This window comes from Ostrinia furnacalis, unplaced genomic scaffold, assembly GCF_004193835.3.
Source record: "Ostrinia furnacalis isolate ACB-3 unplaced genomic scaffold, ASM419383v2 OfSCF1098, whole genome shotgun sequence".
NCBI lineage: Eukaryota > Metazoa > Arthropoda > Insecta > Lepidoptera > Crambidae > Ostrinia > Ostrinia furnacalis.
The window spans coordinates 674,128-962,485 of record NW_021131337.1 but is presented as its reverse complement, the minus strand read 5'-3'; the positions used below and the strand labels follow the sequence as shown (position 1 = coordinate 962,485).

At 36.0% G+C, this 288,358-nt stretch overlaps 13 protein-coding genes and 1 non-coding gene across 31 annotated transcripts in view; 9 read left to right on the top strand and 5 right to left on the bottom strand.

The window, feature by feature from the left end:
- Nucleotides 1-28,795, bottom strand: part of rdgA (retinal degeneration A) — a 102,074-nt gene extending 73,279 nt beyond the window's left edge. For 2 of the 4 annotated variants that reach the window (XM_028302254.1, XM_028302255.1), the window contains exons 1-3: nucleotides 28,706-28,795; nucleotides 24,368-24,511; nucleotides 23,458-24,191 (exon numbers count right to left, since the gene is read on the bottom strand). In XM_028302254.1, the coding sequence (XP_028158055.1) occupies nucleotides 23,458-24,191; nucleotides 24,368-24,511; nucleotides 28,706-28,795 (968 nt within the window). Of the gene's footprint in view, nucleotides 1-6,672; nucleotides 7,931-23,457; nucleotides 24,192-24,367; nucleotides 24,512-28,705 lie in introns of those variants that run through there. The other 2 variants (XM_028302257.1, XM_028302256.1) reach the window with 2 other exon arrangements.
- A 26,183-nt stretch (nucleotides 28,796-54,978) lies between these two features.
- TRNASTOP-UCA (transfer RNA opal suppressor (anticodon UCA)) lies at nucleotides 54,979-55,050 on the top strand. The gene has a single exon. It is a non-coding gene; the product is annotated as a tRNA-Sec (tRNA).
- Nucleotides 55,051-78,579: 23,529 nt separating this feature from the next.
- On the bottom strand, nucleotides 78,580-83,460 carry LOC114351130 (uncharacterized). The gene is made up of 7 exons (XM_028302198.1): nucleotides 83,242-83,460; nucleotides 82,832-83,022; nucleotides 82,161-82,309; nucleotides 81,753-81,898; nucleotides 81,089-81,342; nucleotides 80,743-80,904; nucleotides 78,580-80,338 (listed from the first exon to the last, which is right to left on the bottom strand). Exons 1-7 carry the CDS (start codon nucleotides 83,429-83,431, stop codon nucleotides 80,090-80,092), a joined length of 1,341 nt encoding a protein of 446 aa, XP_028157999.1. The 5' UTR covers nucleotides 83,432-83,460; the 3' UTR covers nucleotides 78,580-80,089.
- A 1,553-nt stretch (nucleotides 83,461-85,013) lies between these two features.
- On the top strand, nucleotides 85,014-94,724 carry LOC114351165 (uncharacterized). The gene is given in 21 exon segments (XM_028302250.1): nucleotides 85,014-85,288; nucleotides 85,445-85,635; nucleotides 85,835-85,983; nucleotides 86,321-86,466; nucleotides 86,556-86,809; nucleotides 86,894-87,055; nucleotides 87,200-87,445; nucleotides 88,395-88,605; nucleotides 88,824-89,014; nucleotides 89,237-89,385; nucleotides 89,488-89,633; nucleotides 89,739-89,992; nucleotides 90,117-90,278; nucleotides 90,405-90,652; nucleotides 92,276-92,484; nucleotides 92,746-92,936; nucleotides 93,181-93,329; nucleotides 93,420-93,565; nucleotides 93,655-93,908; nucleotides 94,037-94,198; nucleotides 94,312-94,724. Coding segments are annotated over 21 exon segments (4,065 nt in total). The 5' UTR covers nucleotides 85,014-85,092; the 3' UTR covers nucleotides 94,561-94,724.
- A 4,405-nt stretch (nucleotides 94,725-99,129) lies between these two features.
- Nucleotides 99,130-102,830, top strand: LOC114351153 (CRAL-TRIO domain-containing protein C3H8.02). Its single transcript, XM_028302237.1, has 4 exons — nucleotides 99,130-99,381; nucleotides 99,570-99,779; nucleotides 99,897-100,108; nucleotides 100,702-102,830. Exons 1-4 carry the CDS (start codon nucleotides 99,226-99,228, stop codon nucleotides 100,796-100,798), a joined length of 675 nt encoding a protein of 224 aa, XP_028158038.1. The 5' UTR covers nucleotides 99,130-99,225; the 3' UTR covers nucleotides 100,799-102,830.
- A 924-nt stretch (nucleotides 102,831-103,754) lies between these two features.
- Nucleotides 103,755-134,086, bottom strand: Btk29A (tyrosine-protein kinase Btk29A). The gene is made up of 20 exons (XM_028302248.1): nucleotides 133,863-134,086; nucleotides 133,621-133,775; nucleotides 125,304-125,432; nucleotides 124,506-124,599; nucleotides 121,279-121,461; nucleotides 121,130-121,222; nucleotides 120,835-120,952; nucleotides 120,679-120,764; nucleotides 118,213-118,431; nucleotides 116,609-116,691; nucleotides 116,348-116,425; nucleotides 116,102-116,166; nucleotides 114,456-114,584; nucleotides 113,693-113,886; nucleotides 112,710-112,881; nucleotides 111,844-112,009; nucleotides 111,315-111,410; nucleotides 111,007-111,148; nucleotides 108,904-109,037; nucleotides 103,755-107,458 (listed from the first exon to the last, which is right to left on the bottom strand). The coding sequence occupies exons 2-20, from the start codon at nucleotides 133,768-133,770 to the stop codon at nucleotides 107,357-107,359; spliced, it is 2,433 nt and encodes an 810-aa protein (XP_028158049.1). The 5' UTR covers nucleotides 133,771-133,775; nucleotides 133,863-134,086; the 3' UTR covers nucleotides 103,755-107,356.
- A 3,440-nt stretch (nucleotides 134,087-137,526) lies between these two features.
- MED7 (mediator complex subunit 7) lies at nucleotides 137,527-139,151 on the top strand. 2 transcript variants are annotated; one of them, XM_028302209.1, is made up of 4 exons: nucleotides 137,527-137,697; nucleotides 138,074-138,280; nucleotides 138,439-138,707; nucleotides 138,884-139,151. In XM_028302209.1, the coding sequence occupies exons 2-4, from the start codon at nucleotides 138,092-138,094 to the stop codon at nucleotides 139,086-139,088; spliced, it is 663 nt and encodes a 220-aa protein (XP_028158010.1). In that variant the 5' UTR covers nucleotides 137,527-137,697; nucleotides 138,074-138,091; the 3' UTR covers nucleotides 139,089-139,151. The 2 variants fall into 2 exon arrangements, with proteins under 2 accessions (XP_028158010.1, XP_028158011.1); XM_028302210.1 differs by lacking the exon at nucleotides 137,527-137,697 and having other exon boundaries at nucleotides 138,055-138,280.
- A 739-nt stretch (nucleotides 139,152-139,890) lies between these two features.
- On the bottom strand, nucleotides 139,891-143,667 carry cass (apoptosis inhibitor cassowary). The gene is made up of 8 exons (XM_028302212.1): nucleotides 143,457-143,667; nucleotides 143,213-143,374; nucleotides 142,563-142,907; nucleotides 142,087-142,284; nucleotides 141,812-142,003; nucleotides 141,463-141,729; nucleotides 141,139-141,303; nucleotides 139,891-141,029 (listed from the first exon to the last, which is right to left on the bottom strand). The coding sequence occupies exons 1-8, from the start codon at nucleotides 143,529-143,531 to the stop codon at nucleotides 140,739-140,741; spliced, it is 1,695 nt and encodes a 564-aa protein (XP_028158013.1). The 5' UTR covers nucleotides 143,532-143,667; the 3' UTR covers nucleotides 139,891-140,738.
- Nucleotides 143,668-150,482: 6,815 nt separating this feature from the next.
- Nucleotides 150,483-169,325, top strand: cad (caudal type homeobox). Its single transcript, XM_028302224.1, has 3 exons — nucleotides 150,483-150,929; nucleotides 166,514-166,659; nucleotides 167,631-169,325. The coding sequence occupies exons 1-3, from the start codon at nucleotides 150,593-150,595 to the stop codon at nucleotides 167,874-167,876; spliced, it is 729 nt and encodes a 242-aa protein (XP_028158025.1). The 5' UTR covers nucleotides 150,483-150,592; the 3' UTR covers nucleotides 167,877-169,325.
- A 25,645-nt stretch (nucleotides 169,326-194,970) lies between these two features.
- On the top strand, nucleotides 194,971-203,939 carry LOC114351174 (2-oxo-4-hydroxy-4-carboxy-5-ureidoimidazoline decarboxylase). The gene is made up of 4 exons (XM_028302272.1): nucleotides 194,971-195,033; nucleotides 198,163-198,430; nucleotides 201,819-201,972; nucleotides 203,444-203,939. Exons 2-4 carry the CDS (start codon nucleotides 198,244-198,246, stop codon nucleotides 203,622-203,624), a joined length of 522 nt encoding a protein of 173 aa, XP_028158073.1. The 5' UTR covers nucleotides 194,971-195,033; nucleotides 198,163-198,243; the 3' UTR covers nucleotides 203,625-203,939.
- Pomp (proteasome maturation protein) lies at nucleotides 203,729-205,137 on the bottom strand. Its single transcript, XM_028302273.1, has 4 exons — nucleotides 204,959-205,137; nucleotides 204,700-204,858; nucleotides 204,354-204,455; nucleotides 203,729-203,964 (listed from the first exon to the last, which is right to left on the bottom strand). Exons 1-4 carry the CDS (start codon nucleotides 204,959-204,961, stop codon nucleotides 203,803-203,805), a joined length of 426 nt encoding a protein of 141 aa, XP_028158074.1. The 5' UTR covers nucleotides 204,962-205,137; the 3' UTR covers nucleotides 203,729-203,802.
- A 1,107-nt stretch (nucleotides 205,138-206,244) lies between these two features.
- LOC114351173 (protein phosphatase 2C and cyclic nucleotide-binding/kinase domain-containing protein) lies at nucleotides 206,245-212,598 on the top strand. 2 transcript variants are annotated; one of them, XM_028302270.1, is made up of 10 exons: nucleotides 206,245-206,363; nucleotides 206,681-206,872; nucleotides 207,161-207,265; nucleotides 208,341-208,596; nucleotides 209,029-209,156; nucleotides 210,123-210,317; nucleotides 210,579-210,877; nucleotides 210,946-211,006; nucleotides 211,300-211,467; nucleotides 212,308-212,598. In XM_028302270.1, exons 1-10 carry the CDS (start codon nucleotides 206,331-206,333, stop codon nucleotides 212,473-212,475), a joined length of 1,605 nt encoding a protein of 534 aa, XP_028158071.1. In that variant the 5' UTR covers nucleotides 206,245-206,330; the 3' UTR covers nucleotides 212,476-212,598. The 2 variants fall into 2 exon arrangements, with proteins under 2 accessions (XP_028158071.1, XP_028158072.1); XM_028302271.1 differs by lacking the exon at nucleotides 212,308-212,598 and having other exon boundaries at nucleotides 211,290-211,454.
- A 7,950-nt stretch (nucleotides 212,599-220,548) lies between these two features.
- Nucleotides 220,549-237,861, top strand: LOC114351172 (uncharacterized). 7 transcript variants are annotated; one of them, XM_028302263.1, is made up of 9 exons: nucleotides 220,549-220,725; nucleotides 225,559-225,757; nucleotides 227,761-227,892; nucleotides 231,032-231,211; nucleotides 231,935-232,194; nucleotides 232,896-235,680; nucleotides 235,761-235,967; nucleotides 236,501-236,625; nucleotides 236,820-237,861. In XM_028302263.1, exons 2-9 carry the CDS (start codon nucleotides 225,652-225,654, stop codon nucleotides 237,612-237,614), a joined length of 4,590 nt encoding a protein of 1,529 aa, XP_028158064.1. In that variant the 5' UTR covers nucleotides 220,549-220,725; nucleotides 225,559-225,651; the 3' UTR covers nucleotides 237,615-237,861. The 7 variants fall into 7 exon arrangements, with proteins under 7 accessions (XP_028158064.1, XP_028158066.1, XP_028158063.1 ...); XM_028302262.1 differs by lacking the exon at nucleotides 220,549-220,725 and adding an exon at nucleotides 225,275-225,427; XM_028302265.1 differs by lacking the exon at nucleotides 231,032-231,211.
- Nucleotides 237,862-253,227: 15,366 nt separating this feature from the next.
- On the top strand, nucleotides 253,228-285,055 carry Pvr (PDGF- and VEGF-receptor related). Of its 7 annotated transcripts, none has more exons than XM_028302300.1 (24): nucleotides 253,228-253,812; nucleotides 263,663-264,001; nucleotides 264,081-264,190; nucleotides 264,531-264,696; nucleotides 267,117-267,268; nucleotides 267,675-267,843; nucleotides 269,111-269,231; nucleotides 269,599-269,780; nucleotides 270,745-270,887; nucleotides 271,098-271,386; nucleotides 271,824-271,967; nucleotides 272,236-272,363; nucleotides 272,675-272,855; nucleotides 273,156-273,410; nucleotides 274,435-274,659; nucleotides 276,443-276,599; nucleotides 277,002-277,093; nucleotides 277,351-277,383; nucleotides 280,612-280,766; nucleotides 281,349-281,471; nucleotides 281,805-281,974; nucleotides 282,399-282,543; nucleotides 282,853-283,024; nucleotides 284,147-285,055. In XM_028302300.1, the coding sequence occupies exons 1-24, from the start codon at nucleotides 253,704-253,706 to the stop codon at nucleotides 284,545-284,547; spliced, it is 4,161 nt and encodes a 1,386-aa protein (XP_028158101.1). In that variant the 5' UTR covers nucleotides 253,228-253,703; the 3' UTR covers nucleotides 284,548-285,055. The 7 variants fall into 7 exon arrangements, with proteins under 7 accessions (XP_028158101.1, XP_028158104.1, XP_028158103.1 ...); XM_028302303.1 differs by lacking the exon at nucleotides 264,531-264,696 and adding an exon at nucleotides 265,061-265,106 and having other exon boundaries at nucleotides 284,147-284,547; XM_028302302.1 differs by lacking the exon at nucleotides 264,531-264,696 and adding an exon at nucleotides 264,974-265,106 and having other exon boundaries at nucleotides 284,147-284,547.
- The last annotated feature ends 3,303 nt before the right edge of the window (nucleotides 285,056-288,358 follow it).

The following is a 288,358-nucleotide window of genomic DNA, read 5'->3' as shown; positions in this document are numbered from 1 at the left end:
CTGCACCATTAACTACTCAAAACGCGTCCCTACGTCTTTATTCAAGAAGGTTATAGACATCACAAAGTTAATAAATTAACAAGAAACAGACGTGTTAAAATTTTCAAAACAACTCTTCCGGATAACATAACCACTACATTATTAAAATAGACATCATCATGACTATAAAAGTATAGTAAATAACTTACCATGAATAGCTTTCCCGATTATAGTAATTTATGTAAGAACACTAATAATTCAGATTTATAGGTTTTAAACCGAGCTCCGGCTCTAAGTAAACAAACAGCGCTATCGCTCCGCGCAGCGTTAAAGCGAAACTTAATAAAAGTTATAGACCATAAAGCTTAGTCGTCACACGCGTCAAATAGGTCGGACCACCTCAGATTACAGGCAAGAGCCAATATACGGTAGATTTAATAGCGTTTTGCTCAAAGGATTTGGCTGAGAGACGTTCGGTTAAAATAAACTACCCAGTATTATACCTGTCACTACAGTTTACAAATGAAAAATTATGTACAGAAGCCTGTTCAGGTAGTTTTCAGATTAACTTTTTTAGGAAATAGTAGGAATATTTGGTACCTAATTTTCAACGGCTTTAGGTAAGTACCTTGCTAGAACGCTATTAGGTATTCATAAGGGATTAGTTGCTTTCGGAAATGTGTTTCAAACTGCAGCGGTAATCTTCCAGCTTATAATGTAATGATGTTCCGTAATTTAACAATACCAATCTGTTACTCTCGTTTATTTTTAACTTTGGGTTTTACAACTTGTTATTTAATTTTTAGCGTTAAGAGTCGCATCTCATACTAATTTGAAAATTATAAATAACTTATAAATAATTATTTATAATTTTACAACTTGTGCTTATGATCAGAAGTTTTCCAGAAAAGTCTAAATTCTACATGTAGGGTTCATGTTTTTAATCGTGGGACAATAAAAAAAGACTAAGTACTACTTAAGTACAAACCGCTCGAAGTCATGGGCGGATTGAATTTAGAGTACTGGTGCCTTACATACAGTCGGTTATGCAGTCACGATATCGATTAGCGGCATTACACATCGAATATAGCAATGCATAAGTGAAGTCAAATGCACTCTGCATCGAGTACACTCTGAGTCGATATCCGAAATCGAGGGCTCACCGGCTCAATATCGAGAGCACTTGATTGGCGGTACAATTTAATTTCCAATCACGCTTCAGGACGGTCCGGGGACGCATTCGCTTTGATTAAAATTCATATCGTCCACTTTGGCTAATTAAATACTTGTACGTACTTACCAATATTGTGGAGGCGATAAATGTTTCACTTCACTATTTCGCGAGAAGTGCATCCCTCGGATGTTTCAGTCATAAAACACGAAAACTCAAGATTTTAAAGAACCTTTATGGAAATCCTGAGTTGTGTTGTGACTTCATGAGTCAATAAGAGCGACACGTCCGATGTGTGAAAACCACGTTGGTAATCAATATCTTTTGGGTAAATATTAGTTGATACCTACTTTGTAATGTTCTAAACAAACATGAAAAGTAAATAACGCATTTTTTTTTCATTTCATCGATTTATAATTGAACTCAGATCCGAGCAAATGAGAGAGTAGAACAAGGATACATTTTCCAATAAATTGGACACAAAGCGATGCTACAAAAATAAAATGTATCATCGCCTCCAATTTAGAAGCGGTAAGTAATTTTCTTTAACAATGAGTTTTTGTATAATGGAAATGGTACCTACCTATTCAATCGAAAGCTTTACAAAACGAATTGAAGGGTACTCAAAACTGGGAAGGTAATTTATAAAAATAAAGTAAAAATATAAAGGTTGATTGATCGGTGGCTGAACGTGTAACCTACATAACGTCGACAAATCGGATTATCTCATAAAATAACAAAATTGCAGGTATGTTTTTGATACAAATTTTATATGGCGTGCCATCCATCGCCACTAATCCTATATTTATTTTTGCACATCGTCATACTTTATAACTGGGAATATTTGTATATTTGCATGTCGGTTTAAGTAAATTATGTTTGACACGTGTGGCAAGTCCCGAAAAAGACGACGCGTTATACAAGAATTAAAATCAATACAACACAGAAACAATTTCAAACGTGTCGACAATTTTCATCAAATATTTATAATAATGGGCCTTAATGTGTGTTTTATGCTGGCTTAATACGGTTCATTATAACATTAGCCTTTATTACCGCTGTAAACTCTCTTTTACTTAATACATTATGACTCCGCACCTGTGACATGTAACAGGAATAAGCTTTCAAAGTCGATGTCGGGAGAGAGCTGACATGCTCCGAATGGCTCTATAACAGCTGAATTGGGATCGCTATAACGGTAGGCCCATGATCCTTTAACAAATTACAACGCCAGAGCCAGGGAATACTTGCTTCGCGTGTCATTTAACTTTTATCCCATTCTTTAGTGGCGTATGTTGTTGGGTACCTAGAGCTACATTAATAATACATTTGATGTCTTTTTACCCGACTGCGTCAGAAGGAAGGTTTTTGTTCGTGAATGCCTAAGATAAAAGTAAATTACGCAAGTTCAAAAAAAATACCTATGTTAAAAATAACTATTAAAATAGCAGTAGCAGATCGCTGAAAGATATGGTATTATGTCAATTCTAATAGATGCGATTTTGTAATGAAAAAGAAAATAGTCCAATGTGAAGTCGACTGTACTTACCTAGAACTTACACGAATCATAAGAGTATTTTTTACGATCCGTTAGAAACTCTAATTGGGCCAATTACGTATGTCTACAAAACCTTGAGGTTTTATTCAAATAGAACTTACGCATAAAGCCGAAGTAAAAAGGCACCTGAAAAAATGTGGAAGAAAAACCGGGGCAATTCCTGTCGGGAATTAATTGACGCAGACAGAAAGGGGCTCAGGAACGCTTTGACTGAAGATGAGTAAACAAACTGGAATGTTGGATATCAAGTAACTATCTGTTGCTGATATTAACTACATGATAGTGCCTTATGTAAGCATTAGAGGACGATCAATCAAACTTTTCCTTTTTATATGGGGTTCTTTTTGTTACATTTTACGAGTTTTTAACTAAGTATATAACTTTCCTGCCATAACATTTCACTGCTAAGCTAAAACATATTATAATGGCAATATTGGTAACAATAAAAGTTACCTTTTGATTGATTTCAGTTTAATTAGGGTCACCATAATTTTATTCGATGTTTATGGACGAAACAAAATGGTAACGCAAGGTTTCATCTAGGCAAGTAAGTGAATGGAAAGAGTCCTTCTTCAGGTATAAAGCCCCCAATCTCCCAACATTGACAGTGCCCAGTCGATTAATTGATATTCGATTGATAGATTGAAGAGGAATGGGCGGACGGGTACTAATTGATTCCATAAATTGAGGTAATAGGCGGCGGCTTGAGGTGCAAAACTATTTTAAACACTATCGCAGAGGTTATCTAACCCAATACTATCGAGAACTGAATTAATTTAAATGTAAATTCAAAAGCTGTATCAATTTTATGGCGTCTTGACTCGATAAAATTATCTTATATTCCTAATGTTTATGGTCCTACTACTTGTCTTTCGTTCGCAAACTAGTTCGCATTAACAATTCGGTATTTCGGTTTGGCTGTAAATACGTTGAGATCATAATAATTTAAACCTGATCCATAAATTAGACAAACTGGTCATAAGAGATTCTTTGACGTTGCCAAAGCAGATATTTATCAGCAAACATTAGAAAAGTGTAAATTTTTGTAGCTTTTTTTTCTTAGTAATTTATAGAAAAGAGCGAAAAATATTATCTGCGTAAAGAATATTATCCCATACACTAAACTTTTTAATAAGAGTAATTATGAGTAAGTAACAGATGAATGGACGAATAACCAATTTAGTCATCTTAAATAAGCGATAGACCTAAATTGAATTCAATGGTCTCTCAGCTTTTGTAATTTCATCTTTCAATTGTCGCCTAAAGGAAGATAAAAGTTTGAAAGTTAATTAAAGTGAGACTGGATTAAAATGTCAAACGATATGCACCGGGGTCTGTGAAAACTTGGCAGCGACGCGAACACTGTTCATTTCATAGCAGACCGAACTCGTCACACCGAATTTCAATTAAATCTGCAAGGTGTATTTTATGATACTAGCTTTTGCCTGCGGCTTCATTTGTGGGAATTTTGGTCTGTCACATAAATTATCGTACTCGTCAAAAATATATTCATTATTGACAAAAGAACAACAATATTTTTTACACATCGCTAACACAAAACAATATAAGTTGGTCAAGGATATTTTTGAGATAAAAACTATACTATGTTGTTCTGTGCATCACAACCTCCAGGATACCTTATCCAAATCAGTTTCGTGATTTAAACGTGAAAGGTAACAGACAGACATACAGGGTTACTTTCGTATGTACTCGTATACCATTTGCCCGGATATTTAGTTATTATGTGTGGGGCAAAGCCAATCAATACCACAGTTGCGATCATTTAATGAGATACGCATGACAGGTATGGAGACGTATCCAATGCCAAGTTACTTTAGCTTGTACTCGTATTACTTATTCAGTAATTAATTATTATGAATTAAGTAAGTACCTACTGATTCAATGTTTGTAGTTTGCACGGGCCACTGCTACGAACAAGATAAATACTCGTATCGCCATTTTCTTGAAAATGCTGTACAAACAACTTTTACCATAGTGTGAAAATCTACGTTCCGAATATACTTTCACACTCTATACACAGTATATTGTTCTATTTCATAGAAACTAGTAAATAGAGGAATCGGCTCGATATCGGCTCATCACTCACAATACCGCAATGCCTTAAGACGTAAAGTGAGGTATTGTGTTGTGTGTTATCAGTTATGTTAATAGACATTACTGAGTCTCATAACACTTTTCACTTATCTATTACGAGTTGTGCTTTTAGGTATGATATTTACACACTTGACGAAAAACCAAAACAGTTAATTATAATGCAAAACGAAAAAGATACTTTAAACGAAATTAATTCTAAATAAATCTCCGGGTCTTCTAAATTTTATAAATTTTACGACGATAAAATTGACTATGATGCCTTTCACGAAGGGATAATGTAAGCAAAGAAAATTGGTTTTCTATCACAAAAGTTCACACGTCGACTCGAGCTCTCTTGTAGAGTCAAATAAGTCTTCAGAAATCGGAATCTGAAGCCATATTATTATAAAGGGCTGGGAAACGCCCCCGGGTAAAACCCGTTGTCTTCGTGTCGAAAGATTAGATTTTCTTTCTTTGAGAACTTGACGATTGGTGTGTCGCTTGACTACGTTATGATGGATTAGTTATATAAAAGTTATAAGTCAACTCGTTTTGAAATATTTATTTAAATATTTCTTTATTTGGGCTACCCTTTTTCCGGGCAATTTTATTAATACACTCACTCATAAAGCTTAGGTATAACTTATGTTTGGTAGAATTGTTTTTGATTTGATATTGATATAAGGCGATATTTCGATACTTTAGACTAGACTGAACTCAATTCATTATTGCAGTTACACGTGTTCCGTAAAACATTGAATCACGTTTTGTGTGAATGTAGCTTCAAGAAATAGGTCTTCAATTGAAAAGTTTTTATAGCCAATGGTAACAAAGTTCGTGGCTGGAGTATAATTATTACTTATGCCTACTTTAGCAGCGGGCGCCAACTAACTACGACCGTTTAAGTTAAATACTGTTGTGGAACTTACCAATGGCTAGTAATATTTATCTTGATAAATTGCTGGAGAATATATTATGGTAATATTATTCTGAATTAAATTTATGATTTACGAGTACTTGTATTGGCGAAGTTTTTCTTGACATGAATGAAAAATGATTACTTTCATGTAATCATAACCACTTCAGTATCTTTGTAAAATATCAATTTTACCTATCCTTAACATACTACNCATACTATATGACTTCCTTGTATGTATGTAATAACATGGTAAATCCTATTGACAACCACTCAACTGTGCATAACATATGCGTCCATAAACAATAATATCAGAACTAACAGAATTATTCAAGTGTAGATTCCGGACTGACATGTCTTAACGACCCCATTTAAGCGTGACACTAATGTATAGCGCGAATCAATGTTGGGTTGTTTGTTTTGAATTGGACCACAAACCCGTTCATTTACCCTGTTAAATACATTTGCTCAGTTGACGTCGGCAATAATAGAGATCGGGGCGTTAGGGACCGTACCTGTTGCGGCGCGCTACGTGCAAGGAATGTTGAACGGACCATTCTGCGGATGTCGTTCAGCCATAACTAAATTCTATACGGCGCGGTATATTAACGTTTTGATTGAACAACGGCTCAGAAGCCAATTTATTTCACGATTTACGACGCGAAGTGGATTCGATACGGTGATACTAACGCAGTTTTCATTGTGTTGTATATTTTTTCATTCTACCATGGATACAATTAACTTTATGAAAGGATTTACCAACAAACGTGCCATAACTACCTAAACAAGAGTTAAATCGTAACTCAGTACGAGTTGCGGTCTGACTTGTTCATTGATTGACCTAAATTGTCTAACAATAACATTCGGGCCGCCTTTGTGGGGCCCCTAGCCTAGCCTCAATGCATAAGCGGCATTGTGGTTATGTGTGACTTACTTTGATCGTGATTAACCGACCTTATGATCCTGAAAGTGATCTTAGATTTCCTTTTGATCCTTATGGCGTGTCGTCTTCGAGCCAGGGCGGCGGCGCCCGCGAGCAGCGAGCTTTGGGCTTCGCCGTCGCTGCCCGGCTCGCTGCTGCTGTCGTCCTCGCGGGGGCAGGCCAGGGGCGCGGGCTTCGACGGTCCCGTGGAGCCCCTCCCCCACGACAGCATGGAACTCCGCAGAGACCTGAGCGTCTCCGTTGTACAGGCCCTCTCGCTGCCTCGCCACCATGCAACAACATATCGACGCGTCGGCGGATCGCACTTCGCGGCACACTCGAACCACGCGCACTATTCACCATTAACTCCGCTAATTGGCTAATGTTCTACATGCCTCGCGAGTGACGTCACACCATCACTATCCGCACTGTCTTCGCGTCGAGCGTAGGAAGCACGTGGTCTGCTTTGTGATAAGAATGCAAATGCCCACTCACGGCATAATGTTCTCGCACAGTTCTGCCGACATTATCAGAGAGCAAACACGGGTATCTGTGGCGAGCACACTGCACACTATCTGGATCGGGAACGCGGTTATTGTGATGATATCACACCTGTGGTATCACATGTAGATACAGTGCAGACTGAGTTTGTGCCGGATCGACGTTTTGTTTTATTTGTATCGCGCCAGCTGTTAACAAAAAATGAGAGTACGCTAATGGTGGCCCGTACTTAATGCCAGCGGGAGCGTTGTAGAGTTAGTTGTGTTTTATTCCAAATCCAATAATCGTCGTGTGAGTCGCGTCTGTCTGAGTCATGTCAGACGACAGCTAATTATACTAATATTTAAGGATGTTGTGCATTAGAATACAAAAGGTCCCATCGAAACTGTTTCCTGTTAGGCATTCAACAGTTACTACACATCAAAATATGAGATACAAGTAGAGCAATCCAGATACATATAAAGAAACCAGTTCTACAAAAGCCTTAAAAGTGTAGGATAACAACATGGCCAAATGTCAATAAGGTTAATCTGTGAGTGACATAACAAAATGTGTACTAAATATGGGATTCTGATAATAATTTGATAAAACACACGTTTTCCATTGTCAACAGCTGGCATAGTTTAGCACAAAAACTTATCACTTGCACTGTTCTTTGGGATACTACGCGTGTTTGTTTAGACGTGTTCGGCTCGGGGAACATGCGCGCGAACTAAAGTTCCTTAACACTTGCGCGGGCGCCGCGTGCCGCCGCGTCTCGCGACACTCGCGCCGAAATAGAAATGCTCAAGGGACTGCATGGAGCACTTGCTACCTTGTCGAAAGAGGACCGAGCACCAACCGCACTCTAGTTGGCTCCGAACAACAACATTTAAATGTAATAAGAACACAAAACACGCACGCGCATTGAATATCGTTTTAAATTAGTGACAGTTATTTTTGACGTGAATGTATTTTGTTTGCGTCTCTTTATGCCTTTATACTACACATAAGTATTCCATTGGATACTAAATTAGTTTTTTGGCCGTCGTCGCTTCGTGTGATAAAGGCATCAATGTTTTGTGTAGATACGAATGTTTACAGAGATTTTGATGGATTTTCTCTACATTTTAATGAGATAAATGTTCTATTCGTGTTTGTAAAGTTTTAGTTTTTCAGCATCCCTTTTACATTGCTTGTTTATAATGGTCCGTGGAAGAGAAAACACCAAACTTATTTGAACTTGGTAGGTAAGTGAGGCGAGCTTAACTTAGCTTTTAAATATTTTATGACAAGACGGTATGAAGAGTTAACGAGCCAAAAGATAATATGCGTTTTCCTGAAACATTTTATCTCTTTAATATTGTCAGAGTTTCCGCAAATATACCTTTACAACTTTTCCTTTGTTTAACCGCAAACCGTAAAAGTTTGTTATGACGAAATGATTATTTTAAAATTGAAGCATGATATTGATATTTTAGTTTTAGCTAAACATTGTCCGCCAAACAAAAGATCCTTTGTCCGTATCCCACCATCCGTATAGGCTACTTTTTCAGGTGACATGACGTCACTGTGAAAAGTGAACTGTGATATTGGTTCGTAATCAAAGCAAAATATCTGCAGTTATTCAAAACTAGCTACCTATAATATTATGGCATTGATAATAGCCCATCAATTTTAAATGAAAATCAAAATACAACTCTAACGCTTTAGGTGTAAATAGTTTAGTAAGGAAAATATTATGACCAATCAGCTGTGATATCTCTTAATGAAGAAAGGTTTATACGAAACTCTGTAATAATTAGGTTATTACTTTCCTGTTAATATGACCTAAGCAGCCCCATAATTGGATGTAGGTATTTTTCGGATATCAATTGCGTAAAAGGATAACGGGGATAAAATCGTATGAAACCTACCTACATGGTAATTATGATTATGTTATACAAATAATATAATTATGTTATTTTTGATAAGCTAGCACACATCTTAAAAGCTATTACTATGCTATGATAAAATATAAAAGTAGTGTATATTTTTTATTAAAAAAAGTTAATTAACTTCTAATAAACTTACTTATAAAGCGATTTGTAGAGGCAAAGTATCTCAATATGTATTAAGTAAGCTTCAGAATAGATTTGTATAAACGAGTCATTCATTACATGGCGCCTTCTCGTGCCACTAATGGCTGGAGCGTGAGTCGGCTGGCTTCAGTGAACAGCTTTTTTTCCAACTTGTTGATTCAAAATTGAACTTTAATGTTTTAACGATATGTTCTATTTAAGGATATTCCGCAGCTTTCAATATTACGAATTCGTGACGAGATACGACAAGCACACACGGTTATTGCAAAAAAAAGCTTGACATAGTTAGTAGAGGTAGGTACCCAAGTTTTTGGTCATGGTTAGACAATCGGCAGTTCAAGGCTGTAACATCTAAGTACACAACAGACTTTATGTCTTTATTTCCAAAGGTTTAACTGGCAGAAAATACCCAAATGGCATTAAGTTCGCTTTATGTACCAACTTTGTGGCAGCAGCTTTCCGCTATCTGTCCCTATGTATGCTTAGGTCTTTAAAACGCAACGGATTTTGATGCGGTTTTTTTAGTAGATAGAGAGATTCAAGAGGAAGGGTTATAGGTATTTATTTACATGCATATTATAGAAGAGAAAAGCCTGGAAATTCCATTGCAACCGTGGGGCGGGCCGTCCCGGCTTCGCACGGTTGCACAAAGAAAGTCAAAGAATAAATAAATATGAGCTTTAGGAATCAATGTGGTATCTGACAAGGCTCAATAATATTACTATTGGATACTTAGATTGATTAAAGCCTACAACTTTTATGCCACTTCGCAAAATTATTTTCCTCCGCTTCGACTGTCCCAACTGGGAATTTAACGTCAATTTTTTCCGCTTATACATATTTAAATAAACGTCATAGAAACAAAGGTAGACAATACTTATATTTTAAAAGCATTATATCGCGGAAATTCACATTCATGGGAATCAAACTTTCATCCTGCATAAGCAACTACGTAATGTTAGTACACTTAATAATGTCAACGTATAGTACCTATATCGCTTTCACGAAGCACAAAATACGGTTAAAATTAATTGATTTACCTACCTAACTACATAAGTTGGCTACGCAAGTAAAACCTAAAGTTTAATTGGAAATTCTACAAGCTTTGGGAACCTACATCCGTATACGGCTACGAGCCCCGTGACTATGAACACCGCCTTGTTTCCGTTCACTTTTGATATACGTATGTGTATTTAAAACTTTAGACTACACGTACCTAGGTAAAAGACATCTTAAAAATCTATTAATTAAAAAGAGTTCGCGTCAATATTTAAAAATCGTCGTCCCGAACTAACCTTAATAATTATACACGTGATAGTGATAAGCATAGTTAATGCTAAATAAAATAATGTAGAGACCATTAAAATATTTAATTCAGTTTGATTTAATAAATACTACTTAGTATTATCATTATCCTATTACTATTATAATTGCTGAAACCTATTGTTGAAGACTAAATTATTAGAGCAAAGTTTAATGTAGCTTATAATTTACTTAATTAATAGTTTTCAAATATTATTAGAACAACTTGATACCTTAATTATCCCTGTAAACTTATCTTGTTTTATTTAGTTTGTTTTTAGTGTATTAAAGGGTATAATATTAAAGTCAGTTATATTAGAAAAGAGAAGGAGTTTTACGATTAATTCGCGTTTTAGCAGTTCATTAAATGGACTTCAATCGTGTGGTGGTGTTTATAACCATAATAAAGCTTTCTGTGGGCTTAGGTCGTACGCACGCGTATTATAGAATGTAATAAAATAGTAATTCGAACCAATTAAGGAAATATTATGTATGACACAAGTACCTATAATAGCTTGATGAGGTAGTATGGGAACAAAATAAGCTGTCCGTATCTTATTTAAGGTCCTGATTTTACAATACAATTACGATGGGTGGAAAAACTCGAACCTATACCCCTACCAAACCAGCTGACTTTAATCTATTTATGTGTAGGTACTTATCAATTAAAGGTGATTAGTGACAATAAAACTTTATTTTTGTAGCAAGATCGATAACGATCACAAGTTGTCCTGTGCAGCAATCCAATTTGGTAGTCGTGAGTGGATCATTTGCGCTCTGCCTAATAGCTGATTACTATTTACGCTTTAGCTTGAATCTAAAATAACGTCCAACTCGCAGATATGCAAATACCCGCCCTCCAAGAAATTTAGCCGACCTGCGGTGAAAAGTTTACTTTTACAAACGAGATTCTCTTCAGATTCTATATTTAAGATAAAGTATTCTTTAAAGTTGTAAAACGTAGGTCAATGAACTAGTTTATGACATAAAGAAACCAATTACTACCTTAATCGTTTTGTCCAATGTCGATAGGTAGGTAAACTATTTTTAAAGTAAGTGTGTGAGTAATTAAGAATACCAAAGTAGATAATTTAACTCTAGCTTAATTGAAGGTAAAGTTTCCACTTTAAAATAATCATATTTTGGTGTGACGTTGTCTGTTTGTTACATATACAGTGAGATTTAATATACAGGGTGGAATTTTGTAATGCCACCTGGAGGGAAAGTACTCTTAATATTGTAGATAGAAAAAAATTCTCAAAGAAAACATTCCTTTATCTTTGGAAATAAATAGAACTGCATTCAAAGATTTCCAAAAATTAGCTTGCCACACCCGGGAATCGAAAAAACTAAAATCTGTTAAAAAATACACCCTGTATTTTTATTGCATCGATCGTTAGGGTTAAGTATAAGGATGAAATCTCTCTAACAAACTTGATAAATCAAATGAAAGAAAAACCATGAAATCTTACATTGCTTTAATTATGTGCAGAAAATTGTATGGTATGGTAGTGAATTTTCGTCAATTTTTCGAAAATGTATGAATGCAGTTCTTTTTCTTTTCAAAAATAAAGGAATGTTTTCTTTCAGTAAAATTTTCTATCTACAGTAATAAGAGTACTTTCCCTGGAGGTGGCATTACAAAATTCCACCCTGTAGAACTAATTACCAAGACTTATTTTTTAACATTGTTCGCTAAGCTGCTATTTGCAATTCTTGAGAAAACAAAAACCGATCATACGAATTTTATTTTTAATTTATTTATTGCGTATATTAGGACCAGAATAATCACTATTGGGTATACCTAAACGTTACTGGTGAGCACATTTATGGCGGGGCAGGGCATCATAGCTCATAGCACTGATAGTTGGCCGTTGGGCCAGAAAAGTCACGGTGTAGACAAGTCTCCCACTCGATGGACCGATGGTCTTTTGAAGGTCGCGGGTAGCACCTGGATGCCGGAAGCGGATTTTCCACAACGACCGACTTTGGTTGACACGAATGTACATTATGAAAATGAAAGCTTTATAGGTGAGCGAATGTGAATTTAAAATAATCAATACCCTTCCAATTAGTCTATATTGATAGTGTTTCGTAATCAATGCTTCGGCAGACATAAGCGATCGCGTCAAAAGTAGATCGGTGATCGATCCCAGCAGGTACAGCGTCAATCGCCGTCAGAGCGGTATAAATACGCGGGAGGTGCGCGTGCGTCGCGACATTTCGCGGCGCCGCAATCGCAGAACATCTGCCAAGTGATAAACGTTATTTATAGACAAATATGCGCGTGACCGACCACTTTAGGACACCACTCTATTTACAGAATTCATTTAATAAAGCAATGCTCGAAGATAAACACGGAAGATTATAATAAGATTAAAGAATTTTCGCGTTTTACAGATTTCAGGCATAGTCTATTTATGAAAGTTTAGATAAGACTGTGTCTATAAAGTTAGTAATTATGTTTAGTGGGTACGTGTTTTGTACAAAATATTCTGCATTAAGTAAAGTTGCTCGACTAATAAATTAATTATGACTAAGTAACACATACTGCATAAAGTTAAACTGTTCGTATGTGCTCTACTTAACTGCTTACTTCGTTAGCTTTACCGCCCGGCAAAAGCAAAGCAAAGCACATAAGGCTAGAGTTAAAATATGCAGTAAAAGGCATAATTTGAGCTGAAAAGTAATGAGCTACATTAACTAGTTTTCCCGTGGACTGCACTTCAGTGACAAGTTTGCTGCGCGTTAATTTTATTAGAAACTAGCTGAGCCTGCGGTTTCGTACACGTTGAGTTTATCAAAATAACAGTAAAGTTCATAACGAAACATAAACACACACTAATATTAATAAAATCATCTTTTTGATCAGAAATTCAATCAGATTTTGATTTTTTATAATTTGCAGAAGATTTGCATTACCTCAACTAGTTTACTAAGTTTTAAGCACTGTATTTAGTTATAGGCCCTTATGTGCCTACACTTAGTGAGCAAATAAATAATATGAATATGATTAGGTAGGGTGTAAGGAACAAGTTAACAAAAGCACAAAATTAAATTAACCTATTTGTTTACCCTTAGGAGACAGTCACAGGCTTTTGGCGCTCTATAAAGACTGTCTGTGACAGATGAAAGTCTACACAGGCAAAGCAGCATGCGAAAGCAAGTTATGACATAATTAAAGTCCATTATGGCTTGCATCCCGAGGCACTCTACTCCGCACGGCGCGCCGCTGCACCTTGCCAAGCGCGAAATATATTACACGTAGAGGCAAAAAATTCAGCCAGAATACCACAGGATGGAGGTGAATAATTTGGCCGTGAACTATATAGCATTACGGAAGTTAATTGATATTACACATGACACATGAGGTACTGACATTTAAAAATCCGATTGTAAGGATGAAAACATGTAGCATTTAGGCAAATGTCGTTAAATTCGTAGCTACGAGTTAACCAATGCAAACTTTTCAGATATTTTTATAGCACCCAGTATGGTTATTTTTTGGGAAAACTGTTTGTAGCTATTCTGTTGTTTAAGTGAATGATTTTTTTTATTTAAGAAATTAGCTATCTTAATCATACTAAACATAAAACCCGCATTACAACAATAAATACACGGACAGACCAAATATTACAATATTTTTTTCCAAAAAAGTAATCCACGCGGCTCAGTTACAGTAAAACAATAGGCACTCGTATGAGTAAATAAATATGGCACAAAGTTAAACAACAACACCGTGACAACACTGCCACGCAACCGAGAAAACTGGTGGGAGCAAAAATGTAAAATGCACAGCGCACCGTTGTATTTTCTGACCCACAACTAGAGTTGCAAAATACATTGGCACGCCGTGTTTTTGTAGCGCAAAAATACTGGCCTTGTTAATTGGTTAAAAAACCGGTCAAGAGCGAGTCGGACACGCACATGGAGGTTCAGTAACTATCTTAAAAACTAAAATAACAAAACAATTTTGCGGCCAATTGCATTATTATGAACCTAAGCTATACTTATGACAGTTTAGTATATTCTGCGAAAAATTGTGATTTCTAGGTGTGAAACTACAGGTTGCCAGATAGGAACTGAAGACATGTATAAGGTCCCATTGGCACCCTTTGAAACGGAACCCCCGAAAATTCAGCTATTCTCCACTTTAAAGTATTTTTATGAATATCGATACATCTATTCTGTAATAAAAAAGATATATTCGATGAATTTTAATGAGAAAACGTTGATTTTTAAAAAAAGAAATAAAGTAGGTTATTTCTTTTTTTTAAAATCAACGTTTTCTCACACCTTGGACAACTTTGTTGGTAGATCTACGAACTTTGTACAAGTATAAAGTAATGTAATTTACCTGATTAAACAGCTAGCTTTTAAAGTACCTGGGGCGATATAAATTAAAATAATGTTATTTGTATAAGCTGGCTTCTGCCCACGACCCTGCGCTCATTCTATTTTAGTTTGACATCAAAAACTATGGCATAGGGCATATCCTTTGGGATCTATTTTGTAGTCATAACTAGTCCAGTTCAAGTCGCGCAATTCCCAAGAGTAAAATAAGCTATTTTATTCGGTAGTAGGTAGTGTAATTTTCTACCGAACGTCTAAAAAGAACTTTTCGACGTATATTTAGAGCAGCGTTGCCAGACGTCCCGATTTTGGCGGGACGTCCCGATTTTTAAATCAAATTTAAATGTCCTGCGCGGGACAGGCTCGGTCCCGCTTTTCGGAGAGAGACACTCACTTCACCAGACTATTGTTTGAAACGCCATATTATTCTGAAGAATAAAACTTTTTTAATATTTATCTTTTTTTATTCTAAAGACGAATTTAACGATAGAGTAAATCTGATTTAAAATATTATTTTTTTGTTAAAATACATTTTCTATGGCTACTTTTGCTATCTTTTGTCACGTAAACGTAATTTTAAGTGAAATAAAAAGATAAATATTTGAAAACCTTTGATTATATACGTTTTTTTGCTATGTCCCGCTTCTGACGGAAGAATCCCGCTATTTTCACTCAAAAAGTACCAAAGTCCCGACTTGGCGAAAATAAAAACTGGCAACGCTGATTTAGAGGGACCTCCGAGTTCTTAAAATAATACAGGATTTCCGGAAATTTACAGTGTCTTCAAGCAAATTTCTCCCTAAACTGTTTACGCTGAAGTGTTTTACACGAGAAAATGCTTTCATAAAACTGTAATCATTGTCCCGGAGGCGGTGTTTCCGCACGAGAGTCAAATTGATTAAAGACGCGAGTTTTTGCTAAAAGCACTACGGGATATTAAATTTTTGAGCTACGTTCTATTTCAGCTTGGACAAAGCAGTCAGCATAAAACTCTGATTGTCCGTCCGTAGATTGCGCCCTTGGGCATTATACTGTTTCATGTCAACTTCATAACCAAGAGCCGAAATAATATTATTCCAAGGAAAATATGTATGGCGAGAATGATAAATGTAATTTTATTTACGCTGTATGGTTTTGATGTTGTAACAAACTTTTCACAATATTTAGAAATAATTTTACATTTTAGAAATAATAATGGAAAGTTTGAAATAAAGTAAGCGCGTGTATCAAGCTTATTTAGTTAGAATCTGGAGCAAAGAATTCATCGAAGCAAATAAATTAAGCAAATTAGAGTACCTTCATTGCTTCTAATACCCTCGAATTCAATTGTCAAAATATTTATCCATCACTATTCCGGGTTCGTCTAAACATACCTACTTATAAATTATATTTGGAATACATAAAAGGAACTTTTTCTGGGAAAACTTAGTAGTACCTCTTTTAAAAAAGTCACGTAAATTATTATTATTATTCGCACGTCTGCACGTTTGGTCTATCACGTTTTTCTCATTCCCGTGGGTATTTTGAAGAACCCTTTCTCGCCGTTTTATTTAATGATATTATAAACTTCTTCTAAGCTCTTCGTTTCGAGGAACTCCGTAGATTCTTTTTTAGCATCGATACGAGTTTACCTGGATAAAAAAGTTCTATTATGTGGAGATAGTTTCGGTTCTATTTAAATCACTAAGTATAAAATTAAAAAAAAAGTTTTTGAAAGTTTCATAAAAAAATTGTTAGTTCTCTGGCACTAGCACTTTATTCATTTTAGAAGGACGTTAAACTTATTATTAAGAAAATAAGGACTAAGATTAATACTTTCTGACTTCTAATTTGGTTCGTTTTTTTTAAATTTCAAACAAGTACAAGTCTTTGTAGCTGACTCTACCTCCTCAATTTATACTATCAACAAGCTCCATATATTACCAGCGGTGTGTTAAATACACTAAAGGTCGTGTATTTAACATTGCCATGCAATTTCCCAAGACCATAAATTGGTGCTGAAAATATCTCTCAGCACGACACTCATTAGCACAACCTCAGAACAGCTTTAATTAACAGTGCAGCGTCTTATGCTGGGATTTATCGCTAGACGTCTATTAAGCACCGACATTTTATTAGTAAAGTAAGGTAATCTATCTATTTCCTCACTATTTTTAGGTTGTAGCAACCCTAGTGTAAGACTTTATTAACTGAAAACTCTAAAAGCAGCTAATTATTCTTTTTTTTAACAATGAAGGTAATTAAGCCTGCAATAAGATGCTGCTATGAAAATATTCAGGGAACTGATTAAGGATGTTTAGCAATTTCGTTCCCGTTAAGTAAGTTTACCTACATTCTATTTTATCATTCTAGGGTCTTTGAAGTCGGCACGATAGGTATACAGGCACTATTTTGTAGTGAAGCGATTGCGAAATAAAACCTACGACTAATGTCTGTCTAAAAGCCCAAGTAAACAATATTTTACACTATTTTCAGGGACTTATTTTGATCCCGTAAACAAAACACGCCGCAAATAAATAAGCGAAGCGTAGACGAAGGTTACTCTTAAACAAAATATGTAGGTGGCATTTTTTTAAATTTCCACGGCGAATTTTACGCTTGGGCAATGTAACAATACGCCATTGTCTATTCCAGCCCGCACAGCCAGACGTGGCGTAATCAGGGGCGCATAATACGGGCGCCAGTGTTGCCAGGTGCTCCGGTTTACGTGGGGATCGCCATGCCCCGATTTCTACAGGGCTGCAGGTTCGTTGTTTGTGATGACAATATGCATAATATTGAAAATGTGCTGGAATGATGGCAACATTCCAAAAAGGAAAATAATTTACTTCGAGTAAATTATTTTAATTTACTTTGAGTCACATCGTTAAATTAAGTAATTTCTATCTAATGTCGTCGTTATTAATCCTGGTTTGTAATATTTTCAAACCACATCATATTCTTAATGATAAGACAAAAGAAAAGACGAGTTGACTCATAAACAGCGAGAATTTGAAACTTCTTGAGACTTTTTATCGTTTTCATTTCCATAGGGATCAATGTATTTTTATTATGCTTTTAGATGTGTAGAATGAGATCGTCCATAATGAGTTCTCAGTTTACTTCAAAGGTGTCTAAAACCATATATCAAAACAATAATAATAATAACGACATATTTGTTTGACTATTGGCCATAAAATCTCAGCCTCAAGACTTGGTATACTACACCAGACAGCACTACTTCTCTAATATTCGCAGTCAACGACCAGCGCAAATTAAATTTTGCTAAGAGACAACCGAGATGAACCTGTGAATGACAATTTTTCTCACTCCGCTAATTTATGCCAGTTCGGATCCGAATTAGAATAAGATGCTTGTTATCTAAATTAAAATATAAATCTCATTAAAAGATTTTATTAAAGTTTATTAACGCCGCGTCATACGCAAGTCCAGTAGACTAAAGCTTAATAGGTATTTGTTCAAGCACTTCGTATAATTCTGCATAATATTAGATGAACAAATAAATAATTTGAATTTTAATTAAAACTTAAAATACTAAACATACAAAAATATGATTTCAAAATTATTTACATCAAAGTGAATACGACTTAAAATAAACAAACACGAGCCCTTATATTTCCATAATTTAAATTCCGTAGACGCGTAGTGCGTACTTACTCGTATATTTATACTTGTCTTGGCATTCATCTAAGATCTAAATAAATTATAGAGTAACAAGCGAAAATCTCAGTTTAATTTGAGGAATTAATTAAGCTTATAGCGACCGCTCGAAAAGGTAAGCTCGTACGTAATTGTAAGTTCCGCGGTAGGTCTTTAGCAAAATGGAGCCTGTTTCACGAACGTTTTCTAGTTCTCTTGATAGGATTACTGTTATGAACTTAGAGGAAAAGGAAATTAAGGAGCTTAAAGCTTAAGCAGCTATTGCTTTCAGCGTTATTTTTCATAGTAATAATTTATTCATTTTGTTTTTGAGATATGAGTTAGGAGAGTATGTGGCTGTCTTATTTGTGAATTAAATTGGATTTTTTTTATACAGTTATTTATTTAGTTTAATATTAATTGCAAAGGGAGAGCCTACCTAGTTGACATTTAGGTACCACGTCCTATGGTCACGTCACATGACTGTTAGAAAGATGTAGGTAGTCGCAGAAATTTCAGTAAATGTGTTTGAAGAGTGACAGGTGCTTTGCTGTCAACTGCCAAAAGAGTCCCACATAACCTGTCACAGCGACAGGTGTAAGTAATGCATTTTTCCTATTTTTCCTCACAAAACAAAAGGTCCCTATACAACAAAAGGGAGTGGAGTACTTGACGTTTTAAGGAGGAAGCTATCAAACGAGAGGTGGATGAAAAAAATTGTGACCTTCGTTAGTTAATAAATAACGCGTGAGATTGTGAGCTCCGTAGTTAGGTTAAGAAAGATTTATAGAACATAGTTACATTATTTTGAAATGCTGAGCTCACAATTATACAGCGACATAATTATAATAGATGCCCATGTCTGTTACATAGTGGCCGATTAACGTTTAAATTGTTAGATTTGCTGCTAGCATTGTCGCAGTCGTACGTTATAATATGAAAGCAAACTACACCTCTACAGCCCATGAGCCCACTTTGTCAGAGTGGTCGCATGGCGCGCGGCCGTTCCCGCTCACCCGCGGGACCCACACTAACTGATGACGTCGTAAATTCCTTTAGTTAGTACCTAATTTCTGCTTCACTTAATTCCGTCCAGACAGCAGTGACAAACGATATTCAATTAATTACACAATAAACATCACCTACGCACACACGGCGTAGGTTTAATTTTTTAAGCGAACAATTAGGAATTTACCTAGATATAGGTAGGTAAAGATGTTTGCCGCCATTACAGACTAAATGGTTATTTGATAAGATTCAAACAGCATCTACATTAAAGAGTGCCTGCCTAGTCCCATTACAAGAGGGAGGCGAAGCGACCCAAAAGGAATCGCAATTAAATGAGCACAAAACACAAATTGTTTCTGAAATACCTACCTACCTACATAAAAATTCGCAAGGATTTCGTTCGAGAAAAATTGGCATTCTTTTTAAAGAGCTTAAAACTCTTCTTACCTTCAGTCTAAAGGTATTGAATGCTTACTCAAACAAGTACTCACGGTCGGGAATTACTTTTCTCCAAAAGGAGTCCAAATTAGATTATAAAGGTCTTTCGAAATCGACATTGTAAATGGGATATTTGGAATATATTTTTCTTGATCTTATTTAGTTAATTTAAACGTGCTGTCGCTCTTTTATTCGGTGTTTATTTATCTGTAAATATCGCCGGGGTGAAACGAGATGACGAATGTTTGTAAACTGAAGCTTAATTAACTGTTCATTTGCTTTAGTTTGCACTTAATTACATCCCGAAGGCATGTCGGTGTCAGAGTATATTTTTAAAGTTAGTACATATTTTATGGAGAGTAACTGTTTTTTAAAAAACAAGATAAATTCACTGATAATATGATGTCTACCTAATTACCCTTGTATAATTGTTACTGTTTTCTTTCCTTGAGTTACTACGAGTATGAAAATTACATTATCCGAAACTCATAAAAGCAGAAGATTTATTTCCGTATTTGGCTAACTCGAGAAAGAAGATTCGCATTCAAATAAAATCTAGATAAATACAGCCACATTTCCTTCCAAAGTTTTATACTTAGGTTATAAAAGATAATAAAAGTACGAAAATTCGTGCTGATAATTAATTTCCATAATATGATTTAAAGTTTTCTAATTAGACCCTTCTCCGTAAAACGTCTTAGATTGATGAAAGTGAATTGTTAATAAGTTGTGCCTTTGTTGTTCTAAATAGAAAATGTTGCCCACGGCAATATACAACTCCCTATATAAAAACGTTACCTGTCCACATTTTTCCTGTGAGAAATACGACTTGAAGAGGATAAAATGTTACTTTGTTGGGTTGTCACTTAGCAATAAGGTGTCATAAAATGACAAGTGTTGTTCCTAAACACATTGGATTCATGACATACCTTTTTAACCTTCTGGTTTATCACAAACGTGGTTATTGTCAATCGTATTAATTAACATTGCAAATAACGATTTGTTAAAAATTAAAGATAGATTTAATAGAGTTAAGGACAAATACTAGAATAATCAATTTATATCCAGAACTAAATAAACTCTCTTTTTAATTAGATGGTCCTTTTCCCCGAAAATGAAAGCCAAACGTTTATAATCAACTTCTTGATAATTTTGAACAAACCAATTTTAAAAAGGGATTGTGATTTTTCCTGAAAGAAGTTTTTTCTTTTCGTATTTATTAGATTAATAATAACAAGAATGCTGGTCTAAAGTAATAGCTAATATGAGCACTAATTTGTGTTCTGTGTTTCTATGATACGACGAATTAAATATAAGAGCTTGTTACAATTATTACAGTGTTATTTCCAGGAAAAACTTTCACATTGTGTGGGACTGGTAAATGTAAGACAGATTGATGGTAAATACTCTTACTTGTTACTTCTCACAAATCTTACAATAACAAGAAACACAATTCGTTGTAATGGAATGTAGGCGGCTTATCACTAAAAGCGATCGATTCCAGTCAAACAGGGGTTTTATTTGACAAAGAAAATACAAGTACAATATTTCTCAGACTTTTAAATCTAGAATGTCTCACACAAGCAAGCAGTGCAGTGGTGGCTAAAGTGAAAGAAAAGTTGTCAGTATATAGGTCGAACTACGTCATTTTCAGGCATAGTTCACAATATGGAAACTAGAAGTGAGGAGTTGAATTTTAAAACTTGTAGGGTGTTCTCTATTTGAATGCGGGTATTTCTTTTTGAAGTGATGATAAACTAACTAGTAAGATAGTTCCATAATAAAACAAATATTTACATTATATATACTGAACACCAATAAAAAACGAGCAATTAATAACTAACAAAAACAGTTAACCTCTCGTAAATGAGGGGTTATTAGCAGCAAATGGCAGCAAGAGTCCGGACGTTAAGCTCAATCCCAGTAAAATTTTAGATATTTGGTAACTTAAACTTAAAACATTAATATTCTATTTAATTGTATTATGTGTATTAATTGTAAATGTTTATAATATTTCGACCATGTTTTTTATTAGACTCCGATTTTCGTTATTTATTTTGGCTCCATTAGGTACAAGTATTAATCTAATAAATCATACTTAAGTGTACCTAATCAAACACTAATTAATCACTCAAAAGGGAATGAAATAAAATTAGCAAGCCAACTTATTAACATTAACGGCTCAGCGAGCTGCGTATAATCAATTTCTCGTACGATAAACACGGTTGGCTTCCGCCTAACGATCTAGGCTATGATGGTTACCCGGACAAAAAGAAAACATTATTTGTGGTCCTCCTTTTACAAATAGGGTAAGTTTTGGACTGGGTGATGCCATATTTTATTGCTTTCTAAAGCAAGTTTTATTTTAATAAATGAATTGAAATGTTAAAAATTGTTCTTACCGATTTACTTGTGCTATTTTTTGCTAAGAATAAATAGTTCTGATATAAGACTCTCTCAATTATTTTTTATGTAAGGCTATAATTTAAATTTAAGTTTTCTTTATCCAAAAATTCTGTCAGTTTACTTTAATTAGTTATTTTACAGTAAAATATTTTCTTAAAATACTCTTATTTAATGGTTTTGATTAATAAAATATTAATGTTTAAGGTTCTAACTTAGATTCCAACTACAATCTGCACATTCAATCTTTAAAGTCTCGAAAGAAAACAAATGATTTCTTCCAAAGATTGATAGCCCTTAGTTGGAAAGTGGAGTGGATCACAAGTAAACTGTTAATTGAAGTCACCGGCTAGAAGAGAGCGAGTAAACGGAACTTTGTCCTCAACTTTGTCTTTTGAAGAGCAACACTGTACCCCTACCAGCTATGGCGTATTACACCAACTTCAACTCTAATAAATTCCTATCTCGAAATTAAATCGCGCAACGTCAAAAGTGTTTTATTTCCATGGTGATTACGGACGGAGAAGGTGAGCGCTGTAAAATAATTATGAACGTAAACAGTTAAGTATTAACACGATAAAATTAAAGGTGAAAATAAGGGAAATAAAACGAAACGAACATAAGCAGTTTTTATGGGAGTTGTTATAAAGTACATATCGGTAACTTATAGAAATAAAGAAATAAACAAGATATAAATAATTGGAGTTAATTTCAGTTCTCTTGATAACACGGTAAGTAGTATACTAGTAGTTAATAACACAGCTGAGCAAGATATAAGCGTGTAGCCTGTCGCGTGAGGACTTGATTACATCAAATAATAAACCTCCCCGTGACGCTCGTCTCACACCGTCCCTACTCGGAACTTGAGGCACCGATTTACAGTTTTAATTATGGTTTCGTTTTATCTCTGTAATTCAAACCTGTTTTTCTCGTCCCTAAATTAAGAGCTGTAATTGATTCTCCTTTATATTTTAATTAGGACGGTACAAAATTGTTTGATAAAAAAACAAAGTACGAGTAATCCCGCTCACAAAGTTAATTTATGTCCATCATAGACACTGTACAAGCGCCGCATTAGAGTGAAAATATTGTTTGAGTCTCATGCAGACTGACCTGATTTCTAGTTGAGCAGGAACTGTCGGAGCGGCCTCCTCCGGGGCTTGGTGCTGTATCTGCGGCGGAACTTGCGCCGATGTTAGCGCGAGCGCTTTGTAGCGCGACTGCTCCGCCGTCGGCAGAACAATGTCCACGGATCGCGATCGCAAGCTCGTGCCGGGCACGGTCAGCGAGTTGTTCGTTCCATTTATTTCCTCGGCTCGAGCTCCGCCGGACACTTTCGAGAAGCAGGAGTCAACGGACGCGGCGCGGTCGCGTTTGAGTTCGGGCACGGCTAAGTATATGTCACAGACGAGGGTATCTCGTGCGGTACTGGTAGCTGCACCTTCTTCGGACGCGCGGACGTTCTCGAGCGAACTGCCTGTCGGCTCCACGAAGAAGGCTTCTTGGCGTGATATGGAGCGTCTTCTTTGCGGTAGAAGTGGTGGTTCGTCGCTGGGTGGTTGAAGTTCGAAAGACGGCGCGCCGGGCGAGGGCGGCGGCGATTGCGGCGGCGGTGGCGGCGGGATGAAGGTCCGGGGCGGCGGCGGTGGCGCCAGGAGCACCCGGGGAGATTCTGTTTCGCTTTCGTCGTCGTCGTCGTCGTCTTCGGCGGAGGACGAGGCGAGGGGTCGGTCCGGCGTGACCCGCTCCTCGCTGCGGCGGGCCAGCCATGTCTCCATGTGGCGGCAGTGGACGCATGGCGGCGGTGTTCCCTTGCCTGATCGACGGCGGGACCATAGACGTGGTACCTGACACAGATAAATAATTCAATTAATTTCAATTCACGTGAATATGTTTTCATTACTTTAAACAAGATATCAAAGGGTCCAAATAAGTAACTTTCGTTCTCCAACCGTACTTCAGTTTTTTTCACATACTCGTATGCTATACCCAGTGCGATTAGTAAAGTTTATTATGTACCTACCTCTAGGTAAGTGCCGGAGTCGTCGGATCCGGCGGAGTCGAAGGAGCGGCTGCGCGCGCCGGGCTGCGGCACGGCCAGCAGCGGGCCTGCGCCGGCGCCGCGCGCCGCTTCCAGCTGGATCTCATCGAACGACGCCGACCGGACCTGCGCCGAGGGAGTATTAGTATAAGGAACATCTGAACACAACTTAGGATAAGAAAGATAGAAACATAGGGTGGAAAGTTGATTATGAAAGGCTGAGAAACATGATTCAGCCTAATTCAGGTATAAACCCTCATAGTCTCTTTTTTATCACAATCCTTATTTATCTGTATTTCATGCTTCTCTATGCTAAGAAATAAATAAAACAATACAACGGCGTAGGTAGCTGAACAGTGCCTCCCTGTTCTATTGCAATGCCTTTTGAAATGAGACCTCACTTAAACTGAGACCTATTACTTATTGACTCACTACTCTCCTCGGTGGACTTTAAAATAATATCACTTTTTCGTAAATGCCTATGACGTTAATAGTAAGTTATTACATAGGACTCGTATTTTGTGACGAAATAACTTCTTTTATTTCCCATAATATAATGAACTAGAGTGTCAATATGCATTTCATGTTGATATTAAAAATGATTTTATTAATACAATCTAAAAAAATACCAGCTTTTAAAAATGATCTATTTTCAGTGTGAATGTACAGTCGCGGAATGAAAAGGTTCGTCACCTTAGTGTCGGTTTTCGCTTGCACTAGGTACTGTAAGAGTCAAACCTGCCAACATAACAGTGCAAGAAACAGTGCTGCTAACATTGATATAAATATGACGTTTGCTAACGAATAAGGTTTTGCTTGTTTATTTTTCTATCCCATCAGTGCAATGCAATGATGACATTGACCAATTGACAAGATTTTTTTTATTTAAAAGAAATAATAATGGCAGGTTGAACCAACAAGAAGGTTTTAGTTTATCAATCATAATAATCTTCTTGACAAGATAAATCGTCAAACAACTTTGATCTGAATAATTTTGAACTTTACCAACGAACAGTTAAAGATTATTTTCTCTAACTCGAGATTATTCTGTAACATAGTTTCAAAAGGTATTATGTGCTCGCGATTCGGTGAAGGAATCAATTTGAAAACTGACGAACCTTTTCATTCCGTGACTGTACAAGACAATCTGCTAAATGTTAACTACCTATTCCACTGCTTTTGGGTGATTATGCAGACGAATTCCGAGAATTGCTGAGGCAAAAATCCCCAAAGTAGTAGTTTGGCTCTAACTATACAAACTTAGCATACCCAAAGTAGTAACTAGTAGTTGAAAATGTTCAAGAAATACAACACTTGTATAAGTATGATGTTCCCCCGGAGGCACTCAAGCGAATTCTTAACTGACAATATGTTTTATGACAATTACCTACATTTTCCTTGAAAATTACCTACTTACTAAACTAAGTATAATTATTGCAAATAAACTTTCATAAACCACCTTCACATTGGGTTTAAGTTTACAATTGGTTTATTAATTAAGTATAACACAAGTTTATTTTATAATTAAACTTGTACTAAAGTCTTTAAAATGTATTAAACAGATATTTTCTTAGGTTTCTCAACGTTATCATAAAATGAAAATTTAAGCAATCTACTTTGGCGAATATACAAAGAATATAATTATTTTTATAGATTTAGGACATATTTTTATTTGTAAAGGAATTAAATAGGAAATTATTTGTAATTACAGAAATCAACATTAAATGACTCCAGATATAAAACCAAGAACCAACGACAATTCGTACCAATAGGCTAGTTTCCTAAAAAAAATTTTTTAGTCCGTCAATTTTAGTATAAAAATACAAAATAAACAAATAATTAATTACACAGTTATAGTGCGTTGAAGTTCCGCGCGACGTCACAAAGTGCTGCACTTTTACGCACTCACTGACGTCATGGGCCTTTTCTTCAAAACTTTGGCACGCTTTTANTGGCACGCCTTTTAAAAAGTGAAAATTACGGGTTGTGTAGGTTTTGATAAGCTAACTGACGGACTAATTAAAACTCTTGCTTTTTTACCCATGAAACATCCCTATTCGGTACACGATTCTAAGCCTGAAACAGTGTGATAATTTAAAATGATAATTTTGTTTATCCCGCTTGCCAGCATTCAATTCATTTGTCACGGCAGCGTGTTTTGCTGCACTTTATTTTCCGCTCTAGCAGCATGCCTGCGGCGGCAGCTAGCTCGGAAGCAGCCACTTAATGTAGAGCAGAGTTCACAGAAATTTTCTGCTATACAGCTTTTTGATTCCATTACAAGAAATGGCTCCTAACATAATTCGACCTGCAGCAAATGCACTTAAATAATACATACATAATACTTAGAAGAAGCTAAACATAAGCAAAGTACTACTGTAAGCAAAGTAAAGTGATGCAAATATCTATCTATCTATCTATCTATCTATCTACTACTACTTTACGCAGACATTACAATGAATTCCTGTTTAGTAAGCTCTTGGTAGCCCCACATAACGTCATTGCACCGCTGCCTGTTGTATTTTCCACACAATATTTCAATTTATAGTTACGCTACGGCGCCTTTGTAGGACTACGAGTCTACGCTGCTACGGCGTAGCTTGAACAATCATGGCGAACATTGGCTAAGCTGGGTTGTATAAGCCGGTTTCATGTGCTCGACCAATTTCATATTAGGTACGCTAGGCTTTATATTTCTGAAATTCAAACTGCCCCTTGGGCTTATTTGCTTGTCTATTGAATTGGAATATTCGCTACGCGGTTCAATATTCAATTTTTAAGATTGATCTATTATGATATCAGTAGAAGTGAAAACTTTCATACTTTTATGTGAAAAGGAGTAAACATTTTCCATTTTATGATGGATGTTGATATCTAAAGCGGGGATATTTTATGTAAAAACATAAAGGGTACTGCGAACCCTAGATAGTAAAAATAAATAGCGTTGCAAAGTGCAATTGAACGGATAAAAGCGCAGTTAGTCCATAACGTATGGCTGCGTTTTATTTTGTAGGCGTAAAAGCAAACAACTCATAAACTGTAGTTAGCTCGGTTTGATGGATATAGCGTATTAAACGTTCAACATTGATTAGATACAATCCTTTAAAGTAGAACGCTTTGTTATAAAAATGGATTATTAATAAAAAAGTTAAACTGTTGTGTGCATAGTTTATTACGTCACCAGCCTACAATTTTCCCCCAAAATGTTAATTTATAACACTCATAACTACTACTAACGGCTTAGCAAAATTTATTGCTACGCTATTATTTACCTAATATCTTTTGATGTTATCATATTTTAACAAAGACCAGTCGTTTTCGGGGCCAAGAAAGCAATTTTTTTGACGGAAATTAACTTTTCCTCCGTCTTTACAGACGTTCATGAAGTAATTTATCCAAAAGGTCTAAAAGTTTCTGGTTCGAAGTGTCAGAAAGAAGGCAACGTTATTATTTAATTTAACTATAATTTTCATTGTGTTGAAAACTGTTCGGTATAGAATAGTAGGTACAGAAAGAAAACCTACATACCTTGAAGGTTTTCTCTAGAAATTAATTATAAACATACTTGAGAAAGCATTTTCACGAATTGGTTTATAAAGCCAGGTTCATTAATTCAATGATGGTTTATCAGAATTTGTGAAGGTGGTTTATAAATTTTGAGAACGCAGAAATCTGAGTAGGCTGAGAGTCCTAAAACGTTTATATTTCAAGGTATCCTTCCTACGATATATCTACATTTAAAGGAGTATTGATAAGGTAACTAAACTAATTTCAATAAAATTAAAATGTGCATATTTTCAGAGAAGAGAGCCCAGAAATTATAAAATAAAATAATAGTTTGAATAGAAATCAAATAGCAAGCTTAGAACCACAGTGATCATGATGGTGTGATAAATTTGTTTCGACAGTAACACAATACTTTAATTTATCATAATCCACTATGGTATGTATTTAAAGTGGTTTTTGTGAGTTGAATCACTAAAACAGTGTTCATCATCATCATCATCATTTCAGCCACAGGACGTCCACTGCTGAACATAGGCCTCCCCTCTAAAACAGTGTTATTGTTATAAAATAATGGCCCAATAAAACTATTTTGACAAAAAAAATGCAGTCCACAGCTAGACGTAGTAAGCCCCTAAGCCTCCCATCGAGCGCGGAATAGCACAATATCTCACTTTTTGATCCAACTACTGCCCAACATTCGTAAAAAGATATAAATGTAACTTCAAATTTCAATTATTTAGTGCATATCACATGAGATAGAGTTTAGACTTGAATCACTGTGGTTCTAGCTACACAAAATAAACACCAAATTACCTGTTTCGGCACTTCGAGGCTGCTCTGCGTCTTCATGTCGGCGGACGTGGGCGTGCGCGAGCGTTTGAAGGTGGTTCGCAGGCGCTGCATGGCGGCCGGGGCGGGCTGCGCGCGCGCGCCTCATCTCGCGGGCGGCCCGCCCCGCCGCCGCCGCCCGCGCCGCGCGACACACGCACCCTCACCACCACTGTATAGTCAATTGGATTATTTTAACGCATTCATTAAACGGTTATCCATGCGCACTGGTATTTTTTCAAAACTAGTTTTATTATTAACTAGCTGACCCGGCGAACTTTGTTCCGCCTTAATGGCAATAAATAACGGGATAAAAAGTATCCTATGTCCTTCTCCTGGCTCTAAACTACCTCCCTGACAATTTTCAGCTAAATCGGTTCAGCCGTTCTTGAGTTATAAGTGGAGTAACTAACACGACTTTCTTTTATATATATAGATACTAGCTGACCCGGCGAACTTTGTTCCGCCTTAAAGGCAATAAATAAGCAGACTTTTTTTTAATTTCGAACGGGATAAAAAGTATCCTATGTCCTTCTCCTGGCTCTAAACTACCTCCCGGACAATTTTCAGCTAAATCGGTTCAGCCGTTCTTGAGTTATAAGCGAAGTAACTAACACGACTTTCTTTTATATATATAGATAGATAAAGAATATTTTAGTGATCTATGAAAAACAAACTCCATGCCATGTAACACGTTCGGGCTCTTTGAGTTAATTAATTATTAATTAATATAAATTTCACACAAAGTTAATAGCGCATTGGTTATTGTAATTCGTTGTTTATATGTAATGTGGGTGGACCATGGAAGACTGTTTTTTATTCCTTTATTAACTGGATAAATGAAAAAAAACAAATTATCAAATAATAGTTTGTTTTATTGTGTACCATATAAATCACTTTTTTTTAACCTAGCTTTAATCAGTATTCATTAAACTTAAGTTTTGTTAAGCTCTTCCAAATGGCCTTGCAAGCAACACGGCTCCAAACAAGGCCAATATTATACATCAGTCGTTCAACTTAAAAATAGAGTTGTATCAATTAATATATTCGCTTTTACTAAAACTACATAATAAGCTCTTTCATTTAAGCAAATCATTAAATGCTCAATATATTTTTATCATTTATAAAAAACTCAAAGAAGAACAGTAGTAATGAGTGTTATATTGACATCAAATAACTTGCCCAACGCGTATTATAATGAAATAAAAAACTTTTTTTTTACCTCAAATAGCCTTTTTATGTGTTCGTTCTTTGTAAGGCCAAAATGAGTTAATATGAGTTAAAAAGTTTAATAACCCTTATAAATAAAAATATTATAAATATAAAACATTGTTTTAACTGTAACGGTACGTATTTAATAAAAAGTAACTGTTCATATGTTCATGGTTTGTACATATTTTTTGTAAGGCCCATGTACCCTAGCAAGGCCAACTGTCAAATTTTTGATGGGCCTTGTAAGGAACCATTGGCTTTGCTGGGAACACTACCAATATTTTAACTATTAATTTTTTCTTTAGTACCATAAACATATCCTTATACGACAGTTCACAGTAAAAAAATATGAAATAATAATAGGTTATCTAACTAAAAACGTACGTTTTGCTGTGCGCGAGAATAACAATTGTAACGTCGGTGACCGAAGTCCACGAATCGTGAGATCGCACTGCCACAATAGCGGCGCGAGCGACTCGCCGCCGCACCTGTGGCCTTAAGTTTGATGGATCTTCGTGTATAGCCGAAGGAATATGTGTTTTCATGTCAATAACTACGACTTTTTGATAGTTGGCCTTCAAAGGAGCGTGGCCTTAGGTATTTAGACCGATTCGAAAGAAAGTAGGACATTGACTTCTTTAAGTTAATAGACACAATTTTTTAAATTACTCTGTTATGTGCAGTTGACTCATTTACATTACAAAATGTCACTACAGTTACACAGATGGAGCTAGAATATTAAATAGGTACATTGTACAAATAAGTGTTAAGACTAGGAGCCAACGAGCAGCTTCAATCTAAGTCTTGTTAACTTAAATTAATCACTTAATTTTGTCACTGCCACTTCACTGTATTACCACCGAGTGCCTAATTAATCTTATAAATTCTTGATAATGTCGTCACGCCACTTTTCTTATACAGTAGATGTCATCATTAAATTAATTTTGAGGGATGTATGCAAAAATCATTATACGAGAAATTTGGTATTTAGATATGTATATACGAGTGAAACAAATTGGTTAAAACAGTAAATATATTCTCTAGTGATGCTAATCTTCGACTGTGGAACACCGTACATTATATAAGTACAATGAAGAACTTTTATTTATTTGTAGACAGAATACAACATTTGATAAAGACAGGACACGAACTATGTAGGTATCTCATTCTATACTTTTTTGGTGAGGAAGAAAACTTATTTAACTTCGGCTAAAATAAANATCAGGATTTACCGCTTAGTTTAAAAGTTATTACGTTTTCTTTACAATAAGTAATTGGAAGAAAAAAAATTCTATAATTTTTTTTAAAAAAATCTCATAAATTTTTTGACCTCTTTTTTGTCGATAAAAATAGGTCTAGTTTCATCTATTTTCATATGTACACTTTAACGTGACTCACACTGTATAGCTCCATACATGTATGTAACACATTCGGACTCTTTGAATTAATTAGTTATTCATTAATATCAATTTCACACAAAGTTACTAGTGCATTGGTAATTGTAATTCGTTGTTTTAACTTTATGAGTTTATATGTATTTAGAATGATTCGAAAGAAAGTAGGACATTGACTTCCATAAGTTAATAGACACAACGTTTTAAATTACTGTTTATTTGCAGTTAACTCATTAATATTACAAAATGTCACTACAGTTGGAGCTAGACTACTAAATACCTACATTGTATAAATAATTATTAAGACAAGGAGCCAACGAGCAGCTTCAATCTAAGTCTTGTTAACTTAAATTAATCACTTAATTTTGTCACTGCCACTTCACTGTATTACCACCGAGTACCTAATTAATCTTATAAATTCTTGATAATGTCGTCACGCCACTTTTCTAATACAGTTGATGTCATCATCATTAAATTAATTTTGAGGGATGTATGCAAAAAGCATTGTACGAGTAATTTCGTATTTAGATATGTACGTACACACGGCCACACTGTTAACTATCCATTTCCGTTTTTGCTCTCGCTCTCATCAAATGGTGATTATTTGCGATAGAACGACACGACATGACCGGCAATGGGTAGTTAACACTGTTGCCGATGGTACGTGTGAAACAAATTGGTTAAACAGTAAGAATTTTCTCTAGTGATGCTGATTTTCGACTGTGGAACACCGTACATTATATACAATGAAGAACTTTTATTTATTTGTAGACAGAATACCTACAACATTTGATAAAGACAGGACACGAACTATGTAAGTATCTCATTCTATACTTTTTTGGTGGGGAAGAAAACTTATTTAACTTCGGCTAAAATGAACAACAAAGTAGACTGTCAGCGACACTCTTCGATCCAAAACTTACATTCAAAATTTTTACACAAGCCCTGCTTTATGTAACTTCTCTGCACACTATAGGTGATTAGTAAGCGTCAGAGGTCATCTAATTTGATGAAAATTTTGTTGACGTTAATGACTTACAAGCTCCTTTTAAACTTCTGAGGCGCGTAATGGTATTGATGCGAAACGCAAGCTCGTGGATCCTCCACTTTGCATACCTATTCAAAAGGACTTGCCCTAAATATTCAAGTCGATCTTACGCTATCCTGCTCTTAATTCAAGCGAGAGACAGGGTCAGAGTTGTTTAACGAATAAAATATTCGGCGCTAGCGGTTTTCAATAGGACATCGGGATGCTTAGATTCTTGTTTGAGCTCAGTGGAACATGCCCCAAGCAAAGTGAATAAGTGATTCCGAATCTTAATTGGATATTAATTAGAAGGAACGAATTGTTCAAAAGGATACATAATATATTTGTGGATTTCTGCACAATTCGAATTTGTGGTGTAATTGTTATCTGGCTAAGGATAGGATGTGTAGGTAAGTCAAGGAAAACAATAGTTAATCTCTTTGTTAATCTAGACGCTCGGTATCATTTATTCATAACAAGAGTGCATAGATCGATCACAAGAAAAAGGATAAGTAGCAAAGAAAATTGAAATAAGACAAGGCAAATAACAATCGTTAATTAGTAACTAATCTCCTATCGTAATGAAATACTGCATTTGACAAGGATATGTATATCTCTGTAAAACATTAATTTATTTATTTATTTATTTATTTATTTAAAACATTAAAAAACATTAATCTCTGAATTAACTCAGTTTTTCACTAAAATGTAAGACTTTATGAATGAAATATAATTTTATATTTTCATACTCGTACTTTATGAGTAGGAGTTTAATTATGAGGATGAATTTAATTAATATCTTACATTGAAAAGCTTGTAGACAGCTTTCACATGAAACAAACACGAATTTAGGTAAAGAAATAATATTTGAACGGAAAGTTTTGTACCCTTCGGATACATAAATTTTCACTAACTACCGCCCGCTGCTTCGTCCGCGTGGATCACAATTTGCCATAGAAAGTATCCCACTTATTCTATTTCGTGAAATCTTTTCCAAACACAACAAAAATGTTTATTCAAATATGTCAGTCTTTAATTAATAAAAAATAACATTGATTTTTATTTATAAATCTGTCCTACTAAAAACGTCAAGACCCCGCGTGCCACCGACGTGGGACACCGTTGTCACCTTTTCGCTTGAGAAGAAATCATATTTTATTCTCAAAGGTTTGCACGTCAAGTACAGAGTAGTACCCAAATTTGATAATTGTCGCATTTGAATACGAAAAAGTGGGCTTTTAGAAAGAGCTTTATCGAATTAATCGAATATGACATAAATTGTGACTCACATCTAATCTACCTACTTATTTGGACTACTCTAGGCACAGATAATTTATGTGTAACAAACTTTTTAAAATATGTTGCTTAGTAAGATGATATAATGCAGGCTTATTTTGTATAGGACTTAAGTACCCTTAACAGAATATACTTAAATACCATCGTATTATAAATAAATCATGCGAGGGTTTCATTCAACATATCATCTCTGAAGTCTTACGCGGTCGTTTATTTGTGGTAGTGACCCATCAAAACGTCAGGTGGGATTACCAAGAGCCTAATTTAATCCGCCTACCCTTTTATTGCGCATTTTATTTATTAAGCCCATAAGTCAGCAAAATGTCATACGAACCGCGAAACATAAATAAATACACATTTAATTTTCCCTGTCATATTTGGCCTCAGGGCACATCATGGAGCGAAGAGCTCAACCGATTATAGATTAGCATAATCAATTTATCGACGGTGAAGTATTCAACACAGTTTTGACCATTGATGTATGTTTTGACAAATTCAATGAAACGCACATAATTAAATTATCTGGTCCATTACACCCTAATCTCAAGTTCAAGTTACATTCCCACTTCGACCGTCATAACCAAATTAGTAGTAGGTTAATTACTTACCCCTTTAACTTAATCTGCTATTCGTGCACAATAATTTTGCTCTATTTACATCAATTTGGTGGGATCGCATAAACATTGCCAATCTTTCCAATCATATTATTTAATCAACTCATCAAATGTACAAAGGGACTTAAATACCTTAAGGTCTTGCAGGTCATCGATCCTAGACCATTTCAATTAAATCAAATTGAAAATAGCGCGTAAACCAAAACAATTGATGGTTCCACTGCAGTACTGATAAATGTCCATTCCATTTTGCTTCAAGACAATTGGTTTTCAAGATAATTCATTGTGAAAGGAAACAGATTCAAAGTTATGATGAGAGAAATATTGATTATTGTTTGGGCACCACAATTCTTAGTATTTCATTCCTAACTTCAAGCCCAAGTCTTATAATATCATACTTATTGTATACCTAATGTTTATTATTGTTTAAGTCAAGTTCAAGCCCTATTGTAGCAGGTTTATAAAATAACAAAACAGCCATCTGAAAAAAGTAAAAATAAGTAGGGAATTCCTAGCGGCAAGCGCCTGACGCGGGTGTAACCGCCAACATTACGCCTCGAGCTTCTTTATACTCGTAGTGACGATGTGTGTCGCAGCCTCGTAGGCGTTCGCTCTTTGTCTCGCACTTCTAAAATATGTATAGTATTTAAATATTAATACCAAGGATCAATAATTTTAAACAACACATCTAATAGCTTGAAGTTCTATCGCCCACTATGTGCCCTTAAGTAATTGGTTGTTCTTCAAAAGTTTTATGAACTCTTTAATTATTAACTATTAAGTTCTCAATGGTAAACACCTCGCACGCTCCAGCGCTCAGTACCGTGAAATGTTTAGTCATGTAGTTACGCTACGGCCCGGCTCACGCGAAAAGGCTTTTGTAAACAACGCAAATTTCGCAGCGCAAAGTCCGCGAAACTTTGCCACCGCTAGACGAACTGGCTTATAAACTACGGGCCGCACTAATAAATAGCTTTTTAACACATTTGCTCGTAAAATGGACTTCATTGCATATTCCCGTTTTCAAGTTGATAATGCACACGAGAGTGCGTTTGATAAAATAATAGTATACCTACCTGTTGAAATTGTTCTGAAATATTAAAGCAATGAGTTCTTATGTGTTTATTAGGTGAATACTGAATAGTCCATTTTAAATTATCTCTAACATCTGTTACTATTGTGCCCTTATGGAAATGTGTGGTAGCTCTAAATAAATGAAGATCATATCTATGTGTGCTGAACTTTTCAGAATGTTATTCAAGACTCCTTTACCTACTTAAAAAATACTACATCGTTCGAGAGATGCATGACCCCATTTCGGTTGGTCAAACATCCGAATTCTAACAGTAGAAAAGCGAGGGAAATGGGTACAAATGGCTCTTGTTTAGTTTGGTGGACAGCTTTTGCCTTTATCTTTATGGACTAACCTTCCTATTTAAATTTGTTTAACAAAGTGTAAGTAAATGACACTACTTATAACGTTAGTTCAAAGTTCGTTAACCCCGAATTNNNGAATTAACTTGCAAAGCACGACAGAAAGTTGTGGAATAAAGGATTACAGTGCGGGCTGATTCAGTATTTAAAACAGCTGGCAACAAGTAATTGAAGTCGTACAATGGGGCTCATTAAGCCACGGCCGCGGGCAGGGCAAGCCTCAGGTAGGGTCACCATTAAACGTAAAAAGCCCCGACAAAGAGCCCAACTTTAAATAAAAATCCGGGCAATTTACCCACAACAATGATGACATTCATTTTTAAATGGGCGAGCGCGAGTTATATTTTTATCTGAGACAACACATTAGGACAAACAAAGGGCCGGCTAATGTTCGAATGACAAAATCCAGGTAGGAGCCCGAATATAATACAACATTATTCTGACTCATGGTAACCCTACTCATAGGTGTTCCATATAATTCACGGATAGGAAAGTTGGGGGCAGGCCGTAATTACTGTCCAAGAGCTCGGTTGGAAGAGTCGTCTATATTATGTAGAGACCAAGATATTTTAATTGATTGTTCCCAAAGTTTTTTAGATCGATTTGTTCATCACATGCCGTGGGTGGACCTATTCAGTATAAATTATATTTTAGACTCGATCATCTGGAGTATTGTAAGTGCTTATTTGCCTATAGGTATTTCCAGTATTCATGCCTGCCTTTTTGCCTGTCTAAAGCTCATTTTACTTAATAGAGACACGAACCTATCTTAGAGCTATCTTCATACACATTTTATATGCATGAATATTCCTAGGTAATATTCCTCCTCTGAGTGTGCGGTGCACTAGTAATTTTGCTGTCTACTTAGAAGACGATGTTTTACTGATGAGAATGGTCTCTCTAGAAAAAGAAAATGTACGTCACTGTTTCTGACGTAAAAAGAAGAAAATGCGACACGTGGGGTGCGCAATAATGTCTTACTTCATTGGCGAACTGAACACACGGTAACAAACCCACTGGAAACCCTCTCCATTATTCATACATTTTTAAACAGTGCGTTTCAGCAATTGAGTGCTTAGTCATCCTGTCCTATTAATGTTGATTTTACTGTGTTGAAAAAATACAAAGCATGTTTGGATTAATATTCACATAAGTTTAAAACTCGTAAAAAGCTTTACAAAACTAAAAGCTTTCTCTTTCTTTTCTGTTGTTTAATAGGATTAGTTCGTAATATTTGAACTACAGTAAGCTCATCCTCCTATCTCATAATTACTATCCGGTATCTTCACTTCACCAAGGATTCCGTGATTTATTATTAGGCAGATAGTAGTGCTATACTATTATCATTACTCGTACTTTATGACTGTACGGCCTACATTATAAAGCAAATTGTATACGTTGTACCGTAATTAAAATTGTATACATTGTCTTGTTGCGTGTTTTCCGCGATTAAATATGGCCTGCGAGCTCATTTTTTATGCATGACACGAAAATAATAACCGAGCCTCTTACATCGACAAAAGGATCAAGTATATAGGTGAAAAGGTACTTGTAAGTTTACCTTATAATTTGCATTAAACATGAAGTCCAAATTTACATTTTACCAAGTAATACTAACAACGTATTTAGTGCGAGACAAAGTAAGGAAAATTATTTGATAGCTAGGTATTAAATTATAATTTTCTGATAGGTTGAAGATACTTTCAATTAGAAAGAAAGTCATTTGAAGACAAAAAACTCCACAATAAAACCACGAAAAAGTGCGATATCTTTCCTTTTGTGTCAAGTTATGAAATATGGGAAAGCACAAAATATCTCTCCACGGAATAAAAAGGACGTAGTTTTGATTGATGTTGCTGGAATACAGCCATCACCACCTCGAAAGATGGCATTTTAAATATTTTACTTTTAATTACAAAAACTAATTACAGAAAAATTTCCATAAAATACATTAATTATTACCAAAATATATTTACATGAAATCGTAAAGTAATTCTAAACCTGAAACTACAGTTCTTTCGTACCATTACATGGAAAGTCTAAGCGTAGCTTGAGGCAAATGATATTATACACAAACCATTTAGTATTACTCGAGTAAATAGAGATCTTTAGGTTAGTGGTATCTGAGATTTAGACAAATGAGAATATTAAAGTTACAATCCTTATCTGCTTATTAAACGAGTTCTTAGTCAGTCTTGCCATCATATTTGTTGGTGATATTTTATTCTGAACTTTCCTTCTGAAACTGAATCTTTTAGATTTTTTTTTGTAAATCAGTTGTATGGCTAATTCGGTTCACAACTCTGAAAGATTTTAGTCGGGTTGTGTCTTATTTAATGCGGAAGATTGCCTTATAAAACACAACCCTTCATCTTAACTTTTACGCTAAGTTTTATTGTTTGGAGGAAACAATAAAGCAAGTTATAACAAGGTTTTATTATTTTGGTTCAATGAGATTATCTCTCCTAAGTAAAATTATTATTATTGTTTATGCCTCTCCTGTGGATTATGACAGCCCGGCTGCCCGTTTTGGAAGGCGTTCGTTCATACTGATGCTACACGGAGATGCCCTTTTGCGATACGGGTAATGTGTTTGGGATATCTATCTAATATACTTAGGAAATAATATATTTAACCGGACGCCTAAGGTGGCTTAAAAAGACTTTATAAGCCTGTCTAGTTTATAAACTGACATGGTATAACCATCGGAGATTGAACAGCAGTCAGCACGTCCAATACGAGTTTTTCAAATCAGGTAGCCTAAGATACTAATAAGTATAAAGAAATGAAAATTAATCAAATTAACCATCTCACTTTTCACTTGCACTCACGAAAATATTCATGTATCAGCATAATGTAAAGATGCGAAGTAATATTTTACCGCAAAGTATGCACCACATAATATTTTATGACATGTCACACACAATGTACTTATTATGAATAACAGAATACACCTGAAGCGTAACAATATTGCCACCGATCTGCAATATTTTCTTAATAAATGAGAGAGTCTTTTAAAACTTTGTTATAAGTATGGTAAGCCATATTATTATCTTTCGTCTTTATGCTATTTGTGGAATATTACTGTACAACTTATTGTAATTGGATAATTGACGAATAACCGTATTTGGTGGTCCTTAAAGGTATTAATAGGCTAGTTGCCTAAAAAAATTTTTTTAGTCCGTAATGTTTAATATCAAAAAATATTGGACACATATATTTTTATTTGTCAATCTAACAAATAATTACATAGTTATGGTGCTTTGAAGTTGCGCACGACGTCACAACGTGCGGCATTTTTAAGCAAGCGTTGACGTCACGGGCCTCTTCTTATGAACTTTGGGGCGCTTTATCTCTTTAAATTTTCATTAGTTTGAAAAAGTGAAAAATAGGTGTAGAGTATTTTTTTATAAGTTAACTGACGGACTAATTAAAACTCTTGCTTTTTGACCCAGGCAACATCCCCATTATGAATATGGACGGTGGTCGGTTCGCATATTAAACTAATAATAGAGTGGTGGTAAAGTGGGCATAAACTGAAATTTATCTTTGATTGGTCCAGATAGAAATGAAATAAGTAAATAAAAACTTCATAGAACACTTCAGGATATCCTGTTAAATAAGTACATGCACGAAACTGCAGTGGCAAGTTAAAAATTCCGTTCCAGAGTTAAAACGATTAAAATAGAAAAATCAACAACGTTGCGCCAAAACTTCGGATGGACGTACAAAAGCCAGTCAGGCGAGAACCGAGGTAAACAATTAGATTATATCCTATTCACAGCCACTAACGAAATTATAAGCACACCGAACCGAAAATTGCTAAGGATTATGGTGTCTGGCTTCCTTTATTCACCGCAGATTAGCCAACGTTTTTATTGCAAAATTGTAAATTAAATTAAGCTGTACCGGGAGCAGCCATTTAACTTTATTTTCAATTATTTTGGTCGCTGAGTGTCGTGTGTTCAGCAAATTGAAATTCCCTTTTTTGGTTCCAACTTGTCGATTGATCAATCAAAAAGTCCCGGGGGCGCGGTTTCGTTTAGTTACAAATTAGCGATGGAGTGACAGGCTGTCAATTTAGCCAATTTGTGAAATACAACAAACTCTCGGATATTGCGAGCAAGAAATGAAAATTGCTGTGAGTCTAAAGCACTCGATCATTTACAATGCTGAATGGAGGGTTTGGACAAAAATGACAAATTCAACTTAAGCCACTTCACTCCTCTTCTCTTGAGATCGATCGTCTTTTCAAAGGTCACGTCGACGACTAAAATGGTGATTGAAATTAATTTTGAAAATGGAGATTGAAGTTAAGTACCTAACTAATGCTAAAGGTTCAAGCGTACTAAGAATATTGGTTTATTATTGAACAGTGAAACTATCTAACCAAAATAAAAAACTCTTTATACTTAATGATCGGCTGTTGAGATTGTTTAGGGATATTAAAGTAATAATGAAACTCTACCTACTTAATTATATTGCAAATGTGCTAATTTTGATTATTAATGAACTAAACGCTATTTTTCATTTACGTGCAGATTTATTTCTCCTGATTCCAAACTCCAATTAAGTAACCATATAATGATACTAATTAAGCATAGAATCCTCGTTTAAATGGCTTTACAATTTTAGCAGTAATAATAATGAGTCTATATTAATAGCATCAAAGCTATTTATTACAAAAATGCTCATTTGTACCTGGGCTGATTTAATGTTAAAACTTAATAATTTTAATTTTACATTCATGGTTTATGCATAAACGTTTACAATTATTGCAAATATGCACCCACATCATTACTAAATTATACCTATTTGAAACCTTTAAGTTAGAGTTTAGTTTCATTTCTTATACTTTTTCTTCATATTTTTAATAGTTGAATAAACGTTAGGTACTCTACTATACATAACTATGCTAAAGTAGGTAACCGTTCATTGCTCTCGTGCGGATTTAGTAGATACTTGATCTAAGATTGAAGTATACAATAACACTGTTTAAGATAAGGTAACCGAACTCCGGTTAAATTTAGACGGATCGGTTCGTCTCTGCCTGCGGCAACAAGACAATGATATGTTACACGGGCCGATCCGTCACATCAAAGCTCAACGCACATTATCAAATATTTATCAATATGAATAGTTTCGTTTGACACAGGTCCATGGATTTCCGGATGATATAGGTCCATTTTCATCAATATTTTAGGAGCAATTCATATTTCAACATCAAAATAAACAGTGCTGTTTTCAATCAGAATATAGATATTATGTATATTCGTTACGTGAGCTGTAGCTATTTAATATTATATTGACCTCACCTAGCTGGGTTATTTAGGTAAATACCCTGTCACCAAAGGCAAATTATGTTAAGTATTGTATTTTAACAATGCAATTAATGTATCTAGATTTAATCTATCTATCGTGTCTAGATAGTAATCTACGTATAAAATATTTATACGTAACGTGATCATGATGGTTTCTGTATGTATGTTCGAATAATTTCTTTATTTATGCACTTTGCACACCCTACCTTGTTGATTAAAATATCACAAGTTATATTAAGAAAACAATTGCCAATCCCTGACGCACATTATGCAATCACGAAATCGTATCGTTTGATGTACACCGCAGCAAGACGAAAATACACGAGTAATCCTAAACCACATCTAAGTAGCAGTGGGTAGTCAGGAATCTGTGTAGGGTTGCCAAAACTTAGAGTTTAGTGTTTTTAGTTCTTGAAATACTTGTAACTAATAGCTTAGACTGACTTACACTTTCTGAATTTAAAGCGTAAAATAAGACGTGCTTAAAACAAATACCTACACTTGGAGCAGAACCTACTCATTATTTGGCACTGCGCATGCTTTTACGAAGTTGAAACTTAAAAGGATTTTTCAGGCGAAGTTTGTGCTTGAATTTCGTTAGAAGTTTTGTAGATTTTCAAAGGCAGATTTTATATGACAGCCCTATTTTCGAAAACTCTATACACTCGTAAATATTACAACAGAGGCAGACACGGTAGGCTGAGCAAGGTCATGCAGTCCCAGGTCAGTGACAAATGCGACAGGAAGCGACACGATGCATGTGGGTAATAATGACACTATGGCCCCTCGCCCACGGTGACTTTTTGTAGCGATGCAGTAGCGATTCTAACGCGCGTTCGCATCGATACAGTAGCAATGCGGTCGATAGCTGTGTGCCCTCGCCCACATAAACGCGCTTCTGTCGCGTTTTTGTCGCGATTCAAACGCGCGGCACAAAATTAAATTACCATGCGATCGCTCCATCCCCCCTCCGCTCTCTCCCCGATGTCGTCCGACGTTTGCGCGTTTGCAACGATACAGTCGCGAATATGCTGTAGCGCGATAGTAGCGCGTTGCAAATGCTACTAACGCGCGTTAGTAGCGATGTCGCTCGTTTACGAAACACACGACAGCATCACTACAAAAAGTCGCCGTGGGCGAGGGCCCTATGGTGTCACGTAGTGTGCTACGTCGTAGTCGCACGTAGGCCACTAGCAGGCTTCATTGCGTCAGTCATTGACTTTGGACATCACGTTAGGGTTTAGATCAGCACGTGACCAATGAACCGAATGATAATGTGTCAATGTATATGTGCAGTTATTGTAAGTTAATAGCAATGCAGACGTTCTTTTGAACAACAATTTACTTGATTTTGTCACTACATTCTAAGTTTTAACATGGGCGAAATAAGATAATTAAATAGAAATACTAAATAAGTCCTAGCTTAATAAAATACCTGTCTAAATGATTAGAAAAGGTTAACACACTCCTACGTCATTGGCCTGCCTATTATTATTAAATTATAACAAACGAGAGAGAAAACTCAGAAACGGCATTTTAGCATTACCGAATCCCAGGTACTTACATGATTTGGTGCTCACGTAAATAGCATAACCGTGCAAGCACGCCGTCGATTGAGCCGCTAAGCAGATTACTGGCGGCAGTCGCGCGCCTATGGGCGGTTTTACTTCGTTATCTTTATTTGGCCGCATTCGAAAAGCTTTTTACGCCAAGGAACTCCGGATAGGGGATACTAAATTGTGTGTAAGCATTGTAAAAAGGCGTTTAGCTAAGGTCTATCAATATGTTTTTAATTTGTAGCTACTTCAGATTACCATGATTTATGATATTAGCATTAAGGATGTTATTTTTGTCGATTTGCATACTGAGGGTTCACTCCCTGGCTTTCCTTTCTTCCTCCCTCTTTCCTCTTTAGCGCCGCTTTTCCATTTTTATGAACCATACGCATAATACCTATTTCTCTAACAAAAATATTGGCGAAAGCTTTTCCGAAACTAGCTTCGAAAATTATTTTCTTATACATAATAAGACTTTTCTTCTTGCAAAATTGTAGTAAGATTCTAGTTCACTCGTGGACCGCTTCAAAAAATCATATATTTATGCTATTGATAGCAAAATACTCGTACATCCCCAGCATTATTAAAAAAGAAGGTCTCGATAAACAAACGGACGACATGCCATGCTTGTTTCTTTTCCTTAAGAAATACGGAACCCTAACATAACATGGACATGATAATATTTGAACAAAAAATACCAAAAATGTGTCGTGGAATCACTAAATCATTCACGAGCACGCTATTGATTAAGATCCTCGCGCGGGCGGCCTCGGACACGTACAAACATAATTGAGCGATCAAAAATACATTCCCCATCCATATTTATAGGTGTTCCAAACGTCAACGCCTTTTTTTAGCTTCCCCAACATAGGTATTTGATCACAAATGCAAAAATACCTACGTACGGACCACGGCATTGAGATATGTTAGTTGCTGACGTTGTATTTTTAAAGAAGAAAATATATGTTTTTCTAAATACAGTTTCACTATTGAAACAAAGACTGCAGCGTAGCATAACAAACCTCTAAAACTAAAAGCTAAAATTAAGGAGTACTGGAGTGTATTCCACTGAAATAGGTCATGCGTTGCTCTACATTGATTGCGCATCGGAGAATATCCCCTGACAATTGTTTTCGGAACTGTTCTTGGACGCTCAAAGGTAAGACAGTAGAAATAGACACCGCTGTGAACAGACAAGTATGTAGAACAACCGTCGCCTCGGCTGGCACGCTTTTGTAGGCATTGTCCAAGGCGCGCCACGCGTGCCATCTTTGCGATAGACTCTACTCGCTAAACAATCGTAATATTCTATACACATTCCTGCATTCCAGTTTCTTTTCATTAGAAGCTCTATGAAAAATACAGCCCAAATACCTTTGCAGCTATTCTTTTAATAAAAGCTGTCGTCACCATCTCAGCATATAGCTTTTATGTTAGGTTCAAGATTCGCCATTGACTAGAGAGATCGCTCTATTGCTTTGCAAGAACCGCAAGCCAATCTATAACAAACTCAACGTATGAGAAATTTTTGAACTTTCCTTACTTAACTACGCAAAAACTAGGTACCTACAGATACATACAGATAATTAAAGATACTTAGTTCAATAATTATGAATTCCTTGAAAAAAATTCAATTATCGACTACACATTCGTACGTAATTTTTGTTAATGAGCTCAGTAAAATTTAATTAGTGACTCCAGACGTCGACATTTAATTTTAGTCTTCGTTGAGGTCAAAGAAAGTCATGGCTTAATTCCCCACTTGTATCGCAGAAGCAGTATTTAATAAAAGTAGGTACCTACTTATAAATCAATTATGACATGGGCCAGCGATATTTTTGCTATTGAAAGCATTTATTACGCGATTCAGGTTAGAACGCAAGATTTATTCTACCTAGATTTATTACTTTGAGATTTATTACACTAAAGGTCCTATATCAAAAATATAATACTTTGTAAATCTTATAAGAGTATTAAGTTCGGAAAACGTAAATAAGCCTTAGGTCTTTTTTAAACGTATAAGTGTCAAAGGAATTCTTAAGGAGACGGATGAAAGGTGTCCAAATCCGGAACGCGGGTCAACCGACAAGTTCCTACACCGCAAATACCGACCCTAAAGTTCGCGGCTTTTGTGTGTCTCTTACCATGTACCCTCAGTGGGTCATGTAAATCACTGGTCAGGGATAAAGTGTGAAACAAACCGAAAGTTAAGCCTAAATAACTGAGCGTTTAACATCATTTGACAGGCAAAGATTTATGTGTACGCGCATTGAAGTAAGCTATTTTGTACATAAAATATATGTATTTTAGCTAGTAGTGTGACCTGCTATTAATAAATGTATCTATCTGTGATTAATTTCGAAGTAGGTTTAAAACTTTACAACCGATCTTTCAGCGCCGCCGCCTACAATCCCGCTGGATTATTATAATCCCTTTCACACTTAGTGACGTAATATTAACTGTTCCATTATCAGATAATTATTTTGCAATTACCTAAGTATCTAGATTGACAGCAAATTAAAGCTCTGTGTTACTTTCCAGACATTTTAAATTACTCAAGATTATGACTTGATCTTAAAAAAACGTCGACACTTAAATTAACTTTGCTATATTAACCAAAACTTTACGACAAACTAAGTAAGTTACCTCTAAAACCTACTTCAAAATTATAGCTATGTATATCCTGATTGATGTGATATCATTTCAAGTTTGACATCTAATTAACTAGTTACTAATGCCTTCACAAGGAACGACATGAACACAGTTTAGGAAACGCTTTGTAATGTTACGTTAAACAGCAACTTTGATTGTGCTCTTCAGTAACATTGCCTCAGTTCCTGTGATGTTTAGTAACTCGAAAGTTCATAATCGATGAAGAACTTTTCCTAATTTCCTTTTCGCGTACAGCGCAGCGTTTTGTTCCCGATTCATCACAGCAGTGCCTTGAATATAAGCGAAACCCTTATCACTAAGGGTAATTTTGCTGTCGGCCTGACTGTCCATTAAGGTCTCTGTCGTTAGGACCGCTAAATATCTGCACTTAAAAGTTATTTTACACAGCTATTTATTTCATTCCCTCACAATTTACCGCGGTGGGAATTCTGTTGACTTAACAAGTTTGGAATAAATTACTTATTCCGTTATAAATAGATTAAAGTGAATATATAGGGTGTAAGGACGCAGCCATAACCGAAAACGAGGTTAGAATGGCCAGAGTAAATTATTTATGCATAAATAAACTGAGTGTTGCCCGAGTTTTTGTTTTGACTTATATAAAATTCAATTTCAGTTCCGAGCCGATATTTGTTTCCGTATGCCTACGGCACAATCGCATGAATCACAGATATCCGCTGTATCGAATAATTAAAGAGACCGCCCAAAGCCGAAGGCTTGTGCGCGCTCGTTTGCCGTGACCGTATGCATTACCGATAAGCGGAATATTGATTTTTCTGATCCCCTACCTCCTTTTTCCTGGCACCATCCAACAATTACAACCCGAGCCCCGAAAAACTTACACGAAGTGGGTTTTTACGAGCAATACGCTGCATGCGACAAAAAAGAATACATTATTTCGTTGTTTATTGAAATTTTTCACTTTGAATTCTATGTTTATTCAAAAAATATTACCCAAAATATACCTCGCAAATTTCGTATTGCTTTTGTGAATAAATAAAAGCGTTTTTAGGGTTCCATCCCTCAAAAATAAAAAGGAATACATACATTGTCACGGTTTGTATTAATTTAGTACTTATCCGTCTGTTCTTTTATGAAACGTGCGAAGATATTAAGTTGAAAATAACGTAACAAACCTACACAAACTTCTAAGCTTCTTAAAAACTATCGCATACATATAGGGAAAAAACCATCACTGACTTAAGTATTATTTGCGCTTAGATAAAAAGATAGATGTGTAAATGAGCTGCAAAGTTAACTGTTTTTAAATAAGACGTCTAACGATAGCACAATTTACAACAGAATCTTCTGATTCTAATAAAATTTCTGATAAAATTATGCTATCGTTAGACTAGTAGTATTTAGTGCTTGGAAGAGATTAAACATTGGTAGAATACTTAGTGACAATAAGGAACCCAGATTGGGCAGTTTTTTTCTTTTATTTAAAACATTTATGAAATTATACGTGTTTAGATTTGCTACAATAATACCGGGCGTACCTAAGCTGTTGTGTAAAGAAAGAAATATTTGTTCAACCGTTGAGACTCGCATTATCTCACAGATATGAAAAGCATTTTCACAGCAATGAAATTTAAAATAAAGTCAGAAAATAAGCTGCCATGAAACATTTTCCCTTCAGGAATAGAGCGGAAAACTACTGGTAAGATACTGTAATTGTAAGTATACAGAGTCCATTCTTTCATACAGAGTGTAAATATCTTGCTTAGAAAATCTGAAATTGTAGGTTTTACCATATTTTCCATTTAACTTTCTTTAACTAGTAGAGTTTAGAGTTTAATAGTCATGATACATTTATTATTCAGGATATTGATGTGTTACGATGTGTACAAACATTCTCTTGTCGTACACTTTACTTTTCATATCTATCCTATTGGTAAATAACTAATGTGATAGACACAAGACCCTAAATAGCTCTAAAAGTCTGCTACAATAACGACTTAAATATCTGAGACCTACTGTAACGATATTGGTAAACATTCTGAGGGTAACAAGGCTTTGACAACATGTAGACATTTAAATGAAGTCCCAATGGCTGGTAAAACCTAATCTGTCTCTTTCGCTAACTTTGAGAAAATCTAAAGAGTAAGAGAGATGTAATAATCGTACAAAGCGATGATCTGAATTTTCGTTCCGAAATTACGTCCATTAGAAAACAAATTGGGGCCTTAAAACAAGCAATAATAATAAAATACTGAGTAAAACAAATGATAAGAATAAAATTCTACTTCGTTTCACTCACGTGTGTTTCGTTTTCCATTTCAAATATTATTTCACTCGTCGCCGAGTAATGACACTGTTGAGCGTACGCCTTCGGAATTTACTGTCACGGAGTATCAGTCCGCTATGTTTGAGACAATCGTATCAAATATTACGTAAAATAAATTCAATTTTAACTGAAAAAATGTAACACCCGGCAAGAGTAAGCTGTCACACGAAAAATGATAGCGCTAGACTAATCCATTAGACTGTGTTCTGTTACTAATCAAATAAATGAATATTGCGCTAAAATTAAGAGAAAATTATCCACTATCGACAATAAAAAGGAACTCTAATATTGGCATATCATACAAAACTTTTCTTTTGTTTTCTTTTCTTCTATACAAATTAAACAGAACTGTTTTATTCTGTGGAATATTCCACGCAGATAAACTCAAAGACGAGAACCCTGTAACTTAATATCACAACCTCAAAAGAAAAGATGAAGCCATTGAGCGCTGCATTTATAAATTACTTCAAATACCACAGGATCCCGAGGGAAATACAAGTTATTCTCGCAATCCGTAAACAAATTTAATTCAGATGTAAGAACGTAATTACACAAAGTTTCAGCCTTAACGAGTTGTGTGCGGGCAAAGTAAACGTAAAGAAAACCAGTCAAACATTTGTATCTAAGTTTTCAAGATCCAGGCGTAGGCAATTTAAGATTAGGTTCTTATCATTTTGTTTATTTTTGCTATATCCCAATTTATAAGAACCTACACCTGACTTGGGAATTTTACCACGAGCTGTATTTTTCGTATCAGTAGGTAAGCTGACTGACTGAGACTCACTGTCGTATAGGTCTATACACAGAGTATAAATTACTTTATTTTATAACAATTCCGGTGCCGAAATAACAAGAGGAATGTAGTTTTCACTACATATTCGTTGACACGAGTAAATAAAGGCGATGTCAACGACATCGTCTCCACACAATACGAGCGCAAACACCAAATAATGTTTGTTCACATTCAAAAATATCTTCCACAATGCCCCGCTAACTTTTCCGAGAAACCAGATGAAAAGGAAATTACGATACATATCGCAAAGTCACGTATAATAGCTGTAGGCGGATAAATGCGTAATATGTGAATTGGTCCCCATACTTCTTTTATCTTTACAATTTGCCTTTTCAGATAAATTTATTCGTTTTCCAAAATTTATTTGCATTTCATTTCAAGAATTGGCATGAATTATGTAAGAATCATGTAAATATTTATTTAATTTGCAAGTAAATATAATAAAAATACATAAGATATAACATTCAATAAAGTTTTAAACATGTTTATTCAAATACATTCCACAATATTATTATGAAAAGTTTGCGTAAGTTGATGGGAGCTTATTTCTACAATTTACTTTAAACACTGAAAGTTAAATAAATATTGAAGGTTTTTAATTTTGGTGCCTTCAGTGAATTATTTTCAAATTAATTTCCAGCTTTTATTGCCTACCATGTCTACGAGTCTTAATTTTCATTAGGTACTTCCATTAAAGAATGTAATAGACGTTATCTACTATAAGCTCTACAAAGCCTTTCTTAGACATGTTTGTGATAGAACCTTTTAGTACAGCTTAAGTGATTTGCTGTTTTTGCTGAAACTATTAGGGCAGTCGACATCAAAGGCGTGCGGGGCATGTCAGCAAGGGCAAGACAAATACGTCGTTTACTTGGTTATATCGGCTTGTTTGCCCGCTCGTTACCGACTTTCGATTCACGGCGGCACACTTCTGCCCGACTAGGCGTATACATACCCTAATTTTAAGGTTCGACCGGCATTGAAATGTGCTTGACATCGCTTGTCCGCTTTCCTTTGTCTTGATTGGTTTAATTAATTTTATCGAATTCAATTAATCAAAGAACAATCACGATTAGTACTTTTAAAAATAGCTTCTCTACTAGTCTAGTACCTACTCTACCCTAAGCGGTCTTTAATTTTATTTATCTTGTTTTATTAGGTACTCCTGTATCGAGTGTAAATTCGTGAGTCTATCGAGCAAAAGTTCACTCTTTACTATGTTTAACGAGAGAGTTTCTCCATTCAAGAATGACGTCCTTGTAAAGGGCTGGTAGTGGCTGAATGAAAAAAGTGGGAGACCATGTTTTTTGATATTCTTTGGGGGAAACAAACATCGAGTAGTGGACAGCTTTACTGAAATTATCATTAAGTTCCATGTAAATACAAGGATAAAGCTGTCCGAGCTTAAAGCTGATTGATTATGTTTCATGCCAAAGGTAGCACGAGCACGGATGTTACGTCATTAGTATAACCAGTATAACCGAGTATTACCTGCCTGCCTAATTACCTAGATGCCGGAGGGGCCATTCCGCAATACGGTTTCAATTTAATCGGCTGCCATACTCACGGTAGAGTGCTCATAGAGAGGAATATGATCATCAGAATTAGCCAAAAGCCATTTAACGATTAGAGAATTCGATTGTCTCAAAGCTGATTTACGCCCGATTCCCATGGATTCAATCCTTGTCCAAATCCGGATTACAACTGTCAAATTTAATTCAATTTTAGATTATATTTCCAAAATTTTCGATGCATTTACACTTTATTATTGTTTAAATAGTCTTATAAACAATATAAAAATGTAAAAACATCAAAAACCGCAGTTATTTTGGTCAAAAACATATTAAAATTTGACAGTTGACAATCCAAATCCGTATAATTTGGATTAGGATTGAATATAGAAATCCAGCATTAGAGTACCTACCTACCTACCTGGTACTATTTTTTTAACAGATGCAAACAACGGTGTCGTTGTTTGGATTCTCGAACGCTACACGGAATTTGGGTAAGTACGACTACAGTCTGCAGCAATTGTTTTACTTGAAATTTTCATTAGAAAAAACGAAAAAAGTAAGTCTTATTCCATTTGAAAGTACTTTGGGTATTCTCGTATCATCATAAAGTTCTCGTACGTTATTTTAAGGATAGTTTATATATTGTAACGAAGGTGTTCCTGAAGCTTTTAATATCTTATGAGCCGTAACGTTCAGGAAATTAAACGAAGCGGACAAGCGTTTGAATATTTTACGGGCCTCTGAATTACTCGTACATGCGAAATATAGTTAACTAACTAGTTAACATAATATCTCGTGAATAATCAGCTATTCTCCTTTAAATTACAAAAATATTTTAGGGAAAAGACCGTAATTTTATTAACATACTGATTACTGCTTTTTTANCTTTTTTGTTTGATACACTCGTACATATCACAGATTTTATTTATTACGAATAAATATTAAAGTTTTGTTTACTATTAGTGCTGGTAGCGTCCTCTGCGACAAGTACTTTTTTTAAAACAGACCTAACTAAAATGTTCCCCATAAACCAATTCAGATGAATATACATATTATGCTTGTGGTAGGAGAGGGTTCGCCACAATGGTCCAGCGGTTGACGAGCATCGAACTAGCGTTCCTCGAATCTCGAATAGGCGGTTCGATTCGATACTAATCTCAAGTAGTCATTATCACGTTAATGTTAGTCAGACGCTAGATAATATCTTCATCCTATAGCATGATACTAGATACTTAGATCCTATACCAAACATTATGTATGGACTAGCGGCTTTTTACCCACTTACCGTTTTACCCACTTAGGGGTGGAGTTTCGTAAAATCTTTTCTTAGCGGATACCTACGTCATAACATCTACCTGCATGCCAAATTTCAGCCCGATCCATCCAGTGGTTTGGGCTGTGCGTTGATAGATCACTATGTCAGTCAGTCAGTCCGACCTTTGAGTTATATATTTTAGGTGATGAAGTATGATTAGGAAAACCCAAGACACATTCTGTTTGTGGATCATAAAGAGCAGACTGCTAAAGCAGTTCGCTCATATTTAAAGGCAGTTGCAAGTCACGGCGTTGCCATGCCGGTGCAATTTGGCACGAAGTACGTAACTTGCTAACAGCGTGCGCCGGCTACAATGCTAGCTGCATTACCGTAAATACGGGCAAATGGGAATTAACGTATCTTTGCTGTTACTATTTTCCTGCTACATATTTGCTAATATCCATTGTGGTAATACAGCAGAACATTCCTATTAAGTTATTTTTGTCGCGGATATTCAATAATAACCTGAAGGTATTTCAGTGTGGCGATTGTACGTTATCAATACAGAATCATAAGTACATTTTTAACCAGGATTAGAGTAACCTCCCAGTAATATAGGTAAGTAAATAGAAATATTAGTTGCACTATTCATGAATGTAGGTACCTAAATAACTAGTCACTTGTTTAGATTACTGTTTTCAGTTTAGGAAGAGGAACTGACTGCAAGACTTTATTTTGTTACCAGAATATGACGTAGTTTTATTGTTCACTATCAAATTTTTCAATACCGGGTGATGAAAATGCAATCGCTCTCTCAATCTTCCCCGTTCCGATTCTATTTCTATCCAAGCCGCGGTATTCCAGTAAAATCAATTGTGCCTAAATTTAAACAGCCCTACACAAGAGCGAGTAAACAGAACGAACGTATTGTTGCTCGCAGAAGTGGCTAGATATAACAATACCAACATTATACCAAACACGTGCCGCTCTGTATGATCCTTGAGCCACAAAGAAAGTAGGTAATCCTTAAAAGGCGACTCTCGGAAGGTCGCATTTGCATCTCCGCTTTAATAAACATAAATTCTGTTAGTTTTTACGCGACTGAACCCCATAGCCTTAGGGCCTGTTCCCACATTGACATCAGTTTTTAGTAGTGTACGTGTTTTAGCATCCCGTTTGAAGTGTCCCGCAAAAAAAAACGATCCGTTCGAATTTGTATTAGAATTTTAACACGTAATGTGTGTTCAATGTTCATACGACAGACAGTCCATTTTTGCGGAATCCTGAATTACTGAATCCTGGAAAACTGGATTGAAGGCCCTTAGTTTTTACGTGATTGAACCCTTTTATCGGTTAAAAATCACGTCCATGCCATAATGTTTCGTCATTCATGGAAGTGGCGCGTGTGCAATATTAACGATGTGTACACGGGTACCTGCCGATCTGCCTCATTGATTAAACAGAGGGTCCTCAAATATTAAACTCATATCTAACACACTCAAAATTTCCATCGTTTTCCCATTAATATTACAAAATTTACATCCCATAGGTACGCGTAATGTATTCCAGAGTTTTTATATGAAAAGATACTTTATGAGCTTTTTGGTATTAGGTACATATTGTACTTAGATTGAATAAGAAGTAAGTATTTAAGTTATTTACAACGTCTAAATATTTCGGCAAAGACATTTGAAATGATGATGAAAAGACAAATCCTAGTTGAAGGGACTTTACACTTAAACTCTCAATGCATTTACGAAAATAACATCAAAAATGTCTCTCGATTCTATTACAACTTTCTTTTCTACAATAAATAATAATCTGTCACATCAGCGCCCAGCTTTCGCAATAAATAACATTTTGCCACTTCAGCGCCATTCCTTCAGATAGTATCCTATTAAGATACTTGAAGAAGCAAGCAACTTCAAACTCTACAGACTTGATCGGTATGTAGCTATTTGGGAAACGGCGTTTTATCGGCTTCACGTTTTTTTCTACAGCTACAATCACCGTCAGTGGCGCCTTGTAAACCATAAGCAAAATTATAACGTATTTATAGAACGGGCTGCACTCAGCTGGGCGAGAGCTCAGTTAGCGTCAGATTGAATCATAAAGCAACATTGACGTCAGCGCAATACTCCACTGTATCGACTTTCGGGAAGCGTTAGCGAAAGTGCCGTAAGATAAACACGTTGCTTGACGATTTGGACAACGAGTGCAAACACGACACAATGCGCGAATGCTCGAAACAAGAGGCAAAGCGCGCGCCATTCACTGCCGGGAGCGACGAAATCCTCTTCAAACTCTTTGTTGCAATCTTTATGTACAAATTCAATCGAATTTAAATATTTCTAGCTGCAAATCGCTGTCACACAGAGACAATAAATATGAAGTGAACTATGGATGTAGTTATTTTATTGTTTTTCTTTGTATAATTGTGCGACGATCCCAAAAACTCAATAAAAGAAATAAGCCGTCGTTGAGACAGTTTGACAAGGCTTGTCGAGAGGAGATTGATGATATGCCAATAAAAGCAACCGGTATCTGTAGTATTTTGTCATCTGAAAGTCAAGGGTCAATAAATCAGAAATCAACTGAGCGTTCAAAACAATTCAACGGGGTTCAGTGATGCAATATCGGTAGCAAAAGATCGAATAAGTACCTAAGTATTATTCAACGATATGTCTCGGACTGTGTCACGAATAGATACTTATTTGACGTTTAGCTGATCAAATGGAAACCCTCTAAAATACCAAATATTTAATACAATCCCATAGGCCTGACTGATCGGTCGTAAAACTATGTTGGTAAAGGCTCGTACCAGCATTAACTAAGTTATGGTATAATTTATTTACAGGTTACTAATTAAACAGAGGCAGTGCGGTAAACAACGTGCCGAAGGCGGCCGACGGGAGTTAGAATTTTGAAATAATTTCATCTGGGCTCGGCGTAAACATAATATCTCGTTTCTATTTACGTTGCTATAATATAGCAACGTAAATAGAATTATGTACATTCATCACGCGTGTATTACTACAAACATTTACGAATTACATATCATAACATGTTATCATAACGTTGAGATACCTAACATAAACGATAATTACCTTCAGTGTGCCTACCATGAGTTTACGTTAGGTGTGCTCGCTAGCGACTGCGTAAAAAAATGACATTTAAATGTATGACATATTGTGCAGCGCCCCTAGCGGCTACTTTCAAGAAATAAAACCTACATAGAATTTTTTGACGTATTCGCTAGCGAGCTCACTTAACGTAAACTCATGGTAGGCACACTGAATACATGTGCCTACCTACTTACTTATTGTTTATTTTGCTTTTGACAATATGTGAATAATGAGTGGTACTTTATATGAGTATTTGTAACGTTAATACTAATTGAGCAAAAATTTTATACTTTAATGGATTTAACATCGTACGTTTGAGCTTTAGAAAGTTTCGTCAAAAGTGAAACTACCTACCTACTTGAAAGTCTAACCACTACCCTGTAAAGATTAATTAACTTCAATATACTTAAAAACTATTTGATTAGGTAATGCTGTGCCACATACGTGACCCACTCGTATGAAACTTTGAAAGCAGGCAATAATTTCTATTGACCACATAAAGTTGCTATTACTAAGGCATGTTTCAGTGAATTTCTGTGGAAACGCCACCCAGCATTGTGGTGAGCCCCAAGCATTCAGGTCGCAGGTGGTGGATACCAACACATGTTTCATACGTATGTAAGTACTGTTATTGTATATTATTATGTATTGTTGCAAAATCGGACATATTGGAGCTACATAAGATGCCATAGTGTTTAGCTATCAAGCTACAGAACATAATATTAATATTACGACATAAGAAATCTAAACAAAAACCGCCTCTGTGGTCTAGTGGTAAGACCATCTGCTTCAGACGTAGAGGTCCCGGGTTCGATTCCCAGTGGGGGCAGATTTTTCTGTTCGGTTTAGTTGAAGATAAGGCTTGTTATAAGTCCGCCTGGCTAGCTACCACCGCCTTACCTAAATCTGTCGCCATAACAACAATGTTAACAGCATTGTTGTGTTCCGGCAGATAGAGGTAGATAGCCAGTTCCTCTGTGGTTGAGGATTCCGGGTGAAGCTCGCTTCCACCTTCGGCCTGATCGTCACTTACCATCAGGTGAGATACAGGCAAAGAGTTTTCTCGTTGTAGATAAAAAAAAACAAAACTCGTGTAGAAGCATAGGTTACTTTACTTCTTCAAAAGGAGCGTTTGTTTTGAATTCGAATTTTACTAAAGCAAGAATTTAATCACGCATCCCATTTTTTCATGATTTCACCTTCTTCATGATTATTTTTTCTACAAAAGGTTGCTTTGTTGAAAAATTCATCAAAATTAGTAAACAACAATATAAAAACAAATTTTAAAAGGCTCGTAATTTAATCATAAAATCTAAAAGAAGTCAAAGAGTATTCAATTCAATGAATATTTTGAATTCATTTAAATAGTTAATAATGGAATGAATAGATGTTTCATCTCAAAGGTGGCTTACTTTTATAGTTTCCAAGAAATAATTGACCTATTATTTTACATAAGTACCTGTAATATAACCTTTCTTTTCATTTCGCTTTGACCTACCTTATTATATACAAAGAAAGTATCTAGTAAAACATTTATTGTAGAAAAGGAACCAAAACATAGGTGTGATCGGTAGGAAGACGGTAGGTTAAGTGGCAGGCGCTAAACCGAACATGGGTCGTGTCTAGGGATATGTATCTATTCACAGATACACATCTTCTGTGAACAGTAGTAGGCGTAAACGTAAATACGACGAACAGATGCGAATAACTCTCCTGTAAATAAAAATAAAACTCGCAATTCCGATGCAATAACTGCTATGCTAGCAGGCTATGTTCGCATTAACCGGGTCTAATAATGGGTTAACTGTGGCATAAAACTATGCGGCAACAACAATGAGGCTATCAAATAGGATTCCAGCCAATGACTCCGCAATGGGTAAATCACTGAATGATATTAATTACTTGCTCCGACCCTTTGAACGTTTGGTACCACTATTCTGCGTAACATCACAGAATAAATACTAGCAACAATAACATCCAGCTTGTGTTTGATCTACCAAACGCCTGAACCTGAATTATCTTCAGAGTATTGTAATTAACTCTATAAAAGGAAGTGGGAAAAGGGAAAGTTTCGCATCTCCATTTTAGTGGGAATAGTCGGCAGGCACGAGCTTCCAACAGAAGGAAGGCCCTTTGGATTCTTATCTAATTTTCTGAACTAAATCAAATTAAGGGATCATCACATTATATAAAGGGCCTCCATTTTCTTTACCTTGTGTTGAGTGCCATAATAATAGATAAGTACTAAACAAACTTAGAGCTGTTTTCCCAACCTGTAAACGCCTTTGATAAAGCAGAAATATTTGTTGGGATGTAAATTAGCCTTAATTAGGGTCAATTTAAATTTTAATGCCACTTGGCCGGGCATCGCTAAGTAGGTAATACTGGTAATACCAATCATCATCGTACAATAGGTAAGACTGCTAGTTTTCATATAGAGAGATGGATATTATACCACTGAATAGTCACTAACTACAAAGATACAATCACTACCATTTATACTATAGACTAGACTAGCAGACACCTTCCTGTGTAGTGGAAAGTTTTAACGCTAAATTATTCTTGTGTGCATGGTTGTCGCCAGGCCGAAATTAATAAAAATGCTTTTTTGAAAAATCTCAAGTAGAGATTTTTTTTAAATAACAAACCTTATACACAGTTTCATTTAAAGCACAAATTCTGGTAAGTAATATCATACCAAATATTTACGAAAGATTTTGTAACTCTTGAACATACCTAATACTTACCTACTGATAAACCAACTCTAATTTCAAACTTGTCTTTACTAGACTAAACATTAGCAGCTTCATTTCAGAAGACCACAAAGCATAACTAAATATGAAATAGCTACAAAAGCCTGTAGTAATCAGAAGTCCCTGACATCATAACCTTTGCAGAGTATACAGCACCCGCTAACTAAACAGAAGTTGAAAACAATAACTAGTTTTACTAGAGTTAAATCAAACAATAGACATAAAAGATATTTGATAGTTTCACGTTAGGTATGTCTATTATAAACGCGAAATGAGATCTAGGCTTCTAATTATTTTCATGCCCAAACTTTCTGCATCTATAAATACCCCAATTATAGTGTGAAACTAGTACCAAAACATCAAACAGCTAAAAAGCGGAATTTCGTTAGAGGTTAACAAAAGAAGTAGACCCAAAAAGTGCTATAAAGCTGTGCAAACACTAGTTTGAAACCAAAGCGAAAAGTGAATCATTTAAATTAAAGCTGACTTAAGGCCAGCCTAACGAGCGTAGCCCACATACGGAATCGGCTCGCTTATGAAGGGACTGGAAAATATAATATATTCATGACGCGAACTCGCCTTGAATGCGCGCGCTAAATACATCGTGTATTCACGCACAAGAGGCTCTGTCTTGAGAAAGATTATGTCGCCTTAGATTATTTACCTTTTTATTTATTAAAACCAAGCTCTCTCCAATGACTCTGCAAACTCAAAATGTAATTCAAATTGTAGGTACTTATACACGTCCCAAAAATAGCTTGCCTTACCACCACTTCGGGAGCATAAATATATTGACTTGGCCATCGCACTAAATAATTTAATTTACATGTGTTTTCATGCGATGGCCAAGTCAATATATTTTGTAAAACGTTAAAGATTTCCTGGCCTGGACTTGGTATTACATGGATCTCACAACTTTTTACCGTAGAACAACTGAGTTGCGAGACTTGGTTTTTTTGACAAGTATTGTTTTTGGTGGAATCTCATTTCTTTTTGTATTTTGTAGACAGCAGTTATGTATCTAGAAAACTGGACCGAAATTGAAACAATTTTACTCGACTTGGCGATTGCACTACCGTGCCCCCAAATATTTTAGTTTTTCCTTGATTCATACACCAAACACTACTTATATTCCAAATTTGAAGCTTCTAGGTCTGCTAGAAGTGCCTTAGAGTTTTGATGATCGGTGAGTCAGTGAGTGACTAAATTAAGTAACTTTGACCCGTTATAATTCCTAAACTACTGGTTCAAATTGAATGAAATTTTAAATATACCGTTTCTTTACAATGCCTGCATAGCTAATGAAAATTCAGCCTTCTAGTTTTATCCACAACGAAGTTACAGGCAGTCGAAAATGGCCTGAATTGCTTTGAGAAAAGGATGGTACGGCCATACGGCCGTGCCGCTTTTTTGCTCGACTTGGTGGGGGCACTGCCGTGCCCCCAGATATGGGTTGATGCTGACAAGAAGTGGTGGAAGAAACTCAGTCACCTTTGTCAGCCTCCATATCATATAAAAGAACACTAACGTTAACGCTCCCCAATAAGGAAATTAGGTAACCTAGTTGAATACAAAAGCAAACTGCCGCAGTCGTGAAAACTTGGACATTTTTATCAATGAATATTTTTCTAATTGATTGGTAATTCTACAAATATCTGCGAAAACCCACTAAATCGACTCGTAAATAATTTGCATTGATAAATCGGCACGATTCCCAATAGACCCATATTTATTGGAATTTACAGTGTCCCCCGTGACACGAGATAGTGTTTGTGTTACAACCTGAAATATTAACGCCATTGGAGCCGCCAGTAACGAATAAATGTCGATTGAAATAACGAAACTTATTTTTATTTATTTTCACCAGTTAACTGGCCTTTTCTCCCATCCCGACACTTTTAGGATAGCAAATATGTTTTTGTCGTAATAAAACGCCTATTCAGTGTAGAGATCGACAAAATGCAAAATTAATGCAATTTCGGCGGCCTTCTGCGTGTTTTCATACCAAATAACCTAAAACAACACGCTGAATCAGTTGAATATTTTACTTAATTGCAGAAATAACTTATTTTAATTTTCTTCATTTACGCAACACCTAACGAGATGCGCCACGGACGCTCTTAAGCGAAGGTTAGATGCCATCAAGTTTTTAGCTGACGTAGGGCGTCGCGAAACTGTTTACTTTGTGTGATGCACAATACAGAATATCCGCCTTTCTATCTTTGCTGTAACACGCTGAACAGGGTTCCACAGATGCCGGTTTAGCATAAATCGCTGCGACTTAGCGTGCCAAGTAGGTGCCGTGCGGCGTTCAACAAGGGCGGATTGGAGAAGATCGTTGATATATGGGTGAAGCGTTCCATAATGCAAATAAATTGAGAATTAATCGATAGTCGATCGATACTATATAAAACAACCCAACATTGTTTGACCACTAACTCTATTGTTTATTTACTTTTATCAGAGTATACTTAGTCATGGCATTATTATAAAATCTATCACACAGGTACACTTTAATGCGATAAAAGCATCCAAACAAATGTATTGGTGGGTATTCTCGTGAACGGATAAAAAGATACATTTCTCCATCTGGTATAAACGCAAAAGGATGGAACGTTTGTTGTCGAAGCCCGCATATTCAGACTTTACACTCGAACGCATACTTTGAAAATATCTCGGCAATACTAAGGAAACTCTACGTAATGCAACTACGTAGAACCAAATGGTGAGAAAGTATTTAGGCGGTACTTACTTGTGTACTTAGAAACATTAAGTTAGAACCAAAACAATGAACAAATCAATTTAAACATTACTAACTAGAAACAGCAAAGTACGAGTGATTGTAATTGCTAAGTAATATTCGCAACTCTATCTGACATGCTCTTACATAATATAAAGAGTATTTGGAGTCGGAGATACAATCAAGTAACATTAATGAATGTGTGGTATCACGTCGCACATTGCTGTATTAATTTACTATTTACAGTATGTTGCTGATTCCCCTCGTCCATACCTATATTAACAAATCTTTTTTCNATAATAGAAAAAACAACCCCCAAGGGTGGAAAATTGGGGATGAACTTTTTTATACGCAATATCTCCGCCGATTATAAATCAATTTGAACGATTATTTTTTTGTTGAATAGGTATTATCAAAAGGGTGGTTTCATGCGAATTTGAAGAAAATATTTCACCCCCAAGGGTGGAAAATTGGGGATGAACTTTTTTATACGCAATATTTTTAATTTTTAGTTTTTTTTTGTGTTCACGCATTTGAAGTCGGTTTTATTTTTTTTTAAAGTTATGTTATGGTTTACTTTGTTTATGCAAATGGCAACAATAGAGTAAATAAATCCTACCGGTAATTTTTCATTCAGGAAACGTATTTTAAATAGCAAAACTGGTATTTATTTCATCTGTTTGATTCAGGAAAACATCCAAAAGCTCTTTAGGTATTTCCATATTACATTTTCCGGCTTCACGAGAAACTTGAGATTAACAATTTTACCTATCAAAACATTTCACTGAGCTGTAAGAATACTCTCTAAACTAATTAATTTTATTTCCGTCATTAATATTGAAAAGCTCGAAGCTTCAGTTGGGAGTTTCGGATATTTAAACTTTTTTCGAAAGCTCCAAGGGGAAATGACAGCGGTATTGTTTTATATTCGCGACATTTTAGCAATCAAAGCTTTTAATTAAGTAGGTATGTAGGTATGTCTTTTGTGAATGCTTAAAGACCGTCTTATAATTAATATTTGGGTATTTAAGACATACATTTTCTTTCAATCACAGGTGAAAATAAAACATTTTTATTAAGAACTGTAAATTACTTCGTAACTCAGGTAGAGATTTTTCATAAAATTTGATTAGTTCATTTAAAAGCAGATCTAAAAACTGACCCTATGTATAGTTTAATTTCGACTAAGGGTAATCAATCACTGGGAGAAACATTTTGATGTTAAGCTTTGTGTACATTGATCGAAGCATTGCGATCATAAAATTTAATCTTGCGTGCGGTTCTTCGATCCCGAGTACCTTAGCAAATGCTGAATTACCTTAATCATGACTTGAAGCATCCCCTTTAAAACTGGACCCTTTATGTCCAAAGTTTCTACAAGGGGAAAGTCACGGATTTTCTCTTAAACTAACTTTCTCAGAAATATTATTGTAAGAATTAATTTAAAGACCAAAGTTTCAGCTAAGGATGAGCCTTGTACAACATCCCTGCGAGGATGGAATGATCTAATGCTTCAACAAAAAAGAGAAATTAAATTAACAAAGTCTAGTTTAAAAGTCATTTGCACTTTATCTGGTAGGTATTACCTAAATAAAATAGAGATTTCAATGTCAATAATTGTTAAACATAGATTTTGAAATTCCTCTAATAGATAACTTTAACCTATTTCTGCTCTTTTTAGTGTAGGTACCTAAAAAAGAACACCCGTAAAACAGTGTTAAACTAATAAAATTAATGTTCTGTGAATGAACCGCGTCGTGTTGCGCCTCGTGAACTAAGATTTGATTTGTGCGCTCCTTTAGCTGTACGAGTACCATTAACGTTGTTCTTTACACAATAAACATTAATATATTGTTAGAATACCCAGTCGTAAACACAAACGTGCCAAACGCGTGCGTGTTGATTGCAACAACATTTATAACGATTTAGTGTTGCGTTCGTAAATATTTAGTTGAAACGGTGCTCGTATTCTTTCCGGTGAAAATATTTATTAAGGTTTATAGTCGCTTAGTAGTAAAACTGTTATGTGTTTAGACGTCTTTCATATTTCAGATATAATATCTTGATTCGACTCGAAACGTAGGCTGAAGAGATCTTTTATTCAATTACAATTGATTTAAAATCTGCACTGAAGCCGAATTACTTATTCATTATAACTTCTCAATTAATTACTGAATTTAGCTATCTAAATTAACATTTCAAAATCAAGTATCATTTAACGTCCTTTGTTTCTTTGCCAATTAGTATATATGTATAATATATTTTAGAACAAATTAAGTATATTTTACTAATTGTAAATAAGCAGATCCAAGAAGATTTACGTAATGTTGTTTTAAAACAAACAAACAAACCATCTGAATCCTTTAATATAACATCACGAGATTCATGCCCACAACATACATCCCAAAAACCATTGAAACTGGGCTAAGTACCTACTTTAGGAAATATATTGCAGACCTACATCAGAAGGATTATGTATAAACCCATTTTACCCTAACTCTACATTCTAGTGTGCACTTAAATTTACCTCAAAGTATAATTTAAATTTAACTATTCAACAACATTTACTGTGAATGTAAACTTGTAATTTTAATACTAAATAGGTAGGCTCCGCTATTGCGGTACCTGTTATTGTAATTGATTCCTGTAATTATACAATTAAACAGGATTCCGAGAAGAGTAATAATCTAAGAAGGATATTTTAATCCAAGTCTGCGCTTGTCAGCGATACCTTCCGCAATTATTGTGATTCGTTGTTTCTTGCTACAAATAAAATAGTGATATTACATTTTTTTAAATGAGATGGGTACGTCATTCTTGAATTAATTGTGTTTAAATAATATTTTCGCTCATTATAACAGACGACCTACCTAGTTTATAAAGAACTGACACTTCTGAAGTTTCAAATTTTGAATAGGTTTTTTAAAGGTCCGTAAAATATTCTAAGGAAGTTATTTCTCTTATAGCGTGTGTATTTTAATTCAAATAATAACCTGAACCTTAAATGCACATGTACTGATAACGTCATAATATTTTCGACGTCACGCAAAAACGGAACACATCGAAAAGTTTAAGTTGGGGCGCTACGACATCACCGCAACTTTGGGCGGGTTAAACTTATATTGAGGAAAAACAATTTACGTAAGTCCTTGTGCGTGTGGCAGTGACAAAACAAACGGATTAATTGAGTTCGACACTTACACAAAACTTAATTTAAAAATGCAATTACTTACCAGTGCACGTGGAGAAGATGAGTTCATGTGATCGGTCAGCCGGCCGAGGCAGCCGCGTGGTGACCGCACATCGTTAGTTTCAACCACCACCTCCCAGATTTTTTTTGAAACACACTTGAATAGTTTAAAAGTTGCTGAGTTCGTGGCTACTCGCGAACCGAACGAAGTGTCGCCTAGAGCTGTGACATAGCCCGGGCAGCGCGTACCAGTGGAGCCGAGAGGCCAACTGTCGCTCGCGCGCGTTGGGCGGGCGGCCCGAGCCCCGCCGCCCACGCCCCTACCCCTCTAATGCCTTAAATTCCTCGCATACTTTGACGCACTCTTAAACGCGGTAAAGTGTTTATCAAAAACTCGTGCGATCGCGTCGAAAGACGTATCATCACAAATATTGACGAGTTTCAGCTGAAAGTTTTACTTTGTTTCTGGGCACGCTGTGACACGAGTTCGATGAAAATTAAAGAACGGATTTTCTTATGTGTGACTAAATAAAAGTATAAAATCTTACCACTAAGAAAATGTACCTACTTACTATCCGTTCGCTTTAAGTTTGCCGCTAGCGATATGACGTCACTCGAAGGGAATCGTCTATAACTTTAACAAACTGTATTTAAAATATTTTTAATTTATTAGTTGAGTGTAATCATGAGAATAAATTTTATAATAATAGATACATTAACTTAAAATGACATAAATATTTTTTATTTATTATTATTGATAAACATTGTCTATTTGCGTAAAATAAGACACATTGATTGCGTTTAATCAGTAACTAATTGCGTTTAATCGCGGTTGGGAGACCGAACGCGCATTCCACGGACCGGCAAACTTAGCGCAACCGATGCTCAAGTGTAAACTTATATTAATTCTCTTAGTAACTACAATTTGGCGATTGCTCGTATTAATACACCTTCCTCTCATATTTACACATCAAACACAAACACTTGAAATCATATGATCTTCTTGAGAAATGTTATCTGAAAATAGAATAAACTAATTTCAAATAATATTCAAGCTCGTAATATCTTCTTGGAAAAAGATTTCATATTGAGAGCAGTAGAAGTAAATTATTTTTATGACTTAAAATACAGTAAAAATATTATTCTTTGCCATTTATGCGATAGAGCTAGCGTATAACTTTTGTAACTAAATGGGGAGATTTGCATATTGTCTAGATTTATTTCTATCCTCTGCTGTATCGGAGTAAGGTAACGTCAAAGAGAATTCTATATAAATTATTTATAGAGGCGCGCTTCGTTGAACTACCTGCATTAGATGTAGTTCTCACAAATAGAAAGAAAACACTAGGGAAATGAAATACCTACCTACTTCACTTTGGTTTTAAAATGATTTGTTTTTCATCTTTGAAACCACTTCGGAATTTATTATGACATCACGTCATCGACAAATCTTACTCAGTAACTATTTATTGATTTCAAAGCAACCAAAATACCTAATCAAAGTTGGCGGATATTTTAAACTTAATTATGTATGTGTAGGTACAGTATTTATGTTAAAACCGAACCACTTAATTACAAAATCCCTTCGATAAATTACCTACACAACGCTTTATTCTTGGAAGAAAAATTAAACACTTTGGCATAAATAACTCAAGCTGCTTCTAACCAGAATTTCATTTTTTTCGCATTAGCAATTTAAATTAGGTGAGAGGATTCTTTAAATTAATTTATTGGAAACACCCTCCTTTACTTAGGCTTCAGCAGTATAATGTTACAGTAAATAACCAATAAATTGGTATTTTACCTAAAACAAGAAAGCCGACAAAAATTAAGTGCCCATGACATGAGACAGCCAAAGTTAGTAAAAAGATTTCTTAGTAAAAAAGATCTCTTCAGGTCCTCTTGGATGGCTCAAACATGGAGTGCAGGTGCGGTTTTGTTCCCCAGTCGATGAAGCACATGATGTCGTGCCCTGAGTGCCCGAGCAACTGCACGCAGAAGGATTTAATGAATGCTGATGACAACGCCACTTTTGTAGCGGAGTTTTGGGCTGACACTGTGTAGTTTTGTTGTCAATACGATAAGAAGAAGAAGTAAAAAAAGAAAATTACCGCTATCTTGCTGTGGTGTTTAAATATTCATGGAACAAGTAACTTTGAACGTAATCATTGCAAACCATTGCATTATTGTATGTAGGTAGGTACCTAGGAAGATACTTAGTCTTACTTAGCTCCGAGAAGGCATTTTGAAATTAAAACTGTCACAAATGCTACTTTGTCCAGCGGGGCTGGTCTTTAAAATAGTTTAGTGACCTTTAGGTTTAGTTATAAAAGGCACAATGATTTGCTATTATATTATCGAAACGCAAAGTACTTTATTTGATAATTTAGCGGTGATTACCCATGTTCATAAAAGGCATTGCGTGTTTTTTCGATATCCTAATCATTGGAAGTACCTACCTCTATTAACCTTCAATAACAAATCAAACGATTCGATGACATAAAATTAGGTACGATATCATTCTAGGTAATTTGTACAAATTGGATAAATTAGTTATGTAATTTCCAGAAAATATAGTTTTATAGTGGCTATCGTATTTATTATGCAAGTACCTACTTAAATGACTACAGAATTTTAGTTAGATATTATGCTAAATGTATTATTATTGTATTATTAAAACACTCATACCATTAAGTGTGCACCAGTACACCTGTAACTTTACTAAAGTAAATACACATGTATTATGTTAAAACATTATTATTATTTCTTTTAAGGAAAATAAACTTTTTAATTAAATACCAACCATATCAAATGCTAAAAATAGAAAATATCTTTGTTCATCAGTAGTATTTCACTACCTTTTCATTCCGTACTTCATTCCTCCCCATTTGTAGAGACGCAAAAATACACCGTCACTACTTTGAATGGATCGTATTTATTTTTACCGTCGTTATACTGAATCGCTACATAGAGATAAAACCTTTCTTCTACTAAATCAATACTCCGAAACAGTGGCGAATAACATCCCTCAAAGAAACCGCAAAAGTTCCGTTCGTTTTTACAAGTTCGTTCCGTTCACTATCTGAGGTAGGGTCCACAGACATGCGAAAATAATTCATTTTAATGTAGTTTCAATACTAGATATAACTTTTAAGTCTTTAGTTAGTTGGTTATTTTATCGCCTCACCGAGAGATGGCGCTATCTGTACATTAGATCGCAGTAGTCATAAACAGAACGTATAATTAATATATTATAATTATGTCCTTGTCACAGATCGCAGTAGTTATTCAATGTGTGAACATAAATTCCAGGTATTTTAGGCATTGATGTCCATTGATCTTCAACACGTACCCAGTAAACAGCCATACTGAAATCACTTACCTGAAAAAGAACAAAATATTTTGATAAAGATCAAAAGTTTTGAACTCACAAAATACAATATTTGTTAAATTATTTCTAACAAATTCTATAGCAACTTAAATTGGGCTGATAATTTACAAAGTTATTTATAGGTAGGTACCAAGTTTTTGTTGCTAAATTAACTAAAGTTTTGTTTGTTTTTGTTTTCAATTTTTATACCTAAGTAAACAGTAGGTACAATTTAATACCAAGTACGAGTAACTTATCAAAGAACTTCTTATAGCTTTTAACATAAGAAAATTGTTCCTGAAAATATGTTAATTCAGATTAAATATACCACCACAATAGGCTTTCAAAAGTTAAATGGGATATTGTGATGAAGATGCGAAGAAAATTAGGTGCTCATTAGTTAGCTGTCAAAACCAAACTTTAGGCATTAGGAATACTTAATCAGTATGTAAAATCGAAATCGTTTATTTTACTATCATTAATTTATAATTATGTTACTTTTCGTTGGAATTGTGAGAGGTGGAGACTGTGTGCCTACCATGAGTTTACGTTAGGTGTGCTCGCTAGCGACTGCGTAAAAAAATGAAATTTAAATGTATGACATATTGTGCAGCGCCCCTAGCGGCTACTTTCAAGAAATAAAATCTTCATAGAATTTTTTGACGTATTCGCTAGCGAGCTCACCTAATGTAAACTCATGGTAGGCACACTGAACCCGTCGACATGAGTCGTCAAATTTTGACATGTTGTCAATCCTAGAAAGTACAAACATGATTCATTCTTTTGAAATAAAGCCACCGACATCTAGCCGGGCTGTCTTCGAGTCTGGTGAACTCTGGTGTGTAGAGTCCTTAAGACACGTCTCGGTAATATTTTTTATCGTATTAGTTATTCTAGCTAAACTCAAACTCGGGACCATTACTCCTCCGTGACCAAGGAGGTCCTGAGGTGAATGCCTCATTAATCGGAAAAACTTATTCTATGAATCATAGAAACGGTAAAATAAATGACTGTGACTGAGCTTTGACGATAATGTGGAATTTATTTCTTGACATAAAATACTTTATGGAAATAGTTTTTATTACACCGTTTGTAGATATCACATACATTGGAATAAATGGCCTGTCTTCAGTTCTATGGGCATTAATAATAATATTTATACCTACTGCAGNTACTGAATAATTATTTTTTTAGCTCAGATACCTACTTGATGAATGATCAAGTAACGCTGCTATGATAAAACGGTTCTACGTAAGCTTGAGGTTTAATAATGGCATACGTTGTTCAATAAGTGCAGTGCAAACAACTATACTAAAGAGCAGCAAGGTGCGCAAGCAAACTACGCCATAACACGGAGCAATGACAGAGACAGCGATGACGTCACGGGCACTGGAAGCGCCTGCCAAGCGCGAGTCGACACTCACGTTTCTCGTATGACGTCACTCGGGAAATGAACGCGGCAGCCCAGTTTGGGGTCAATGGCCAATCTACAAAATAGAAAAATTCCAATTCAAACGCTATTGTCGCACTTAATGTGTTCAAGTGCACTTTATTCGTCCACCAAACCAATCACATTAATTTAATGGGCTTGCGGACGTTGCAGTAGATATTCATATTTTAAATTTTATTGCTTTAACAGCCATGTTGTCTGAATAAAAATAGAGCCGCTCGGAAATGATGAACAATTTAGCTTATGAATCATCACTAGCGTACTGACATAAAATATTTTACGGTATGCAAATCGAGTCAATTACCCGTCATCTCCATTCTGGTGGGCGACGTCGTTGACTTCTGCTGAGCCAGGGTCGTCGTCCACACCGTTGCACCCTTCCACAACCACTTCTGGAACTTCTCCCATCACAAGATCCACTGCGCCGCGACCAGTTACGAATCGGCCGACCGTGCCTCGTCGAACCAGCTCCGCGGACTGCCATACTTCGCCCTTGGCAAAAGATTACAATTACTACAAGTACCATATTATTAAATTAAGCGAAGTTAACCTGCAGACAACATGAAGCATATAAGCATGCGCCGTCGACGGCAAACGGGTCACGAACGCATACTTAGGGCTTCGTCCGAGTAATCCCTTTAAAAGTAGTTTACCTGTGTTGTAGGCAAATAAATAACGTTTCTTTTAAGACTAAAGGAATCCCGCAGGTTTGTTGATAATGATCGCCAATGTTTTCACTCCCAAATCAGGTTATTATTACCTAAATGAAAAAAATTCTAAACAGTAGGAAAAAAGTTTTTATTTTCTAATACATATTAGTAGATCGGATTAGGCCTATCCATATCTTGTTGTCTCTATGCATATTACCACGTTACTAAGAAATGAGAATCATGGACATTTAGAAAAATACTTACAAAGTGTTCAAAAGCAAGGATTAGTATTTTCATTTTACGATAAAAATTAATGTTAGCCAATCAAGCTCAGTACAGTAAAACAAGCTGTTAAAACAGAGGTTAGGTTCCAATTCACTTAACCACTATTAACCATAGCAGCAGGCTCCGTGACAGAAAGCTCGTAGTATCACTTATAGTACCTACATGGCCCATTCCGAGACGGACATCAAATAATGTCTATTCAACCAATCCCACTGTCTGGTGTCCAACTATTAATAGATTGGCTTCGTTCGATCGTGTCTGCACTTACCCTAATGGGCTCGTGATTGTTTACTTTATATCCATCATATTACTCCAGCAGTTCCCATCATAAAAGTATCAGTAGACATCAATAACCTGGTACACTAAATCTTTTGCCCGAGGCAAGTACAATACTAGGATTCCTTAGGGACGATGCCGGACACATTCGCAACAATAAATTAAATGGGAATGGATAACTGATATAACTATGAATTACTTATTTAATCTTTCTTGAAACATGATTGCTTCTTACAATTTATTTGCACAACATTGATGCACAGTTAATTGATACGTCCTAAATTAGAGTTTGATTGTAACTTAGTATAATGTAAGTCTCCCTTTAATTGCACTAAGGCCCACTATTAAAATAACTAATTGTTAAATTTTGCTACTAATGGTTAAATATTAACAAAATGTAAAAAAAATGTACTAAAAGTCAAGCTAACCATTGTTCGAAAAAAATTTTTTTTTATATTTAACCACTTGTCATTTGACATCTGTCAAATTTGACCATGCATTGGTTATTTTAACTACGAATCAAAAAACCGGGCCTAAGTACAAAATGAAGAACTTGGACTCATTCTGTACAGTGTACAGTAATGATGTAGGTACCCCAAGTTAAAATGTTTTTTTCATAAACTTATGAAGAAAGAGTATGAACTAATTGTAAGGTTGTTAACTTCTACCTATCTGTGATGTTAACAACCAGGGTCTTACACTAGCTCTACCTACTTAAAAAGGTAATTCAATAATTCTTGCCATATTTCACTAACATTCCTACCGAAATAATAATTCCTTGATGAAACACGATCTCGTATATAAGCGTATTATAATCTTTTTTGTAAAAGAACAAGAGGCGACTTAATTTAACGTTCCTGAAATTTCCAGAATCCGTCTAAGTAATGAATATTTATTATAAAGCTTCGCTAATAAAACACTTGCGGTCGTAGCGTGCTAATTAATGTAACAAAATGGCCTGTTTCTTTTTTTATATTCCCTCTTACTTATTCATCAGTTTTAAACCTTTCCTTTCTTATATTGTATGTTACACGCAAAAAAGGAATGCAAAATTAGAGCCTTATTTACATAAATATTATTTTTATAAGAATGTTTTTATTAATCGCTGATCGCTGTGCCTTCTATTTACGTCTTTGGGAATTGCTTGGTATTTCTTAAACAAATAAGTAGATTTTTATTTAACTATGGTACCTATTTTGATGTCCATTTACGAACATTTATATGCACACTGGTATCTATTTCTATCTCTAGTCTATTATATTCAACTTCTAGCTATCTGTACCTCTAGTAGGAAAAACTTTCGAGTTCGTTTCGTTGCGTATTCAAAGTGTCATCGAAAAATTTTGTATGAAAAATTAAACAGCGCCCCCTATATTATAGCCGCCCTAGGGGGCGCTGTTTAATTTTTCATACAAAATTTTTCGATGACACTTTGAATACGCAACGAAACGAACTCGAAAGTTTTTCCTACTAGAGGTACTGATGATTAAAAGGAAAAACGAATGTCTCTCGCTTATCATCGTCGGACGACATAGGTTTAGGATTGATGATTTATTCAAAACCAGATGGTTTGTAGGGTGAAACGGTTACTATTCGATTGTCCTCCTCTTCTAGTATAAAAACGTAGTAGGTATACATATACATACCTTTCTGAGTCATGAGAAGAAAATAGCACTGAATTAATTATGCCTTTAAAATCCTACGGGTTCGGGTACGAGAGTAAAGCTTAAAGTAAGGCAAGAATAGAAAACAAGACTATGTTGTCCATACATAATGTATGTGCTTACACGCAAGACGTAAACACAGTTCTGGAAGTCAATAGCCCGCATGTCTCCAGAGACTTAAGCCTCGTTTGCACTAGTCTAGTAATAATATTCGAGTGGCGAGTTATTTATTACCTAAACACAAAAACTTAGTCGAGTAGATTAGTTAATCGTTTAGTCGAGCTCATCCATTTTATTCTATTTGGACAGGCGGTAGCATCCCCCACCCTACTCACTGGTTCACTGGTTAAACTAGTCCAAACCATGGCTTAGTCAAGTTTATATAAAACCAATAATTATTTGTAAACTCTACTAAAGTGCTAAGCTAACGGTTTTTTGGCCAGTAATAAGTTTAGTTACTAAAGGCGAGTTACTATATAAGTACTAAATTACTCGACTAGTGCGAACAAGGCTTTAGTCTGAGTAGGAGCACAATTAAATATTCAGTTGACCCGGTGCTCCTGAGTCCTGATTAATGTGATCGCCGGCCCAGACGCACAACGCACTAAATCTTAACTACGTGCATTATGGATGACGTGTTTATTCACGAAACAGACCTTCACTTTTCAATACTAACTCATGACGAAAGACGTGCATGGACGCACGTCTTTTGTTTTAAAAGACGTACTAAAACAAAAGAACTGCGCTGCCTTAATGAAACAAATGAATAAGGAATGTTGCGTAACAATTTATTTATCATCAAGTTACTAGGTTAGTGAGTAGGTACATATTTTTACCCAGGGTTCCTGTTATTGTTTTATTTCTATAAAAATCAGACAAAACTGTTCAAGTATTATTTACGAGATTAGAAAGGAGAAAAGCATTTTTTTTACATCTTTGATTTAATTATTGGTCGTAATAGGTCCTTTCTAAATTATGCATTATTTTAATCACATAGAGCTTTTATTGGAGACCTCATACGATTTATTTTTTAAACTGTTCAGGTTAGTAAGAGTGTATTTTTTCTAAGTCTACTAAAAGATATAGCACCTAATTTAAAAGGCTAAATGCACGCAAACGATAACATAAAAATTAACGTCGATCTACTTTAATTGATACATATTTTTCCTGTCGCTTGCCCGCTAGAGTCACGCTCGTTTTTCCCGCCCATTCGCTACAGTTTTCTAATTCTAATACAGTCTTTGCGAAGTAACTAAATAGGAATTAATTTCAATTGCAACATAGAACAAGGTGTTATTGCGAGTTTTTTGTTGAAATGTTCTTGTTAAATGTAATAATTGGCTTTATCTTATGATCACGCAATCACGCATCCAGCACTTGTAGAAAATGTAACATTTGTTATCTTGTTCGAATCGATTAAAGTCGCTCACGCCTATTGTTTAATTACCTAAATAAGAAACGTTTTTGGAAATTCAAGTAATTAGGCTTCTACTTAGTTATCTACAGAATTTCTATTATGTAGTACGTCAGTGTATGGTTTGGTGGTTCTATATAATTAATTTTAAGTTTTTATACCCTCGTGCAAGCACATTTACATATCATATTATTTCGAATAATTCGATAGACGTACTTTTTACGTTACGTTACTCGAAAGTTTTTCGTACTAGAGGTACAGTACCTCTAGTACGAAAAACTTTCGAGTTCGTTTCGTTGCGTATTCAAAGTGTCATCGAAAAACTTTGTATGAAAAATTAAACAGCGCCCCCTAGGGCGGCTATAATATAGGGGGCGCTGTTTAATTTTTCATACAAAATTTTTCGATGACACTTTGAATACGCAACGAAACGAACTCGAAAGTTTTTCGTATTAGAGGTACAGTTAAACCAACGCGACCACACGCGATCAGCCGGCGTGCAGCTATGGCGATCAGACTTGCATTGATCGCCTTCGCTGCACGCTGGCTGATCGCTCGCGTGTGATCGCGTTGGTTTGGCTGAATCTTTACTTAATGCTATTTTTTTTAAAGTCTCTAAATATATGTCCTAGGGACTTCTTTCCACATTGGTTAGTACGGTATTCACGATAGATTTGATGACTTCTTTCCAATAAAAAAGTCCCTTTATTTGCATAGGACTGCGTCGAGCAGGAGGGGGTCAAGCTACAACCGGATATGAATAGAAATCAATGTTATCAGTCAAAACAAAATAACGCCTGGTTTTTGGTTAGCAAGTCCTATCCGACGACTATCTGGTAAATTGAAGAGAATCCCCTTCCTGCAGCAGACACTACAATGATCTGATGATATTGACTCGTATACATAATAAGTATTCCACTGTATACTATTTAGTAATCGACAAAATATTTATTTACTTACTGGAATGGCTGCTGCAATTTATACGAGGAAGTGTATTTTGTATCTTGAAATGTCGATGCTGGTCCCATTTAAAAGGGAGTTGTATTTGAGCACAAGGATTTTTACACCTGGTAAAATATATTAGAAATCAATTGTTGAAATCATTGTTAAATCATTTTAGATTGCGATCTTAGCGACTCTAAATTAGTTAATGATAAAAATCTATAATCCATCGTTGTGATTAAATTTTGTTTTTTTGCGTGTTATCTTCGATAATTAATTCATTAATGAACACTATCAAATATGTAAGTTGCTTTTCAATAAATAAGACCAAATTCCCTTAAACCGGTCACACCCGGTCATATCATCATATCGTTCAGCTGATTTAGGGTTTTAGATAGTTTAACGAGCATTGCATTAATTATGGTGTAATTTTTATACGATATTAAATAACAGAGACACCGAACAAAGTATACAAACATGTTTTACATAATATCTGTTCTCAACGTCAACGCCCAATGTTACATGACACTTTTGATTCCAATAGGAATCACTTTAATATTCTGCAATTTTTAATATTTAAGTCAAATTCGTGATAGATCACACTAGAGTGTTAGAGTTGGATTAGAAGTAAGGATATTAGAACCTTGAGTGAACTCATGTTTACTCAATTTGGAAAGCAATTGAGCAATGTAAGAAGTCCGTCGCGTAGTAAAGTCTACCACAGTACCTTTAATACTCATACTGCTCACACGACTGTACATTGCTTTTGTATTATTTTATATCGTTACGTGGCTAATAAGTAATTCAGATTTCTTTCTTTTCTCTTTATTTTTTTTTATACAAAGAGCCACTTTTACTATGCGTAACAAAGAACTTTTATACAGTCCATTCGCCGCTCAAAGTAAACATAATTAAGTCTAATCGACGGTAATTTACATCATTAAACCCAGGGAATGTAAATAAGATAGAAATCGCAATTTACGTGTTTAATTTGTAAAAAGTAAGGCGGTGGAAGTTTCCTAATCAGTCGGCATGATCAGTCCCGTTTGTTCCTCAAAGCTACGGCTTAATCATCTGTATGTTTCACTGAAAATTATATCGAAATTTCGATATCAAAAACCAAAGGGTTGAGGAATATTGAAGCACCCAATATCACAGAATTCAAACAAAACCTTACTTAGGTTTAGTTTCTCAATAAATAATTTTATGGCACATAACTTGTGTAATTTCACTAATCAAAGTTTGCGATATTAAGACTATAAGGCATATCAGCTAGTGCCACCTCGAAATCATCATCAACAACAGGCCATTAAATTGTGTCTTATTAACTGCAGAAGGACGATCCAGAAGCAAAATAATGTATGATTGGCCTTCCCTAGCCACACGGTTTGGGAGTACCTACCTAAAAATTACGATAGATTGAAGGGTCTTTTATTATGAACACCGATGACCGACAAAAAGTCTGAAATGTATCTGCAATTCTAATGGAGCTGCTATCCTCTGACATCAGCCTGAAATATTTAATCTTCTCGGTCCCGCAGCATTAATATAATATCAACTTTCTTCATAAATTTTTACATGTCTGAAAAAGATCGATGTCGAAACACGGGACAATGAAATTTTTGTATTTTTTGGAAAACATGGAAGCCTCCGGTGCTTCAATATTTATGGTAGGAGTAGTTGAACAAACAAGGATATCCGGTATGTTTTGACAACATCGATTTCATATCCAGCGCAAACATCAATTTTCCATTAATTTATTGGTTTATTTTATATTATGCGGAGCTCTCTTGAAAATTATCATTCTTGTTTGTCATATTATTGAAAAACAACAGTGTTTTTAGGAATTTCCTACTTGTAACTTAACAAAATTAAGAAATTGTCCTCGGGGACTTCTTCGCTATTTTACAGTGAAAATACATGTTAGGAATAGATACCACCTCAATCTTGATTTTTTTCTAACAAAATACGAAATCAAACTTAATATTTTACAGACAAATAATATTTTGCATTGAAGGTTTTTGTCAAATTTTATTGAAAAATAACCACATTTTTTATTTACCACACACCAGAGAAGTTGCTATGCATGCATGCAATATAATAATATTTTACCAAAAGCATGTTAACGAGTGTGTAAGTTTATGATACGATCCATCTACTACGGTAAAGGCTCATTTTCTAAACCTTTCGAATAACAACCCAAACTCGTTAAATACTTCGAGTTGGCAATTAGGCTTATCGTGGGTTCCAAATTTTATCCATCGATAGAAGTTCAAAGTAGGGCCGTTGTAATTTTAACCGCTTACACAAACTGCTTAGTCCAGCCACGTCATCTAGGGTTAAACGTCGGTGCCCAATTACATTTATTGTTAAAGTTTGCAGCAAGATATCTAGTTTACACAATCATTACCTAAATAACTTAGGCTTAGTTGCACCATCTTATTTTAACCGTGACTATACCCATAACCCATGTTTTTTGTATGGAAATGACAGACTTTTGACGTTTCTTAAAGTTAAACTAAGATGGTGCAACCCAGCAGTAAGCTATGTTGTGTGAATTCACATAACTTACAGAATAGAAACTATTCAAACAGTGCTCTATAGCTAGAGACGTGTTACGTTACACCCTTTTGTAGCACAAACGTAGTTCATTCGAAGTAGCCGATACTTACGTGCATGAATCTCGCATACATACTCTTGTCCAATACGTGTCCCGTTGTATTCAAAATAAGTTTTAGACTACGGTAACATAATATCTGCATTGCAGCGTCCTTGTATCACACATAAATGGAAAATAACCTACTTCAGTAAAAAAAGCCAGCGATGTAGCGCGAACCAACTCTAAACTCTGTAAAATAAAATCGGGACAAGTAAGCAACTAAATAATAAACTTGTTTCACAAGATAATTTCATCCATGAATATTTTAGCCGAGCAAAGCATCATCCGAGTATCGTCTCTATGGAGATTTGTGTCATAAATAAATTCATACCCCGAACTTGTAAACTTTTCTCGAGGTAATTCGATTTTGTTTCATTGTCGTCTTAAATTTAGAATACTCCAAAGTACAGTTGGTAGCTTAATCGAAACAAAAATGTACTGAGCAAATTAAATAATGGCATTTTTTTTTCATTTTTTGTCATAAAACGTAACTAAATAGAAATGTAGGTAAACCTCATTGTTGCGGCCGCACACAGCCACCTTCTTGGCAGCGCGACACTGGCCAGTAACAAAAACTGTGTCAGTTTTTCATCGCCGAATTATCGACACTCTTTTGTCTCTTCTCGCTCATGACCCTTTTTACGTATAGTCCAGTAGAATTAGATTTTAAATCGGAAATAATTCCTACAAAATATTTTATTGCTTTATTGGCTTCATTGGTTGCCCATTAAGACTCTCCTAGGTTTTCGACTTCGACGGAGTTGTGCTTAAAAGTGGTGGGGGCCCCCGAAAGGGGCGCTTTTTCGGTTTTCCTGTTATACCGTGTAAAGGACTTACCCTATCGTAAAGTGGTCTTCCTGACGGTTGAAGGGAATTTAATCCTGCATTAAATAAGACCAAATTGATATGTTTTGGACAAACCGTTCTCGTGCAAATGTTCGGCAAAGTAGAAAATATGTGTATAATTAATGACCCTCTCCACGTCCAATAGCTCGTCACCCGTAAGCTCCCAAGCCATGTAAAGGGTCGCCTTAACCAGCGTATCCCTGTCAAGGCTCACAAGTTGGATTCTCTTATCCTTATTCGTCCCAGCCGTTCCTTAACTGCGGTTGCTGCACCTCTCCCTGGCACTCTCCTGAACGACTCTGTGTTACCTAATGTGGCTGCCCCTCTTCCTTGTACCCTCCTGTACGATTGCATTGCTTAGCCATATGCCTGGTCCAAGGTTAGACGCCACAAAATCAACTTCGTACGCGTGAAAATAGTTTAAATACTATTTTCCGTGCTTGCAACATTTTTCTTTACTGCTTCGCCTCTATTAGTCGTAGAGTGATTGTATATATCCTATAGCCTTTCTCAATTTATGAGCTATTCAACACAAAAATAATTATTTCAATCAAAGTAGTAATTCTTGAGATTACCGCGTTCAAACAAACAAACAAAAAACTCTTCAGCGTTTTAATATGAACTTGTTGTTGTTGATTTTTGGCGTCGAACCTTAGACCAGGCATACGGCTAGGCAATGTAGTCCTGCAGGAGGATACAAGAAAGAGGGGCAGCCACAGTAGGTAACACAGAGTCGTTCAGGTAAGTGCCAGGAAGAGGTGCAGCAACCGCAGTTAAGGAACGACTGGGACGAACAAGGATAGGCGCATCCAGCTCGTAAGCCTTGATAGGGTTACACTGGTTGAGGCGCTCCTTTTCAAGACTTGGAAGCCTGCGGGTAACGAGCCATTGGACGTGGAGAGGGTCATTAATTATACGCACATTTTCTACTTTGCCGAACATTTGCACGAGAACGGTTTGTTCAAAACTTATGAATTTGGTCTTATTTAGTGCAGAATTAAATTCCCTTCAACCGTCAGGAAGACCACTTTTCGATAGGGTAAGTCCTTTACGCGGTATAACCGGAAAACCGAAAAAGCGCCCCTTTCGGGGGCCCCCATCACTTAAGCACAACTCCGTCGAAGTCGAAAACTTAGGACAGTCTTTATGGGCAACTAATGAAGCCATTAAAGCACTAAAATCTTTAGTAGGAATTATTTCCGATTTAATTCATTTTTGTGTTTAATTCTACTGGCCTAGTATGATTTTCCGGGACTCGTATTTTATAAATAATTGTAATGTTTTTACTTGTATTACTTATATTCACATTTACCACATAATCTCGAGTAAGAAGGTATTACCTAGGGTTAAAAGGAGATAGGCCTGCTGGTTGTGATTAATATGCAAGAAGCAATTTAAGGCAACACTCCAAAAGGGCCAAAACAGTATTTATTTTGCTCAAGACATAAAACTAGACCGCACAAGAGACAGTAAAAAAAGCAACTTCAAAATCCAAAAACAATTTAATAAAACTAAAAAGCCTTAAACAATATCAAAAGAGGATTGCAGGCCAAACTGCCAGCAACACTTACTTCTATTCATGTACCACAACATACAACATTTAGGCAGACCCATCGAACCCCTACACTCACATTACTTAGCTGAATTTAGGAGCGGATAATAACAAGTAATAAATCAATTTAATGTCGGTCATAATGATGTTAAAGTTTTAACTTTACTTCAGGCTTATCCAAACTGAAAGTCAGGGTTATGTGACGAAAAACTGGACTTGTGTACTTAGTTTAACCTATTTTTTTAGTAAATATATAATCTAAATAATATACAACATTCCGTCTCATATTCGAAATTAAAATCTAACTTAGTTATATAAAGGTCTAAATTATTTAATCAATAGAAAGGAACTCGTAATAGAACGGCAAATTATCCTAAACTAATTTCAATTAACTATTTATTTATTCAGAGGACTTCGTGTGAAATTAGGTATCACATTCGTTAGTGTTCCGGCTAAAGAAAGAAATCCAAGCCTGTTATTTAATTTGTTTCGTTCATTACATAATTATACGAGTAATTACGGTCTTCATTACTAAAGTGATGCTTTATTTTTACCTATATTGTGTAACTTAATAATAAATTCAATCAAAATGGCAGTGTAATTAAGAGAAATGAGTGAGCACTTTTGTATCTTACATTTTCTACGTAATTCAGGCGAAGAAAGTCACACAATACTACAACGTCATGTGGTAAAAAATTTAACTGTTATAGGGTAATTACCTGATTACCCGACTGCGCCAGACAGAGGATTATGTTTTTTTTTGCTACTATTTTTTGTCACGCTCACGTTGTGACAATGAAACGTAAATCAATAATACAATCAGCAATGTAACAAAATGATAAATTCTGTCATTCCTACACCTATTTTATAATATTTCAAATGTTAAATTAAAACAAAAGAAACCGAAAAAGATCATTGTTTTATTAGCGAATCCGTCATTCAATTCTTCAATTAAGGTTAGTTTTCCAACAAAGGATAAAGAGCAGACAGGGGAAATTATAAATTCTTTATTTTTCAAGAGTATTTGTCCATTTCTTTTATTTTCTATTGGGTAATATCTTAACAGTGAATGAACTAGGCCTACTTGTCTTTTTCTTAAACTAATTTGTTTTTGTACAGAGGAGGACGTTGTACAGAAACACACATTCAATTCAAAAGTAGGTATCTAATTGTTTAAGACTGAGTTGCACCATTTTACTTTAACTTAAACAAACTTAAAAAATCTGTCAAACTCCATACAAAATTCACCGGTTATTGTTATAGTTACAGTTAAAGTAAGTTAGTGCAACTCAGCCTAAGACTTTATTAAGTTACCTACGATTAATCCATTGATAAAGATAGTGTCATTTTATCCTTAATTCCACACGATAACCAAACAATACAAAAATTTATATTTTTGATTGCATTTAAAAATGATAACTTACATGCACGGGTCTAGCGACATTTTTGTATGAAAACTATTATTATTATACTGTGATCTTATTTCGATTTTCTTTTTTGCTTTCACGCTATTAAAATCACTAGCTTTCTTATCAAAAGCCGTAATCATCCTTTTAGCTCTTTAAAAATGGCCTTTCATCAATGTCCCATGCTTATTTATACCAAACTTCATCAAAATTGTTTTAGCGTGTGAAATCGAACCAAACAGATTAGTTAGAAGTTATAATAGTAGGTAGTTAATACGGGTTGTCTGGTTGTTGTAATGTTACATTATCAAACTTGTAAATCTGGGATACATTTTATTTAGATTAGTCATTCAATGTGGTAGATGAAGCTTGACCCCTTTGTTGGACGGACCCTTATTTAAATAAATAAATCATTCATCATCCATTTAGTCCCAAACTAAACAAAGCTTGTTACTCTTAGTTTAGCATAATACTGCTTGTACTGCGGGTAACAGAAAATGGGTACTTAAACCTAACATAAATACTTTTTTTGGAAAGAGTACCTCTTTTTTTTTCTTTATACTACAAGGAAAGAAGGAAGCTAAATGATACTTATAGGAGTAGGAGTAGGTACAGTCTAGATTTTCTGGAAAAGTCATGCCAGGGTAATATTACATTCCTTAAATATCTTCTTAGTTTAGCAGACCCCTTACGCTTACATGGGGTATGTGAGGGATGCGTCTTTTGAAGTCATTGATGGTGCAGCAGAAGCTATAGCCTAGATCGATGCGGTCAGGGTCCCAGCCAATCCATTCAAAACGATCGCTGTTCCGGCAGTAGTCGGTGCAGAACTGCAGGCTGCGGACCTCAGCAGCCGTGTAGTAGGGGTTGTTGATGCTGACAAACGCAGTGCCGAGCCCACGGTGTTCGTCAATCACCACCTAGTGAAAAATTTTAGGCTTTGAAAATAGGTTTTCACCTTCTTCATCAGCATCATTTCAGCCATAGGACGTCCACTGCTGAACATAGGCCTCTCCCAATGATTTCCACAAAGGCCGGTTGGTAGCGGCCTGCATCCAGCGCCTTCCTGCAACCTTTATGAGGTAAATAAGTTTTATTTTCTGCAAAATACCTATATTAAACGGCCAGAAAACATGCAGTCACAATGAAACATTCCAGACTTTCTTTTATAAATCCTTAAATAAATAAATGAAAAAAATGTCGATTTTCGCAAAACGGTAGCGAAAACTTGCGGGTCTGTGACGTGTTTGCTGCGCGTCCACAACATCTTGAAAACGCACGCAAACAGTCAGTGTGTTAAAGCTCACTGAACAAAATTGCGTACCTTGTAGAAATAGAGGGGAACTGGAATCTTTCCGTTCCCTGTAGGTCCAAGCAAGTAAATTTTCTGTAGTACACCATGACTGTCGCGAAGTTCTGTTACCCCAAAGGTGCCGGTGTACACAACAGTGTTGTAATCGGCTTCAGCGATGCGAGCGCGAAGTTTCTGAAAGGTCGGATTATGTTGGTTGTGAAAATTTAGGTCTTTTTAGGAAGTAGGTATGCCTTGAAATTATTGGCTAATGGGTCAATTGCCCAATTAATATGTCTAGAAAAGTTTCTTAATAAAAGACTATGGCACACCCAGCTTCCAACAATCTCTCTTTTTGGCCTTTGTCCCTGTCACTGACCTGTTCAAGTTTGTTCCAATTTCCAGCGTTGAATGGTTGCCATTGAGGAGCGACGTTAATGAAAAAGAAGGTTGCACGCTGAGCCGAGGCAAATGGATGGTCACTCTTGGCGGTCAAGTGGCCGCGTGCCAAGTACTGACTCCTTGTGATGTACCGACCGACCATGTTACTACCGACAATTCCAGCAATTTGCGTTTTTTGACGAGCTTTCGAGTAGAGCTGGTCTGGATTAACGCCAGGGTAGAAATCACCAGCTAAAACATGTTGCTGCATAAATATTTGTAAAGCCCGGTCTGTGAGCACGTAGAGTTTTGTCCAATGACCCCAAGCTACCCACTCTTATCGCTCGCGCGTAATTTTTTACTAATTAATTATGTTGCTGTCACGCTCGCACACTCACTGCGGGCGCCCGTCGCACAGTCGCGACAGCAATATAATTACGCAGGAGCGATAAGGATGGGTAGTTTGGGGTCATTGGACAAAATTCTACGTGCTCACAGACCAGACTATAGTTATTTAACCGACAGAGTGGAATAGGACCCCCACTCTTCCCATGGTTGTTATAAAAGCGACTAAGGGACAAGCGAACATAAAGCCTGAGGAACACCCTCTCTAATTTACCTGAGGTCCATAAATGATCTATATCACATAACAAAAAACATACCCATCCATTCGGGCCGCCTGACGCGAGTCTGGTGGAGAGCATTCTCGGCTTTCAGGTGGTACTTCACGTACAGAACCTCCATTTTTTCTCGATTGAAGCAGGAATGGTAAGAAGTATAAAAAGAGTTCGCGACTTGATAACCAACCCTGAAATATCAATAGGAATAGGTACCCAACTACTCATTTTATGAAACATAATGGTAAGGCTGTCACAAGGTAAGCTGCTAAACTTGTCTGTTAACTTTTTAGCGGACGAAAAAATTCATTCAGGCTTAGTTGCACCACCTAACTTTGACCGTAACTATAACGATAACCGGTGCTTTTTGTAGGGAGTTTGACAGATGTTTGACGTTTGTTAAAGTTAAAGTAAGATGGTGCAACTCAGCCTTAGTCTTCTTTTTTTTCTTACTTGATGACGGCATTGTGGTCAAAACATTCTTCGTTAGTGAGTACAGCTTGAGATTCCGGGTGTCGGGCACACGTGAGACGGCCGAATTCGCCCTCGTCCCGCAACCAGCCCACACCTGAGATTAAGTTTCCGTTCATGCATGTTGCTTTCTGGCGAAATTAAGAGAGATAAAAATTATATGGTACCTTTGCAATCCAAGACTGCAAATTCTACACAAAATTCACATAGGGCACTATCGAGTACGGCACAAAGTACGGTGCCACTATTACTCGCCAAAGGCATAATAGATGCGTCAACTGGTGAGAGCTGAAGCTGTAGGAAGACTATCGCATTTGCACTCATCACATTGGCACAAATACCTTTTCAGGTCCTGTATCTAGGGTTGCCATCCGTCCGGGTTTCCCCTGTTTTTTCCTAGTTTAGAGAGCGTCCGGAGTGCGTCCGAGTGGGGTTTCATTTCTAGTCTTGGTTTAATTTTTTAAAGTTACCGAGCGAGCCACGCGACTTAGTTTTAAAAGAACCTATGGACATATCCGGGTTCTGTCTGGGCTCTAAAATCTGGAGTTTTCACGCGTCTTGTCCTCGTTACCAAATTTTAGAGATGGCAAACCTACTTGTATCTCACCAGTGCAGTGGTGCAAATGCGGAACTCTCTTGGTATAGGTACTCACAGCGAATGCAACGTCAGAGATGATTTTGGGATGCCTGATCTTGTTGTTTTGGCCAGGACAAGCGATGATGATCTCCTGCCCGGCGGTGACGCGGACTTGCCCGGTGTTGCCAGCGGGCTCCAGCAGTTTATTGTTGTGCACGTACACTGGTTGCGGTTGTCCGAGGTCACCTCTTATTTTGAATATGCAAACTGGATAAGGTAAAGATAACATTATAGTCTAATATTTCAAAATAAAAAGATATTTCTATTTATTTCCAAATACTTAAACCATTAAAATAAAATTTATATAAAATTAAGAAAAACTTCTGATAGAAAGAATAAAATCCACAGCCATTAAAATAAGTACATTTGTATAATTTAAAAGCATTAATATAAACGTTCACTGCTTAACACTTTGTGATTACATACCAGTTTCTTCTTCGTCGTCCTCCGGTTCGCTGATCCAACTTAGCTCTTCAATCGTCAGATATTCATCGAGAAAATTCTCAAATTCCTCTTCTTCGAGCGTTAAAGCTAGATCGCTGGGATCGTCAAGATGGTCAGCTGCCTTGACAGCTGTAGCCATCACGACAGCCAGAAACACCACGACGGAGTGCATTGTAAAAACCAACACTGCTGGTTAACACTGCTGGCTATCCTCAAGTGTCAGAGTTAAAGCTTTAACTGTGGTTTTATTGGATGATCCCTTATCTGCATTGCGTCAATAGTGCTACATAGGTACGTATCATATGTAGTTTTCAATGACGAATACGTTTTGAATAAATTCATAAAGTAATTTACTTCAATTGTTTCATTACATAAGTATGAATGAATACAGATAAAATTCAGACCAGATGTTTCACTTCTCTGGTTACTAATGTAATTAATGCGCTCGATAATTCTAAATAACTCCGTAGCTTATCCGATTTGGTATCATCCTAGGAGAAAGTGATATTGCATTCATAGAATTTATTTTTATTTTGAGAGTATAGAAACCAGGAACATGACTTTTGTTTTAAAGGGTAGCGCATTTTCTTACATAACATTTCAATTCCTATCATTGGAGGTCCGAAAATATTTCTCATACAATTTGAAACCATAATGATCATTCTTCATAAAAAATTTAAAACCTACACATTTNTGACTTTTGTTTTAAAGATTTTATTAAAAAGAAAACACAATTTTTTGTTTCTTGCATAGTTTTCGCTTCATGAAAAACATGCTTCTGTCCGCGGCTTGCCCGCATAAAATAAAGTTTGTCACAGATCGTTATTATGTTATTCTGATGATAAACAATCATATTATAAATTGCCATAAAAATTCCATCCAGTAAGTAGAGCAACAAATATCCATACAAACTTTCACGATAAAATATAGGACTAATTAATCCTCTTTCTGTGCTATGTCGAATTCCATGAGGATAGAGACTCTGGCGGCAACAAAACAATGATTCCTTTAGACATAAATACAAAATTAATTACTTTGCATACCTATAAATTTATACTGGTTCTCCAACCTACGGGAAAACCGTTGGGGAAAACACAATCATATTCGCTAAATACTGCTTCATGAAATGAGTAAGTAATTAAGTTACTTTAATTAATATAGTAGGTATACCTTTTTTAATACCTTTTCATAACTTACAAAAGCTTAGCTTGTAAGCAAAAAAAATAGGTAGGCAAAATACAACAACAGCTACGTTGTTGTACAAAATAAAATAGATATTACAGCCGCTGATATAAAGTATTTAAAAAACCGTCCCTCATAAGTAAATACTACAATTGATTCTCAGACGACGCACATACTTAGTGTTAAATTGCTTTGAGTATTTGGATTTACCTAGATTGGTAAGACCAATGCTTGCAAAACCTGAGACACCTAAGATTTGGTAAAACATTCACGTAAATTAGTGTTATCAAAAGAAATATGTTCTGCTCATTTGCGGTCAAGCGCCAAGGCCAAGATTTTAAACTACGCGATAGGAAAAGCTGAAGTTCGTGTTTGTAACATTTAAGTGTATCTGCAGTTAGGATACTATTTTCGTGTTTATCAATGAAAAGCATCGTGATATCTTTATGCGACGAAATAATCGCATGAAGGCACTAATCGATCACGCCGTAATACTTAATTCTTTGGCACATACAGGGAGGCGTGCGGATAAACCTACTGAGATAAAGGTTAATATAAAAGCAAAAAGTAAACAGATAATGATGACAATCAGTCCTGACTACACTGAAGGTGTAGTCAAAGTGACGGTAGCATCAGTACGTAGTGACAACGATGCGTACGCTGGTGATCTTCGCCTGCGCCGTGCTGGCCGTGATGGCTATGCCGGCAGACCTGCCCGAGCCCGGAGAACTCGCGCTGATGCTCAACGAGGAGGACTTCGAGGACTACCTCGACGAGTGGCTGGCCAAGGAAGAGCCCAACTGGGTCAACCTCACCCTTGCTGATGAACAGAGAAACGGCCGCAGCGGTAGGTTACCATATTTACACCGTGATATTTACAAAGTGATCCGTAATCGATTGAGAATAAAAAATAATCTAAAGTAACATTATCGAACGATTTAATTAAATTGGGATTAAAATCAGCTACAAAATATCGAATACTGTATAATTATTTGTGATACAGGATGCACGTTCCGCGTAAACGGTGATCTTGGGCAGCCTCAGCCGGTGTACATCCGCCGTAACCAGCTGTTGATGCCATCTGGCAACACTGGTCAGATCTTCGTCAACACTGGTGAGCAGATCCGCATCGCCTGCACCGGCTCCGGCCGTACCATCCAGCATCCCAACATCAACGCCAACGTAGCTGTTGCTGTAAGTAACTGGCATTAAAAGTTCTGACGATCTTCAATAATTTGCAAGCTAATTGCGTCTTATTTCTGCTAAGACAGGAATTTTAACCTCGCCGAGTAGATTAGATTTCAATTATCTATTTAATGAAGTAGCTGTCTTGTCTAATCCTAATACTAACTTATTTGTTATATTTATCAGACAATCGGTTAATTTTATACAGACAGCTACGTGTGTTAGCGGGAACACTGTCTCCGGCAGTGGCTGGTTGCGAGCCAACGGTGCCTTCGGAGGGCTCACATGTTCCGCACACGCTTTCCATGAGGCTCAGAACACCAACGACAGGTGTTTCAACAACCATGCTGTTATCCGGTAAGTCTATTTATCTATCAGATTTGTTTTTAAGCCAGTCACTATCGCTAATCTCTTAACAGCTATGTATGACTAAATTGAAGTTTGAGCGAGATTATCATAATACCTTGAATTTCTAACCATCGTCTTCTTTGGATTTAGGTATTTCCCCAGGAAATGATTTGGTACGAGTTTTCTCTATACAAACACAGAATACATTATAGTAGCACAACATCTACAACCTATCGTGAGTAAATACATGAGGGTTATGATTCACAGTGAAAAAGATACAATTTCGTTGGCTTATCAGCTACGGTCTTACTATTTTTACAAAAAAAAAACTTATTGTCTTTTCCAGAGTTGGATTCATCGTTGACAACGTTTTCCACACCTGGTACAGGTCTTGCTTCGACCCCGTTCGTTTAGAAGTTTTGTACGTGTGGTACGACCAAACTGCAGCCTATGCCGTCCATCAAACTGGCGTCGATCGTCCTAGCTGGCTAGGTATTGCATTTTAATAAATAGGAGAAAAGAACGTAGGCAATTAACTTTAATTTTCTTATCGATATGAATAAAAATGTACCTATTTGCAGCTGGCAGCTTCTTCCCTGGCATTGGAATCAACAACCTATACACCCAAGTCCAACAGAAGGCACGAATAGCCACGATCGTTGGTCAAGCTTTGGCTGATCGATATGTGACGGCCACTCAATTCTTGGCACGTGGTCACCTAGCCGCCAAGAGTGACTTCCCATTCGCCACCGCCCAGCGTGCCACTTTCTACTTCATCAATGCCGCTCCCCAGTGGCAGCCATTCAATGCTGGAAACTGGAACTCCCTTGAACAGGTATCATACTTCATTCCAAGTCATTAATAAATTGGGAACACCATACATAACCATGTCCAGAATATTAATAAAATCTTGTTTCAGAATCTCCGTGCCCGCATCGGTCAAGCCAACTACAATACTGTAATCTACACCGGCACTTTCGGTGTGTCTCAGCTCCGCGATGCTAGCAATCGTCTCCAAGACATATTCTTACACCAAACCGGCAACACTCGTCAGCTTCCTGTACCTCTGTATTATTACAAGGTAAGTAAATAATTTTTCTTTCAATGGAGATAATACATATTATATCGACTATATCGCCTTGAAGCGTGCATCTTAGGAATGCCTGTTATTGAAATCCTTGGGGAAATCCGTCCGAAATTGACAATATGGTCTTTTTGACTTCAGGTGGCATACGACGCGGGCCGCCGTCTTGGCACTGCTTTCATCAGCATCAACAACCCCTACTACACGACGGCCGAGGTCCGCAGCCTGCAGTTCTGCACGGACCGCTGCCGCAACAACAACGCCTTCAGCTGGCTCCGCTGGCAGCCCGACCGCATCGACATCGGCTACAGTTTCTGCTGCACCATCGCCGACTTCAGAAGAGTCATTACCCACATTCCTAACTGGACCGTAGTTGGTTTGCTTACATAAGAGAAGCTTAGTGCGTAATATACGATTACCTAGTTGTTAGAACCATCAGTCACCGTAATAGGGGCGTGTATTCAAAACAAAAGAAATGAATTTAATTATTGTAGGTACGTCATGCTAATTTATCAGCATGTTATCTTTCTTAATCCTTAAGAACGGCAAGATATCTAAATTGTAAGGTGTTGCAGGCTTATGAAAACAAAATACTCCCAATAAATAAATTAAATTAAATATTGATAAATGTACATTTGATATGTTATTCCTTTACCATTATTATCCCCCAGATCTTATGTACCAAAAGTAACATATTATACTCTACCATGTATATAAAGATTTTTATTACCGCACAATAGGTAGTTACACCAAAGTTATACAACATAAACACTGCTTCAGGAAATGCAAATGTGTAGGTAGGTTAGTTTCTGAAGGAAAAAAGCACACGAAAGTAATGAAAAGTTTTTACCCTTTTAAATTAATAACGTTCCCTTTTAAGTTCGACTTTCACAACTCGTAAACTTGAAGTCACGTCTCTACGAGCAAATTCGTCACAGTGACGTGTATTGACGAAGCAATACAGGCATATTTTATTTTTTACGTCACACCGATATAAATTATGATCTACACTATGTTAATAGACACCAGTATAATATGAGGATAAGTGACTGTTTACGCAAGGCTGGTGTTGAGAAAATGCATTGATTGTTTTTATTTACATACACACTGTTAGACGCACTTCATGTTTAACAATCAAGCTTCGTGATAACAATCTTAATCCACGGAAATAATCAAGTAAGATCACTTATCGTTCACGCTTCTATTAATTAACGTATTTTTTGGGCTGGTCTAGGGAAGCTGATAATGGCTAATATAAAAACAAAGAACGCCAAGATAATGTTGACATTCAGTCCTGACTACACTGAAGGTGTAGTTAACGTCGTGGTAGCATTAGAACGGAGTCGCAACGATGCGTTCGCTGGTGATCCTCGCCTGCTTTGTGCTGGCCGCGGCGGCCATGCCGGCGGACCTGCCCGCGCCGGGGGAGCTGGCGCTAATGTTCAATGAGGAGGACTTCGAGGACTACCTCGACGAGTGGCTGGCCAAGGAAGAGCCCAAATGGATCAACGTCACCCTTGCTGAAAACCTGAGAAACGCCCGAAGTGGTCAGTAACCTTTAATGTACACTACACACAGCGCGAGCGGCTTGACACTACTTTTTGGGACTCTCTGTATAAGTTTTAAAAGACGATAGGTACCTACCTAAATTAAAAATTTGTGACTGTCCATCCAAATTTTGGAAATGAACTGATTGTTTTGAACTGAATAATATTTAGGAGTTTATTGTTTTGTAGATGTTGAAAGTTTTGCGATACCTATACAGGATGCACGTTCCGAGTGAATGGCGATCTTGGGCAGCCACAACCGGTGTACATCTACCGCAACGAGTTCCTGATGCCGACCGGCAACACTGGCGAGATACATGTCAACACTGGAGATGAAATCCGCATCGCCTGCACCGGCTCCGGCCGAACCATCGTGCATCCTCAACTCAGTACTACCGTATCGACCGCTGTAAGTACTGGCATAAACAACTTCTGAAAGTTCTGTTGCTCAACAACAACTAATAGCAATTTATAGTTATGCTGATTTGTAAACGTCAATGAGCTATCCTTTAGCAATCGCGATGACTAGTTAAGATTTACATTATCCGTTCAAGTAAAACTACCAATCTATTTGTAAGCGTCATTTTACAAAGCACTTTAACCTACTCTTGTTCTCACGTTAATCTTTTAGACGGCTACATGTGTCAGCGACAACATAATCTCTGGAAGTGGCTGGTTGGGAGCCAATGGTGCCTTCGGCGACCTCACATGTTCCTCAAACGCATACCATGAGGCTCAGTACACTGGTGAAACATGTTTCAACAACAATCTAGTCATTCGGTGAGTTCATCATTCGTGAAAATACGGGATATCCGTATTTAGAATGAGATTCCGTTATAATAAAGGTATTTTTTAGCAACCCTCTTAAAATTTTTTTTTCAGAGTTGGTTTTATCGTCGACGACGTGTTCCACACCTGGTACAGGTCTTGCTTCGACCCCGTTCGCTTAGAAGTTCTATACGTGTGGTACGAACAGACTGCTGCCTATGCCGTCCACCAGACTGGCGTGGCCCGTCCTAGCTGGCTAGGTATATCCTTCTTTATTACAGAAACTATCACATAAATTACGCAGTTAGGATACAAAAATAATAGGATCCTGTTTGTAGATATCTAATATCAACACGAATTTTCAGTTGGTGGCTTTTTCCCCGGCGTTGGAATTAACAACCTCTACACTCAAGTTCAACAAAAGGCGCAAATCGCCAGCATTGTAGGAGATACTTTAGCTGATCAATACGTGACTGCCACCCAATTCTTGGCACGCGGTCACCTCGCAGCCAAGAGTGATTTCCCACTGGCCACTGGTCAGCGAGCCTCTTTCTACTTCATCAATGCCGCTCCCCAATGGCAGCCATTCAACGCTGGAAACTGGAACTTCCTTGAACAGGTAATAAACTGCATTTCGTGCTTCAACTTTAAGATATAACATAACAAGACTGATCTCTATAAAAGATAGATGCATAGCTCTTAATAATATCAGTTACCTTGCATAACCAAATCATCTGTTTTAGGATCTTCGTGCTCGCATCGGACAAGCGAACTACAATGCAATGATCTACACCGGCACTTTCGGTGTGTCTCAGCTCCGCGATGCCAACAATGTTCTCCAAGATATATACCTGCGTGACGTCGGAGTCAGTCCTCAACTGCCTGTACCTCTCTACTTTTACAAGGTGAGTTATATTGTTGTTTAGTCGGGGGTAAATATCGACTAGCATTGGATAGAGCCGAATACATGGAATTAGTCGTAGAATATAATCTTTGACGTGAATTTTTTCGACGTTTGCATTATTTTGCAGGTTGCATACGACGCGGGTCGCCGCCTCGGGACGGTGTTCATCAGCATCAACAACCCCTACTACACGGCGGCCGAGGTCCGCAGCCTGCAGTTCTGCACGGACCGCTGCCGCAACAACAACGCCTTCAGCTGGCTCCGCTGGCAGCCCGACCGCATCGACATTGGCTACAGCTTCTGCTGCACCGTCGCCGACTTCAGAAGAGTCATTCCTCACATCCCAGACTTCGATGTCATCGGTTTACTGTCATAAGAGAACCTTAACCTAGTCTTAATTTACAGCCATTTGCAGATGGGATTATCAGTCGTAATAGGGGCGTAGTTTTTTATAACAAAAGAAGTTAATTAAATCATAGTACGTCATGCAAATAAATAATCAGCACATAAATGTATGTAATTACCTACTTAATGTAATNGGCCTAATAGGTACGATACGAGAAAGATAAGATTCTGAAGTAAAAGAAGTAGTTGCGTTGTAAGGTTACAAAACCAAAAATATGTAAGTAGGTACATTCTCCAAAATAGAATAAGGAAAATCAATCAATAAAATAACAATTATAAATTATTATTTGATATTTTACTCCTTTACCCAGATCCTCCACAATTATTCCGCTTAAATCATAACAGTTTTTATACACCTATAAAGGTACCTATTAAATAGGTACATTCAACCATAAGGCGTATATCACACTGCGCCGCGCTCGTACGCGGGACGACAGATTTAATCATTGTATGCAAGTAGGGTGGGTGCACCAGTCCCACACCAGGAACCAGTAGTACACCATTTCTAATTTCACATCAAAATATTAACAATCTGTCGAATTTCCCGCCACTTTTGTTACGTTTGGTAGCACTGCCGTACTTCTACCAATCATTAGTCATAAATAAAAGCGACAACACGACTTGGTATGATCTGGTCAACCTTAGGCACATTGCAACTTTCCACATTGAATGTTAAATAAAAATAAACCTTACAGCTATTAAGAAAATTGGAATGAACTACTTGATTCTATGATAGATAAGGAGTAGTTAATTCTTTTTTTTTGCAATGATTGTTGTAACAATTGAGTCACAATATCAATAACTTTTAAAATGTCGCTTATTTGGTTTGTTACTAGTACACCCACCCTACCTCAGTTTGTATAGAAAACACGCGCGGCACAACACACTGACAACGCGTCCGCGCGTGGGATCTTTTATATGAAATAACAAATTTTTAGAAATCTTTGAATGCAGTTCTCTTTCTTTTCAAAAATGAAGGAATGTTTTCTTTCAGTCAAACTTTCTATCTACAGTATTAAGAGTACTTTCCCTCCAGGTGGCATTACAAAATTCCACCCTGTATATAAGTATGTAGGTCAGGTTCTGAAATTAATACTCAATAACAGACTGTGTTTACTTTATTTCCATTTCGAAGAGTATAATGTATGTGAAATACGTCCTATTTATCGGACTCTACCCACTTACCCCATTCACCGTGCACCACCACCACAAAAATATCCAGGCATCAAGGCTGGTATCAGACCGTCAAGGCAGGCTTCAGAAAGTCCTTCCCTTGAGAGACTCTCGCCTGGACCAGGAATATGGCTGACAAATTAATGTTATGTACCTAACTGAAATTGTTTATTTGTGATTATTTACTGTGGGACGCATTTACATTTTTTATCAAACGTTTTGATAAAATCTTAAACCGCGAAAATAATCGCTTAAGATCACTTATCGTTCACCTGTTAATNACCCTAATAACTTATTCTTTGCACCGTCTAGGGACGTCCGGAAAATCCAAGATAATAGCTAATATATAAACTAAAATCACTAAGGCAATGGTGGCATTCAGTTCTGATTACATTGAAAGTAAGGCGGTAACACCAGTAGTCAGTACATAGTGACGATGCGTTCGCTGGTGATCCTCGCCTGCTTTGTCCTGGCCGCGGTGGCCATGCCAGCGGAGTTGCCACCCGGGGAGCTGGCGCTGATGCTCAACGAGGAGGACTTCGAGGACTACCTCGACAAGTGGCTGGCCAAGGAGGAGCCCAACTGGATCAACGTCACCCTTGCTGATGAACAGAGGAACGCCCGAAGTGGTAGGTGATCAGTTACCTACGAGTACGAGTATTCTTAATAAATTCTAGGTAGATTGTAAATTCACCAAATCTAAAAAGGTATGAACAGTAATAAGTTGTAAAATGACCATTAAAAGGTAGTAGGTAAATAACTTGCATGTTTTGTATAATGTTCTAGTTTCTACAGTGTGGAATCTTCACTATTATTTTCATTAGTTTTATAATAAATAAATAAATAAATGGTCCGTACATGATGCATACGATTTTTTTTTTGATATCCAGGGTGCACGTTCCGAGTTAATGGCGATCTTGGGCAGCCCCAACCGGTGTACATCTACCGCGATCAGTTATTGTTGCCTACTGGCAACTCTGGTCAGATGCTTGTCAACACCGGTGAGTAGATCCGCATCGCCTGCACCGGCTCCGGCCGCACTATCCAGCATCCAAACATCAACGCTAACGTGGCGGTCGCTGTGAGTTGTTGGCAATACTGGCTTTTTAACTTCTGAAAATCAATCTACAGTATCTTCCTACAACTATAATAATAACATTTGTCAATGAATGAGACAATAAATGGGTCTTCAGCAATCTCGATGACTAGATAAGATTTGAATTATCTGTGTGTAGCGTCTACTTTGAATTGCTATTACTTAATTGACACACTTGAAAAACAGTTGAACATACTCGGGCTCTCTCTAATTTTTTATGTTTGAACAGACGGCTACGTGTGTAAGTGATAACATCGTCTCTGGTAGCGGTTGGTTGTCAGCCAACGGTGCTTTCGGCGGGCTAACATGTTCTGCACACGCCTTCCACGAGGCTGAGTACACTGGTGAAACATGTTTCAACAATAATCTTGTCATCCGGTAAGTTTTTTATCATTGAGCAATATTATGTTCTCAGTAAATTAACTCTACCCAATGACTCGGTACTACCTATCATATTATCTTTTCTAGGGTTGGATTCATCGTCGACAACGTTTTCCACACCTGGTACAGATCTTGCTTCGACCCCGTACGTTTAGAAGTTCTTTACGTATGGTACGACCAGACTGCAGCCTATGCCGTCCACCAGACTGGCGTCGACCGTCCTAGTTGGCTTGGTATTTTCTTTTAATTATTTTATGCGGAATGAGACAAAAGAAACTATTCTATTTTTGGATACATTCTTAATTTAAAATTCAAATTACAGCTGGCAGCTTTTTCCCTGGCGTTGGAATCAACAACCTCTACACTCAAGTTCAACAAAAGGCGCAAATCGCCAGCATTGTAGGAGAGACTTTAGCTGATCAATACGTGACTGCCACCCAATTCTTGGCACGTGGTCACCTCGCAGCCAAGAGCGATTTCCCATTGGCCACCGGACAGCGGGCCACTTTCTACTTCATCAATGCCGCTCCCCAGTGGCAGCCATTCAACGCTGGAAACTGGAACTTCCTTGAACAGGTAATAAACTGCATTTCATGCTTCAACTTTAAGATATGGCATAATAAGACTGATCTCTATAAAAGATAGAAGTATAGCTCATAATAATATCAGTTACCTTGCTTACTTAACCAAATCATTTGTTTTAGGATCTTCGTGCTCGCATCGGTCAAGCCAACTACAATGCCATCATCTACACCGGCACTTTCGGTGTGTCTCAGCTCCGCGATGCTAACAATGTACTCCAAGATATATACTTGCGTGATAATGGAGGCAGTCGTCAACTGCCTGTGCCTCTCTACTATTACAAGGTGAGTTGGAATGTTCATTCCTGTGGGAAATTAGTATGTTTTCCTGCTTGCCTGAAGAAAGGTCATTGGATATATCCTTAGGCATATTTTTTTACGTTTGCATTATTCACCAGGTTGCATACGACGCAGGCCGCCGCCTTGGCACTGCTTTCATCAGCATCAATAACCCCTACTACACGGCGGCCGAGGTCCGCAGCCTGCAGTTCTGCACGGACCGCTGCCGCAACAACAACGCCTTCAGCTGGCTCAGCTGGCAGCCCGACCGTATTGACATCGGCTATAGCTTCTGCTGCACAATCGCCGACTTCAGAAGAGTCATTACTCACATACCAGACTTTGACGTCATCGGCTTACTGTCATAAGAGAACTAAAACAACTTTTAGACCTGTGAAGTGGAGTGGAGTGTAGTGTTTCTTAACAGAAGTGAGTTCAATCGAATTACGTCACAGATAATATCAACATTCTAACTCTAAGTAGGTACCTATTGGTTTTTAAGATTGCTTGTTGATAGCATCTTAAATACAAAACAGCCAGATATCAGCATAATAATATATGTAAGTAATTAATAGGGTTTAAAATGGTATTACAGTCTTTATCTGTTGATAAAAGATTTTTTTTCTTTATCTTTCCTTAAAACACTTTTTCAGCTCTATCCGCCCAAAGTATGGGGGAAAAAATTTGGAAATACCTAGTAATTTTAATGAACCATTTTTTTTTATTATAATAGAAGAGACAAACAGAGATAAGAGATAAACTCATTATTATAGGTAATTTGACTAATTTTAAACCACTTCCATATCTTTGTTATTATGAAGTATGAACTATGTATTAATGTTATTAGTTCTTAAAAAAAGGATTGATATTAGTTTACCTTTTTGCGTTAAGCAATAACTATGCCAAGAATCTAATCTAAGTATTAACACGTTAAACAACGCCATAACATCTACGTTGTTTGAAATCTGAGAAATATTTTTTTCATACCTACTTAGTATAATAATGAGCCTCTTGGTATTAGGTTAATTATTGGAAAAATAAATGTCTATTAATTAGGCAAGGTATTTCTACTATTAACTATTTATTACATTTACCTATTGCTAGTGAATATGTTATAATATGAGCTATCAAGATGGTCGACAAAACATTTGAGTTTAGTTTATTTAGTAGGTATAAAATCATAAATAAATAATTCATACCAATTTAAATATTAAATGGATACAAGCAGTGTTAAAATCGATCGCATTAAAATTAATATTCTTTAAATAAATAAATAAATAAATAAATAAATACTCTACTAAGTAAGTACCTACTTGGACGATCAAGAAAATATAAGTGTTCTAATTTTCTTCCAATTTCAGTGTTGTTTTCATAGTGAGAAAATACTTTTACCAATGAAGTTGAGTCGTGGTTATTAAGCGTCAGCTGGTAACATACATTTTTATAAAAAAAACTAGCTTTCCGCCCGCGGCTTCGCCCGCTTGGAATTTTGTCTGTCACAGTAAATCTTTATCGCGCGCGTCCCTGTTTCAAAAACCGAGATAAAAACTAACCTATGTATGTTCTTTCCCGGGACTCAAACTATCTCTATGCCAAATTTCATCAAAATCGGTTGCGAGGTTTAAGCGGGAAAGCGTAACAGACAGACAGACAGACAGACAGACAGACAGAGTTACTTTCGCATTTATAATATTATATAGTTGGGATTGGGATAGGACGAATAATCCTTATTTACCCTACAGGCAGCATGGCGGATAGCTCTTCAGTGATAAGCGGGAATGGACTGCTGGGAGAGAGCTTACAGGATTGATATAGCTAAAAGCTGTACCATGGACAGTATTTCTCTACGTTATTTTTAGTTTAACCTTTGAATAAGTGAATGCACGTTCTACACAACCTACGAATAGTTCCAAGTTTTTAAAATATTTATTTCATCTTTAAAATATTCAATTCATTCATTCGAGTAATCGAAAATTGATGGTGCCATACATAGAGTAGGTACGATTTTTTTTTTGCATTTCTGAGTAGAGGGAGAGCAGCAATATCTTTTGTAAGGAAAGCAGAGAGCAGAAATAATTGTATTGTTGATGTCGATGCTATGTTGAGTGTCGGTAAATATAAAAATTCAAAGGTGACTGACTGACTGACTGACTGACTGACATAGTGATCTATCAACGCACGTCGCACAGCCCAAACCACTGGACGGATCGGGCTGAAATTTGGCATGCAGGTAGATGTTATGTGACGTAGGCATCCGCTAAGAAAGAAATTTTACGAAACTCCACCCCTAAGGGGGTAAAACGGGATCCACGCGTACGAAGTCGCGGGCGGCGGTTAGTACCTACTGTATTTGTAGCTGATCTACACACAATACGAGTATGATGCTACTATAATATTATAAATGCGAAAGTTTGTATGGCTGTTAACATGTTTGTTACTCTTTCACGCAAAAACTACTGAACAGATTTTGATGAAACTTTACAGTATTATTGTTTATACATCAGAATAATATATGCTATAATTTTTAATCACCCATCGCACGCACCTTTCAGACACGCTCACAACCATCCTATAAGATGCCTCTATCAACAATAAGTAATTACGTGCAATAATTATATGCAATTTTATTTTATCATCGATCATCTTGAATTAATACTCTAACCGTTTAAATACGTAATCATAGTATAGCACCACATGAAGCAATAAAGATATTATGATTATGATTATGATTACTTAGGTAATAATCATGTATTTATATTAAAATGGGCGTACAATTTTTTATAATGCGAACAGCTAGGGACTGGAATTCGCTGCCTGCTGCTGTCTTTCCCGAAGACTATAATCCAGGCCTTTTATAGTCTTTTTCACCTAAGATGATTCGTATGACGTTTCGAGTTTGAAAGTTATAGAGATGTCACATAACTAAACCATAGCGATTTATCTATCGATTTTTTTCTAAGAGTTAGTGAAACCTACTTTTAGAGAAATATTTTGTATATGTGTTATTTAACAAAAAACATGTTTTTTTTAATTACAAATATTATTGTAACAATTTTTTATTGATAATATTCAAATTCCATGGACTTCGTGTTCAAAAAAACGATTCCTAAAAAGTTCTGGTTCTATTTCTTTAAATTAAAAACTATTAATTTATTTTCAATGCGTTTATTAAAGTCAACAATCGAAAAATATAGTTGATTTTTGAGATGTTTTTAATAACTAAGTAATCACTACAATCGATTAATGAACCGCGGAAATAATCGATTTTGTTATACAACAAATACCCCAGCACAAAATCTATTCCGTTTCACACATTGCGTACATTAAATAAAAAATATTTTTACATCGTATTTAATTAAAATATAATCAATAGACTCAGATTTTACTATATATTTCAAGACAAGTAGTTAATTTTTTTTTTATTATATTGCTAATGAAATACAAATATTTTTTCAAAAATATTCTGCATATGTAGTATGCGTAATATGGATAACCTTAAAGTGTCATACGGATCATCTTAGCTGAAAAAGACTATAATAGGCAGTGAATAGGCACTTATAGATGACCCACGCTGAACTGTCCCACCAAACTCAATGACAGGGGGGCGCTACCATCGTTCAACTATATGGTTTCCAACATAGCAAAAATCTGAACCAGCGATCCGGTATTGACGGTGGCGCCCCACTGTCAATGTCATCGACAGGACAGTCCAGTATTTTGGAACTATACAGGGCAGATGTGTACCATCCTAGACTGCATCCCATTTAACATCAGGTGCGATTGTGGTCAAATACCTGCCTTGTTGTGCATAAAAAAAGCGTCATAATTATGTCAGCTTTACTTCTATAATTTCTAGCAGGAATAGTCCCAGTGGTTATTATCAAGCAGTCATAAGTAAGTAGGTAGGTAAGTAAATTCCAAATTTCATTATACGATTTATGCCGATAGGTATAGTTACCCTCACATACAAAAAATAACTATTACATACTCGTAGCTACTTAAGATTAGCCAGGCTCTACGTTGCTACTACAACACTACGAGCAATCGGACGGGCAGTCGCTCTAGCTACTTACCTACGCAGCTACGGCGAGGCGCGTCTATCTACTACGAGTTACAACGTAGCTACGGAAGTGCTACGAAAGTAAAAAAAAAACGCTAAGGTTACGTATCTACAAAAATAGAAAAAAGTGTAAAAACAGTATGATTGGTATGACTAACATTGTACCTACTATCTACCATCTACCTACATGAACGAGGATTAAAAAATAGAACATAATCTAAATATTATTTTCCTTGAAATGATACTTACGTCGTCGGTCCACCTTGTGGGTGGATGTCTCACGCTGCGTTTTCCGGTATGTAAATAAAGCGTGATAAAGGTAGCAGGAAGGCGCTGGATGCAGACCGCTACCAACCGTGCGATGTGGAAGTCATTGAGGAGGCCTATGTTCACTTCAGCAGTGGACGTCCTGTGGCTGAAATGATGATGATGATACTTACGTGAATATTTAGGTGCCTATTTTATTTATGTTCAGTATGATGGAGATGAAGATCAGTTATAATAAACAGCTATACTGTGTGTGTATCATAGCTGTGTAGTTTTATTTCGCCTGCAGCGCCATCTGTTTTCGCCTTTGGTTCAACGTTAGTGACCATTTATAAAAAGGCCAAAGCAGTTATTTCTCATAAAAAAATATAGTTGACATATTATGTCAAACTGACAAATGGTGTCTTAGCTGTCAAATGCGTGGAGCGCGAAAGTGTCAGTGTGTGTTTTTCTGGTTTCTTCCGTATTTATTGATAAATCCAAATCTTATGAAGAATACTGAGCAGAGACCAATTTGGTACAACAATTGTATTATTTCACTTTTTAATGTCAATGTGTATCATTATTTTAGTACCAAATAAACATTTTTTCTTTCTTTCTTTCTTTCTTTAAATTATAAAACTTAGGATATACAAAGTCGCTATTTACTGATATTTAATTCCTAATATAACAGAATATAAACCGAAAACAAAGTACATAATAAGATATGGCAGAAGAACCAAAACCAGTAAATGAAAGTGATCTCAAAGAACTAAAGGATCGGATGAATTTGATTGTGAGCGCTGATCCAGCACAATATCATAATGATTACTCACTAAGGAGATATTTAAGGGCTTTTAAGACTGTGGACCAAGCATTCCAGGTACATTAAACTTTTCTTATTCTCTAACCATAATCTGGTACACTGCTGATAACTGAGTTATAGGATATTGATTTTTGTATTTGCTTACATGATAATAAATGACAGCAATAGATAAACAGAGACGCGCTTATCGTAAGATTACAGTTTACGTGAAAATAAAATGTTTCATTTATATTTTTGAATTTTAGGCTATAATCAAGACCAACAAGTGGCGTGGTGAATATGGTGTAGCAGACTTGCAAAATGATAAGGAGCTTATAGAAAAATACTCAGATAAAGCCAGAGTACTGAGACACAGAGACATAGTTGGTCGGCCGATCGTGTACATTCCTGCAAAAAATCATAGCTCCAGTGACAGGAATATTGATGAACTTACTAAATTTATTGTTTACTGTTTGGTATGTGAAAGTATAACTTTCAGTCTTTATTTGAGTTGAATAAACTTTCTTTACAAATAGATTCTACTATTGAACATTAGTTAGAAATTAATTAGTTTTATAAATCTGATATTGCAGGAGGATGCCAGTAAAAGATGTTTTGAAGAAGTTGTGGACAATTTATGCATTGTCTTTGACCTGAACAACTTCACGCTGTCCTGTATGGACTACCAGGTGCTGAAGAACCTAATATGGCTGCTTAGTAGACACTACCCTGAAAGGCTGGGCGTGTGCCTCATAATCAACGCACCTACCTTCTTCTCTGGATGCTGGGCAGTTATAAAGGGCTGGTATGTTACATTGTACAAAAAAAAATGATGGAGGAGGCTTTACCCAAGTGGAGCCACAATCAAGAGAAATACTTAATTAATTTTAAATAAAACTGTAATAATTGTGGATTTTTAAAGTATAAATAATAATAATGTTACATTGTTGGTCTAAAACTGCAAGTCTTTTCAAATTTTTGCTTACTACATACAGGATTTCCCAGAAAGACCATATTATCAAACTTTATATGTAATTAATATTGGGCTGATGAGTGCCCTACTTAATAGTATTAACTAGGTTTTGCCTGCGGCTTCACCCGCGTGAAATTTAGTTTGTCACAGATCGTCATAAATTATAGCCTATCTATTATTCTGGGTTATAAAGAATAATACTGTAGTTTCATCAAAATCCGTTCAGTAGTTTTTACGTGAAAGAGTAATAAATATCCATCCAGACATGTAAACTTTCGCATTTATAATACTAGGATAAGAAATATGTAAACAAGTTTAATGTACCTAATGTTTACAAAGTTGAATGTCTGTATAGTCTATGGTCCTGATAACCTGTTGCTCTAACAACGAAAATTTGTTTTATTTATAATTATTTATGTTTACAGGCTTGATGAAAACACTGCAGGGAAAGTGACATTTGTCAGTTCAGAGATGGATCTGTGCCGATACTTGATACCAGATATTCTACCGACCGACATGTAACTATGACAAGGATAACGTAACGATAAATGCATGTAGTAAGTATACAGTGTAATTAATTTTAACGTAAATTATGTTAATTGTGAATGTGGATATTCTATGAGGTAATTTACATTATTATAGCTACAAACCATAACTCCAATACATCAGAATTTGTCATTTATATATTTAAATAGGCAATAATAATATTTTTGCATAAACATACATTAACTATTACACTGTTTTTCAAATTGTTATTACTTACATATTTTATAAATTTTATGTAACATTGTTAATATATTTTCCAATATTATACTGAAAGTGAGATGAAAGTGATAAATAATAATACTAATTCCTATTACATACTGAACAACACTTGTGGGGTCAAGAAGGTTATTCAGTTTTCCATAGTGTTTGTAAACAAAGCTTAATTTTTAATAATAATAATCATATTTTTAAGGTGTAGTACATGAAACAAAACGTTAACTTGGAAAATATGTGCTAATAAAAATATTCTAAGCTTTTTGTGAAATCTGCATTATTATGCCTCCAATCCATGTCCACACATAATATTTTCATCTAAGGAAATACCTATTAAGTTTAATTCATGTTCTTGAAAACTTGAGATTAACACTTGCCATTAAACCATTATGTACCTTTCTAATGCTTTAATTGTTATTAAAATGTTGTTTTTTTTTTGTTAAATAAAACTGTTATAGTCAGTTAAAATGAGGATATTACAATATTTTCCTGAGTAACATTTAACTTGTGTATCATAAGTAACATGTTGTTTTCGTTATTACACTTACAAATTAATTGTGAACAATCTATTTCAATTAATTAATAGAAGCATTTTAACATGTAAAGTGCATATGAGCAGTTGAAGGCCGGTTCCATTAACGTGGGTGCAACATTTAGACGCATTTAACCCTTTAACAGTCATAACATAATCAAAATTATTATTGTTTTTGGACCTAAGACAAGCGAATAAGGCTCAAAATATGGCACATTTTCCCTTCCAAAATAATGGAAATTCTGTAATTGCTAGGCCTGTATAAGGTCAAATAAGCATTTTTGTGCCTCAACATAGATTTACAAGACTGCTATTGAATGCCCCTATGCCGACTATAGCTTATTAATTTGATAAAATAGCACATTTTATTATAATCCTTTGAATCGAAAGATATTGTAATTTTAGGGAGCCATACTGACTCATACTACAAATAGAATATTCTTACACATACATAGTTCTCTAGTCAATGGTACACATAAATTAAACCTATTCAAAACTTAAAAAATATCTTAAGAATCCTAATTTTATTGTAGTTGTATTCATGTAACATGACTGTGTATGAAAAACTATATTTATTTATGCACTTACACAAAACGAAAAACTACGATCATTACCAAATACTTGTCATAATTATTTTAAATAATCAAACTTATTCATTCCTGGATGTTGATTTTATCACATCAAATGTTAATTTAATGATAAATAAGATTTTAAAACATCCAAACTATTTCAAATAGATCAAAAAGTCCTGAGCTTGCACTATGATTGATTGAATGAATTTCTATAATATTTAATTCAATCACATCACAGGCTTTAATTTTCTCTGATTTATAGTACTTACAGCAACGTCAATGCTCTTTAAAGTATTCCTGAATAAAACTACAGGGTATTAAGTCTCTCTAAAATCGTATATTGTCAAACTGGCTGTATTTTATTGGTTGATAATGTAATTTCTTCTCAGTCTTCATCTTGACGCTAAGCCCTTTTTAGAGGCTAAACACGCTTCGGTATGTGTAAGTGGGCGTTTCATTTAAATGCTATCAGTTAGTTTAAAAATCATGGTTTATGTTATGTTAGGAAATAACTAGTAAATAATTTTGTCTAAAATATTACCCAAGCAATAATTTATTGACATAACAATACATTATCGATAATACCAAGCCAGATTTAAAAAACAATAAAGATTTTACGCATTTACTAATAATAATATTTTGGCCCATGTCATTCCTTAATAAACCTTAAACAGAGAATAGGCTAATTATATTTACTTAAATGTAGTTTTATTGTAAGGTAATGATTTATTTTTGTCAAAAATATTATGTAAGTATTTTATTTGAGGTATGTAATGAGTGTATGTAATATAAATATATGGCGAGCAATTCATGAACTCAATTGTTTTTATTCCACTATTTCCTAATTTTGTTTTTAGTTCCTAGCACCTCTATGAAAATGTTAAAGATGAGTATTGGCGTATCGTAATTACATGATATTTTTTTTATGCATAACAAGGCAGGTATTTGACCACAATCGCACCTGATGTTACGTGGGATGCTCTCGCCTTGAAAAGGCCCGGATTATAGTCTTCGGGAAAGACAGCAGCAGGCAACAAATTCCTAGCCGTTCGCATTATAAGAGACATCGAAACGCTTAGTGCGAGCTGGTGGAATGTCAACAATATAGGGATGGTACGCTAACCTGCATCTGGTTCCCCGATGGTAGCTAGATGGTATCTAGCTTGGGTAGTACCATAATTGTCCAAATTTTACAGTCATTCAATCCAGCAGGAGATCCGTAAACGAACTAAAGTCTGTTGTTCTGGAATGGAGGCCGCGTGCCGGAAAACGCAGCGTGGGACGTCCACCCACAAGGTGGACCGCCGACATCATAAAGGTAGCAGGACTTTATAAACTAACTGCTAGTTTATTATCCACATAATGGTAACTGGTAATAAATTAAGTAGTACTGACTTTACCCCTTATTTATGTAGGTATTTCCGTGTCCGCAAAGGAAAATTTTACCATGAAATTTACATGAAACGAAAAATAAAACCACAATTTATTAATAATGATTTTATTCGACTTAATAGTTTTATAAAACAGTTATACAAATTAATAGTTGCTGTACAATTCAAAAGCAAATTACACTATTTAAATAAAGAGTCTATATTCAATTTGTTTTATCAAGCTATGTTTTGTTTATATTGTACTCCTCAACTGTTACTTTCATTTCATTACAAATTACATAGTACTTAATAACAAACTATAGTTTTCCTAATAAAATAACAATACAAATTAATAGTAGCGCTATTTCTAAGCACTTTCGACAGATATCACAATAAATCGTAAGATTTACGACCAAATGACTTATGGACTCGCTAAGTATACATTTTAGAAAATAATAATGACTGTTTCAAGCTATGAACTAATTCATCCTTCGTTGAACCACCATTGAGAAAGGTAATAATTTTGCAGTAAATGTATCTTCGACCGCCACCTATAGTGGGATAGATTAAACGGTATGTGAATCGATGATATGAATTGTCTCACTGGTGATTCAAGTTTTGACTTAAAATAATATAAAATTGTTGTATACATATTACTTGAAAACCAACTATCCTGTACTGTTGTTATTTCTGAAGTTTAATTCCTAAAATGGGTAAGGAAATAATTGGCACATATTCAGTATAAGTGTCCCCGCTAAGGTCCCTTTTAATTTTGGATAAATCGCAAACCCACGTAGCGCGAAATTATACTACAACCTTTCAATCAATACTTTACTTACCTTATTGGACCGAATTTTTTCGAACTTTTGATAAGCTCCGTATAATGTCACTAGTATGACAAGACTTTAGAATCATTATTAATTTACAATAATCGACGCTAAAAAATCTTTATAGAAACGCGAAAATACCACAGATTCAAAAACTGAAAACGATTGGTTTAATTCTAAGATACCACTGCAACCATAGTGGACAATGCTTCAGTGTCTTTTTTGTTTATTTTTGTGCCCACTATACGTAATTATGACACTAAATACATAATTATGACTAGTTATCAACAAAAGGAATTACAAAAGTAAAAACAGCCTTCGAGTACAAAATTTAGCAATACAATAACAAATTCGGTTTATTTGTGACAATCTTAACATGCTAAAGCAATGACATGTGTTTACCAAAAATAATGTTTTCTATTGTGCGTCGTTCAAATGCATGGTACATGTTCTATATGTCATCTAATAATATATTAAATAACTACTATAATTTATGTACATTAATAATTACATAAGTAATGATATGATGATGGGCTTATACTCCTTCCTTACAATGTACGATTGATATTGCACTACCTATGACGTGCATGCAAAAGGAATAAAGGTGTACTATGACTGTGGTGAATATAATGAATTGAAAATTACGCGTGACGTGGATTATGATAAATATCGTTAAAAGCTAGTCGTACTACCATACATAATTAAATACTGACGTGGTTAGTTGACACGTACGGGCCATGTGTTGTACCAGTCTAAATGGCTCTACTATTTCTACTAAATGTATCACATATAACTTGAGATATACCCACCCAGAAACGTTATTTAACGTTTACCGGGATTACACTTAGAACCTATATTAAAACAGAACTTTAGCGAGATAGATCCGAAAATTAATATTTCTTTGTCTGAAATTTCAAATAACGTCTCTGTAGCGGACTGGTGGCAGTGTATTATGTACATTTTAAGGGTAATAACTGTATAGTTTCTTCAATTCCTTTAGTTTATCCCATCAATTCCATGCATGTATTTATTGTTCAGATTCGATGTGGGGCGTTTCTGCGATAACTGAATTGAAGTCCGTAGTTTACCACAAATATTTTTATTTCATTACTCTTCATAATATCAATCAAAATTTTCCCACAAATTTTGGGTTACACTAGACGCATTGAGACTATCGAATCGTAATAGACAATTTTATTGTTCATGTATTTATTGGTTGTTTTCCAATTGCTAATTTCGTGTGGTATACAATAAAACACTACCTAGTTATCTATCTAATGTTACATTGTCTAGAATTTCATAGTTTCAGTTATTTTATGAAGACTATGTTTGGAAAAAATCCGTATAATCTATAAATGTTTTGCGGTTGGCATTATAATTTCCATGCAATATATTCAATTCGTTGAATTCTTTCACAGCACAAAATCGGACAATCTTCATCTGATAACATAACTCAATGATTTAATAATAAACGATTACGCATTTTAGGATTGCCCAGCAGTCCTTGAAGATGTTTTTGCATTCATCATCTTATCAAATTAGCAAGTTGTAATATACTTTGTAACAGCACGTAGCTATACATCACTTTGTTTTTTTATTTTGTAATTACAAAAACAGTCAATGGTATGTATGATATTATTTTAATTAATAGATCTAAAATCTGATAAAAGGACAACTAATACCCGCCTTTTGTTAAAATGCCTACAAAAATATCAAAACTATCCGCGAGACTTGGCTACTTTCGCAATTTTTTGGCCACACAGGGATTTTTGGAGACACATCAACGACATTCGAGCTATTATTAGTAGTACTGAATGATTAGTTAAAAATTGTCTGGAAGAACATGGAAGACAATTACTTTCAGACAAGGAGAAAAAATGCGGAACCGATGAGGCAATGGTTGTGCTCGGACGAAAATATATGCAACGATAAATACTTGATAGTAAACAAAATGTCATTTAGATTGCTTATAATGAACCTGCCAGTAATAGTGTAGTAATGTTTAGTCGGATGGCATGGTTGCAATCGCTGATATTGTGTGTGTTTGATTGATTGATTGTGATTGACAGTGAAGTGTAGTGTAGTAGTAGTAGATTGTTCAAAATGTTGGTGGTATGTTATGCTGGTAGTGTAGCGTTTTGTATCATAGTGTAGCTTGGTATATCGTAACATTCAGACGAGCTTGATGACATTGCTGACGTTGTTAACGCCAGTAGTGGTATGTAGAGTAGTGTATCGTGTTGTAGCGTAGCATTCAGACGAGCTCGATTACATTGCTAACGTTGCACACACCGGTGGTGGCATTTCTGAGTAGTGTATCGTGTTGTAGCGTAGCATTCAGACGAGCTTGAATGATATTGCTAACGTTGTACACTCCTGTGGTGGTATTTTTAGTAGTTTATCGTGGTGAAGCGTAGCATTCAAACGAGCTCAGTAACATTGCTGACGTTGCACACACCGGTGGTAATCTTGTAGAGCAGTATCTCGCGATGTATCGTGTTGTAGCGTAGCATTCAAACGAGCACAATTATTAAATTGCTGACGTTGCACACACCGGTGGGTAATGTGGTGATCTTGTAAAGCAGTATCTCGCGATGTATCTTGTTGCAGCGTAGCGTTCAGACGAGCTAGCTGACGTTGTTAACGCCAGTAGTGGATTGTGGTGTAGCGTAGTATTCAGACGAGCTCAATTACAAAACTGACGTTATACGCCCCGGTGGTGGTATTTTAGTAATGTATCGTGGTGTAGCGTAGCATTCAAACGAGCTCGATTACATTGCACACACCGGTGGTGAACTGGTGATCTTGTAGAGCGGTATCTCGCGATGTATCGTGTTGTAGCGTAGTGTTCAGACGAGCTTGATTACAATACTGACTACTGTGGTGAATGTGGTGATCTCGTAGAGCAGTATCTCGCGATGTATCGTGTTGTAGCGTGCTCAGACGGGCGGCGCGGCCTGGCGGCGCGCGCGCGGCAGCGTGGCGGGCGGCGGCTGCAGCAGGGCGAGCAGCAGGCGCAGTCAGTCGGCCAGCACCAGCTGCATCATGTCCGCCAGCTCGTCCTTCAGCACGCGGAAGGACGGCCGCTCGTCGGGCGCGTGCCGCCAGCATGCCAGCATTACCTGAAACAAACGATCATCATTATAGCCTCTACAGATCACAGAAACTAAAGGGAGACGTGATCGCTTACTATGGGCAGGCCTGTTCATCTCCGCAAGTTTACATCGATAACAAAACACGCACGATGGCCCACCTACAGGATATTCTACTATTCGACAAGGCCTCACATACGAGCGAACATTGACTCACGCACGCGTATTCTTGTGTATGATGGAAGAAAATAAAGAAAACGGTGTACTAAATATTGTGCAGTATTTAACTGCCTAAATAATAATAAAAACACAGAATGTACTTTTTAAGTTGCCTCAAGACACTGAGAGGTAAATAAGTAGTTAATATTATTCATGCTAAATCATGTATTTCCTCCGCCATTTTCCGCAGTTTGGCACCTCACGTCACATCATTTTACCGAAGTCAGCCCTATAGCTTCGGCGCATTGCCGATCACTGACGTTTGTCTACAAAATGGTGCTTGACTCTTGAGACAGGCTAAATTACACCATATTGTTAATGACATTGAGCATAATTTTTTTTAAATACCTTCGCGAAGTAAAACTTCTGTACGTAGTACTTATTATTATTCTGTGCTATGGGCCTCATAAGAAGGCTCAAGGTCACCCAAAGAGCGATGCGTGCTATGCTCGGAGTTTCCCTGCGTGATCAAATCAGAAATGAGGAGATCCGTAGGAGAACCAGAGTGACTGACATAGCCCGCGGAATCGCTTAAATCAAGTGGCAGTGGGCGGGGCACATAGCTCGAAGAGCTGATGGCCGCTGGGGCAGGAAGGCGAGCGGCGCAGGACCGGTCTTTGTGGAAATCCTTGGGGGAGGCCTTTGTCCAGCAGTGGACGTCTTTCGGCTGAAACGAACGAAAGGGAAATGTGACAAGGGGGCGGGGCCGGTGTCGCAGCAATATGCCCAAAAACAGAACACATTGCTCGTGACAGAAATGATGACAACAGCGACGTCATAATGTAAACATTTGCTTGCGTAGTACTAAAGATTATTCGAACGTTGAGTTGAGTTGAGTTGATACCGCAGTGGATAATGAGCACAGCAACAATGAGTTTCGAACTCAGTGCACTAGTTGGCATCTCTCTATAACTCTATGGTAGCCTCTTAGCCAAGGTAACATTCCTGACGGTCTAACAGAATAGTAAGTTAAAAATGTTGCATTGTTTTTGGACCTTAACACAAGGGATTAAAGATTCAAAATGTGGTGGGAACCATATTCCCATTGCCTTATTAAGGGTAAACCTTTCGGTGCTTGAAGCTACGCGCAAGCCTATACCTAGATACTAGGAACACTGGCAAAACAACAGCTGTGTAATAGGGAATTTAATAGACTGCGGAAAATTGGGTTGCCAAAATATCGTTTGGTCGTGATCAGAAACTCCAGTTCATTAGTGCATGGGCAATAGTATGTTTGAATTAAAAATAAAACTTACATTATAAATTTCATTCAAACATCCTTTGGGTTTCTCCAGCACTTGTCCTCTCTGAACCATCTCCACCACTTCGGAATTCTTCATTCGACCGTATGGCACTTTTCCGCATGTGAACACCTCCCACATTAGTACACCTGTAAAATACAAGCCATTACTTTTACATGTAACCTTTTTACAAGAAAAATAGCTTTCCTCGTACGCCAGAGGGTTTCGAAGGTTTCGACTTTCGCCATGTTAAAAAATATGTTTCAGATTTTTTAAATTTTGTTTCAAATCCTAGGCAAAAAAGAGTCACTACAATATGATTTTTAAGGATTACTAATGTTTGGCCAAAAAACGTTTCCCAAATTATCACATCGCAAACAACGTTTCGCAAATTTTCATTTGGCAAATTCTCATTTGGCAAAACAACTTATATAGTTCCAAAATACTGGACTGTCCTGTCGATGACATTGACAGTGGGGCGCCACCGTCAATACCGGATAGCTGGTTCAGATTTTTGCCATGTTGGAAACCATATAGTTGAACGATGGTAGCGCCCCCCTGTCATTGAGTTTGGCGGGACAGTTCAGCGTGGGTCATCTATAGCAAACTTTTAATTCGCAAATGCCGTTTTTGGCATATTATTGTTTAGCAAATTAATGTTTGGCAAAGTATGTTTTGGCAAACGTTTCATTTGGCAAAAATATTTCACGATAAACTATTTACAAAATAATTTGATTGGTGCATAGAATGGAATACAAATTAACTTGTGGTTATTATTTTGTTTAGTGGGTAGTTAATATAAAATTTGTTCTAAATTAATTTTCATATTTCATTGTTTTTATCGAAATTTCCAAATGATTCATTAACAATAGAGGTGATTCTAGCGCTCGGCGGCCGCTGCCGCGGCACGCTTCGCTCGCCTTCGCGCGTGAAGGGTCACTGTTCTAACCTAACCTACTATTTTATGCAATACCTACTTTCTGCAACCATACTATTTTCTGCAATCTCTTTGTTTTATAGCCTGACCAGGAACATAAAAACCCTCGCCATGTTGCGGAAAACTAATGGTACTAATTTCTTTTAATGGCAACAGTAACTGAAAACTTCATTGACATGTCACCTTGCATGTCAGTCTATTGCTGTCAAAGTGTAAACAAACTTTATTTTAAATGTGCGCAATTGATTTTGTGAATGAAATTGCTAAAATCTTTTTATAGTCGTGAAAGAAAAGTGGTTCGCAATGTGTTAGAGTATTTGTCGAAGAGAAATACCAAGGGTTCGGACAATATTTTCATTGAATAATGTTTCCAACACAGGTTGTCAAATTGACTGACATGTTTATCGTATAGTACAGTCCACTATGAAAATTTGCTGTGGTTTGTTTCAACTACCTATTTTAAAGTTTTTTGTCACTTTCTATGTGTTCAATTTTATGGAATTGGGAAAGAAGTACTACCGAGTTTGAAGCGTTCATGAGCAGACATTGCAGTTAAATATTCAAGTTCTGAATTTGATTATGAATGAATAATAAAATAAATCCTACTAGCTCGATTGATGGTTTCATTTAATTCATTTAAACCAGGTTACCTATAATAATATTTTCTCGTTAATTTATGAAAATATCAAATTAGCCCGTAATCCTGAATCCTGATACATAAAGTTAGCCTATTAATTTAACACAGGTACGACTGTACTCAGTGTTGCACTATCAAATGCAATTGAAGCGCCTCTATGCCAGGGTTTTTATGTTCCTGGTCAGGCTATACATAAAATTCTTGTGAAAACCATGATCATCTGCCTTATGGTTTGATTTGTGGGTAACGGTGGGTAAGTATGTGAAGTGTCAATTTGACCAAACAAATTATTTGGGATATAATATTTGGCAAAATAAAACATTTGCTATATAAACATTTGCCAAGTAAAATTTGCCCAAATGATAATTTGACCAAATGAATTAGTTGCGAAAAGTACAGTTGCTAAAAGTATATTTGGGAAATGAAACTTTGGCGATAAGTTGTTTGCGAAGTGAAATTTGGCGAAAACGATTTTTAAATATGACCCAAAATTAGTTTTTTTTCAGAACTCACATAAATAAAAAATCAAAGTATTTACACTTACCAAAAGCCCAAACATCAGATTTGGAGGAAAACCGCGTGTAGTTGAGTACTTCAGGCGGCGCCCATTTGATAGGGAATTTCGTACCGCCAGAACTCGTGTATTGGTCGTCCAATACATACCGCGCTAGTCCAAAATCTGCTACCTATAACACATTACGTTTATTTAGTTAAGTAGGTGAGTTGAACCGTTATTTCGATTTTTTTAATGAAGTTGATTAATTAACCAGGCATGATAAATTAGGTCTTTCAGTCACTGTCACTCTCCGAATCTTTGGTATCAAAAAGATAAGAGTTTAAAAGCACACTTACTTTAACCACATTTTCATCCCCAACCAAACAATTTCTCGCCGCTAAATCTCGGTGAATATAGTTATGCCTTTCTAGATACGCCATTCCTTTGCAGACCTGAAATAAGTAAGAAGAAATCATATTAAATGCTATTCCAGCTCTTCTACTCGAAAGTCTCATTAATTTGATTATTCGGTATTATATGTAAATGGTACACAAGAGTAGTGTCGCGTGTAGTACAATTTTGGTGTTTTATGAATGGATGGTACATTGAGTCGTATGCTTTCTCAGGTATACTGTAATATATTAGTGGCATGTCGCATGTAGCTCACTGTCGTGTTATGCGTGGGTGGTTAGATAGTTGGATCATATCGAACGTCGTGTAGTAGTATTCACTAGTGTCTATAGTCTATAGTATACTTTTATCTTAACGCCAGAAAAATTTAATAACTACTTTTATCTCGTCGAATGTGGTCGTCTTGTGAGTGTTATAACGTCGTGTCACGCAGTATTGTCATGTCACGCGTGGTGCACTAGTGTAATATCGCACCTGTATGCACATATCCAGCAGTACGCCAGGCCCCAGCTGGTCAGGCGAGGTGCGGCGTAAGTAGTTGAACAGCGAGCCATGCCGCATATACTCGGTTACGATGTAGATGGGTCTGTGCTTGGAACATACGCCGTACAGCTGGACTAGGTTCTGATGTTGGAGTTTACTGTAACAGAGCAACGATAGGAATTAAAATAATTTTCAAAACTGAACAAACAACTAAGAAGCAGAATATTGACTCAAAAGAATATTCAGACATGTAATATGACCGTAATATACAAGACAAGAAAATTAGACTAGGCCTATTCCGACATCGGAGGGAAGAGCGAGTCGACAATATTTTTCTCAAGAATGTGTGATTTTATCTGTTACTAAGCTTCAAAAGACAAGGGCAAACGTCTAGTGTCCATTTACGAACACTTGTATGCTTATGGTACTCCTGGTAGCAAACAATGGATACTTACTTATATCGTTGGTAAAGATAGGGACTTGGATAAAACAATCTTTGTCTCGTTCACCAAAGATTTTTGGTTGATAAAGCGATAAGGATGGGTAGCTTGGGGTCATTGGACAAAATTCTACGTGCTCGCAGACCAGACTATAGCTGGACATGTGATCATATTATTTTGTTATTTTCGATCTTCTATACACACTTATTCAAAGACAAATAAATATTATATTCAAAGAAACAAGCATTGCTATACTCACGTCATGACCTTGGCTTAATCAATGAAGTCGTCTTCCGACATGGTGCCTTCCTTCATCATCTTGACGGCGGTGTCTGTGCGGCCACACCCAGCTCATCTAGGAGAACCAGCTGGCGGGTCTATCTCGCATTTGTTATAATAAACAGTGGATATACTCACGTCATGACCTTAGCTTCATCAATGAAGTCGTCCTCCGACATGGTGCCCTCCTTCATCATCTTGACGGCGGTGTCTGTGCGGCCGCGCCAGCGCCCGCGCCGGACCACGCCAAACTGGCCTGCGCCTAACTCCTCTAGGAGGACCAGCTCTGATGGGTCTATCTCCCATTTGTCTGTAAATATAGAAGGTAAATTTAACGCGTGTGTAATAAAAAACAAATGACTGCGCGTGTCATATAACCTGTCAGAAGTCATGTGATCTGTTTAGTACGAATGCGCTATCCGCTATGTGTCTGCGCACATTATAGGGATGGCACAGTAAGGGATTTTTAGGTGACGAATAATAATGTTCCTTATAGTTTTAACGCAACGGTTGAAATTGCAATGTTAATTAAATTAGCAAGCCACGAGAATCACGGATGCTTAGGAATACCGAAGCGGCAGCTTTCGAGATGTGTCCTAAACCGCACGAGCGTATTCGTGACACATTTCGGCAGGATGCCGCAACATAATTTTGCTGTAGGTGTTCGTGTGCATATAAAGATGCCTAAGGATGCCACCCGATAATGTGCGAGTTTTTGAACCATTGACATTCTTAGCTAATATGCTCTTATCCACAAGGTGGACCGACGACCTACCGACAGACGACCTCATAAAGGTAAGAAATTATTAGGGGAGGCCTGTTGCTGAAATAATGATTTTTTTTTATGCAAGACAAGGCATGTATTTGACCGCAATCGCACCTGGTGTTAAGTGGGATTGCAGTCTAGGATGGTACATATCTGTCCTGTAAGCTCACTCTCGCCTTGAAAAGGTCCGGATTAAAGTGTTCAGGAAAGACAGCAGCAGGCAGCGATGATGATTATGAAGCTCTTACCATGCGATATGCCCAGCCGCTACCAACCGGGCGACATAGAAATCATTAGGGGAGGCCTATGTTCAGCAGTGGACGTTCTGTGGCTGAAATGATGATGATGCGCTTACCATGCGAGAGGCCAGCTGTGGGCGGCGCGGGTCGGTCGCAGGGCGTGGTCTTGAGCCGCGAGCACAGCCCGCCGCTGTTATGCTTGTGATAGTTGATGAGCTCCGGTATGCTGGGGCAGCAGTGCTTGTCAGAGAGATAGAACTCGCCGCGACTGTTCTGTTTTATATGGTAGTGTTTTGTTTGCGGGTGGTTACTGGAAGAGAAAATGATGACATGAAGTGTGTGTGGAAAAACCGCATCCAAATTGGATCACCCGTTTAAGACTTACAGTATAACCAGGGGCTCCCAAAGTGGGGGCGCGGGTTATCTGTGTTAAAGTTAAGTATTAAATAACCTGCGACCTCTGAGAGAATGCACTCCATACGACCAAAAAATAATGGATAAGGATGGGGAATTCTGGACCAAAGAATAAGGATGGGGAGCGCGATTTTTTTTAGGGGCGCTTCTCCAATAATTTAGGAACTCCTGGTATAAACAAACATTCAGACATCTTACACATAAATATGAATGCTTATTAATTTACGAATTGTTTGGTTAAACAAAAATTTGATTATTAGAAATTGGTGCAGATAAACTCGTCTTTGGCTAAGAAGTCGTTATTCGGTTCCAGTTTTATTGTTGTTGTGCAACATAATATTATGTTGATTAATTGACCATTAGCAATTTGCGCATTACCATAATTTTATTATGGTCTATATTGATGTTCTCTATCGGTATTGGTGATCTGGTTCGGAAAGAAGTGCCATGATACGTGATACTTACACTTTGGTATATAGCGAGAGCGTGTACATGCCCTTAGTGGAGGAATTGCGGACTACGAAACAACCCTCCTTGTCCTCTTGTTTCAGTAGAGATTCCGCTCTCTGGCGAGACATTTCGCCCACGTACCACCTGCGAGACACAAAACAATAAAAAACTAGCTTTTACCCGCGGCTTTTACCACGTGAATATGGTTCTGTCTTCCTTTCAAAACCTATCCTGTGTTTTCCTTGGGTCTCAAACTATCTCTACACCTCATCTTAATTGGTTAAGAGGTTTAATTGTGAAAGAATTCCCAAACATCTATCTATCCTCTCAAAACTGGATAAAAACTATATTATGTTTCCCTATATCCTCCAGTCCCAAACTATATCTTTACTAAATTACTCGATCAGTTCAGGTTTAACCATGTAAAATTAACAGACAGGCAAAGTTACTTTCGCGTTTATAAAATTAGTAAGGAGCTATTACTAAATTAATTACCAATTATAGCCTGACCAGGAACATAAAAACCCTCGCCATGTTGCGGAAAACTAATGGTACTAATTTCTTTTAATGGCAACAGTAACTGAAAACTTAATTGACATGTCACCTTGCATGTCAGTCTATTGCTGTCAAAGTGTAAACAAACTTTATTTTAAATGTACTCTACAATTTTGTGAATTAAATTGCTAAAATCATTTTATAGTCGTGAAAGAAAAGTGGTTCACAATGTGTTAAAGTATTTGACGAAGAGAAATACTAAGGGTTCGGACAATATTTTCATTGAATAATGTTTCCGACAAAGGTTGTCAAATTGACTGACATGTGTATCGTATAGTACAGTCCACTATGAAAATTAGCTGTGGTTTGTTTCAACTAACTATTTTGAAATTTTTTGTCACTTTNACAAAAAGAAGTGAAATCCCACCAAAAACATTCTGTAAAAAACTAGCCAAGTCTCGATGGAGCTGCTTGTTTATCTCTAAAAAGTAATGAAATCTAGACAAAGTCGTGCCAAGTCTATGGTTCCTTACTGCGATTTATTTATTAATATAGTTAATGTTGTGTGACTTGGCCGTTGAACAATCTTTATTAAGATAATCATACATAAGTATGATTGAAATACGCAGTTTTATTAAACCTACAATTGACTGGTTGTTCTTGAACCAACGTTTTCCAAGTGGCAATTTTCCATCGTCAATGGGTAGCGGTTCTGGCAACAGATTGGTGCAATGGTGTCACGGAGCACCTGGTTTTGTACCCTGCAACGGCCAAGTCACACAACATTAACTATAATAATAAAGAAATCGCAGTAAGGAACCATAGACTTGGCACGACTTTGTCTAGATTTCATTACTTTTTAGAGATAAACAAGCAGCTCCATCGAGACTTGGCTAGTTTTTTACAGAATGTTTTTGGTGGGATTTAGATTTCCCTATCTAGACTTTATTATAATCATGAATGAACAAAACTATTGTTAATATTACAGTGTGATTTACGCATAACAATGTGGTAAAATTGAAAAGTAGGTTTTGATAAAATAAAAATTGTAGCGAGTGAATGAACATTTAGGACTAATGAAATAAGTTACTGTAATGTTTCGATACAAAAGGATCTCTATTTCTCAATTTAATTAAAATAAGCAATAAAGTGAAAGTTTTTCTTACCCGTGTTCGTCTTTTACTTTCCACCAATGTTCCTGGGAGTCGTCAATTACTTCATACTCAGCGCCCTAAAAAGATTGCAATAATTTAATTTTTTTTTTCGAAGTTATAACGTCTTCAGAGCATCAAAAGCTTGTTTTTAAAGTTTTTTTTCTTTTTAATTTTTGTCATGATTCATAAATATAAAAAAATACTTGAAAATGGTTTTTGATTTGGTATTATGAAACAACTGATTCAATACAAACATACCTTTTCTAATGATAGGTCGCCGCTTTCTATGGCTTTGAATGGGTACAGCGCTACCACAACTTTGGTTCTTTGCTTCTCCTGAAAAAATAAAAAATATAAACTGTATTATGTTTTATGAGCTCGCATAGAGGTTCAGTGAAATGAAGTAATGTCGTGATAAAATTAAAAACGGTCGATTATGATTAAATTCGTGATTTCTTTGTGTAGTGTGTGATATGGTTATGGTAGTGTAATAAAATAAATTAAAAAATGAATAGCTACCTTTGAATTTACCTTTGGCTTGGCCGACGGAGTGCCGGGAGGGGCGCCGCCGCCTCCTGGCATTGTGACCGCCGCCGTGACAGCTATAGATAAAACAAATAATTGTAAATAATCAGGATTACTTTGGATCCTCGTCATCATCAACGTCAAGGCATTTAGTCCACTGCCAACGACTCTAACTTACTAGAGGCAAATGGAAGATGGGAGGATGGTGGATGGACTTTAGTCCTTGAGATGACTTGAATTCTATTCATTACTGCACTTACGATCTTAGTCAGATAATTAATAATTAATGACATCGCTACTAACACTCAACTGAATTTCTGAAGGGCAAAGATCTTAAAATATTTTAACAAATACAACAACCGTTTGAACTGTTCTTGCAGAGTCAAACACATGTAAAGCAATTCAGATATTTTGGGTTTTGGATTTATGGAGATGACAATGTTCATCACCTCACAGTTAAATGTGGACATGGCATTAAAATGTACTTGAGTAAAACCACATTGCATTTTTGAACAATACTTCTCAAGGACTTTAACAAATAAACAAAAATGCATTTTACAGTTGTAAGTGCAAAAAAAATACATTTTATGAGGAACCGATAAATTCCCGTAATAATATTCATCTTTGAATAGGCAAAAATAATAGTTAGGGTGTGGATATTTACCATCTTTTCCTAATATTAACAAACACATTTTGAGAAACAAAATATTGGAACGTCAATAAAGACCATTTTTGGAAGTATACTTTTATTCTCATTTAAATGTAGAGCAGTTTTCAAATGTAAATGTAACTTAATATACATAATTCAATAATGTGCATGCTCTAAGTCCGCTAATTTACAAGGTTCTTGTATCGGAAAACACTTTTATCTCTTTGAACATTGGTTGACATTATACCTCGACCTTGTTCTTTAATTTCTTATTCTTATTTTAGTGGTAAATGTGATTTATGTGGTCAACCTTCATTACGCGGCCAGCTTAGTTACAAAAAATCTGATGATATTTTAATGTTAATTTCAAAAAACTTGCTCCAATTAAAATTAATTTTAATAGTTCTAATAAGTAGCTGATTAAAGAAATCTACAAAGTTATTGAGCGAAATCCCAAAACACATTCTATAAACTAGGTAAATTGTAAAAAGTGAAAATTATGAAAACTTATTAATGACTTTGAGTTAACGAACACTTGAACTCATCGCTCATCATCACATAATGACGAAATGATTGCCTACTATGGAATAACAAAAATGTTCTTTAATAATGATGTTGATTGAAGTCATGGTGTAAAAAACAATACAAAAACACATTTTGAATGTAAGTATATCCATTGGTGCTATGAATTAGTAATGTGGCGCATCAGTAACAAACAAAACAAAAACATGTTATTGTCTATGAGAAGTACAACCAGCCATGTCGAACTAAACACAGGTTAAGGGTTATACTTAGACATCACTTGTGAACAAAACACTGCACAAAATCACTCGCTGACATTACACAAACGCATTACACGACACCTGAGCAAGGAAAGTTGCAGTGAGACGAGTGAACGCAACCGGTAGCGGCGAGGCCACAAATAGAGGTCACCAGAAAAGTGCCATACCCTCTAATGCCGGGAGGAATGATGATAGAGACAGGCATGGTATCTTAGACTTCTTCTTGGTGACCATGGGTTCGTCTTCGGACTTGGTCTGCAACATGGAAACGGTAAATCGGCGGACGTTCGCGCGCGACACCTGGCTGCGACTGCCGAGTAACGTGTCAATGTACCGCTCTCGAGATAAGCCACATTCACAGTAGAGCCTCCGCGGCCCCGCGCTGCCTAGCTCAAGAGAACTACTCAAGTTTTTTGCTGCACTTTTTCGAATGCAATCTCAGATGCTCGACAAAGATGATTACAAATAATTCGGGCAGGTGAAATCGGATGCGATAAAAAGTTATTGAGATGTTTGATGTTCGAAGCGGAATTGATTACGTTGAAGAAAAATTATACAAAAAATATCCCTTAGATTGGAATACCGTCACGCAATAAAGTTGAATAGATTTGGACTCTATCCTAAAAGTAAATATTTACAGTTACTCAGGGATGTCACTGGATAACAAATCTATCTCTCGAAAAATTCCAACGCAAACTATAATTTTTAATTACAATAATAATAATAATAAAATCATAAATGGCTAAATTCAAAATTTTACATTCATAACAATAAACATATTATTATAGTTATTTTAAAAAACCCTCTCCCTAGTCTCACATCGATATCTTAATTCAATTCAAAACCTACAATGCAGCTTTAATAGATTTAATGCATCTTTTTTTGTTTCCATGGAGGACAAGTCTTTATACTTGTCGAGACGAGGTAGCGAGGGCTTCAAAGATGGTCGCGGCCTACATTCACCATTCGACGCGCGCGCGCAGGCGGCTCGCGGTCTCGCTTTCACCTGTCCACCAAATATCGGGTGCGAGAGGGACGAGTGATTCACGTCACTAACGACAAATCGACTTGCTTGTATAGAACGTATGCTGCCTTCCGCGGAAACCTATCGCTGTCAAACCAGACACCGAAGCGTTTATTTTTTCTTGTCTCGTTTTTATTGTTATGCGTATAGCATATCCAGGAAATGTAGAGACAGGATAAAGTTCTGTTGCCGTTTGATCGAGGATTCAATACGAGGAAACATTGAATTGTCAATCTTTGTTATATTTGTATTATTATTATTAATATAGACAATTTAATTTTAGGTAATTATATGAAATAGTAGGATGAAAATATAAATTGAAACAGGAATAATTCTTTAATCGCTAGCGAAATAAAGTTCTTTAATATTAGATTCGTATCACAATATTATGTTGAATATTAACTGCGTTTATTAGCATTTATTATTACTTATCAGTAGTCCTGAATTTATTGTCCTGAATTCAAACGAATAAAATTAGGAATACATGTAATAAATAATTATGTACTTATATTGAAACGAGCTTACTTAACCGCCTTATTGAAACACTGTATTATAGGGCTCGAGCCATGAGAAAATCAATAATCTACATAAGTTTCAGCTTCATAATGTACCTACCTCGCAAGATCAAGAACTCGAAGCGAAGGTAAACTTGCCCCAGGACTTTCTCAACAGCCTTAAGTAGTAAGCTCTTAGCAAACTTTGCAAGTCCCGGCGAACTAACCTTTTAGTTATCATAAACTCGCGACAGAATTAAAAGTTACATTTACTGAAGTGTCCCATTTTCCGAATAATATAAACGCCTCAGCAATACTTGATTATAATAATAAAACATTTTCTCCAACCTTGTAGAAACGTGCTGTCTAAGACAGCGCCTGTGAAAGATACAGAGAAATTGTATTTCTACGAATTACCGAGATAATAAAACGAGTAGGCGTGTGACCCTGATGTAGGCTGTAGACTTAGAGATGCTTGCCTAATCAATTCTAAAAAGCAAGAAAACTAAGGTTATGAGTTTTCCTTATGCCAAAGATCACTAACGCGCGTAGTCACAAACATTACTGTGAGGTCTCACAGTGCGCGTAAACGCACAGGGTGAACCAATCACAGAGCTCTATTCAACGCTGTGCGTTCAATTTGCCGCTTTACATAAGCAAACATTGTTTGTGAATACGGGCATAAGAAACTATAGCTGGGAATTTTTTTTTTACATTTTGCTCTGTACTACTGTACTGCTCTACCTATGATTAGTTCGAAGACAAATTTAATGGACAGATTTATTCAATAGATATAGGTACGGGATGTCAGTGGCCACATACGGACACGACCCGCATTCCTTTAATGATTTTAGCGAGGACTGGTCATGTGGTAAATATGTTTGATAGGAAAACCGTAAATATATTTTGAGTTCGACTCTCGAACAAATACGATTACATTGCATAACACGGTGGCAAATTTTACGAGAAGGTAAAGGTGAAGCATTTTTGTCCTCCTGGACCAGCAGTTCTATCTGTGACTTGGATTAGATCAGTCGTCGACGAGCTGGCAACCTTGCCCTCTTAATCAATTTCAGAACCTGTTGACCTGCACTACTCAGCGAATTAGCACTTACCTACACATAACACCGCGCCGTTGAGGGACTTGTTCTTCTGCACCAGCAGTTCTATCTGTGGTTCGGATAAGCTAGTCATCGACGAGCTGGCAACATTGCCCTCTTCATCAAATGATGAACTTGTTGGCCTGGCAGGTTTAACGATTTATTACTCACATGTAACGTCGTCGGGGCTTCTTCTCCTGCACCAGCATGCAGTTCGATCTGCGGCTCGGGCAAGGGCCAGTCAGCGGCGAGCTGGCAACCTTGCACTCTCCGTCAAACCATGAACCTGCTGTTAGCCAAAGGTAATCTATGTGTCACTTACATGTAGCGTCGTTAAGGGGCTTCTTCTCCTGCACCAGCAGTTCGATCTGCGGCTCGGGCAGGGGCCAGTCGGCGGCGAGCTGGCAACCTTGCCCTCTCCATCAAACCTATTGACCTAGCTAAAGTTGAGCGCTGTTGGACTTACATGTAACGTCGTTGAGCGGCTTCTTCTCCTGCACCAACAGTTCTATCTGCGGCTCGGGCAGGGGCCAGTCGGCGGCGAGCTGGCAACCCTGCACTCTCCGTCAAACCATGAACCTGCTGTTAGCCAAAGGTAATCTATGTGTCACTTACATGTAACGTCGTTAAGGGGCTTCTTCTCCTGCACCAGCAGTTCGATCTGCGGCTCGGGCAGGGGCCAGTCGGCGGCGAGCTGGCAGCCCGGCGCGGACCGGCGCTCCGCGTCACAACACGCCCAGCGCCGAGCGCACCACGCGCCCGGGTGGTATCGCGACCGCCGCACTTTGTACACGCACACTGTGTGACAGAAACACAGCTGTAACTGCTGGTAAAGCCTGGTCCACACTCACTGCGGGCGCCCGTCGCACAGTCGCGACAGCAATATAATTACGCGCGAGTGATAAGGATGGGTAGCTTGGGGTCATTGGACAAAATTCTATGTGCTCACGGACCAGGCTTTAACCTTAAGAAAAATGGGTGATTCTCTGAACACCCCGATCGTAGAATAACCGAAGGGTCAACGGGGGCTTCAAGGATCGGAGTACGCAGGAAATGATATACATACAAGAAAACAAGGTGTTATGCCTTTGGCACACAGCAGCCGGCGCGACAGCAGCACTTTTTTTGTACAACTTGACCCGTAACGTATGAAAATGTTAAAAAAGTTTGTGCGTAGGTATGTATTATCGTGGATTCGGAGGCAACGGATGTTAAATTGAAATGCATGAAAAATTTAAATGTACCGCCATGATCGCGTCAGCTGTGTGGTAGGCCAAAGGTTTAAGACTGGTTACTAAAAATGGAAGTATTTTATGACAGAGCTATTAAGTAGTCATTAAAAATTGGACATTGGACCCTAAATATGACGTACCAATTAAGCCAAAACTTTTTCTAAATATCACCGGGCAATGGTCGACAATACCAGCTTGCCAATTAATTAGCAATCTGTTTCCAGTTTATAGGTTAATTGTTACAACCGTCAACAAGCTACTACCTACCTATATCTGAGGTTAACGTGTATAGCAAGGGCAAATACCGAATGCACATAAAAAAACACATGTGTGATTCCTAGAATAGATATCATTTAGACCGGTGGAGTCCAAAAATGTACTCATATTTAAAATGTTTGTTTATGCACTTGAAAACTAAAGACCGGTTTTTAATCTGCTCTACCTTATTTGATCGCCTGTTACCTAACAACAAAATTGCAATACATTTTATTATTTTTATTACGATTAATGAACTAGATCTTGAGAGTTGAGACTGGCTAGACCCCACTACTAGACGTGATCCCAACTAAATAAGTCTTTCAATAAATCCCATCAGCGGTTGATACGGCGTAGTTGTCTGACATCTTGACATCAGTCTTACTTTAACACCACATTTTACATCAAAGATTTTCAGTACCTATTTTCATACAAGGGCCAATAACGATAAAGCAACAAAAAATGCGTTCTATCGCTTATGTGGTTAGGAGATCTACGTCCTTGTACAAATACGAGTACTATGTTAGTAGTGCAGTAAGTCACGCGAATATTCAAATGTTCGTTAGGTGTAACACGCGATTTTAAGATGAACTCACGAAAATAGTATGTAAAGTCGATAACACGTTAACGTAAGCACTGTAATATCATATAGTTGCAATAGGAGCAATTTTAACTAATACAAGATTTTTTTTCAGTAAATCATTTTTTTTCAGGTAAGTTGTTCCCGTGAAAAAAATATGTTTTGAATTTTCAGCGTAAGTTACAAGTACTACATAATTGTGTAATTTACATGGTACCGTTTGAAAGTCTGATTGTTCTACATTATTTAATATTTTTTTTATTCAAGATCAAAAAAACAATAAATCTGATAATAGTATGTTCTTCACATCAACATAATAGCGTTTGCAAAATGGAAATATTAATACGTTTATGTTAATTGTGCCATTAATGTGCAATACTGGTTGATCTGCACTTTGCATTCAATGAAACTAATGTTTTTATAACTTGTTTTCTGATATTTAATGAACATATCAATTATGTCGTCTTATAGTTTATTGCATTTGCAAAAACTTGAAGAGCTCTATCAATCACGCTGTCAAGTTCTACATACCTATTAAAGAGGATTTTGAAGGGATAATAACATAAAGGCAAAAATCTTAAAAGTTACGGTCTGGTAAAACGTTCTTAGAAAATTTTTCTTGACTGTTAGAGGTACTTTGAAGGTCATTTATGGACTTACTAGCTTTCCGCCCGCGGCTTTGCCCGCGTGGAATTTTGTCTGTCACAGAAAAACTTTATCGCGCGCGTCCCTGTTTCAAAAACCGGGATAAAAACTATCCTATGTTCTTTCCCGGGACTCAAACTATCTCTATGCCAAATTTCATCAAAATCGGTTGCGAGGTTTAAGCGGGAAAGCGTAACAGACAGACAGACAGACAGACAGACAGACAGANCCTTAGGCAGTTCGATTTTTTCAAGTTATTTATAATTTTCAAATTAGTTTGAGATGCGACTCTTAACGCTAAAAATTTAATAACTATATTATGTGTCATAATTTATAAATAAAACAATTTGCTAAATATTTTCATGGCTTTATTTAAGATTTGGATTATAAAAAATATATATTTATGTGAGCAACTACTCGTATAGATTGACGAATCGTATGTTTGGGCTTTATACGTGGCGTAGTTTTGCACATACGCCTATTTGCCTAAAATTTTATTTTGTATCTAATGGAAAAAAAATTTTTTTTTCTTACTGACGTTATAGATTAGAGCAAAATGAAATCATTGCTTAAATAATTGGAAAAAGGCGTAAGCGGCAGTTTCGCCTTTATACGTAGGAGCCATCGCTATGGGGCCACTGGCATTCCAGCTCTATCGTCCGATCGACTCCATGTCATCACAATATTGCATTGTCATCCGAATTACATGTATATCCAAATTTTTAACTCAATCAGCTGTTGAAGGATTTCTAATAAAAAGATGAGATTAAACACATTTTCAGTTTATTCTTCGTAAGTGACACAAAGAGAATGACAATAGACAAAAGAAGAAACATTTGCTTTTTTAAACCATAGACAATACTACTATGTGTTCCAATACCTACAGTTGTCGTCAGGAAGTTGGTCTAACAAATTCAGCTTGCAAGATTCCACCCGAAGTTACCTACATATTACATGTTCAAATTTCGAGAACGGCTGAACCGACAAAAACATTAGAAAATTTACGAAAAAAAAAAATAAAAAAAATNTATAAGATAAGTATGTTAACGTCAGAAGTCGTTATTAGTAACTTTAAGAAACATAAAAAAATAGAAGATGACACAAAAACTATGTCATGGAAAAATACTCACCACTCCTTATGGCGTGAATCCAATGTAGGCGCACTGAGTGGTCTCCAACTATAAGGTACAAGGTGTAGTCTGTGTTCTGCTCAGAGTAGCCCACCTGCGCACAATCTGTCATATGAACACGCACATTCACACTGATTGAATAAATCGCGAGTAATTGTGTATAAAAATACAAAAATCAACCGTGAAGTACGGGTAATTGTTTCGTTTCGGAGATTTTTCTAGTTAAGGGTTTATGTAATTACGTGATTCTGTGTGTGGAAAATGTAAATATAGTGCTTAGATTAATAAAGTCTAGATGGATGGTCGTCGTCAAGCGGTTCCTCTAACTAAAGTGAGGCAAAAATCAGAGTGCCTAAGTACTGATCAACGCGCGAGTTTAGCTTTTTGTACTAAGGGGGACATGACTTTGTCAAATGTCAGGACAGATGGAAAAANTAGTCGTCATCAAGCGGTTCTTCAACTAAAGTGAGGTCAAAATCAGAGTGCCTAAAGTAGTGATCAACGCGAGTTGAACTTTTTGTACTAAGGGGGACATGACTTTGTCAAATATCAGGACGAATGGAAAAAACTAGCCCTGGGTTTCAGCATATTACTTTAACCTTGACAAACGTCAAGTCTGTCAAACTCTACACAACAACACTGACTATAGCAGTTATAGTTACGGATAAAGTTAATTTAATGCAACTCAGCCTAAGCCAGTTGGTATAATTTGAAGTGCCTACTGTTCTTTCACCATCACCATCCATCTAGGCTTTATTAATCTAAGGTAATATTAATTTTTAAAAAATGTTTAATTACCTGAAAAGGGTATCTATAAGCTGAGTTGTCTCCGATGCCGTCGGGCAGCTGTTTGCTCAGCTCGCCGAGTTGCGCCTGCTCCACCGTATGGATCGCGTCCGTTGCGATGCGCCCGCGCTCTCTGCGCCTCTACAAAACACTTAGCCAATTACACCTCGTTGTAACTGCAATTTTGTTTAGCTGACATTTTAACTCCCCTCCCCTGTTCTCATCAAATTGTTTGTGCTATATGGGAAGTCTCTAATGTGCATAATGCATATCTATTTATACGACGATTATAATTATCTTATGATTATTCAAAAATATCGCACTTAATCGAATCGCTGCGATATCCATCAATTAATTGAAACTAAATAGATTTACGTAAACGATAAAGTAATTTTATTTAAAGATAAAATAACAAACAAAAGTTCGTGGGCTCAAGTTCTCCAAGAATCAGGTGATTTTTTTTTCAAGTCAAAACACGTTCAAAACCTTTTGGAATGACCTAAAGTAAGATACAAGATATTAAAACTTAGTCTGAGGCAAACATTTCAAATTCTATTGGTCCTCTTAAAACTTTCCAGACACGGTAAGAAATAGAAAAGATCTTTCCCCAAATGTATTGAATGGAAAATTCCAAAATGTTTCGTTACGCTTCCAAAAACTGTATCGTTTAAATTAGGTACTGTATGTAAATGGGCACATGAAAATTGCAACCATCAGAGTAACAAAATTAAAACCAACAGAATTCTGTTCTACTAATAACGCCAGGTAATTATTCTCCTAGAGCCGCAAAGCCAGGCGAGTAATTAATCATCACAGTGGAAACAAAAAGTATCCTTAGTTCACGCTACAATTCCCGCAAATTGAATTCCGAGGCTGGAGTCAGCTCCCGAACATTTTGCAGATGCAGTCCCACAGTTCGAGTGCGCTGATGCATAAAAACCATTTAACGCTATTTAGGTCAAACGACGTACCTATTCTGATAGAACTTGGCACATTTTTAAAGTACCTCTATAAAAAGGTACCATTTTAACAAGCAATTTATCGTCGGGATGGAAATTCTTTTAGACTGCAAGGCATTAAATAAAAAAAACGGGACTATTCCCACCTCTCGTTCCCACCACTGCAACTCCTGTGTAGCCAGGATCTACAGCTTGACCGCCACAAAAACCCAACCAATGAAGGTCAAGTTTGTCCCGGGGGAAAGTTAAACTGTCATTGGACCCGCAACGAAATTAATCAGAAGAACATAGGAGGAGTTCGAAATTAAGGTTCGACTTCCCTCCATTGCAAAGCGGATGACAGGTGACAAACAAAGGTTAAATAGTCAATAGCAATACATTTAGATACACATAGTTAAACGGCGCTACTAATGGATTAGGCACTCGCAAATTATTCGGCAATAAAGATGATTATGTAAATTGAGACATTATTATTACTGAATCTGTCTCCGTTGTTAATTGTTATGTGTACGAAGCTAAACAACACCTAAATAGAATTAAGTTCCCTTTAAATTAACGTGTCTTCCATAGAGTACTTCTGAAACGATGTATAAAATAGAGACATGTAGAGTTAGGTTGGAAACCGTTTGATTGCGTCGACGTACAAACGAAGAGACTCAAATTGTGAATCCAACTTTAATTAAGATAAAGAGTTTACCTCATCGCACCGAACCTTTGAGAGAGCATCAAATCTTCTTAAGAGGTTTACTTACGTAACCACTCCGACCGAAATTGATTTTAGGAATATTCATTAGCGCGCAAAAGCCTGAAAAATATCTCTTTTTCATATCTAATAGCGAAAATCATTAGTAACAAGAATAAATGGTTGTTTAACCATGAAGAGTATTTCTTTTTCCATTAAAAACGAATTGCGCCTGAAAGATGTCAATCACAGAAGTGATGATAAAAATATAAAAGAAGGGCTCTATATTTTCAATTATACTCATTAAAGGATGGTAAATACGATATTCCTAAAATCGGAGAAACACCTTAACTGTTCGCGGACTAGGCCAACGCAAGATTCGATTCCGCAGGGTGCAAATACCTGCGTACTCTATGGAATCGAGAAAGTATACCCGAAGTGATGGATATGGTAGGTACACAGTTTACTTATGTTTATCCGTAAACTAGACCCTGGTCCGGTCGTACTACAAGTTATGCTTAGTTTAAGGCTTTAGTTGCTTTAGACTTAAGTGTGTGAAAGTTTAAAGAAAATTAATTAAACTGATCGAGAAAATAATAAGCAATTTAATAAATGAAATGCTAATATGGTAACACGATATCACTGTACTACATAATCTGTCGTTTGACATGTTTCGATAAGAGGAACGGATACTTGGCCAAGCGCCAACAGTAAATATGTTCAGCCATACGACACCAATTACGGACATAAGTGCTATTATCACCAAACATTAACGTGATACCGTAGGCTTTAGACGCGCCGGTTTTCGCTACCGAATGATCTATCACATTAGTATCTAATTAGTAAGTTACAAAAGAAGTAGACCACACAATGTTAGGAAGCACTAGTTTAACCTATAATAGCAAAAATGAAGAATGAAGTCTATCCAGACTGACTGAATGAATACATCTAACTGCATGTCTCTACCATGTCAGGATTTTTTCCAATACAATCATCTCCCGTCAGAATCGTGTTTTTCAATTTAACTGTTTATTCGATGTTAATGAGAAACTTTCGGCTTCTCCTTATTAATATAGACTATACAACTTTGAAGTAAATGTAATTAGTGTCGATTGGTTTGGTAATAATTAATCTTTATACTCGTGCCTACCTAACTAACGTCTAGGCGCGTGACTTTGGCGGAATTCAGAGGTGAGGTGGAAATGTGAAACAATATCCCTTATCTGGCCATAAATAAAAGAAGAAAAAGTAGAATAGGACTAGGGACTTGGTATTTGTATCCTCAGTCGTTATGACTTCCATAGGCGGGTAAAAAAATGGCTGAAACAACAGCGGATAACCAAGAGTCGCGGGCGGAGTGCGCCTTTTTCAAACAATTACCACACGTAGCGTAGAGAGCTCTCCATTAAAATTGCTCACATAACAAGGGGCCACACGAAGGCATGACTACACATACATTAGAGCGAGGGTTGCTCGCCCTCTATTGTTCGAGTGATTGCGGAGGGTACAATACGAGATGCCGGAATATTTTATTTTGTTGTTTCAACAGCTCTACACTTTCATGTGGATAGTTTATAATTTTCACTAAGTGTGAGCACTGTTTTTATTTTTATTTATTGGTGTTAATATCATAGTAACAGTTTTTGCTAACGGTGATAAGTCGCTGATATTTTTAACTTTACCGAAAATAAAAACAAAAGATTTAAGAGCGACGAAAGATTTATGGATAGATTTTCTCGTCTATTAATTTCTTAGAACGATCACTAATAAGTCACAATAAAATGTTCCGATAAATGTATTGTTGCATTAAAAATCCTAAATAACGAGTTACGACGATTTCGAGCCAGTCGAATAATAAATAAATCATTCACAACGATTTACGAAAACGGATCAATCAGAAACTCAAATACCGAATCCATTTGAGACCTCATCCATAGTCGTTTTGCGTAGGTGGTGACTGAAAATGGAAGACGCACGTAGTGTTCGAGTTCGATGCCTTGTAGAGGCGAAAATGAAGAGTTGGTGGGTAAGGTGAGTGCGGGTTTGGTTGAGAGGAATGCGATTGTTGTGGGTGAGATTTTAAGTGATAAAAGTATGATTGGTTTGTAATTACCAGTGGTGATGCGAGGTGCGAAGGGTCGGCGGCCGGCGGCGGTGCGGAACTGGCGCCGCCGGGCGCGCCGCGCGGCAGACACACCCTGCTCGCGCATGCGCGCCCACCCTCGCATCACCCCCTAGCCCCTACATTAATCAAGTACGAACGTCTAACGTTTCTTGTTAGCCCAGGCACAGCCCTCGTACGCCACCTAGATGTTATCTCACAGGTGGAGATAAGAAAAATGCAAGTCATCGATCTGTATTGATCAAAGGACGTCGCTCCCCTAAAAACCGACACTTTCAATGGCGTGCAGCTTCTTATTATTTTGTGGTGTCAACTGATGATGAGCGATCACCAATACTCATTCATTGACATCCGCAAAACTAGAACATTATGCTGATTATTAAACCAAACCCTAAAGCTATTTGTTCGTTAGGATGGTTTCGAAACGATTCTTTATTATAACGACAGAAAATTATTTAGGAGATGCTTTTACAAACCTCAAATAGTAGTTTATCGAATCATCCAATATTTTTCAAGAAAGAGTCCTACAAACCATGAGTCATGAATGAATGACGCACGTCATGGGAACTAAGTAGCAGGACCACTTTCGAAGGAGCGAGATATCTACTTTGAATTTACAATTATTCCACTTGGTTGAACAGGCGGACAATTACCACGCCATAATTCTATTGTGTTTTTGAACAGGACGTTTGTGGGACCTCTGATAAATAAGTAGCTTTTAAATTCGATAAAGTTTCCGATAGATAAGCGACATAAAAATGCGATTAACAATTAACATCAACTTAGTCTGGGATTCTAAAAACTAGTAAAGAAACTTTTAACATGACACAAATGAAAGCTAAAACTGATTCAGATTTAGGTAATTCTTCGATTTTAGAATTATTTCAATCAACGAAGAATACGCGAATTACTCGCAAATAACAAAATAGCAGTATTTTACACATAATTAGACTAAAAGAATGGTTTCATGGTTTTAGTATAATCTACATATCAATTAAATGAATCTCACTCTCGAATATCATTTTAATGTATGTTTGTCACCTTAACGTGCCCTCAAATATGCCGTTAAAGAAAGCGTGAGTAATTTTTATTATTTACAGTCGTGTAGATAAGTTACGCGTCGCATCAAATGTTTTCGTCGCTGTAGTCTGATTCTTTACTTTTAAAAACTGTCATTTTGCATACTGGGATGCTCCAAAAAAAGGTATAGGACAAAACACTTACCTTTTATATAATTATTACTGTTGCTCCTTGATAGCATGCAAATATACAATACAAAATGAGAATACCAAATTAATTTTCCTATTGATAGTAGGTAGGTACCTATTGTAGATCTAATGAGTCTTTCCTTTTATGTGGGCAATTATAAGCAAATATGGCCTTCAGTTATTGTCAAAGAATATCCTAGGATCAAGTTCAAGGGGATAAAGGGGCAAATATTTATTGTATGAGATAAATAAATGGGAAAACCATCTATTAATAACATCATAATAAATTATAATATAATTACATGTACAAGCATCAAATTTATCAAGAATTTTTAAAAATGTGTTTTCCCCATATTTATTTTATTCATTTTATTCAATAAAATAAAACTACAATCAGTAAATCATTTCAAAATAATGTTTACATTATTATTTGATCAGGCCAAACTTTTGTTCATGATGAGACATAAAAATTGTAAGTATGTCTCTCATAAATTGGAAGATAAGACAATCTCATAAGATCAAACCAGTTGCATTGAAAATAATATTTCATTGAAAGAAGTTGAAAATTTTGAATGGTTGAAAATAACATGGTCATCATGTGACTATTTCAAAAGGTGTAGCCCTTACAGACATTTCTTTATCATTGTGATCTATAGATCCATCACCTTCTTCGATTTTATTTAACTTCATGCTCTGAATGATTGAGTCTGATGTTGAATCAGCGGTGCACAGTAAAACCGAAACTGGTTTTTGTGACACCGTCAATAGTTATCATTAATATTTGGAAATGCTATGTAACTTGTTTTAAATAAATAAATAAAATAAATAAATAATAAACCTATAAAAATTCTATAAAGAATCTATCAATGTTGATCCTCAACAACTCAACTGCTGCGTTATTAGAAAGAAACTACAGATTTGATCCAACAAACTTAAATAACATGCATGAATGAATGTTATTTAAGTTTTTAACTTGGTAAATAATTATTTAAAGTAAGCATGACTAGGGGCTAATGAGGAAACTTACAAGATACAATATCAGACTATCTTGCATAAACGGTAACAAATAATATTAGACTAACTGAAGCGAGTAACTGAAATATAGGTAATTTTATACTAGGCAATATTTTTATGCCATTGAGGATGTTCAGAAATGAAATCATCCGTTATTATGTTCTTAAATCTGCGGCAAAATTATTGACTTTGGGGTGGAGGCCTAGTAAACCTTGTAAGTTCTTTGTTAATAAAAAAAATATATTTCTCTGCCTCCAGACATACTTTCTGTGCTGCCTCCTTGCAAAAAAGGTTAGGTCAAAGAACTTTTTAATAAATATATAATGAATCTACTTACTTCACTATCAGAGTCATAGTAGATAAGTGAACGACGTCTTAGCACCACCCAGCGCTCCTTAAAATTTACAGGAGTAAACAACTTTTTGTTTTGTGATCTTTTCACCATAAAAGCTTGCAAAATTACATTGTCTTCGTCTTTCCCCGCCATANTAAGAGAAATATTGTCACTTTTTGTTTTAAGGCGTTTTTCGTATTACTTTATTGTGACTTATCTTATGGTTTTGGAGTAAAAGCGTCTTTATGCTAAAAATGACGTTTTTCAACACAGAGTTTACATAACTATCACGGGGAGCCCGTCCAGATCCCGTCACTACTAAAAACATGTCACTGTTACTCACAACAAATGCCGGTTTTCCCATTAAACTCCATAACGACACTAGTGATATCTGCCGAACTATTTGAGCTTTAAGCGTGGGATTTTTACAGCATGCACTTTTCACGGAGCGCTGATAAATGGCGTTGTTAACTCAATTTCTCCCAATTTCGTATAGTGACGGTTTGATTATGAACGTGCGATATCCTGATAAAATAAAAACAGTAATAATGCTAAATAACAGGCGATACTAAAAAAATACATAAAATACTCAGGAAATGCCAACAAATAATAAAAAATGATACTTTTTGAAAAAATCTGCTTTTAAATTCGAACGATCATAGCAAATGTTGTGATAGGGATAGAGACATGCAATTTTTGGTTTTACAAAGGTAATACGATAGAGAATAATAAAAAGTAATAAAAACTACCTGTTATAGGGGCATTTTTTGAAGATATTTATCAAATAACCAAAAAAACACGAATTTAAAAGCAGATTTTTTTCAAAAAGTATCGTTTTTTATTATTTGTTAGCATTTTCAGGGTATTTTATGTATTTTTTTTGTATCGTCTGTTATTTAGCATTATTATTGTTTTTATTTTATCAGGATATACCTCTTTGTTTAAAAGTTATTACGTTTTCTTTACAATAAGTAAATGGAAGAAAAAAAATCTATAAAAAAAATTTTTACCTCTTTTTTGCCGATAAAAATAGGTCTAGTTTCACCTAATTTCATATGTACATTTTAACGTGACTCACACTGTATTATGTATGTATGTATTCAAAAAGTATATTAAGTACACACACCGGCAGATTTAGCGGAACGCAAAAAAAAGTATGAAAATAAGGAAAATTACTACTGATCTATGAAATATTTATTATACAAAATAAAGAGATAATTAAAATAAAATAAAATAACATATATTTTTTAAATATTTAGTCGTTTTTATTTAATAAAAAATCATCGAAACGAAATTTCAATTTTTCAGTTTTGAACAAAAATTAGAAATTGTGGCCAGATNTATAAAAAAATGTAACCTTTTTGAATAAAAAGTAACCTTCATACGGGGGGGAGGGGGGGGTTGCGGAGCGAAAATGAATGACCATTCCATGAAGACCGAAAAGTGACCGGTCGTATAAAAACGTTTCCTGGATTTGCGTTTTATTATCGAAAAACATTCGCTAAAATTCATTTTTTTTAACAAACAATAAATCAAATTCATATTTTAGTGCAGTTTATGACATAATTTTTAAATTGTCACTATTAATATTTTTTACTATATTTATATTGTCACAAGAATTAATATATAAATAAATATTTATACTGTCACAAGAATTACAACCAATAAGTACCTATATAATTAATTAATTATGTATTGTGAAAATAAAGTTCATTCTAATAATGTTTTGTTGATTGTGCATATTTTGTGCATATTTCGCCCTTTTTTAGTGCATATTTGCATGCATATTTTGGCATTTTGATAGTGCATATAATCCGATGTCTAGTTATAATGTTCTTAAATCTGCGGCAAAATTATTGACTTTGGGGTGGAGGCCTAGTAAACCTTGTAAGTTCTTTGTTAATAAAAAAAATATATTTCTCTGCCTCCAGACATACTTTCTGTGCTGCCTCCTTGCAAAAAAGGTTAGGTCAAAGAACTTTTTAATAAATATATAATGAATCTACTTACTTCACTATCAGAGTCATAGTAGATAAGTGAACGACGTCTTAGCACCACCCAGCGCTCCTTAAAATTTACAGGAGTAAACAACTTTTTGTTTTGTGATCTTTTCACCATAAAAGCTTGCAAAATTACATCGTCTTCGTCTTTCCCCGCCATATTCACTGAAATTTTAAAACCATCTTAATCATAAGTTCCTTCATGACCTATTAAAACAAAAAGGACAACAACACAAACCGGCGACTAGGTACCTGTCTGAATCCAATCAAAGGCGACACCATTCCACTTGAAAACTTTTGTTTGAACTGTATTTTTGAACAAATCACTAATTATACTTGTAGCAATTATACAATGTACGTTCTTCAATTATTAGTCATCGTCGCCAGTCGCCAGCTTTCTCGTTTTCGTTGAAAGAGAAAATATAATAAAATTATTAAAATTAAAACTTGTTGTGGCTATCAGACAGACACAACACCAAAGTAGTGATGTCCAATAATACATAATACCACAGACAAATATGTGTGTGGTGTGCAGTGCAGTGATGGATGAACAAGAATCGATTAGTTTATTAATTGATAAAATAAAATACAGTGGCAAACACGAATTTTTAAAAAAATAGCAATAGTTTTATAATCAAAATCCCCCAGTGTCGTTAATCATAATTAATTTCATGATTCAATCCTATTTGGTTTTTGTTTTCTTCGTTGTGTTGGTTCATGGTTGTTGCCTATGGTTGTTGCCGTTGTTTGTTTGTTGGACACGGTCGACGAAGGCGGTTGAGGTCGGCTAATATTTTGATGAAAATAGAAAATTAAACTTTCAAACTCACGTTTACGAATTCAATACCCACTATAATTTTTATTGAGTCTGGATCAGACGGACATTGTAAATACGCTTCGATTTATTCATTAGCTACCCTCTGTACAAAGATCTATCAACGATTAGATTGTGACGACTTTAAAATCGAGTATTCAATTAGAATTATTATGTGCTTTATTCAAACAAATCCTAAAAGTTTGCTGCATTAATCGAAACGTTTATTAAAAATATTTCATGGCTGCCAACATCAATAAATAGAAAGGGATGTTCCAATCATGAAGCTATCNGAAAGGGAGGTTCCAATGCCATTGTATGTGTTACGGTAAATGTGATAAATGTGCAAATTATGAATAATTACCGGTTTTGTTAATAGTTACCTCATATTTTGGTAAATGTGATTAATGAAATATGAAATCATTTATGTATGTATAAAACTAAATAGGCGGCTTAGGGGTACCCCCGCTGCACCTTAACCTATTTGACACTTTAAATCAAAACATAATTATGTTAAGAGCATTATGGCATAGTCATATTCATAGTCAGTTATTCCATAAAAGTAATATTATGCAAGAAACATTCAACTATGCCAAATTATAGTAATGTAATTATGATATCAAACCGTTCAAAATGTGTGGCTGTACACGAGCAATGGAAGTAGTGCAGTGGGCATAAGTGCATCAATCTGTTGTTTCGTCTTTGTTAGCACGTGCACTTTACCGTGATACCAAATTGTACCTCTGCTGAAATGAAAATGCAGGGAGATTCGCGCGCCACTGAAGATGAATTGCAATTGAATTGGAGATATTTCAAATTAGCGCAATCTGGGCCCAGATCTGCTTTATAGCATAATATCCCGATTCTGTCAGCCTGTCATGTCGGTTTGGTGTAGTGGTTCAGAACGGACTACTATGCCGAGAGGTCCCGGATTCGATTCCCAGTCGGGCAGAAATTCAGAAATTGAAATGATGAATTTTAATTTCTGTGACGGGACTGTTACTATGTATGATACAGTGTGAGTCACGTTAAAGTGTAAATATGAAAACAGATGAAACAAGACCTATTTTTATCGTCGAAAAAAGAGGTCAATTTTTTTTAGTTTTATAGATTTTTTTTCTACCAGTTACTTATTGTAAAGAAAACGTAATAACTTTTAAACTAAGAGATATTNCAGAGCACTGCCAAAATCACTAAATAATAAATAAATAGAAAGATAAACATAAATATACTACACTCCACTACTTAACTGATCTCTATTTACTAGATAATTTATAAAAATCGCAAAAGCAAAAATTGAGACAACCGCCTAGCTTGACGTTTCCCGCGCTTTTTCAAGAAGCGAATTTCACACAAAAAATATCACTAACAGAATATGTGATGTTACACAGTACACTGAGATCAACAGTCAGTGCATGCGTATTGTGTTCTTCGTGAGAACTGTAATTTATGATTTGGTTCCAACGAGACACAATTTCAACGGGACACATTTTCAATCAGACACATTCCCACGTGGACACATCAATTATTGTATCATCAGTTAAATGTTTTAATGAAAAAAATAAAATGTGTTAAATGTCATGGGTATGTATTCGTCTGCCGTTTGGTGTAGTGGTTCAGAACGGACTACTGTGCCGAGAGGTCCCGGGTTCGATTCTCGGCCGGGCAGAAATTGAAATGATGCATTTTAATTTCTGTGACCGGTCTGGGTGTTAGACTATCTATGGGTACTTCTCATTTACACTCAAATTTGATGGTCACACAATAATAGTTCATAAACGGTATAAGTTAGAACAATACCTTTGAAATCAGATGATAAAATATCTATTTAGCTACATACAAAATAAATTTTATCGTAATAGAAACAAAAATAATACGAAAATATCACATGAAACGATAAAAAACCCCGTTTTTTATTTCATATCATTTTTCGCGTTCTCATCGTGTCACACCTTCGGTTGCAATGAAACATTTGGTTACTGCATTCACAATTTTCATTCAATTTGTGTGTAGCATATACCAAAATCNATATCCTGATAAAATAAAAACAGTAATAATGCTAAATAACAGGCGATACTAAAAAAATACATAAAATACTCAGGAAATGCCAACAAATAATAAAAAATGATACTTTTTGAAAAAATCTGCTTTTAAATTCGTGTTTTTTTGGTTATTTGATAAATTTCTCCAAAAAAATGCCCCCATAACAAGTGGTTTTTATTACTTTGTATTATTTTCTATCGTATTACCTTTGTAAAACCAAAAATCGCATGTCTCTATCCCTATCACAACGTTTGCAATGATCGTTTGAATTGAGCCTCTCCGGGCGCGCCATTCAACGCTTCGTTAACAACGAAACTGAAGATGGCTCTAGATTTGTAATTTTGATAAAGACAAGTTTGATTTCAAATAAAAACAAAAGATTTCGAAGTAAAATAAGCATTTTAGTTAAAATTAAAATTGTCCCTACCTGTAGCGGAGAATAATGTTGAGGCAGGCCTTTGTTCAAACGATCATAGCAAATGTTGTGATAGGGATAGAGACATGCAATTTTTGGTTTTACAAAGGTAATACGATAGAGAATAATACAAAGTAATAAAAACTACCTGTTATAAGGGCATTTTTTGAAGAAATTTATCAAATAACCAAAAAAACACGAATTTAAAGGCAGATTTTTTTCAAAAAGTATCGTTTTTTATTATTTGTTAGCATTTTCAGGGTATTTTATGTATTTTTTTTGTATCGTCTGTTATTTAGCATTATTATTGTTTTTATTTTATCAGGATATACCTCTTTGTTTAAAAGTTATTACGTTTTCTTTACAATAAGTAAATGGAAGAAAAAAAATCTATAAAAAAATTTTTACCTCTTTTTTGCCGATAAAAATAGGTCTAGTTTCATCTTATTTCATATGTACATTTTAACGTGACTCACACTGTATTATGTATGTATGTATTCAAAAAGTATATTAAGTATTATAATATATCCGTTATGCTAGCACCCAGTGCCGTACCTAGAGCTAGGTTAGGTTTTGTAATTTAGTAATAGTTCGATCTTTGCAAAAAACGGGAACATCCCTATTTAGTTTGTCATATTGGCAGCAGTGACAGTCCGTCCGTCATTTTGTTGTCCATTTGTTTTTGACATTTAGGTAGCACAGTATTTTTTTGTGTATTTTTGAGCCTGAAATACCTACGTGCAATTTACTTTCCAGAAAGAAAGTAGTTACCTTCTGAAGCAGTTGACTCGGTCAAACTGGATTCATAGCCAAAAGTATTTATAATCATATTTTTATTCCATACTAGCTTTCCGCACGCGGCTTCGCCCGCGTGGAATTTTGTCTGTCACAGAAAAACTATCGCGCGCGTCCCTGTTTCAAAAACCGGGATAAAAACTATCCTATGTTCTTTCCCGGGACTCAAACTATCTCTATGCCAAATTTCATCAAAATCGGTTGCGAGGTTTAAGCGGGAAAGCGTAACAGACAGACAGACAGACAGACAGACAGACAGACAGACAGAGTTACTTTCGCATTTATAATATTAGTTGGGATTTATTACTTTACTACTCAGACTTACTATAATTTTAGGCCAACTATCCAAAGAAGGCCTAGATTGGATACATAATTGATTAATTTCTTAATTTTCAGCACAATCTGTCGATTAACATGTCTTCAGAAACAGCTCAAGTTAGTTCGTTGCCCCTGCCTCCAGTGCAGTTTATTAATTTCTATACAGATGAAAATGTAAGGAGAAATCGAGCGCCTTTACCACCGCGGCCTATACATGATTCGTATTCTATGTTTGGACATCCTTTCAACGCTGATGATACAATCATACGGTCATTGGAGAGTCAGGTCAGTTTCTTCTTCATTGCTTGTATAAAATTTTTTAAATGATTTTTAGTTTCTGCATTATACATTGTATTTTTTTATAAATATGTCCAATTTGGTTATACAGGAGGATCAAAAGTTATTTATTGTATATCCGAAATGAATTGATTTTGGTTTTACAGGGGTTTCGACGCCTGTATCCAGTACACTTTGAAAGACGAAGAGAACTAAAAAAGCTGAATCATTCATTACTTGTAAATTTTTTGGATCTCCTAGATTTGTTAGTAAATTGTCCAGATTCACCTAAGAGAGCTGAGAAAGTTGAAGATCTCAGTTTACTGTTTATTCACATACATCACCTGCTAAATGAATTCAGACCGCATCAAGCTAGAGAGACTTTACGGGTCATGATGGAGTTGCAGAAAAGGCAGCGTGTGGAAACTGCTACAAGGTAATCAATAAAAGTATAATCAAACTAAATGTTCATAAAACAAAATAGTTTGGCTCTCCTTGGACAGGATTGCCTGAGTAAAATGTAGGTAGAAAATTACGCTGGACAGAAAAGTTTAATAATAAATGTATTTATTTACCTTATGAAGATTTTGTTTGACCTTTGAATTTTTTCAGATTCAAGAAACATTTGGACAAAGTGCAAGATATTCTACAGAATGCCCTACAAAGTTTGCCTGACCAAAATGAGGTTGACTCCAATTTCAAGGTGCCCATTGAGATGCTAGAACACATGGACTGCAGCCCTAGCGACAATGCCGCTGTGGACCCTTGCTATGAACTCGACAGAATTATGTGTAATGTCATTGATAATATGAGATGAACAGCTTTTAATTGTATTCGTTTAGATTTAGCAGAAATAGAAAATATAAGACTAATTTTTATATACTGGTATTTTAATGTTGAAGACCTGAAATCTTAAAAACTTGATTGGAAGAAAAAATGAGGCCCTCTAACTCATTAACATTTCAAAAGTTTTGCATATTAACTTTCGTTTTCCTAACGCCTGTAGCGCACCTGCTCCGCCACGAAACGATGACAGCGAAAGGATTTCAATATACACCTCTGTGTTTCCCTAGCCATGTTGCTAATGTGGGGATGTGATCGCAGAGATGTATACTGAAATCTTTTCGCTGTCACGGTTTCGAGGCGGAGGTGTGCTACAACCATGTATCTTTAGCTTCATGGCTACAACAGGCGTCATGATTATTCAGAAAAGAAGCGAATTTCACACAAAAAATATCACTAACAGAATATGTGATGTTACACAGTACACTGAGATCTCAACAGTCAGTGCATGCGTATTGTGTTCTTCATGAGAACTGTAATTTATTAATCAGAATAGTAATTTAATCTTGATGCTTTGTCCATGAGAATTGGCTATGTAAAATGTATTTTAATAGGTCTCTGTCTCTTTTAGAACTACTTTCTACAACCTTTTTTTGTGCCTAAGTACAGTTGATAGAACAGATAAAGGACTGAAGCATCATTACTTGGAATGAGTGCTATTTGGCAGCAAAAAATTAAAATGAATTGGTGTGCTGTGTTTGTACTTGAATCTAATTTAATGTGTATGTAATTCTTTCTGTAAAGGTAGATAGGTTTAAAAATTAAAACAAAAGTAATATTTTAAGAGCCATTTATTGTTTACGAAGATAGATCACACAATCCCATAAACATAAGGTACACTTGAAATAATTTCCTGGCTGTACAAAACAAGCCTAAGAAATTAAAAACTGGAACAAGAGTTGTAATACCGGAGTGATACATTCACTACTTACCGAAATATAAAATGTGGACGCTCCAAACGGCAGGGCTAGTTTAAAAAATGTGTATGTAATTCAATATCATATTACTATCGCTAAACTTACGCACGAAGATTTCGAAGACTACTTTTCCAAATTTCAGTGCTGTAGCACCAGGCAGGCTGGAACTAGCTGCTACTAACTATATTCATATAAAAGATTATATATTAAAATCTAACATACTTACCTATTCTGTGGTATTGCAACTGTTACAAAAGTAATGCAGTCATTTACCTCGAGAAATATCCCAACATTGAAACCGTAGTCACGATGGCTGGACTGAAAGGAATTAATTGAAAACAAAATATGACCAGTTCCTAAGATGTGTCACGATGCTGCATAAATAACCTGATAAATAAATATCACGAATCACCAGCTTCTACTCGTATCGGCTATAGTCCATAATAAAGAAATGTCCTGAAAAATAAACCAGAAGAAAAAATAAAACCTATCCCATGGATACGCTGGAACAGTGATAGAACGAAGTTTTCCTAAATACTTAATTCAAATTGACTCTTTTTACGTGCCCAATTTTATTTTTGGTGGTAAGACTTGTGATGTCAATAGTGTCTTCTTTTTATTGTCATGCGAAGACAGTAAATAGGCACCAGTTAAAAAATCATTATTTCCAACTAAAATCAAAAATGTCGAGTCCGTGTTTGTTAGTATTAATAATTGCTACGTCGTCGGAAAGGGGCGCCACTGTTTCTAAAGTCGCGTCTCCCATATCCACCCCTGCCCCTCCCGGGATTGGGTCCAGAGAACCTTCCAGTATTGTTCAGCCTGGAACTGTATTTGCCAGACGGTGGGGTGTACATTTTCAGGTTTCTATCGCCACTGCGTGCGCGTTTTTCGGGGGATCCCTTTTCCTCGCCATTATCAAATGTGATTGGTTGGTGACGCTTTTGGCCTGCATGTGGTTGTTTTTCTTTGACCTCTGAATTGCTCAGCTGTTTTTCCTGTAGACAAAAGAAAAAAAAAGAATTAAATAATGTACTTCAGCCTATCTTCAAATAATACATAAAATCAAGTCAATATGGTAAACAGATCCTAAGAACGGTAACTTACCTCTTTCTCAGCTTTCTTTGACTGGAACGACAACTGTACTTTGCTCTTGAAACTAGGCGGAGTTCGGAATATGTCCCTGATGAGTGTATTGATGTTTGATGTTGTTTTTAATGCAACAACCTTCAATTTGTTTTCTTCTGAGTTGGCATCTTCTCCTTTTTTATTCTATAAAAAAAGAAAATTATTTGGTTATTAGTCCTTACAAAAGACAAAACCACTTTGAAATGAATGAATGCTAATATGAAAGAATTGACTAGCAAGATTTTGTTATGAAATAAGTAATTTTATTTTATTAATAAAATAACAATAAAATGTATTAATTACCTGTGTAACTTCCTTGAGTTTCTTTATGTAGCCCTGTGTGAGGCGGGCTGTGTACTGCAGACGTAACCGCAGAGCCTTCAATCTAGCAGCATCAGCGCTCAATGCATCAGGAGCTTTCCGGCACAACGAGTGGAGTGCATACAAGGCACACTCCACGTGTGAGAACTGCAGTGATGGGACGGCAGTAGTCTCTTCTTTTTTGCTTTCCTCTTCTGATTTTTCTGCCTTGTTTTCTTCATTTTCTAAAGGAGCTTCTGGCAAGTATTTCTGTGAAACAATAAAGTAAGTTAGATTATAGAAGGTCATCGGCAAGGTAAAACAAATAATTGCAAGAAACCACAATTCTTACCATTAAGATATCATAGATTGTGTTAATCTTGTCTTGTAGTTTCTCAACCTCTCCACAATGTTCTGTGATTTCAGCATACATCTTCAGTAGTTCAAGTTTTGGATCAGTTCCTTCGGGTGTGGTGATGTCATCCCATCTCGACAAGACATGTTCACTAAAGAAGTTGATGAACTGGTTTGAATCCACTTGGGGCTACAAATAAAACATATTATGTAAGTCCAAAGAATTGTTAGTTGAAATTCCATAAAATACTTGAAAAAAGTAGGAAATCTTACCGAAAATAAGGGTAGTGCATGTTGTGTGCATTGTAGGATCCTGTCAACATATTCAGGATCTTCCGGATGCCAATCTTCGGGGGCAAACGCAAGAGCAGCAATTAGTTGTACTAGCTCCTTCTTCCCTGCCGGTGTTTTGCCAAGTCTGGACCATGTGAGTAACTCAATGATATGCTCAAATTCTTCAGCAACAACATCCTGCAAATAAGAAACAATATTGTTATTTAAAATAAATATCAACACTAATTGATAGATACAGGAATTCTATTTATGACAACTGAATTTAAAAAACTAATTAAATTGATAATTAAGATAATGAGTGCTTAGTAATTAATTAAGGTGTTAATGATAGCACTTTACAGAGAAATGTACTCATGATTATGTAATTGAACACCATTAACCAAGTGACTAATCTCTCAAATTATGACTCACAAAATTAAGTAAAAATATTGATTCACAAAGATAGGGACACATACCTCTAATATTTTCCGGCATTCGGCAATAATAAGGTCCTCTGCTTCTTTGTTGATCACTTCCCGCCCAAGTTGTTTGACTTTGGTGGCCAAGAACTTGATGCATCTTTCCCTTACGATTTCATTTGTTACTTCAGTGTCTGCGCTTTGATGTATTTGAGAAAATATCCCCGTTAAAGCTCCTTTAGGGTCACTCTTCACAATTGCCAGCAATGAGTTAGTGACAACATTGATTTCGGTGGTATCCTCAGACTGAAGAAGTTGCGCCAGAATGTCAGCAATCCGTTGTGTATTCTCCTTGTTGTCTTTGCAAAGTACAGGCAAGTCTTTGATAGCTTGCTTGCGAATCTACAAACAAAAATCAACAATAAATAAAGTTTCTTCCAGCTCTCATTGAAACCACAACAAAAGTAACAAATATGATAAAAACTAGGTACTTTTCTCCTGGGGCGGAACAAATAATTTTATGCAAAATCATTTGCTAAGGAAACCCAAATATTGTAAATTAAATAAAACACGGGCAAATATAGTTTACATCAATACACCACAATGAAACTATAAAGTAGCACTTGAGAATCTTGTGTAAGTGATAGTTCCCCCAAGAGATTATTAAATGACAAAAATAAAAAAACACCACGTCAGACAATACTTACAGCAACATCATCATCTTCACAAAGATCAAATTGAGCCTCAATAGCTTGCTCGGCGAGGTTAGGAAAACTATGGAAGAACTTCGCAATGAATTGAGAAGCGAGACGCTTCTCCTTGTCGGATCCCTTTACAGCTGATAATATTTCCAAATACTCCTTTTCATGCTGTAAAGAAATACCACAAGTAAGTAACTTGAATTCTAATTTAAGACCATAGCATACAGTATCAAAATAAAATTTAGGTTACCTTAGAAATGTCATCCTTGGCGTCGGCCAATATGCCATAGTTTTGGTACAGTTTTTCGATATTATCCGCCGACATTGTTGAAAAATAATAAACTCACTATACAACTTCACCACAAAACTACACAGTAGCACCAATAATATTGAAGACCACGATAAACAACCGCAATAAAATAATCCGATGACGACTAATCACGACGACAAGCAATCAATGAATGATGCAGGGTACGGAAACTTCCATACTACGATCAAACTTGCTTCCAAACAGCGACTTCAGTCGATAAATTCCAATACTTTTTTTTTTTCTTTATGGCTCTCGCGGATTGCGTTTAGCCACGACAGGGTTCTTGATTTTTGCGTTCAGTTTTGCCATAAGTTTTGCGGACATTGCGTTTAGACAGGGTGGGATTGGGTTAAAGTTAAAAGGTAGGGAACAGTTTCAGTTTACAGTTTTGTTTAATTTCATAAGGAGAGCATACTCTAAAGCCTTAAACAGTCCAAAACATTCTCCTGTAAAGACTGATGATTCTGGAGGGAGTTTTATTTTCTGGACAATATGATATTGTTTATGGTATGCGCCAACGCCAACATGNTATCCTTATCTGTGAAAAATACCATGAGCTGGTCAATATAGCCAACCTAACAACATGAACAGCCAATCTTAACGCTAATCACAAAGAACGAACGGTGAATGACATTAGTGATGTACTAAATCTTTTTATTGAGCTACATTGAGCTCAATGTTATGGTACTATTATGAACAATAGATGGCGCTAAATATGAAGAAAGAAAGATTTGATTATTAGTTTATTAAGGGGGTTTTGCAAATTGCATTAAAAAAAAATACAATGACTGTGTGGTGGTGTGGTGAATCTCCTGATCCCTGATCCTTATAATAATGTTAAATAATTAATTTAATTGTTTGAACGGATCCAATTAAATTATGGTGTTATGAAATAATTATTTTGAAATCTATGTTTACTCATTCGTATGTTCACTTAGGTAAGTTACTACATAGTTGCCTACATAGTTGTTAGAGATGACCCACGCTGAACTGTCCCACCAAACTCAATGACAGGGGGGCGCTACTATCGTTCAACTATATGGTTTGCAACATGGCAAAAATCTGAACCAGCGATTCGGTATTGACGGTGGCGCCCCACTGTCAATGTCATCGACAGGACAGTCCAGTATTTTGGAACTATACTGACTTACCAAATCTATTACTTACCTTTACCTATTACTTATCTACTCACAGATTTGTGTTGTCTTTTCATGAAACTCATATTTTAAATACCACGTGGTAAATTAGGTCCTCTTTTGTAGAACGCCTTTAAACCTTGTACCTTTTTACGATAGTTTGTAACTACCACGATTGACGTCACTTGTTCAGAGGTACCCTGCCAGTTCAGTATGTTATGAAAGTAAATCAGATTATGGATTATGGTTATAATTTTTGTTACAAAATAAACAGTATTCATAAAATCTGTAAAATGTTACAGTTTCGTAGTTAAATATAATGGGTTCTTAGGCCCGGTTTCCACCAAGAGATGTACGGCGAAGCTGGCACTGAAGCGAAGTGGATATGTAGTCATGTGAAAATAATGAAATCTGATTGGTTATTCAAAACTTCTCTGCTCCGCTCCACTACGCCTTGATGGAAGCCGGGCCTTACATACACTATAGTGGCTTAAAAGTTGTTGTTATTTTATTACCTATCCTTCGTATGTAGCAAATCTTGCTTAAAAACTTAGTAACACCTGCACTGGCAATACCTATTTTGGGAAAATCTTCTTTCTTTGTATTTAAAAAAACAAAAGCATTCTTTGAACGGAGTATTATTTTTCTACATCTTTTTAAAATATTGAAAACAAAAGGTACAAAGGGTGCCGAAGGAATAGTTACACTAATCCTTATCTTTATTTTTACCTGCAGGAGTGCAGGCAATCGATAAACATTTAAAACCAAAACAAAAGTGCTAAGATTTTATTTGTTTAATTGCAACAATAAAAGTATGATAAAAATAACAATGAAAATATTTAAACACGTGCAACACAATAAAACCTAAAAGTAAGAAAGGATACATATTCAAAAGGCTTTAGTGAAAGGTAGTACGGGAGGTACCCACCCACTTGCCCATTTTAAGTTGCCTAGCTAAGTCAGGCACACGGAGCAAAAACAAAGGTCAGGCAGTAAGTTCAATCAGATTTCATTGTATCAATTTCATTTAATCTGAATTAAATCTGATTGGTTATTCAAAAGATTTCTCCGCTTCGCCCCGCCTTGGTGGGAATCGGGCCTAATGCATAAGAATTTCAGCCAAAAAGTACGTTAACACATTACTGCGCCATCTATGTAAAAGGGAACTAATTATTTGATAAACTCAAATGCATTTCCAACTCTATGCTGCCGCCGCACATTAACGCCATCTCGTAGCGATAAACTAACAACTCTCATGGCGCAAATTCACTATGCGGGAAATTGGCCAAGACGTGAATAGTGTGAACACCATCTCGGTATTCTCGGTTACTTTTTCCTTCCTCCACCCGGGCACCCGGGCACCCGTGCGCCGTGCCGTGTGTCGCCCATACTTCGGTGTGCGGGCTAGCGCTTCCACTTGGACAATTTTCCGTATAGTGTAGGTACTTGCGCCATCATGTCAAAAGTTTCGAAGCTCTGACACAGCACGGCAGACTTTTATAAATCCACCTATAATCAAGTCTACATTCAAACAATTCCAAACATTTTCCATTGTTATTAAATTAGTTATATGGTATTTATGCGCCAACCTATAATAATATCTCATTGATTCATAAATTTGTACCTAGCTACTTTGAGCTAGCAAAGTTATAGAATCTTCCAGTGACTTGGCTCACTTGGCTCACTTTTAGCTTGGTCCACGGGCCAAGTCGCAGGATTTCATTTTTCAATATTTCTTCTTCTAGCTAACTGGGTTCACCTTCAATGTTTTTATTCATAAATGAAACATCAAATCAACCAAAATCAAAATCCTAAGCTGTGGTCGAGTAAAAAAATACCCGTTCGCTCTCTTTTTAAATACCTAATTAAAAAAACAAGTTTAATGTAAAAACTTCGTGACTCTTATAATAAATAGAAACACTTTCACGTTGTGACTCGTGATGATATTATAATGGTTTGGTTTTCATTCTCAGAATACAGAACAACTTTTCATTATGTAAGTTTGCAGAATCGCTAAAATCAAGTCCAGCAGGGCAGAGGTATAGCTCGTAGACTTTGTGGAAATCCTTGGGGGAGGCCTTTGTCCAACAGTGGACGTCTTTCGGCTGCAGCGTACGAACGAACGATGTACTAAGTTTGCTGCGATATAAAATATTTTTATCACATTTTATGCAAAATGTTGATTATTAAAATCTCAAATTACCTGCGTTTATTGAAATAATTATGTCATTTAAAATGTTTAATTTTCATCACTTTTGTGTAAAATAAAAATATTTAGTTACCTAAGTACCTACTTTCTATAATAAGTTTTCTAGCTTATAAATATTACTTTAACTTAAAACAACGGGGAGGACATCTTATGCATGTATAGACTGAGCATCCATCTCACGCTGCAAACCCAAGTAGGTAACGGTTTGGGCTTGGGGTTCGATCCCCGTGCAACACTGATGTGGGATTTCTACAAGTCCTACTTAATATATTTATTTTATTTTATTTTATTTAGGATAACAAACAATTGTACAATTCAGATATGCAGTAAAGTTATACATCGACATTTAGTTATTGTACAACCCGCACCGCTATCCCCATCTTACAAACATGCTTTGCCTCTTTGCACCACTAGCTGATCTATGGAAATGAACAGAACAATCAGTGGAGCCACAAAATATAACAGAAGGTAAACTCATGTATGTACCTCGCTTTGTATACCTCGCTCGCTCGCACGCTCGGCCGTTGCGCTAGGGTTGTCTTGTCATGTGTTGCGTTTATTTCGTTATGATAGAAAAATGTAACTCTTAATACCATGGAAGAAAGACAATATCCACGTATAATTATGTAGTTATGTTTAGTACGTTATTATAGTAATAGTTTGCAAACAAATACACGTGTTGGAAGTAGTATGTAGTTGAGTGGTTGACTTGACACTATTATCCAATAATTCCTAAAATTATTTAGAGGTCTCAGGTAGGTAACGTACGTACCTACTTAATTTGGGGCTGTTGGGCTGAACCTCAGACTAAAATGGCAAAGAATACTTGAAGCTTATCATAATAATATGAAAAACAAAACAAAATCATCATCATAACTTCATAACACGAGAAAAGAAAAATTAAATTATTTATTTTATTTCTCAATTTTGTACAATTAGATTGATTTTTGCGGCAATTAGGTACTTATTGTGATTATTTTTTGGCAAAGCGATAGGTTAGTGCTATAATTTTAGATCACTAATGCCCGTATTCACAAACGATGCTTGCTTAAGTAAAGCAGCAAATCGAACGCACAGCGTTGAATAGAGCTCTGTGATTGGTTCGTGTGTCACCCTGTGCGTCCACACGCACTATGAGACCTCATAGTAATGTTTGTGAGACGGGTGTAAGTTAGGTAGGTACTACATCGAAATAAAAAAGTTAGAATAACAGAAAGATTATGAAGATCTATGAATTAGTTTAATTTTTAAAAACTGTTCTTTAAACATAATATGTAATTAAAGACAAACACACGAGAAAGATTAACAAACTTGTTAGGAGAAATTACGCAATTCTAAGGTAAAGTCGCGGAGACTGCCGTTCCGTACCACCCACATATACAGGATGATTTTGTTATCAGTATCCAAATTTTTAGGACCGACTCAGAATCAGTAACTTAATCGATTTACGTAAAAAAACAATAGGTACATTTTTTTCAAATATCAATTTGTTATCGGCTGCGCGCGGTTTCAAAATAGGCTCACGTGGATAATTTGCTTCGGTCTTAGAAAAATACGTAGGTACATACAGTTTACTACAAAGCTTAATAGACGCAATGGTACGCGAAAATAAGCCTTAACCTTTAAAAATTGACATATTGTGGGCAGTAATGGGCACCTGCAAATTATATGTATACCAATATTTTTTCAACCGACTTCAAAAAAGGAGGAGGTTCTCAATTCGACCCGTATGTTTTTTTTTTTTTTTTTTCTATGTTTGTTACGCGATAACTCCGCCAATTATGAACCGATTTGAACAAATCTTTTTTTGGCGTATAGGTAATACCTCAAGGGTGGTCCCATTTAAATTTAATAATAAAAGAAACAACCCCCAAGGGTGGAAAATTGGGGATGAACTTTTTTATACGCAATATCTCCGCCGATTATGAACCAATTTTTTTTGGTCTCAGTGTACTGCCTACCTTCAGTGGTAACATCAAGGTAATAATTAGTTAACTAAAAAGCAAGAAATAAGTTACATTTTATAAAAAAAAAATAAAACCGACTCCAAAAAACCTACACTAAAACGTAGAAAAATAATTACTAATTACCTCTTATTTATTAGGACGAATTATTAATATTTATGTAGGTATACCATGATTGATACTTTTGGAGTCGGTGCAGGCAAACTTTACATGTTTCATAATCTTGGCACCGACTCCAGAAGTATCAATCATGGTATACCTACATAAATATTAATAATTCGTCCTAATAAATAAGTAGGTAATTAGTAATTATTTTTCTACGTTTTAGTGTAGGTTTTTTGGAGTCGGTTTTATTTTTTTTTATAAAATTTTTTCGCGAAAAAAACCACTATTTAGAATAATTAAGATAGTTGTATTTTTTAATTGTTCTATAGAGCTTATTGAAAAAAATTGGATAATGATAACAAAATCACCCTGTATTTTCATTGAATCTTAAAAAAATAATAATACTCGACTGACGAAAGCCGAAATTTTTTTTGACTCGCGTGGGAACTGAAACTCAGTGGCATTGGCCGCATGGCCGCTCTTTCATCCATTGCACTATCGGTTCGGTCTATTATGATATTATTGTTATTTTTTAGATAAAATTCAGACAATTGTTTTAATTTTTACTTTTAATACAGCGAAATATTTCTTAATTATAAACTTGTAAAAATAAACAACCTCAAGTGGTATTTGAACCCACGGCCTTTCATTCGCCGGGTCCCTGCTCTAACCACCGCTATCTTAGCTATGAAATAAGCTGAAAGTACCTAATGATCGAATTATTATGATAAAGTCCTAACAATTAATAAAAAATAGCGCTACGACGACTATGAAACGCTACGAGTAGATACAAAAGGATTTAACAATGCTTTAAATAATTATTTTAAGTACTTTCTTCTTTTAATTGTTTTTTTTTTATTTTGAGATGGTTCCCATATTGAAACTATGAAAGTGTCAAACTTATTCTTCAATTCTTTAAACAATTGAAAAATTGGCCGGTAATCGAATAATATTTTATTTAATCTACCATGAAGTACCATGGCGAGATATCAATTTTCACACATGTTAAAAAAGCTTGGTAAAAAAAGCTTCAGCTATGCGTTAACATCGCATTATTAAAAAAATCCTAATGATTATGTTATCTCTCTGGTTTTACCCAACTGAAAATAACCATTGAACATGCCTGTATCATGCATATGCAGAAGAATATTCGCCTATATTAATATTTTAAGTAGGTAAGTACCTGTGATTTGTGTCCGTTTCAACCAAAATACGTCCACAGCTGGACAAAGGCCTCCCCCGAGGATTTCTAAAATGTCCGTCCCTGCGCTGCGGCCGCATCCAGATTTTAGGGTAACTTTAATAGGTTTGTAAAAATTGCATTTGGAACTTTACTACGATTACATATTGGCAGTATCTAACCGGTAAAATCGGACGGGTCGGCTTCATTACAGCGATGTTCATTATTTTTGTTGTAATTAGGCAAATTAAATGTGAGCGGGGCTCGCGGGCAAGGCGGAGCCGCGGCGCCCCATTGGCCGGGGCCGAGTCCGCCCCTCGTGTTAGGCAGCGCCCCTCCCGCTTGCCGGCGGCTGCCAGCTCCGACCGCTCACCTCACTCAGTCACTATCGCTACGGCCCGTGAAGTGTATCGTGCATCGGTGGCGAACCGACAGTGTTGTGACGGCGAGTGTGTGTGCGATGCTCGGACGGTGATCGAAGCATGGTGAATTACGTTAATCCGCTCGCCATGTACCAAGGCAAGAGCGGGCAATACGGCGGCGGCTGGTACGGCTGGCAGCACCAGAACTTTGAGGAGCAGCAGTGGTGCGCGTGGAACGGCGCGCCGGCCGGCGGGGAGTGGGCGCCGGATCCGCACCACTTCCCTAAGAGAGAGCCGGGAGACCGGGAGATCGCGGATATTCCTTCCCCGGCGAGGGGAGACCTAGCCAGCCCAGGGGAAGGTTCTCCAGGCTCGAGGCCCGCGCAGCCGCCGGCACCGCCGCGCTCCCCGTATGAATGGATGAAGAAACCTAATTATCAGACACAACCTAATCCAGGTTTGTAAAATTATGTACCTACTATGATATAAGGTATTCGTAATAGGTACCTGAATTTACAATCGGCTGTTAATCAAAGCCTGAAAACTCTGAAAAAAATGTATACAAACATCTTTGTATATTTATTTACTATGTACTTATATGAAATAGGTTTTTTAAAGATTGCGTTTATAAAATTAAACAAACTTTAATTTTGTTTCAAACATTAAAGTTTGTATTTTTAATAGAAATGAGTTAAAAACATTGCCGGCGGACTGAGCGCCGCGCGGGAATATTGTTGTTGTCAAAATTTTACCCAACTACCCACAAATTGGTGATTTATAGGGACCATTCGATAAACGAATAAAGCTTGTTTATTATTAATTATGCTAATGATATAATAGGTAACTAGTATGATTTTATGGTTGACATAAATTAAGATCATAATATTAAGTAGGTATTATGAACTGTACAGCTATAAAACTTATTATTAGCCTTATTAAGTCATATAATACTTTTGTTGTCAATTTCTTTATAATTAAATTTATGAATGAAACCTCTTTTCATAGAAATGTAGTATTATGTGAAATTGATTAGGTAATTTGTTTTACTACGAAAAGTTCGTAGCATCAACTTAATATTGGACATTTCATTTTAAAATCATTTCTTAAATATTTTTGTTTGTTTACCCACTTAAAAATACGTTTATGGACCAAGTCAGTATCTCAAAACCTCTGTTTTGAAAATAATATGTTTGCTAAAATAAAATCTTTATTTGCTACGAAAATTCGTAGTAAGTAATTAATTAAAAATGTGAAACTTTTGTTATCACTTCCAGTTCTTTCGGGCACAAGTATTGTTACAAAGAAAAGCTGTTCTCGCGTTGGTTGATAAAAATTAAAAACTTGTTTTTTAAAACTACTTAATAAAATAACTCATTGTTTAGGTATATTTTACTGCGATCACGACATACCTATTTAAAAAAAATGAAGCAAACTTTCAAAAGCTCTAAGGAATGTTTTCCGTGTACCTAATAAATAAAGGGATTAATTAATAAGCGTATTCCTGATTAAACATTATATTTACATTTAGGCATGTAAACTTAAAGGATTAATTTTAGTGAAATCTAAAAAGGCAACATAATTTTATTATAGCACCTATATGAACGTATTTTTGTATTTTTAGCATCTCCTCAAGGCAAACAAGTATATAATAAAGAATTAGATACAATGAATGTTGCGTTGTCAATAAAACAAATGAATTGAGAACTGTAGTTACCTCCACTACTACTTATAAATAAACATAATTTATTATATTTAGCGTATTCTATTTGTTTATTTGAACAAAATTGCCTCAAACATGGTTGTTATACCACCACAATCCAGTCTTTATTTTCATACACTCCAATTTTAATTTTCATACAAATCGGATTTTGTAAAATTAAAAAAAAAATGATGATATCAAATTTCTGACTTCACCATATATCATTTATATGCCCATGTTCACATGGGNAACATGAGCTAGTGTCGGCTCATATACCCATTTACCTAACACCCTGTATAGTGATCTGCAATCATCCGTATGCTGAAGTTGTAAAAAATATACTAGAACATTTTAAATTACACAACTTCACTTAAGTAATCGTTGGGAAAACAGATATTTCATGCGCACATTATACATAATATTAATATTAAATACTAATAAAAATATTAACATCTTAACACCTTTCAAGACGTGCTTCAACGTCATATGTGCTAAACATTCACTTCATTACCGTAATATCATAATAATTATGTATATTTTCTGTATACGGGACTATTCCCACCTCTCGTTCCCACCACTGCAACTCCTGTGTAGCCAGGATCTACAGCTTGACCGCCACAAAAACCCAACCAATGAAGGTCAAGTTTGTCTCGGGGGAAAGTTAAACTGTCATTGGACCCGCAACGAAATTAATCAGAAGAACATAGGAGGAGTTCGAAATTAAGGTTCGACTTCCCTCCATTGCAAAGCGGATGACAGGTGACAAACAAAGGTTTAAAACCTATTATATTATAAATATTTTCTGTATAGCATAACTTTAATTTCCTGAATATTGCCCATAAGGTACTATTTCTTTGTAATGTCAAAAATAGTAACATTTTACTAAATGGAAATAAGCAAAATGAGTAGGTACCTAGTTCACAAAACCTCTCTAACCCGTCTGGCCAGCGTAGGGTGTGTAAGCTAAATCTTATTTTGCCTCTAGAACGGATTGTGCTCCTGCAATCCTAAATGATCTGATGATGAGATAAACGAAACAATTTTTAAAATAACTAATATCCGAAAAGGTTGTACCAACTTTTACAGGATTTCCACATGTAATTAAAAGAAAATAATAGGGTCTGCGCACACTGCGAACGCGGGTTCCCCGGATCCCGTTTTGTGTGTAATAACAAATTACTATAATCTTTTTTATAAAAAAAACATAAAATTATGATCAAAATTCGTAAAAGACTGAAATTAATTTTCATTAAGACACTAATTCATAACCAAATGTATGGGACATTTGGTCCACTAATTCATAATGAAAATGTCATTCTCAATTTAACATGGTTATTAATCTGTCACTAGAGCAACTTGTTTAAGCTTCAATAACGCTTTTTCATTAGATTCATCTTATTACATCTGAATTTGAGAAAAAATACAGCCCAAATGCCATGTCAAAGGAAATTGACCATAAAACATTACACCGATGAGAAACTGGTTTGCCTAGCTAGATGGTAAATGTTACGGTTTGCAAACTAGTATTACGAGTTGGCTCTAAGATAATTACTATTTTTGCAATTACGTAATACGTTTTTGTACGTCAATTAGACTTTTAGGCGTAGGTACATGTTTTGTTTGCTTAAATTTTATTCGCTATTTCATTTTATAACTAAGACTTAAAAATTTATTATTTATTTAATAAAAAATTAAAAATCAAAAGAAAAGCACCTTAATTTCGTTTTTTCCATGTCATGACAAGTTAATTAAAACTAATTTATTCTTCTCATTCATATAATTGTCGGCCGTTTGGTGTAGTGGTTCAGAACGGACTACTATGCCGAGAGGTCCCGGGTTCGATTCCCGGCCGGGCAGAAATTGAAATGATGAATTTTAATTTCTGNTTTTGACGCCATGTGTTTAGCTTCTCCTTAGTGCTGTGCTCTTCTGAATTAAAAGTCATCTCTCTCTGTTTTAAATTCAAGGGTGTCATGTTGTCGTCTAGCTCTATCACAGCTTGGTGTATAAGACTGTTGGTTTTACTGTAGAAAAATTTACGAATATTGCTAAGCTGGCCTTCCCACAGAACTTTCAAATCAATCAGTCCTCTGCCTCCTTTTTCTCGTTTGATGGTCATTCTTTCAATAGCTGATTTGGGGTGTAGATATTTATGCTTTGTAAGGGTGGTTTTTGTTTTTATTTGTAAGTTTGATATGTCCGTATTGGTCCATTTTATTACAGCAAAAGAATAGGTAAGTACAGGTATAGCGTAAATATTTAAGGCTTTAAACAGGTTTTTGGAATGTAAGTGTTTTCTGCATAGTATATTGACGCGTCTTAGGTATTCTGCTATTAGATCTTGTTTTATTTGCGTGTGATTTATATATTTATTTTGTTTTATGCCTAAATATTTGTAAGTATCATTAATGTCCATAGATTTGATATGTATTTCTTCATCAATGTTGTAATCACCAGCCAGTATTTTACCTTTATGTATATGTAATGTTTTGCATTTATCAAGACCGAACTTCATATTTATATCTTTGCTAAAGTTTGTTGTTATTGTTAATAAATTTTCCATATCTTTAGATGATTTACCATATAATTTTATTATTATTAATTATCCTCTTTATAAATATGATGCATGGATTTCTGCGATTCATGGATATGGTCTATCGTAGACTTTGACATGTTTCGCCATCAAAAACAACTTTTTAAATAGCAAGATCTTAACAACTTTTCTTAAACTTTTATTTTATACAATCTATCTCTATTACATCTAAATTGTTTCAGCAGTTAAAACAAAAAACAGACAGATAGTTAATAGGCTTATTGTTACTCGTAGATGTTGTTTAGGAGCCAACTCCCTAAAAATTTTCAACCCTCATTGTTTTATTGACCGGCAGAACATTTAGCTGTACCATATCATATTACATTCAATGCATTCGTAATTCTCTCTAGCTATTTCGAGAGCGCAATAATAATAATCATTGAGCATAACATTAGATGTTATTTTGCGTTTACTGGAACCGTTCTGTGTTAACGCGTGCCTTGGGATCGAGTGCACGGAGTGAGCAATTAATCCCGGGATAAATCCCGTATCCCGGGCCCGACGGGGGCGGCTCCGAGCGACAATCACCGCGAACGGCGCCCTAGAGACCGCACGAGTTAAATCTTTGCCAACTTTGCGCCACAGTAATATTGTACTTTATTTCAAGTTGCAGTCGATGCGGTTAGAGCTAGTTGGCACGGCTTATAAAAGTCAAGGCGGTGTTGAAATGTTACGGTATGAATGTCTGATATTATAAAGCGGGGTCACATCGCGAATTTTGATTTGTGTGATTTTTTTAGATCGTAATTTAAGATAATTCACACATTTCGTTTGAAAATATCAGCATCTAATTTATTTTATTTATAAAGAGTAAATAAATAAATAAATTAATATTATTATTGAAGTAGGTAATATAGTATTGGACTATTACATCTTTTAATTTTTATTTGTAAAAAGCGCAACTAAAAGCTACTTCAATCTAGTCTAGTCCAAATATGTATCGTTGTCCAATTTTATTATGAGTCAATTGTTCAATACATTGTAGAATTGTTGATACCTATGGTTTGCAGTTTTGTCGCCCTTATAAAATACTTGTACTATCAGCAATCTTGGTATGCATTCTTGTCGAGGTTTAACATTAGGTCGTGTTTGTACAACCCGGTCCATTTCGGAGAAATATATCACTCACATTCACTAAACGGTGGGCTGACTTACTCTGCGGGGCGCATGTCACCGCTTCACGCTAGCTAAGATGAATGCTTTTAACGCCTCTCTCTATCTTTGTTGTCTAAATAGAAGCTTTAAACTTATCAGTGACTTATAAGCCTATTACTTACTTTCGTGGTGGGGAGCCCGCGGGCGGTCGCAAAAAATCAGGAACGAACAGTAGGCTGATCATTGTTTGACGTCGTTACTAATCTTTTTGACGTCTTGTCTCCACTTTTGGAGTCACACAGCGTGTGATTATTTTAGCAATAATGTCAAAGAAGATTAACGACAGGCCAGCAAGATGGTAGACGTAACAATGACGCAGCCGCACTGTTTGCCATCAGTCACGTTCTGTTACCGTCATTTTGCGTAATGATGCATCGCACTGAACATTTGTTTTTGTCTCAAGTCACAACAGAAGTGATGAATTGTAAATTTCTTGATAAAATGGGCCTAATTTAGTCTTCAAACAATACCTATGTGTCTTTTTACGAAAAGATCTAAAAATAAATCAATTTAGCTGTTGCTGTGGACTCTATATTAAGGATTCTTTTTAAGCCACATATTTAGAGAACAAATTGTTAATTACTAGTGACCCGCCCCGGCTTCGCACGGGTGCTAAATATACATATAATATAAACCGTCCTCTTGAATCACTCTACCTATAAAAAAAACCGCATCAAAATCGATTGCGTGGTTTTAAAGATACACACGGACAGACAGCTGAAAGCGACTTTGTTTTATACTATGTAGTGAAGTAGCGTTAGTGAATTCGCTACATGCATAGGTAATATTAATCGTATGGAATCGAATGTAATGAATGATCGGGGTCAGGCCAACACACTTCTGCATTCGCCTTTACGAATATTACCAAACCGAATTGGTTTTCCCGCATTGGTTTAGCGCTCTTTTAGATGACCATCTTTCTTTCAGTTATTATGTAAATCGCGAGACGAATATTGCTTGCGTTTTTGTATCCAAATAAAAAGTTAAATTGTCAAAGAATAGACATAAAAGTAATGTGTTGTGTTAACGATTCGCAGCTCATTGTATGGGCGTTAAAATAATGTTGTGTGCGTTGGCCGGCCCTAATAGAGGCAAAGCCGCGCATAAAGTTGGTCGCTTTACGACCCGCCCTCCGGCCCTCGTACCCTCAGAGCCCTCCTCGTCACGATGAAATAGAAAATAAACGCTATAGACAACACAGAGATCGACATTTTTCGAAGTAAGTAATCGTTGATAGCTAAAGTCGGATTTTTCAGAGGACCTTCAATTAAGAACTTTGTTTTCATAATTAATCCTCCCGGAAATCAAAGTTTGAATCGAGCGATTTGCCGTGCGGTATTTTTCAGATATTATGATATTTTCATGTTCTCTACTCTACACATCGCCATAAGAAATACGGACTTTTACGACTCTACATTATAATATATTTATTTAACTGTAATTTGATTTCGTTCGGATTTGATTTGATTATTAGAGGAAATCATACTGAAAACTGTTACGTACTCTTTCATGAAAAAAATATAAAACGTCATCTTCCTTTTCAGTGTTCACTAACTAAAAAATGTTATTACCAAACTTCATGTATTGTTTTCTCTGAGAAAAAAACAAAGATGGGTTTGTCCACGAGATTTCTTTACGTGGACATTTTTAGATATTGACAATAACACAGGGCTCAAGAGATACTTCACAAAGCAATCAAATCTCATCTCGGGCATATCTTTCAGGAATCGAATCAATTTCTAGAGAGCATTTACATTATCAAAGTGGCTAATCTTGCTGATACCGCCGCTCCCTCGTCCATCAAAAACGCATTACAAGAAGGCAAGTACACGATATGACGCGGGATTGAGTCAACACGTTCAAAGGCGCCGCTATCGATATTTATCACGTATTAACAGTACGCAGGATTTCGGCAGGCCGACAAAGTGTCCGACCGCTGATAACGAGTCGATTAATTGTTTTCCATTCAGCATTCACGCCCTATGTCCGACAAGCGATTCTATGTTCGATACGCACAACACGTGTAGTTATTAGTCGATGGTATCAATGGCGAAATTAAAGGGACCGCCATGTATCGATACTTAATTAAAAAAAGATGTCCCGACGTGAGACAGTCCATCCTTATCACGCACAATCGCGATAAAGTAAATGGATTTGTACTCGTACACCGTTTTACAAAAATACGATTATTGTAAGTCGATAGTTAACTATTCTGAAATACCACTTAATACTGTACTATCTGCTATTATCTTTGTTTTGTAGTTATAAATATTTCCTTTGATCTAACTAAACCATGTTTCCTAAAGGTTTATCTAATGTGTAGGTAGAGCTCTGTCTCTAAAAAAGGGTAGAATATTATTTTTTGTATTTTCTTTTAATAATAGAATAACATGCAAAAGAACATCTTTATTTGATTACTCGTACATAGGTACATACACATGAAGATACGGAATATCTGATTAATTGAACTGATATCAATCTTTGAGTAGATTGGTTTTAGGTGAAATATTCTATCAGACTGTGACATTGAACACCAGTTTCTGCAATGGTGTGATGCTTCAAATACCTTCTTTGTTCTCTATAAAAAAGCGTCGTCGTCGTCGTCGTTTTAGCCAAATGACGTCCACTGCTGGACAAAGGCCTCCCCCAAGGTTTTCCATAGTGAACGGTCCTGCGCTGCCCTCATCCAGCCTCTTAAAAAAGCCTAATTGCTGGCTAAAATCAGATTTATGACCATAATCTAAACAAAACAATATTGAGACACGATTAGCGCGTCAAATTGAATGAGCGTTATCGTGTTGACTGTAAATTGTTTTAATAAGTATGAGCATACTTAGTATTATGTTGCAATGACTATGGCCTAACTTTACGATTGTTTATGGTACGGTGTTTAACATTATAAATAGTAAGGCACTATAAAGATATTCTAAGTCCTGAGTGATTTATCGTGGGAACGAATGTTCAGTGTTTGTTTCAGATTCCTAGAGTTATGATTTTATGATTCTTTATGAATATTTCCTTTCTAACTTCATAAATGTAATTAATCGCTTAGTTTGAGAAAGAATTTTTCTCTTTTTTAATTTGTTTACGAGGAATATGTCGCTTTGTCATATTTAAGGAGTATACCTAGAGCATTATGATGGATGATATTCATAATTAGAACTAGATCTATTTTAAGGTAATTTTTGATAATTTTGTCTCTCTTGATTACCTGAAAAGTGATTTCAACCTAGATTTCAGTTAGGTACGATAAATGAAAGATAATCACTGGTGGTGTTTGAGTAAAGTAATTTACATTATCCAGTGCAAACTATGACAAATACCTATTGAAAATACACATTAAGAAGGCACGTCGTTTATCAAGTAATTTCTAATTACCTAGTTAGATTGAATATTTTATGTTTTATTAGTTTTACAGTCAATCTTGTTTAGTGTTAGCAAGAAATCACAATCATAATTTATTGTTTACCACAAGTAAATAAGAGAAATAGATAACTCTGACGTTTGTTACATATTAGGTATGAAGTGTACAAATTATGTATGAAACTTATACCATTTCAATATTATTAATATGTAAGTATTCACTCGTATTAATGAATGTTCCATAAAAGGATTTTCATTTAATCAATGTCAATGATATCAAACGCATTAAAATATTTTGAAGCTTCCTTAATATTTTAAGCTCATATTTTCATACATAATTTAAAGGTCAATTACATACATGTACTACCTACATTTTGAAAACGTAAATAGATTTTTGCGGGCAATTCTCCAATCCCAACTACCAACTCGCCTCTTTCAATACATAGTCGACCTACCGTCGGTATTCCATGTTACATTAAAAGTTTTTGTGGTCTTTTTGTCTGGCGTCGTCTACCTGCGTCCCGCGGGCCTTGTACAGTGCGGCGCGCGTGTCCGCTTCTGGATCCTTTTCCATCGACATAAGGATGGTATGGCTCGTGTTTTTGCACCTGACTGTATTCGCGTCTAGGGTTGCCAACTTTTTTCCAAAATATAAAGTATATCAAAGGTCGGAGAAGGAAAACAAATAGTATTGAAAAAAAAAAAAACAGTTTTGCTCTGCATCCCGAACCAAAATGTAGTGTTGGGCATTTACTTTTAAAAATATCTATGAATACTAGTGATGCTTGCTGAAAACAGTATTTTATGTACTTTATTTTACTTTAACAGTAAAAAGTATAATTTAGTGCAAAACAGTATAAATAAATAAATAAATATCCCTGGACATTTTACACTACGCTTCTAGTCCCAAACTAAGCAAAGCTTGTACTATGGGTACTAGACAACGGATATAAACATCTTAAATACTTTTTTTTTGTAAATACATACATATTATACAGCCCCATCACAGAAATTAAAATTCATCATTTCAATTTCTGTCCGACCGGGAATCGAACCCGGCACCTCTCGGAATAGTACTCCGTTCCGAACTACTACACCAAACGGTATAATACTGTTCAAAACAGTATAGTTGGCAACCTTACCCGCGTCTCCCATCCCGCTTTATCTGGTGTGCAGCTATCTATTTACCCGCGATAGCCGCTATCCAAACACGCCGCCCTCGGCCCGCCCGCGCTGTGCCTACAACTTTTGGGTAGAATGGCCATGTCTCAATTTTCATCTATAATAATGGATTGGGAAATTTGACCTTTGTATCAAAGTGTGAATTTAGTCTGTGATGTTGCCGAAAGATTATTTCAATCACAGATGACAAAGAAGTTCAATGAACGTAACGGTTTGGTAGAGCTCAAGACTTATTGAAAAATTCAGTGTGGTTTACATCTTGGGACTCTACATTACAATACAGCGGCTACTCGCGATTTCGTTTGTTTAAAGGTACTCACTGTTGTTACAACAAGTTGATATTTTCAACTTGTTTCAACTTGAACTTCAAAAGGATTTTTCTAAAATATTAATTACGAGTTCTTATTCATTTCTGTTCAGAAGTCAAAATTTTAAGGTATTTCCTTTTCTCCTTATTTGATTAGGGCCTGTCGCAAAATCTGTTCTAACTAAATCATCTTCCGTACTTAATCCGTAACCCACTTCTGCATATGAAATGTAGAATCTCATTGACTTAATCTCATAGACTTAAAATGATTAATCGAACCATTAAAACAATAGCAATACAACCGTCATAAATTTTTCATTCCCGTTTAAAGCTCTACATATTTTGAGTTTGGAATTAGAAACACCCAACATGACAAATTCCTACATTCAGAGGTACGAACAAAGCGGCGCCCGCGCATTTGCCTCTAAAATTAACGCCTGCTATCAAACTCTGCATCGCCTATAGATAGTGCATCTGTTTGCTTTACCAGTTCTCCGCCATCCCTTTTGTTTGCTCATCTAACAGGAAATTTATTTAAGTTATAATTTTCTGTCATTCGAAAGAACACAAACTCCAAAGAGTTTATCAACACTTCGAAGTGATGTAGGACGACGTGTCAGCGTTGTTGACTTTTGACCTACGTGTAAAAGCGATGTGTGTAAATCATCTTTTTTCGTTGTATTATGCGATATGAAATGTAATGATATATAGTGGTAAACATTACGCTACGATTACACTATTTGTTCAAATGTTAAGTAAATTTAGAGAGCCTTAGATCATGAAAAACCTGGTTCTGCCGAGCCGAGAAAAAGTACCAGGTTTACTTAAANTACCTAGATATTCTTTTTTAGTTATTGTGTTTTGTGTAAGACATTATTGCCATTTTTCATGATGAGAAGCACTTCATTATCAAACTGTAAAATGCATGTAGAATCTTGTATTTGAAATTTAAACATTACGCAAATGTGTAATTCCACTCTGAATTCTCTAGCAAGTGACAAACATAATTTATGATGTTCTTAATACCGAGATAAGAAATATTTACACACTCCGAGTACACAACCAGACACCTGAGCTATGTCTTAGTGTTATGTACACAGATCTACGTATCTCAGTAATTTTACGTGTTGAGAAATCTACGAGTGAGATAAAAATAGTAAACAAATTTTACAAAAAAGTTTCATGTCACTTTATAATTGGGAATCCCGTGAATTCGGCAAAAAACCGAAGTTTAGCTGTTAATCTGTTACGAGTTGAAATATATCCTGTGTCATTGAAGTACGATTGCGAATGGTGATCATACGGAATAGTCATATTGCACCTATGTTGTGTTAGTGATAAGACTGAAACAGCGCTTACGTAGCTCGTTAACGCCTTTGCTCTATCTTTGAGTAAATATTCCATTTTAACCAAAAACCAAACTAGAGGACGTTTTTGATACTAGTTTTATTTTATGTAAAGAAAACATTAATCCAACCAAATAATTGCTTTTTCCAAAGGTTCCAGACTTTGAGTCTTTTCTACCTTTCGACGGATCCATATCTCTTTTTGAAACTGTTCTACCACACCTGAATTTTTAACAAACTCTTATGGTTTGTTTGAGTTCATGTGTACCTTTATTTTGTCACATTGATACTTGTCCCTGCAGTGTTTTTACCCACCTGCCCTACTCATCTTAGATTCGTCCTGTCCTAGTCTTCGTTTTTACCATTAGGTTCTTCATAAAATAATCCACAAATTCAAACAATCTAAAACAAAGAGTACCTAGATTTGACGTAATGACAGCCCAAATATTCGTCGTCAAAATATTTTCCGTCTCGAGGTGTGGTCCCGCTTGATCCCGCTAAGCCCTCTGTCGCGCCGCCTCTCTTCTCGCCGCCTGGATTTACGTTATCGAGCCCTCGGGACGGGAGTGGGACCTCCCTACCCTCTCGTTACAGTACTATAACGCTTTACAAACGATAAACCGACGAATTATCGCGTCATTCGCACAAGAAAACCAAACGCGAACCGCATTTGTTTTTCATCGTGAAGTCGAAGTTCAATTGTTTTTTTCGCATTTAAGATTTTTGATGTCATCGTATTTTGATAGGCTGTCTATAACTCATCCGTGCTTTAGTGAGTTTGGAGAAGCCTATATTCCTCCTACCATCTTATGCTAGGACCATTTAACACGCTTTACAAACGATAAACTGACGAATTTATATCGTGTTCGCACAAGAGGTTTGCGTTTAGTTTTTAATTGTAGAGTTGGTGTTCAATTGTTTTCTTACCTAAAAAGATTTTGATTTGATCGTTAGCTAATAAACGGAAGAATTAGTTATTGCGTTTTTCGCACAAGTTTGCTTTGCACAGTCGATATTCAATTGTTTTCTAACCTCACAAAGATTTTTTTTTTCGTAATTTCATTAGCTGTCTTAGGGGTTAGGAGAAACCTAAAAGTAAAAGTGAAATTATAAATGAGCTGTTTTAGTATTATGCCCCGTCAATTTGTGAATGTTCTGTGTTATTTACAAACAATACTCCTAAATGATAATTATGTCAATTGGGATAATATTATTGATTAAGTAATGTTGGTGAATGATGATGGCTTATGATATCATATTAACGCCCCAAAACGGTTCGAACGAACAAAAACCTCTATTATTCATACATCGTCAGTAAACAGATTTTGGCCCTTGACAGTATAATGTACAGTAGAACGTCATTTTGAACATGTTATTGCTTTTCACAGCATTCGGCTACAAGTTTATTACTAGTGACAAAATGTAAATGTGCTAACAAGCCTATTAACAGACAAACACTCAAATGATAATTGACTAAGATCAAAAAGTATGCAAACTTCACAAAGTATATAACTTGTTTACGATAATAGGATTAGGTAATGGTTTAATTATTTTTGGATAAGCATTACATCAATTATTTTGTTTGCTTCTTTGTTTGTATTTTGTAACTTGTATTCTACTTGACTTAATTAAGTTTAAATATTTAGGTACCTATATTTATATCCTGCTCACTCGTCAAATCTGGTCACTGACCGAAAGTTAAGGTCCATCCGTTTTACAAATTAAAAATCTGAAGTCATAGACTATGTATGCCCTGTAATTGGTTAAATTAATTAAATGTAATTCACCCAAGAAAAGATCGACGAAGATTTAGTAAAATGAATCGAGTTTGAGGTTCATTCGAAAAAAACGCCAGGAGTTAAATACACATAAATGAAAACTGAATATAGTTACCAGTTAAATACACATAAATGAAAAATGAATATATGTATTACTACGCTAAAAACTAACATTGATGTGAATAAAATTATGCTAAGTTGAATTGGAAGTGGGTGGGGCATCAGAGCAGAATGCATCCGAATAAGTGGGCTTGGATCATCCCACATGTAGACGGCCATTGCCGCGTTTAAAATGATAGAATCACTTTTTTGTTCTTTTTTTTACTAAGAAGAGCTTATATTATGGTGACTAAGTATATTGTGAATAGTATAATTATGTGAAAACCAGCAGACTGGGTTTACATGAGTTTGGTAGAGACGACTATGATGCTAATTGAGGACTTAAATATTTATATTTGAGCATTGTGATATACACAAATTCGTAGCGTTGCTCGAGATCTATCTTTTTATTGTAATTGTGTTTCTTGGTGAATGAAATAATACAATTTTATATTCTCCTTTAATAAAAATAAATAAATAAGTTGAAAGAATTAAGAAGGCTCGATTTCCACCTTTGGCAGTTCGATTTTTTCAAGTTATTAAAAAAAGAAGAATTAAGAAGATTCTGAATTAAAAAGTGTTAGTCATAAATACATAATTACTTACACATTTTAGTTAACAAGCTTCAGGTGTAATAAGTCTAAAAAAAGCTTTTTCTTTTGGCACAGGCAAAACGCGCACAAAGGACAAGTACCGGGTAGTGTACAGCGACCACCAACGANTCCTCAAGTGTCCGTTACAATCTAATTAATATTTAAGTATTCAAAAAGTAAGAGATTAATTTTGATACTTTACTGCTGTGCCCAGGAATCTAAGGCGGTTTCTGACAATGTCCTTTATATCGTCTTCGCACAAGAGGTTTGCGTTTGGTTTATTATTGTAGAGTTGATGTTCAATTGTTTTCTTACCCAAAAAGATTTTGATTTGATCGTTAGCTAATAAACGGAAGAATTAGTTATTGCGTTTTTCGCACAAGTTTGCTTTGCACAGTCTATTCAATTGTTTTCTAACCTTACAAAGATTTTTTTTTTCGTAATTTCATTAGCTGTCTACAGTAATTTCGTAGGCCTTCTATAACTTAACCGTTCTTCAGTGGGTTAATTAGGAGAAACTTAAAAGTAAAAGTGAAATTATAAATGAGCTGTTTTAGTATTATTCCCCGTCAATTTGTGAATGTGCTGTGTTATTTACAAACAATACTCTTTAATGATAATTATGTCAATTGGGATAATATTATTGATTAAGTTATGTTGATGAATGATGATGGCTTATGATATCATACTCGTATTAACGCCCCAAAACGATTCGAACGAATAAAAACCTCTATATTCATACATCGTCAGTAAACAGATTTTGGCCCTTGACAGTAACGTCATTTTGAACATGTTATTGCTTTTCACAGCATTCGGTTACATGTTTATTACTAGTGACAAAATGTAAATGTGCTAATAAGCCTATTAACAGACAAACACTCAAATGCTAATTGACTAAGATCAAAAAGTATGCAAACTTCACAAAGTATAGAACTTGTTTACGATAATAGGATTAGGTAATTGTTTAATTATTTTTGGATAAACATAACAAGATGTAAACATATCTTGTTTACGTCTTTGTCTGTATTTTCTAACTTGTCTACTTGACTTAATTAAGTCAAATCGTCACTGACCGAAAGTTAAAAATCTAAAAACAAGGTCCGTATTTCAAAGTCACGCTCAAATCTCTATTCCATTTCATCCATTACGATTGCCCTGTAAATATTGATGTCCAACTAACGAAAAATTTCGATCGATGATTCAATGAAATTCGAAAAAACTATAAATACTTATGAATAACTCTAGCAGTAACTAAGACACTGCAGAGTTAGGTACCTACACTAGATATGAATGACAACTGAATACAGTTATAATACGCTAAAAACTAATATTGCAGATGTGAATAAAAATGTGCTAAGTTGAATTGGAAGTGGGCGGGGCATCCGAGCAGAATGCATCCGAATAAGTGGGCTTGGATCATCCCACATGTAGACGGCCATTGCCGCGTTTAAAATGATAGGATCACTTTTTTGTTCTTTTTTTTTACTAAGAAGAGCTTATATTAATGTGACTAAGTATATTGTGAATAGTATAATTATGTGAAAACCAGCAGACTGGGTTTACATTAGTTTGGTAGAGACGACCATTATGCTAATTGAGGACCTAAATATTTATTTGAGCATTTTGATAGACACAAATTCGTAGCATTGCTCGAGATCTATCTTTTTATTTTAATTGTGTTTCTTGGTGAATGAAATAATACAATTTTATATTCTCCTTTAATAAAAATAAATAAATAAGTTGAAAGAATTAAGAAGGTTCGATTTCCACCTTTGGCAGTTCGATTTTTTCAAGTTATTAAAAAAAGAAGAATTAAGAAGATTCTGAATTAAAAAGTGTTAGTCAGAAATACATAATTACATACACATTTTAGTAAACAAGCTTCAGGTGTAATAAGTCTAAAAAAAGCTTTTTCTTTTGGCACAGGCAAAACGCGCACAAAGGACAAGTACCGGGTAGTGTACAGCGACCACCAACGATTGGAACTCGAGAAGGAGTTTCATTACAGCCGGTACATCACAATCCGGAGGAAGGCCGAACTGGCGGCCAGTCTGGGGCTCTCTGAACGACAGGTAACATTACTTACGTAACATAAGTAAAATTACTGTATCTTATACACTAACTGTATACACAAACATACTATGAGGTCTCACAGTGCGCGTGAACACACAGGCTGACACACGAACTAATCGCAGAGCTCTATTCAACGCTGTGCGTTCGATTTGCTGCTTCACTTAAGCAAGCATCGTTTGAGAATACGAGCTTAAGTCTCTACTTCTAGTCTACACTTTTTAGGACTTGACTTATGCCCGTTTTCACTATCAATCCCTAAATTTTAAATGATAGTAACTTACATTTTTAATATGAAGTATGGTAACACATATCAAGAATTTTGTATTCATAGGAGTCACTTAAATATTAGGGATTGATGATAAAAACGGGCATTAATGTCCTATGTCCCCTAGATGGGGCAGAGAGCGTCCACAACAGGCCTCCATCGCATTCGGTCTTGAGTTTCGCGTTTGATCTCGCACCAAGTCTTGCCGATTTTTTTTACCTCGTCTGCTACACTTTTTAAGGCTGAATAATTTTTTTTTATTCTATTTTCATTAACATTATTTTGCATGATAAGAAAATAGAAGTTTGCCTGGCTTGATGGTTGACGTATAAATAGCACTCCGACTGCGGCTCAAATCTCGCTGAGGACAAATTAATGTGCCGACCTATCATAATGCACTTAGTATAATTTAAGTTAAAACTAGACTATGAAAAAATAGACCGTGAACTTTGCATCCAACATTGCAAAATAGCTACCTTAATATTGTTAAAAATAGATATCCTACTTTCTACTTCTTAGAATAAAACTAACGGTAACTTAATTATGAGTTACTCGCCGAATGCGGGCGCGGTCCTTTGTCATAGAACCGACCGCAAAAATTTTGCATTCACGTTTAAATTACGGTTTCACCGATCCTTTGTCTTTTAATGTTATTTTTTTATTACACTCATAATGTTTTTGTTTATAAAAGCTTTCTTGTTGCAGGTCAAAATATGGTTCCAGAACCGACGGGCTAAGGAACGTAAGCAGGTGAAGAAACGCGAGGAGGTTGTGATGAAGGAGAAAGGTGATCACGCGTCGCTGCAGCACGCTCAACTGCACCACGCCACGATGCTGCACCACCAGCAGATGATGAACGGTATGATGCACCACCACCACTACCACCAAGGGGTGCTTCAGGGTGTGCCAGAGCCACTGGTGCCAGGTGTACCACCGGTGCCCCTCCTGTGACCGCACCAGGAAGAGTACAGCTCCCACGGTAATTATGTGCAGTGACAAAAAACAAATGAACCGTGGCCGTGACTTTAAACCAGTGATTTACCCATGCAGGGTAAAACCAGTGATTATTTACCCGGGTATAAACTATTGTGCGTAGTGCATAAACTCTTCGATATGACTTTTGTGACGCTTAGGGCAATTCAAGATGAAAAACCGTAAAAATATCTAATTATGAAGCGTTCGTTACATTTTTTGACCGGTGTTGTCTACTAAACATCTCCAAGGGACTCTTGCCTTACAATTTTAATTCGTGGGCTTTTTTGTGTGATCAGAACAATTTGTTACTATCTACGTAATAGGAGATTCTTATTCCATCTTACATTATCTTAAACGGTTACATAAAAATGCCTTTGTAAATTAAAACAAATACTTTTAAAATAATACTTTAATTATATTACGGAAAATGTAGATATACCCACCAAGTGTTTGATCCTATTCCTATGTCATTACTCGAAGAGGAATTTTAATTTAATTATTGCGCTGTAAATATAGATATCTATATTTTTATATTATTATAATAATTAAGATTATTAATTGATTATTAATTACGTGTTTAATTAATGTTTCTCAATGCCACAAATGCCAATTTGGTATTCTGACGAGATTGACTGAGAAATCCATAATTTCTAGGTATTGCTAAAGTATTCTTCATAGTGATGGTGGTTTTTCCACGTTGATTTATTATTAAAATTTTAGTAATTAGTAATGTTCAAAATACCTAAATTAATCATTACTTAATGGTTTAATCGAATTTATCTAAAAGTCATAAGAATCTCATACAATTTGTTATTAAAAATATACAATTTAATAATCAACGAAATTATTAAATTGTATAGTTTGTAGGTATTTGTGGCATTGGGAAATAGTTATTTTACGTTGATTGAATGAGATTATTCCTAGTTGTAATTGTTTTTTTGTAAATACTAGCTTAATGATTAGATTAACTTATGCCAGTTTCTAGTATAAAACACGGCAGAATCACTTAATTGAACACAAAACGAATTATGCCTTCTACATTTTGAAATTAATAATGTACATAACATCGTGTTTGATATACAGATGTGGGTACTGATTGTATTGAATTTGAATTTGATTTGTTAACTATACTTTTTTATTTATTTGCAGTATAATGTGAATAATTAGTTTATCTTGTTTTGTGATGATAAAATAATAATTGTGGTGCTAGTAACGTTTTGAATCATCCTTCATTGTGCATTACGTTTTTGACCATTCCATAGAATGTATTTGTAAAAAAATGGATAAATTCATGGTATACTTTGAGCTTGTTGTAAAGGGAATGTTGTGTTGATGTTTTGACTGTTTGTGAACACGAGTTGTTAGTATGTACGGAGCACTGTCACGAAACACATTTGATAAACTAAATAAAATCATGTTAATCTATTTTAATTTTTTTATTTCTGATTTCCTTTTGTTCAGGTACCTTTTATTACCTTATTTACATAATTTAGCACAATTTCAAAATAAAAAGTAATATTTGGACTAACTAAATTACATAATTAGTTTCACTTGTCTTTGTTCGGTATCTCATAACTTTAGGTCCCTCCTGAAATACAGATATTTCATAATATGCAATTGGAAGCTCTTAAGAGGAAAAAAGTAATACCTACAAGTTAGGATTTCATAAATTTCAGCTAAAAAATCATCAGTCAATTAACACATTGTCATAAAATAAACTTACTATAATTAAGTAACAATAAATTGAAAGTATTTTGGTAGTATCTTGATTAATACTACAATAGCAATTTTCAGTGTTAAGTAGTGCGGTATGCTTTAAGCACACATAATACCTCTTCAGTAGTCTTCAGTCCCCTTTTCTTCGTATTTATTGCTTATCTATTTATGTCAATACCACGTGCGTGAGTACATCCACGTCTAGAACACGAACACCAATGTAAATAGTTAATACTTGCAGTTCTATTCAGTGGACCGACGATCTGATCAAGTTTTCAGGAAATTCCTGAATGCGGCTAGTGTAGGAACGGTCGTTGTTGAAATTTTTAGGAGAGACCTGTGGCTAGTAGACGTCTTTTGTTATTTTCTATCCACAAAGAGGAAGCTCACTTGATGGAAAGTGATGATAAGGCCGTAGGTGGAAACGAGCTTGATTCGGAATCCTTAACCACAGAGGAACAGTACCTCCAACTGCCGGAACACAATACTGTTAAAATTATTGTTATGGTGACCGACTTAGGTAAGATGGTGGTCTGAAGTCTTAGAACAAGCCCTCCACCAACCAAACCGAGCAGAAACCTTTGCCTCCACCGGGAATTGAATCCGGGACCTTTGAAACTTAAAGGGAAGGCGATCTTTTAGATTTGACAGCCCTGGACACAGGAAGAAGGTGCGATGAGGAATGCTGCTAACTGTTACGCAAACGAACGCTCATTGAGGGCATTCGGAGGGAAATCCAAAAGAAGCCGCCTCTCTCACCGGACATAACCGCTCTAATTTTACCGATGAATGACACGGAAGCGTTTTTTATTCATTAACATTTCGCTTATAAAGGTGACGATCTGATTGATAGATCTTATGTAACAGTGAGGAAGTGAGGCCTAATCTAGTTCTTCGTTTGGCATCTTATTATAAGTATCTACCAAAGTAGTATGCCCTTGCAATTATTATCAAAGGTCTTCCAACATTTAATATCTAGGTATAAATCTGTTGAAAGTTTTTAAACACTGAATTTTACAGATTGAACCGAACGTCTTAATTTTGTAATTCCACTAATAGCAGGCTTGAAGCTTCTTTCGAGCTTAAAGCTTTAAACCCTAGTTACTTACAATATTGTTTATTTGAAAGAAAGAAAGATTTGTTTTTTATTAAGTCCAAATATCCTTAAGACTACTTACGACATAAAACTTTTTTGCTAAAAAAGCTAAGTACCTACGCCACGCAGTGCAAACTTTGAATAGGGACTTAAGTCATTGTATTGTTATTAGTTCATACTCGTATTTTACTTTTAGGTTTTAACTTCGTTAATCCTTAACATTATCATATTTTCTTTAACTTTACTAAAGCTAACTCTTATCAACTATCTAGATAAACCAAAGCATTCTAAAGCACAAATGACCAAACAATTACAATTTATCCCTGTCAACGACCACCTCGTAGAGTCGCGTAGATCACACGGAGGCCTAGCCAGTGCAAACATGTCTGTTTGCCTCCCCTGTTTAACCTTTGACAGCAGTCTCACAGGTCGTTATCGCGTCACACCTAAACAGAAAAACCACACACTCAAATTAAATCATCTCATACATCATTATACAGATCAAATAAAAGGAAAATGATTTTGAGAGTGACACAAAATGCTAACAATGTGTGAGAGTTATGTTCCTATAGTAATTTATACAGCTAAGAGGGTTTAATGCCATAATTTAACAGGAAAGCGTTAAAATCAACAAATATAGTTTGTAGATGTAGGTGCCTGCGGTAAGATATTTACCCACATTTAAATTCGGGCCCGTGATTGGTTGAATTTCAGTATTTGGATCAGACACAGACAGAAGTTATCAATGCTGTGCGCATTATACATTTCATGCGATTCTTTGTACAAACTTTAAGTAGGTACTCAGCATAGCTTCGATCGCAATTAACAGAGATAGTCAATGTTAGCTCTACATAATTGTCTCAAAGTGATGGTTGATAAAACTGTAAGCTCTATAGGTGTGTAAGTACCAGTTTGACTATTTTGAGTTAGTTGTTGTTTCAGCCAAATGACGTCCACTGCTGGACAAAGGCCTCCTCCAAGGTTTTCCACAATGCACGGTCCTGCGCTGCCCGCATCACTCCGCCCGCAAAAGTGGGTTTACACGCCAGATTCATTTCATAATACGATCTACTATCATTTCATCTACTGCTCATTAGCAGTCATTAGTCATTAGCCTAGTATTAACATTTTACTGAAAGTGTAAAAAGTTCCTTAACAATTTATATTTCAGAAACTTTCGGAGAAACTCTTTTTCCTGATAGCAAGTAGGTATTAGTTACCGAGAAGTTATTTGTCGTCAAATCAATCTACAAATAAACAATAGTAATCTAAAAATTGAGCTTTCTTATTGTGCTTCTATTTAAATGAAACTCCGATAAATCTCGTGTTTATAAACATATACATTCTCGTACTTCATTATTCCTTGAAAAAATATTAACTCAAAACGTAGGTACTTAAAATCCTATAGCTGATAATCAGCCGCTATCGCGTGCATTCTATTTAACTAGGCTGGTTTAATCCTCTCGATTTGATATCTAGATAAAGTCTGGATTATCGGCGAACATGAAAGAGGTTAAATTAATTTTTAATCCAGCTTTCCCTTCGTCACTTGGTATCTTGCTACGTAGGCTAGGCACACAAGGCGCTGATACGAGCTGCTCGAGATATGAAGGCAGCGATTATCGCCGCGTCAGAACACCATAAAATGTTAAATTAGGAAATAAGCACTGTATTGGCTATGGCTGTCAGAATTTGGTAGATTTTACGGGGTGGAGACGGCAACTGAAACACGCTACAAGCCTACTAGTTCATAGACTCCTATCCTAGGTAAGTACTACCTACTCTACGAAATATTTAGTCTAGCATCAAGTTTAATAAAAACATGTTTCCAAAAATGGCATAAAAGAAGTTAGTATTTTTTAATTTAAAAAATCTAAGGTAAAATTATGACTCAAGAAAATATGTTTTTATATTTTTTACCCCAATATCAAAATCCATGTATTATAAGCGGGAGAGAAAAAAGATTAATGTTTTTGTTCATATTTAACCTATGGAATATATTTTTTGTGGTTGATAGTAACTAATGCAATTTGATTGAACCATCTATAATTATTATGTTACATGCTTAGTTTACGAAATAAAAATGTAGCATTCAATGCATGATTTGCTTTTGATTTTAACGGCGGCTTCCATATCTAAATCCTATGTATTACATTCGATGGAATTATTTTGTCAATACCTATTGCTTATCGGAAGAATATTGTAATTTATATATTCCGTTCAAAAAAATATATGACCGGAAAGTGTTAATAAAATTTTGCAGACTTACTATTGTATATATTTGAATAAAATTAGTACCGCATTTAATTGGTGCTAAGAGACTAAAATAATATAATAACTGTTAATGTATTATTCTTAAAACGTTGTTTCTCCTTTGATTTGGTAAAAAATACTTACCTATTCAAGTTTAACTTCACTTTATAGGAGTTGCTTTTCAATTAACTAAAGTACAAATTAATGAAAATGAGTCAGCTTTTCTTACATAACTGAAACACGTGTCATGAATTCTAAATATCTCTATCATTTACCTAGTTCATCCACCAAATACATAAACGCAAATGGATTTGCATTTTATACATACGTGCTACATAGGTATGTATAAGAAAATTTAACAAAGCTCTACTAAAATCATTTTTATATTGTCAAATGCTTGAACGTTTTATCTCATATATCATTTGAATGGAGGATGGGACTTGCGACTTTAGCACTGAATAAGAAATGAGATGAACAGTTAATCTGTCATAGAAAAAAGATGATGTATCTTTAATATATATTTATTGATACAGGATGTTTTGTTCAGTTGACCAAAATAGAGATTTTAAGAATACGGTGTGAGCTTTTGACTTTCAGTAGGTACGAGTATATTATATCTGCTTAACTTTAGGCGAAATTTGTAGAATGCGAAGAAATGAGGCAGTTGCTTATTGTTACAAATTGGTTTATTTAACCAGTAGTTTGAAGTATTTTATAAAATTGGTTTTATTAAAAGAGGCATGTATTTGCCTCTATTTGACGCTTTCCACACGCTTATTAATCTATCTATAAAATGGGGTAAATTCTTAAGAAACTACTCTATGCTTGAGTCTTCATAACTTTTATTCTACTCATAATACTACTACTCTTTTTTGCATCGATTGTATTGATGCTGAAAAGCTGTAACTACCTATTTCTGTGATCCTGTATGACTGCGGTGAAGAATACTTTTACATAAATAACAAAAGCAAAGCTCCTTTGCTTATATACGCTGTTCTACTTCATGAAATGGTCAGTAAACTGACAGAGGTACCGATACCCGCAATAAAATGTGCTCTGGGTTGTATAAATAAGAATACGGACATCATTTGTGAGTGGAACACTTCACTTAGATCACGAACATCAAATTCGAAGCATGAATATGTGATGGGACGCGAGTCGGACTAAGATTTATGTTTATAACTCTTCTAATTTATAGCTCGTCGTAAAATACGCCGAAAGCCTTGATACAGCGGGTACCTGCGGCCGTGCATTCGTTATGAACACGCACATAACTTTTATATACGTGTATATGTATTAATTAAGTAAATCGATATCTTTTTCTTTATTTATATTGCTTGGTTTCTTTTACCGGGGAAGTGGATTAAGTTGTGACTAGGATATTTTGAGAAAGGCGCTAGTTTAGAAATTAGCTATAATTGTAAATCTGTAGTTGTATATTGCTTGTATTTCATGGTCGTTTTTAGCTTAAAATATTGGAAACGTATTTATGAATTTGTGTTGACAGATTTTTCTATATAAAATTTTGACTAAGTTGCTATATTTTATTAGTTATTTTTAATTTGCTTGAGGTAAAATGGTGTTTATAAACTTGCATAACATTCAATGAGCTTTCATAAACTTCTAACAAACAAGAAAACATTACATTTACACACGTTAATTAGCGGTAATTCATTGTAAACCCACGTGAAACAGTAAAAGTTGGACGATCAAAAATTACACGCAAAAGATAACAATTTTGTATAGCAACAACTCTCGTAATAAGTAAAACCGACTAACAGTAAACTTCTTTGCTCTGCACCAAAACAATAGCATCAGGGCAGTATTAGCACGTGATCAATTTGCGAGAAGCAACGCCTGCCGTCGGTAAATATCAAAGCTACAGTCATGAATAGTTTAAGTCAAAATATGTACAAACGGCGGCCGTAATGGGGTGTACAATAAAAAAAATGGATATCTTATTTAAGTATTAACAATGAGCCGGTCCGCATTTCGTGCTGGGCTTGGCACTATTGTGAGTTTTATGGGGTCGTAAAGGCAGCCTCTTTGTGCGCGGTTCGGTCAATAAAGTTCGGTGCCGGGCCGGGCGCGCCGCCTTCGCCGGATCGCCTGAAACTTTATAATAACGACCTTACTAATTTAATGAATCTACATTACCTGCTGTCCTGTCCACCCACAAGGTGGACCGATGACCTGATAAAGGTAGCGGGAAGGCGCTGGATGCAGGCCGCTACCAACCGTGCGATGTGGAAGTCATTGGGGGAGGCCTATGTTCAGCAGTGGACGTCCTGTGGCTGAAATGATGATGATGACATTACCTGCTTAGTAGAATTGAATATACGTACACTTGGTGAAATGACTAATGATGTTAGTACTCGTATAGATGCGAATAAATAAAGTAGACATTGTTTTTAGTGTAATTTTTAATGTAGCAATCGATGTCTCTATGTTTGACTATTTGGTCTCGGTAGCTCCTGATTTTGTGTCTTTATGCGACTTGACAAATTTATGAACGACACTATTTTAAAGACATGTATACCTTATTAAATTAAATAATAAGAATATTTTCATTAACAATATTTTTTTCATGATCAATAAGTTAAAGACATCAACGCGTACTGAAATGCTAAATTAAATAAATACCTAATCTTAATATGTATGTATTAATCTTCATGATACTTAAGTACCTACTTGTTTTAAAACAAAAATATAGGTATGCGCTGCCCGCATCCAGGCTCTTCCTAATAGCAAATACTACTCAATTTGCGGATGGCATTTTTCCTCATCAATATAAGGTATTATAAATAATTAAAACAATAGTAATTAATAGGTAGAACTAGAACTTGATACGAGTATTTATGAACTTTTTTTATAGGTGGTCTTATTGCTAGTAAGCGAAAGCTACACAGATCACCCGGAGACAGTTGTCTGAAAATGATAAAGAATATCGAATTACAAATTAGTTGTTCCTACTCATTTAAATCAAATTACTTTAGGTTTGACGCGTAGTAACAACTTGAAGTGAAATCTTCATTTTAGTTGCTACCTGCGCGTACGCAGCCGCTCTATTTGGGTATTTCGAGCGCACCATGTCTGAAATCAGACCCGTACAATTGTTTAAACGCCTGCGAACTACAGGAAAACCCAAAAACAAAAAAACAAACTTATTGTAATAATTTCAAAAGAAGCCGACAAAGCGACGTCGGGCAAGTCTTCGTTATCGACACCAGAACAGATAATTGTATTATTTGTTTAAGTATTTATGAACGTTCAGGGAAATAATACACAAAGTAACACAGGTAGACAATGCCGTGTTGAAGCTTAAGCCTGTTTGCTTGTTTTTAAACCGTTTTAAAACTATACAGTTGTATTTCAACCGTGGTCAATTGATGGGATTATAATAATTCTTAAACAAGAGTATTGGCTATTGTGTTTGCACCTGAATAACTGTTAAGTGTTCAAATGAACACACTAAGCCGTGGCTTGGTAGCTTGCGGATTAGCAGCGCGGATTGCAGATTTGATTCCCGCCGGGGGCGTTCATTGTGTGAGCTTATACACGAGCTTATACCCAGAATCACAGGTGTACCTATAGGTAGGTGGTATATTTTTCGGTTATCAGTCACATTTGCGATAGATGCCCACATAGGATTATTGGTGTAAATGATTATTACATATTATGTATACTTATTTAATATACATTAAAATGTATGTCGCTATTGTACGTGACCAGCACGTAACTTTATGCGTGCGAGCACATGTAACATGTTATGTCCTCAAAATGTAGAGCCAAGTGAGGAAATCCATATGGCATCATTATTTAATAAAAATGATATTGATTTTCTTATTTTAATAACTCGCGTAACTATTTTAATGATTACTAAATCTGTTTATACTTGTTTCATAATCTAAAATCGCTGTAGCTTTGGACTTTATTTTTGAAGTAATTACTATAGCCCATGGCATCCTCAGTCCTACTATTATGAAACTGATTTTACAGTGAAATACAGATTCATTTATGGGACTAAGGAAAGGAAACCACTTATATTTTAATAAGAGCTGCGATTATGTGCTATAAAAGGCAGTAAATGTGTAGTTAGCCGAGTTCCCCGCAGCCAGTAATTTGCGATCGTCGCATGCCGGGCTGCGATACACGCTACTGTATAGAAGTTGAAATAAGTTACCCAATCTATAAAATATACTGTACCAGCAATTAGTCTAGCAAAGTAAATCATTATGGCGTTTTCAGAATCTTTTCTTACTTAGATAAATAATAAACTACTTAAAAAGCCCTTTATTTTGATACCGCACTCGATAGGTTTTGAGAAAAAAAAATTTTTTCTGTGCGTGCTATCGCCCCGGGTGCCAACCCATGCTACGCCGCCACTGCGTTTAGGCTGTAGGCCGTGCCAAAGAAATATACATACATACATACACTCGAAAAAACTAATAGGTTTCTTTCACAGATATGTTGCAAACTGGAATTTTCGGAACTTACATGTTGTTAAATTGGTTACTACTATACAATAAAACTCTTACAAAACCTGGTATTTTAAAGCTGACTCTGTTTAAGTAACTTAGTTGTTTTATTCGTCATGTAGGTAAGAAATGAAAGAGAGAGACATGAAAAGAAAAAGTATGTGAGTGTTTTATATTTCATGTAAAAATATGGTCGACAAAACCAAAGATTATGCCACAAACCTACATTAAATATGACTTTTAAAAATCATGACTCGTCGCATCGTGTGCAGTTTGTTCAATATACAACGTGTNTCGGTGCCGGGCCGGGCGCGCCGCCCTCTGATCGCCTGAAACTTCATAATAACGACCTTACTAATTTAATGGATCTACACTACCTGCTTCGTTCGTTCGTTCGTTTCAGCCGAAAGACGTCCACTGCTGGACAAAGGCCTCCCCCAAGGATTTCCACAAAGACCGGTCCTGCGCCGCTTGCATCCAGGTACTTCCCGCGACCTTCACCAGATCGTCACCTAGTGGGAGGCCTGCCCACGCTACGTCTTCCAGCTCGTGGTCGCCACTCAAGAACTTTCCTGCCCCAGCGGCCGTCAGCTCTTCGAGCTATGTGCCCCGCCCACTGCCACTTGATTTTAGCGATTCTGCGGGCTATGTCAGTCACTCTGGTTCTCCTACGGATCTCCTCATTTCTTCCTTCACTACCTACTTAGTGGTATTGAATATACGTACACTTGGTGAAATAACTAATGTGTTAGTACTCGTATAGATGCGAATAAATAAAGTAGACATTGTAATTTTTAATGTAGCAATCGATGTCTCTATGTTTGACTATTTGGTCTCGGTAGCTCCTGATTTCGTGTCTTTATGCGACTTGATAAAGTATTAACGACACCAATTTAAAGATTTGCGTTACTAAATAAAATATTAAGACTATAACCTATATTATTTCACTAACAATATTTTTTTCATGATCAATAAGTTAAAGACATCAACGCGTACTGAAATGCTAAATTAAATAAATCTACCTAATATTAATCTTCATGTTACCTATTTGTTTTTAAACAAAAATATAGGTAGTAAGCTTTGATTAAGTAGCGTATTCCTGACATAGTATAGTACCCTATACATTGTCTACTCGTAGTCACCATAGTACCTAATAGCAAATACTACTCAATATGCGGATGGCATTTTTCCTCATCAATATAAGGTATTATAAATAATTAAAACAATAGTAATTAATAGGTAGAAGTAGAACTTGATGCGAGTATTTATAAACTTTTTTTATAGGTGGTCTTATTGCTAGTAAGCGAAAGCTACACAGATCACCCGGAGACAGTTGTCTGAAAATGATAAAGAATTCGAATTACAAGTTAGTTGTTCCTACTCATTTAAATCAAATTACTTTAGGTTTGACGCGTAGTAACAACGTGAAGTGAAATCTTCATTTTAGTTGCTACCTGCGCGTACGCAGCCGCTCTATTTGGGTATTTCGAGCGCACCGTGTCTGAAATCAGACCCGTACAATTGTTTAAACGCCTGCGAACTACAGGAAAACCCAAAAACAAAAAAAAAAACAAACTCATTGTAATAATTTCAAAAGAAGCCGACAAAGCGACGTCGGGCAAGTCTTCGTTATCGACACCAGAACAGATAATTGTATTATTTGTTTAAGTATTTATGAACGTTCAGGGAAATAATACACAAAGTAACACAGGTAGACAATGCCGTGTTGAAGCTTAAGCCTGTTTGCTTGTTTTTAAACCGTTTTAAAACTATACAGTTGTATTTCAACCGTGGTCAATTGATGGGATTATAATAATTCTTAAACAAGAGTATTGGCTATTGTGTTTGCACCTGAATAACTGTTAAGTGTTCAAATGAACACACTAAGCCGAGGCTTGGTAGCTTGCGGATTAGCAGCTGCGTTTGCAGATTTGATTCCCGCCGGGGGCGTTCATTGTGCATTGTGTTATACACGAGCTTATACCCAGAATCACAGGTGTACCTATAGGTAGGTGGTATATTTTTCGGTTATCTAGTACGACGTGCGGTTGACTGTACACACTGCTAACATTTGGGCTAGATGCCCACATAGGATTATTGGTGTAATTGATTATTACATTATTATGTATACTTATTTAATATACTTTAAAATGTCTGTCACCAATGTACGTGACCAGCACGTAACTTTATGCGTGCGAGCACATGTAACATGGTATGTCCTCAAAATGTAGAGCCAAGTGAGGAAATCCACCTGGCATCAATTATTTAATAAAAATGATATTGATTTTCTTATTTTAATAACTCGCGTAACTATTTCAATGATTACTAAATCTGTTTATACTTGTTTCATAATCTAAAATAGCTGCAGCTTTGGACTTTATTTTCGAAATAATTACTATAGCCCATGGCATCCTCAGTCCTACTATTATGAAACTGATTTTACAGTGAAATACAGATTCATTTATGGGACCAAGGAAAGGAAACCACTTATATTTTAATAAGAGCTGCGATTATGTGCTATAAAAGGCAGTAAATGTGTAGTTAGTCGAGCTCCCCGTAGCCAGTAATTTGCGATCGTCGCATGCCGGGCTGCGATACACGCTACTGTATTGTATGTATAGAACTTGAAATAGCTTACCCAATCTATGTACCTAATATTGTACCAGCAATTAGTCCAGCAAAGTAATTCCTAAATTCAATTACAAATATTTTTTAATCCGCTTGATACGATTTCCAAGTTTTTAATCCGCTTGATACGATTTCCAAGTTTTTAATCCGCTTGATACGATTCATAACTGAAATTTTCAGAACTTACTGTAAGACTGTTAGTTACAATCAGACAATAAATATATTATATTATTAAACATTAAAATTAACTAGGGCTAAGAAAAGCTTTTAAAACACCTGGTAGGTACCTATATTAAAGCTGGTTCTATTTTAGTTGGTTTACATTATAAAAGTCGTAATGTAAGTAATAGACTAAGAGCTACTGAACGCCAGACCTACGTTATTTTATAAAGGCTGAAAGTTTGTCAGCGCATGCTCCCAACATAGCTAAGAACCATGGCCAAACATGAAGTTTGGGTCATGGTGGCTTTGGCAGACAGACGGTACTAAAGGTGTGTAAAATACCAACTTAATTACGTCAAAGTATAAAGGCTGATTTTTTTATATTTCCTTCAAAATGTTATTAGAAATGACGTCAGTCATTGACAGACACCTACCATGGTGGCAGACCTTAGCCAGACACCTTAAAGTTCATGAAAATGTAGTCCTACTTACGTCATACTATAAAAGCTGATATTTACATAAAATATTTCCCTGAACATCATCTAGCACTAAAGTGCTCGAAAAGACAAGTCCAACGAACCCAAACTAGATGTAATTCCGCCGTTTCGTTAAGAGTTCTTATGGCCACCTCCATACTCCATCCAGATCAATGGTACCATAATATTGCATTGTCATCGTACTTACACAAGTATACCAAATTTCAGCTCAATTGGTTAAGGAGAACTGGTTTTAAATTCAGTTGCAAGATTTATCCCATACTAACTAACAAGCGAAGTGCTTGTAAAAATGGTACGCATATCTTTTTTGCGACTAGTTTTCTTAGTGTATTATACCATTTCGGAATCTTGGATAGTTGCGTCAACTTTATAAAAAACTTGCCGCAGTAGTGTTCATACTGTTTTTTTACAAAACGACGAATCAAAGTGGAGTGTAAGTAAAAATCGTTCAAAATTTTAAGGAAATATCATATTTTGATTCACTTTTGTGTAAAAACTGCAAGGATTCTGAGGGTTTTAAGAATTGGGGTGGACAGCAGCACTACTTAAGTTGCCGATACAAACAAAAAAACTGAAGTATTTGAAAAATTGTAGTCGTGGTAATGTAAAATATCATAAGGGGTGTCAATTTTCGACGAATTTCATAATTTATATTGTAACTTAAAAAATAATTGAGATAGAGTTTTTTTCTTATTTTTCCTAAAGCAGTCATGACTAGGTCCACCCTGCGGCGCCGGCTTATCCTTGAATTTTGGGACACGTTGTATGTAGGCTGAAATCCTATTAATTATTTATAAATTATAGCTCACCAATTTACAATGGAATGCAAAATTGAAACTACTTATTCAAATTCAAAATCCTTAAAAAAAATCTATACTTATAATAAATCTGTAGAGAGGTCAATTCTGTACATGAAATATATTTTCAAAATTACTATCAGGGGGTGATTAGTGATCGATACAGATGCCAAAAATGCAATCAGTAAAATTTTTGTCTGTCTGTCTGTCCGTCTGTATGTTCCTTATAGAAACAAAAACTACTCGACGGATTTTAACGAAACTTGGTACAATTATTCTTCATACTCCTGGGCAGGTTATAGTATACTTAGGAATTCCCACGGGAAAAGGAATTAGCGGGAAAATTCTTTTGTATGAAAAATCTAAACCGCTCAAGTTAGACGCTTGAAATTTGGCATGCAGGTACCTTAGTAAACTCAAAGCTTGCAATATTGCAAAATTTCCACGGGAACGGCAGTTAGCGGGAAAAAACATTTGTATGAAAAAATCTAAACCGCATAAGATAGATGAAGGGGGTAAAACTGGATCCGCGTACGAAGTCGCGGGCGGCCGCTAGTAAAAAATAATTTCGAGACTGTGATTCGAAATGTGCGATTTAGACGAATCAATGGCATTAAAATTATTTACCATGATTTTACATTTTGAGTTTCTACTTTCAGATTTGGTTTTGATATTCATAAAGTGGCTGGCAGACGCCAGACCGTGAGAAACCGTCATACAACATTGTATTGAGGCAGGTAGGTACTTATGTATAACTTTATAAGGCTGCAGATGCAAACCAACTAAGATAGGTAGGTAATTAGAATTTTACAACTTCCCTTCACTTGATAAGTTAAATCACAGTTCAGTTTTTATTATCTGGTGATCTTTGGCATAAAATATGTGTGTAACTAGGTATAATACATATTAGTGTTGGTACCTATCTGGGCTATTAAAATAAAATTAATACACTGTAGTCCTTCCTGAAAATTGCATTTCAGTCTAATATACAACTGTTAGACTGGAATCTCATTACGACCGATCCGAATCCGTCAGAATACGGATTCAGAAATTGTAGCACGGCTAGTCGCTGGTAGTGTTAAAAACCAAAATAACATTTTCAAAACTTTCTTAAGCAATATTCTTCGGTATTTCCACATACCCATAATGCCTCGGGTCATTGAAACGAAAACGTAAAATATCTCGAATAATTGAAGTTTATTCGTTGAATCATAATCAAGACGCCAAGAAGCTGCATGGTTTTTGTTAATTTAGGTATCAATCGATTCGATCCGGCACCGCGTCGATTTATGCGCAGACGCCGACGCCACGTCGTAAAAATTCTGGCCGAAAAAAATATCTACCAATCAAAACACATTTACTCCATTAAGTATGAAAACCTTTGAAATCTGTAATAAATCGTGGAAATCGAAGTGCCTTTTAGAAGTGGGTGCGTGTCATTCGTGACCATTTTAATGTTGAATAACATTTTAATGAAATATTAATAACATACATACATTGGTAAATTGTGTTTTAATACACGCAAAAGCTCTATTGAACCAAGAAAGAAAAATATTTTAATACTTTACTACTTATTTTATTTCTATCCACTAAGATTTTATCATCATAACGCAAAGATCGGTTTTATTTTGTAAGTTGGTTAAGTTTTATAATTGAATCAGTATTATAATATTTTTACCTGTGTAGCTTTTTTAATTAATTTTATGTTCAGTTTACACTTAAAGCTGGAACTAGATAACTTTTTCTGATCCATAATATTATGCGACGAAGCACAAAGCACAAACTACATTAGTTATTTCGTTTCGTTTCGTTTTTGTTCCGTTTTAGAGATCTATCTTACAAGCTTTCCCCAAGCTTCTAAGCTTTTCTATCAAAAATAAAGCAAAACCATCTCTCCCAGAGTACATTATTGTATGCATGCAGTTATTTATTGGGCAGCCATAGCACGGGGCGGTCCGTTATCGCTCACACATGATGTCCACGTGAGCGTGATATATAGGGGCTATATTACGACGGGCAACAAACAATAAGGCGCGATAAGCAGATTCGGCGGCGCCTTTCATGTCGGTCTTTGTCCGGCGTAATCCGCCGCGGGCCGCGCCCGCGCACCCTTAAGGCTGGGATATCAACGGTGATAGTTTCATTCGAAATTTAAATTCAAAACTTATTAAAATAACTAGCGGCCGCCCGCGACTTCGTACGCGTGGATCCCGTTTTACCCTCTTAGGGATGGAGTTTCGTAAAATCCGTTCTTAGCGGATGCCTACGTTATAAGATCTACCTGCATGCCAAATTTCAGCCCGATCCGACCAGTGGTTTGGGCTGTGCGTTGATAGATCACTACCTATGTCAGTCAGTCAGTCACCTTTGAGTTATTATTATATTTAGATTACGGACGTCAAACTCTATGTGAGGACTCTACTATTAATTTTCATCAAACTACGTAGGTAAAGAAACAAGACTGAAATCTAGCTAGTATAAATTTAATTTAATATTGTCTATTTATTTTAATCACCACGCGTCTAAGAGTAGGCGCACACCGTTGATTTTTCGTCGGCCGATTGTTTAGTCGGACAGTTGATCAGTATGGGCATGTATGGGAGTGCGCACACTACGCCGATTCGATTTGGCCGATTCTTCACACAATTTAAAATCGGGCACAACTATCTGCCAACTAAAAATCAACGGTGTGCGCCTACTCTAAATGTTTATAAGCCGTAGAATAGGCCACCTGGACGACGTAGGTAGAGTCGCGTTAAAGCTAGATGACTGAGGTATGTTAAACTTTACCTTCAGTTCGGTACATATTCTTGCTCATATTTACATTCCCGTCATTCCGTACCCATGTAGGGTTGATGAATGGGAAATAATCAAATCTCGACAGGGTTCAAGTTACCTGATTGATATAGGGTAGAGTACGTAAAGGGGATAGGGTACCTATAGGTTTATCCACGAAAAAGTAAAGCGTATACACTAAAACTATTTTCATAGTATCGTCATTAATATTAAGTGTAATAACTTAATATATTCGTTTTTTTGTTTTCATAAATTAAACTGAGTTACGCCACAACCCTACTCTCCACCTACGCGCTACGAACGTAGCTACGCGCTCACTCACATGCATCCTACATATTACGACTGTACGATGGAATTATAAATGGAAACTTTATTTGGAATTTAATCGTTGTGTAATTAAATTATGTACAATTAATCGGAGAAAGAAAGCGTGTTGATTAATTGTTAGATAATGACAGCTTACGGACCGACGCAGGAATGGTATTAGAGGAATAATACATGGAATAAACTATAGAATTAGAAGAAAGATGAAAAAGATTTACGTATCATCTTAACCATTGGTAAAATTTCCTTTCCTGTAATTTATGTAGTTATACAAGGAGTAAGCGAAATACTTCATAATGCCATATAAAGTTCAGACCACTATGTACTGCTGGATACTTATTCTTTTGAATTTGAATTTCAAATCGCATAACATAATGAAAATTCGAATTCGCACTCGATTTTTTCCGTTCTCGATTTGAAGATTTGATTCGACTGCTTCAATTAAACGTCTTTGCTTGGTACACTCATGAATATCCATGATTCCCGTAGAAAGTATAAATTACCATTGATACTCTATAAGTAGCTACGCTAGCATTTACTGCGTCAGAATTAAAATTAATCTGTTAAACGAATTTAGCTTTAATAAAAAGATCAATATCTCAATCAACCTCATATATAGATCTGTTCTTAATTAGTCCACTTTTTATTGCGAGCAGTTCAAGTGTAAATTAATGTAGGTAGGTACATTTATTATTTCCAGTTTTATTGCGTTTTAATTAACACTAGGCGCCTCTGCGTGGTTGCTCATTTATGTCAAGGCGTAATATTGCGTCCCCAAATCTCAATAAAGGTGTTCATTGACTAATTTCACGGTGATCAGCCTTGACGCCCCACTGATTGTTTCATAGGCGAGTTTTGCTCCTAAAGAACAATGATTGGCCCGTTTATACGCACTCCATAAACCGTGGTGACGCTGTTTTGTTCCGAGCTGCGTTTTTATTGTGCACAGTATAAATTTATGGAATCATCATCGAGTTGTATGGACTCTATTCGTTACCGCTCGGGTCCATAACCATTACCGATTGTATTTTGATACACATTTATTTACACTTGTTAAGGCGTCGTCGGCTCCGGTTTTTCAGCTGTTTATTGTTTTAAAGGCGTCAATAATCTATTTTGTGTTATTTAACGATTGTAAATTAAGTAGCAGCTAACTGGGGCTTATAATAAACGAGCGTGTTAATTACAACATTTCATTAGCTTATTTTAATTGACAATAATATAAAAGTTTGAAATAAAACTACTAGTACGATAATACTGCGAAGTTCATACGAAGTATAAGGCACACTTTATGACATAGGTAGGTATAGTTCATTACAGTTTATCTTTTTCTTGAAAATGTCTTATAGAATTGGAAAATTACAGTTTATCTTTGGTAGAAAATTTGTCCGAAACCGCGAGTTCTAAATAAACTAAAGTATTGTTTTAAAGTCAACGTTTTGATTTTAAAGATTTACCCGATGCTGTAATTCAGTAACTAAAAGCCAAATAAAGTGGGTTTCCACTTAATAAACTCTACGTGCCTATGAAAATCCGTGGACCAAGAAACCAAGAGTGATTGCCTCGCACTGGAAATAAAAGATTAATAGAAATGTTTATGGCTCCAATCAAGCAAATTGCGATACAAATTCACAGTTTTGGCCGCAATACTCAAATATTGCTATCAAATGAGTATCAGTTAGCCGACGACGTTACGAATTGATTTGTTTTACTGTGGAGATCCGTAGTTTGAAGTTTTAGATTTTTTGTTCTAAAAATATAATTTATGCTTTTGGGTTATTAATTAATTTTATCGAGGGACACGCGCGCGATTTTGTGCTAAGATTTTCTGTGAAATCTACACAGGTAAGCAATTAGGTACTTAGATAAACGAAACCACCAAGATACGAAAACAGAAACAGTTATTTTCTCGATTTTCCTTTTAGTTTTCATTGCTAACTAAAGTAAGAAAAGGTTGTGTTCAACTAGTGTTTAAACATTTTCCTGTTTAGTTTTGTTGACTAAAGATCCCTAACACTCTAACCTTTATTAATAATACAAACTACTTATTGTTTACTCTACGGAACCTTGTAAATTTTCCATAACATTCTATGGATTGTTGTGACGTAAACTGTAAAACATTTAGCGCCTCAAAGTATTATTTGACAATAAACAACGACTAATGAATGGGCGTGACGAACAAAATGACAAACGAAGCGGTAGGAAATGCGGGAAAACATTGAACGTTGCCAATTACCTTTATTTTTGTGTGGGATATAATTGATCCGCACCTACATAGAGCTTAGCTTAATATTAGGATAATTTCCACGTGGGTGTCGATTTATCGAAGTGCATATAATATGTGTTTAACGTACCGAAATTACAAAAAACCAGCCAATTTTGACAATTTCAATGCATTTATCAAATTATTTGATTGTTTTACAAAAGTTTTGGAATACTTATGTAGCGTCATAATATTGCTCAGGACTGTAGCTATTTACAACATATTTTTATAGTTACTTTATCTTTAGTACATTTTGAATTTTTGATAAAAGCTTTACAGCTTAGATATTAGTTAATTAAACTTTCGCACATGCAAGAAGCCCTTCAGCCGCCATTATGCTCATTAGCTTTACGCCCTTAATTTTGTAAAAAAATATATTTTAGAGCCTCCATAAAACTCTCGACAGTCGACGCACGGCAGCTGTATATAGCGGCATGTGCATCGTATGCGAGGGCTCGTTATTTTCTGGTCAATTGCCGCTTTAGTGCGCCCGCGCATCCTCGCTTCCAATTACAACCAGCCGCCATCGCTATAAAATTTCAACCCACGCCGATAAGCTCTATCCAAACAACCCACCAACTCATTTTCAACCTTAACCACATCAGCACAACATAGATTTTTAAGAGTAACTTCAATTTATCATACGACGATACCCACGGTCAAATGCAAATTATGCTTAGGTAAAACGTGTTTGTTGTCGGTCCAAAGTTTTATTTTTTACAATTATATCGGCTCGGTTACTTGGAAATGCATTCATGAGATCCGAGAGGGTTTCGTGATGTTTAATAGGCTTAGATTAGAAGTTAAAAGCCGGGCCCATTAAATGGTTCTCAGGACTCGGGAACACGGCTTAGCTCTCATTATGAGATCCTCTATACGACAAAAAAAAAGAGTTACAACTCACCATATTATAGGTACCTATTTACAAGGTTTTAAACATGGAAATACCTAATTATTTCAAACGTGAAATGACTTATCAACTTAATCCACTATGATAAACTGCCATATCTAAAACCTATTGTACATACAAGCTTTGTTTGTATGTACTAAGTGTACCTATCTCCACAAAAAATATACAAAAGGAAACAATAGATAACCTTGCTTTTGATAAGTAATGCAAGATTTCTGGCACGTTTAGGTAATGGACGCTAAAAAAATAAAACTTAGCATAATAAAAATCCGCAATTAAAGTTCAATGCGATTTCAGTGTTTTAAAGGCTTTGTGTGCATTTTTGCTGATAAGATGTTCATTATAGGGTTATAAAAAAGGTTTTGCAAGAGCAATTAGGTCGGGTCTTGGGATGCCGACAAAGGTTTCTTCTCTTTGAAGTCGCCGCCGGCCAGCATCCGCTTTCTCCATAGATAACGCCGGATGTGACGTGGCCTTGCGCTTGCGTTCTGGAGATTTTCACAATTACTTGACAAATTCCAGCACAGGGATAAAAATGCCACGCAACCGGCGCGGGAGTGTAACTAAAACAGTGAATCATCTAATGAATGGGTAAGAACCAGACTTAGTCCAGCGAGTAGGTTTCCGTCTTAAGTTTATTGTGTTTGCTGAGTACACAAAGTAAGTAGGTATGTACCTATAAATCTGACAGCGTGGAAAGCATCACCATCCTTGGTGCCGATTTTGTGTTTCCCCGGTTTAGGCAAACGAAAATAAATGTTTTTTTTTTCACACATGTCATTTGTTTCAATATAAAATGATAGTGCAGTTTTGTGGGTATTTTTAAATCGTTAGAAATTGAGTTCATCCATGAATTCATTGAAATTATGGGGTCAATCAGGGTAAACTATATTATAGCCAAAATTAATGACTAATCACACTGAATGACGGTTCCTGCTGTTTTACTAGTAGAGTCTAAGATGTAGTGATTTGATGGTATAATCTGGTCAGCTCTAAATCTTATTAGTTACCCAAAGTTTTATTTAAATATTTAAACTGTAACAAAATCGGAGCTCATAAAACAAATGGACTACATTCTATCTACAGGATCACATTCCTTAAAATTCGTATTCGCCACCGGTTTTACAGCGCATTAAATTATGCAGTTTCGCGATGCATTCAGCAGGTTCTTTCTCGTGGAAGGAGGGAAAGGAGGCCGGGGGCGGCGTCGTGGCGAGCCAATAAAGGCGTGCAGTAAATCCACGTAATTTAGAGCGGCCGTAAATTAAAGTTCCGCTATAAACGCTATACCTGCCGCGCCCTCGCTCGCCGTCACGCCACCGCCGTATAAATCAAACGCTTCGTGTGAACTTTGCATGCCTGCTTCTAGCTAAAACGTCTGCAATGCTGAAAGCTTTTCCTTGTATCTTTTGCCCTGGATTTTATTGTGGATAAAGTTGCTTTGCTTTTTTGCTATCTTTACAGTCGCCTATTTACTTAGGTCTAAAACTGGCAAGATTAGATTACACAGATTTGCTTACTGTGGTCTCAATTCTTCGTCTTAAATGGTCAGTTCATATTTACGATGTCTGGAAAAGCTTTTATTTTTTACCCGACTGCGCCAGGAGGATTATGTTTTTAACTAAAGTAGATTTAACTAATGATATTCCCTGGTTTCAGCTTAGAAATACTGAACCTCATATTCTATGGTAGAGAAACAGGATATGATGTACTTAACTGAAAATTGGGTGTGTTCATCATATCATCATCATGGAATATCTTCATCTTATGGTATGTCATCATCATCAGCTTTATTATATCAGCCATAGGACGTCTACTGCTGAATATAGTCCTCCCTCAATTATTTGCATATTGGTCGGTTGGTAGCGGCCTGCATCCAGCGCCTAGGTAGGGAGCTACCTGCTATCTTTATGGTATGGTATATCATGCACATGTAAAATCTAACCTTTATGTTTGAACTCAGATGACATAGTCTAATAAACTGTAAAAATTACTAACTTTAATAGAGACGTTTCATGTGTCTATCAATAACGATCCTAACCAAATACATTAAGTTCGATCATCAATCGCGTCCGTCCAGTCATTTCAGGCCATCAAATGAACCCTTTCCGAGATTTACGTCTGTCCTGTGACGAGCCCCATGACGCCCAGGGTTTACGATTAGCCACAAAAAGGCACATTATCTGTTTTATCAGAACCCCATACAAAGAGATAAAGGTTCCTAGTTTACCCATGGCGTGTAAATAAATTATTTGGGGTATTGTGTGTCGCTTTTTCGACTGTTTAAACTAAGGAGGACATATTGTGGCCGAATGTGGTTATAAATCAGGGGTTGGTTCATGTGCGTGAGGGTTTTACAGCCGTTACGTAGGCAGATAGATAAGGGAATCAAATGTCATTGAGGAATTGACGAAAATGTTTGATAGCATTTCGGTCGTAATGATACATAAAATACTACTATGTGAAGACATGTTGCGTTGTCTATGTAAAGTAGATTATGATAACTGTTATCTTATACAATGGCTCCTAAAAGCACTTTTAGACCTTATACCTTCTTATAAAAATCTTAAAACTTCCAAAACAGAAACACCCGTTTTGCAAACATTTTTAAAGTTACCCGACCGTTAGCACCTTCTAATATGCGAAAATCACCGGGAGGTTTTACCTTAGCATTAAATTATCAAAAATTTAAATTACAAAGAAAAATTTAATCTTTTTTCCGTACTCTAACATAAAAAGCTCTCACTCTGAGCTCTACTTAAATGAGAGACATGTCAAGTAACATTTTACAGGAAAGCCAGTCCAAATGACAAATTAATGCGTAAAAAAATAATAAATAGGCACATTTTATTGAATAAAATGTTGTCCTTTATAAGTCAACAATAAAAGATATTTCTATAATTAAAATTATAATGTGTGCCGCACAATTCACGTTTTTCAGGTGCTTACATGAAACAGTGAGTTTGTGTTTGTCTCTACCATGATATAAAACATCACCCATAAGCTTCTGAATTAAAAAGAAAGCCATTTTAAGCTTGCAAGAGTGCTGGCCGGATTGAAAAAAAAACCTTTCGATCGGCATTGGGTGCGGAGAGGCGGCCGTGCGGAGCGAGCTTTATCTGCGATCGAAGCCCCGCCCTAGCGGCGGCGCGACGCACCTCGCCTCCGAACCAACATGGCGCCCGTTTATAGACCTAATGAAAACCACTTTAATTAATTCACAGCAATCACATGAGCCATGCACGGCGCAGCTTTTATGTTTATTGTTTCCATATCATTTTAAACCACCAAGTTTGATTTCTCCAGAGTGTCACCGCCATAATGTTTTGTTGGTAAATTGCCGGTGTTTATTATTATTATCTAAGCATTATTATGTAGATGTATTATTTAATAATATTATGCAATCGTTTATTGTCATAATCAACGTGTGGTCCTAAATGATAATGACTTTGCTAATCTTTATGAGTTAAATATTGCCATTGCCTATGATGGCACGGTCATAATAATTTTAATTAGATTTGGCTTTCAGTGTTAATAATAATAACAATATGATTCAAGCTCCCAAGTGGCTAATTTGTTTCGGTACTTTTGTTTGTTTTTGTTTAATTTTGGATAATTTTATTATGTCATTTTTTAAAAGCTTTTAGTTATTTCACATGTCTGGTGTCGTCAAATCTTGCGACTAAAAAAGGGCCCACTTCCCGGTTTCCCATTGAGCTGAAATTTTGAATAAAATTAATTTAATATACCTATCATTAACTTGTTCGTTAAAATTTCGATAATCCCGAAGATCATCTTAGATTACACTATTTTTTATGGGCGGTATTATTGACGAAAGCTACTCACGTATTTAAATAATAACTAGCTTTCCGCCCGCGGCTTCGCCCGCGTGGAATTTTGTCTGTCACAGAAAAACTTTATCGCGCGCGTCCCTGTTTCAAAAACCGGGATAAAAACTATCCTATGTTCTTTCCCGGGACTCAAACTATCTCTATGCCAAATTTCATCAAAATCGGTTGCGAGGTTTAAGCGGGAAAGCGTAACAGACAGACAGACAGACAGAGTTACTTTCGCATTTATAATATTAGTTGGGATTAACAACGCCTATGACAAAGAGCTCGTACTCATATCAAATTCAAATTGCTATAACCCTAGCTGAGGACATTTATTTTGAGTGTGGTCTCCTAAGAGTAGAGGGACCATAACTTGAGCAAAAGATAGAATTTCATTCGGTAATATGATTCGATGTGGGCAGGTCTCCCACTCTATGGTGGTCGCAGTAGCTACAGTCAGCGAAAATAGTTCGTGACATCCAAAGTAGTAAAAAAATGATGATAGTTTAAAGCAAATAAATGATGATTCTGATTCTGAAAAGTTGCCTGAATGCGAGTAGCGTACGACCGGTCGTTGTGGAAATTATTAGGGAATGCCTATGTCCAGCAATGGATGTCATTTGACTGAAGCGAACGAGGTAGAAACTGACAGTATTGTGAGTTTCATTCATCATGCGAGATGATTAGTTTTACTAACCGTCTTCATAAAGGTATACATGGCTCATTTTCAAGAGCTTTATCACAATAAAATTCACGAGAAAAGTTAGAAATCACCAGTCTTTAGTAGGCACAAATGTATTTTTTTAAAAACAAATGCAATTTAAAAACTCAACTTTCTTATTAATACAGTTGTCTCCGCACCCCACAGATCATAGCGACAGTACTCTCTCCCTCGCGGCCATTTGTCGGCGGGCTCTCCCTCAGGGCTCGTTAGCGGCATCCCGCGTCACCGGCTGATTTATTCGCGGCACCTCTTTCTGATACAACTGACACATAAATGTCGCTTTTGTTTCCCTTTACAAGAGATTTAGAGCACGTCTGGCGAGCTGGGAGACGCTTGCTTGGCTCAGTGTAGCGTCATTTGTGTCATTTTAAAAAGATGCCTATTTGATCAACAATGTTTGAAAATTGTTGATGCTCTACAGTTTTTTTTTGTAAAATGGTTAAGTTTCTCTATGTTAGAAGACTACATATTATAAAAACTGATGGATCAATGTGTTAATGTGTTTTACTGAGCAAAAAAAAACACGCTTAAGGTACCTAATTAATAGTAATTAAGTTGGGGTAGATCTCGTTCACCATCTTCCTTCAGTTCCTCAAAGCAGTATTTAGGTCTTGTTTCGATGACTTCCAAATAGGCCAGGACAAAACTTCCCTGTGTTTGTGATTCAAAGTAACTGGTAAAAATGGGTAATCTATTTAGACTCCTTATGCCCGTTTTTACCATCAAGTCCTGATTTTTAAGTGACCCCTATGGTAACAAATAACCTGAATTTTGTTTACGTAGGGGTAAACTTAAAAATTAGGGATTGATGGTGAAAACGGGCATAAGTCTACTAGTGCCCAGCCTGAATCGAACCCGGCGGAACCTCCAAGTACAGGGGGACCCAGAAGAAAGTTCACTTTGGAAAATTCAAGGAAACGAAAACTGTTCATTTTTGTAGAACTTTAACTATTGCAATTTAAAGGAAATTTTGTGCAATTTATTTTAAAATTTACTTTCTTTCATAAAATTTATCGTACAGTCGCGGAATGAAAAGGTTCGTCACCTTAGTGTCGGTTTTCGCTTGCACTAGGTACTGTTAAGAGTCAAACCTGCCAACATAACAGTGCAAGAAACAGTGCTGCTAACATTTAAATAAATATGACGTTTGCTAACGAATAAGCCCCCCTAGTCAAAACGCACTTTTTGATCGAATCGAAAATTGAATCCGTCAAAACTCCATACAAAAAAGGGGCTTTTCGACCACTTTTCGACTGGTTTGCGATTATAATTTGCACTTTGTCTAGACCCAAAGGTTTTGCTTTTTTATTTTTCTATCCCATCAGTGCAATGCAATGATGACATTGACCAATTGACAATAGTTTTTTTTTATTTAAAAGAAATAATAATGGCAGGTTGAACCAACAAGAAGGTTTTAGTTTATCAATCATAATCTTGTTGACAAGATAAATCGTCAAACNATTTTTTCATTAATTTATGAAAATATCAAATTAGCCCGTAATCCTGAATCCTGATACATAAATTGAGCCTATTAATTTAACACATGTACGACTGTACTCAGTGTTGCACTATCAAATGCAATTGACGCGCCTCTATGCCAGGGTTTTTATGTTCCTGGTCAGGCTATACATTATCATAAAATACTACTTTGTGAAGACATGTTGCGTTGTCTATGTAAAGTGGATTAGGATAGCTGTTATCTTATACAATGGCTCCTAAAATCACTTTTAGGCACCTATAGACCTATGTATAAAATCTTAAAACAGAAACACCTATCCCTTTTGAAATAATTTTCAGGTTTCCGGACCTAGTATGTATAAGAAAATCACTGGGAGCTTTTACATTAGCATTAAGTTATCAAAAGTTAAAATAAAAAATAAAAATTTTACTCTTACCCTTAAATAATTGACTCTAACATAAAAAGCTCTGACTCTGACATGTCAAATACCTACATATTTACAGGAAAATATGATGAACGGGATTTTATTAAAGAAAAGTTGCCCTATATAAAAATTATCAGTAATCCAATTCAATTAATTTCTAATGTGTGCTGCACAATACACCCTCTTTTCAGGTGCTTACGTATAACAGTAACGCCCGTATTCACAAACGATGCTTGCTTAAGTGAAGTAGCAAATCAAATGCACAGCGTTGAAAAGAGCTCCGTGATTGGTTCGTGTGTCACCCTATGCATCCACGCGCACTGTGAGACCTTATAGTAATGTTTGTGAATACGGGCGTAAGTTGGTGTTGGTCTCTACCATGAAATAAAACATTACCCACAAGCTTCTGAATTAAAAAGAAAGCCATTTTAAGCTTCCAAGCATTGAAGTAATATTATTATAACTCAATGCTTCCAAGAGTGCTGGCCGGATTGAAAAACAAAACCTTTCGATCGGCATTGGGTGCGGAGAGGCGGCCGTGCGGAGCGAGCTTTATCTGCGATCGAAGCCCCGCCCTAGCGGCGGCGCGACGCACCTCGCCTCCGAACCAACATGGCGCCCGTTTATAGACCTAATGAAAACCACTTTAATTAATTCACAGCAATCACATGAGCCATGCACGCACGGCGCAGCTTTTATGTTTATTGTTTCCATATCATTTTAAACCACCAAGTTTGATTTCTCCAGAGTGTCACCGCCATAATGTTTTGTTGGTAAATTGCCGGTCTTTATTATTATTATCTAAGCATTATTATGTAGATGTACCTATTATTTAATAATATTATGCAATCGTTTATTGTCATAATCAACGTGTGGTCCTAAATGATAATGACTTTGCTAATCTTTATGAGTTAAATATTGTCATTGCCTATGATGGCACGGTCATATTCATTGTAATTAGATTTGGCTTTCAGTGTTAATAATCATAACAATATGATTCAAGCTCCCAAGTGGCTAATTTGTTTCGGTACTTTTGTTTGTTTTGTTAAATGTAAAAAACTAATGCATACCTAATTATCTACGATATATCCCGACTTGAACTCTCTTGATTCAGAGACTCTGAGTTGAACTCACTCGATTCGGAGTTCTGGGTTCGATTTCCTGGGCCATAACTAATGCAAGATCACTTTGTGTATTAGTCTAGTCCTAACCTTAGCTTTTATCAGTTATCTTTGACAAAGGTACCTAGTTACGTCAGTTGTCAAAATTCAAATGATATAAGATCATCCACCTTGGGTTTATTCGTCCAAGTCATCCACGAATAATAAATTCATTCTATTTTCTACCTACCTACAATTAGCTCTTGACGTCTCTAAAACCTTACGTAGCACGAAAAACTTTCGACTTGAAGAACGTATTTTCTTACTATTCGATAACGCAACGACAATGATTGCATTTGAATTTGGATAATTTTATTATGTCATTTATTAAAAGCTTTTAGTTATTTCACATGTCTGGTGTCGTCAATTCTTGCGACTTAAAATTGACCCACTTCCCGGTTTCCCATTGAGCTGAAATTTTGCATTTTGAATAAAATTAATCTAATATACCATTAACTTGTTCGTTAAAATTTCGATAATCCGGAAGATCATCTTAGATTACACATTTTTTTTATGGGCGGGATTATTGACGAAAGCTACTCACTTATTTAAATAATAATTAACAACGCCTATGACAAAGAGAGCTCGTACTCGTATCAAATTCAAATTGCTAAAACCCTAGCTGAGGACATTTATATTTTGAGTGTGGTTATAGTCTCCTAAGAGTAGAGGGACCATAACTTGAGCAAAAGATAGAATTTCATTCGGTAATATGATTCGGTGTGGGCACGTCTCCCACTCTATGGTGGTCGCAGTAGCTACAGTCAGCGTCAAATAGTTCATGACATCCAAAGTAGTAAAAAAATGATGATAGTTTAAAGCAAATAAATGATGATTCTGATTCTGAAAAGTTGCCTGAATGCGAGTAGCGTACGACCGGTCGTTGTGAAAATTATTAGGGAATGCCTATGTCCAGCAATGGATGTCATTTGGCTGAAACGAACGAGGTAGAAACTGACAGTATTGTGAGTTTCATATATCATGCGAGATGATTAGTTTTACTAACCGTCTTCATAGAGGTATACATCGCTCATTTTCAAGAGCTTTATCACGATTCACGAGCAAACTTAGAAATCACCAGTCTTTAGTAGGCTCAAATGTAATTTTTAAAAAACAAATGCAATTTAAAAACTCAACTTTCTTATTAATACAGTTGTCTCCGCACCCTACAGATCATAGCGACAGTACTCTCTCCCTCGCGGCCATTTGTCGGCGGGCTCTCCCTCAGGGCTCGTTAGCGGCATCCCGCGTCACCGGCTGATTTATTCGCGGCACCTCTCTCTGATACAACTGACACATAAATGTCGCTTTTGTTTCCCTTTACCAGAGATTTAGAGCACGTCTGGCGAGCTGGGAGAGACGTGGTGTAGCGTCATTTGTGTCATTTTAAAAGAGGCCTATTTGATCAACAATGTTGGAAAATTGTTGATGCTCTACAATTTTTTTTGTAAAATTTTTGAGTTTCATATATTCTATGTTAGAAGACCACATAAAAACAGGTGATCAATATATTAATGTGGATTACAGAGCAACAGAAACACGCATATGGTACCTAATTAAGTTGGGGTAGATCTCGTTCACCATCTTCCTTCAATTCCTCAAAGCAGTATTTAGGTCTTGTACTAACATCTGAAAATTTTTCTATTATAATATGGTTATACTCGTGTAGCACCCAGTTTCGATGACTTCCAAATAGGCCAGACATAGCTTAATTGGATTGACGACAAAACTTCCCTGTGTTTGTGATTCAAAGAAACTGGTAAAAATGGGTAATCTATTTAGACTCCTTATGCCCGTTTTCAATCCCTTAGTTTTAAGTGACCCCTATGAATATAAAACGAAAAGGAGTCACTCAAAAAATAGGGATTGATGGTGAAAACGGGCATTATTCTATAGTACCCTGCCTGAAACGAACCCGCGGCGGAACCTCCAAGTCCATAAACTCTATTTCTCTTGCCCATAGACCACGGTCAAATCAGAACTTATGATCGTCTGAATTAAAATTGAAGTACCGCAGAATAAGTTAAATTGGGTCTACATATGTAGAGTTAGAGCTACATAAGTACTCGTATGTCCGATTTTTAAATTAGAAAGAAAGACAGAAAACATGTTTATTCAGTATCACATAATTTACAAAATAGAACACCAGCTGCTTGGTGTTACCTGCTCTTTATGTGTCATGACTGAAAATGCACCTGTGTACATAGTTTAATATTCATATAGGTACATTGAACTTGAACGATACGTTGCTGTGGTATCTGTAAATATTTTTCATTTGTTTACCAACCTTATCGACTGAACGGTCGCAAAGTAGCACTAACCTCATAAGCAGGTAGTGCAATTTTTAAGCATGTAGAGTTAATAGGAAATTATACTTGTTAAAAAAAATATAAAAAGATTAGACTGTAATTTTGCGCTACTTAGAAGAATCTTATTGTTTGTCTTGTCTTATTTTTTATCATCGCAAAGGGCTCATGTAAAATATCAAGGAGCAGTAGCTACCTATTCAGTTTTCTTTTTTTTTAAATAGCGTCCCTAAGTTATGCTATTCGTTTAACATAATCATATCGCAATATTAGATAGAGCACAAAATATAGTAACATTATATTTGATTTAAATTACAAATGACCGACTCTTAAATATTTACACAAATAAAATTAACGTGGATGTAAAATGAATTTTTATCTCTACATTAGCCGGACGCTAATTCACTAGGGTATGTTAATGTATATTTGTCTTTAGTTGACTCGTAATGACCCACCAGTGATAAGGCCAGATAACTATTGGGAATGTCAGTCTTCCATTTGTGACACAAGCATCATCATGGCTTCTAAAATACGGGTTTCTGAAGTAAACAAGTTGGATGGGGAACAGTTTGAATGGATGTTCGGGAACGTGGTAGAACTGTGTACGGATGCGGCGGCGCAGGTGCAGAAGAAAAGACCCTTTCAAGACGTGGCAGAGTTATGTAAGGCGTTCGAAGAATATTTGGACAACCTAAGCATTGAGGGTAAGTGAAGCGATTGCTAGACCTCTTTTGTCTAAAACTAAACAAAAAAGTTCGCAGATCTGGAATTGTTGCCTGAATACATTAGGTTTGACGATTCTTATCACAGAAAGAACTTATTTATACCTACATATAGACGACATGGACGATTAATTTGTTGTTTTGGACGACGCAATCTCCGCATTTAATTTCAGACATGATCAAGATGATTTATGAATACTAAAGTTGACATATAATACACTGGACCGCAAAGAAAAAGCTCGGTCAGGTGGTTCTATATTGGCTCACATAAAATTCTAAATCCTATTCTTTGTCTTACTACCGATTTGTGTTCATAATAATCTCTCTTCATAATTTTATTTTTCAAAATTTTTTTTTTCATACATTTTTATTACTACCATCGGAGCTCATAACAGTTAGTAATCATAAATTTTTTATCAATACTGTTACTACCAAGAACCATTTAAAATACATAATTTTTATTTTCAGATCTTTTTTCTTCATAACATTCATTGATCATATTGTTTTAATTAATAATGTTGTNTATCAATGAAAATAACTGATAAAATTTGATTTCTAACGGTCATTTTAACGGTGGGTAATCACTGCACGTAAATCTGTATATTTTTAGTTATTGCCCACCATCATTTCAGTTATTGCCATATGTTAATGTATAGTTATTGCCCAGGGCAATTATTATTAGAGTGTTGCCACCATGCAGTAGCAGTGTTTAAGTTGCTCATTGCTAGACTTGTTTTGCAATTTACAGGCATAAATATTGAAATGGCTTTTAATGTTTCATTTTCAGTATGCCAAAGACTCCAAAAGTTCAATATAGCATAGAAAATTTGCAAAAAGCGATCGAAGCTGTACAAGATGTATCCAACAATTTATCTACAAGATAAATTACTGAAAAATATGGTTTGGCTTGAAAAAATTGATAAAAATTCAAACGCAAATACAAAAAACGAAAATCCTACATTAAATCTACTAGTGAAAATGTTAATTGTAAGGAAATAGATACAACTTTAGGGAAGAATAACCAACAGCTAATTGAACATTCACCACATTGAGCAACCACTTGAACTGATATCAAAGAAGACAAAAAAATAAATACATATAAAATTTAAATTTTTGCGTCATCTATGTTTTGAAGTAGATGATTCTGTCTCTACCGATTCTGACTCATCAACATCAGCTCAAGAAATATTTGATAACATGTATAGTTAATAAGGCCAAACGCAATTTATTTTGAAATTTTGAAGACTGTACTACTAGAATTTAAGTTTATTGTTTTGTTTTGTTTATTTAAAGCCTATTTTGTCATTTTAAAATTGATTATTTTGTTTTAAGATACTGGGCAATTACTGTGCTTTGATGTGGGCAATTAGTGTAAGTAATGGGCAATGACTGTACTTTTTGGAGGATTTTAAATTTATTTTAATATTTTCTAAGTTACGTAAGTTTTAACTAAAAACTGTTAATATTCTGTTTAACAGTTTATTGAGTTATAAGAAAAAAGTCATAAATGGTCCATAATTAAAATACTTTCTTTAATTTTTCATCTCAATGTGTTTGAAATCTTTAAGTGGGCAATAGCTATACGGTTTACCGTACCGAGTTTGAAGCGTTCATGAGCAGACATTGCAGCTGAATATTCAAGTTCTGAATTTGATTATTGATGAATAATAAAATAAATCCTACTAGCTCGATTGATGATTTCATTTAATTTATTTAAACCAGGTTACCTTTAATAATATTTTTTCGTTAGTTTATGAAAATATCAAATTAGCCCGTATTCCTGAATCCTGATACATAAATTTAGCCTATTAATTTAACACAGGTACGACTGTACTCAGTGTTGCACTATCAAATGCAATTGACGCGCCTCTATGCCAGGGTTTTTATGTTCCTGGTCAGGCTATAAAGAGGAAGTTTGGTTTAAATATTAAGCTAAATGAAGTAGGTACAGCTTTATACGTATCACGTTTCATTAAAAAAACCCCTAATTTTATTATTGAAAAGACATGGCGTGTAGTAGGTACCTATTTACCGAGTACTTTCCAGTCTTTGAGTGAAAATGGAACAAATATTTAAAAACCTTCCTCCATCTCAACTTCTTCATTACCTAAAGTTCATAAGTACGAAGAGATTACCAATTATTTTTCCCATGACTCATGAAAATTGCAGACTGGATTGAAATCAGTCAGAGCTATTAACATTAGGTGGGTTTGCCAGATTTACCTGGTCACATGGTAATACGCTATGTATAGTCAATACACTTGGGAAACATTGAATTTATATCATCATAGAAATTGGTGATGGGTTATTAACTTATTACTGTTTATGAATAATTATCAAAACACCTATCTTTATCTATTTTACATGACTTAATAAAGGTAGAGTCAAGCTCTGCAGTTATACATCACGTACATAGGTACTTGTACCTTAACCACAGAATAATAATAAGTACTTACTCCTTAACTTACAATTTAAAAATATTTAAAAGTATGTAAACTTCAAAATAGTTTGAAGATAAGTTTGTGTAGAAAGCAATTTTAATGTTTCCTATACGAAGATAGTGCCAGATCCAGACATAAAATTTTAAGCTACTGCCCATATTCGATAAAATAGAATGAAAATCATATTTTTTTATTGGGTGATTTTACGGAAATATGGGATTTTAAAGAACTCTATACGAAAGAAACCGCAGGTAAAGCCATTATTCAATAATTATTCTTAAAATAAAAATAATATGTACGTGACAGAGATTACTTGAACGTGTGTTTTAATGAACATTGAGATATAAATTTGATAGCGGTTCTTTTTTGATATTTCGTTTATAATGTCGTAAAAATATCGGTAGGTATCGTTTTGTCCAATGAATATGAAATTTTAGATATTTTGGAAGGTAGTAGCTTGAAATTTTTGTTACCTACTTATTTCCTATCAAACTATCTTTTTCTGTAATGTAATTAAAATTGTAAAAGTTTTCTAAAAGCGCTTTTTCAAAGCCTACATGCACATGCAGGATAAGCTATGACAGGGCCAGATAAGTCCAAAATAAACACAGAATTCTATGTTTCTAGCTATACGAGTACATAAAACGAACACTTTTCAAAACTAAAAGTGTAAGTAAGATCAGGCAGGACCGTATTTAGGGGAGGGCAAACGGGGCTACAGCCCCAGTAAAGGTAGGTATGTTCCCGGGAAGATAATTATGATGAAAATCTTACATAGGTACCCGATGGTTTTTAACTTTCTCCTTATTCCTTCCCTTGGACCAAATTCGTCCAAGTTTCTTCACTTCCTTCCACATTGTAAGTTTCAGAGGGTCTTGAAGACTTCTTAGGTAAAAGTACTGTAAGATATACCTACGTTTCTTTTTCAGAAAAAGTAGTGATTTTGAAACTACATCCTGACCTAGCGGGCCGGCTGGCAGCGCAAGGGGAACTAACGAAGGAGTCCAAGCAAGAGCAAAGAAGCGCTGGTCTTAATGACCTCACTGAAGAACAGCGGTTTACTATCAATAATAGCAATGAACGGTAAGTAAGTAAATACTTAAAGAAAACAGTGCAACCATCTAGTACAGTGGTTCCCAAACTTATTTGTCTACTGCCCACTTTGAGAATAAATTCTTTTTTAGCGCCCCCATTTTTGTAGTCAAGAGTCGAGTGCTCAGTCGGTGTCTAAGAGTCCTCCTAGTAGATGAAATTATAAATCGCCTCCGAAGCCTCTACACAATGCCCCGATTTTTTTCCGGAGTCTCTTACCGCCCCCCTTGGCCCCTTTAAGCCTGCAGTGCCCACAAGGGGGCGTTATCGCCCACTTTGGGAAAGACTGATCTAGTACAATGAGCACAAAGCCTAAATAGCGATTTTTCGTCTGTTACTGAAATTGGACAAAAAAATCTGAGGTTCATAGCAAATAGATACTTTTTAAAAAACTCATTAAAACTCATTTATTTCTGTAAATAGGCTTAAAAAAAGCACTTTTACACGTCCCAGTATTAACCCTACCACTGCTTCAGGACAATAAATGGGCCAGTGCTGAGAAGAAGCAGCGCAAGAAACTCAGTCACTATTGTCAGCCTCTTTTTCAAAGGTTTACATGCTTTAAAATGTACAAAGTTATAAATATTTATGCGAGCTAGGCAGTAACGTATCCCAAACATTTTTATCTTTTAAATAATCATCGACTTTATAGTAGCCCTTTTTCATTAAGGTACTTTTAATATGTGCTTTGAATTTATGAATGGGTAGTTCTATAACAGTTTGTGGTAATTTATTAAAGAATTTAATACATTTTCCCATAAATGAATTACCAATCTTATGCAATCTGAAATTTGGAACGGCAAGTTTATTTTTGTTTCTTGTATTAAAGTTATGAAAATCGCTCTTTTTCGTGAATTGCTCTATATTTTTGCGGACATATAAAAGGTTTTCATAAATGAACTGTGAAGCTACTGTCAGTATGTTTATTTCCTTAAAAAAATCTTTCAAGGAAAATGTCCAAGGTTATAAATGGCCCGCACTGCTCTCTTCTGCAGAACAAACACAGTTTCAATGTCCGCGGCTGAGCCCCACAACAATATGCCGTATGACATTATACTATGAAAATAGTTAAAATATACTAGCCTTGCCGTTTCAATAATGTCAGTTAATTGCCTTATCTTTCTCACTGCAAAAGCAGCCGAACTGAGCCTTTTAAAAACATCACCCTCCTTTCTGCAGTTATAAAACGAAGTTGATGGCATGAGAGCCATCTGTATTTAAAATACAAAATTTTTGTATACTGCTGTAAACAGCACATGAATAGGTGTCATTCTTTTAAAGCGTTTCATTACTTCGCCGCTAGGTGTCACTGTTTGCAAGTGTTAATTTTGTAAGATCTTCGATAGAGGGCAGCACTTTCTTGATATGATAATATACATAGTAATTTTGAGACAGTCATTCATTCAGAGGCTGGAAATAATTGTTCCGGGATCAATACCTAATCATGCAATCCTATTTTCAGGTATAAATCCAAATTTGGATTTCCCTTTATAATCTGCGCCAGAGAAAATAAGGTGCAGTCTATAATCAGCGGTCTTCAATCAAGATACAACAGTTCGCGTGAACAAGAAATATACACGGGAATAAATGAAGTCAAGAAGATTTGCAAATTGAGAATACAAGACATTGTAAAAGATGACTAAATTGATTATTTGACATACTGTTATAAAAATTCATTGTTTATAAATAGTACCTCTCTTTCTTTAAATAATCTTTGTTATAGCCACAGAAAATAAAACCGAACCACTAAAGTTGGAGTTGAGAGTTTATTAAAAAATGTTCCAGAAGAATTACAGAAATATGAACCTAAATCTATCTTATTTATAAGAGTCCCAGAGACCTTTCCACTACAGCATGAGGCTGTCCGGCAACCTCGCACAAGTCTTGAGTGTTGAGGATGTCTTCAAAGCCAATGTCCAGATACTTTCCAGTCAGTACATCGTGTTGTAAGTTGGAACTGGGCAAAAATGGTAAACGGCCAACCTGGAACATGAAATAAATAATATTTATAACGAGACATAGTATGCCTAAATTGAATCAAAGGATTGTGAGGTTTCTTTATTAAATTATAACAACATAACATAGGTTAATTTGTTATGTTATGTTGTTATAATTTTATTAAAGAAACCTCATCTGTGCATGTAAAAGAATGAAATGGTTTTGAAACCCACACAATGGTTTTGTATTTTCTATTTTATACTGTTTAGTAGATTCAATAATTCATATTATTGATCAGTATGTAGGCTCATAGAGGGAACTATTACATGTCCCAAACATAACTTGCCTTACCACAGTTCAGGACAACATATCCAGATGAGAAGTGGGAAATCAAACTCAGTAAAAAGTACACAATATAGTAAATTAATACACACCTTACTGGAATACTTCTTCTCCATTGTAAGCTTCAGAGGCGCATGGAGACCTTGGATATTGCGGAGCATGGCCATGTTCATCTTTTCTTCATTCAGATGGTACTGAAATCGGGAAAAGGGTACAGTTATTATACCTTAAATATTTCTCAAGCTTATAGGTACACAGTTATCTTAATTGTTTGTAAAATACATTGGAGTATAAACAATATTGCTAAATTAGAAAGAGGCAAAGGTGATAATTATGTCATAGTACAAATAGGTATATTCTGTTAAGTAAATAAATAAAAGAAAACAGACAGTATTCGAGAACTGTTTTAGTAGATGCTATTGTCAATTTTCAACTTACATTCTTTTCTGAAGTCTGAAGGGGATGGGAAACACCGATTTTTAGTTTAGTAGCTCCGATACCCGCAACCATAGGATCGGGAACCCCGAAGATTCCTTCTTTGGGCTTAACGACCTCAACATGCTCTGGCTTTACTTTAACTGAGGGCAGTCCGAAACTCTGAAATTCAATGTAAGATTATGAGTCGGAACATAAACAAGTAAAATCAAAAGATGATAGTCATTGTTGCTTTTTCGATGTAACCTAAAATTACACTTACCATTTTGAAATTGTTTTACAGTTATCTACACTCAATGAAAATGCTTTAAATTGTAGTTTCTTGGTTGGCTACAATGTATATTTGGATGTGAAATCGAGTAAATATTCTCAGAAACCCTGATGCCGCAGGTTCGCTTGGTTTTTGTGAAATTGATGAATGAATAATGAATAGGCACAACTGTCATCTGTCAGTGCCAAGTGATAACTGTCAAAGTAAAAGGTTGGTTATTTTAACGTTTATCAGATAAAGTACACAATAACGCAGGTTTTGTTAATTTTCGTTAATTTTTAGAAAGACTATAGTTATTTGATTTTTTTCAGACCATGGGAAGTAAACTGAAGGTCTAGAAAAAATTATTTTTAACTAAACGTTGAAATAAAAAGTGTGAAGGACATGTGACAGCGGACTGTCAATGTCAAAGCAGTGTTGCCACATTACTTTTCTCTATGGTTGCCACCTTTCAAAAATTTTTTTCACTAGTTTTGGTCTGAAATTTCACCTGATTTACGTATTATGTATTTACAAAATAACTCACCAGATTTCATAGGTAATTTTTTTGCCAAATTGAGTTAAGTATTTGAATTTAATTGTGCGTCGTCGATGTTGGACTTTTTTAATTAAAAAATTGCCTATTTAGAATTGCTTCCAATAGTAGTAATTCATCAGCCGGGAGTTAACTGGAAAAGTTTTTCTTCATTAACTTTAACTAATTTCTATTTCCAAAATAGGTAATTTTTACTCGGCGGTGTATATTTTACTTTAACCAGGATCTAAAACACAACATTCGGACGGAAAAATCACATGAAGTAATCAAATAATTTTTTAGAGATTTTTTTTCAGAATATCACTCCATCCATCCCTAAAATTCACTAGATCTAGTGAAAAATCACTAAGGTGGTAACACTGGTCAAAAGTTGTCAAATGTCAAATCACGATACGTTCAGAAACTAAAACAAAAAAAAGTTTCTAACCAAAAAGGTTAACTGCTGATTCCTATAGGTGGCGCTGATAGAGGGATAGGTAAAATTTTTTTCAGAACCCTTAACTAAAACCTAAAACCTCAAAACAATTTTATTTTACGTAGCAAAGTTTGACTAAAAATTTGTCGTTTTCATTGCTCGTGTTGCGCGTGTTAATTGCAGCAGCTAAAATTGTGTAAAATTGTGAACCCATCGGCCAGTTTACAAACCTTGTTGTTTTTGAGTAATTTACTCAAAATTACTGTGTCAGGTGTCAATGTCAGAGTAAATATATTAAGGTCAATGCTAATATGGGTCAATGGTGTCAGTTAGCCAACGGACTCAACGCAATTGAATTTTTTCAACCGTCATCTTTATTTTTATTTTGTTGGATTTTAAAGTAAAACGAGAAAATGGCTGGCCGCGGTGGTGCAAAGAAAGAACTGGTAAGTAAAAATGTGGCTTCCTCTTACGAGTGGAAAACCCACTTATTACATTGTTAGGGATTATCCCGCTAGAAACGTTCAAGTTCTGCCTTTTTCTGCAAAGGCAGAGCATGCACATATATTTTACAACGACCAAATCGGTTTATTACGCCTGCTAAATTCAGGTAATCCAAAAACCAAAAACTAAATATCAAATAAATATTTGATGATAATAATCAATCATTGTATGCTTTTGGGATACAATCCACTTCATAGCAATAGCAATACCTACTTTTTTTAATTCAATGCATGCAGTTTCTTTATTTAATCTGTTCCAGGATCCCGAGGAGCAGATGAAGCGCAAGTTTCGCGCCAAATGTTTGTTCCGCGCGCTCGGGCGCCTTGTCATGGCGAACACGTACTGGCTGGCAGAAGCAGTCGATCATTACGAGGGCGTGGAAGACGTGAAGCGGAGAGTTGAGCAGGCTGTGCGAGGGAAAGCCAAAAAGAAGCAGCTTTTGAATATAAATGTACGATATCTAGCTCAGAAATACCTAAGTAACTTAACCGTACCTACCTATTTCTTTGACAACCATCAAATATTTTACTTGCAAAGTTGGTAATACCACAGTAATACAGAAATTCAGTTGTAAGCCTCAAAATCTTCTGTTGCTTTTAATACAGCCAAGAGGTCTGTCTTTTATGACGATGTATCATATACGCATGTTTGCTGAACTATGAATATATGCATGATTTACCAACTTTGATATCTTTATGGTAGTTGAACTATCAGCTTTACTTAATGAAATTATTTTCAGGACAAAGCCCTTTTGAATAAGCACGCTGAAGAACGAACAGACCAAGAGAAAAAGTATATCTACCGTATAATTGGCGGCTTGAAATGCTTCAAGCGATATCCCAATGTAAGCTAAAGCTATTTTGATTCAGTTATTTTGTTTTCGTAGTGAAATAATGATCAAAAACCTTTAAACTTGATAAACAAAGGCCTCTAAAGTTCTCCGACAAAGGTCTGTCTAAACGCCGAGGTTGTAATTAGAGGTATTCATTTATTATTCAGGAGCCTAAAATATTGTGTGATAAACAACATCAGTCTGCTACTAAATTAATAGTATCGTTACCTAATGATTTGTTATCAAGGAATAAATAATAATTATTAGAAAGGACAATGACCAAAAATGTATAGAGTGTGGTCCAAATGTCCACCACTAACGAGACCTATGTAGTAAAATAGTCTACTAAATACTGATTCATTATAACCAAACCGCAATTAAAAATATGCTGTCAGTAAAAAGTTATGACTGAATGAAAAGTCTGTTTTTTACCTTTTCATCCGAAAAATGTTCTTGATATCAATCTATCCATTGCACATTTTGGACTAATCTACGCATGTTATGTCATGTCGTATGTGGCGCGGGATTAAAGATGAACTTTATTAAATATTATATTATACTAGCTGTGCCTACGACTTTGTACGCGTGAGAATTGTTAGAATAATGTTTCCCATTTTTACAACATTTGTCTTTACTGCTCCGCCCCTATTGGTTGTTGGGTTATGTTATTTATCTTAAAACCATCCTTGATAAATGGGCTATCCATAACAAAAATAATTTTTCAAATCGGACCAGTAGTTCCTGAGATTAGCGCGTAAACTACTACATTTTTTCAAACAGTCATAACTTTTTACTGACAGCTTATTTTTTTTTGGTCCCATACTGAAAGTTTATCTCTATTTAATGGACTATAAGCCAATATAGGTCTCATTGGTGGTGGACATTTGGACCACTTTTGGTCATTGTCCTTTAATGGGTTCAAGAATATGATAGGAGTTCAGGAATTATTATTATTTTAGCGCTGAAGCCAAATTTTATTTGAAATTAGTCTGCTACTTCCGATACAGAGTGGCCTACAGGTAGTATAGATTAGACGATTGCGGACTGTACAAGACACGAAACATTCAACTCATCTAGTCTTTTATAGCATGTGAAAAAGAAATTGGCGGCAGTAACGTACTTCAAGTACTACAGCCCCGGGCGGACTATAGTCCGGCAGCACCACGAGGCTCACGCTTTGTACTTCATCGTCACTGGTGACGTAGTCGTCAGCCAGATGATATTCGACGAGCTCCTGCAGAAGTATGTGTCGGTGGACATTGGCGTGATGCATCAGGGAGACATGTTCGGAGAAGTCTCCCTACTGCATAATATTCCGAGAACTGCGACTGTAACTACGACTGGTTAATATTAATCTTTTTATACTAGTATCGTAGAAAACGGTTTATGGCAGCCAAAGCTGTAAGAATTTTTTTGGGAGAGATTTTCAGTAAGTATTCTTATATTTTCAACGGGCACTGGAACTAAATAATACTTATTGTGGATAAAAGAAATAAGGAGTACAATAATGTAATTAGAAGATATTTAAGAAAATAAGCTAGGTATCTTTCGGCAGTATTTCGTTGAGCTCTAAGGCTTTCCCAGAATATCCCAAAACATTTATATTTTTGTTATTGTTTACATTTGTGGAAATATTAGCTATTCCTTTAACACTTTCTCGGAATCGGTCGTAATCTTCGATCAAACTGTGATCCGTAGAAACCGATGTCATTGTTTCCCCTGTACCTTCCTTGCGTTGCTAAGGGCACACCAGTAATATTGTTCTTAACTTGTAGGTCACTGTGAGTTGCTGGCTCTGATGAAAGAAGACTTCAAGAATGTTCTTCAAGCATCTGTGCAAAAACAATGGGACGAAGTGCGCGATGCCATGTCCGCTTTTACATACTTTGATGCTCTTGATGAGGTAATTACACAGCATTACACTTAAGATGTACTATATTATTTGAAAGTATTTTCTAGGCACTTATTAATCAAAAGTATTTTCGTCAATAATTAATCATAATTAAGTATTCGCCTAACAAATATAATCAAGNCAGGGAGACATGTTCGGAGAAGTCTCCCTACTGCATAATATTCCGAGAACTGCGACTGTAACTACGACTGGTTAATATGAATCTTTTATACTAGTATCGTAGAAAACGGTTTATGGCAGCCAAAGCTGTAAGAATTTTTTTGGGAGAGATTTTCAGTATTCTTACATTTTCAACGGGCACCGGAACTAAATAATATTGTGGATAAAAGAAATAAGGAGTAGGTACAATAATGTAATTAGAAGATAAGAAAATAAGCGCGGTATCTTTCATAAGTATTTCGTTGAGCTCTATTACAGCTAAGCAGCTAAGGCTTTTCCAGAAAATCCCAAAACCTTGATGTTTTCTACCTACTTTAGATATTTCCACAAATGTTTACATTTATAAATATAAGCTATTCCTTTCACACTTACTCGGAATCGGTCGTAATCTTCGATCAAACTGTGATCCGTAGAAACCGATGTTTATTGTTTCCCTGTACCTTCCTTGCGTCGCTAAGGGCATGTCAGTAGCCTTGTTCTTAACTTGTAGGTCACTGTGAGTTGCTGGCTCTGATGAAAGAAGACTTCAAGAATGTTCTCCAAGCATCTGTGCAAAAACAATGGGACGAAGTGCGCGATGCCATGTCCGCTTTTACATACTTTGATGCACTTGATGAGGTAATTACACAGCATTACACACTGAGGTAATTACAAAGTATTTTCTAGTCACTTATTAATCAAAAGTATTTTCGTCAATAATTAATCATAATTAAGTATTCGCCTAACAAATATAATAAGGAGAGGACGATGAATTAGGAAGCGTAAGCCATAATAAATTCTTTTCTCTTTGATCAATAGGTCGCTCGGCGTGAAGGTTGTATAGTCGCAAAGATGAAATCGTACGAGCCAAACGAAACCCTCCTCGGTGATGGCGTGGGAGTGGCCAATTTCGTCTACTTTATATTGTCAGGGCGATGTCAGATGATTGAAACCGTTCAAGTGGTCGTCACCACCCACTTGGGCAAGAGTTACTACGCGCTTTATGATCCATATGTAAGCACTTTTTTGTTACATAATTGATTTCGTCTTTAGGTGCTGATGAACTGGCGGTTGACCATGGAGACTTCGAAACTCAATTCGCTCAAACACTAAGTGATAGTAGAATGTAGGAAGTCTGCCGGAATTCAAGCCCAAATGTTTTGCAGCTTTTCAAGAATAAACCAGCTTCTATAATTTGACCAACCGCTTTCTATCGTCTTATGGCGTTATTTCTATTGTAATAAATCTTGACTATTCTTGACTTGTCCTACATAGGTTCCGAAGGAAGAAAGCGAGCAGGACTTCGACCAAAAATACTTTGGAGCGTACAAAAATTTGAACAAGGAGAGTAAGGAATCTCGCCCTTCTACGGCTAGCGAGCAAGAGGGCCCAGCACCAGATGAGGTGCCTAGGACGTCTAGCATTTTGAAACAAAAGAAATCGACCAGCGTACAGGCAGATCAGGCTGAACCGGCAGAAAAAAGGGCCAGTGACAATAGTGAATCTTCCAATATGTTCTCGATGAAATCTCAAGTTTTGTTTCAACCTTCAGAGCAGACTCGTCCATCAGTAAGGTAAAAACAACAAACTAAACTGCGTAAACATGAAAAGACAGAAACAAGGCAATCTAATTTGTTCACAGATTGAGCGTTATTCCTGAAGTTCAAGAGAAGCCGGCAAATCTTCGGACTTATTTCATGCAGGTTCAGATTTCTTATCTTATTTTCTGAAAATCATCCCGAGGTGTTTCATTTGTAGAAATAAATTAATCATATACAAAGTAGCTTAAAGTGTTGCTAAGCGCAAAACTCAATAACGGGTTCGGGCAACTTTTTTTTCCAAATATTCTTTGAAGTCCGAAAATGGTTATGAAAAGGAAAATTTTAAAGTTCCTTTGAACATAAAAACTAAAATTCATGGGAGCAAAATCGCGAGAGAGAAAAAAGTTGGTTGGTTCATTGATTTGTAACAGATTTGGCATCTAAGAAATTTTCAGGTGTGTCAACTGAATCCCGGATCCAGTTTTGGTTTCGGGGAGAACATGCGGGATCGCAGGATCGTTGCGCTAACTCCAGTGGACTGCATGCTGTTGCCTAAAATATGGCTGCTGCAGCGAAATACCGCAAATATTTGGACCCGTATCCAACATTATTTGGAAAAGAAGGTGAGATGAACTAGCCACAAAAGGTAATGTATTTCACAGCTAAACTTTTAACATGTACTCATGCAAATTTTGATGCTAGTAAATATGTATAGCCAAACATTTGTTTAAGTTAGTCTAAACTAAACATATATAATTTTGGTCTAACATTAAAACCCGGTATATTAAGCAACTTACCTGTGTTTGTTATTACTAGTAATCTAGTAATGTATTCGCATTAACTTACTAAAGGATTTAATTTAGTATCGATTCTAAATCGAATGCTAATGCTACAATCGTTTATTCTGCGCGTGAGCTCATTTGCCGTTAGATAGGTGAATAGCTAATTACGGCCTCCCACTTCAGTCGGTTAATGACACAAGTCAGTATGTTAACCGTAAAGCCTTAATTTAAAACAGTGGGCTTAGATCCAACTCGCCTTATGTTGGCAGAATTAAGATAAACATCTGAAAATATCAGTAAATCATTCGCGGATTCAAAGTCTTATGGCACTTTTATTTCAAGCTCAGTATGATAGAGCCGTATCTAAATTAGGATATAGGATGGACGTAGAGGAGCAATCGTGATTAAATACATAATAAATAATAACAAGTGATGAATCGTCTAGTGTTGAGGCTGTGATTCTTTCTTGGGAATTAGTAGGATTTACTTCCAGATAGTTCAACTATCAGATTTTTCTATGTAAATTCAGTTCTAATGTTAAAGTGGAGCTCTTTACTTTGAGCATAAATATTGACACAGCACACTTAATACGTTATTAGTTTTTACATGTAAATAACTAACTTCGCCCTACCGGTAATGACGTCATAATAAGTGAGGTAATTCCAATACTTTTCCATTCAGATCCCAACAAAGAAGCAGCTGTTCAAAGACTTCGTGGCGCACCGCCGCTGGCAGGAGTTCCGCGAGCAGATGGTGACTGACGTCATCTCCAGGTCCAACACCGTCAACTGGACCTCCGTGCATGACGTGCCGTATTCCATCAGGATGGAGGAGATGCTTGACATTTGAAATATATTGTTTTATAATTCTATTGCACTGAAGTAAACTTTCGGTGTTTATTATTGGGCTTAGATGCTTCAGATTTGTTGATTTATGTGCGCTTTGTTAATTAAACCAAATATACATTTGTTATTTTTTTTCTGTATTTTATTGAGAACAGTTAGTTATCCCAATAACTTGAGAGAAGTTGGCAATTCATTGATAGTTCATTTATAGTCCAGTCAATAAAGCATTATAGATGGAAATCCGTGGAACACAATTTTTGACTTCGGGACTTTATTTAGACTAGTTAGGAGGTGAACATAGCAAAAGTCCCCGCCCTTTGCCCTTGAGCCACCGGGGAGAGGGGGGTTTAAAGGTACCACTTTTCGGTTTTTCGCTTAATCCTCGGAAACTATGCGTCCTAGTGACATGACTACTATGAAGAAAAAAAAGCTTATTCAATTTGCTACAGGTGAGATAGTCAAGTTTTTCTATATCTTGTACAGTTTTCGCGGCATCTGCTCTAGAAGGTCTGTAATATTGGAAATTTGATTTTTGGCTTACATGTTTCCATCAGGAGAAAATCGACTAAATCAACATTGAGCTAATATTCTAGACATGCGGGAGTATGTTAAGCCTAGTTCCAGGGAGGGGACTGCACCGTGCGTATATTTAGACGAACCAATTGGAGCCACTTTTGACTCACTCAAAAACTACTGTGCATTAACACTTCAAATTTGGCTCATGTGTTCAGACTTGCAAGATAAACATCAGCTTCAAATTTCATAAACATACCTCAAACGGTTCTTTAGGTATTGACGTCCAAAAATCTACATGTCTGACCTATAAGACCAAATTCTAACCACTTCCACATGACCTTGAAGGTTCAAATTTGGCATCCAGATAGTTAGTTGTGTAAATACAAAGGAACAAATAAAAATCCAGTAAATTTTAACATTTTACAGGGGATAGATAGATTTTAGTGTCCTAAATGTCGATTTTAGAACGTCAATACCTACATAACCGTTTGAAGNTCCTAGAGATTTCTCCCGTTGGCGTATAATATCATGGGAATCATACAAAAAATGATTATTATGTAGATATTATGTTACGATAGCCAAATGAAATACAAGACAACTTACCCCTTGTAACTTGTTGGGTACAGGATAGCAAACAGAATTGCCAAACTTTCGGCAGGTCGGTACCACTTCTGAATTGTTGAAATACTCCAGGATATGTATTGAAACCACGTACTTTGAACTCAATATTCTTATTTCGAATAATCACATTTTACAATCGCATCAAAACGTAATCCGCCATCGTATGCTCGAGCGTCAGTGTTGCCATCCACGTATTTACTTTTTCCACTAATTTTGGGGTTGCCCGCTCGAACATGCGATTTACAAAGCAAATAAGATTTACAGAATAATTATATCACATTTAATGCTAACAGAAGTATATTTATGAAATTTGAAGCTGATGTTTATCTTGCAAGTCTCAACACATGAGCCTAATTTGAAGTGTTAATGCACAGTGCTTTTTGAGTGATGAGGAGTCAAAAGTGGCTCCAATTAGTTCGTCTAAATATACGCACGATGCAGTCCCCTCCCTGGAACTAGGCTTAACATGCTCCCGCATGTCTATAATATTTGCTTAATGTTGATTTAGTCGATTTTCTCCTGATGGGAACATGTAAGACCAAATCAAAATTTCCAATATTACAGACCTTCGAGAGCAAATGCCGCGAAAGCTATACAAGATATAGAAAAACTTGACTGTCTCACTTGTAGCAAATTGAATAAGCTATTTTTTGTTCATAGTAGCCATGTCACTAGGACGCATAGTTTCCGAGGATTAAGCGAAAAACCGAAAAGTGGTACCTTTAAACCCCCCTCTCCCCGCCGGCTTAAGGGCTAAGGGCGGGGACTTTTACTATGTTCACCTCCTAACTAGTCTAAATAAAGTCCCGAGGTCAGAAATTGTGTTCCAGGGATTTCTCTCTACACCGTCGTTAAAGCATTCATTGACTGGACTATAAAGAAAAGTAGTCGAATCTAAACACGTTTTTTACCTAGGGTAGTATTGATTATGTCACTATTATTTGCAGCTGAGGCTTTTATCCCAATAGCTTGAGAGAAGTTGGCAATTCATTGATAGGTTTTTTTTAAAGAATAGTAGTCTCTCCAAAAAATCAAAGTGAAAGGAAAGGAAAACACGTTTTTTACCTAGGTAGTATTGATTATGTCACTATTATTTTGCAACTGAGGCTTTGCAAAATTATCTACACTGGTAGCTTGCAAACTTGCCGATTGCTCATTGTTACCCATATTAGGGTTGTTAAAATATGCTGCTTCGATTTTGCGAAGGCGGAAGAGGCCGACGCATTCTGTAGGCGAACACAATCTTGACGTTTCTCAGCCAGTTGGAGTCATCATCATCATCGTTATAGTAAAAGAATAAACAACTTGAAAACATTTTAATTTGAACGGGTTTTAGCAAACTTATTTTTAGAAATACAAGTGCATGACGTAGTCAAAGATTTTAATGCAAATGGTATTCAAATTAAACTACGGATGTTCTCTGGCTGGGTCAATAGCTCACCGAAATTCGTTAGCTGTCTGACAAGTCACGCAATCAATTCAATCATTTTCTTGTTAGATATCTAAATAGTATGTAAANTCCATATCTGTGGGGGATTGCCTGTCAGTTCCACTCCTGTTATTTCTGCTCTCTGTCGCAAACCAATAGGAAGTTTTCACTAATGTCAGTCGCCGCGTCACCAGTAATTCGATTCGATCGGAAAATGGCAGCCAAAATGCACATTGAACCACCAACGACGCGGCGACATAAAAGTTCATTCAAAATCAAATAAAAGTTTTCTTTTTTTTTTTAATTAGTTTNAAAAAAAAAAAGGGTCAATCTATTCATTGACAGTTTCTGATTTCTTGATTCAGTGATTTATTTTTAAAGGAATATTGCGCCAAAGAATAATGTTCGTCACTTAAAACCGTGTTGTTGCTTAATTTTGTGTCTGTTTATAGCTGAATTTGTTTGGAAAAAAATATATTTTTTTAACTACATTGTTTAGCTATCAAGAATTTATATTTAATAGTCAATGTTTGCATTTATTGTCGTATTGTGATATTGTCATCTCCACCTTGTATACATTTTTTCAAAATTTTTGATGCGCGAGGCCCCTTGTACCGCGAGGCCGTAGGCGGTGGCCCACGTCGCCTACGCCTTACGCCGCCACTGCAGTGGGGCGCCACCGTCAATACCGGATCGCTGGTTCAGATTTTTGCCATGTTGGAAACCATATAGTTGAACGATGGTAGCGCCCCCCTGTCATTGAGTTTGGCGGGACAGTTCAGCGTGGGTCATCTATAAACGGTTTTTTGAATCGTAGTTAAAATAACCAATGGTCAAATTTGACAGATGTCAAATGACAAGTGGTTAAATATTAGAAAAAAATGTTTTTCGAACAATGGTTAGCTTGACTTTTAATACATTTTTAAACTATTAGTTAACATTTTGTTAATATTTAACCATTAGTAGCAAAATAAAGGACAATGGGCAAAATGGTACCCGGCTCCAATAGATATGTGTCTAGTATCGTTTGAAAGGTCTTACCAAGATGAACAACTTTTACTATGACCACCAGCCTCAGATCTGGTTGTGTACGAAGATATAAGGGAGAGTCCGCTAATTTGGACCAGTTTTTTTCAATCCCATTTTACACATAGTTTTCTTTTGTTTTTGCTAATGTCCATGGTATATAATAAAAGATACATTATTCAACTTACTATTTCATAAGTATTAATTAACATGATTGTTGTATATTTAGCACAAATCAACAAAGTACGAGTTCAGAGCTTCGGTCCAATTTAGCCAACCGGTTCGATAATTTGTACCACAGGGTTACTAAATTGGATTTAAATAAATTTCAAGCCTATAACAAACCTATGGCAAAATATTATACGATACATTCTTAACAAATTAGGAAACGAAAAGGAACAGTAGTTAATAACATAGACAATCGATATTGTTTTACACGTTAATATCACGATTTTGAGTACAAGTTTTGTAATTCCAATTATCGTAACGCACACTTGTACCTAATCTACTTTGGCAGTCTTTTGCTTTCATTTATTGTTAGTCAAACATAACTACGCTATTATACCTTCAAAATATGATTTACTAAAAAAATTTTCAAAATCCTTTGGTAAAGTTCCATACAACTTGATGTGGTACAATTTAGCCGACTAGGTGATAGTGCTTTTTAAAAAAATCGGTAAAAAATATAGCTGATAAATACCGAAAAATGTTTCAAATAATTGTAATCCACACTAATTTACGCTTCTAAATAATATATTAGAAACACCCTGTGATTAAATTTAACAAAATTACAAACTAAACATGTATTGTCAAAAGTTACTTGAAAACAATGAAAAAATACTTCTCAAAATAAAACACTCGTGTTCGTTGTCACGGCAAAAACCACATGGCCGATATTAATTGATTTTAGTCGTGTATCGCTGGGTGTTGCAATTACAGACATTCAATAAATACTTTACTAATTAAGAGGGTGGTACAATTTACCCGGCGGTACAATATACCGAACTCTCCCCTACATACTTTTTTGCAGAATGGTACCCGGCTCCAATTGTTATGTTTGTAGTGTCATTTGAAAGGTCTTACCAAGACGAACAACATTTACTATGGCCACCAGCCTCAGATCTGGTTGCGTTCGAAGATAAAGATACTTTTTGTGTAACCTAAGTATCATACAGTATCATATAGACGCGCTCGGGGCAGGGCACCGACGAGATGGTCGGACGCGGTGAGGAAGACGGTGGGCGGGAGTTTGCATCGTGCGGTCCACACAGCTTATGGCCTCAGTCTGTGGAGGAACACTACCTGTGGTCGCAATCCTCATCAGTGAGGGACCGAGGAAGAAGAAGAAGAAGTATCATACGTGTCCATCGTATGGTACTTAGGTTATGCGAGGCAGGAAGGGTTTACTGCTCCAGCATCCTCCCTTAACTCTATAATTATTGATTGTGATATAAATATTTTTATTTTAAAAAGTACTACCCCCTTATTAATAAGAAGTTACACCTAGGAAGAACCTTGGATTAAAATGACATTTCCATACCAAATGACAATTTAAGCCAGAGTTCAACTAGGGTGTAACTTTTATTAATAAAGGGGTTAAAGTTTTATTACTTCTTAAGGGTTTTATTATGGGTTGCAAAAGCGATTATACCCACAAGACCCAATAAGTCCACCCACAAGATGGACCGACGACCTCATAAAAGTAGCGGGAAGGCGCTGGATGCAGGCCGCCACCAACCAGCCATTGTGGAAATCATTGGGGGAGGCCTATGTTCAACTGGACGTCCTATGGCTAAAATGATCATGATGATGATGATGATAAAAGCGAATAAAGGGCTAATAGCTTGGGTAGTTCATCGTAGGTATAATCCTTTCCTTTTCAATGCTTCTTTTAGTTATATTAATAGATTGCAGTCATAATACATACTCGTATACATGGATGATTGTGTTATACTTTCATTATAATACTTAGTGGAATTACTGCTTTCAAAACGTGAATTAGAACTGGCCCCTTAGCAGACATTTTCCTACATATAAAGGCCTTTTAAAATATATATTGGTTATGGCTATTGGAGCGGGTACCACTTTCCATACATTTGTGCCCATCATCCTTTAACAATTTGTTATTTTAACTATGAATCAAAAAACTGGGCCTAAGAGATAGATACACATTAAAGTTAACAGGCTGTTAAATAATAATGTTAAAAATAGCTATGTTATAATTTTATTATGGATCCAGGATAGTAATTCTCTTTTGAGAAATTATAAGGGTAATCTAGGATTAATTTTCAGAAACATGTTGTTTCTTTAAATCATGCTGAATATTTCATGTAACATGAATTTACATTTATGTTTTTAACTTATAGCATATCAGTTTTTAAAATTTTGATTCAGTCTATCTTCTTGTTGTTTCTACCACTGTAAGTTATTCATTTATGTACCTATAGTATCTTTACATAACTTAGTTTAATTAAAGTGATATTAGTTTATTAATCAAATATGCTATTACGTCGCTGCGTAGGTATTCAATTAAGGTTAATTGACTTACCTTCAAATACATCGTAAAAAAATTATCGTGATACAGTTTTTTCATAAAGTAGAGTAAAATTGCTAAAAGTTGTGCAACGGGTTCTTACTAAAACTANTTTTCCAAGTTCAAAATTGAATTGAATTGAATACAAATAAAACCAAAGAGTTTATAGAGTCTAATGCGGATTTGAAATACGCCATGAGTCTACACTGGTCGGGAGCCTACAGAGCGTTCGCAGTTGAGCAATAAGTATTTGAAATGTATTGTCGAATGATCGATGAATGTCTGATACCACAACTGCAACTGCATCCCGGCCAACTACTATTTCAGCAAGAAGGTGTCTCACCACACACGGAGAGTACCTCGATGGAGACACTGAGGACTATTTTTTTCTAGCCGCCTCGGTCACCAGATCTCACACCATGCGACTTTTTCTTGCAGGGATATCTCAAGTCAAAAGTTTACAGCAAACAATCCTGAAATAATTCAGGTTCTGTAAGAAAATATCCGCCGTGAAGTTGCAGGAAAATTATTAGCGCGATTTGCTTTCGCATAGTTGCGAATGTAAGGGTCCGGCTGTGAGAGTGCGTATAGTAAAACAGGCATCATTTAAAAGACATTGCCTATAAAAAAATAAATCCGCATTGTTAAACTCCAGTTTGCATTAATAGTAATAAATAATAAAAAATCATTAATTTATTTTTATGAATCATTTTTGAAGTTGAAAAATTCCCACTGGACACCCTTAATTTCTTCTTCACTTCCCAATATTTCAATATACACCGGAAATAATATTCTACTAAGAATTCATAATTCATTTTTTTGTGTTTTAATGCCGGTTTTCTTTAATCAATCCTTATCAAAAACAACTGTCAAACGTCATTATGTTTTTGTTCAAAACATTAACGGTTTTCGAAGTTTTTACATAATTTCAGATTGAAATTTGAGAGTTGAAGGTCATTTTCGTTTTCGTTTTCGGCCGAAAATGAGACTGCAGCCGAAGCTTCGTTTTCGTTTCCGTTTTCGGCTGAAAATCCATATTCGGTCGGACACTAACTAAAACTTTCATTTCTTAAGACCTAAATAATTAGTGACAATATTTCAATTGAAGTTTATTAAATAATTTTACAATTATTGTATCTCTACTTTTACTACTAACAACTTTACAAATGCTTTACAATGAAAAAGTTTAGCTGAATTAAAAAAAGAAGCAATTATTTAGTTCTGTACTAAATAACAAACGGTGATTGCGTTTAAAGAGCAATGGAATAAAAAAAGGACAGATTACTTTTAAAATATTAGAAAACCACGTACTTACAGCTTGAATGCTATTCGTAATGAATTCAAAACAGTTGTAATGACTTGGCATGTGGGCATCAAACACTTGCCAGACAGGTTTGTATACTGTCCTTGTATGTCTTGCAAATAAAGCCTCGTAATTTAAAATGCGTAATTTAAGAAGTTAAATGTCGTTTAGTGATAAGTTATAGGTACTTACTCCTATATTTTTATCAAAGAAAGAGCTCTCAGACATGGCTTAATCGGACTGGACGGCTTAACACGCCCTTGCCCTTCATGATTAAAGCGGAAAATCAGGTAAGTAGGCTGATACACAAACCTGAAATTAAACTGAAATTAAACTGGAAATAAACACCGAAGTGTGTCCCCCAAACTACGGCCTAAACCTCCGATTCAAGAGTCTGATTATCGCTGGACCACACACAGGCGAACATTATTAGAGAAGAAAATTACGATGTAACAAGAGAAAACTTTTTCAATAATCTCTAAACTTCAGACTTCAGCATTTTTCTTTAGGAGCTTACGCACCAAAACGCACGAATGATGCTTAAAACGGAACAGAAAACCATGTTTGACGTCTCACGTAACCAAGGCAACCGGTTTTGGCGGGAAGCGCCTACGCGAAATCACCCGCGGTACAGTCAGCCGAGCGTTTTGTACATTCGACCGCAGTGCACCGCGAGAAACGACCGCGCGATAACCCGACGACAGCAATCGCTGTTCGAAGTTGTTACTTGATAATGTAAATAAACAATAACACGAGATCTATATCGGTAATAACGAACTACTTAGTTGATCGAAATCATTCATCCTAACATCAATACACCGAGAAGGTAAGTTTAAAGTAATTAAAATACTTATTTCTAGTTACTAGTAAACAAGTTTTGAATATTTAATCTGCTGCTTTTATGTTTCAATGTTAAAAAAGACGAATGTAAATAACTACGTAATAAACAAAGATAAATTTTAGAGGCTTCTTCACTTAGCCTTCATGAAATTAATTATTATAATATGATTTTACAGAAGATCACTTAGTTATTCAGGGAGTAGGTACGTTTTTTAAGTCTTGTAAATTAATAGCTTCTAATGTAAACACACACGATGGTAAAGTCACTTTAAAGATTCACTTAGTTTAACTCTAAAAGCAGAAATTAAACTTCATTTATTGAATTAACATTGGAAATATCTGAATGAAACAAGATCTGCAATAATGCCTATTTTTGGAAATCGCACTGATGAAGGCGGCATTGAGTGACCATTTATTTAAAAATAAGTGTTACACATACGCCATTGCAGGTGGCATTGATTGCTTCATTTCGTGTTAATTCAGTTTCACGATTCATCATAACAGAATAATTTGTTTGATTGCGATTTATAGACTCCATGTTTTAAGATGTCTGTTCAAAGTGACAAAATTATGATCCATATAAAATTCATTTACCGTAATGAATGCACTTACCTACCTTGTACGCTTATGAATGTTATGAATGTCGGAAGATGGACCTTCGCGAAGCTTCCATAACTGAAATTAACTTAATTAATTTGATGACTAAAGAAAAATGACTTTCAGGTTAAATCGAAACTCTGACTACGCACAACCTTTGTTATTTTAATATAAGTCTATTTATGAGACTTGATAAATCGAATCTGATTAACATACATACGTGAAAATCCAACAAACTGTTTAGGGCCCAGCTGAATATTGTTATTGTGGCAATGAATATTATTCAAATAACGCCATTCTGAACTCAGCCCATAACTTTACAACTAAACGTATCGTTTTTATCGATATTGCGAGAACTTTACGGTCTCGTTTATAGTGAAACTTTGCTGAAACTTTTATGTCTCTTTCTGTGGACTGGTCTAAGATGTTAGCGTGTGATATAAAACGAGCGAGATTAGCATCAATACGATTATTTTCTATTCAGGGGACTTAAATATCGAGAGTTTATGACTCATGAGGTTTTAATACCTACTTTAGGTGAAATGTAATGGCATTCAAATTGCTTCAGTTAAGTATTCTGGAAAGAAGTCTAACAAGACTCAATACATATTAAATCGTACTTTATCTTCTTTTGTTTTCAGACTTGTTGTGTACCTACTATTTAAGTAGAGATTTTTTCTCTTACTTACTTATATTTTGATTCATAACTATACGACAGTGTGTACGTACAGATAATAAAATTAAAGTTCAGATTTAAAATGATGTCATAATCAATACAAGGACATTATTTAATAACTTTGACTGTTTAACCTTCTGCCCTGACATCAGTTCTGCAAGCTAATTCTAAATAGAATAATAATTGATCAAGGCTGATGCTTGTGTGTTCATTAGTATGAGCATTTATGTTTTAATTGTGTTTATATACTCTAATAGATAGTGGCAGGTTTGTCTAAATAAATAATAACAGTGACCTTAACATATAGATAAATACAGTTGCTGATAGTTCCTGCATTGCTCAGCTATGAGATAGGTATTTCATGCCGAAATGGTCGATGACTACATCTAGACAGGTTGCAACGTGCGAGGGTTATCAGTAAACGAGCTCAATTGAACAGGACTTCTTAGATAAGCAGAATTCAACACCTCATTATAAATTTACCTGCGTCTGACATTAAACTGTTATAAAAAGCGTAATAGATATCAAATTGTAATCTAATAGAGATTTACAATCGTCACTAACTAACAAGGTAAGCTCGTCACCTGATCAAAGTCAGTGACCTTATAACAATGATCAATAATGTTTTATGAATCTAATTTGTCCATAGAAAAACTCGCCGTATTAATTTTAAAGTAACTACCGATGACATAGAGTTTAAAAATAGTAAAGCTAATCGTTTGTATTTCAATAATGATTTGCACAAATACTCCAAGAGTGATAAATTACATATTTATTCTAAATCGATGGAAAAGAATAGACCCAATAATGACTATTCGCAAAGATTTGGAGTTCGAAGCGAATGGCCCAGATACGAATTTATTCATTTTTCATGACGACAGTGACTCGCACCACCTGGTACTGAATTAGCTTTTCTTTTTATCGGTGAGTCGCCTACTGAGTTACAATTTTTGTGCAGTTACTTACATAGGTATCGATAAAATGCGACAAAGTCACCTTTGGTTTGTATGTTCGTGTAACAAAAGCGACATTCTAAAGTAATAGTACCTAAAACGTATTTAGGTATCAACCAGTATACGTATAGGTAAAAGTTAGCTAGAGTTCACCAACAAACACAATTTACATTGAAACATGTCGTTATTGTCTACTTATCTATTACTACTGCGAAAATAACTCGTTTATTACCTTTCCACGCTTTCCACACATAATTAAATCGCTGCACCATTTCTGATGAATTTTAGGACAAAGATTCTAGTGGAAAGCATAAAGCTTTGGCTTTGTCGCAAAGCTAATTCTTTAAAAAGGACATCGAATGGAGAAAATTTACATGGAGAACCCATGACTTCTCATTTTTTCTCTTTTTCATGATTTTTGATCGAGAAACAAAGAAAATATCTTCTTTCAACTTATATGGTAATCTGCGATGTTGACTCCTTTCTTAAATCGTGAAAGTGACCGTTTCAAAAACCATATGGTCGTCAACTTAGACTTAGGTCTAAGAAGTGGGCTTAATAGACTATTCGAAAGAACACAAAAGTATTCAAAACAAGTCATGCCAAAATAAGCGGTTCGATACGCGACCTTATCCGTCTGCCTTTATCCGCGTGGTTAAGAATTTTCTCTCGTATTTTGTATTCAACAAGGATCACCGGCGTGTAATGTAGGAAGTTAAAGGTGCGAGCCATAAATCACTTTCTGACATACCTATAGTGGGCGAAGAGTGAGGGCGGGTAATGAGTAATAGCAACTATAGTCAATTTAATGCAACACGATGACAATAACACGTAATGTTATGGTCGACCGTAAATAAACACTCCTCTAGAGACTGTAATATTACTTACGTCACTTTTGCTGGCTACTTCTCACTTATTTCCTAATAGGGCACTCGTTCATAGATCGTGTAGCGTTTACTGCTCAAATATACTTAACTTATAAATGAATGAGTTTGTTTTTGTCAAATATATCTTTCAGTTTTGAAATTTTATTGAAATGGAAGCTTTGGGCTGTTATTAAATAGCCAACTGAAGAAAGTTAGGTAACAAAAAGAAACTTTTATAACTAGAGCGAAAGTTACCGCGTAGTATACTTAGGTATTGTCAGATAATCTTTAGAGAAATCTCACCAATCTTTATTCTCTACCTTCAACACTTTTTATTTATTAAGTATTTTAACACTTATCATTCATGAGTATCCGAGGAAAAACCTTGACTTGCATTTTAAATCAAGAGCCTTTATTGAATGAAAAAATCGAAAGGTAATTTTCCAGAAAATATTGCAAATGGCTTGTCAACAGTGCCTTTTGCGCCTACGCAAGTTATTTTGCGCCATCCGCGGCCTGACCAAAGAGGCAAGACAGCTTTCTACGATCAGATAGCTGTTTTTTCGCGAAACGATTAAACCTCCTTGTCCTTAAAAGGCTGTCAACATATCGTCTACCTTCAGTAAGTATAGTTCCAAAATACTGGACTGTCCTGTCGATGACATTGACAGTGGGGCGCCACCGTCAATACCGGATCGCTGGTTCAGATTTTTGCCATGTTGGAAACCATATAGTTGAACGATGGTAGCGCCCCCCTGTCATTGAGTTTGGCGGGACAGTTCAGCGTGGGTCATCTATAGGCACTGATAGGTGTTATTGATTTTTTGTATGGGACTTTGTAGGGCTAGCAAAAAATGCTGTTAGACTAATGGAATGAGTAGTATTTTGAATGGTACAAAAAAGCAGAAAGGTTTTGGGCTTATACTTACTTTGTCGATCATGAATATGTAAAAACTTACAATAATTAATTTTTTATAATGTTATTTTAACTGTGTAACTAATGTTAAGTTGAAGCTATGAACACACCGACCTATCTAAGCTACTTATTGTTTAGTTATTCAACACGAAAAATATTCAAAGTGAGATCATAATAATTGCGGTTTTTGATTCATAGTGTTATTGTTAGTAAACAATAGTGTACAGTCAGCATACAAAGTCAACTTTGTCCTTAGAACCATTTATTGTTACATGGAACATTTATTGTCTATTTACATCTAAGTCTCCATTGATATATTATTATGATATATCATGATTGTATTGTTTTACAGGAATAATTATGGTTCCTTCTTCAAGATAACGAGTAGAGTGTGATTATACATAAAACCTTTTTAAACAAATAATAGTCAAATGTACTGACAACTCAATAAGAATAAAAAATACTGTCACCAATGAAAATTAAATGTCATTTTGTAGTTTGTCATGTGTAGAATTTTGCGTTTTATTGTTTTGCGAGTTTATAGAAATAAGATCGTAACAAACACCAGGCTTTTCTATGAATATTTAGGGATTTCTTAAGTCTATTTATTTTTGGAAGTGTTTAACTTTTAGAGTGAATCTACAATGAACCCAAAATCTACAATCAGCACAGCCAGATCGGTACCATGATTATTTGCAACTTTTCCGTAACTTTGACAGATCATTTCTAAAGATTCGTGGTTAGATTCGTGGGTGATATCATCGCGCGAACCTGTATGAATGACGTTACATCCAAAAATGTTTGTGTACAGGTTTTAACACCGAGTTCTAGACGGACAACCGAAGTAGTGCGAGTGAGGACCTCCTTATCGTTGCCGAAGAAGAACTACCCGTGTGAATCACCCATGGGAGTGAGGCAGAACCCGTGGACGCCGACCAAACGAAGAGGGCCCATCGCTGCTGAAGCTTCCAGTCCTGGTCCAGCTGTGGTATCCCTTCCTACCTTAATAGGTACTTAAACTTCTCCTAAGGTAGCGTTTTCAATTAAAGTTAGATTACAAGACATTTTTCCGATAATCTCTACAATTTTCAACCTAAAATTGTATTCAGGGGTAGGTACGAAATTACATTTTTATGTTTATTATGACTAGCATTTTCCAGTAGCTAACCCACCCGTGAAGTATGATAATTGTTTCTTGGAAAGGGTCTGCCATATCTGATATAAATTATCATTTTTCATTTGGGATCTGTGTACGTATGATCTCATAGGTAGGTAAATAAGTAGAACTGTTATTTATTCGTATGAGCAACGTACCTACCATTTTTTCGAATATTCAAATACTGTTTGTTGTGACAACTAACGTGCCTATATTATACGTCCTAATATGACCTGATTCCCTTCAATTTATTATCGCTCCCCTCTGACGCGACTCTACATTTGCACTTGTATCGTAACCGACTACCTAATTTAGCTGAACAGCGTGAGTTTGGAGCAAATTTTACTCGTCCTCGTATTATTTATACCGAACCGAATCCGATTAACGCAAATTAAGTCTTGTTATCTAAGTTTTATCTGAAAATATACGAAATAATTAAAGTAGGTTCATGTAAGTAGGTTTTTCCTTTACAAATCTGTAGGAAAATTCGAACTCTTGCTGTTGAATATTATGTTACACATTTATTGAAACACCATACAAGTCCAAGGGAAACGTAATCGTTTTTCTATACCACTTATTAGTCATATTATTTACTTCTTGTTAGCACGATTGTCATTGTATATTCTGAATAAGTGCTCTTCAAGGTAGGCAGGGTAGACTATAAACGTTATTGTTATTACCTGGTAACTGTTATTATCCAAGATATCCCAGAGCCTCCCCGGTTGAATAGCTGCTGTGTCGGTCCATTGAGCACGCACTTACTATGTAGAGTGAGGTACTTCGGAACACTATTAGTGGTAAGTAGTCGGATCATTGAATTAATACAGTAACATGACTGACCAATTATGGGCTTGCTCCTCGCACTAAGCTACTCGGTTCTGTGTATGTAAAGCATTACGTAATAAGCCAAGCCGGGAATATATTTCGTAAAGCTTTTCTTCAAATGATTATCTTACCAAAGAGTTTGAAGATTAGAAACAAATATTCCTTTTTCAAACACCAAAATTACACTTTCAGGGCTACGTTACGTTATAAAAATTACCATATCTTTTCTTAAGTATTACCTAAGTGGTAACTTTCCGAATCGATTTGTTACAATCTTGAATACAAAATAATATTGACCTTGGTACGAAATGCCGTACAAAATAAAAATAAACATCCCATTCGTTCGACAATACCGTATCGAAGTATGTAAGTAAACATTTATCCGAAGACGGAAAACCCAAACGTTACAAATGTTAAAGGATTGAGACATAATGTTTGAACATCTTTACTGTACATTATGTATGGTCATTTCTTTTGTGGATTACTTAGTTTCGGCTGCTTATTGTTTGCGGTCTCGCCGCGCTGATGTCATCCGTAGGTTGTGAGATTATCGCGCCCGCGAGCGCGGCCTCGCTCGTTTTGTTGGTACACAACGTGACATCATGTAGTATTTCGCGCGAAACACCACCGAATCAACTTTTCATTCCTTAACAATAATAAATCAAATCGCTTTTGACCTTTACGTCGCGCGCACGCATCTCAAATCGTACCGGTTCTGTGACTTGTTTGTTCGTATTTTTACGGTGTTTTTAGAAATAGTGTGTAATAAGTTTAGCAAAGCGAAAGACATCTGTTCACAAAGTGTCTGAGTGGTCCATCTATTCCATATATAGGTGTCGTCGGACGTGGGCGATAACGTTGACCCTGTCCAAGGTGAGCTCTATTCTGCCCGAGACACAATTTACTCATTGGGAAAATTGGATCGTGTGCATTATACATATAGGCCCATACACGATACAAAGGAGCGGGGTTACGTTAACGATAGATGTAGTTTGTATTCTTAGTAAGATGGGAAAATATTGAACGTTGCAGGCAAACCACCGCAAGAGTCCCGTAGACCCAGAGCGCCCGCTTTTACCTTCGGCCAGAAACTTGAGGTTCCCGGAGGTGGCAAGGCAGGACCTGGACCGGCATCTTACAATACGGAAGGAATGACAGCAAAAGGTAAGCTAGCTGATCATGTTTACAAATAGGATTTTTTTTTGTGGGTCGGCTCTACCACTTCACCCTAGGATTGAAGATGCGAAAATCTAGCGAGCTTGCCCAGAAGGTGTATATTTCCCCTTACGAGTTGTAATTTCGGGAATGCTGCCACTTATGCATTATTATTAGGTTATTGTTAAAAAGTTTTATTAATACTCGTATTTCATGTCATAATGGTGTGAATATCAGGATATCCAAATACAGAGTTACTGTCATGATTGTGACTGTTAGTCACATGATCAGTTTTGGATTTTTAACGAGTTGCCAATACCTACACAAAATCGTAAATAGTATCAATATAATTTTTTTATACCTATTTCTAGATATAATATGTAAGCTCGTAGCAGTCGGCTCATAAGTGAAATTGCGTGTGTAGCCGAAATTTTCTGGCTAATCGACTAACCAAATTGCCCTACTACGATAGTCACATAATTTGGGCACCTACCTATTTGGAAATTTCTTATCCTAATACGTATAATAACAGTTAGGTTGTTCTTATTTATGATGTTATTTTTTAGAGCTATAAATATATCTATCATATGTAATACGTATTGTAATCAACTCCGGACTCTGCTAAGCACCGCACCCAAGCAACTGTCGTCGATCCATCCAAGCGCAACCAAATTGACAGTCGCAGACGTATCGCTAATCGAATTTACTTGCCATCGCCAGTAATTGGAATCGTGGGCACTTGCTCCAATATCGTCGTTTACCAGATAATTGCCAGCGTTTAGTTCGACAAATCGTTCCACCCACAATTAGAGGCTTCCAGAACGTCTTTTGCTGTAGTCGACTGCAGCGTTTGCAGTTGTGGACTTGCAGCTTTTTCAGTCGCGGTGATTTAAATTAGAACTTATCGCATGCCGGTACGGCACGCGAAAGTTTGTGACAAACGAAAAAGACGTTTTCACGGTATTCCGTGATTCATTTTGCGACACTTGAGGATAAGTAGGTCATGACTGCAGTCGTATTTGCATATGCGATGTGGCCTGCAGTGTTTATATTTTCTCCCTATTCATACTGGTAACGTTTAATGCGGTTTTAATGCCTGCGCAGTTTCGCGAAGCCTACACAGGAACTATTAGACGTTAATATATAGTAGGTTTATGTCGGCATTCGCTTTCCGGTCTAGAAAAATATGGGTACTTATATCCAGTTGACATAAGTAATAATACGTTGTTTTGTTCAAGGTTTCAGATGAACTATATTGTATTACTTCCTTTAGTTAGACAATGCATATCGGCTTTAAAACTGGCTACTTATATAGTTCCAACATCTTTTTATTGTTATATTTTATGATAGTAGTTTCAAATAAAGCTTATTTATTAGAGAAGAGCTTACGCAATTGGTTAATAACAAATCGTATGACTCGGATGACCTAGCATTGAGTCTATACATAAAACGGGAGATAATAATGTACAACAACAAATATGCAGCTCTTACATTTATCAAGGTACTTATAATACTTTTTTTTTCTTTTGGGCAAGTTTGCGCATCTCTAAAATCAATACCAAGTCAATATTTGCAGACGAAGTCATCCATATGGCTCTCAAGCTGTAAGGTCTCGGTTATTTTTAGCAAGTCTACGTTCTTACTTGGACAATATTAGTTACCGGCATTGGAGGTATCGGAACGTGTAGATGCATTGGATGTCTCCAAATAAGTCCGTACGGACGAAGGTGATCGGGACCGGAGTGAGTCACTCGTGTAGGTGCCCGGACCCCGAGTGGCTGGCTCACTGCGGCCTGATACACCAGTGCGCCTGAGTACCTAGCTTGTGTCGGTACAAGTTCAGTGAGATTCAGTGAGTGGGAGTTTGAGTGTTGGTGCGCGTTGTATTCTATTGGAAGTTGATTTTATTATAGGTAGAGTAAATTTATTATACAGTGTTTATTTAGATTTCGTGATATTATAATTTGTCCAGTTTATTTAGGTATTTGGACTATGAATAATTTGCTTTAAATACAGAATCGTATAAGTACTAATGTTTACCACATTATCATATTAAATTTTATCAACGCGTCATAATTGAATTAATCAGTTAGTATTATAAANCAATGTCCTTTAAATTCTGCGAACAAAATAACATTTAAAGATTTAAATCGACGTCGACGATTAATATAAATTCATGGGGCTACTTCTGTTTTTTAATGAGGAACTTTACTTACGCTGTCAGACTTTATTTCTCTATATTTTTAAAGAACATTTTTAGAGGTAGGTATGTTTTAGAAGAAATGAAATGTTAATAGTAACATTGAATTATTTTTCTGGATGGAGCAAGGTTCTTTTTATCGATAGGCCTCCCCCGACTTCATGCCAAAATTATTGGTCATCAGGGGAGTTCCTATAATACCCTAACAATGTGATTAACGTAGTGGCGAGATAAATCCTAATGACTTCTAGGTCTAATTTTCAATCAAATCAATTACAGATATTTTTACTGACATAAACTCAGTTGTTCTATCTCGTAACAATCTCGTAAGTTCGTAACACAAGGAACTCGGCATTCGGATTCAATCTGTGACTCTACCTGATTGATAAGCATGCATATTAAATTGTATGGACCAAGGAAAAGGCAATTTGTGGTTGCTTGAATTGGTGAAAATGGCGAATACTGCTGCTAGGGGAAAATTTTCATTTTGGAAAAATCGTATTTTTGATCGCGAAGTGAGCGATAAAAACTATCTGCGAAAGATCAAAATCGTATCGTATCGTCAATTTAGACGTAGCCATGGACAGATGCTATGTTTTATATTTCAAATGTAAAAAATCTTGTAATGTGATGTGCTAGGACGCGCGGTCGGCCCAGCCGCGTCCTTGCACGGTCGGTGGCCGCCGCCGCGGGTTTCGCCGACGCTGGCTCCCTGCGACTATGAGCCGAACAAAGCCGCTAAAGTGGTGCTAGACCACGCTCCGGCGTTCTCTATAGATGTAGAGATCATATTTTATGATTTCAATTTAAGAATACCAATACGACAATGCTTCTGGTAACGGATAAAATGTGTTTGATCGTAGAATGTCGATACAGATAGTCCTTCTGTGATAGTCCAAAATCTAGTCATAGGAAACCGTCAATAGCTAGTATATTTACATGTGCTAGGTCGCGCGGTCGGCCCAGCCGCGTCCTTGCACGGTCGGTGGCCGCCGCCACGGGTTGCGCCGACGCCGGCTCCCTGCGACTATGAGCCGAACAAAGCCGCTAAAGTGGTGCTAGACCACGCTCCAGCGTTCTCTATCGGCCTCCGAGTCAGTCCACCGCAACCCGGCGGGAAAACGCCAGGTGCCTTAGTCGCAAAAGTAGCATGCGGTCGCCATGTAACTTAGTTTGTCGATGTAGTAGCATGCGGTCGCCATAATAGTTTGTCTATAGTGCACTGTCATTTCATCGAGTAGGTATTCTTATAGATCAATCACTATACCACAATCAAAATTTTAAAGATTCCACTTTACTCTGCCCATTTGAGAGCGGTTTGTGTAAGAAACTCAAAGCTTTAAGCATAATAGACAACCTAATTGTTTAAAGCAACAATTAGTTTATATTTTTCACCGTTCGCATGCACACCGTAGGTATATTGCGTCCCGTTGAGTTAAATAAGTAGGTATGCACAACTCCGTCAAGTTTTTAATTAGCAAGACATAGCAACCATGCAATCTCAAACGTGTAAATTGTTATGGCTGTGTTTAAACGCAATGTTTGCAATCATTACGGCATTCCACTTTGATGTTATTGTAATTTACTGTAGCTCATTACTAATAGTTTGTTATGTTCACCAACTTAGATGACAACTTTTTGCCTATTCGTAACGTTGATTCAGTCAATAGTCATTATTATTTCATACGATATTCATTCGATCTAATTCAAGCGATGACATACGTTACGCTTTATTTCACAGCATTTAAGTAGCTATTCATAATTAAATCAACTCGATTCATGACTGAGTTGAGGATCACGTTTATTTTTGTCAAATNCCTCAAATATAAATTAGATATCTTACATTTCCAGCGCCGAACGTGTATTCTATGCCGCCTGTGCTTGGCGAAGCGAAAGAGGGAAGCAAGCGCGCCGCTCCAGCCTTCAGCATCACCGGTCGGGGTAAAACTATAGAGTCCAAGACTCCCATGCCAGGCCCCGGCACGTATACCACGGACAAGGCAGCAGTAGCGCTGACCAAACGACCGCCCGCATACACCATGGCCCCGAGGAGGGAAGTCAAACAACCATCAGAAGCCGTCCCCGGGCCTGGAGTATACTGTCCAGAGAAGGTGAGAAATTTTCACAAGTCAAAGATCAGCCTTAACTTATTTTCCCTTAGCATGCTGTTTGTTGACTAAATCTAATTTGTGATGTTAAAAAAAGCTCGCATGTTCTCTTATGCTAGGAATGCTGCATATACCCTGAATCATAACAGTTATCATTGAAACCCTAATAACAATAAATATTTTCTCTCATTTCGGTGATACTAACATTTAGGTGGGTAAATAACAGGTGTGCGTGAATCTCCCGTGGGCGCCAGCTCATACCTTCGGCATCAGGCATTCGCAGTTCGCAGGGCAGGCGGTCCACTACCCTGCCCCTGAAGGCATCACGGCAACCTAACCTGTCTGTAACCAGCCTTACCACCCTCTAACATACACTCACCTTAATTTGTGACGCTTTTAACATTTCTAGTGTACTCATCAAGCGCATTTATTTTATAATCGGCAAATTATACATATTGTAAATAAATATTAACGTTAACATTTTTGCGTTTATCTTTTACTTACTTTTTTAATTGCATGCTGCTTCAATGACTGGCGTCATTCATGTTTGAACGGTATGATAAATTCCTATTTTACGTTTTGTTTAACAATTTGTTCTATTAGGTGTATGAAATTTAATAAATACACTAGTAGTATTGTTTTTATTTTAAAATGAAATATGTAAAATATTCTCTGTCTTAAGTTCATTATTTTTGTCTTTACAGGATAAGTCACAAAAGTATACAATTTCGAGCAGAATGAAAATGGAAAGAGTAGAAAAGCTTCCAGCTCCCAATGCTTATTGTCCAGAAAAAGCAGACCGATTATTGCGAGAAAAATCACCAGCTTTCTCATTTAGAACGAAAACCGAAATAGTGAGGACTAGTCACGCTCCAGCTCCGAATATGTATTCACCTGAGAAGTCTCTTCACTCCTTGAAAAATGGACCAAAATATACATTAGCGGGAAAAGGCGTTGCTGAAAAACACGAAGTAACACCAGCACCTAATTCTTATAATCCTCAAAAAGCCGACAGACTTTTACAGTGCAGTTCCCCTTCATTCTCACTACGTTCAAAAGAAGTAGTCGAGAAGATTGAGCAAACACCGGGGCCGAATGTTTACGCTCCTGAAAAGTCGATGCATATGTTGAACGGAGGGCCAAAGTATACAATTACTGGGAAAGGAGTCTGCACCAAGATTTCAGAAACACCGGCTCCGAATAGTTATGATCCTGCAAAAGCTGATAAAGTTCTTCACGAGAGCTCTCCATCTTACACTTTTAGGATTAAAGAACAAGCTGCCCTTCGAAGTGAATCTCCTGCACCAAATGTGTATGCCCCCGAGAAATCTATGCATATGTTAGATGGAGCTCCTAAATTCAGTATAAGTGGCAAAGGGCCATCTGGTAAGATTCCTGAAACACCCGGTCCTAATGTTTATTGCCCAGACAAAGCTGATAAGTTGCTGCACGAATCCTCTCCAGCTTACACCTTTAGAACAAAGGATCAGATCAGTAAAAAAGATAATACTCCGGCTCCTAATATGTATGCACCTGAGAAATCTATGCACATGTTAGATAGTTCACCAAGATTTACTATTGCTGGCAAAGGGAGTGATCATAAAATAGAAAATACTCCAGCTCCTAACATGTACAGTCTTGATAAAGCCGACAAGCTTCTTCACGAATCTTCGCCGGCTTATACTTTTAGACCCAAAAGCTCTCTGGATAAACCTAGTGACACTCCTGCCCCAAATTGTTACGATCCTCACTTATTAGATGGCACACCAAAATATAGTTTATATGGAAAAGGACATGATGCGAAGCCCGCTGTCACTCCAGGTCCAAATGCGTATGATCCTCATCTAATAGATGGAACCCCAAAATTCACAATGGCTGGAAAAGGTCAACCAGGAAAAACTTCTGATGTACCGGCACCCAATGCCTACAATCCCTGTCTGCCAGATGGTACTCCTAAATTTTCTATGTCTGGTAGGGCACCAGATGGAAAACCGTTAGATACTCCAGGGCCTAATAGTTACGACCCGCATATTCCAAACGACTCGCCCAGATATACTATAGCTGGAAAAGGGCCAGATGGAAAATTACCCGATGTTCCAGCTCCAAATGCGTATGACCCGCACTTACCCGATGGAACACCCAAGTACTCGCTAGCAGGAAAAGGGCATAACGTTAAACCTTCAGACACTCCAGGACCCAATGCATATGATCCTCATCTACCTGATGGCGCACCTAAGTATACAATGTCGGGTAAGGGACACGATAACAAAATATCGGATGTTCCTGCGCCGAACGCTTATGATCCACATTTACCTGATGGAACACCCAAGTACACGCTAGCAGGAAAAGGACATAACGCGAAACCTTCAGACACGCCAGGACCCAATGCGTATGATCCTCATCTACCTGATGACGCACCTAAGTATACCATGTCTGGTAAGGGACACGATAGTAAAATATCGGATGTTCCTGCGCCGAACGCTTATGACCCACATTTACCTGATGGAACACCCAAATACTCGTTAGCGGGAAAAGGATATTCTGCAAAACCTTTTAACACGCCAGGACCCAATGTTTATGATCCTCATCTGCCTGATAATACTCCTAAGTTCACCATGTCTGGCAAAGGGCACGATGATAAAGTATCAGACGTTCCAGCGCCAAATGCTTACGACCCACACTTATTAGATAGCACGCCTAAGTATAGTATGTATGGTAAAGGTCCTGACGCCAAACTTTCTGATACTCCAGGACCAAATGTATATGATCCTCATTTACCAAATGGAACACCTAAGTTTACTATGGCTGGCAAAGGTCAACCAGGAAAAATAAATGACACGCCTGGTCCTAATGCCTATGATCCTAGTAAATATGATTACATGTTAGATGGAGTACCTAAATACAGTTTTGGTATAAAAGGACCTGCACAAAAACCGTCCAATAATCCTGCTCCTAATGCTTACAGTCCAGAAAAGGCAGATAAAATGCTGCATGAAAGTTGCCCATCGTATACTTTCCGACCAAAGATAGAAAGCGGGAAAGTCCCTGAAACGCCAGGACCTACTTCTTATAACCTAGAGAAGGGCGATAAAATGTTACATGAAACATCTCCCGCGTACACATTCAGACCTAAAGTCAATGACGGTAAAATCGAACTTACTCCTGCTCCTAATGCATACAATCCTGATAAAGCTGATAAGGTGTTATTGGAAAAGTCGCCCGCTTACACCATGTCACCAAGAGGGAAAGATGCTAAAATCAGCGACACGCCTGCTCCTAACGTTTACAATCCTGAAAAGGCCGATAAAGTTTTGTTAGACAATGCTCCGCGCTATTCGTTTAGGATAAAAACTAATCCCCACAAACCCGATAATGTTCCGGCGCCTAATAGCTACAATCCAGATAAAGCGGATAAAGTATTAATGCATAGTGCTCCACAATACACGTTCAGAGTGAAGACAGACACATTGAAAGTTCTCGATACTCCTGGTACGTTATTGTTATTTTCTGTATGCTTAAAATTATTATTTTAACTATCTTATTGGTATTAACAATTTGTATTTTTACAGCACCAAATTCGTATACAATTCCTACGCCGGTCAAGACGCCGTTGTATACCATATCTGGAAGGCACAAGGAGCCTATTGACGAAAGACTGAAAGTCCCAGCGCCTGGCGCCTACAATCCTGAAAAGAGTTACAAATTCATCTTGACTTATTCACCTCAGCACACATTTGGCATTAAAATCCATACTGATAAATATGCTGATACTCCTGGTAAGTAATTTTCTTATTGTTCTCTTGCTGTCCATTTAAATGTAAAATTAATTGCACAACAATTGCACTGCAATAGATTTCTCAAAGATTTAGTTTTCTATATTAAAATAATTATCTTGATGGTTTTTACAATGTAACGTGGAGTTAAATTCGTCTTTGTTTCTGGACAATGATGTTGATATCTTATCAACAAGCATGATAAGGCGATGCTAATAATATAGTAGTCCATTAAAGATGAATTTCAGATTTACATTAGATTCAAAACCGCCCTGATGAATTAAATTCATTACAACTCGCAACAGTACCTCTAGTAGGAAAAACTTTCGAGTTCGTTTCGTTGCGTATTCAAAGTGTCATCGAAAAATTTTGTATGAAAAATTAAACAGCGCCCCCTAGGGCGGCTATAATATAGGGGGCGCTGTTTAATTTTTCATACAAAATTTTTCGATGACACTTTGAATACGCAACGAAACGAACTCGAAAGTTTTTCCTACTAGAGGTACAGTTCTAACCCATAGATGTTTTACTTCCAGCACCAAACACGTACCGCATTCCTTCAGTGCTGGATACGCCGGTGTACACCATGTCCGGCCGCCACCGAGTACCGACTGACGACCGCGCGAGGGTGCCTGCCCCTGGCACCTACTCGCCAGAAAAGGTACGTCAAAACGTATTTAAATTATCTTTGTAGACTGTCAGATAATTTCTATACAAGCATTGTGCATTGAGAGTGTGGTTACATGTAAACTCTTCCTTTTTATATGATCATTACTTATTTTTTAAAAGTTAAGAAGTATCCTCCCGAGTACCAGTTCTTATGTGTGTATTAATGCTCTATTTATACGCTTACAGGTGCAGCTAAGCAAGACACCCCAAATTACTTTTGGAATCAAACACTCACCACTTCTTGGGCAGCTGAAACCGATCGAGCCTCTTCGGTCAACTACGAAAGACGTCACACATAGGCAAACCGCGAATAATGTCTCCCAAACCACCGAAAGAAGAGTCACGCAGGTGCAAGATAACGAGATTGTAAATAATACACACGCGATTGAAAATTACGATAATCGACACATTGTAAACGAGTCAAATTCGATGGACGCTATTCAAAACACGAGAACACAAGTCACCCATTTGAGAGCTGAGAGCGAGCTCAGAAGTTCAACCGTAACTCCTGAACCTATCCAAGAAATACTCACTCAAGAGCTCGTATGGGTTCCGGAGCATTTAGAACAACCTATCCGCCGTGGTTCGTATACCATCGACAAAGATGATGGTTTTACGGAACATTATCACAGCGATGAAGTCATTCCAGTTGAAAATGGAATGAGGAGAGTCGCAACTAGCGGGGAAAGAGGTGCTGTTTGCACTGAAGAGAGCAGAAACAAGGTGATCAGGAAAGAGGGTTTTGAACAGAACGTGCAAAGAAACGTTAAGAATGCGAGTGCTCATGAGAAGAGCCAAGCCGCTACTGAGGAAGTGAGGACCGGTACTGAGGTGAAACAGCTGGCCAATGGTGGCATCGCTAAGACTACCACGACTACTACTATCAGAAAAGTCGGTACTGCCGCCAAAACAGCAAATGCCACGACCACTGTCACTCGCACCGCGACCGCAGTGACGTCGCGTGATATCGGTGTCAAGTAAATTGGTCGTAATGTGCAGCTATGCCGGCGTAGGAAGCTTCAATTGGCTACATTAATACCGCTGCTACTATTACTTACCTTGATTTAACACTGAAGTTGACCCACTTGATACGCCATTCATTGCGTTATTTAATACCAGACTGATTGATAATAACAATCGTTTGTATCATTTATTCCTATCCTACGTTGAAACTCTATTCACACAGCTTACGGCTTTGTGTTTTATTTATTGCGAACCTATTTATTTTGATAAGATGAAATGACATCCATTATATTACTTTTAATAATTTTATTAACGTTACTAATGTTGTTACAATATTGATATTTTAATAAACATTTTATTTTTATTTGTTTTTGTTTTATTTAAGGGATAAGAGTGGAATAGGAGAGGTCTTCTACCGTTTTCTGTGATTTCTGAGACCGAAAATATGAATTGAATGTTAATAATAATAGTCATATTTATAAGAGAGCATAATATTGCACTTGAAACAAATCCTTCGTCACTGCTTTGTTTATTTATGAAACCAGCTTTTGCCTGCGGCTTCACCCGTGTGAAATTCAGTTTTTCACATCAAGAGAAGTTATTCTGATGAAATGTATAAACAACAATAATACTGTAAAGTATCATCAAAATCCGTTCAGTAGTTTTTATGTAAAAGAGTATCAAATATCCATACATCCATCCTTACAAACTTTCACATTTATAATATTAGTTAGGATGTTGTGAAATGTAAATTTTCCTGTTTATTATGGAGTAGTCAATGGAGTAGTATTAATTATTTTGTGGTTTCGAAGAACGAGGACGATGATCAAAATAAGTTTCAACATTAACTACCTAATTAGTTTTGAATTTTTCAAAAGTTACTCTGGAATTAATGTCACTGAATTTTTGTAAAATCAGGTTATTTTGAAAAAATCATGCACCTTCATTCAGTTTTAGTGTTCCAATGAAATTAAAAGTTACCCTGACTGTGCCTGAAAATTCAAAATGTAATAGTCCTCCAAAACCCAAAACAACTTTTTTATCTGAGTCAACCTAATTTTCTGAAAATTTTATGACAGTACATTTTTATATTACTTATTGCAGTTACTATACTACATATTAATAATATTCTGCTGTTATTGCATTAGGCTTATATTTAGATAACATAAGTAGATTATTCCCAACAACGGTACACATTACATGCTGTTGATAAAGATTGATACAACAAAATATTATTTAATTATTTAATCATATGGCTTGTTGTGGATAGATAAATCTGTAGGTGTTCAATATTTACGGTAGATACTAGTGATGAAACGGATAGTTGTTTGGCCGGATACCGGATACCGGATATCCGGCCAGCTGCTAGGCCGGATAGCCGGATATCCGGCGGCCGGATAGTTGGCCCATTGTCTCGTTGCATGTCGTGACGAGTTTAGCGCCGCACAGGTGTTTCGAACGCGATCAGTGGGTCTATTAGTAGACTAGACTAGTCACTTTTCGAAAATCGAATTCATCCGAATAGAATGTCAGATTTTGCCACTTGTCTAGGGGGCAGATTAATTCGGGCGATTTTGGTTGCCATCGTGAGTGTGTGATTGAATAGCGAAAATTTATTTGGCAATATTTTGACATTAACAGATATTTACCATTTATGTATTCGTCATTAGAGATAATAGCCCAGAAAAAGAAATAAGTTTTTTGAAAGGCCTTAATATGGCTTTTTTGTAACTTTTTGGACTTTTAATAAAAGCCGTCATTATTATAAGCCATTTTATTGATATTTATTTACCCCAAAGATTTAATGTATTTCATTTTACTAATAGGAAATTGTCGTAGTTTTTTAATATCCGGTATCCGGCCGGATAGTGAGTTACTATCCGGTATCCGGCCGGATAGTAAATTTAGGCCGGATATCCGGCCTACCGGATAGTTACCGGATATCCGTTTCATCTCTAGTAGATACATAAAATGAAAGTAATAAAAAGCTTGTAATAACATTGAATATAAATAAAGGCATAATTAATCAATACAATCCTTAGCGATAAGTTCCAGCGATCTTTCCCAGACAGTCCGAAAAATACAAGTTGTTAAAGTTGGAACATTCGCAATTTTCCATATTACTCGAAGATGGAAATTTTTAAACATTAGAGATTAGGGCATGTAATATCGGAAGGTTTTCAATTCCGATATTAGATCTCAATATCGGAATTCCGATATTAATATCGGAATTGAGTTTCGTCGTCGTCGTCGTCGTTTCAGCCAAATGACGTCCACTGCTGGACAAAGGCCTCCCCCAAGGTTTTCCACAATGAACGGTCCTGCGCTGCCCGCATCCAGGCTCTTCCCGCGACCTTTACCAGATCGTCGGTCCACCTAGTAGGAGGCCTGCCCACTTATGGAATTGAGTTTATGTGTTATAAATTGAATATCATATCATATCATATCATAAGTGCCACTTGTGGTCTAAACTGAATAAATATTTTTTGATTTTGATTTTGATTGATTTTGAATATTTGGTTATATTCGTAACATTTCTCGATTGTATACAGTAAAATAATGAGTTTCATCAAAATCTTTAAGTTCGTACGAAACAGCACTTCTTAAAATTATAAAATTGAAGTAGAATAAAAATATTTAAAACCATTTTTGTATGTTTTGGGTATCCATTGCAATTGGTTACTGATAATGGGCCAATATGGACTAGCAAAAATTTAAGTGCTTTTGTAAAACAGGTATCAAAAAAAACTTTTACTCTTTCAACCAAAACTAGCAGAACGATTTGTAAAGTCATTCAAGTAACATGTTACAAAAATTTTAGGTAGTGGTAAAAATCTTGAATATGCTTGTAATTTGTTCCTTTTTTATTATAATAATTATCGATGTACAACTCACAAAACCACGGGCCATCATCATCATCATAATTTCAGCTATAGGACGTCCACTGCTGAACATAGGCCTCCCCCAATAATTTCCACAATGGCCGGTTGGTGGCGGCATCCATCGCCTTCCTGCTACCTTTATGAGGTCGTCAGTCCACCTTGTGGATGGCAGTCCTACGCTGCGCTTTCCGGTACGTGGCCTCCACTCCAGAACCTTGCTGCCCCATTGGCCGTAAATTTTGCGTACAAGGGCGGAATCGCTGGAAGACCTCGGCATAATGCTCGAATACCTTAATCGATTGTCCAAACAGGTAGGCCTTCGGAACTAAAGCCGCTGACATAGCCCAACGGACTATGAAGTGACAATGGGCAGGGCACATAGTACGCAGAACTGACGGGCCATAGTCTATTTAATGTTTGGAAGGTAGTTAAGATGTCGTTTTTCATTACTAAGACCAAGTACGGCAAGTGCTAAAATTGTTTTAGAACAAGTTAAATTAGCCGTAAATATTTGCAGTGGAACAAAAAGTGATGGTGAGTGCCCACTTATGGAATTGAGTTTATGTGTTATAAATTGAATATCATATCATATCATATCATAAGTGCCACTTGTGGTCTAAACTGAATAAATATTTTTTGATTTTGATTTTGATTGATTTTGAATATTTGGTTATATTCGTAACATTTCTCGATTGTATACAGTAAAATAATGAGTTTCATCAAAATCTTTAAGTTCGTACGAAACAGCACTTCTTAAAATTATAAAATTGAAGTAGAATAAAAATATTTAAAACCATTTTTGTATGTTTTGGGTATCCATTGCAATTGGTTACTGATAATGGGCCAATATGGACTAGCAAAAATTTAAGTGCTTTTGTAAAACAGGTATCAAAAAAAACTTTTACTCTTTCAACCAAAACTAGCAGAACGATTTGTAAAGTCATTCAAGTAACATGTTACAAAAATTTTAGGTAGTGGTAAAAATCTTGAATATGCTTGTAATTTGTTCCTTTTTTATTATAATAATTATCGATGTACAACTCACAAAACCACGGGCCATCATCATCATCATAATTTCAGCTATAGGACGTCCACTGCTGAACATAGGCCTCCCCCAATAATTTCCACAATGGCCGGTTGGTGGCGGCATCCATCGCCTTCCTGCTACCTTTATGAGGTCGTCAGTCCACCTTGTGGATGGCAGTCCTACGCTGCGCTTTCCGGTACGTGGCCTCCACTCCAGAACCTTGCTGCCCCATTGGCCGTAAATTTTGCGTACAAGGGCGGAATCGCTGGAAGACCTCGGCATAATGCTCGAATACCTTAATCGATTGTCCAAACAGGTAGGCCTTCGGAACTAAAGCCGCTGACATAGCCCAACGGACTATGAAGTGACAATGGGCAGGGCACATAGTACGCAGAACTGACGGGCCATAGTCTATTTAATGTTTGGAAGGTAGTTAAGATGTCGTTTTTCATTACTAAGACCAAGTACGGCAAGTGCTAAAATTGTTTTAGAACAAGTTAAATTAGCCGTAAATATTTGCAGTGGAACAAAAAGTGATGGTGAGAGACATGAGAAAATCATTGGTCTTTGCCAATCATTACTTTGGGCTTAGTGGCAGGTTGTGGCGCGTTTTAACGCTTTGTTAAAATCTCAGTTAAAACCTTTATGTGATTCCGATATTACGATATTGGGTCATTCGATATCGGAATTGTAATATCGGATCTCGTGTTCCGAGATTCCGATATTACGAGATTCCGAGATTCCGATATTCATGCCCTATTAGAGATACTGTGTAAGATTAAAGATATTAATATTCTTTTAAACAATGATCTATTTATGAGCATGAGCTTATTTTTTTTTATTGAATCTTCGTACCTATTTAGGGTAAAGTTTTCAGCTTTGCAGTATCTTTGCGAGAAAATACAATAGAATTAAACTTTTTCACGCACCCTTTGCATTCGTCTCGTAAAGTTACCGGTAAAACAGGAATCAAATTCTTCTTTTCCTTGTATGGATTTTAAATAACACATATTTTTGCATTTGAAATTATTTATCAGTTGTTATTGTTTTAAAATGAGTTATTTACAGTTACATGCGTTATATTATCATTGGTATGCTTATAATCACGAAAGGATGTGATAATTTGCCATACAGGATGTTTTAAAGCGCTGGACACTGGATAAGGGCAGTGAACTGTGCCCTCCCACGCGGCAGAATAGTGGACAACAAGTTTACTGGTATAAGTGAGTACAAGTGCACTACTCATCATTATTATGTTTCATTATGACTATGAGCTAAAATGTACTTGTCGCCTTAGAAACATTAATTCAAATTTTCGCTTGTAGATGGCGTTTACAAAAAGTATTCAAGTAATTATAATCGAACCCAGGATCTTCGTTCCAACTCCCTATCTAACAAGATTTCAGCTCTTTTGTCTCAAATCGAGTTTCTATTTCAATTAACACAAAAAGCTTTAAAGTATAAAATTATCAAAGGTTGGCAACCACAAAATTATGACAACGTAAAGTTTTCTCTATAGAATTCATTTCTTTTGGCATAACTATAATCTATTATCGTTTTTAAAAATATTTTGCCACCGGTCTGTAACAGGTAAGTGAAGCTATATTTTAAACTGATTTCATTGCACTGAATTTCTATAAATTCATGGGAGATGTTAAGATGTTGTTGAATGTTAAGATACTTCAATGTAGGTACGAGTATACATATCTCTGTTGATGCCGTTTACTACTTTATCTGAGCAATGTTAATTTGGCAAAACATTTACAAAGGCCATACATTTTTTGGGCAGATGACCCAACTCAGACCTTTTAAAGATAATGTCACTTTGCAACGACTTTGTGACACAGTGCAATAATTGCTTTAGATAAAACATAAAACCAACTTATCGTTAAAAAAATCACTTTATCTTCTCATATCCGGCAAGTTAAAAATATCAAGGCAAAATTCAGTGATGGTTAATTTCACACTTGTCGAATATGTTTATTTGTTATATAAAATCAATTAAATATTAAATCAGCCTGACCATTCTATAATTAAGGAAATCAAAATGATTATTTCCTCCTAGATTAAGAACTTGAAATACTGGTACCAACAACCATACCACCATACATATAACCCAAATCCGAATATCTACTTAGGTACTTAGGATGATGTTATTTGTTTAAGAAATTTACCTACTTAATTATTGCCGTGCGACATACACCTCTAGAGAAGAGATCGATTCCTGATGATAAAACTGCCTAAATTGTACCTTACCGATCCAAATTTTCCAATAAAACGGTGATATTTTTTATTATTTGTAAGACTGAAATNAGAAAAAGAAATGATTGCAAATAATTTTAATAAGTTGGTATTAGTTTGTAGGTAGCTTACTTATTACTATCATAATATGATACCTTTATAAATACTATGTACTTACCTGTTTTGTCTAATAGTTTATGAAAGTAAGTAATTAAGAATTACTCATTGTTTTATTCCTAAAACCAACATCTACCAGCTGACAGAGGTAAAACCTAGTATATACTGAATTCGAATGGTAAAAGCTCGAAAAAATCGTCGTATTTTCATAAATACTTACATTTACCAACTCATGTCGGTAAATCCTAAGACTTACACTTAAATCTTAAGATTAACCGTAGTTCGAGCTTTTACAGTAACAACTATAATTTATTACCGTTTTTAAAAATATTTTGCCACCGGTCTGTAACAGGTAAGTGAAGCTATATTTTAAACTGATTTCATTGCACTGAATTTCTATAAATTCATGGTCACCATCAATGGGAGATGTTAAGATGTTGTTGAATGTTAAGATACTTCAATGTAGGTACGAGTATATCTCTGTTGATGCCGTTTACTACTTTATCTGAGCAATGTTAATTTGGCAAAACATTTACAAAGGCCATACATTTTTTTGGACAGATAACCCAACTCAGACCTTTTAAAGATAATGTCACTTTGCAACGACTTTGTGACACAGTGCAATTGCTTTAGATAAAACATAAAACCAACTTATCGTTAAAATATTCACTTTATCTTCTCATATCCGCCAAGTTAAAAATATCAAGGCAAAATTCAGTGATGGTTAATTTCACAATTGTCGAATTTGTTATTTGTTATAATAATTAACTGTTAAATCAGCCTGACCATTGTATAATTAAGGAAATCGAAATGATTATTTCCTCCTACATTAAGAACTTGAACAAAATACTGGTACCAACAGTACCATACTAGAAACCCAAATCCGAATATCTAGGATGATGTTATTTGTTAAAGAAATTTACCTACTTAATTATTGCCGTGCGACATAACATTTCTAGAGAAGAGATCGATTCATGATAAAACTGCCTAAATTGTACCTTACCGTTCCAAATTTTCCAATAATAACGGTGATATTTTTTTATTATTTCTAAGACTTAAACTGGATATATTTTTCGTGAATCTCGATATTATATTTTCCTGTTATCTTCATAAGAAACGTCAGTTTATTTGCAAACAGAGTTCTTTTGATCGTAGAATATCCTTGTTTACTAACATTCCCATTTTTTGGCAGCGGTGGCAGACGGTTGTGCGTCACACGGTCTGCTCGGTTATAACAGGTTAAATTAAAAGGTACGCAGCGGAGGGCGATTCACCCTGATTGACGCAATATCACCCCCGCACTCCCCCACCGCCCCGCAATTAACCAAATTAATGTTTGTCCCGATAAGCATGTGTTGGCGGTGCACACGGACAACTTAATCAGCCCTTGCCTTGTCCTGTCTGCGAACTTAGGCGGATTGGCCACTTGTATTGATTGATGAAGGGTTTTACTATACATGCTGAAGTGTCTTTGAAAGTACGTAGGAATTAAGTGCTGATAACCGATACTGAAGGTCATATCTCTAATTTAGAAACGCTATTTTGCATTCAAATTCAAGCTTTTAAAAAGCTCTAAGATTAGTTGTAATAATTTTTGGAACTGTTCTATATAATGTTCTGATAAATTCACTAAATACCTAATAGAATTTAATCATTGATACGAATATTTGTCGAGGAAAATAAATAATTATCATAATATTATGCATTACCATTCCATTTAGGGAAAGTGGAAATAATGGTAATTTTATTAGGTTGTGTGCGTGATATCTACCAGATAGGAGCAGATTTGGAGATAATGTTTTCATAGTGTTTTTATTTATTTTGACACTAAAATATTATAGTTATTTTCCTAAATACCTACTATCGTTTACTAATCGTGTCGTTTTGTTTTGCAGTTTTGACTCTATTAATTAAATATTCTAATAGAAAGTTTCCTTATTTACTAGTCGCACTAAATTACAGGCTGTTTTTAATATGAATTTTGTTTACATGTTTTTTCCTTGTAACATTTGCATTATTGTGAAGGCCTTGGTAGTAGAAGCTAAGGCAAGGAGTGACACTCAGCCTACTGTATTTGCTTAAAAATAGAAAATCTTACTGCGGACAAAATCCGTGAAAGAAGATAGTTAAATACCACCAAATTCAATTAATGACATTTTTAAGCTAGTATTAGCTGGGGCATAATTTTATTTTCTAGGTGGTGTTTGATAGTTACAAAGTCTAAACCATAGATTATAATCAAAAATTACGTTTCAGCCCCATGAAGACCATCAATAACCATTCTACTTCCCATATTATGCAGAAGGTAATATTTCCCTTAGATGATTAATAGTGAATAAGGTTCCGAAAACGTGTCACAATATCTAATTAAAATGGATGATAATACTTTTCCACGGTATTTCCTTGACTTTATCCCTTGAGGATATTTTTATTACATCTACGCGGAATCTAGTGAGGTAAAAACACTACTTTAATAGATTGTTGTTTTGAAAATAGTTTTTAATGTTACCGGTTAAAGTGTTCATGAAAGTGTAATTTTTAAAAGCCTTATTTACGTCACACGCTTAAAAAGTAAATTTTGGTTATTGTGAAGATATAATCAGTGTGTTGACTGTATCCATGGTGAAAAGTGTGTAGTTTACAAAGTTTTGAGCAATGCGTGAGGTCCACTTGTAGGGCTGGAACATGCGACAATCGCGACACGCGACGGGTCAAGGGCGCGCCCCTGTGCACCACCATTACACCAATTTGTGGAATTACTACAGAGGCGGCTCATCAAGTTTAACACTGAGGCATCTTACCTGGTTGCAATAGGAGCTGTTTTTCAATGAAAATGGATAACATGATGTGCTGGTGGCTGTACGTACACGATTTAATTTTTGTGCGTAAAGTAAGACAGTAAACTTTCACAGGTATGGTATAGGCCCAATGTTTCAGCATGTAATAAAGGTGCGAGGTATTACGTCAGACATATTGTTGGTGTTTGGCTGTATTTTATAATAGAACCTCCATCTTCAAGTTCCCTCATAAGGTTGACTTTCAAACTTTCGTAATTCTCCAGAGATTTTTGGGCCGATTTGGACAAATGCTAAACGCATAGGCTTCTTCCTGACTATTACAACACCAGGTTTATCTATAATGTAGCGTACAGGCTTGGGTTTTCTGAAATCATGCACCGCAATTTGCGAATAGTGATTAAAATATAAAAATTAAAATATATTAAAGGTACCAACTATGCCATTTTGCCAAACAATTTAAGAGGTAAAGTGACACATTGTAAGTTGTAGGCAATGTTGGTACTACTTTAATGTTTACTGTTGATGTAAATTAACCAGTAATTATGATTGTTTCTACTTACCACAAATGGAAAATGGATTCCGTAATTGGAACAGGATAAAATTAATACACACATTTCGAACATTGCATACCTGCATGCTTGCATGTTTCCCTACATAAATATTTGTACCAGAATAGTCTGGATATTTTGTCCGCGAACTGGTCCGAACTAAATATTAGGAAGTCTTAAATTACGTTTGAAACGAGAGCAAGGAACTGTTTGACAATGCCACTTAGGCCAGAATTGAACAACAAATTCTTCTTTATCTTTTTGTCGTGAACAGTAATTTTCTCAAAAATATTTTACTTAAAAAAAAAGATAAAACTGATTAATGTTGGACATTAAAAAGGTTGCTACAAATGGCTTTTATCTTAGTCACTCTTTTTTCTTTTTTTCTTTACCATCAGGTACAGCAGTTTTATAATAAATCACACTATACTCGCATTGATTTCCAGAGGTAATCAATAAGTTTATTCTGGAAAATCATATGCATACCTATTTGTATGAGCCAGCAATTTAGAAGTTAATCTGGTTGACCTTATCGCTCAAAGAAAGGATTAGTTTGTCCTTTCAAGAAGTAGTTAGTTTTAAGCGTCTTTGAACGGGGACATGTGAATACAATTATTTATTGTGTGAACATTCTGACGGTATTCTTCCGTTTGGCCAAATTACTTTTCGCCAAATTTTACTTCGCAAACAACTTATCGCCAAAGTTTCCACCAAACATTAGTAATCCCATTCTGACACGTGTTTTAAATAATATAACGAGTAGGTAAATAGCTTACCAAATGAACAAACACTGGTGTATCAAGGCAACTACATAGAAACATCACATTTGCGATGGAAACAACTAATAATTCCTCACTATCTCGTTGCAAATATGTGTTTATGTATGCATATTGTTCTCAAAGATATTTAATCATTGTGTCAACAAAAGATCACTGGTATGCGTACCGTACTCGTGTAAAATGGCATTTGGGTTGTCGTCTTGAATAAATGCCACCAGACAAGTCTTGGATATAAATCTAGATTCAGCCTGTAATTTGTCATTAATTGATTTAATAATGAATCTATCTTTGATCTTGACGAGTGTTGTGTTTTTTGCGGTTAAATAAACGCATAGGTACTCGAAAATAGAGTACCTACATTTCATTATATCAGAATTTTAGAATCCCACCAAAAAATGTTCATGTAAAAGTTGTCAGATCTCATGTAGAGCCAAGTTTCGAAGTCCACATGTAACTAAACGCCCTACTCTACTACACCTTAGTCAAAATATGTGACATAATGGCCGTTTCTCTACTGCAAGAAATGTTGCATAACCCTCCTTCAGGCGTAGTCGGGTAAATACTAGAATTGTTTGGGTTAGCTTATAAGGTGTAATAAATATTGTCTGCAAGACTAAGAAACATGTAAATTGCCGGTTAATTACCCACACGTGTGCATTAAGGTCGCCTAGTATGGTGGTGCCTATAAATTTTCAATTAATTCTCCTAGGATATCGTACATTACCTAATTACCCTTTTCACCGTGCATAGCAATTTGTGCGGTATTTTAACATGTTTTCAGAAGGAGATCGCTTTCTAGCATCATTATATTATTATCGCTTCCACTTAATGTTACAATTTTGTAGGTATCTCTTAGGCTTAGTTGCACCACCTTATTTTAACCGTAAAATTAACAACAACCGGTGCTTTTTGTATCGAGTTTGACAGATTTTTGACGTTTGTCAAAGTTAAAGTGAGACGGTGCAACCCAGCCTTATGTTTGTAAGTTTTGTGGTGGTATGCATTAAATAGTATTCTAAGTGAAAGTGATAGTTGCCACGCTGCATACCTACAGTTAAAGTTGCGAATTTTCTTCTTTAGAATTTATGCAGGTACAGCCACAACAGATTATAATTTTTGCTTAAAAATCGTTCTTATCACTACTTCGTGGACACAGTGTTTCGCATGATGTATTATCTGTACCATAACCTTTTACTTCATTAAAATACTATTTTAGAGTTTATAATTTTGATCGCAAATTAATCTCGTTTATTGTAGATATGTGTTTTCAGTTGAATTTCCCTTCTTATAAAATATACATATACTTTCAAAATTAACAGCATGAAATCTGATGACGAATGACGCACATCTCTGATCAGTCGTTATGAATATCTAACAGAGCGATGTTTATGTGCAAAAGGGTGGTTTTATGATGCTTTCGGCCTTTCATTTAAATTTCAAATCGTGCTGTCGTAAAATGTCTAAATACCTACATTTCCCTATGAAAATACTTGTACACGACGCATTAATAGTACAACAAATGAACATTTTATATCAAAATGATACGACATAAATTATACACCATTTATTTATTTAGATCGATTAGCATTTCCATTTATTTAATACTAGCAGCCGCCCGCGACTTCGTACGCGTGGATCCCGTTTTACCCCCTTCATCTATCTTAAGCGGTTTAGATTTTTCACACAAAAGGATTTTCCCGCTAATTCCCGTTCCCGTGGGTATTTCGGGAATTCCTTGTTGTAACTAAGCTTTAAGTTTATTAAGGTACCTACATGCCAAATTTCAAGCGTCCAACTTAAGCGGTATAGATTTTTCATACAAAAGGATTTCCCGCGAATTCCCGTTCCCGTGGGAATTTCGCGAATTCCTTGTTGTAACTAAGCTTTAAGTTTACTAAGGTACCTACATGCCAAATTTCAAGCGTCTAACTTAAGCGGTTTAGATTTTTCGTTCCCGTGGGAATTCTTAAGTATACTATAACCTGCCCAGGAGTATGAAGAATAATTGTACCAAGTTTCGTTAAAATCCGTCGAGTAGTTTTTGTTTCTATAAAGAACATACAGACGGACAGACAGACGGACAGACAGACAGACAAAAATTTTACTGATTGCATTTTTGGCATCAGTATCGATCACTAATCACCCCCTGATAGTTATTTTGAAAATATGTTTCATGTACAGAATTGACCTCTCTACAGATTTATTATAAGATTTATAATACACTCTTCTATACTAAGTATAGATGTAAGAGTCATTACAGACGGACAGACAGACAGACAAAAATTTTACTGATTGCATTTTTGGCATCAGTATCGATCACTAATCACCCCCTGATAGTTATTTTGAAAATATATTTCATGTACAGAATTGACCTCTCTACAGATTTATTATAAGTATAGATGTAAGAGTCATTTATATCATTTATATCATTTTTATATCATTAAGTATTCTATGTAGAGTCAGGAAACAAAGATGTTTTGCTTAAACAAATCTTAGAGTGCATCAATTTTAACGAACTTAGTTGTTTTTAGGTAATTAATTGCTTTACTTTAATTAATTGATTGTACTTTGTTATGTAAGCATCTTACTATGCTTACTGCAATATACAGGATGTCCGTTTAATCGAACAAAAGATTATTTCTAGGTACTGCTCAAATGCAATAATTTTCCCCAAGAGAAGGAAGTTCAAATCTTAAAAAAGAAATCTTTTCCATACAATTTTTTATCACTAATTAGCAAATTAGGTATGGGGACCAACTTTTTTGAGAATTTTGACATTGTTTCTTTAGAAAAGTTGTTGCATTTGAGCAGTAGAATCAATCCTTTTTGTTTGATCCATACTTAAACGGACACCCTGTATACAAATAATAGCGCTTTCTTGTAGTAGACACTGGAAAAACCTTTGTGTACTTTTCACGTGCCTATATTTTTATAGCAGACGCGCTGGGATATATCTAGTCAATTTATAAAGACAGAAGGATCATGTGTCACTGTAACCCAATCCCACTTTTGTAGATTGTTGGGGATGACAGATAATTTTGTATGTGTCGCCCACGTGAGCCGATGTGGACTATCAATCACAATTAAGACATTTATTAATGATCCTAAACATTGTAAAGACCAAAATCCATATCCCACAATGATCTCTATTTTGATCGGGATAAGAGCGAATATTCCCAAAAAATTCAATTTAAAGCATTACATATTGTGATTATAAATAATCTTATCACTGTACTACTCGTATTGTGGCTGATAATGATCGTATCTTTTTTAAAGTAAATATCAAAGGAATATGGATCGTTACTGTTGTGACAAATTGTATTTTCAGACATTGTTTACATGTAGATAAATATACTAGCTTGTTACACGTTGTATTATATGCGATTCTGCTATATAAAGTAGTCTACAACGTCTACGTCAACTGTTATTAAATATTTTTAGGCTGAGTTGCACCACCTAACTTTGACGGTAACTTCTCGTACACTCAACATCAGAAAAATCGCACCTTCCGCGACGCGAAATTTAAAGATTTTCTTCTGACACAAATCATGGTGCCCCAACAATTTTGGTGTTATTTGAAAGCTCAATAAATATCCTTAAAGAAAAACACATTTATTTCTTAATAAATGATTAACATATACCTTAAATGTGACCTGTGAAAAAGACCTCACTTTGTTCTCACCTCTGGGATCAATTAGACCAATTTTTATGGTTATAAAACCAAATAATTATCTCACGTGTCCTCTTTAACAGATGGATTGATTCATCCCAACAGACAGATGGATTCATCCCAACTTAACAGTTTTATAGCCATAAAAATTGGCTCAAGCGTAACTTACCAATTTTTTGAAGAAGTGACTCTGGATCCTTCTTAAGACACATTTTTGGGATAAAAACCTTTCCTTTAATGAAATGAAGTTTAGAACTAGGCTTTTAAATGGTGCCAATATTAGTGGGAATTGGGGATGCATACGTTTGAAAGTGCTCGAGTGTATTAACGATAACCGATGTTTTTTGTATGGAGTTTGACGGATTTTGACGTTTGTTAAAGTTAAACCCAGCCTTAGATAAAAAAAACATTTATCTGCAAGATGTATTTGTAAATTATGTATTGGTAATGTTCTAGTTATTTCAACTAAAGCATCCAGAGCCGACCATCGTTTATCACGGTAATGGCGGTTGTAATGGACACAGAGTGAGTCATTACCGTTACTTGTGTCCGGGAAGCGGTAACATCGTTACAAATTTCAATAATTCTGTTATCGTTACTTTTAACCTGTTGCCCATGCAAATTTTTATATGATTAAATTACTTAACTTGAATATTATTATCGATGATCATAATGTGTTAAGCGCAATGACAGAAGATTGTAGTAATAAGATCTTTCCACCTAACAAGATTCTATTTTCTCCCAAAATTATTCTTCCGCAGACATGGACGTGTCAAGATGCTATTTTCTCGCAAATTTTTCTTCTACTGACACTGTTGGTAGCGGCCTGCATCCGCGCCTACCTGCTACCTTCATTAGGTCGTCGATTCAACTAGGTAGGTCCAATTTCGAGAAAGAGGTCAATCGTCGAATCCAACTCGGCTGGGCAGCGTTCGGGAAGCTACGTAGCATCTTTTCGTCCAAAATACCTAAGACGACAGTCTATAATAATCAGTGTGTATTACCAGTGATAACGTACTGTTTGCTTTTATAAAAATACAAAAACAATTGTACGGAGCCCCAAAAGAAATTTAATTTGCAGTCCGCTAGTGGTTTTATGATAGGATTTTTTTGAAGCTCGAAAAGCTTTAGAAGTGTTTTATTTATTTAATTTTAAACATCATAGTCATATGAATAAAATAGGTAATTCGTTTTAAGCTGTAAATTATGTACCTATGTAAGTACATAACATAGTATGTTTAAGGATAAATTTCAACTTTAACAACAGGAAAATAAACACACACAGCATGTGCGCTTGTTTAAGAAATTGATTGCAAATCCATTTTAGATTGTTCTAGTTACATAAATGTGTAATATCGCACTATTTTCATACAATATTTCGTTACAGCGTTTATTGTTGTAAGTGACATTGTTCCAAAACCGCAGTCAGTCAGCCGCAGCAATGTCAATACATTACAATGTGAGCAAAGTATAGATCGCTAATCAACATGGTAGTATCTAATTGTTGGAATAATACTTTTAGCGATAACGTAGCGTAAGTAGTTTTGGTCCGCGCTAGCCGGCCGTAGCGCGTCATCGGGCGAAACATTCTGTACGAACCATCGCGCGGAGCGGCCGCGTCGCGCCTTCCATTCAAATATCACGTGTCGCGCTCTTGAACAAGTTTCTCAGTGACCTTATTCCTCGGATACTGTGTCGTAAACATAACACCAATAACAACTTCAAAAGTGTCAACAAAAGTTTTACTATGTGCCAGTGAAAATATCTTATTTACATAAAACTCCGAACCGTATGGTTTAAATCAAAATGAGTCAGTGTTTTCAAGTTCTAAAGAATTTACGGTAATAGTGATTGTACTGTACGACGCCGTACGCATAACGCAATCTATGGAATGCGCCCTCTTCTGCACTGTTAAAATTGGAATCGATCGAAATAGAATCCTCGATTAAAAATCCGTGTCATGGAACTTGTACTGTAACTTGTAATTCATATGGATTATTAAATGGAAGAAGAAGATTTATTACACCATTTATTTTAAAATAGCAATGGAATTCTTCATTATGAAAAGCAGCCACAGTTGTTGGTTGTTTATCACGGCGCTGGGAATAGTACTGGCGACTGCGACAGTCGCCGCTAACTATGCCGGGACACCAGGTAAAATAAGACTAAATGTAACGGCATAATAAGTAATCAATGAAACTTTGTTTATAACTTTAATTTGGCACTAGAATCAGCGAGACAAGGTTTGAGATTTGAACTTTTTGGGTAAAAAAAAACATATGTTTAATACACGCATTCACTTCACAGGGCCAGGTTCGGATATTCGCAATAACAAACCCAATTCACAATTCAAACGCACTAAAAGAAACGAAAGGTCTTTGTAAAATAACTTTCTACTCGAGCGAATATGCGAACCAACTTCTTAATTTCCATTTCGAATCTCAGTCCAAATATTATGTCCTATTGCACTTTTTTATCTTATCAGTATGAGTTTCAAAGCCTTTTCCAACATCAGTAATGTTTGATACTAACGAACTGTCACGAAAACCTACGATAACACACACGCTAAAACTTATAACGTGTGTTAAAACCATTGTTGCCTATTTTCCGTACAAACGAATACAAAGTACACGGTTTTTACCTCATTCAGAGCGACGTCAACGCGACCTCTAGTTGGTTTCAATCAACAAAATTCTGTAGCTAATGTTTACAAGTTTAAAATAGCAATTGTACCTGTTTAAATAATCGCCGCACGAACGCTTCGAAGCAAAGTGCCCAATAAATATCGGGCATTCTTAGCGTTGTTTGCTATTGTAACAATAGGATCAGCAGGGCTAAGGTCGCAAAATCTTCAACATTTGTTCAGGAATTTTAAATACCCTCATTACAAAACCCTAGTTATTATCTTCATGTGAATTGGTAAATGTTTATTTGTTTACTGACTAAACACGCTATGCATGATTGATCGGGCCATCAGTAATACAAGATAATTTAATCAATATTTTACCTCTAGTGCGACAAGAACTTTCATTAACTCATGGCACGTCGTTTTGCATATTAACCAGATTATCTTAACAGAATATTTTTATGTTTTTAGAAGTGCCATATTATTATCTAATCACTAAATTGATTTTAAAACAATCGATAACAATAAACAACGGTTAAAGATTTGGAATGTATTGTTGGAAAAGCTTTGACTCCATAGTGATATCGTGTAGTAAACACATTAAAACCTTAATGAAATCTATTTAACTAGCATTTTGGTCGTTACTATCCTCTTCTTGCGCATCTTTGGCATTATGACAAATGGTCACTAATTTATGACTTAAGGCTTGCTACTGTCTTAACAATCTGTCAGAATAACAAGGAACCGACGATCGACACGGCTTGGCTATGGGTATGCTATGCTCCATGGATTGCGAGTAAGTATGCTGTCTGTTCGAGTAATAATTGTGCTAACACTCCGCACAGTTATAATAATGCATAGGCCTGACTAATATTTAAATTGAAACCATTCACCTTTGAAGAAGCTACCGGAGATGAACGTAACTAGATCTATCGACGAGATTCCATTAGGAATGAACGCAAATAAAATTAGACCGTTATAAAAGAGGAGATAGGTGATTAGAACATCTGGATATTGCACGCACAAAACCAATGATAATAAATTTATAACGATCGATTTATGATTTTGGCAAAATAACAAAGTATAGCGTCTTCATTTAGAATTAGTACTCTCGTATAAGAAAACAGATAAAATATTAGGAAAAGAGTTATTATAACAGATAGGTAAAACAATAATAGGTATTTAGTTAAAATACAATTGCACTAAGTATCATTGTGATTTCTATTTTATTGAAGAGAGCGAAATATCAGCGTACTAAAAATAGCTATTGTGTAATTCGCTTCCTAAAATCAGATTATTTGGTATCTTATCTAGTAGGTAGATCCTTGTAAGATTAAGCACTACAACGCTACTCGGTGAGCTTATCAACTGTTCTAAAAACAATAACAAAACCGTATTTATCGGTCGGTTGTTGATACTTTGCACGCGTATTTATAATGTAACAAACTGTGCACCTACTTACATATTCTTCATGCATGGTTGAAAGAAAATTATGAAAAACATCTATGAAAGTATCTTGAACATGATTGACTAGTGACGACCAATGAAGAAAATGTACAGTCAATTATATCGTACCTCGTCTTCCTGCCCATAACGCAATTTTATTCGTAGGTAGATACTTTTTACAATTACGAAGAACTGATTGCAAATTCAGTGTAAACGAATACCACAAATACTGCATTTGAGCTAAACAGGTAAATTGCCAATTGAATCGCAAAATAAAGTAAAAAGGTGGTGGAAGAAACGACTCATCGTTCTATTTTATGCAGTCTAGACGAAGCGATGACACAGACTGAAAAAGGAATAAGTATTAAAGTAAACAATAAGAGAAGTGAATGGAATGAGCAGCTGCTCACTTTTAATGACAAAGTTGGTAGCTATTTTTGATAGAACGACAATCCTTACTATGAAAGTAGTTTGCGATGTAAAAGGCCGTCACATACAATTTTGGTAGAGCTCCCAAAACGTCAGTTAATAATTTTAATATTTACTATGCAACCTTTAAATTAGTTTAATGTAATATTTCCATACTAAACGTCACTTCAAACAAGTGTTCAACGAGTGAATAACTTTTATTAGTAAGGGGGTAAGTATGTAGAGTCGAATCTCGTATCTCTTTCTAATTTATTTAAAATGTAGGTACTTTATTAAATTTCCAAATACAAGCAGTTCATCTACTCAGTCCCTACTATGGAGTACCTACATCAAAACTACTCAAAGGCCATGTCCAGTTATTGCAGTGCAGTTTCAAATGAACCTTTACTCATCCCAGTTGCATACAACATCCATAAACACACGTGCCATATACCAAGTGCCCGCAGTGAGTAATCTGCCTATGTTTATCAGAAACCGTAGTACTAAATCAGGAAACTTCGAAGCAGGATTTAGTTCCGGAGACGTGACACAGCCTCCGTAAGGCGCCACTGTGGCATGACTCACGCCGTTTCGGATGAACGCAGACTTTTCGTGACTCATAAGTTTCTTACTACAGTTAAATGTTTTCCAATAATTGCATATAGTAAAGGAACTAAGTAGGTACTACCACCAATGTGTAAAATATACCATTCAGGAAATGTGAGAGCCAGCCATTTAAAAAATTGCAAGACTATTTTCTTTTCGAAATATAAATCCAAATTACTATTTTTTTTATTTAGTCTATTTATTTTCACACTTAGTTATCTTAAACAGTAACATTATAAACGAGAGAAAGGCTTTGGTTGACTGAACACTTAAATGGAAAACAGCTTGCTAAGTAGTCTGATTGAAAGAAAGTCTGACTGGCTTTGGACTACTATGCGACTTGGGTTATTTCTCGTATACAGGTTTCTTTAAAGGCAGACCATGAGTTTAGCGATTTATCTTCGGTTGATAAACCTATCAGAACAGCTTTTGAACAACGATGAAATAGAACAGCAAAAAACAACTTATTGATTGCAAAAAACACTTTGAAAGAGACGAAATATATGCAAGAATTCACAACACACGCACCACGAGATACAATTTGAATGAATCGATTATGGTAGAACCAGTTTGTTTGATAAGATAATGGACCCAAGACCAGTATTGCGATCCGCAAATAGAGGTGACGCGCATCTGCGCATGAGCATAAAAAATGTGCTGAGCACATTGATATTGTTCGTCTTATTAGGTAGTGTGTACTCAAAGCTTTATTAGATTTGCCATTTGGTCGGCTTATTACAAACTAGTTAGCAATGTCATTTGAGTTCATCGCTTCAACCAAATTATGTCCTCCAAGGATTTTCATCGCTGCCCGCATTCAGGTGCTTCCCGCGACCTTCTAGATCGTTGGGTAATTAATATCTTTGAATACGTTCGGTATTATATGGAATACTCGTACAGTCAGAGATTTAGGAGAAATGCCTATAATTTAATTTGTTTATAGTAACGTGTTCGGTGATTAGAAGATTAGAAACATTATTTGCAGATTGTTCTTTACAAACGTAAACAAACAAAACTGACCTTTGTTACATTATAGATACAAGTTGCCAATAAATACCTACAACAAGTAGTAGGCTTCCTATTATTTTTGCTAGTGCCTCATTAGAATGGCCACTCAAGGTTGCTACGTCTAGCGCGTACGCGTTCAATTCAACCATTTACCGGTAACTGGCTATCAGGCTGAGAAGTTTATTGTATAACCTCTAACAAACTCACAGACGTTCGCTGACCACTTGCTTTGATACGGACGTTTTTAAGATACACGAGTAGGATTACATATCTTGAAAAGTAAACCATTCGATTACGGTTCAGTCGATATTACACACTCACAGCCTATCCACAGCTTCTGCTATTGTGATTTATCTCAATTGTTTTCATCGTCAACAAGGACGACTAAGGTGGATACAAGATACGGTACGATAATGTCAAATAAACTCTTCAAGATAACCGTCTGATAAGATTTTATTTTGCTAATTTCTAGTTCTTGCAATGTATCAACATAACAAATTAACTTCCTACTTCCAAAACAATTTTGCTAAATAACTTTTAGTTGTCAGGGGAAATCACAGTAGATATAGCTTAATGTCAAAAACAATGTCGTAAACCAATATAACGGTAGATTTATAGATTAATGGTCACACAAACATAAAAGTGGCCAATAAAATGGACAACCCATTAATGTATTGATAGTAAACAATCATGTATCAAACAAAGATTGTTCACAAATAAATTGGTTAAGAATAGAACGAGAATAGCCGTAAATGAAATGGATTCATTACCTTTTGATATTTACTGTTCTTTTTTTGGTATATTTTGTTTATTATATGTTGCAAAAACGTAACAATCTTCACCACGATATTTTCAACGTCTTTATTTGTAATAACATTTATCAAATGCGTCGGTTCATCATTCTTCCATTCACATATCTAAGAAGTGGTCCAAAATAGGCCATTCACAATGTGCGTGCAATTGAATCCATTTGGAGATGAGATTGCTTATTTGATACTTTTGATGATACTTCCATTGAGTTATAATGTACTACGTGATACTTCTTCATTTTTTTCGTCTATTTTTAGTTAGTTAATTTTGCGTCGCCTATTTCTGTTCGACGTTTTATTTTTATACAAAATGTTATCGACATAGGTAGACTTAAGCTTTCTACGGCTTGTAGAGTCGTCAGAAAATACATAATTCATGAAAATAATGACAAGAATATTGGGTAGGTACGAGTATTTTGGTATTAGTAAATCTGAGGTAGATTAATGAAAGAATATTATATTTTTTACTAGGTAACTTATTCAAAAAGAAAAGATGCTTATTTCCTGATTTGTATATTTAAAAATACCACCTTTTTATTTTTAACTTGTTCTTGTGTTCTTAAAAGCTATTGAATAATTTCTGAATACTTATTCTTACTTACATCGTAAAAAAACAATATTGTGTTAATTTGAATTTGTTTGAATGAAAGAAAATAAATGCAAAAAATACAAAAGTCTATAAATTTATGTTAATTTATAAAAACCTACCAAGCTAAGTAGTTACAATAGGTTACATGCACAAATACTATTGTATTCAACTATTACCTAATCTAATTGCTGTCATATGTACCTACTATGTATATCGATGACGGTTCCTTTCTTTTGTATTCGGACTTTGTTCTGACCTTTCAGTTCAATTATTTTAATTTAAATGAAGTTTTAATTGCTTTGTCTAACTACAACGAGCAAATAACACTTGCCGGCTAGTTATGGAGTTAGACCTTTGAGAATATTCCTGACCTTTAGAGCCAAGGTCGCGGTATAAATACACGCCATGCCAGTTCAAGAACACCTTATCAGTTGTCGAAATAAAAGAACTTGCAATAAATCAAATGATAGATAATGTTATTGCAATAGCGTCCTATTTTTATTATGAAGAGGTTCTTCTTAATATTCAGGAAAATAACAGAGCAATTTGAAGGAGAACCTGCTAGATTCAGAGTCAGTTTAGTAGTATTCAGTCAGTACGATATATCTTCTTCGTCGTAATTTTGTTCCTATCCCAAATAGAAATTTAATCTATGTGAACGAAGTAATTTTTTTGGACAAGTCAAAGGCAGTTTGGTCTTTTCTTTCATTATGCATGTTAGTTCCTATCCCCAGAATGTTAGTTCATATTTTTTAATTCAATCTGACATATGACTTATAAATAATACGGCTTACCATAAAAAAAAGTAAATAAAAGCTTGTAATAATGGTGTATATAATTAGCCATATCAGATCACGATACTGACAGATACTATTTTTTAAACTTAGAATTTAACTGCTCTTCTAAAGTACCTACACATGGAAGAAACTTCAAGCAACAAAAAAACTTGAAGCCACTGCATTTATTATTCCTACCTAATAAACAAAAAAAAGTTTGAATGATATCATTATTATGTATCTAGTGCAGCAACACTAATTGGGTTAATACACTGGTCATCACAAAAATCGACCCTCCCGCGACAAGCACTTTCAAACGTATGCATCCCCACACTTCCCACCAATATTACTATACTATATTACCATTTAAAAGCCTTGTTCTAAACATTAAAGGAAAAGTTTTTACCCCAAAAATGTGTCTGTAGAAGAATCCAGAGTCACTTCTTCAAAAAATAGGTAGTTACGCTTGAGCCAACTTTTATGGCTATAAAACTGTTAAGTTGGGATTAATCGCTATCCATCTGTTAAAGAGGACACGTGAGATCATTATTTGGTTTTATAACCATAAAAATTGGTATAATATTGATCCCAGAGGTGAGCCCAAAGTGAGGTATTTTTTCAAGTTTTTCAAGTCACATTTATTGTATGTTAATCGTTTATTAGGAAATTAAATGTGTTTTTCTTTAAGGATATTTATTGGGCTTTCAAATAACACCAATATTGTGGGGGCACCATGATTGTGTCAGTAGAAACGAGTTTTCGTGTAAAACGTAGGTGGGCCGATTTTTGTGATGACCAGTGTAGTAACTAGGTACTTATAACAAAGTATTTTTAGCTCTAGTAATAGCTCCATCAATGAAAAAATAAATAACATACCTACATTTACATGTTACTCAAAATCAGTTAAGTACAATTTGTACTCGTACGTACCTACTTAATGTTCTGTACAGTCGGTAGCATATGATTTTTGTCGCAAAATAGCATTAAAATATAGGAAGATCTAGTTTGGATCCCTAAATGCTGCCGTTCAAAAAACGCTAAGTCACAAAGTTACAAAATTATACTCTTTCTGCCGCACTCACCTTTAATGTCACCGACGTCAAAGAATATAAAATATTCAGACCCGCCACGGCTTAATTGACCTCTCTGATACGTCATAATAACAAAACACAAACAAAAAATAAAAACATGACTGGATAAACCGAGGAATTCGACGTTAGTACCATCTTAACTTAATAATTCAACTAGTATTTTGGTAATTACTCTGGACTCCGGAAGTGACTGCTCCGAAATTTATCTAGAAAGATAATTAAATAAGTACTCAGGTACTTGGTTCCGTTTTAAGTGATAGCGTCATTAAAAGAAAATTTAACAATCAGTAATAATCTAGCGATAGTTTCTACTCGTATGTTCGATATGACTAGTACAAACAACTTGAAGTTCATCTTTTATACAGTTAAAACTTAATAGAAATTGAATTGAAGCGACAATATTAATTGAGCTCTAGATTTGTCAAACAATGAACAGTTAAAAAGTCAAAGAACTATCCATAAAACATTTTTTTTCTTATCTACTCGTAGTGTCGTAGTCCATTGAACTAACGGATAGACTACTACTTCTGACGTAGTTTTAACGCAAGGGACGTATGGATGGTTACATTGTGAATAGTGTAATCGATGAGTAGGTACCTATTTACCTAACTAGGTATGTATTAAAAACTGTAGTTGTGAGTTTATTTGTAAGAAGTAAGTAATCACTAAAACAACTGAATCGATTTTCAAAATGAAAACAATATACCAACCAAATTGAGAACCTCCTCCTTTTGTTGAAGTCGATTAATTATTCTATCAGTTTAAAAGTTGTTATTGTTCTTGAGCAACATTGGCTTATTTCTGTGACAGATCTAAATTAACGCTGCTCCCGCGGGCAAAAGCCAGTTAAATATTGAAGTCAAATTCTTTAGTAATCTGTGATACCAATCTAGGTACTAATTTCTGTTACGACTTTAACGACGGCCTGTCTAGCTTTGCGTGGGCGGGTTTAATATTAATGACAGCGAAAACAGCACTAAAATCAATTAGCACTTTTACTTAGTCAACGATAACGTCGCTGAATGCAGCGACTGTGTTTTGTTTTAAACTATTTGAAAAATAGATTCTTTTATTTTCCATCCATCACATTCAAGTGTTATCCAGACTGTTCCATAATATTTATAAGTAGGTAGGTAGTTTAAGTATTTCATGGTACTGGAGTGAGGCTGTTTATGAGGAAGCAAGTCGTTTTATAATGTTTTAGCAACAGGATGCCGCTGATAAGATAAACGCATTCATCCGTTACTCTTAACAACGTGTTTTTGTTGTAATTAGGATTGTTATAATTAATTAAATGTATTCCAAACACATGAACTACTTATAATTAATCCGATGGATGTTCAAGTCTCTACATTGACTAAAAAAAATATTATTATTGTTATGCACAATGTTAATAAAGACTACGAGTAGGTAGGTACAAGCAGAAAAACGTACGTAGATGTTACCCATAGTCGCGAAATGTTATAACGTTTATTGGCACAAAACATAGACTGGTGTTAATTTCATTTTGATAGAGTTCATGAGATTTTAGCGTGACCTCTTTACTGGGCGCAGATTAATAGAAATGAAAGGTCTTGATTGTTTGGTCTTGTCTCGGTTTCAAGCAATTTAGTCGTACATTTTGAGGACTCATTCTAGAAAACGATTGAAATTCGTACACACATACCTACGCAATCCGCGGGCACATTAGCTACTCCTGGAATTTTATGTAATGTTTTAATGAAATTAATAATTATTTATCTTTATTGTAAAATACACAAAGCAAACAGTTACAAAAGCGGCCTTATCTTAAAAAGTTTAGCTAGTTTCCTGAATGTTTTCCCAGAAAATGCAAGTTGATATATTAGTTACGTCGAGAAACCCACTCAACCGTCATTTCGGCGATATCGTTCTCTCGCCTCACCCAAAATGTACGCAATATCAGTAAAGTGACAATATTTGTTCTGGACTGGGAAAGACGTCAGCGTTTTCACTTAATGTGATGACCATTAATTTGTTGATAAGCAGAACCACGGGGTCCTAATCACTTAATTGGTCGGTCTTCGGCAAGTTTGGCGATCAATCGTTATCAACGAACGACGCGACAGAGTTCATTTGCTGTGTTAGTAGGAGTAATTTCCCGAATGTTGACCGCACCTCACCGTCACGCCCCGAACCGCTGCTAATTAATAGTGTTTTCGATAGACATGCGGACAAAGAGACGGCTCGCGTTACACTTATCAACCATTAACCTGATAAGCTCACCGAGTAGCCCACTGGAATCGCTCTCTTCACCCCCTTCGCGGCGATATATTACTCCCTCAATTGATGAGGCACTAAACGAACCCTTGTTAGTGCTCGTGTCAGTAACGCGATCGCCGCATGCATAAATTACCATGATAGGAATATTTTCTACGAAACAACCCTAGTATGTATAGCCATAGCTTCATCAAAGAGTAATCTATTAAACGGTTGCGTCACTAAAGTATCAGTTGTCGTAGCGTTATGAAGACTATATTACCTATTACGCCCATGAGAGAGACATTAAAGTGTTTATAATTTCAAAACACTTAACAAATTGTGTTCGAATTGAAGTTCTTCATTTGCTGGTCAACTGGTAAATACGAGTACATAACAAATATAGGAATGTTCGTTGCTCTTTTCAGATATCCAAGACACGAGTTTAATTGGCCCAAATCTATATCCAAAGAAAAATGAAATAATACTGCGAAAAGGTCAAAATTTCACATTCACTTGTAACGGGAACCGTCCTTTAGATATAAAACAACAAGTTTTACCAGAAGACTGTTTAACAGAATTTGTTATGGAACTGGACGATGAAGACCCTCTTAACGTGTCTTTAACTCTTTATAACGTTGACTATTGCGCTGTGGGCTATTACGCGTGCTTCGATGACACGATTGACCCTCAGGATATACTCACAAATTTCATAGAGGAGCCAAATAACACAGAACATGTCACGTATACTTACGTCTATGTAGATGGTGAGATTAATAATATTAGCGACTTGATTTGTTGTTGATGCATGTACATAATTAATCTCATGAATTGTAACAATTTTAGGCCCAATGCTATTTGCACCTGTATCAGAATTTATAGAAACGATAAACGAAAATAAATTTCTACTTCAATGTAAACCAGCCATGCCAGACACTGAAATGTCATTAACCCTGGTATGTATAATAACGAACAGTATCATAAGAAGTTTTAATATCGTCGAGTACCTAAGTAAAACAGTCGTTTGATTTTACTTGCCTACAGTGAAAAGAGATGTCAATTTAATAACTAATCCAACTGGCTTTGCATGAAAGCATTATTAATATTCAAAACAAAGCTTAAACAATGAGACAGTTTTATTATCAGTACGTGAAAATCTTTACAAACTAGTTGGTTCACAATATGTCTCAAGCTCTGCGCAAGCAAAAGTATGTTAACGCTTATTGCTGACTATAGTACTTGTACTAAAGCATGGACCAACACTTGTGTTTTCATAACATCATTCTTAATATCCAGGAAATGACAGAAAGTGAATTTGGGTATGACAGTTACGATCCCAGAATTGGGATGATTGTATCCAATGAACAATTCGCGGACTTAAATATAGCTATTCTCGTATGTGGTGCTTCGAGACATAATAAAATGGATTACAAATATTTCTTGTATGATAAGAATCAGAAACGTAGGTGATTAGATGTGTGTTTCTTTAATAACTTTAAGCGAACCACATTCACGAAAACGATAAAAAATCTATTTTGCTAAATCAGATTTGAGTTTACGTAGAATTTTACTAAGCTTGTTCTTAGACTGATAACGTTTCAAATTTCATGAATGTGGCCTCATTATACGGTTTTTCAATTTTAAGTGCTTTACAACTACAATTGAGTTTAAAATTGAAAAACAATTTATATGTATATTGGAAACTAACAACCCTTTATTTATTTCGCTATACATATTAGCCAAAGAGTAACAAGACAGCAAAAGTTATAAAGTATTCACCAAAGATCGGGTTCGTAGTAAAGGCAAAAGATCATTATTATTACCAGTGCCATGGAAGCAGAGGAGATGTAAAAAATTGGAAACCACTTCGTCGTAAGTAATACACCCTGATGTCACCCAACGGTAGCGTGGTGTTATGGTTTCATTCATCAATTTATTTTTCTATTCTGTGTCGGTCAGCTTGCCGCTTGTCACTTAATTCTTTTCTATGTCTTAACTCTTTGGTGTTTTGCTCTGCGTGTTATTTGCACAATTTTTTTTTTCAAACTAAAATTTTATCACTAATCTACTAATTTTATGTTTTACTTTGATGTCGTAGTTATTTAGTGAAAAATGTGTTGTAATTTAATCTTCGTCGACTTATTATTGAACGTTCGGAATTCGTATACACTGTTTCGTCAGCTCGAAGTCGAATTTTTGTGTAATACAGTGTTATTTCTAGGGCACTGGTAGTAAACTTGCATTACTTATAATTGTTAAGGACATTTACATAATTTTGCTTTTCGTAATTGTCTCGTATATAGAAGTTTTATGTCATTAATGGATTACTGAAGATACAAACAGCTACAGATTTGATCTAGATACGAGGCAAATATAGTGACTACAGTTGCATGATAAAACGGGAATGCATGAAAGATTTTAATTTATATGTTTGAAGTCTGTCATAGCAGAGTTAATAGATCGAAATAAAAGCTTTAACGTTCTATGTGAGACAGAGTTTCAAACATATTGTATAATTTATTGAATTATGTAATTAAAAGTTTTTAGTTCAGAAAAACCATGAAAGGGGGGTTACCTATTTAAAAATATATAATATTACCGTGTAATTATATTATGTATGTTTATTGTTATTATTGAATAATACTACAAAATAAATATTTGATAATACTTTAAAGATAACGGCACTGTTATTGAGTATTCCTGTCAAATTTACTCAAAGTTAATTTGTAACGCACGGAACAAAGTCAAATGGTTTAAATTTTTTGTTGGCGTATCTATAATTTAATTAAACTTAGATTTGGTTATTAAAACGTTCAATTGATTATATTGCATTTTTTTGCTAGATTGCATGTGCAATGAAAATACGATTGATGTGGTAGCTAAGGAAAGTTGCATGATAAGTGTTGTTGTATGGCTGTTGTATAAAAACTTGAAATTTTGTTCTGTGTTGAAAGAACTGAGGTTAGGATTTCCCATTTCAATGCATTAGGAAACTACTGAGTTCAATGAGTTTGTAAAAAAATATTTAAGAAAAGAGGCAGTTAGGAATCACCTGAATCACCCTATACCTAACCAATATGCGTATGTATNGTATGTATAATTACGTGGGGTCACTTTTGAAAAATTTCTCTCAGGTCAGGTCTTACTCGTATAATCGGAGCTCAGTAATTAATGCGAAATATTATTATTATCATCATTTCAGCTACAGGACGTCACTGCTGAACATAGTCTACCCCGAATGATATCCACAACGCCCGGTTGGTAACGGCCTCCATCCAGCGCCTACTGCTACCTTATGAGATCGTCGGTCCACCTTGTGGGTGGACGTCTCACGCTGCGTTATATGAAATTCAACAAATATTTCATCATTAACTTTTCGGTTAACCGCCGCTTAGGCTGGATTGCACCATCTTATATTAACAATAACAATCGTCAAAAGTCAGTCAAATTCCATACAAAAACACCGGTTATGGTTATATTGCGGTTAAAAGTGGTGCAACTTAGGCTGAATCAGTAGTACCTATATCTGTCATTACGCATAAAGTAGATAACGCCTCAGTTCAAATTAAAAACAATGTTATCACTAATTGGTACTTATTACTTAGATTATCATTGTACTATTTAATTAACCTTCTCAATGGATTGGAATGGGACGCATCATGTTGAAGGGAATCAGGCAGAGCCGTTATCTTATAATTAGTAGAGTAGTTTAGAACAGTCACACTTAAAACTAGATATTTTGGGTTCAAAATAGCATCTATTACAACCACCATAAGGTCCAGAGTGTCTAGCTTGATGTAGTGTCGACTGTTTATTACTTCTTAATTATAATTTATGACTACTTTATTTGTTTCATGTTCTTTAACCCATGGTCTGTTGCAGCAAAACCCAAAATGAACATTGAAGTGAAAATTACTAAAGCACCTTCGAGCAAATATTTTATGAAGGGCGAATCGTTCACCCTAAATTGTACCGTGACCTATTTAAATAACTCTCCTTATGCGTTGGTATGGACAAAGCCACGTAAAGATAAGGTAATTCTTTTATTTTTTTAACTCGCTAGCGGTTGGACAATTGATTTTCATAATAATGTATTGTTGTTGTTTTTGAAATTACAGCCTACGTGTGAGATTTTCAAGTTTCAACAAAATCCACCCAGTACTTTTTTGACAAACATAAATTCGTTCTCACAAACTTTCGCGTTTATGAGACTCAGATCTTCAAAATCCTTTATGCCCGTTTTCACCATCAATCCCTAATTTTTAAGTGACCCCTAATGGTAACATATATCAGGAATTTTGTTTTCATAGGGGTCACTTAAAAATTACGGATTACACTATGCTATTAATAAAACTAACAAATACCTACCTCCTTCACGAGTAAGTTTAAATAAATTAACGCATTAACGTTGAGTTAATATTTAAAATATTATTGTTCTAGGATACTGATGTAATTGTAACGAATGAGAAATCCTTTGGTCAAGGGAGTGTGCTCTATAACACCTTGACGATAGCGAATGCCGACGTGGATGATCAGGGCAACTACACCTGTGCCCTTGCTTCTGCTATGGACAATCCACCAAAGACTTCAGTCTTTAAACAATATTTGGGTAAAGAAATTACTTAATTCATATCATTCAAAGTAAATACACTGAACCGTAAAGAAAAAGGGTCGGTTAGAAAATCTTCAATTATCTGCAAACGTATGAACATGACCTAGTTTTATGAAATAGAGACTAAACTAATTCAAGTTTTTTATTTTTCATCATCATCATCATCATTTCAGCCGTAGGACGTCCACAGCTGAACATAGGCCTCTCCCAATGATTTTCATGTTGATCGGTTAGTAGCGGCCTACGTCCAGCAGCGCCTTCCTGCTACCTTTATGATGTCATCGGTCCACTTTGTGGGTGGACATCCTGCGCTGCGTTTTCCGGTACTTTTAATTTTTTATTCTTAATAAAATGAAAATTTTTCAGTAGATTACGTTTCATAAAGCTGGGTAAGTATACCACCTAGTTTTTGAGGATGTAGAATATTTTCTAACCCTTTTCTTTGTGGTTCTGTGTATGTAGTTCATATTATATTTTTTTACATAAGCAAATCTGTTTGGTGAAGGGTAGTAACGTAATAAATATTGTTGTCGTAGCATGATACAGCCAATATAATTAACCTGCTGTTTAATTATAAACGGTCTAGTCCAGGGATCGGCAACCGCTAGAGATAGAAAAGCCAAAATATTTTTTACGAAAATTCTCAATTTTCCAGTTTTATAGAATCACAAAAAATACGCTTATTTAATTTATTTTGATGGCTTCCGTGGTCAAGTGGCGAACAATTAGTTGTATTTTAATAGTGTGGTCAGTTCTGAGGACTTTTATTTGATTTTTAAATGTTTTCGTAGAAAGAGCCCCAACTTTAAGTCAATGAAATGCGGCTTGCAAGCCGCTGGTTGTCAACCCCTGGTCTTGTCCAATAACTTTGAGATATTATTCAACCGATACAACGCCCAGAAAAGTGTGATAGCTAGCCTAGTAACTGAAACTGACAGATATGTATTTGACTGCAAACATAAACGCACGCTATTGTAAATTTAACAAGGACCAGTTTCAATTAGCAGATGAACAATCCAGATAATCGCTTCGCTAACAATAAGTTCATGCCAAATGAATGTTTACCTGGATAACTGTAGGTATTATGGCTAGCCAAGTAATAAACACTGCCCTTCTTAAATAAGTTTTATGGTATAAACCCAGTAAAGGTTAATTAAAAAGGAGAATAAGTATAAGAAAATTTTTTATAGATTCAAGGTTCTGTTCTTACATTTCATCACAAAACAGGTTAATTATAAAATTAAATCATGTCTTCTTTATGTAGAGACACCGTTTATAAATCTCCAAAAACATAGCGACGTACAACCGCTAATCATTGGATCTAAATTAAGGAGTATGACAATGCAAGTGACAGTAGCAGCGTATCCACATCCGACGTTTTCTTTGTAAGTATTCAAACTGCAAATCCTCAAAATGTATTTCATTTCTTTACAGTATATATTTCATTAACAATTGATATCGAAAAAAATGGGTCACATGCTGTCTTTAGCATTGCGGATCGGCGATTTTGCGACTCATCATCATAGCACCGTGATTTCGCGACTTCTTGCGTTCGGACGCGGTATCGGAATTGCACGTTTCACGTCGAGCTTCTGAAAAGCGACTCAATTGCTGCGTTTTTAAGTTGTCGATGTAGAATATTTGGTCACTACATTTAGCTTCTAAAAAGCGGCTAAATCGCCCATCGCTGAAGATAAAAAAGTAGCATGTGTGCTGAGGCTTTAATAATGAATCTTTTCGTTGTTTTTTCAGCTTTCGCGACAATAAATCACTGACAATAGACAACATCAAATACGCGTGGATCTTCGATTCCGCGACTAAAGATATCAGACTCACGATCAAAAATATTACTGTGTACGACTCCGGGAATTACACAATAGTGGCAAACAATGTCTACCTCACAGAAACCGCCACGTTCGATTTTAGAAAAAAAGGTAAGTCATAAATACCCATTATAAAGACGTAATTCTTCAACGTAAGTATGTTTAANTAAGTCATAAATACCCATATAAATAGGTAATTCTTCAACTTAAGTATGTTTAAAGCTATGGTCTTCTGTAAATCTGTACGCGCACGATCGTACATGATGTACGTACGGTACATCCTGCTGCACCGTCAGCATCGACCGCCGGGCGACCCATGAACCCTCAACGTGCACCGTCGGCACTCTACACCGACGAGACACTAACAAATACCTTTGAATGTGTATAGTAAATAAACCATGTATAAATAGCATACTTACTACCAATAAATCAAATATCAACCGTCCGTCGTTGTGTCTCATTTCCCCCCGCTGCGGCCAAGACACACTTAGCCGTCGCTATGATCAGTCTGGTGAGTCTGCCGGGCTGGCAGCGGGTCTCCGCCGCCTACCTGCCGTCCTAACGCTGCTGCCCTAGGCAACCTGGGCACAGCTTCCTTCCTATCAACACTTATTATAATCTATGTATCTATTGTTGGGCAGGACTAGGGCTCTAGGGACTTAGTGTCTTAGGGAATAGGGACTCTAGGCTCACTAGGGAGTTAGTTCCCTTCCTGACCGCATATCCCATGAAATAAATAAATAAATAAATAAATCCCGGGCACGGGAGCGGTGCCTTACAACCACTGCCTCCCGCCCGTACAAAATCTATAGTGTAACTGTACCTGAAATAAATAAATAAATAATTAGGTCTATGTAGAGCTGCACCGGCTAGAGATCTAAATTAGGTATAATTAATAACCAGCAATGTTTATGTTTTTACCCGACTGCGCCAGAAGGAGTGTTATTTATTTAGTTATAAAATGTTATTTTTGTCTTTTTTTACGTGTTAATTGTCACTTCAACTCTTGAATCATGTTCATTTCAGTTTCAGTTTAATTAAGATCTTAATGAAGCAATCAAATGTTTTGTTACAGCGCCCCCTGTCGTTGATTTTGGATCGGATAGCGCTAAAGTGTGCTCATTAGATGCACTAATAACTTTTAGTTGTAAGGCTATTGGTTACCCCTTACCCAACATTCAATGGTTGTTTTCTGATGGCGTAAACGAGACCACATTGGTAAGTCGTTTGTAAGTAATTTGTACAAATCAAAAATTAAATTACGTTGGATATCTCAAAACATTTGAGAAGAACTGAATGTACTTTTACTATTGGATAATATATAATTATTAGGAGTAAATGCTAGTATTTTCCCGCAACTTCGCCCGCGTTATTTGCGGTCTGCCACAGAATTTCTATAAAATATATTATTATACTTTTATATTTCAGAAACGAGACATAAAACTTAATAAGGTATCTGAATACCAAATTGAATCTACAATAAAAGTAAAGGCAACGACAGCTGGCAACATCACATGTAAGGCTGAAAAGGACGAAAAATCCGCATTGGCTTCAAAGAAACTAATTGTTTATGAAATAGATGGCGGCTTCGGAATAGAGGAAAGCCCAGATTGGTATTCAGAAAATGATAGAGTAACATTGAGATGTCTAGCCTCCGTGCACGAATACACAAATGTGTTTTGGAGAGGAAAAGATGACAACGACATACAGGAAAATGGTAGATATGCACTTCAATAGGGAATATGCATCGGTTTACAAAGTTAATTAATTTCATAAATTGACAGTTTAGTCAAATTATAGAATTTTTGTAAAGTACCTACTTATGTAAACAAAAAAGAACTTTGTATAGAAATAGCTGAGCATGTCGTCACATGATACGCGCCCCGTAACTTTTATAAGGGACGTCACAACTGTTGTTATAATGTGTCAAGTGACGTCATGAGATTACCAGTTATTGTTAATGTTACGATTAAAATAAGGTGGTGCAATTAGTGGTATTCGTAACAGGCTGAAGCCTAAAACTTTTTGAGAATTTGGTTAAAGAGAAGGCTACTCAAGTGTGAAAAATAAAAACACCTTGCATATTCCCGTTTTTTCCGTTTGCTGTTTTGGCTTTGATTTGACTGATTGATTGAAATGTTTCTCATTTTGCAGTGATTTATTACGATAGTCCATTTTCACACGTAGCAAAGTTAGATATCAGCCACGTTTCTCAAAGCCACGAAGGCAAATACACATGTGTTGGAAAAAAGTTGAATAATTCTGAGGAACACCAAGTTAAAAATATTGTCGTTTACCGTAAGTATCATATTTTCAAAATAATATATTATTTTAAAGACGAAGCAGACTTATCAACCCGGAAGCGGATCGTAACCGTATCAATTCGAGGCGGTCAATATTCTTCGTATGAAACTCCGTACTGCAACGCATACTTATATGCACCGCAACGTAAATGTCTCGCCTCGCTGCGAAAGGCGATACGGTGTTGATCCCATTCCGGGTTGATAAGTGTGCTATGACCTTAAACCGTTTTCAATTATACAGGAACCCATTTAATCTCTTGCAGATACAAGAGAGCCCACGATTATAGAGCCTGAAATTGATAACACGGATAGAGATTTTCTACTTGGCCGACAAGCCGTGTTCACCTGTTTAGCAGATGCTGTACCACCGCCACAAATTATATGGACAAAGGTTGCCTTTGATGCTATAAATTATCCTATTCGTAGAATACAGTAAAGTCATTCAGCATTGATTTCATTCGAACTTTTTTTTTCTCTGATACGTAACTTCTTAACCATTTTGCAATTAATTTTCAGTGTAGTTTGGATATTTTAATTCATCATTAAAACTAGCGACTGAAGCATCTAGGCAAAATAACACTCGTAACTACGTTCAATTCTATTTTTTTACTTTGTTATTACTAAAAATTAATTGAATCTGTCATAAAATGTCACTGTCTTCTGGCACCTTCCACTCATATTCTAAAAATAAATTTTTCATAGGACGGGATGGATTTACAAAATATCACCGATCAGCTGGAAATATTGAATTACTCTAATCGCACCAAATACAACTCTACCGTTGTTATAAAAAATATGGAAGAAGCACACCAGGGAAAATACGAATGCAATGCTTTCAGCAATACGAGGTCTATCACTAGAGTTGTAAATATTGAAATAAAAGGTATGTTTGGTGTTTTGGTATAAACTGCCATCAATCATTTAGTATTTGTAGAGATACCCAGCCATTTGCAGCGTGTAATTATTATTAATCGCTCTCATTTGCATCTGAGATTACACGTATAATAAGTCACCGCGAGATATTATCTGCATCGTAAACTGTAACGATGTAAAGTTATACATACGATATTATACAATGCTACCTACCTATGGAAGGACACTTTGTTAAAAAACAATTACTCTATCATTTTGTAGTAAATTAATTGACGTTTAATGAACGTTTTTATTGCTTACTTTTTTCTAGGTGGTTTCAAACATACAACCAAGTTATTGGGAGCGATTAGTGCAATCATACTGGCGCTTATAGGCCTGGTGATATATTTGACTTGGAAGATAAGGAAGGAGAAACAGTTCAGGAAAGAGCTTGCGGCTGCCGGTCTTCTATACTTTAAGGAAGGAGTGACCAGCTCTCTGAACCCTGACTTGGGCATAGACGAGCAGGCAGAGCTACTGCCGTACGATGAGAAGTTCGAATTCCCACCGGAAAAACTAAAACTAGGTGAGTATGTTAGTTTGGAACAACGAGTGAATATTGTTTATATTTCCCTACTTTTAGCCGCTACGGCTGATCATTAATTTATCCATGTTTATTCCCACTACCACGGACTTCCACTACACGCACCGAGTTTGGTATCCTCATTTATTATTAACTAGCTTTCCGCCCGCGGCTTTTTCCGGAATTTTGTCTGTCACAGAAAAACTTTATCGCGCGCGTCCCTGTTTCAAAAACCGGGATAAAAACTATCCTATGTTCTTTCCCGGGACTCAAACTATCTCTATGTGAAATTTCATCAAAATCGGTTGCGAGGTTTAAGCGGGAAAGCGTAACAGACAGACAGACAGAGTTACTTTCGCATTTATAATATTAGTTGGGATTCATATATCGCTTTAACACGTCATCGCCTTCACTTTTATTGATGTTGTTTGTAATGGTAAAAACATATGATAATGATATCTTAAAATGACTTACCTATTTTGAATTTTCTGCAAATCTAGGTTCTTCCCAAATGACATAATTTTATTCTAGGTAATAGAGGTTTTGATTCCCTATGGTTGTCAAAATATGGGGGATAGTCGGGCGTATATTTTGATTTACGTAGTTTGAATTCATATCAACTCTATTGGATTGCCTTCCACAGTCAGCTTAACTCTACACGTTCACTAACAAATAAGCGTGTTTTACCGACAATGAATTTATCATAATAGAGTTATTGTTTTCACACCCGAAACAACTGAAGTTGTTTCTAGTTTAAGTTAATTTTGCAGGCCACTTCCACCGGGACGTCAGAAATGCGTATAAATGCATTTTTCAAGTGTAATAACGAACATTTTGTGTTGAAATAAACCTGCCTCTCCGATAATAGAGATGATTGTGTATTTCTGCCTTAGTTAGCCATGTAATCCTTTCTTTTGTGACCTGATGATAGAAGAAGAAGATTCTTTCTGAGGATTACCTATACTCAGAAGATTATAAGTAAAAAACATGAAAATAAATACCTTAATAGTTTCGTGCTAATTTATAGGTACACAGTTGGGTGCGGGCGCGTTCGGTGTTGTATACAAAGCCGAAGCTCGTGGTATAGTGAACGCCGAAGAGACCACACTGGTTGCCGTGAAGATGGTGAAGAAGACTGCTGACAACATGTACATCAAAGCTCTGGCTTCAGAGCTGAAGATCATGGTTCATATGGGGAAACATGTCAATATTGTGAACCTGCTGGGTGCTTGTACCAAGAACGTCGGGAAACGTAAGTTAATTTCGTTCATTTCAGCCAAAGGACGTTCACTGCTGGACAAAGACCTCTCCCAAGGTTTCCACAATATAATGATTTACCTAGCCTCCTTTACTTTTGTTAATATTAAATTGAATTAATTTAAGAAATTTTAGTTAAATTGGAATTGTTCTCATAACCGGACAGACGAATCGATTGGACTAAGACAATATTTATAAAAACAAATTATCGTCTTTAAGTCAACAGAAGATAATGAATCATGTGTAGTCATCCAAGAGCAGCATGATTCATAGAATGGGAGTGTATTATTATTGGTTACACGTTGTTATTATGCATTATTAGTGCATAGTGCAGTTTAAAGGTTTAGATTGTGGGTCTTATACCTTAGACGTATCAATTAATTACGATTACAACTTAAATTATACTTACTTTAACTTTACTTTGTACGAGTGAATATGCTCGTCTTAATTGTGACATTAAATCAATACGAAATTCAAAACTTTATTGTGAATTTTTTTGTTGAGTTCTTATAAGTATTTTCTATTTCTGAGATGATATAATGCGTACGTTTATACTTGAATTAGTTACTTTATAGCCATTGCAGTTCTTTATTGCAGAACATTTACCTACATTATCGCGGCTGTTTAACCTTACGTTTCTTATATTTGTATACTGTAGTTCCTTTTACTTTTACTGTATTAATACAGGCAATATTTCAACAGTCAAAAGGATCCTTTTTGCCTGAAACAACTAGTAATTGCGTCATAATATTAAAATAAACAATTGTGTAGTACCTAGTTAATTATTCTTTTCCTCTATCTAAATGTTGTGATGCGGGTCACACACACATAAGTAGGTACCTACCTAGACAGTTCTTGTTTTTTTTACATACGTATTGCCTGTATTTTTCCTTTGGTTATTTTACTGTGAATTTATTAGACTTAGTTCTAATATTTGGAACTTCAACTAATTTCACAAAAACCATTCCCACTCCTGCCATGTTACGTCGTAAGTGGCTAACAAGGGACAATAAATACGCGAAGTGCGAACCAGGCCAGGGTGGGAAGTGTAGGCCAAATCCTCAATTTGCCTCTAGAATTAGAGAAGATTATGCACTTGTAATGGTGAACACGAGCTGGAAGACGTAGCGTGGGCAGGGCTCCCACTAGGTGGACCGACGAACTGGTGAAGGTCGCGGGAAGTACCTGGATGCAAGCGGCGCAGGACCGGTCTTTGTGGAAATCCTTGGGGGAGGCCTTTGTCCAGCAGTGGACGTCTTTCGGCTGATACGACGACGACGACGACGAATGGTGAACAAAGACCAGAAATGATCATGATAATGAAGATGATGATGACGACACTCTGATCTCGGGTCTTGCTAAATAGTTTGATGTTTCTAAATAAGAGGGAGATACTACTGTCCAAACTCCCCGTCATGAGTCGTCGACTTTTAGCAAGTTGTCAAAAGTCTTACGCCCGTAATCACAAACGATGCTTGCTTAAGTGAAGCAGCAAATCGAACGCACAGCGTTAAATAGAGCCCTGTGATTGGTTCGTGTGTCACCCTGTGCATCCACGCGCACTGTGAGACCTCATATAGTAATGTTTGTGAATACGGGCGTTAGACAAGTCGTCGACATGATTTTTTTGATACCAAGCCTCCGGACTTGGCGTGTAGAGTCCATAAGATTGCCCCAACAGTAGCATTATAGTGCCGAGCATTTACAGTGTTATAACTTAGTCATATCCATTATCTAAAGTAACGTCATCAGTTAATGTGTCGCGTCTATTTGTCCAGGTGAGCTGATAGTGATCGTGGAGTATTGCAAGTTCGGGAACATCCACAACTATATGCAGAAACACAGGGAGGTGTTCATTGACCAGCTCACCGATAATAAGGAGAAGAATCTCGGGAGGGTTAACAGAGGGTATTCTTGCAGCAGTGGTAGTAGTGGGTAAGTTTTAAAATATTAATGTGTTTAATGTTTGTTTTTCAGAGAGCTCAGTAGTTAGAGCAATATTTTGAAAGCGAAATCACTGGTTCGTAGTCCAACGGATGTTTTCAAGCGACAAGTCCAAAAATACAATTTTTAACCAAATTCGGTTTTTTTTTTATTTCGCATGTTTGGATAAAATGTAAAAAGTAATATCTGTTTAAAAAAATATTTAAACTTTGTATTTTCAGTTTTCATTTCGATGCAATTTTTGTGTATTTACATTCATTGTTATTTTATTTCTTGGAATGATTTAGTATAAAAGATGTGACATTCTTTTCAAAATAAGGATACATACTTTTTGTCCCAAAATGTTCACACATTCGCATCACAGGTTAAAAACATTTAACATGTTTTTTGCAGGATGAACTCCGACTATTTCGGCATGAACCACACTCAGGCGACCGACCAAACTGTCCTCAACTCAGCCAATACCAATAGATCAGCCAGAAAAGGTGAATTTTATTGTGTTTCGTATTCTTTAAATTAATAATTTAGTCAACAAACCTTTCACTTTGTGGTTTGCAATATCTTTAGAATAGAATGTTTAGATATTTAGGGTTGANGATGATGATACATAACTGAATGATAAATAACTAACTTGAAGAGGGTTATCATAAGTAGGGTGCTAATTTTATTGTGCAAACAAAAAATTAGTTTGCTGAAACCTTCTGTAATCTTTTAATAAAGTGTTTATTCATTACTTGTTCAGATAAACAAAAACAACAAGAGGAATTTACTAAAGGTAAACTACAATGTATCATAAATAATCTGCCTGTGATTTTATGTTCCCTCTATCTCTTATCTTATCTATATGCACGGTTGTAAATCTCACCTTCATTTTAGCGATAAAAATAATGTGTGAAAAATGTGCTTTCCCGAAATACTTAACTACTAACTAGTATATGGATTAGAGATGAAACGGATATCCGGTAACTATCCGGTAGGCCGGATATCCGACCTAAATTTACTATCCGGCCGGATACCGGATATTAAAAAACTACGACAACAATTTACTATAATAAAATGAAATACATTAGTCTACCAATAAAATGGCTTATAATAATGACGGCTTTTATTTAAAGTCCAAAAAGTTACAAAAAAGCCATATTAAGGACTTTCAAAAAAAAAATTTTTTTTCTGGGCTTTCCTCTCTAATTACGAATACATAAATAAATAGTAAATATCTGTTAATGTCGAAATATTGCCAAAAAAATAGGCGACCATTTTTAAAGATGGTCTGTTTTTTTCTAATTACCTGATGCAGTTCAGTCAGATTACGCAGCAAGTAAACTAATTTAATTTTCGCTATTCAATCGCACAGACGCACACTCACGATGGCCACCGAAATCGCCCGAATTGAGCTGCCCCCTAGACAAGGGGCAAAATCTGACATTCTATTCGGACGGATAAGATTTTCGAAAAGTGTGACTTGCCTAGTCTACTAGACCCACTGATCGCGCTAAACTCGTCACGACATGCAAAGAGACAATGGGCCAACTATCCGGCCGCCGGATATCCGGCTATCCGGCCTAGCAGCTCGCCGGATATCCGGTATCCGGTATCCGGCCAAACAACTATCCGTTTCATCTCTAATATGGATTTATTTGAGGAAAATGGGAAAATTATTATCCGATTATTATTTATCTTATAGCCCACTGTACGCTTGTGCACGCACGATATTCTGTTTGCAAATTAAAATAAGCTTGGTTTACATCTTATGCATAGCTGGGCATTAACTCGTTAATCCGTTAATCGTTAATTAACGAAGTTAACATTTCTATTAACGGATTAACTTTTAAGTTAACTTAAAAAAATGTTAACGGACTCGTTAACTTCCGTTAAAATATCCAAAGTCCGTTAATCGTTAATCCAGTACCTACTATTTACCAAAATCACGCTGAAAAACACGTTCTGTCAAGTATGTTCGGGCTTTCAGAACTTCCAGAACCCAAAACAACAGTTTTTGTAATCAGATCACTAACGACACTTGTTAGTATGTGTGTGTGGGACAACTCTTGCAACTGAATTTAAGACCAGTTTTCCTCCAACCGATTGAGCTGAAATTTGGTATACTTATGTAAGTACGATGACAATGCAATGTTATGGTACCATTGAGCTGGTCTGATGATGGAGTCATGAGGTGGCCATAGGAACTCCTAAATGAAACGGCGGCATCGCATCGAATTTGGGTTGAATTTGTCTTTTCGAGCGCTTTAGTACTAGATGATGTCAAGGGTCCTGATGATGGAGTCAGGAGGTGGCCTTATTCCTAAACAAAACGGTGGAAACTTATCGAGTTTGGGTTTGTTGGATTTGTCTTTTCGAGCACTTATTGTAATTGAACCAAGGCACTAAAAAGTGTAAAATAAAATTATAATAATTAAAAAGCTTTTTTAAAAACAACCTTTTGTTCTGAAATGCAGTTGTAGTAAAACGAAAAAAATAATTGTACTTATGCAAGGTTCAAATAATTTCGAAAGCTTGTAGCGCAAACAAAAAAAAAATTGGCCAAGTGCGTGTCGTGCCACGCGCAGTATAGGGTTCCGTAGTGGTCCGTCGTTACCACAGTATATTTCAGAAGCAAGCAATTACTTCATCTACAGTCACTTTACATAATTATTTCTAAGGAATTTTAACTAGTTAAGAAATTTTGTAATACCTCATGTATTAACTATTACTCTCAAACTAATTGATGTATCTTAACCGCTATAGTTTTCCTTGAAAGTTCATGAATAGCAGTATTATCACGAATTTTTCCAGATTTTTCAAGCCAACAGTTTAGTTTTTAGAGGGAACTTTTAGTCCAGTAGAATTAGCTTTTAAATCGGAAATAATTCCTACAAAAGATTTAATTGCTTTAATGGCTTCATTGGTTGCCCTTTAAGACTCTCCTAGGTTTTCGACTTCGACGGAGTTGTGCTTAAGTGGTGGGGGCCCCCGAAAGGGGCGCTTTTTTGGTTTTCCGATTATATCGCGTAAAGGACTTACCCTATCGAAAAGTGGTCTTCCTGACGGTTGAAGGGCATTTAATCCTGCATTAAATAAGACCAAATTCATATTTTTTGGACAAACCGTTCTCGTGCAAATGTTCGGCAAAGTAGAAAATATGTGTATAATTAATGACCCTCTCCACGTCCAATAGCTCGTCACCCGTATGCTCCCAAGCCTTGTAAAGGGTCGCCTTAACCAGCGTATCCCTGTCTAGGCTCACGAGTTGGATTCGCTTATCCTTGTTCGTTCCAGCCGTTCCTTAACTGCGGTTGCTGCACCTCTTCCTGGCACTCTCCTGAACGACTCTGTGTTACCTACTGTGGCAGCCCCTCTTCCTTGTACCCTCCTGTACGATTGCATTGCTTAGCCATATGCTTGGTCTAAGGTTCGACGCCACAAAATCAACTTCGTACGCGTGAAAATAGTTTAAATACTATTTTCCGTGCTTGCAACATTTTTNTACTATACTTAGTTAATAATTTAGTTAAAAGTTGTTGTATCAATTAATAATGATTGCGAGAATTAAATTGGTTAAACAGGAACATGAGGAGTACTATGGTATAGTACGATAGTACTCTGAAAGTTGGTACCCAACTAAATAAAATTAGTTACCGAAATTCTACCTATTGCACGCATTTCCTTCGCATGCCCGAAAGATTCTTGAATTAAATAAATAGAATAAAACAAACTAAAGATAGTTCTAGATCGTTTCATCTACGAAGACGCACCCCACCATTCTTCCGCGAATGTATGAGTGTTATCGGTACACGCTAAATTATCAATGAGTGCACACGCGCACTACAATAATGACGCTCGGATTGCTCGGATCAAACTCCCCGCACCCCGCGCTTCCCTCGACCAAAAATAGGTGGAGCGCGCCTTCGTGGATGAAACGATCTATACTGATGCTTCTTGAAATCGACGTGATGCAGTAACTGCTGATGATGAAACTTTATTTTGATATATTAAAATTTCACAGTATCCGAAGCCGGCTACATACAGCCAGAGTGGCGGTCCAACTACGAGAGCGACTACAGCTTCGACGGCCGCAACCCGCGGCCGCTGACGTCCCGGGACCTGCTAGCTTGGGCGTTCCAGATCGCCCGGGGCATGGAGTATCTCGCCAGTAGAAAGGTAAATGAAAGCTAGATTTATTATTTGCTAGCTTAAGCCCGCTACATACAGCCAGCCCTGGTGGTCCAACTACGAGAGCGACTACAGCATCATCGGCCGCTGACTTCCCGGGACCTGCTTGCGTGGGCGTTCCAGATCGCCCGGGGCATGGAGTACCTCTCCAGTAGAAAGGTTAAAACTATATTTATTATTCGCTTTAGCCCGCGGCTTCGCTTGCGTTAAACTTTAAATTGGGTTTCGACCCCTTAAAAAGAGTAAGAAATATTTTTCCAAAGATAACCACAACTTTAGAAAATCCGTTCGTAGCAGTTGGTTTATGCAAATGTCATAAACTACCTGCGTGATTTTCAGCGCGATACGTTCAGTGGTTTGAGCTGTGTCTTGTTCATCGTCAGCTGAATCTAAAACTGATCGATGATTGATCTACAGATCAATCAGGTTTGGTATTCAATCATTTGTTACAGACTCTACGGTTATATTTACCGTTCGAAGAATGGAACCTAAATAAACTGATTACACAAGCTGAAAGCGAATACTGCATCTTTTTATTGTTTTCTTAAAACGTTCTTTTGTTCATTTCAGGTTCTACACGGAGACTTAGCAGCCAGAAACGTTTTGCTGGCTGAAGACAACATTGTCAAGATCTGTGACTTCGGCCTTGCCAGAAGCATTTATAAGAATGATGAATATCAAAAGAAAGAAAATGTAAGATACTATTTACTTCGTTCATTCGTTCGTTTCAGCCGAATGACGTCGACTACTGGACAAGGGCCTCCCCCAAGGATTTCCACAAAGACCGGTCCTGCGCCGCTCGCAACCAGGCACCTCCCGCGACCTTCACCAGATCGTCGGTCCACCTAGTGGGAGGCCTGCACAAACTACGTCTTCCGGCTCATTATTTACTTAAAACTTTGTTTTACAACATTTATGGTGCAAAAGGTGGATAATAATTTAGATTTATTCCTTCACCCTTTTTACGTATCAGTCCATGGTATTTTCAGCTTTATTTTAATGAACTCTCCTAATTTCTAATTCCAGAGTCCCTTACCAGTGAAGTGGCTCGCGATAGAGTGCATGATGGACAGAATCTTCTCGACGCAGTCCGACGTGTGGTCTTTCGGCATCGTGCTATGGGAGATGTTCTCGCTGGCGAAGACGCCATATCCCAACATGAGCCCGCAGAATCTCCTGCAGTGGCTGTCTGAAGGGTAAGATTTGATGATACCAGTTGTAAGAAGTAATAATTGTGTAATCTATGAAACTTATTGTTGGTAATGAAGTTGAAGGTACAATTACGATGGTTAATAGAGCTATTAAGTATTTTACGATTTTACTAAGTAATAAATCCGCAGCTGTGCTTATTCAACTGGTGAATATTGGTTTGGAACCAAAAATATGCGGAATTTAACCATTTATCAATATACTTGGAATTTAAAACAAGTTTAGTGATTAACAATTTAAAAGGTTTGCCCTTTCTTGACAATAAGTTTACTACTTAATAAGTTTATTACATAGTACTGCATCAGAGCCTACTGAAGACTTTGTTTACAAGATGAGCTACTTAATTTTCGTCTAAAAAATTCTTGTTTTTGTTTAGCGTGCTTGCTTAATATTTTATTTAAATTTTTACAGACATCGACTGGAGAAGCCCCCTTACGCAGATGACCGGCTATATGACGTCATGATGCGCTGCTGGGAGCACAAGCCGACCGCCCGGCCCTCCTTCACACAGCTTCAGGAGTTGCTGGGCTCATTCCTCGAGGACAACGTCAGAAACGTTCGTTGACCCTTATCAGCTTAAACTTATTTTGGAAAGAAGATATCCATTGTGAAAAAATATTCCATAGCTTGCACGAATTCTTTTACTTTATTCTCAGTTCAATCTTTATTGAAAGCTGCTTAGTGCTTCAATTAGCACGATTACATTAAGTCATAACCATATATCCAAACTCTTCATTTCAAGAGATTTATCTATAATAGAGGCAGTTTCAAGGAACTTAATTTTTGTATCTGAGCCATATTCATAATCATAAAACCAAGACCAAAACAAGCACGTGTTTATTGAATCTTTTTTTCTCTATTTCAGCATTACGTGGACCTGAACTCCTCTTACATGGACATGAACGTGAAGGCAAAAGGCCAGGACTACCTGCAAATGGTGTGCGCGCCTGATTACAACAATTTAGTCACGCCAAGTCCACACCACTACGTGAATTCACGAAGTTTCTTCCCACCTACTCCAACCCAAGTGCCACTAGGTGAGGAAGATGGATTTTTATACGATAATGATCTCTATTTAGTTTAATATTAGCTATGAAATTCTGCGGTGCTCTTCATTAATGAAATTCTGCGGTGCTCTTCATTAATGTAATTCCGTATATTTGCGTAAAACACGAAGTACACATTTGTCTGAACTTCAAAAAAAGATTCGACCTCAAGCTATTTAAGCTCATAAGATTGTATTCAAATTCATTTATTTTATTATTGTTTGAATTCAATCTTTTGTTAGAACAATCCGCGCAGAATTTATGCTTGAGTTTTGAGTATCGTTTTGTAATACGGGCCATATTTTAAAAGTTTATGGTGTTTCAAAAATTTAAGTAATGAACCAAATATTGATAGATTTAAATAAATATATTTTGTTTTTTAAAGCAGCTGAGACAAAAGAAGGTACTAGAGTGTTTTTCCTTTTAGAGCGAAACGCATGTCCATGTATTTTTATTTTTAGTTATATTAATAGCGCAAATTCGTTTTTTGTCAGCTGAAATGGAAACAACTGCGTTCTGAAAACAAGAAAATATGTTTAGTGTGGTAAAATTACATTTATTTTGGATTGAGAATGTTTAAACTACTAACAAATTAATGTTCCGATACGACAGTGAAATATTGAACCCAAGTGTGTTATTTGCACTGAAATAACAATAGTTATAAGTAAATGTATTTTGGTGTTGATTGCATTTGGCTGACATGTTTTTTGGCGATTTGTATGTAAAAAAAATCTTGCACATGCTTGTAAATGTAATTATTTTGTTATATTTTTATTTATTGATGTTGTCAAAATTACACTCGCTTTAACCAGTTTGCATAGATACAGGGTGTAAGACATAGGATTGCAAAATATTTAATTGACTTTTTTATTAACTATACTAGTTAACGGAGTCAAGAGCACGTCATGAGAAAATACATATTTGTTGCAAAATTGCATCTGCTACAACTACGTAACATTTCAGTGCTAAGCTAAGTGTGGACCAATTCCAGTTGTTTTTAATTCAGAAGTATTGCCTGAAGTGTTTAAATTTTTGGCAACCTATTCCTTTCATCCTGAAAATCAGCTAAAAAGTTAAGTAGTTAGTTATAAAAAAAATGTTTCCATTTTTCAGATGAGGAAGGTTACTTGCAAATGACTCCAGCGAATGCGTCTGTATTTAGTCCACGGGCCCAAAATACAAAATTCGATTTTGACGCGAGGAAATTCGACCCACGAATGTCTGAAGGTAACGGCGGATCAGAATTGACCCCCATGCTGACCTTAAGCAACTTGCCGGCGAGAAGTGGGTCAGAATCGGACCACGAAGGTCACTCACCCTACCTCAAGATGTGCCCAAGAATATCCGAAGAATCGGATGACGTATTTAAGCCAAACATCAATAACATAAAGAATAATATTCAAAATAGTGCTGTTTCCAATCCCACGTACATTACAGCCTTAGATATGGACCTAGAAAAGAAACCTCAGAATGTTAATACTTACATTAATATGCCAAATGGTCTAGTCAAATAATACTTTTAGTCAATTCAGTTGGGTCTAGCTCTGGTTCTCAATTATCTCATCAAATTCAATGAAGGATTGGATACGTTCCTCTAAATGAAACGTATTTTTGTTGATCTCTTTTGATTTCAATTTTTTTTTAATAATGGTGTGGGTGCATTCAATTGTTTATGGCCAGTGAGTGTGTTTGTTTACTTTATTTTGGGCATTGATAAAATATGTGTGATGCTGTTTAAAAAGCTATGAATTTTATATCTGTTTATCTAACTATATTCTTTTGTTTTCTATCTGTATCTTATGTTCTTTTTGTATCTTTTCTCTACATTAGAAGCATACTTTCTTCACTGTGCATGTAATTTTTCTTGTTTATTATTTTCCTGCATGGCTTTGGTGAAGGTGCGGTGAGAGATATAGAAGAAGAGCAGAAGAGAGAGAGAAAGAGAAAATTATAGTTTTTGGTTTTGTTGTTTTAAGATATTGAAATACTTCACAGTGAAGTATTTAGATTTACAAATTTGAAGCATTTTTTTTTTTTTTTTATTTATTATTCATTATTGAGCAATTACATATTTGATCCAAATAGCGTCCTAAATCCTTTTTAGGTTTGTCTAGACACTTTTATGTATGGACTTTCGGTTTTTGAGAGGTTGGAAGAAACACTTGTTTGGGCAGGTGTTAGTTGATGTGATATTTTAATATAATTAGTGATGGATATAAACTCGTTTATATTTAAGTACAAAAATACATGTTTATGTGTAAAATAAAATGAATCTTTCGCTACTGCATACCCACCTTAATAATTTAATCATGAATGCGAATAATTTAATTTTATAATTTTCATTCCTTCTGTTATGTAGTTAAATACGTAAACAACTACAATGTGTATGCATTTTAATATTGCATATTACATTTATGAGAGTACTAACATCATAAAGTAAGTAGGTATTAAAGGGATTTCTTAGCAGTTTGACATAGTCATGGTACTTAATGTGTATTAAGTCCGACTATGAAGGTGTAAATCAAACTGTTATACCTTTACCGCTAATATTACTTGAACTGTGCGTGTATCTACAATATAAATGCATAAATATTTATCACGAATCTACTATAGGTAGACATAAAGTGAACATGTAGGGCTATTTCTTCATCAATTATCTCAAATTGGGGACTTGATATTCAAGATCCGTTTATAGAATTATGGTTTATGGTAAACGTAATAATATGTAACATATTATTATTTGTATACATCTGTTACAAAAATAGGTACAGTGCTCTAGTCTGAAATAATATACACCAAATACCTTTAAATTTAACTGTTATTAGTACTTATATGTTTAAAAATATAACGCTTAACTATATTTTCAGATGCCTGTTATTTGAAATACGATTGAATTTATGTACTGTTAGAAATAATTTATAATAACGGAGTAAAATGCATCTTAAGTGTTATTCATAATGTAATTGTAACATATTTTAATTCTTATTTGTTTTCCCGAATTAAACCAGTTTTATAAGTACGCCTGTACACTGTTACGCGCTAGTAAATAATATATTGTTTCTTTGTTTTAATGGAAGTAGCTTGCCATACAAATTGTAACAAAATAAACGTGATATGATATTACAAACTAAATTGTTTCTTATTTACCTACTCGTTAATGACACCCACGCATGCAGACCAGAAATAAAACAAAATTTATAAAAATAAAATAAAAAAATATTTATTATACTAAAACACACCTCTCATGAAGGCGACCACCATACTTTCGATAGCGTCCGCACCCTGTATCACAAAAAATATCATTTTCATTACACAAAAAATTATCAATAGCCTAACAAACATAACATTTTCAGTCATTCATAACAGATGTACCAAAATAGGTTTTAGCTATAAGGCCTCTGAAAAACATCGAGACAACAGTGCGAGAAATAACTTTTGGGAGAGCCCTTACGTTTGAAGTTATTCGTCATCTCGCACCTCTAAAGATGCTAGTTGGCACCTTCTGTTTTTTATGTCATCAACTCGCACCTTTTTGAAATGTGACGTGTTTATGTATAGTCATCTACAAAAATGTTTTAATAAATTACTTAAAGGATTGTGTAAGCCACTTGCAATGAGTTGAGTTTAATAAAAAAACAAAATGAACTTTTCAGATAGGTTTATATTCTAAATCAACATGCTAATAAATATAAATCAGGAAGAAATAAATTTTCAACAATATCACAATGTCTTGAGGATACCTAGTATGTAAATTGTCTACTATTATTTAAGTAGGTATATTTAAAAACAAAGCTAGATTTCTAGCTATTTAGTAATGGCGAATTATAATAAGCCAAACCGCAGATAATTTTTTTTGCCACGGCATCTAACCTCAGATTTTATAACTAAGCCACGGGATATTAAAAGGCTTCTAATATACATGTTCACTTTCAAATGCCACCTAAATATCCCAAAGAAAGTGTCAATTGAAAAACAACAATTATTATGACTTATTTTACAACTAACAATTTATATTATCCTGCTTTCGCCTCCGAGATTTATTTTACCATGTAGTACCCCTGTACGACAACCCAATCCGCACACAATATTCAGCGTAGTAGTATTAAAAAACAAAAGAGCGGGCAACCCCACCCCTACCACGCTGTGGGCTCGGTGTCCGAGCGGTCTCATTCCTTTGTGCGCACGCGCAACGACCGCACGCAGTATANTTGAATTTTTAGCGGTGTACCTATATTGAGTGAACAATTACACTGCTTTTATATCCGAGTAGTACCTACTGTACGTCAGAAGTATTACGATTTTTAATACAAAAAACTCAGATATACTTACATCCTTGAATGCTTCTACTATGCCCATCGGGATGTCAATAATCATCTTAACCAAGCTGGATACTGCCTGTAAAAAGAAAATGCAAATGTAATTAAAATGAATGTCTTAAGCGGGCGCTAGGCTAAAACAGGGGTTTTCAAGTCGGAAGATCGCTCTAGTTATGAGCACAAAATTTGGGCACAATGAAATTCAAAATAAATCCGTATGGAAATGTGTCTCGGATTTGTAATTATCCAATCACGACCTACTATTAAAATTGAAATATTCATTTCTTTATGAATTGCTATTATTTAATCTAAATAAAATCCGATCCATTCGATTCTATACGTTGGACTCCACTGAACATAAGAAATAACATTTTGACACCACTGTTACTACCAAATAATCAGATGTTACTATACATAAGTAAGTAAGTCTACTATTTACATGCCGTGTGGCCAGGCCTCCCACTAGGTGGACCGACGATCTGGTGAAGGTAGCGGGAGGTGCCTGGATAGACTGGTCTTAGTGAAAATCCTTGAGGGAGGCCTTTGTCCAGCAGTGGACGTCATTCGGCTGAACCGAACGAACATACCCCGGTATGCTTCATCTCCTTGACTCCCGCCCCTGTAGCAGCAGTGGTTCCCGCCGGCGCCGTGGCATTATCGGCACTCGTCACTATCTCCACAACCAATAATAATACCAACAGCTTCCAAATGACATAGCCCATAGCTACAGCACTGCTGACGTGGTTCCACACAAGATCTTATACAGCCAACACGTGCATGTTACAATTAGCTCGACTAAGCAGCAACTGAACCACTTCAAGAGATAATTAAGCATTTATAATGAGATGATAATTAGTGTTAAGGATTTAAAGATGTTGCAGAAGTGTGACGGTCGAGGAGGCATTGAAATGTCAAACATTGTGGCTTGTGCCTGATTGTAATAAAGCAAGGAACACCTTGAACTGATGGGGTAATTCAGGGCCGTGACAGTATTCAAAATAATTATTTG

What these genes read in the sequence shown, in the direction of transcription:
- Pomp (XM_028302273.1), bottom strand. An exon ending in TTCAGACTTCAGAAAAGAAT is followed by an intron (nt 204,456 to 204,699) that starts GTAAGTTGAAAA and finishes TCCCGATTTCAG; the next exon opens with TACCATCTGAATGAAGAAAA. An exon ending in AGAAGAAGTATTCCAGTAAG is followed by an intron (nt 203,965 to 204,353) that starts GTGTGTATTAAT and finishes TTCATGTTCCAG; the next exon opens with GTTGGCCGTTTACCATTTTT.
- LOC114351130 (XM_028302198.1), bottom strand. Translation starts at nt 83,431, where the DNA reads ATGCACTCCGTCGTGGTGTTTCTGGCTGTCGTGATGGCTACAGCTGTC. An exon ending in TCTCTGACGTTGCATTCGCT is followed by an intron (nt 82,310 to 82,831) that starts GTGAGTACCTAT and finishes TAATTTCGCCAG; the next exon opens with AAAGCAACATGCATGAACGG. An exon ending in CAGGCGGCCCGAATGGATGG is followed by an intron (nt 81,343 to 81,752) that starts GTATGTTTTTTG and finishes AACATGTTTTAG; the next exon opens with CTGGTGATTTCTACCCTGGC.
- cad (XM_028302224.1), top strand. Translation starts at nt 150,593, where the DNA reads ATGGTGAATTACGTTAATCCGCTCGCCATGTACCAAGGCAAGAGCGGG. An exon ending in TCAGACACAACCTAATCCAG is followed by an intron (nt 150,930 to 166,513) that starts GTTTGTAAAATT and finishes CTTTTGGCACAG; the next exon opens with GCAAAACGCGCACAAAGGAC. An exon ending in TGGGGCTCTCTGAACGACAG is followed by an intron (nt 166,660 to 167,630) that starts GTAACATTACTT and finishes TTCTTGTTGCAG; the next exon opens with GTCAAAATATGGTTCCAGAA.
- Pvr (XM_028302300.1), top strand. Translation starts at nt 253,704, where the DNA reads ATGGAATTCTTCATTATGAAAAGCAGCCACAGTTGTTGGTTGTTTATC. An exon ending in GTTCGATTTTAGAAAAAAAG is followed by an intron (nt 269,781 to 270,744) that starts GTAAGTCATAAA and finishes GTTTTGTTACAG; the next exon opens with CGCCCCCTGTCGTTGATTTT. An exon ending in CACAAATTATATGGACAAAG is followed by an intron (nt 272,364 to 272,674) that starts GTTGCCTTTGAT and finishes AATTTTTCATAG; the next exon opens with GACGGGATGGATTTACAAAA.
- Btk29A (XM_028302248.1), bottom strand. Translation starts at nt 133,770, where the DNA reads ATGGCGGGGAAAGACGAAGACGATGTAATTTTGCAAGCTTTTATGGTG. An exon ending in GATTCACGCCATAAGGAGTG is followed by an intron (nt 121,462 to 124,505) that starts GTGAGTATTTTT and finishes TCTGTCACACAG; the next exon opens with TGTGCGTGTACAAAGTGCGG. An exon ending in CACAGCTGGCCTCTCGCATG is followed by an intron (nt 112,882 to 113,692) that starts GTAAGCGCATCA and finishes CTATATTTACAG; the next exon opens with ACAAATGGGAGATAGACCCA.
- LOC114351153 (XM_028302237.1), top strand. Translation starts at nt 99,226, where the DNA reads ATGGCAGAAGAACCAAAACCAGTAAATGAAAGTGATCTCAAAGAACTA. An exon ending in CTGTGGACCAAGCATTCCAG is followed by an intron (nt 99,382 to 99,569) that starts GTACATTAAACT and finishes TTTGAATTTTAG; the next exon opens with GCTATAATCAAGACCAACAA. An exon ending in TGGGCAGTTATAAAGGGCTG is followed by an intron (nt 100,109 to 100,701) that starts GTATGTTACATT and finishes TTATGTTTACAG; the next exon opens with GCTTGATGAAAACACTGCAG.
- cass (XM_028302212.1), bottom strand. Translation starts at nt 143,531, where the DNA reads ATGTCGGCGGATAATATCGAAAAACTGTACCAAAACTATGGCATATTG. An exon ending in AATGCCGGAAAATATTAGAG is followed by an intron (nt 142,285 to 142,562) that starts GTATGTGTCCCT and finishes TCTTATTTGCAG; the next exon opens with GATGTTGTTGCTGAAGAATT. An exon ending in CAATCTATGATATCTTAATG is followed by an intron (nt 141,730 to 141,811) that starts GTAAGAATTGTG and finishes ATTGTTTCACAG; the next exon opens with AAATACTTGCCAGAAGCTCC.
- LOC114351174 (XM_028302272.1), top strand. Translation starts at nt 198,244, where the DNA reads ATGGCTTCTAAAATACGGGTTTCTGAAGTAAACAAGTTGGATGGGGAA. An exon ending in GGACAACCTAAGCATTGAGG is followed by an intron (nt 198,431 to 201,818) that starts GTAAGTGAAGCG and finishes TTTCTTTTTCAG; the next exon opens with AAAAAGTAGTGATTTTGAAA. An exon ending in ATCAATAATAGCAATGAACG is followed by an intron (nt 201,973 to 203,443) that starts GTAAGTAAGTAA and finishes TCCTATTTTCAG; the next exon opens with GTATAAATCCAAATTTGGAT.
- MED7 (XM_028302209.1), top strand. Translation starts at nt 138,092, where the DNA reads ATGTCTTCAGAAACAGCTCAAGTTAGTTCGTTGCCCCTGCCTCCAGTG. An exon ending in TACGGTCATTGGAGAGTCAG is followed by an intron (nt 138,281 to 138,438) that starts GTCAGTTTCTTC and finishes TTGGTTTTACAG; the next exon opens with GGGTTTCGACGCCTGTATCC. An exon ending in CGTGTGGAAACTGCTACAAG is followed by an intron (nt 138,708 to 138,883) that starts GTAATCAATAAA and finishes GAATTTTTTCAG; the next exon opens with ATTCAAGAAACATTTGGACA.
- LOC114351173 (XM_028302270.1), top strand. Translation starts at nt 206,331, where the DNA reads ATGGCTGGCCGCGGTGGTGCAAAGAAAGAACTG. An exon ending in CAGACTCGTCCATCAGTAAG is followed by an intron (nt 210,878 to 210,945) that starts GTAAAAACAACA and finishes ATTTGTTCACAG; the next exon opens with ATTGAGCGTTATTCCTGAAG. An exon ending in AACATTATTTGGAAAAGAAG is followed by an intron (nt 211,468 to 212,307) that starts GTGAGATGAACT and finishes TTTTCCATTCAG; the next exon opens with ATCCCAACAAAGAAGCAGCT.
- LOC114351172 (XM_028302262.1), top strand. Translation starts at nt 225,392, where the DNA reads ATGAACCCAAAATCTACAATCAGCACAGCCAGATCG. An exon ending in ATCCCTTCCTACCTTAATAG is followed by an intron (nt 225,758 to 227,760) that starts GTACTTAAACTT and finishes TGAACGTTGCAG; the next exon opens with GCAAACCACCGCAAGAGTCC. An exon ending in ACCCGGCGGGAAAACGCCAG is followed by an intron (nt 231,212 to 231,934) that starts GTGCCTTAGTCG and finishes TTACATTTCCAG; the next exon opens with CGCCGAACGTGTATTCTATG.